The 254,059-nt window shown below is 42.5% G+C and overlaps 2 protein-coding genes across 2 annotated transcripts; both read right to left on the reverse strand.

Moving 5' to 3' along the window:
• Positions 1-2,974: 2,974 nt before the first annotated feature.
• On the reverse strand, positions 2,975-5,535 carry STRIT1 (small transmembrane regulator of ion transport 1). Its single transcript, XM_060242706.1, has 2 exons — positions 5,520-5,535; positions 2,975-3,069 (listed from the first exon to the last, which is right to left on the reverse strand). Exons 1-2 carry the CDS (start codon positions 5,533-5,535, stop codon positions 2,975-2,977), a joined length of 111 nt encoding a protein of 36 aa, XP_060098689.1.
• A 57,733-nt stretch (positions 5,536-63,268) lies between these two features.
• On the reverse strand, positions 63,269-228,278 carry PLCH1 (phospholipase C eta 1). Its single transcript, XM_060242369.1, has 23 exons — positions 228,157-228,278; positions 157,834-157,980; positions 155,894-156,137; positions 151,738-151,867; positions 146,393-146,563; positions 133,375-133,468; positions 130,704-130,907; positions 127,434-127,554; positions 125,673-125,844; positions 111,548-111,655; positions 109,264-109,425; positions 101,097-101,165; positions 93,760-93,854; positions 92,806-92,903; positions 87,929-88,108; positions 86,728-86,835; positions 86,183-86,307; positions 84,152-84,236; positions 80,417-80,563; positions 78,909-78,988; positions 72,763-72,822; positions 71,881-72,241; positions 63,269-67,725 (listed from the first exon to the last, which is right to left on the reverse strand). Exons 1-23 carry the CDS (start codon positions 228,233-228,235, stop codon positions 65,651-65,653), a joined length of 5,115 nt encoding a protein of 1,704 aa, XP_060098352.1. The 5' UTR covers positions 228,236-228,278; the 3' UTR covers positions 63,269-65,650.
• Positions 228,279-254,059: the final 25,781 nt, after the last annotated feature.

A 254,059-nucleotide genomic window follows, 5' to 3' on the forward strand; every position in this document is an offset into this window, starting at 1 on the left:
CTATGGCAAAGAGGATTACATCCCTAATAGGATTTGCTTTGCTTTTTGGGGCAGCAGGGAGGGGAGAAAGACTAGTATTAATTGGGTATTTTATTTTACTGATTTAAGGACTGTGGTTGTGTTTTCAAATTGATATCCAGACCAAGCCCTCAGAACAGGATGGGTTACCCAGGGGTGGGAAGCAGTTCACTCTTGAGTGACTTGGTATGCCACTGTGATCCTTGTCTCTACCCCCAAATCTCCAGGAGTTCCCCAATGTGGCCAGGGGGAACACGGCTACCCTAGGAATAGGTTCTCACGCTGCTCCTTCAGCCTGTTCCAGATGTGCTGCTTCTTTGCCACTGCTTATTATGGGGTTCTGCTTGGCGCCTATCCAGGAGGCTGGTAAACACTTAGCAGCTGTTAGACATGAAACTAGCACTGCATTTAAGTTCTCAGATCACTATGTCTGCCTTGTTGATTCATGAGCTACTGGCTACAGTGTTAACTTTTGAAAGCATTTCACCGGGTGAGGTGTAGTAGCACTGATGTAGTGGCACTGTGTAATAGATCAGTGTAATAGCACTAGTGAAGGAATAGAATTATCTTCCTGTATGCTTGTCATATGAGTGTGTATTATTTTTCATTCCAAAAAGGATCTCTTGGATGTGCTCCCCAGTTCTGTACTTCATGAGTTTACCATGCTGGCTCCATCCCCTCCCTCACACCAGCCTCACACAAGCCATTAATAGACAGAAAGTGGGGACTCTGGATCTGGTCTGAGCTGATGATCCGAAGAAATGCTTCCCAAAAGAAGAAGTGTTCCACTGAAAATAAATGGAATATTGGGGTAGAGGAGAGAGATCCTTCAATTCTAAAACAGTATTGTAAGAAAAAGGAGCTTTGGATATGAGATCTGAAGCTTTTGGCTAAATAGGGAGCAAACCCAACAAAACCCACAATCTCTTTTTCATATTTTGCTTTCTCCATCTCTCCTTTAGAGAAGAAGCAGATCTGGATGTCTAAATAAAGCAAAATCCTCCCTGCTTTTGTGGGTTTTCTCTGAAGTAAATACCATTTAATTCAAGGTGGCTTTCTTACAAAGCAATCCTATGCTCACTTACCTGGAAATGAGCCCTGTTAAATATAGACATATGCCTGGGATTGTGCATTCTGACAGGGTTGTGGAAGAGGTGCATTAGTTCTTGGGGCTTTTTTCAAAATTCGATTTTAATAGCCAAAGAATAAATTGATCTGGTAGCCTTCAAGGTTCAACAAGATCCTTTTGCTGTGTCTATAATTTTTATGGCTCATGACACTCTAACCCGCAATCAGACAGTTGTGTTTTTATATCTGCATTAAAAAGCTGAATAACTTATATAAGTGCAATCAAGATTTCAACAAACTCCACATCCATAGGTGTCTCAGGTAAATTTTTGCTTGGATAACTTAAGTAATGGTTATAAAACAGAAAAACCTGAAGTCAGGGCTGGCCCTAGACTGTTTGGCACCCTAGACAAGGGTAACTTCTGCTCCCCACCCCCGCACTGATAATATCACCAAGTCATATGGGGGTGCCCAATTTGGTGCTCCCAGAAGGCCGGTGCCCTAGGCAATTGTCTAGTTTGCCTACCTGCCCTGCTTGCAGTTACAATACATGAAAACAATGGCTGTTGAAAATCTATTGTCCAAAATTCATGTGACAATAAATTAAGTTGTATACCAACTAAATTTGAATGTGTGAATTGCCATAGCAAAAAGGTTGGGAACCAAATAAAGCTTGCATCAGCATCTTTTTTCTACCAGATTTTTAAAAAACTGAAAGAATTTAAAATAAATGCTATTGACAAACATTATCATGCAACTTGGCTGGGACCCAAGTGTGTGCAAGTGTGTAACAACTGAATAGGCAGTACAATTTTATGCAAAGTGTGTGTAACTGGAAGTGTGTGTAACAACTGAATAGGCAGTACAATTCTATGCAAAGTGTGTGTAACTGAAAGTGTGTGTAACAACTGAATAGGCAGTACAATTTTATGCAAAGTGTGTGTAACTGGAAGTGTGTGTAACAACTGAATAGGCAGTACAATTCTATGCAAAGTGTGTGTAACTGAAAGTGTGTGTAACAACTGAATAGGCAGTACAATTTTATGCAAAGTGTGTGTAACTGGAAGTGTGTGTAACAACTGAATAGGCAGTACAATTCTATGCAAAGTGTGTGTAACTGAAAATGTGTGTAACAACTGAATAGGCAGTACAATTTTATGCAAAGTGTGTGTAACTGGAAGTGTGTGTAACAACTGAATAGGCAGTACAATTCTATGCAAAGTGTGTGTAACTGAAAGTGTGTGTAACAACTGAATAGGCAGTACAATTTTATGCAAAGTGTTTGTAACTGGAAGTGTGTGTAACAACTGAATAGGCAGTACAATTCTATGCAAAGTTATTCCAATCTAAGCCCACTGAAACCAGTGGGACTAGACTGGAGTAACCCTACATAAGATTGCAATGCCTAAGTATGAATGATCAGGCAACTTGGTTGTTCAGCGATAACAGAACATACGCAGTTAATGTACAATTCCCAGAACTGGATTGTTATAGTATTATAGAATACATGGAACACATAAATATCTATTTTTATGGATGACAAACTAAAAACAGCCAGAAGACAAAAGGTGCCACCACCAAATGCCAGTGCAATTTTAATTCAAAGTTATTTAGATTTACAAAACCACTTTGGAATCCTTGTGCTAGATATTCAGCATGCCAGTGTCTATATTATGATGGCACTGGAAATGTAGGAAAACATAATTGCTTTAGTATTTCTTTTTTAAAAAAAGAAAGAAATAGATGTCTTCATCTAGATTGAAGATTCTTTTGCAATGACTTCTTCCCTGAACAACAAAAACAAATGTTAATGAATTGTACAACAGTGATGCTAGTTGTGCACAATACACACTACATTAAATGTAGGACAGCAATCACTCACCCTCTCTTAAGAGAAGACATAGTACACCATTAATGCGCAGCCTGCAAGCCAGCCAAGCAAAAGAAGGACAGGTACAACCAAACGGGAATATGGGATTGGCCCTGAAGAGACAAAGCAACAATTCCATTTACAAGGTGGGATGAGGACAGTTATTGTCTCTGGTGTCTAATCACAGGCAAAGCATAAAATTCTGTAAGACTTAGGTTATTAAGGCAGTAATAACCTAAAATGAAGACAAGGGGGGAAAGACTGATTATAGGATTGATTCCAGCACGTTGCCCCGACAAGAAATGAGTTCAGAAATGAAGTGTCACAGCGCTGAAAATTGGCAGGTACTCTGCATGCAAAAGGAAGACATCTGAATTTGTATTTTCTTTGTTGAAAATGTGACATGTTGGGAATAAGCCTGTGTAAAAATAGTATTCAGGTGTCAAGTCATGTCATTTAGACACACAACAAAATACTTTCCTGAAATGTTAAAATGTCTTCTAAAATTCAGCCTTTGCAACAAAAATTAATTCCAAAATCTGCAGAGAATCAGAACAGCGACTGTGTGCCCAGCCTTGGCAACCAACAAACTTCAGGCACAGCCTTATCTGACACCAGTTCAAAGTGATGTCTCAATATAGCCCATCAGAAAGTTAACCACAGGCTTACTGCTGCCAAGCCAAGTAGAGGTGCATTGTTCTAAGCCCATTAAGGGCAAAGCTCTATTTAGGACTGCACTGGAAATCTCTTCCATTAAAATCAAATGTTATAACGAGGTAAATCTGTGTCTATCACTGGCTTTTTGACATACTTGTGCTCAACACAGTGCATATGGTTTCTGACAGACAGGATGCTTTTGACAAAAGTTGTCTGCTAGAAGAGATTGATAATTTAAGCCAAGGGTGGCTAAACTGTGGCTCTTTCACACATATTGCATGACTCTCAAAGCCCCTACCACCCTGTTGGCTGGCTCGGAGAAGGCATTTCTCTCTTTAAATCACTTCTCCAAGCCAAGCCAGTTGACATCATTAAGAAGGCATTTAAAGTTAAAGTTGCTTTCTTTCCACCTCTCCCTCCCTCATCTATCTTCCTTTCTTCCTGTCTTGTGGCTCTCAAACATCTGACGTTGATTCTATGTAGCTCTTATGTTAAGCAACTTTGGCCACCCGCTATAAGCAATAGCCACTGTAATTTAGTAGGACCAGTTTTCACTTTTTCATTCAGAATAAGCACTTGCCCCCCCCCCCCCAGTCGGAATGAAGAGGCTGACACAGTGTTGGATGAAAACCGGGCCGCTTTATTAAACATAACTTGAACGAGCTGGAATAGCGAGAGGTCTAGGCCTAACAGGACAAGCCCTGGGGTCAAACCCAGGACCCCGCCTTGTCCTGGGAGGGCGAGCCACCCTGCCCCCAGCACAAGCCGAATATCATCTGGCTGGTGCTGAGCAGCCAGGCCCAAACTCCACCTCCACTTAGGCCGGCATCCAACCCACTGGAAGGATCCGCCCCGGTGAGGCTTTGTCGTGATCTGCACTCCCCGCATTGAGCCATAAAGCCCATCTGTAGTTTGTACAGACCACCAGCACCCACTGGTGCAGAGCCATAGGTGCTCCCCTAAAATACTATAGCCAATACCTTATCCTGCCAAGCGACCGAACTAACAACTCCTCCCCAAGCTCTACACTAGCTAGCAGTATAAAGTAGGTGAAAAACAGATCCACTTATGCCAATCCAGTGAAAATGAAAAAATTCCTACCTGGCCCCTAATAAGGCGACTGGTAAAAACCTGTACTGCATAGGGAGGGAGGGAGGGCCGAGAGCCAGAAAGAAGTGCGTTGCTTGAGGCGGAGGCGGGGCTTTATAGCCCCAACACCACGCCCCTTCAGCTTCCCGCGTTGACGGGGAGCCAAACGCCAGCCTTCCCTCCTTCTGGGAGGGCAAACCCAGCCCCCAGCCTAAAAGCAGCGTTGCCGTTCGGCTGGGAGGGGGCCGACTTGTTGTGGTAAGATTGCATAGTGCAGTGTTTTGACAACGCTGTTCCTTCAGTCCAGGCCAGTGTTTTAGACTGCCATTGTCCACTCCAGGATCTGGTGTAGGCAGGAACAAGGAGAAAGGAAATTGTACTCACAGTAGCTCTGGACAGAGAAACAAGTGAATTTATTAAACTGTGCCCCTGGTTGAAACCATACTGCCTCTTGATTGGACACCTAACATTTAGAACACAACACGTAGTATAAACTATGGCTTCAGTCCAACACAGCATTTCCATGTACAGAAGAATTTCTACCTGTGGGAAACGACTATTTCACCTCTCCTTTCTCACTGTAGCTCTAAATTCTCTCTGTTCCCAAGAAACAGTATTTCAGGGGTCATTTGGGGCAGTTACATGAAGGAGAAGTGAGAACACTGTGATCCACAGATGAAAATTCTTCTGCCTGTGGAAATGCCATGATAGATCCAAACCAGAGTGTGGCAAATCCATACATATGATTTATAAACTTAGAGTTATTATTTGCTGACATTCAGCAAGAGATTCACCCACTGCCTTGCTTGCTTCTCACCACCAGGGATGTCCATAGCTTCACAAAAAAAAAGTAGGAGGATGGTGTCTGATATGGAAGTGATGTAACTTTCAGGTTATGCTCCAGGAATCCAACACATCTCTAAGGTTTTACCAGAAAGACTTTGAGGAAATTCCTAGAGCATTATCCAGAAGTGATATCAGTTCTGGGTCACACACCACCCTTCCCAGTTTCCACCCCAGAAATCTCCCGGAGGTTGCAAGCAGAGGCCTGGTAACCCTACTATGATCAGGAATCATTCTGCTTTGCTCAGTTCTGTTCCACTAGCCATGTCTGATTCCAAACATTCCATCACACTCGAGTATCTCCAAGAAACAACATCCAAGGTGGGCTCTGTGAAGCAAGACAGAAAGACAAGCAGTAGATTTTAAGGCTCAACTCAATGGTGTCTTTGGCATAGCCAACTTTAAGGGAGGATTGGATAAACATATGGAGCAGAGGTCCATCAGTGGCTATTAGCCAGAGTGTATTGTTGGAACTCTCTGTCTGGGGCAAGTGATGCTCTGTATTCTTGGTGCTTAGGAAGGGTAACAGTGTGAGGACTTCTAGTGTCTTGGCCTCACTGATGAACCTCCTAATGGCACTGGGTTTTTTGGCCACTGTGACACAGTGTTGGACTGGATGGGTTATTGGCCTGATCCAACATGGCTTCTCTTATGTTCTTATCTTATGACCCTTTCTGTTCATGGGAGCAATTCCCATTCATGCCTAGAGGGAAAACACTGTTCTTGGGGGGCTGTGAATCTGTCCAGCCTCAAGAGAATGATATACCATGCAGCGGATAAGAACATAAGAGAAGCCATGTTAGATCAGGCCAATGGCCCACCCAGTTCAACACTCTGTGTCACACAGTGGCCATAAAAATGATACAAATGATAATATCTGTCTGTGTACTTATAGCAAAGAGCTGAACTTAGAGTTCCTTGTAGTACAGAAACTTGAAAATACAAGCATGTTTGCGTGTACCCACTCAATTTATCATAACAGATTTATATGTGTGCATGTATATGCATGTATGTATTTATAGGAAAAAGAAGAAGGAGAAGTGAGAACACTGTGATCCACAGATGAAAATTCTTCTGCCTGTGGAAATGCCATGATAGATCCAAACCAGAGTGTGGCAAATCTTCATATAGGAGAGACTATGGTGATGGGAGCAAGTTTGATTCTTAGTGGCTGGGGGCCAAACATGGGAGGGAGAAGTTTCAGCCTCCTCCACAATAGCAACCCTGTGTATAACTTAGCCACTGCTTTCCTCTGTATAAGTGAACAATTGTCACAGTTACTCCTATGAAGAAAAACAGAAGGACTGTTCTTGCTATTGCAATAAGGGTTTCAATGACAGGATCCTGCAAGGGGTGTCATGCGTCTGGGCTCCCAGAAATACACCCTCAGGGGTGCCACATGTCTCTGAAAGTCAAGGTGACTTCAGAGTTCCTTTGCGATATACAAAGCTTTCATTTTCATCCCATTTAATAGGCCATAGAGAAGTTTTCTAAAAGAGCAGAGCTGTAACAAATGCTCGTTAACGGAGATCCAATTTAGTTGATTTAAGATAATGAAAACTGAAGGGTCGGAGACACTGCTATGCCCGCCATATGTCAGGAGGCAATGAGCAGCTGGCTGGGAGAGATATTGTTTCAAGGGAATCATTACAAGCCAGCAGGCCAGCAGCTGGCACACAGACAAGAGGAAGGAGGGCGGTCAGGAGTGCACTTTTCCAGAAGAAATACTCCAAGGAAATGCTCTTCCCTGCAACTTTGCTCAAGATCACTTTTGCATTTTACTCTTTGTTTATTCCACTGATTACTTCCTGCTAGTCATTCTTCTGAAGAGCTGAAACAGCTGGCAACATGTTCATTTTCAATATCAGAGCCTCTCAATTAAAATTAATTTCATAAAACTGCCAGTTTGATCAGATACATCATTAGACCAACCTGGAAAACAAAAGTTCTCTGGAGATACACAGATGTCTTGTTGGGACAAAAATTATTATTACATCCAATGCCAACTGCCAATCCCTGAGCGGATAATGGAAGCCACGTAATTGGGCCATCCCTGGACTAAGCAGAAGGCTCTCCATAATCAAGGGATTTCCCCTGGTACCTAGAGAGTGGAGTCAGTGGTAGAGCATCAGGTTTCCATATAAACAGTCCCAGGTTCAGTCCCTGGCATCTCTCTAGTTTGGGTAGTAGGTAATATAGAAGACCTCTACCTAAACCCATGGAGAACTGTGTATTTGAACTCAGGTTCTGATGAACCTCTATAGGAAGATAATTACCGTACATCAGGACAAAGACAAAAAAAAAAAGGCAATAATACTGGAAGCCAGGGACCATCTGCAATCCCAATCAGAAATTTCACAGGCATACTCTGACCTTTAGCAGACTCCTTTGGTTTTACTGAACAATTTATTTTAGGTAGATGGGAATTTTCCCATTGATGCCACTGAGTTTTGGGGGTTGTTTATATGATCAGTATTCTGTATGGCCAAGATCTGAGTAGCACTTGAAGGAATAAAACAAAGAGAACTGTGAACAGCGGACACCTTAGGTGAAACATTTGGCTTTGTTATCATTACCTCACATCTTTCCCTTTGGACACTAATTTTGGCCTGTTTCCTCACACTCCTTTCCCTAAGATGGCTCCAGAAAAAGTAAAAAACTCCTGCCACACCAGGGGAAAGAGGAAACATAATTAATTAATTCACACCAGCTCAGAGTACTCTAGGATGAGATTGGAAGATCGGAGTCCATTTTTCACCCAAAAGCCTAGAAGTGATCAGACCACAATAAGAAACCTCCATTAATTTTATAAGGGGCTTCTTGCCACAAAAAAAATTCTCAGATTTCCTTTCAGCTGGGTCTTAGCTGTCATGACTTCTACCTCACAGATCACTCATGTCCATTCCTGGAACCATTCAACTCCAAGACCAGTTTTTCTACTTCCATACTGCTTTAAGTTTGTCTCTCTTTTTTGGGGCCAACCCCATTTTGCCTCAGTAGCATACACTGGGCCTATGCTTGACCTCCCCCACACATATACATGCTGCCTTTCCATACCCCCAAAGGAAAGGTTTTTTTAATGCTAGTCTGTTGCATCTTTGCCCTAAAACTAGGGATAGAATCCTTCCACAGTGCCTTATGGCCTGCTTGAATGCCTGTCTGATGCACATCACATGCCCCCCCCCTTTTTTGCATCAGCATTTCCTAGGATATGTAGCTGTAAGTCTCAATCTGGATCATTCTCTGACTCTCTCTCTCCTTGGCTGCATATATCAAGAATAATTTTATATATATGGGCTCAGGGCAGATAACAACAAGTAAACCACTTAACTATAAAATTAAATTTGAATTAGAAAATAATTAAAATATCAATTAAAATTATCATGATGGTGACATAATTATTATCCCACATTACACCCCATAGCTGGAAAAGACAGCTCAGGTAGAATTGCTTCTGCATCATATTAATTGTCCTGTGGGCAAAGAGTGGGACTGTTTTGAGCAGGGAAGCCAGATGGTGTGGTGGCCACCACCTTAACCCAAAGCCTGGTGGAACAGCTCCATTCTATAGGCCCTGCAGAAATGCCAGCTGCATGGAGGAAAGTGCACTCAAAATATTTATGTTTGTTTTGCATTACAAATTCATCAGGAAGAAAATGCATGGAGTGTCTGACTGAAAGGAGTATGGACTCTGCAAGCAAACACATCATTTTTGAGGACTGCAGCTTTACTAGCACAAATCCTGATGTCCAGACTGTCTGTCCCGATTTTTCAAGAACCCTTCAATGCAGCCCTGTTCTTTAAATGTCTTTGCACTACCTGACTATAGGAACCTGCTTGCACTATATTCTGTTTGCCCACTTTTAAAATAAAACAAAGATTGCAAATGTTTTATGATCTCCAGGGCTGTCATATTCAAATATTACTGAAGACTAGGGACTTTGTATCATTCAATAAAGTGCACATATCAATAAATGCCAACTTTCCTTCTTGTTTCCTATCCCCACACACAAAGGGGGATGGGGGGAGAGCACTATTAGTTTCATGCCATTGTTAGTTTCATGCCATTGATAGCCAAAACTGATGTAAGAAAGCAAAATTCGACACCCATTCTCCTGTTCCCATGAAATGTATATGCCATGCACACAGTGGTCTTATTTCAAACCCTTAAATATTTACAGCTATTTAGCTCTCTTTAAGCCACAACACAATTTTAAGAATGCATGCATGAGCAATTTAAGAATGCATCCATCGGCAAACTAATAGTGCAATCCTAGAAAGAGCTACACCCTTCTAAGCCCATTGACTTCAAGGGTGTCACTCTTTCACTTCATTGCCACTGCAGTTTAAGAGATATTTCCTAAGGAGGAAAAAGTACCTCAGCTCTACAAAGGATGCTTATAAAAAGGATGCTTATAAAAATGACAAGACCATCAAAGGGATTCAGTGGGAAGAGAAAGTCTGTTTCAGTAATCCAAAGGGAAACAGCTTTGGTTTCTAACAGCGGGGATAACAGAGCAAACGCAAATGCAAAAAAAAAAAAAATGCAAGGCATAGAAAACAAATGTAAAGCAGAAAAGCACCAGGCTAAGTTCCTACACAGGAATTTTATGGAAACATGAATTAGAATTCTAAAAGACTGGGCTTCTCATCATACCTGGTTCTGCCATCCCTCTCTTGTATGTCTAAACAGAACTGGTTTAATGGTTGACACTGCCCTTGCATCCCTGTGCTTTCCAATGCTTTAAATAGAGCAATATTTGGAATGTGTTGCACCTGCTTCCCTCACCAGTGACAGTTCTTCATTATCTGCTTTCAGGAACTGAAAAAGAAACAGGGGAGGGGGGGCTGGTGCTTTATAGTCCACTCTACTTCTTGTAACACCTCACAATAAAATCTGGAATATTTTCAGCAATCATTCAGACAAGTTCTGATGCTCCTGTATGCCATTCTTTACGCAGCTTTTGCTAGGATGCATTTTACTATTGCATAAAGTGATAGCTACATAAACTACCATTAGACCTTCAATGAAATGTTACTGAGATTTAAAGATTAACAAAACTTGAAGTGTATATCAAGTCTAGTCTTGACAAATGTTTTATGCCAGGGAGGGATGGTGGCTCAGTGGTAGAGCATCTGCTTGGGAAGCAGGAGGTCCCAGGTTCAATCCCTGGCATCTCCAACCCAAAAGGGTCCAGGCAAATAGGTGTGAAAAACCTCAGCTTGAGACCCTGGAGAGCCGTTGCCAGTCTGAGAAGACAATACTGACTTTGATGGACCAAGGGTTTGATACAGTATAAGGCAGCTTCATATGTTCATATATGTTCAAATTGTAAAACAATAACATGGCACATTAACTTGTTAAACTCAATACGCTTGGCAATTCCAGTGTGGGAAATTCCTGGATTTGCAGGTGGGAGGAGCAGAAGCTCAGTGGGGATGTCTGTTTTTCTAGAGTCTATGGTATACTGCAACTTGTGCCCTCCAAAGCTGCCGTTTGCTCCTTGGGAACTGATCTCTGGAGACAGCTGTAATTCTCTGAGAACTGAAAACCCCACTTTGCGATTAGTGGCCCTGTATCTCTCATGCCAGTCAATGGCCCAAGTCCATTGAGGGAAATCCAGACATGGAAACTGGTGCTTGTGCAAGAGCTGCTCCATTGAAATTCAAGAGGCAGCTGTGATTTTAAAAATTTTCCCTGATTATGCCATTTACCTATTTCTGTGTTACATAGAAGAATCTCCATTTGCAAAATGCGGCCATGGAAGCCACCCTTCCCAAACACACCCACATTATCTTCCTCCTATCTGGATGAGGGAATGAAGTCCAAACTCCCCTGATGCCTTTCTGCCAATCATTGGTAGCTCTCACAGATCCCTAGAGCAAGTGATTTTTATTTCTAAAATCCTTAAATGAACTTAGCTTCACTAAGACTTTGGAATGTTATGACTTTGAATTAGAAATAGATTAGGGTAGAAATATAATAATAATAATAATAATAATAATAATAATAATAATAATAATAATAATAATAATAATAATAATATTTTATTTTTATATCCCGCCCTCCCCGCCGAGGCGGGCTCAGGGCGGCTGACAGGCATGGGAATCCCATGAATCATAAACAACATAAACAATTTTAAATATCAATTACAGTAAAATTATTTAAAAGTTAAATATATAATAAAATAGGTGCTAAATGCTGTAGTCGTGATATCCACAAGATGACTAGTTGTCCATTCATCAAATTAGTCGGGTTCCATCTCAAAGGCCAGCTGAAAGAGACATGTTTTGCAAGCCCTGCGGAATTGGTTCAAGTCCCGCAGGGCTCGCACCATCTCCGGAAGGTCGTTCCACCAACGAGGGGCTATCACCGAGAAGGCCTGCTCCCTAGTGGCCCTCAGCCTGGCTTCTCTTGGCCCAGGGATTGTCAGTAAGTTCTGTGAGCTGGATCTCAGTGCTCTCTGGGGCACATATGGGGAGAGGCGGTCCTTTAGGTAGGCAGGTCCTCGGCCATATAGGGCTTTAAAGGTGATAACCAGCACCTTATAGCGAACACGGTAGACAACCGGTAGCCAATGTAGATCCCGCAGCCCAGGCCGTGCAGTTTCCCACCGTGGTAGTCCCTCCAACAGCCTGGCCGCCGCGTTCTGGACTACCTGAAGCCTCCGTGTTCGGTACAAGGGCAGCCCCATGTAGAGGGCATTGCAGTAGTCTAATCTCGAAGTGACCGTTGCGTGGATCACAGTTGCTAGGTCGGTGCGTTCCAGGAAGGGGGCCAACTGCCTCGCTCTCCTAATATGAAAGAAGGCGGATCTAGCAGTGGCAGCTACTTGGGCCTCCATTGATAGAGAGGATTCCAGTAGCACTCCCAGGCTCTTGACTTTGCGCACTGGTACCAGTGGCGCACCGTCAAAGGCCGGTAAGGTGATCTCCCCTCCCGGCCCGCCGCGGCCCACGCAAAGGACCTCAGTCTTCGCCGGATTCAGCTTCAGCCCGCTCAGCCTGAGCCAGTCAGCCACGGCTTGTAATGCCCGGTCCAAGTTTGTTGGGGCATCACCAGTCCGGCCGTCCATCAGTAGATAGAGCTGGGTGTCATCTGCGTATTGATGACAGCCCAGCCCATACCTCCGTGCAATCTGGGCAAGGGGGCGCATAAAGATGTTAAACAACATCGGGGAGAGAACTGCTCCCTGAGGCACTCCACAATGAAGTGGGTGCCTCTGAGACATCTCCCCCCCGATTGCCACCCTTTGTCCCCGACCGTCAAGAAAGGAGGAGAGCCACTGTAAGGCTAGCCCCCGAATTCCTGCGTCGGCGAGGCGGCGGGTCAGCAGCTGATGGTCGACCATATCGAACGCAGCCGATAGGTCTAGCAACAGCAATACCGCTGAGCCGCCTTGATCCAGTTGTCGTCGGAGGTCATCCATGAGGGCGACCAGGACTGTTTCCGTCCCATGGCCCGGGCGGAAGCCGGACTGGCATGGATCTAAGACGGAAGCGTCCTCCAGAAATTCCTGTAACTGCATCGCCACTGCCCTCTCGATAATCTTGCCCAAAAAGGGCAGATTTGAGACCGGCCGGTAGTGTGCCAATTCGGCCGGGTCTGATGACGGTTTTTTCAAGAGAGGGCGGACCAATGCCTCTTTCAGGGGTGTTGGAAAAACACCTTCTGAAAGGGATCGATTTATAATATCCCGTATAGGATATCTTAATTCCTCCTGGCAGGCCTTAATTAGCCAGGAGGGGCATGGGTCCAGGTCACAAGTCGTGGATCGTGCAGTGCCAAGAATTCTGTCGACTTCCTCCAAGCTCAGCGGGTCGAAGCAATCCAGAGTTAAATCCGAAGACACACCTTGGGCTTCGAGTCCACTTACTGCCTCTAAATTGGCGGGGCAGTCCTGGCGGAGCGATTGGACCTTATCCGCAAAGTATTTCGCAAAGGCCTCGCAGCCTATCTCCAATTCCTTAGCTTTTGAATTGCCTTGAGGCAATGTAGTCAGGTTCCGAATTATTCTAAATAATTGGGCTGGGCGCGAATTTGCAGATGCAATCTTAGCCGCAAAGTATGTTTTCTTTGCGGCCTTGATTGCCATGATAAACATGGCACACTTTAAAAAACTGTCACAAATGTGTTCTTACTGAGATGTGCTCTTAGTATTGTGGTTGGGGTTTTGTCCCTTTTTCCCCCTTCCTTGGAAATCTTTGGAAAGTTATTCAGCAGAAAAACTGTAGTATCTCATAGAAGAGATTTGCAGTATGCAGAAAGAAAAGTGAGTCACAAACGAGATAATCTGGAGCAACGATTTTAAAGCAGTCGGCCTCTTCAATGCTTAACGGACTAAATTACCTTCAATCCAAGTACTCCAGATGAAACATCTTGTTAATAATGGGAATAAATTTGCACATGAAGTTTGTGAGGTTCTGGCGTTGGCAGTCAATGTTCAAACAAATTTATTCTGGCAGATAAACCACAAAGACTCGTTGTTGCTTAGGCTATACAAACTAATATGGCTGTCCCTCTGGAATGTAATACTCTAGCACAGGATGGCCAACGGCAGCTCTCCAGATGTTTTTTGCCTACGACTCCCATCAGCTCCAGCCATTGGCCATGCGAGCTGGGGTTGATGGGAATTGTAGGCAAAAAACATCTGGAGAGCTACCACTGGCCACCCCTGCTCTAGCAGAATGTTTTCCTTGTATCACAACAATTTCATTCAGTGACTAAAGAAATCAAACTGAAAATCACTGCCAGAAGTTAGTAGCTTAGTTTTGTTGTTTTAGTGGAAAAGCCGGTTCAGACCCACTATTTTGTTACATAAGAAGAAACTGTATACCCAGTACATAGACCAGGGGTCCCCAACATGGTGACGGCATTTTCATTTGCACAGGATTTAGCGTTTGAAGCTGAATTCAACACTTTCGTAAATTAAAACATAGCAAGCACTATTGTCTTAGTAGGGATGTGCATTCAGATATTAATGAATACTGTTGCCTTTAGAGCTCTCAGATGGAGAAGGAAAAGAACTTAGCAGCGCCACTCTAAGCAGAATTGTGCCCTTCCAAGTTCATTGAAGTCATTTAAATGAGGATTAATGAGAGTCAGCATTTGGTAAGTCATCACATTGTATTTGCTACAAACTCAGTCAACAACACTTTGTGGAATAACAGCTCTTAAATTCAGGCAAGATTATGTGATAACCAGAAAAACGGATTTAATCACAATCCTGTTTCACGGCTTTTGAGCACAAAATGCAAAAAGATACTTTAGCTGGGATTTGCAATACTGGGGAGAGGAAAGAGTTGTCCCTCAGTCACTGCTAAAGACTGCTGGCTGCTTGAGATAAATCTGATGTCAGCTTTTGTACTGCAAGTAATTCAGAAACTGTCACATGATATGGATATCTGTGAAACTATCCATTCCAATCACGGAAGAAAAAAGGGAAAAGATTCTAGACAGCTGCTTCAGATGTGATGACCAGCAGCGGGAACAAGAACCAAGGCTGGCTCACTTTCTCCTTCCTTATCATTTTGCTTTTCTGTCTCATTTAAAAAGACCTCTCCCCTAGTGAAGATCTGCACAATCTGTCTTTGTAGCACTAAATCACATGTCTCCTTTTAGGAAATGTACCAGATCAATTCTGGATGAAATTTAAGTCCTCCTGTATATAGGTTACATTGATTGTGTGATCAGGGGAGCAGGATAGCATGCACTGCCCCACTCCTGACCTTCTGTACTTGAATAAATGTCTGTATGTGTGCATCTGTACACTTGTGAAACTGTTTGCAAATGACCAGGAGTCCTGCTTTTCCAGGATTCCCATCTGCCTGGAGACAGCCCTTACAAGCATACAGTACTATAGCTCTTGGCACATTTCATCTGAACACATGGAATGAGGGACATGGCACACAATCCCATTGTCCTGCCCAACACAAACATTCAAAGCAAATTTGGGATTTAGTGGCTCCAAACCAATTAGTACTCCTGACTGATTCCCCAAAAGTTACAACTCTGACCTTTATCATTCTTGTGGTTGGAATTACAGTTATTCAAAGTGGGCAGGGAGGATTGTCTGAGAGAAGATAGTCCTTCAAATATACAGTACCCAGGCTATGTTGAGATTTAAAAACACTTACACATTTAAGTGTTCTTCGGAATTCATTGGCAGCTCAGCACACCCATCGACGTACATGCAATGTGCTCTCTATATACCCTCAGACAGACATTCTACACTAGCTGACATTTCCAAGATATTTCAAGGCCAGCCCCGCTTAAAGCAGAGATGGCAGTCTACATGAACCCTGAATTCTTCCTAGAAGCTAAAATGACTAAACCGAGGCTATTGCACTTTGGTTACATCATGAGAAGGAAAGACTCATTGGAAAAGATGATAATGCTAGAAAAAGTTAAAGGCAGTGGCAAAAGAGAGAGACCCTACATGAGATGGGTTGGCTCAATCAAGGAAGCCATGGTCTTTGGTTTGCAAGACCATAGTAAGGCTGTTAATGATATGATATTTTGGAAGTCATTAATTCATAGGGTTGTCATCACTGTTCTCTCTAAGCTGAGTTATCAGAAGCAACTTGATGGCACATACACACAATAGCTGCAGTATATTCTCCCACAGCTCTCATAGCTTCACTGGATCAGAGTTCCAGTGAATTCTCCATAAGAGGCTTTTGGATTTTCTTGTCCTGCAGCTGTTCCAAATCTATCTGAACCTATGCAAATCACAGATGTGTTGTTTTCATCTTGCAGACCAAAGAGTCTCAGAAGATGTACTAATGAAATGTACTTTTAGATAGTAACAGTCAAGAAGCCTGGACAGAAAAATCCTGTTCCCCCATTGGCTACTGAGATCAAGCATTCTACCCTGTATCTCGAGTTATTTATTTTAATTATGTTTATTTGGATTGTCTGACTTGTTGACAGACTTTGGGGGAAGGGATGTTATAATCTCCTGCTCTGCCAGAGAAATATCAGACTGCTGCTATTATTATTAACATTGGCTCTTACCAAAAGGTAAGCAAGACACATGGATCTGCAGACCTCTATAGAGGTCTGAAAGAGCTGCTTGTCCTGTTAGATTCTGCATGCACATGTAGCTTTCCTCCATGTAAACAAGAATGTCAGGATTCTGATGCACTAGTCATTTTGAGACTGGGAAGTTCCATACGGCTGCATACACTAAATGAAGTAGGCTTTTGCCCAGGAAAGCTTATGCCCAAAGAAAAAGAAGAAGAAGCAGAAGAAGTGGAGGAGGAGGAGGAGATTTATACCCCACCCTTTGCTACCTGAAAGAGTCTCAGAGTGGCTTACAATCTCCTTTCCCTTCCCCTCCCCACAACAGACAGCCTATGATGTAGGTGGAGATGAGAGAACTCTAATAGAAACTGCTCTTGAGAGGAACAGCTCTGTGAGAAGTTATGACTGACTCAAGGTCACATCAGTAGGTGCATCTGCAGGAATGGGGAATCAAACCCAGTTCTCCCAGATACGAATCCACACACTTAACCACTATAGTAAACTGGCTCTCTAGTCTTTCCCCCATTATCGTCAGGTTCCCATAGCTTGTACCTCAAGATCTTGTGAGAAGGTCCTCTTGTAGGTTGTTGTACCATCTGAGGTACAGTACAAAGGTGAGAAGACTTCTCAGTAGCAGCACCTCACGTGTGGAATCTCTTTGCCAGAAATATATGCCTGGCCAATTCCAATTTATAGGGGAAAGATGAAGACCATTATTTTAAAGAAATATTTCCATGTATTAGGATAGCACTGATGATTATTAACAATTGCTGCATAATTCCTTGCTGTGATGGGATTTGTAATCTTTATGATCAGTTCTTATGGTTTTATAAGTTGGTTTTACTCCTTAAATGTTAATTCTAGTAAGTCATTTCATGGCATTTTGGCTACAGAAGCAGTAAAAAGGCTAAATGATAATAAACAGGCCAGGATGAGGCCTTTTTGCAAATACATCCTTTACCATTTTGGTTGTTTAAGCAGAACTGTTAGGAAGTTGATCTAAGAGCTGGAGACTTAATTCCACATTGCAAACAGGACTTCAGTTTGCAAACAGATCACAGCCAAGCAGTAACAGAATCTCCAGGTATGACCATGTGTTGCTTATCAACACTCCATGGCGTCATCCAGTCACTGTTGTCATTGCAGAACAATTCACGCTGACATGATTACTCCCCCTCAGAAAATGGCCTGAAGAAAGACTGAATGCTTCTCAAGTTTGAATATATTCAGAAAATCCGTAAGCCATCTCTGGATCTGTTTTACTTTCTCATGCTAAGCATACCACTGACACTACCCGGAGTATTATGACATGTCAGGAGATGAGGATAAAGCAAGGCTTTAAATCTCTTTTGTTAAATTTGGCACTAGCGATAATAGACCTTTGAGAAACAGGATCCAGGGCACTGCAGAAAGATATATGGTGCTGTCCTCCTTGTAACACAGAAATGTTTATTTCAAAAGTTGTTGGTGCATGAACTTCTTTGGCTGAGAAGCCAGTGCCATAACAATCCTCTCTGCTGTGTATCAGCTAATTATATACCCCACACACCTGATCTAGTGGAAATAATCTCTACCACGAACAATGTATTCCTAACAAGACGTGTTGACCTTTGCAAACTGGGTGCTTTCCAGCCCTTGTGGCATTGAACAAGGACACAGCATCAATAGTCCCTGCAGCCGTTTTGATAAGTCCCTTTCAGTGAAAGCTCCAAAATATTAATCAGCAAAAAGTTTAAGGACATAGCAAAAGTTGTTTTAGGAATTTTATGAAAGGCAGGTGGCAATGGGAGGCTACCATCTGGCACATGGGAAGAAGAACAATAGGGCAAGTAGAGGGTGGCTGGGAAAAAAGGCCTGCCTATATTTGCTTCCTGTTCACAGCAAGGAAAGCAGATAGATCCAGGTGGGCAATCATGTTGATCTGAAGCAACAGAACAAAGCTGGAGTCCAGTAGCACTTTTAAGACCAACAAAGTTTTATTCAGAATGTAAACTTTTGTGTGCATGCACACTTCATCAAACAATGAAATAGGGTATGGAGAGCAATGCTACATATAGCTAGTGGGCAGTGATTAAGCATAGAAAATAATACCAGGTCAGAATCTATGACAAAATAGTATAATTAACAAACTGAAAGAACAACCAGTTTGGTATCTAAACCAAACTGGTTGTTCTTTCAATTTAATTATACTATTTTGGCATAGATTCTGACATTATTTTCTATGCTTAATCACATGTAGCATTGCTCTCCGTACCCTATTTCATTGTTTGATGAAGTGTGCATGCAAATGAAAGCTTACATTCTGAATAAAACTTTGTTGGTCTTAAAGGTGCTACCAGACTCCAGCAAGGAAAGCAGTGATTGATTCCTTCCCTGCAAATCACACCCAACATCTCCTGTACATCAAACAGTAACCATAAATTACACTGTCTGTAGCCACATTCATAATCCAGATTTGCAATTTACAATTACTGATTTCTTTTTAATCCAGTGGTGCCTACAAAGGGACCCTTCCCAAACAGCCTGCTTGGTCAATGCCTACACTATACATCCTAGAACTAGGACCCTAGCTCTACATATACATTTGTCTAGAACATGCAATAGTAATAAAAGAGACCAATCATGGGTAGCCTCTGACAGGTACACTGGCATGTGAGGCTGTTTCCCAGTCCTGCTTCTCCAGGAAATTGTGCTTGAGAAAACTGTGCTGCCGTATGCTGTCCATACTGAGAATTGGATTGTATTTTGACTCTTTGAGAAAGCAGGACTGGGGAACAGCTTCACATGCCGGCGTACCTCTCAGAGGCTACTCTATACATCCATGATATCTACTTGAATTTAAAATTGACTAAGGAATTGCACACGAGACTTTTGTCAGCACTTTACTGAATTTAATAGGGCAAGCACAAAGCACTTTATATCAGCACCTTAAATGTTCATTGCAACAGGAGGTGTACAGAGAAGACATAAGCGTCATTTGGACATTTGTGAGACTGCATATATTATACTTTGGATTGGTATTACAGTGAATTATTGATGGATTTATCCTTTTTGTGACCTTGTTCTTTCTGAATATATTATGATATTGTTCAAAATGTACATTGAATTTATTTCACTGGGCTTTCGTAATTTCCCCCCGGTTATAATTGTTTCCTTTTCATGATCTAGTTCCATGGATCTCTCTGGGTTGCCCACCTGGAAGTTGGCAACCCTATCAGGCAATTTTCATTTAGTGTACATTTTGATGCAGCCATAGTCTGTGCTGTAATGAAAAATAAATTAAATTATGTTTAATGGTATTATCTATTAACATCTCTGGGCTCCCTAGGAGAAAAATAATAAAAATTCATAGATTAGGTGACAGTACGGTCAACTGTGCCACCAACACTTTTTTATTATTATTATTCTGAATGAAATTATAGCATTTTAAATTACAAGGCAAGAGACATTCAGAGTTGATTTGTCATTGCCTGCCTCTGCATATCAACCCTCTACTTTCTTGGTGGTCTCCTGTCTAAGAACTAATCAGGGCTGATCCTGTTGTTTTTGAGATATAGTTAGGGTTGCCAACCCCCAGGTGGGGGCAGGGGATCCCCTGGTTTGGAGGCCCTCCCCCCACTTCAGGGTCATCAGAAAGCGGGGGAGAGGGAAATGTCTGATGGGCAGTCTACTATATACTATGGAGACTTATTCCCATAGGAAATAATGGAGAATTGATCTGTGGGTATCTGGGGCTCTGAGGGGGGCTGTTTTTTGAGATAGAGGCACCATATTTTCAGTATAGCATCCTGTGCCTCTCCCCAAACTACCCCCCAAGTTTCAAAAGGAAGTGCCCCTATCCATTATTTCCTATGGAAGGAAGGAATTTAAAAAGGTGTGCAGTCCCTTTCAACGTGATGGCCAGAACTCCCTTTGGAGTTCAATTATGCTTGTCACACCCTTGCTCCTGGCTCCACTCCCAAAGTCCCAGATATTTCTTGAATTGGACTTGGCAACCCTAGATATAGTGAGCCTGAGCCTGTCTGGGCCATCCAGGTCAGACCTGTCTCTGTGTGTGTTATGTGTGCATAAAAATGGGCCACATGCATAGATCAAGCCAAGCATATAAGCCTGCAAGTGAATTGTCCATTCCAGGGCTTTTTCTGAGTAGGAACACATGGGAACATAGTTCCGGCTGGCTTGGTGTCAGGGGATGTAACCTAATATGTAAAATGAATTCCTGCTGGGCTTTTTCTACAAAAAACCCGATGTGAAACAATGGTGACATCAGGGAGTGTGGCCTGATATGCAAATGAGTTTCTGCTGGGCCTTTTCTACCAAAAAAGCCCTGATCCATTCAGAATAGGGTTGCCAAGTCCAGGTTGGGAAATTCCTGGAGATTTGGAAGGGGAGACTGGCAAGGGCAATGTTTGGGGAGGGACCTCATAATGCCATAGAATTCACCCTGCAAAGCAGCCATTTTCTCTAGTTCCACCACCACCCCATTCTACAAACCTGCTCCTTTGGGGGGGTACAGGCCCATCCAGAAGAGGAGAGGAGACACCTCAGTTCCTGGATCAATCCTTCCTTCTACTAGCATCTGCATTTTGCCAAAGTGCAGTTTCAGCCTCCAAGCACAGGTTCATTTTTTCCTCAGTTCTCCTGGTATCTGATGGAACCATAAGACAGCAGAGTATCATCTGCATATTGGCGACAACACAACTCATATCTCCAGATGGCCTCTGGGTACAGTATAGAAACTTATAGGACCATGTAGGCCAGAGATCAAGAGGTCAAGTAGCAGTTGTCTCCCAACAAAACACTCTGAAACTTACCTTCCGGGTAGGACAAAAACCACCCCAGTCTCAAAAGGCAGCCCTGAAGCATACTACAATCAATGGTATCAAAAGCCATCAAAACTCTAAAGTGAGGGGAGCCTCTTAAATGCTACAGAGATGCCTAATTTAGTCTCTGGACAGTTCCTTGCCTTCCATTGTCTGAAAGGTGAAATGCAGAGAGTGAGAAAGAGAGGAAGGCTCAGAATTCTACTCAGGATTTTCCTCGGTCTAGTTAGTGGAGGAAAGTGTTCCAGGAAATATTCTTAGGAGTACACTGAAAGAAAAGAATGTTTAAGGGATGAGGAGAAAAACAAGCAAACCCGAAGAACCTTTAGCAAAGTGAGTCCCAAATTATACATAAAATTTTAAGATATTCTAAAAGTGACGGGAAGCACAACATACTATGACAAGATATATTCAATACAATTTAGAATGAACAGAAGAGGTATGTCTAGACTTGGTACTTCATGTTTAATGGGGTGTCAGTTCATTTTCACTGTGACAGCCTACCTTTTATAAAGATGCCAAAAGGTGTTTAAAAGATGGCCAGCATTTTTTTGGGGGGTTGACAGGAGGAGTGACAGTTGACTTTAACTGACATCTGCAAAATGAGACACTGCAAAATGTCACTGCCTTTAAAATATTCAGTCTGGTGCATCATTTGCTAAACTAAACAGTGCATATAAATAATTTGCTTTTGAGTTAAATGGTGCCAAGCTAAATGACTCTTGGAAAGGTGTATCCATTAAAGCAACAAATAGGTAGAAGTAGCAAATTACAAATGTCAATGTAATCCAGGTATTTGTTGCTGATTTTAAGCATGATAAAACATTTGGTCTTTGACTTTCCTTCCCCCCCACAAACTGCTGAATGACTTTTCTTTTGATTGGCACTGACATAACTGGTATAAATCAATCTTCCTGACAGTTAGTTTATGAACAGCCACAACAGGCTGGATTTCCTAGTAACAGCCCCAAGTTCTCTAGAACACAAATGGCATTGTAAATTGTTAGGTTGCTAGGCAATATAGTTACTAAGAGTTACCACTTTCATTCTTGCAGCCCCCTACCCGCCCACTCCACCACAATGCTGACCTTTGGGGTGGCAAAGAAGCACAAGGGATAACACAACCAGTGATCTAAATTACTGAGTGTTTTTCTGACCAAGCCAAAGCTTCTACAACTTTGACATGGGATGTCCTGACTTGGATAGCCCAGGCAAGTCTGATCTTGTCAGATCTCAGAAGCTAAGCAGGGTTGATTGTTGTTAGTATTTGGATGGGAGACTTACCTGAAATACCCAGTTGGGAAGACATGAGCAGGCTCTGTTCAGCCACCTCTCTGAATATCCTCCAGGCTCCCAGTAGGGATCAGTTGCCAGAGGTCAACATGACTTCCAGGTGCACACACACACATACCCAGGGCTTTTTTTGTAGAAGAAGCCCAGCAGGAACTCATTTGCATATTAGGTCACACCCCCTGATGTCACCATTGTTACACACAGGGCTTTTTTGTAGAACAGACACAACAAGAACTCATTGGCATATTAGGCCACACCCCCTGATGCCAAGCCAGCCAGAACTGCATTCCTGTGGGTTCCTGCTCAAAAAAAAGCCCTGCACACACCCCTAAAATATACAAAAAAAAATTAAAAATGGCATGGGATTATATCACGATTTGGCTTCAGAACCCTGATTAATAATGCTTGTAATCAGCTCTAGGATCTTTTAAAGATGTGAGTGCTTTTGAATGTGTACAACATGTGTACGACATGCATTTTGAATGCAGATGCACTTTGCTTGTTATCAAACAATTGCAACACATTCCTACTATGCATTCCAACACATTCCTAGGAGGCAGGAATTCAGGATACCACTTCCAGCCATGAACCTCCAGCATAATGAGTGGTTTGGTCCTCACTGTAGCAATTAAGCCCTGGATGGCATCAGCAATCGTTAACCAGAACAGAAGCAGCCCATTAAAATTCACAGCAGAGCTGCTACTGAGAACCCTGTTCAAATGCAGCCGTTTAGACAGGCATAAATTGAAGAACTGGGTCCTGCCAAGAAATCTGTAGCTTCAGTTCCCACTCAGCTAAAGGCAGCTGAAAGCATTTAGCACTGCATAGAATCAACTATTGTTATTGGTATTCAGGAAAAAGAGCAGCACATCCAGAATGCAATAAATCATACACCGACAACTGCAGGCTTCATTGTTGTGTGTTAGTGCCACCAGTCTTTAAAGCTGAGAATGAAATGGTGTGTTTGCTATAGACTGCTAAGAGCTTTGGATATCACCCATTAAGTAGGAGCATGAATATATTTTTTTGTCAGAGCAGGGCACTCAATACTAATTGTCTAGGCCTGTTTGGACCTGAGCATGCTGGGTGTGCTATACGTAGAATCTTTTTTTGTGATATCTGACTTCTTTGAATTAATCTCTCTCAATCAAGGTTCTTTCTTCATTGTGTTGAGCATCCACTGTCACTGCTGCTAGATTCACTCAGCTCCTGAACATGGTGTAACCAGGAAATGGTCTGAAAACAAAATATGCAGCCACTCTGCAGAAACAAGGTCTAGCCATGACTTCCCTATACACAGCCTTGAGTTCAAAGGAAGTAAGATTAGATAGACATTTAACCAGGGCTTTTATGTAGCAGGAACTCCTTTGCATATAAGGCCACACACACCCCTGATGTAGCCAGTCCTCCTGGAGCTTACTGTAGGCCCTGTACTAAAAGTCCTGTAAACTCTTGAAGGATTGGTTACATTAGGGGTGTGTGACCTAATATACGAAGGAGTTCCTGCTACAAAAAAAGCCCTGCATTTAACTGATGGATACATAACTACTTATACATGAATGCTCACAGGAAAACAGGCACTGACATAACTAGATGGAGTTCAGAGTTGGGGTGTTCAGCAGTTTGGACATCAACCTCTGATATTAGCCTCTTTCAGATGTGACAATTACACATACTAAACACCTACCAATCTTAGAATCATAGAGTTGGAAGGGGCCATACAGATCACCTAGTCCAACCCCCTGCTCCATGCAGGATCATTTCCAACAAATAATCATCCAGTCGTGTTTTGAAAATTGCCAATGAAGGGGAGCTCACCACTTTTCTAGAGAGCTGGTTGCACCTCTGAACTACTCTGACTGTAAAAAAAAAAATTCTTAATATCCAGCTGGTACCTTTCCGCTTGTAATTGGAGCCCATTGCTTCGGGTCCTATCCTTGGCTGCCAAGTGGAACAGCTCCTTGCCCTCCTCTAAATGACAGCCTTTCAAATATTTAAAGAGAGCAATCATGTCCCCCTCAATCTCCTCTTCTCCAGACTGAACATTCCCAAGGCCCTCAGCCTTTCCTTATAAGGTTCTTCCTCCATGCACAGATCCTCCCAAGATGTGTAGTCAACATATTATGTGAATAAGGGCACAATGCCCATATAGTTCTAGTACCCGCAAAATGACCTTTGGATATGTCAGAAGCTGCATTCATATGTACAGCAGTTGTATGCATGGGCATGGTATGTGCACACTGCCTCTTTACATGTGCAGTCAACATGGCAACTGCATGTGCTGGGATGATAACAGGCAGCCATTATTCCCAAGACACGTGGTCAGTAGGTCCCCACTACATGAAACTGTAACATGCTGACATGAATTCGCTTTTTCTTTGCCAGTCCAGAAGCATTTAATTTCCTTCCAATGCTAAGAGATCTCTGTTTAAGGGACAGTTTTCTAAACCATTGTTGACTGCTTCTAGAAATATGTTTTGAATACTACATAGCTTTTATTCAGGCTCAGCTATACCTAATGGCTAGTGGGCAGAGTTCTTAGCTCCCACCAGCTGATCCTCTTAGGCAGGACTCTCTTTTTTTGTAGAAAAAAACAGCATGAACTCATTTACATATTAGCCCACACCCTCTAATGCCAAGCCAGGTGGAACTGTGTTCCTGTGTGTTCCTGCTCAAAAAAAGCCCTGCTCTTAGGTCTGCATGCAGCAGTGACAGACCTCCAAATTGCTTGCAGATCCTAGGGACAGCTTCTTCTGTGGTGAACTCACTGCTTCAGAGCAGACTCATGCACAGTGCAGCTTGCATTGCAAAAGCCATTTAAAGGGAATGGTCCCTTTAAATGGCTTTTTCAATGCAAGCCACATGCAAGTCAGCTCCAAAGCGGCGAGTTCACCCACTTTTTGAAACTTGGGGATGGGGGGGGGTTAGGAGAGGCACCCAAAGCTATGCTGCAAATTTGGTGTTTCTACCTCAGAAAATAGCCCCCACAAAGCCACAAATATCCCCAAATCAATTCTCCATTATGCCCCATGGGAACAGTACTCATAAGGTATGATGGAGCCCAATACATTCAGGTTTCCCAAATATTTACTGAATCACAATATGTCAAGCCCAGTTGTTTTATAAGATGGCTGAACAAATGTCAGGCTAATACTCTGGTTCTCCTCCATTATTTACAACCCAGAAATCACGTATGCCTTACCATCTGGCAAAAGAATGTTTATGTTACCAGGGAAGGCATGCTGTGTCTGAAAGATGCACTCCCTAAAATTCACAGGCTCCTTATCAGTTCACGCTGTGCTGTAAGAATGCTTTTGTAGTTAAATGGATAGTCACTGCTGTACCCTTTGAACCTTAGATTTGAATGAAGCGCCTTTTGAAACGTTTTATGATACCCTATATATGCCCATGTAACCTCTGGTATCTCAATATTTCCAAGGACCATGTTCCTTGGGGCACCTTTGAATTCCTAAATAAACCAGTCTATTTGAAACAAAACAAAGGACTTCATTACTGGGAATCTCGGGGCTTGACACAATACCATACTGATACTGGGATTTTGAACTATCAGGAAACATTGCTATTTTTCAGGTCAAATACACCTGAAAAAAATATATATTTTTCCCTGCACACCCCTAATCGAAATGTTTTAAACAAACAAACATCTTACTAGAACACCAGTTAGCACGTTTTCCTGAGGAACAGAATTGGTGTAACTTTGCGGGCCTTTCCGGCTATCTCCACAGCATGTTAGTGGTTTTTGGGGTGTCTTTCTTGATTCTATATAAACACAGGACAGGGTGAAAGTAAAAAATGCTGAGAAGGAGATGGGAGGTACCAATTAGATCTCTTCTTAACAGTACACAGTACCAGCCCAAGTCTTTCTTGCATGAGCTGTTTCATTATCAAGGGACATACCTGCCAGACACAACAGCAAACACTTTGCTTGTGCCTGTTGGTAGCCAGGCAGGACTGTAGAAGAAGGTGGGGAGACAGAGGATGCAGGTCAGGCTACACTCAGCCACAGCCAATTATAGGCAGCACATATGCCAAGCAAGGAAAACAGGGAATTATAGGCAAGTAGAGCTGGGGGATAAGGGGTGAGTACCAGGATTTCCTCCTCCTATCTATCTATCTCACCAGCTTTGCAGAGGTGTTAGTGGATAGAGACACAATCTAATGCTCCCATTCTAACAGTAATAGTACCCCCACCCCCACTGCTTGGGACAAAATGCAGAGGATTAGTGATAAGAAAGAGCAATGTATGAGAGAACAGCTGAGGACCTGAAATCTCTTGACGTCTTTGATATTAGTTGGGGAAGTGGATGATTTTGGGGGAAGACAATCCTCTTGTTGTCATCCAAACTGGACATGCCCAAATCTGCCCAAAGTGTGGGGTGGGGAGGTTTTTACAAAATGAAGCTCAGAAGCAAAGAAAGCTCAGCCTGCTCTCATCTGCAGCTTACCTGGTCACGCTCTCTCTATTGTTGTTAAAGGGTATTTTCCCCAGCATAGCTTTAATGCCATAAACCAAGCAGATTGGAAGAAAAATACTGAAATCATCCTACTAAAACCAGGCAGGGGAGGGGTTTAGAGCCCACTCTATTTTTAAAAGTTCTCACCACAGCCCACTTGAGGATCTCAGGAAAGGAGGAAATACTCATGAGCCAAGGTTGTCATTCCATCCAGTACAAGGGCAAATGTCCCTCCTTCCTGTCTACAGTTTGCCAGAGAGGATTCATTTGATTCTAATTAGGCAGGTGGGAGTAACACCTGGAAATGCAATTCTCATTAATGTCAAGAGACAGGGATATGGAACTAATTAACATTAATAGTTTTCATACTGACATTGAAGAAAGAGAAACCTGATTTGGGGGGGAAGCATAACTTTGCTGGCTAAAAAGGCCAACGCAGTTGGATAATGCATGGTGCATTTCTCATTCCCATCTACATCATCTAATACAGCTTACCATGGCAGCCACACTCACAGTGCAATCCTAAACAGAGTCCCACACTTCTAAACCCATTGAAGTCTTAGGAGGGAGCAACCAGTTCTGTATTTGATCTTTAATCCTGGTCCAGCCCTGTCCCCAAACTGACATTCTATATTTGAATCATGGAATCATAGAAACCAACTATATGAGTTTAAGATTCTATTATTCTAGTGAGTTTCCTTGCCTCTGAAGGCAAACCAGTGGCACTGGCAAGTAGAGTAACAGAAGTATCACATAGGGTCAAGACAACCCCCTAATATTGGGGAGGGGAAGAAAAAATATTCATTCACCTGCATTCCCTATCAAATGTATGGGGCTGGGCCAGTGAGTAGGGTTGTCTTGTCAGGACATGCGTGCAACCCCTGGGTGACTTTCAAGATGGGGGGAGCAGATGTTGATGTGGTGAAGTCACTTCTGGCCTAAATCTAAAATGGATATGACCAACACTCTAGGATACTGCCCATCTCACAGCTCAACAAAATTCTAGAGCATTGGTGACATCAGTTCTGGGTTTTAGCAAAATAACATTGACATGTCAACAATGTCTCTCCCCACCCCCTTTTTCTACCCTATCAGCAAGTAAGTGCATAATGGTCACTGCTTCTTCTTGCCTTTACTGCTGTCTGGGAGAGGACAGGTGAGCAAACGAAGTCAAAGGTGAAGGGAGGAGGAGCAGCCACAGCTGTTACTTGGAGCAAGATTATCCTGATGCACATCTGAATAGAGCAAATGGTAACTTATTATTTACGTACAAATTGGGATGCTAAACTACAGCTGGTATGTATACAAAGAACAAAGTACAATTTATGAGCACACTCAGTTTGGACTTAATGACAAATGGTGGTTAGCTTTAGACAAGGAAGTCTCCTACCTAGCTGTGGTATCTAACAGGAGGAAGAAGAAGGGAGAAAGTTAAGTCTGTGGATGTCCAGTGTTCATTTGATTGCCAGAATGCTGCCAAGGCCCATACCATAAAATAGCTATTAAGGAATATGTGGTGGTCTTAGAGATAGGAGCTGCTGTAACAAGAGGGTTGGAAGCACTGCCTTCTGGGAGATGCAGTATGGTACGACAGGAAATGGAAGGGGGATTTAGCGTGTGGCCTTGGTAGAGCAGTTGTGATGCCTGTTTAAGATCTACAAGAAGCCTTGTTGCATAACTTAGATTGTACACAAGTGCTTGATTGCCCCCAAAACAGCCTCTAAGCAATTAACCTGCTATAGATAAATCCTACTTCACAGTGAGGTGATGGACTGCATCTAGGATGTTACCCAACATGTTACTTGCATATAGGGTTCCAATCCCCAGGTGGGGGCAGGGGATCTCCCGGTTTGGAGGCCCTCCCCCCCGCTTCAGGGTCATCAGAAAGCGGGGGGAGGGGAGGAAAATGTCTGCTGGGAACTCTGTTATTCCCTATGGAGATTTATTCCCATAGAAAATCATGGAGAATTGATTCATGGGTATCTAGGACTCTGGGGGGGGGCTGTGTTTTGGGGTAGAGGCACCAAATTTTCAGTATAGCATCTAGTGCCCCTCCCCAAACTACCCCCCAAGTTTCAAAAATATTGGATCAAGGGGTCCAATTCTATGAGCCCCAAAAGAAGGTGCCCCTATCCTTCATTATTTCCTATGGAAGGAAGGAATTAAAAAGGTGTGCCGTCCCTTTAAATGTGATGGCCAGAACTCCCTTTGGAGTTCAATTATGCTTGTCTCAGCCTTGATCTTGGCTCCACCCTAATGTCTCCTGGCTCCACCCCCAAAGTCTCCTGGCTCCACCCCCAAAGTCCCCAGATATTTCTTGAATTGGACTTGGCAACCCTACTTGCATATGGAAAACTAGCATGACAGGGAGAAGAGTTCTAACTTCTAGAGTTGTCAGTCTCCAGGCCTGGAGTTCTCCCAGAATTAAAACTCATCTCCAGGTTACAGGGATGTTCCCTCAGGATAGCCAGGTCCTATGCTCTTGCTAGTGGGGGGTAAGAGGGAGCTTTCCAGAAGCAGGCGGCAGGGCAACATTTCATCATGTGAGGTCTCACCTGCATTCTGAGATGGCTTAGCCCAGGCAAAGCTTTCATAATGTGCATAGCTTGCATGAGGGACAAGTCAAAACTTTGGGATACAGATGTCACTAAGTAAAGTTAGCCCCCTCCGCTTCCCTCCTCTCCACCACCTTATCCCCTTTCCCATCTCTTTCCCTGGCAGTCTCTGTTTCTTCCCCACCTCCCTGATACTCCCTTCCCTCCTCTACCTTGCTTTTTTTGCCTTACCTGTTCCTCCCTTTCCAGTTTCACTCTTCCAATCCCATCCCATCCTGTCCCTTTCAGTTTATTTCCCCCTCCCTCCAGTATTGGTACTAAACGAGGCTGAGAATTCTCAGCAAAGTTGGAAAGTAAGATCTGTGCTGTTTAAACTTTAAACAAATATGCACTTACTCTACTTGTAATCATGTCTCAATTAATATTATTATTCCTTGTCTATTTTCGCTGTTGGGAAATAAACTGAGTAGGATGGGTTTATTGGCTTTGGGAAGAAATTAAGTATTGACAGGATCTTTTTTTAAGTCTATCCTTGATTTTATACTAAATTCAGATTTTATAGTTTTAAATGGCATTTTCTTTTATAATATAATTGTATTGCCTCCTACTTCCTATTATCTGGATTCTTATCAACAAATGCCTAACAAAGGTTTCACTATCAGTAAAGTTGGCTCATAAATTGAAACCCTGGGGGGTCACATCACCTAAGAAAGGAAGCTAGCATTTTAAGAGAATTAAATAGAATTAAAGTTGCCAGTATTATATTCACAGCTACATGATTTTAAATGCTTAAGGTAAAAACCAGAGGGAGTTATGCACACTCATAATATCTTCTGTTTCAATGAGGATAGGTCCCTTTGTTATTACGAGGGACCAACTATGAACTGGGAACTTAACCCCATTAAGCTCAGCACTGTGAAATGTCTAGTTTTCTTTGGGCGCATTCCCAATTTATGAAGGTTCATCTAGAAAGATTCATAAGACGATATTAGCCTGAAGAGGCAATTTTGAATGAGAAGTGGCTTTACTACCCTCTAGTGATAAATAAATGAATTTCAAAAATTAAACTCCTGATCTGTTTGAAGAGCTGACTACTTCTGCTCCATTATGTTGCACGGGTAGAATTCTAGAAAACCATGGCCCACAGTCTATAGCTCATGGTAGTAAGAGTTATATGCTATGGATCAGAAAAGAGACACATTTCATTCAAACAGGCAGGGCAAATGCATCTTTCCCCCGCCCTCTGTTTTGCACCACATGGGATTATTCATTAAACAAAGTGCTATAAAAATGCTCTGAATTTATACCTTTTGGAAAGGCAATTTAATCTTGAATACATCTAAGAGCAACCTTTAAATCTTGTTGCAAAAACTTCCTTCCCCTGAGGTTCTTTTTGTGGAAGGGACTGGCTATTCCACCCAATATCAGATCCACAGACAGAGATCCCACAACAAAAGATACATCACTCTCAACCAGCTTACAGTTCTTTCCATCTGCCTCTCTTCCTTTCTCTTTGAAATTCCAAACCATTCTTTCTTCACACACATTACACACACCTGCTCCTTCCTCTGCACTTCTCCCAGATCCAGTCACACAAAGTTCCCACCTCTCAGGAAACAGCATCCTAATGCAACGAGTCATATCTCAAAAGTGGGTGGCAACTTTCTTGCAGGTAGACTATAAGGAGGGAGAAAGAGAAATGGACAGGGCTGGGAGAGAGGACTTTTTGGTCACCTCCTCCTAATGGAAGGAAAAGAAGAGGAAGAGGGATCTGTCACATTTCCTCTTCTCTCCCTACTTTGTCTTGCAGCCAAACTCATTCCATCAGTAAGGGGAGAAAGGTCTGGCCCACCAACTGCCACATGCAAAGGGGGGGACTTGGAGATTTCCCAGAATGCCAATTGATCTCCACACAATGGAGATCAGTTCCCCTGATTTCTCCAGGAGAAAATGGCTGCTTGGGAGAGTAGAATCTATGGCATTATACTTTGTTGAACAACCCTCTCCTCCCCAAACCCTGCCCTTCTTAGGCTCCACCTCCAAATCCCCAGGAATTTTCGAGCTCAGAGTTGGCTACCCTAGATGCTGGGTCACAGATCTTTTGTTTGTGTTGGCTAGACAAGTTGCAGAACTCTTAGGAACAGCTACCAGCAGATGGCAACCAAGGACCTCTTTCTCAGAGCAAAATGAAATTGCAGCATAAACTACTCCTGTGTTCCCCCTCCCTTAGGCTCTTCCCCCTGCACACAAATACACAACTAGCATTGCTGAGTGGGACAGGTCAGATATATATGCAAGAAGATTAAAACAAACATCATATGCAAATTGCAAATAACATGGATTAAGAAATGTTTGAGCAGGAATGCACAGGACCACAGTTCCGGCCAGCTTGGCACCAGGGGATGTGGCCTAATATGCAAATGAGTCCCTGTGTAAAACAATGGTTATGTCAGGGATATGGCCTAATATGTAAACAAGTTTCTGCTGGGCTTTTTCTACAAATAGAGCCCTGCATGTTGCTCTAGGAATCAGTGGAAACTCTATGATAAAACCATAGCATTTCCAAAGATTCCTATATCAACATGACATCACTTTGGGGTTTTCCTCGGAAGCAACATCACACGTGCCAGTGATTTTTTTTCTTCTATCACCTGAAGGACCAATGACAGGAAGAAAGAATTGCTAGCGGCGGTCTCTTGCCATAGTGAGAGTTCTGGCAGCCCTACTCATTGGCTTAAATCCAGCAATGCACAGGTGGAAACATAAATGGACTTAATTCAGTTCCTGCTTGTGGGGGAACTTGTGCTCCTAGCAGTTTCCTCCCTATATACTATAGTGCTCAGAAATTGCTTACGTAAGATCTTGGCCAAGCTGAAACACAAGTGAGGTTACTATAATGTTGACTTTGCACAAGCAGCTACCACAGTCTTTTTCTTGCATTTCCACTTGCACAAGATCTTGAGCACAAATGGATGTTCTATGATGGCTCCATCCTATGGGCTTCTTACACATTTTTCATGCCTAAGAATCCCTGCATCAGGTTCATTTAAACCCACAGTATTTTCATAACATTCCCTGAGCTGGCAGGGGATATATTTTTTCCTGTTAACTATTTTTAAAATCAGTAAGTCTCAAAATTAAAATGCCGCAAATGCCAGAGGATGATTTACTCTAGATGAAAACTAAGTATATTCATAACATACATAATTATGGCCAATTTTGAATACCATACATCACACAGGAGATGTAGTTTTCATGCCCTGTCACATGCGTCTTTATATCTTTATCGGAGAGTACTGAAATATTAATACAGAGCATACATCTCATGATTTAATGATTCATAAGTCTTACCACTAATGATGGCATTTTCTGTGGCACTTAACAGCTCCACTTTAAAGCTTCATGGAAACAGGAACTTGTCCCTTTCAAGTCTTTGCCTAAGAGACTGTGTTTTTCTTTCCTTTGCCATGACAATAAATAGATTTGGGAGGGAAAGGGAAAGGATGTACTCCTACTGGATTTTCTGTTTTGTTTTTTTAATTAAACAGATTGCTATGTTTAAATGGTTTTAGATTAAGGCAAAGCAAGTATTTCTATAAGGAACCCCTCCCCCCTCCAAAAAATCCCCTTCCAGTTGAAAATAATTGTAGCAAAAACAGTGGTTTTTGTTCTATGGAACTCTGGCATACCTGGAGGCCTATCCATGGTCCCTCTGTAATAGTAAATAAGATTCCTGAAGGACAACTTCCAACCCAGAGCCAATGACTCCCAATTTTTGTGTTCTTAGATATCCTCTCAGTTCTCATAGAATAACAGGACAGATAGATTTGGTCAGCATTTTGTTGTTTAAATTCCGGGTTTTGTTTAGGTTTGCCAAGTCCAGTTCAAGAAATATTTAAGGACATTGGGGGTGGAGCCAGGAGACATTGGGGGTGGCACCAGGAACAAGGTTTTGACAAGGATATTTGAACTCCAAAGGGACTGCACACCTTTTAAATGCCTTCCCTCCATTGGAAATAATGAAGGATAGGGGCACCTTCTTTGGGGGCTCATAGAATTGGACCCTCTGTCTAAACTTTTTGAAACTCGGCAGGTGTTTTGAGGAGAGGCATTGGATGCTATGCTGCAAATTTGGTGCCTTTATCTCTAAAAAACAGTCCCCCTAGAGCTCCAGATATCCACAGATCAATTCTCCATTATAACCTATGGGAATTGCTCTCCATAGGGAATAATTGAGTGGCCAGCAGACGTATCCCTCCCCCCCCCCCGGTTTCTGATGTCCCTGAAGCGGGGGGAGGGCCTCCATATCTGGGGATCCCCTGCCCCCACCTGTGGATTGGCCACCCTAGTTTTGTTCCCCCAATTTTCATGGTCATCACAGAAGCAAAGTTTCATGAAGTACTTGTTTTTTTGCTGCAGAATCACATTTCATTTTACTGCTTCCTGACTATGAATATCCAAACAGACTTTAGGAGCAGTAGTTATTAGGCTGTACAGATGGTCTTTCCTTAAATTCCAAACATAGCTGAGTGAAAAACCAACAACTCATACTAATGGGAATTTTCTGTACATCCTTGTTTCAGATGGAACATACACAAACACACATTCCAGTAACACACCCCTCCACTTCAACCCTTACAGACCAACACCACACACATAATCAGAGCATAGGCCAACATACTGTTGTCAGTGTAGGGTTGCCAGCTCCAGGCTGGAAAATACCTGGAAATTTGTGGGGTGCAGCTTGATAAGGGCAGGCTTTCAGGAGAGACTTCAGTGGGGTATAATATCATAGAGTGTACCATCCAAAGTGCTCATTTTTTCCAGGGGAACTGATTTCTATTGCCTGGAGATCCATTATAATCCCAGAAGATCTCTAGTTACTGCCTGGAAGTTTGCAGGCCTACTGCAGTGCACTATGTGAAATAACATCATCATCATCATCATTATACAGGAAGAGACTTTTGTGTGTGTGCAGGATTCTCCTGTGAATAGTACCGACTGGATTGCAGGAAAGGGCTTCCAGTTATAATAGGGTGATTTCCAAGCAGGCAGGAGTCCTAGCAATTGTACTTTTAACATTAAAATGAAAGGGGGGGGGGGGTCATGTTGGCAAACAAAGTATAAGGAATGATCTGGTAAGGCATTAAAATGCCACAGTTCTTTGTAAACAATGCTCATGCATTTATCCAAATGTAGCAAGGCTAGATAATAGGAACACATTCCTGGCAGTGTACTTATCCCAATTTAAAAGGCTTAGGGATATATTATATCCCCTTCTTCTTGTATAAACCAATTCAAGTTATATAATGTATGTGGATTTGCTAGCAACTGGATTCCAGATGGCAGCACGATATTAAACCACCACTATACAATTGCAATTTGGCAGAAAGCAGGTCAGGCCTTTATTTCTGTTTGTAGAACTATTAAGCGGACCAGAATCTTGCAAGTGAAAAAGGTCACACAGAAAACAGCTCAAGAGTCTTACATTTAAAAAATGTCTATGCTTCACCTACAGACCCTCCCTCATTTAGTCCTCTAGAGGTACTAAAGTGGCTCTCATAGCAGCTACCCTGTGGGAAGGGAAAGGCATTCTGCACATGATCAAAGGCATGCTTTTCACCATAATGGCTTTTCAGCCATAAGGCTGGTGTTGGTTTCTGGTTTCTGGCTTCCAATTCCATATTCTTGTGTTATCCTGGAAGTAGCATGTATACATACATGTGCATGGTAAGAAAAAAGCGCTGCAGACAGTGCTGAATTTTTCAAACAGAAGAGTCTACATCCAAATATACAAAGATTTTTTTAAAAAAAAACAAAACAAGGACACAGCAGATTACAACAGATAAACATTTCTCAAAGACCCAGGTCACAAAGTTGCCAAGCTGGCATTTTACCAACTACACCAAGTTAGGGAACTGGCTTCCTACCCATCTTGCCCCGACTACTGTAATTCGCTCTATGCTGGCCTACCTTTGTGCCTGACCTGGAAGCTCCAGCTTATCCAGAATGTGGCTATGTGGGTCTTTACAAAGACCCCTCAGACAGCACACATCTAACTAGAGCTACATGAGCTGCACTGGCTTCCAGTGGAGCACTGGATCCAGTTCAGGGTTTGGGTGTTGTCCTTTAAGGCCATTAGCAGTCAGGGATCTACATATTTTTGGGATCATCTCTCTCAATAGCGTAGATGACTGGGGAAGGCAATGGCAAACTACCATGGGTCAGTAACAACTCAGTGCACAGAAGTCTACCTACCTTTACCTCTCAATAAGCCCCAGGAAGAGTGCTATTCTCCAGCAATAAGAATCTTCTGGTGGTCTCTGGCCTGAGAGAGATCTGGCTGTCCTTAACTAGGGCCAGGGCCTTTTCACCCAGGGGGCTCACATATTAATAAGATTAATTTTGTGGGTTAGAAAACTTGGTGATTAAAATAATCTGGCTTTATACAAACACAATGCAGATCCTCGCTGAAAAGCAAATGAAGAACAAAGCCAGGGACGATATCAGAGTGGTGGTTTATTTAAATGACTGTGTTCATTGAACTCCTGGCACATTCTGAGGTTATCTTCTTACATAACTATTAGGAGGACATCAATTACTGCATTATAAAACAAGAAATTTATCCACTCCCTCAATTATACACCGCGAATGACTTCATATTATGGGCCTTTAATTCTTCTGGCAAGTCTAACAAATTGGGGGCATCCATTTAGAATTGTTTGGCTTTTCCAGTAACCTTCACGTCTCACCTTGTTAATTAGTTTCCACTGCTAGTAAGCCTCAGCTCATACATGTCTACCCTTATTCATTTAGAACATTTTTACCTGCCTTTCTCTGAAACCAGCAAAAGGAATGTGATTGCACCTTTGTCAGCTTCCAAAGTTGTGTTCCAAACACACACATTCCTCTCAACTTCCAAAGCAAATAACTATTAATTTTTATTTAATTCATTTATACTCTGCTTACATCATTCTCCTCTCCTCCATTTTATCCTCACAGCAACCCTGTGAGGTAGGTCAGACTGAGAGAATGTGATTGGCCCAAAGTCACCCAGCAAGCTTCCATGGCACAAGTGGATCTTTCAGTTTCTAGTCTGACAGTCTTAGCCACTATACCCCACTGGTTCTCATTAAGGGAGTTTTGTTTATGGGTAGCATCCTTCGTTTCATGGGCAATTTGATGAGTGACATGCAGATCTGATATAAAATCTTCCTGGTTTCTCATTATGTATGTATAAAACAATGGAGGGACTTATTTTGCTGATCTGTGTCAATTTGCAAAAGCAGGAAACAACAATAAATTGAATTTCTTTAGGAGATTATCTGTTATGTCCTTTGTTGATGGAGAGACAAATTAGCTATAACAGAAGTTGGTGGTTCAGTGGCACATTGAACATGAAAGGATTTTTTTTCCATTTTTTAAATCAGAATAGATCAAATCTAATCTTCCTTCCTCAGGATTCTCATGTGAGCACAGACTACTGAAAATTAGAGAGAACCTGTGGTGCATTAATGAATTTAACTCTTATGGACAGCGGGGGGGTGGGGGTGGGCGGGGTTGTTTTTTTTCAGCAGGAATGCATAGGAACACAGTTCTGACTGGCATGGCATCAGGGGGTGTGGGCTAATGTGCAAATGAGTCCCCACTGGGCTTTTTTCTACACCAAAAGCCCTGCATATGGACATTGGACTGCGTACATGTGAATGTATGTGTGCAAAAGGGTGGCGATTGGGGGAGAGCTGTCCTGGAGACACCTACTTAATTGTGGGGTGCCTCAGGGGGCAGTTCTCTCTCCGATGTTATTTAACATCTACATGCGCCCCCTTGCCCAAATTGCCCGGAGATATGGGCTGGGTTGTCACCAGTATGCGGACACCCAGCTGTATCTATTGATGGGCAGCCGAACTGGCGATGTCCCTGCAAATTTGGACCAGGCATTGCAAGCTGTGGCAGATTGGATTAAGTCGAGTGGGCTGAAATTGAATCCAGCGAAGACAGAGGTCCTTTTCCTAGGTCGCGGCGGTCCAGAGGGAGGGATCTCCCTTCCAGCTTTTGACGGTGTGTCACTGGTACCAGTGCACAGGGTCAGGAGCTTGGGACTGCTACTGAAGTCTTCCTTGACAATGGAGGCCCAAATAGCAGCCACTGCCAAATCCACCTTTTTTCATCTTAGGCGGGCGAGACAGTTGGCTCCCTTCCTGGAACGTGGTGACCTAGCAACAGTGATCCATGCAACGGTCACCTCAAGGTTAGACTACTGTAATGCCCTCTACATGGGTCTGCCCCTGTGCTGAACTCGGAAACTGCAGCTAGTGCAGAATGCAGTGGTCAGACTGTTAATGGGCCTACCTCAGTGGGAACATGTGCGGCCTAGGCTGCGGGAACTGCACTGGCTGCCAATTGCATACCGGGTTCGTTACAAGGTGCTGGTTATTACCTTTAAAGCCCTATATGGCCGAGGACCTGCCTACCTTAGGGACCACCTCTCTCCATATGTTCCCCAGAGAGCACTGCGATCTAGTTCACAAAATCTTCTGGAAGTACCTGGGCCAAAGGAGGCCAAATTAAAAACAACTAGAGAACAGGCCTTCTCTATAAAGGCTCCCCAATGGTGGAACCAGCTGCCGGAAGAGGTGCGGGCCCTATGGGATCTTAACCAATTCCGTAGGGTGTGCAAAACCGCCCTCTTCCTACTAGCCTTCTGAGATGGAACCTGGCATAAGCATCACGCCATCTTTAACCCAACTGAGATAGTAGCACCACTAAATTATATTGTTTTAGACTGTTTTAGATTTTTTAATGTTTAATTGTGAATTGTATTTAATTGTATTATCCTGTTTTTATTGTTATAACATGGCTTATGCCATGTCCTGTAAGCCGCCCTGAGCCTGCCTTGGCGGGGAGGGCGGGGTATAAATTTAAAAATATATTATTTATTTATTTATTATTTTCCTCTTACAATATTGCTACTGATTTTCTATTCCTTTAGTCCTACAGCAGCCTAAGTAGCCCAGACTAGCTAGAAGCTAAGCAAGGTTAACTCTGGTCAATGGTTGGCTGGACACCACCAAGAAAGACCAAGGTTGCTATGCAGAGGCAGCCAATGACAAACCATCTCTCTTCATCTCTTTCCTTGAAAACCTTGACGTGGACCTTCATGGGATCACCATAAATCAGTTGAAACTTGAGAACACTTTATTATTATTTAGGCTTTGCCCCTCCTTTGTTCAACCAAACAGACTTACCATAAAAGTTGACAACACTGGACATCTTCTGTTCTTTGCTTTCTTTTTTTCTTTTTGCTTGAGAATTGCAATGAATTAAGAAAAGGCTTAGCAACAGTTCTTGCAGCTATGATATGGTTCCTATTGTCCTACCAAACCAGCAAATCTTCAGTTCTTCCTGACATATTTGTAAAAAGAAATACACTAACACATAATACTAGATGTCATACCAAGTCTGCTCTGTTTCTTTCCTGATTGAAAAAAATAAAACATTTTGCCAGTTCAGATACAGCAAGCTAGTTGTCCAGTTTGTGTTCTTTTGCTTGTCTGTTCTTTTCTAGAGGTCACATAAGAGCATTAGAACAGCCCCATGGGATCAGACCAATAGTCCATCAAGTCCAGTATCCTGTCTCATACAGTGATTACCTGGTTTCTCTGGAGGGACAATAACAGGGCATATTAAAAAGCACCAACACCGATCCTTCTGGGACACCACTGCTTACTTCTCTCCATTGCAACAACTGTACATTGATTACTACTCTTTGCTTCCTCTCATTTAACCAATTTTTAATCCATAAGAGGACCCATCCTATTATCCTGTGACTGCTTACTCAAGAGTCTTTGGTGAGGTACCTTATCCAAAGCCTTTTGAAAGTCCTTATACAATGTTTACTGGTAGGGATGGGCACAAACCAGCTCATGAAGTATAGTCTGTGATGAATTTCGGCTGCTTTGTGTTTGAGAACTCAAGTTCATGGCTTTCAAGTTGTTAGTGGCAGTTCGTGCCTGTTTGTGAATGGGTACATTTCCAGACAGACTGTCTCTGCTCAGTCTAAATGTTTGCCAAATTTCAAAGCAAAAGGGGCAGAACTTGGAGGGCATGAAGAGGAAGATCCAGGGGAAGACCTTGTGACTTTGATGTCTCTAGCTTGCACAGGATCTGTTCTATACACTCCTGAACCGTTGCTTGTCAAAATGACTGCCTATCATTTCCCCAGGAAAGTGCTGTCTGAGGGCACCTTCAACAGACGGCTGTACCTCAGACCCCATACATTTTGCAGGATCACAAACTGAACCAGTTCGTTTGGTGGCTATAAATTCATGATGGTTCATGGTTCGCAAACTGAGCATGCCACAAACCATGAATTCAATGTAACTGCATTTTCCTGGTTTGTGCCCATCCCTATTTACTGGGTCACCACTACCTACCTGCTCATTTGGTTTCTGAAAGAATTCCAAAAGACTGTTGAGTAAGGACTTCCTTTTGTAGAAGCCCTGCTGATTTTCCTTAGCAGGTTTTGTTCCTCTATGCATGTAATAATTCTATCTTTGATTAGTTTCTGCTAATTTGCCTGGGACAGACATTAGGCTAACAGGCCTATACTTTCCTGGTTCTTCTCTGGACCCCTTTTAGAAAAATTGATGTACTGTTGCTACTCTCCTTTCTTTTGATACAGAGGTTGATTTTAATTATGAATTATGAATACTGATTCTATACTATGTATACCAAAATGAGTTCAATAATCTAATATTTGAATTCTCTATGAACTCTTGGTGTATGGTATCAGGACCTGGAGATTTATTGTTTTTTCATCTCTCCGTATAGATCTAGAACTTCATCTCTTATCACCTCAATTTGATTCAGTTCTTCAGACCCTCTGCCTGACAATAGTGGCCAGGGTACATGGCCCACAACTTCCAGATATGCAAAAAAATTATATTCTCTACCATCTCATTTTCTTTTACTTATCCTTTTATTACTTATCTGGCTTGTTTCCTGCTCTGGAATTACAACTGATCTCCAGACTACACAGATCAGTTTCTCTGGAGAAAGTGGCTGCTTTAGATGGTAGACTCTATGCCATTCTACCCTGCCGAGGTCTCTCCCCTCCACAAACCCTGCCCCCTAGGTTCCTCCCCTTAATCTACATGAATTTCCACAAAATGGAGTTGGTAACCTTAACTACAGCTCTAATCCAGCAGGCCTGTTATGTTCATATGCTGTAATCCAGTGGGCTAGAAATAATCAATCAATGTGGAATTGGCAAGAAAGTTCAAGAATCTTTAGAAAGCTTAAAGTTCTTATAGACACAAATGTCTTGCCCTCCTGACTCCAAGTAAAATGCTTGAAGAAGGGTAATAATGTGGCTGATCCAAATATTTGTCAGGTACTATTTTGGGGGTTTATACAAAAACCACAGAGTAGAAAAATTGACCCAGGCATAGGCACAAATTACAGTCTTAATTTAGCACTATATATTTGACTAATTCTGTGAGTACATGGGTGAGGATAATAGTTCTGCTAAGAACAATCCCATTTGAAACCAATTAATTAAAGATAGTTGATTGAGTGCTGTATTCTTTACTGCAGTTGGATCTTTAATCCATTATTTTAAGTGGTTGATTGTGTGTATCTATTGTAAGCACTATGGACTTTTTAAAAATAGAAAGGCAGAAGAGAACTAAATAAATAACGGATATGAATAGTGCTCTGTACCAAAATGCATTGTTATGATATTGCTTTCTGGGAATTGTGATTGAATCTATCATTATGGGTTTGCTTAAAGTGGCACCTAAATTGGGGTTTGTGTGTGAAAGAGTGAAAACCTTGTGATGAATGAATGTTCTGTAATGAATGTTTTTAAAGGAAAACTGTCATTGAGAAACTATACAATTGCGGTATTAGCCATTGTAACAACCATTCAATCATAATATTTTCTACAATCTTTTCCCTTTTTATAGCCTTTACCTTTATGAACATTTCCAAACCAGACCAAACTGACTAACTATCGTAATTTTAGCCACTTTATGTTGAAATTGGAACTGATGTATGACAATATGTAAACTATGACCGACAGAAATATAGCACCTATTTCTACCTACTTTATATTTTTATATCTTTTAATCTCCTATTCTCTTATTTTTATATTTTTAAACTTTATTAATTCATGTAATTGTATTATTTAAACCATTGCTGTCTATTTTAACCGAATCATGCTTGTCATGTCTGTGAGCCGCCCTGAGCCCGCCTTCTGGTGGGGGAGGGCGGGATATAAAAATAAAATTTGCTTGCTTGCTTGCTTGCTTGATTTCTACAGTGAAGACAATATCTGTAATGGTCTTAACAGCCTCGCCATGGAGCCTCCTGGTATCAGCCACAAAATTCACACTAGCCAAGTGAGGCAATGCTTTCCAAATTGGCCTTGTCAAGAATGGTGACCGAAAATGATAACAGCTAATGATGGTCCAGAATCACCAGCTTGCCTGGACTCAAGTTGATTTCATAGGTCCAAAGCCAAATAAGAACTTACCCAGAACTTACCCAACACTTACCCAGTTCTTATTTGGCTTTGGACCTATGAAATCAACTTGAGTGATGGTGCAGCAATTGGTTTTATATGCTTGCATATGCTTATATGCTTGCATAATGCAGAAGTGCTGGCAGGGACCAGGATGTTGGAGAGAAGCCTATCCTGTGGACCTCTTTCACTGTTATCAGAAGCTTGCAGGAAACTCTCTCCCTCAGATGCCTAAATGAGGAAAAAGAAAAGGTCCTGAGAGTGCTTGCCTTAGTTTCCCTACACTTAAGGACATCAAAGCACAGCAATTTCTTCCAGAGACGTTTCAGTTTATGATAATCTCAGAAAGTGCAGGATGCAATAAAAATTCTAGACCAAGTGCAGTTTAATAGTCCAGTATGGTGCACAGCTAGCTGATTTAAGGCCTTGAGTGTGAATGGCTGGAATTTTGGCTTAATTTTTAGCTAGTGCCACTGTTTCACAGACTGAAATCTCAGAAGTCCTTCAGAATTGATATGTGGACCACAGTGACTCAGAAGAAATCCTAACATATCAAATGGTTGATTTGCTGCCTGATCTTGTAAGTGTTCACTGAAGGGTCATTCCCAGTCAGTTGGATTTAAGTTTGAGTACGGTTGGAGTAATTTGGATTATGAGGAGTCCCAGTGGAAACGGAGACAAAAGCAACAGTAACATGTTTCCTTGCTGCTTCGATGAGGAGAATTTCTCATTCTCCAAACATTCACAATAAAATGTTGTTCTGATTAGAATGAAACCATCACTGATGAGAATTAGGTACTTAAATCAGGTTTATTCATTTACTTCATTTATTTAGTTCTCCAATGGAAAACTACTTCGATAAAGTTTCTCCTTTAACAAAAAATTAACATTTTTTTGAATGTAAGATTTCTAAAAAAAAAAACACCCCAGTGTTATTTTCTTTTCACAGCTGTTTCTCCTCATCTTGTCCTTTATTTTGCTCTCACAACAGCCCTATGAAGTAGGTTAGGCTTTGAGTGTGTGATTGGCCCAAGGTTACCTTCTGTCTTCCCTGGCAGAGTGGAGATTTGAACCTGGCTCTCCCAGACCTTCATCTGACCATGACATGTTACAGTCTCACTGTCCCAAATAAGTACAAATTTCTGAAGTGGCCTCTTATAATCTTCAAGTGGCCATTCAGAGGACATACCAAAAGAGAACAACATTGCTCTCAGACTAAGCCAGAGCTGCTGAGTGCGAAGGATAGGAGCCATGTTAGGCCATCTGAGGTCTCCTACTTGAGCTGTAGCTCTCCTGCTACACTCCACACAAATTACTGAACTGCTTTCTTAGCAGAGAAAGGAAGAGTTGGCTTCCCCCAGGCTATTCCTATGTGCTTTGACATCAGCCTCTCCCTGAGTCCATTTAAATTAAAAGTGCAGATGACAAGAAGGGTTGGATGCTCTAGGACTGGCAGCTTGCCAGCATTTACAAGCAAGGATGCAAAGAGGATGAGAGCGGCCTGTGGCCTGCAGAAAGAGGCAACACTGGAGTGATGTGGATGCTTTACGCTGGTGGACTAGAGTAATGGGCAAACAGGAGGATGATAGGGTGCTGCAGCCCACAGAGCTGGAGGCGAACGCATGAAGCAGCCTTATACTGAATTAGACCCTTGGTCCATTGAGGTCAGTACTGTCTACTCAGACTGCCAGCAGCTTTCCAGAGTCTTAGGAAGAGGTCTTTCACATCACCTACTGTCAGATTCTTTTAAAGAGAGAGCCAGTTTGGTGTAGTGGTTAAGTGTGCGGACTCTTATCTGGGAGAACCGGGTTTGATTCCCCACTCCTCCACTTGCACCTGCTGGCATGGCCTTGGGTCAGCCATAGCTCTGGCAGCCATAGCTCTGGCAGAGATTGTCCTTGAAAGGGCAGCTGCTGTAAGAGCCCTCTCCAGCCCCACTCACCTCACAGGGTGTCTGTTGTGGGGGAGGAAGGTAAAGGAGATTGTAAGCCGCTCTGAGACTCTTCGGAGTGGAGGGCAGGATATAAATCCAATATCTTCTTCTTCTATCTTCTTAAACTGGAGCTGTAAAGTTTTGAACCCACATGCTGAACAGATGCTCTACCACTAGGGTTGCCAAGTCGCCTCTGCTCCCCAGTGGGCTGTTGTGTGCACGCAAAGTGCACGTGTGATACAATGATGTCACCCAGAAGTGACATCATCACGCCATACCGCCACTCGCAGCCTCTCTAGGCACTTCCTGGGAAACTCTATGGTTTTCCTGGATGCTCTAGCCATTTAGGAAGGAAAAACTCTATGGTACCTATTGTATCACAGTTTTCCCTCCCAAATGGCTAGAGCATCCGGGAAAACCATAGAGTTTTCGTGGAAATGCCTAGAGTGGTCGCTGCACGATGTCACTGGCATGATGATGTCACTTCTGGGTGACATCATTGCGCTTATGACATTGGGGGAGGTTCCACCCACCGGCCCAATGTGGGCCAGTGGGTTGGGAACCTCCCAGGCAGGGGAACCCCCACCCAGACCAGGGGCTTGGCAGCCCTATCTACCACTGAACCACAGCCCTTCCCCAGAGTTTGTAGGTAGAAGATATTGGATTTATATCCCTCCCTCCACTCCAAAGAGTCTCAGAGCGGCTCACAATCTCCTTTACCTTCCTCCCCCACAACAGACACCCTGTGAGGTGGGTGGGGCTGGAGAGGGCTCTCACAGCAGCTGCCCTTTCAAGGACAACCTCTGCCAGAGCTATGGCTGACCCAAGGCCATGCTAGCAGGCGCAAGTGGAGGAGTGGGGAATCAAACCTGGTTCTCCCAGATAAGAGTCCGCACACTTAACCACTACACCAAACTGGCTCTCTGGTGTGAGATAACTGGTGACCAAAGGAAACGGGTAGTGCTGCTGAAGGAATCTGGGCAGCATGCTAGTATTTGATATTGAGGGAATATTTCTAACCTGCTCCTCTTCTGTCTCCAAGCCAGTGATTCTTTTCAGTGAAAAAATTACAGGCTTAGCCTCTTGCCATTTGCTTAGGTGGGGGACGTTTGTCCCTCCAATCCATTCAGGTAGGTTTTCTGTATTAAGTGGGGGCTGAACCTAGTTTTCCCCATCAAAGGAAAGGGACAGCAAACATCAGGCTTTGAAGAAATCTTTGAAGAAATATATTTTCACACATGAGCAGAGGAAGCTATGAGGCTTATCAATGTGGCTTTACTGAACTCTCCAGCTAAAGACTGCTGTAGCTTACCTGAGTCAGAGGATGATGGGAAAGGGTGAAGCCCGGAGACTGGGTCACACTTAAGAGGATAGGGCACAGTTAATATGAAATTGTACTGAATCAGACAGTATGATTCACTGGCAATCTACTCAAGAAGGGCTGTGTCAGTGGTTAAAAGGGAACAGCGGGATCAGTGCTGGAGGCACAAATAAATGAAGGACAGCAGGATCAAATCCAGTGTCAGTTGATACCTCTGAGTTGGGGTAGTTTCTGTTATGATCATTGGGTGATGGTTTACAGTGATAACCTGAGGTTCTTATTCCTTGCTTGACAATACCCGCAGGACTTTTTTTTTAAAAGGAAAAAAAAACCAGCAGAAACTCATTTGCATATTAGGCCACACCCCGATGCCAAGAATGTGTTCTTGTGTGTTCCTGTTCAAAAAAGCCCTGAATACTCAAATGCTGCAGGGATGATGGGGACTCTCTGCTTCTCACCTACACATATTCTTTCCCGCTTGAAAGTACATATGTAGGCCCTCTCTGTCTGTTTGGGAGCCATGCAAAAGTCAGGGTCCCTGACTGCATATGCTTTCTCTACATGTTGCATTTATATGCACATAGGCTGTTTAGAATTGGCTCCTCACTTGAATGCATGGGGAACTGGAGAGGGGCAGGAATCGCAAGCATGTACTCGTTCCCTTCCCACCAAATATAGATTATATGGTTGTGTAAAAAGGGCTTATTATATGCAAGAAAAATATTTTTTTTCTCCAGAATGTCAATAAAACACTCCTCCCATGAAGAAATGACAGTGCTCTGCAGAGAACCCAGTACCTCCCTTCCTCACAAACCAAATTTCCAGTGCATGTAATGAGCCATAGACGTGGAGGCGATATTGCTATAGAGTGCTTAAGCTAACAGGAGCCAGGTTTACAAGATTTCCACTTATAATGCTGCAATTTGGTGTGAAACAATATGCTCTAGCTGTCAAATACATCTGTTCAGACACACGGCTGTTGCATACAAATGATTCCGTCTTGCACATATACAAACAGCCTGTGCCAAGACACAATTTGACAGCTTAAATTGAACTGGAGCCTTCTGATCTGGTTCAGTTTTGCATATTATGATTCTGCCAAGGTTCACATTGGGGAGGGGGAAGGCTTCATCTAATTCAGATGGGGGAAAGACTGACAGAAGGGACAGATCTGCATTATAGTCTTGAATCTTGGAGACCTTGCTTTATAGGCAAAGGAGATCCCACCCATGACACACAGTAATAGGCAGGGTTGCCAAGTGGAAAGTGAAAAACAAAGCTGGGGTGCAGAAATCAGCTAGTGAAGCTTTTCACAACAGCTAATTGCTACAGATTTGCTGGTTCAAAATGTGACAGATCTAGAAAGAAAGGCAGATTGCAATCTGGGGGAGGGGGGCATTGTGCTTCATCCCAAAAAGCTGTGACTGGCAATTCCAACCCATTTTTTTAAATCTTTTCTCTACCTGCAGTAGCAAGGAGGACTAAGTCTCTCACACATGGAGCTGCCCTAACCAAGTCAGGCTATTCGTCCATTGTCTGCTCTGACTGGCAACAGCTTTTCAGGATCTCCTGCAGGCAGGGCTTTTTTTGTAGAAAAAGCCCAGCAGGAACTATTTGCAGCTCAGCAGGAACTTATTTGCATATTAGGCCACACCCCCTGACATCACCATTGTTTTGCATAGGGCTTTTTTTTAGAAAAGGCCCAGCAGGAACTCATTTGCATGTTACGCCACACACACACACACACCTGATGCCAAGTCAGCCAGAACTGCGTTCCTGTGCATTCCTGCTCAAAAAAGCCCTGCCTGTAGGTAATGTCTTTTATAACACGTCCAGCTGGAGATGCCAGAGACTGAACTAGCAATCTTCTGCAGGCCATGCATGTGCTTTATCTCTAGTACGGCCTTGGGAATAAGTTGGGTAAGCTACAGGACCTCACAATATGAAGGGCCCCTAGAATGAGATAAAAAATATAAATCACCCCAGCCTGTGTATGCAGCCCACCCAGCAATGAACCAACTCCACCATCCATTACTTTGGCAACTGAGAGAGATAATATATATTTGTGAGAATAATAAAATGTTAGATTTGTTACTGATCCCCAGGTACTGATCCCCAGTTTAATTTGTAAAGTGAACACTTTATGGGTCGTTCTTACTAACAGATATACACATGCACATGCAGGTTGTACTGTAACACATGAAAAGGCCTACTGTAGCATTATCGCCCTTGGTATTGGTCAACCTAATAACTGTTTCTGAGCCTTTTCAACGTGTTTTTACAGACCGCTCAGACAGCAGTGTGCTATTTTTTTGTTTCATTTCTCAGACAGGAAACACAGACTGATATGAAGGCATTCTAAGGTCAGGTTGCCAACAGATCCAGAGAGTAAAGTCCTGTCCCTTTAACAGAGGTTTAGGCTTAATGTATGGAGACGTATAGGAGAAGCTTTTCATGGCACAGAAGTTAATATTAAAATAAGACTCTATTAAATCTGTGGGATATTTTTTTCTCAAGGTAGTTGGTAACTCTGAGCCCCATGGCACAGAGTGGTAAAGCTGCAGTACTGCAGTCCAAGCTCTGCTCACAATCCTGGTGGAAGCTGGGTTCAGATAGCTGGCTCAGGGTTGACTCAATCTTCCATCCTTCTGAGGTCAGTAAAATGAGTACCCAGCTTGCTGGGGGGGGTGGGGGGAGTGTAGATCTGGGTATGGCAATGGCAAACCACCCTGTAAAAAGTCTACCATGAAAATGTTGTGATGTGATGTCACCCCATGGGTCAGTAATGACTTGGTGTTGCACAGGGGACTACCTTTACTATTTGGTAACTCTAGAAGCTACTAGCGAGTTCAGAGCTCCCTAAAATACACATAATTAGACTCATGGAACTTTTATAAACTTTTGTTATCAACTGAAGAACTCTAAAATAAGGAACACTTTGTGGAACTGTAAGAAAAATACACATACCCTGCAGTCAGTGATAACTTGCCATCCCTATGGAACTAAAAGAAATAGAGCACCAGAGCAGATATGGAAGTGTAGCGCTCTGTCAAAAATGAAAGCATGTGCATAGTTTTGAAAGGGGAAACAAATGTCTTCTGAGCAGGTCAATGGGGGCAAAATTTTCCTCTGAAATGCCTAACCTTTCTGGATGAAGGTTGTTTCCAGAAACAACTGGTAAAAATAGGAAACAAAGTTGTGAGGCAGGTTGGTTGAGGCAGGTTGGATGTTACCTTGGTCATACTGCAGGAATTAAGAAAAATTTGGAAATATGAGAAAGGAGAGAAAAATGACAAATCTATCTTCAGTGATTCAGGCCTGATCTACTGTGATGGGAGGAATGGTTCCTAGGGCTTTAGGTACCCTGCAGTAAAACAATTTAAGTTGATGAAATGGCCCATTAGCTGTTAAATGGCCCATTCTTCAGCTGCTTGCCATGCTAAGATCCATCCTGTCAATCATACATACTTACACTGTGGTGTAGGAGCAGACCACAGGCTGTCTGAAATGGTTTGCATTAGTCTGTGACCAATTCCAAATTACATATACAATTCTCATTACATATACTCAACCCATTTGCATTTTATACATTGTTTTCTAATGGCAGACTAGAATGATGTTTAATATGTATAGATTGATGTTGATAAGTTGATTGGGTGGACTACAAGTTGGATATACATGTCCTTTTGTGATTCACCTAGATTTACAAAAACACCATTTGGCAGAGAATTTTATTACCTTTTATGGCTATTCAGACCAAATGGCCTAGCCACACTGTTTTATGTGACCATGTGCCAGACTGCTTGTATTTCAGCTCACAATACCTGATCCCTTCGTCTGATGAAGTGTGCTTAAGAGAGCGCACGAAAGTTTACATTCTGAATAAAAATTAGTTGGTCTTAAAGGTGCACTTGATTCCTGCTTTGTTCTACTGCTTCAGACCAACATGGCTGCCCACTTGGACCAATTCCAAATTAGCCTTTGTCCTGTTATCATTCTGGGGCAGAGAGTGAGCAGGGAATACACAGCCCTGCTCAGAGATACTAATGAGGAATCCAGGGAAAAGAGCCACCATGAAGAGCCACATACAGAAGGGAGGCAAGTGCTAAGTGCGGAGTCGGCTGTGAAGCAGCAGGCTTTGAAAACTCTCTCTCTCTCTCTCGGCTTGGCTTCGCGAACGAAGATTTAAGAAGGGTGCAATAGTCCACGTTTGCTGCAGGCTCGCTGGTGGCTGACAAGACCAATGTGGGACAGGCAGGTCCGGCCACAGCGGCTGCAGGGAAAAGTCTGATTTAGGGTTGGTCCTGTAGCAGTGCGATTCTTCCTCAATCTCCTTTTGTCCTCAAGACCAGCTATGCGTGTGTTCTCAAAGGAAGAGACAGCCTGGTGGATGGTGTGCCTCCATGCTTTGCGATCTGAGGCTAGGTCAGACCACTGGTGATGGTTGATGTGACAGGTGCTAAGGGATTTCTTCAAGGAGTCCTTGTACCTCTTCTTTGGTGCCCCTCTATTACGATGGCCGGTGGAGAGTTCGCCATACAGGGCAATCTTGGGAAGGCGGTGGTTTTCCATCCTAGAAATATGCCCTGCCCAGCGCAGCTGCGTCTTCAACAGCAGTGCCTCGATGCTGGTAACCTCTGCCCGCTTGAGGACTTCAGTGTTGGTCACAAAGTCACTCCAGTGGATGTTGAGGATGGTGCGAAGGCAGCGCTGATGAAAGCGCTCAAGGAGTCGCAGGTGATGACGGTATAAAACCCACGATTCGGAGCCATAGATGAGGGTTGTCATCACAACCGCTTTGTAAACATTGATCTTTGTGCCTTTTTTCAGATGCTTGTTGCTCCACACTCTTTTGTGCAGTCGGCCAAATGCACGGTTTGCCTTTGCCAGCCTGTTGTCAATCTCCTTGTCGATCTTGGCATCTGAGGAGATGATGCACCCCAGGTAGCTGAACTGCTGGACTGTCTTCAGAACTGATTCACCCACAGTGATGCAGGGAGGGTGATAATCTTCCTGGGGTGCAGGCTGGTGGAGAACTTCTGTCTTCTTCAGACTAACTTCTAGGCCGAATAGCTTGGCAGCCTCTGCAAAGCAGGACGTCATATGCTGCAGAGCTGATACCGAGTGGGAGACGAGTGCAGCATCATCAGCAAACAGTAGCTCTCGGATGAGTTTTTCCATTGTCTTGGAGTGTGCCTTTAGTCGCCTCAGGTTGAACAGGCTGCCATCGGTGCGATAGCGGATGTAGACACCATCGTCCTCATCTAGATCTACTGCGGCTCTTTGAAGCATCATGCTAAAGAAGATCGTAAAGAGAGTTGGCGCGAGAACGCAGCCTTGCTTTACACCTGTGCCTATTGGGAAGGGCTCCGAGAGGTCGTTGCAGTGTCTGACTTGGCCTCGCTGGTCTTCGTGTAGCTGGATGATCATGCTGAGGAACCTTGGGGGACATCCTAAACGTTCCAAGATTTGCCACAGGCCTTTCCTGCTAACGGTATCGAAAGCTTTGGTAAGGTCGACAAAAGTCACATACAGACCCTTGTTCTGTTCCCTGCATTTCTCTTGGAGCTGCCTGAGAACAAATACCATGTCGGTGGTGCTCCTGTTAGCTCTGAAGCCGCACTGGCTCTCTGGGAGGAGTTCTTCTGCAATGGTGGGCACCAGTCTGTTCAGGAGTATTCTGGCAAGGATTTTGCCTGCGATGGAGAGCAGGGTTATCCCCCGGTAGTTGGAGCAGTCTGACTTTTCCCCTTTGTTCTTGTATAGGGTGATGATGATTGCATCGCGAAAGTCCTGTGGTAATTTGCCTTGTTCCCAGCAGGTGACAAGTACTTTGTGAAGTGAGCTATGTAGTACTGTGCCCCCATGCTTCCAGATCTCTGGTGGAATTCCATCAACTCCTGCTGCCTTGCCACTTTTCAGTTGCTTGATGGCTTTAACAGTCTCTTCTAGGGTGGGGATCTCATCCAACTCTGTTTTCACCGGTTGAAGTGGGGTGAGGTGGATTGCTGAATCTTGAACTACGCGGTTGGCACTGAAGAGAACCTGAAAATACTCCGACCACCGGTTCAGTATGGATGCCTTGTCTGTGAGGAGCACTTGGCCGTCTGCACTATGCAAGGGACTCTGAGCCTGATATGATGGACCATATACTGCCTTCAGGGCTTCGTAGAACCCTCTTAAATCGCCAGTGTCTGCACACAGCTGGGTTCTCTCTGCAAGCTTGGTCCACCACTCGTTCTGAATGTCTCGAAGCTTGCGCTGGAGGTTGCTACATGCAGCGCGAAAGGTTGCTTTTTTCCCAGGACAGGAGGGCTGAGCAAGATGTGCTTGGTAGGCAGATCTCTTTTTTGCCAGTAATTCTTGGATCTCTTGATTGTTCTCATCAAACCAGTCCTTGTTCTTCCTTGTGGAGAACCCGAGGACTTCTTCAGAGATCTGCAGGACGGTAGTTTTTAGGTGTTCCCAGAGTGCTTCTGGAGAAGGGTCTGTGGGGCAACTGAGGTCCTCAATTCTTGACTGGAGTTTTGCCTGGAAGGCAGCTTTAACTTCGGCTGACTGGAGGCTGCCAACCTGAAACTTCCTCCGAGGGATACCTCCTCTCCTGGGTGTGGGTTTAAAGTGAAGACGGAGATTGCAGCGTACAAGACGATGATCCGTATGACATTCTGCGCTGGGCATTACTCGGGTGTGTAAGACATCTCGAAGGTCTCTCTGGCGCACCAGAATGTAGTCGATAAGGTGCCAATGCTTGGACCGTGGGTGCATCCAGGTTGTCTTCAGACTGTTCTTCTGCTGGAAGATAGTGTTGGTGATGGTGAGCTGGTGCTCCATGCAGAATTCTAGCAGGAGGCGCCCGTTGTCATTGCAGTTGCCAATGCCGTGTTTGCCAAGTACTCCTTTCCAGGCTTCCGAGTCTTTACCTACTCTGGCATTGAAGTCGCCAAGGATGATCACCTTGTCCTCTGTAGGGGTCTTCCGTACGAGGTTGCGTAGATCAGCATAGAACTTGTTCTTTTCTGCAGGATCTGCTTGAAGGGTTGGGGCATACACACTGAAGAGTGTTGCATGCTGCTTGTTTTGAAGTGGGAGGCGCATGGACATGATGCGATCTGAGTGACCTGTTGGAAGGTTTTCGAGTTTGGAGGCAATGGAGTTCCTGACCATGAAGCCAACGCCAGAAAGGCGGCTCTCAGCCTTTGACTTACCCGACCAGTAGAGGGTATAGCCAGCACCGTGTTCTTGAAGACTACCTTCCTCAGGGAAACGGACCTCACTGAGAGCTGCTATGTCGATATTCAACCTGAGAAGTTCGTGGGCAACTAGAGCAGAGCGTCGTTCAGGGCGACCACTGCCTACTGTGTCAAGCATGGTTCTGATGTTCCAACACGCAAGCTTTAGTCTTTGCACACTTTGTGAGGCAGGTGCATGCCTTTTCTTTGTTGTTATTTTTCGACCGCAAGTAAGGATGCCCGTTGACCGCGGCTAGCCAACTGGGGTGGGGGAGACGAGCTTTGTTTAGGCCACCTTTTCTAGGCCCCTCTCCGTGTGGAGCAAGCAGTGCTGTCCCTAGATAAGGCTGCTTGGTCGTTCAGGGTGCTGCCGAAAGATGCTTTCGTCTCCGGGTTAGCATCAGGCGACCAATATCCTGAACCGCCTACATGCAGGATCAGGACTGCGGCTTCCAGTGGCACCTTCCACCTGCCGTTTCGCCCCTTGCCTATCGCTGCAGGACTTGATGCGTTGTGGGTTGTGTGTGTGGATATGCCCTTCAGGCCTGCGCAGAGGAATTTTTTAGGTGAAGCGCAGTGTGCGCGGTACTGGCTCCATCCTTTCACCTGGGGGTCATCTGCCATGGCCCAGTAAGCCGGGACGCCGGCAGTGAGTCCTCCAGGTGGTAGGTGTTACATTAACGAGCTCTATCTGCCCGGGTTTGATGTTAGAGTTTTCCTTCTCTTTGAAAACACAAGTGTTACAAACAGACACATCCTCTGCGTTATTATATCTGAGTGTTCTTCAGAGCCTGTTCCTTCTCTATGCTTTTAGGTGGCCATAGGATAACTGAAAAAGTCACAGAGATATTTTCCTCTGTTCTTTCTCTTCACTTTATGCCTTAGAATGACTTCAAGTAACAATGACCATTTTAAAAATTTATTTATTTTAATTTGTTAGGCTGTCCTTCCCGCCAAGCGAGGCTCAGGGTGGCTTACATTGAACCCAAATATATACAAAGAAAATTAGGATATTAAAATTCATTAAAAATAACTCACCCATCAGATAATATTACCTCCAATAGGTAGGGTTGCCAGGTCTGTGTTGGAAAATACCTGGAGACTTTGGGGTGGATCTGAGGGAAGGCAGGGTTTGGGGAGGGACCTCATCATGGTACAATACGATATAGTCCACCCTTCAAAGCAGCCATTTTCTCCAAGGGAGCTGATCTCTGCCAGCTGGAGATCAGTTGTAAAAGCAGGAGATCTCCTGGTCCCACCTGGAGGCTGGCAACCCTAATTCAAGATGATGGTAATTTTAGTATACGTGTATAACTGAGGGAATGGATAAATTTCTAGTTTTATAATGCAGTAATTGATGTCCTCCTAATAGTTATGTAAGAGGATAACCTCAGAGTGTGCCAGGAGTTCAATGAACACAGTCATTTAAATAAACCACCACTCTGATATCGTCCCTGGCTTTGTTCCTCATTCGCTTTTCAGCGAGGATCTGCATTGTGTTTGTATAAAGCCAGATTATTTTAATCACCAAGTTTTCTAGCCCACAAAATTAATCTTATTGAAATTTTACATAGTTGTGTATTCAAAAAGTCTGACTTCCTTACGCAGAAAGGAGCCAGAAACTAAGAGCAACTGATTTAAATGTTGGGTATAATTCATATTGCAAAAGTGTGCACTTACAGAAATGAAAACAGGATTGTACTTACCTGTAACTATCGTTCATCAAAAGATCACAGGCCTGCTGCAGAGAGGGGATTGAAGCTCAGAATCCCTAGAGGCAAAGCTTTTTTTGTGCAGGAACACACAGGAATGCAGTTCCAGCTGGCTTGGTGTCAGGGTGTGTGGTCTAATATGCAAATGAGGCCCTGGTGGGCTTTTCCTACAAAAAAGCCCTTCGTGAAACAATGGTGATGTCAGGGGTGTGGCCTAATATGCAAATGAGTTCCTGCTGGGCTTTTTCCTACAAAAAAGGCCCTGCCTAGAGGTGCTCCATTTTCTTCTTGTTTCCTGCCTTTTCCAGTGTGATATGGAAGGGTTGGAGTGCCCTTCCCTCAATTCCTCTCTGCCACCACTGGAGTGAGGTAAAGGTTACCAGGATGAGTTAAGACCACACTGTGGGGTAGGGGGAAGGATTGTGGCCACTCAATGAGCAACAGCTACAGGTAAGTGTAACCATTTACATTGATGTCCAGTCCCATGTGAGAGAAGTGAGAGTGGATTTACTAGCCTTAGGAAGATGGGTGTGACTTCTCAGCTGAACAGAGATTGTAGGACCACTCCTCCCACTCCAGTGGCATACACATGCATCATGTAGTGTCTTGAAAAGATGCAGGAGAAGGACCACATTGCAGCAGATGGAGTCAGTGGAGAGACCCATAGCCAAAAGCTGCTGATGTACACTGTGCCCAAGTAGAATGGGCATGGATCTGCAGTGGGCAGTCAACTAGTGCCAGCTCATGTGATTGTCCATGGATTAGGCTGACAATTTCTTGCCCTCGTTGGAGCCTACTGTCATCTTTTCAAAAGGGTTTTGCTCTTTTTAAATAGAAGGGCCCTTCTAACATGTAAGGAATGTTCTGTTTCCTGTGAATGAAACTCCCTCAGTGGTAAGAGAGAGCGAGCTGAGGGAAGGATGCTCTGCCTCCTCTATATCATGCTGGAAAAGGTGGAAAATAGCATGGGGGAAGGGGATGAAGTACCTCTAGGTGTTCTTAGCTTCATAAAATCCACTCTACAGCAGACCTGCACATGCACAGCCCCCAGATGTGACTGCACAGGTACCATGATGATGAACAGATGTGTCATGTTGTAAACCATATCGCTTTCATTAGGGCTACATTCCCACATCTTTGTATATTGTTGCTATTGTTGCTCGGAGGTGTCCAGTATTTTAGGCAACATCCTGGCTTGGGCACCTGTTTCTTACTAACTCTAGACAAGGGGAAAGGGGATGAGATTTGGCATTTGTGCCAGTGTGTGATGTCTCTTTCAGCATGAAGCTGGAATTTGGAGTGAATCCTAGAATATCACCCCAATGCCAATGACATCACTTCCGGTTTCACACCAGAAGTGATGTTGCTTATGATCAGGATCCCAAACAGCTTGTTGCCCCTTCCCCCAAATTCTCTTACTGGGGTGGCCAACTTTGTCACTTGATAGCAGTCCTTTGCAACGGGACCAACTTGCCCACACTGGAAAATCCAATTTTGAAATATTGCTATGCCTTAATTCCCAGTGCTTCATGGATGCAGTCTTTGTCAATAAGTGACTGAATAATGGCTATGTATAGCCTTTTGAAAAATCTCTTCAGACATAAAACCCAGTACACAAACAATTCCATATTGAGTTATAATTCTATCCTCACCACAATAAATAGGATCCTAAGTTAAATTTAGATGTACAGTGTAATTAATCTGGATCAGCCTCCTCTGTTTGCATGATTATGAGTTCAATCTAAATCGTGCACTCATTTTTTCAGGGCAGCGAGGAGACAGGCAAAACCCGAAACTTAATCACCCAAGCAGCACAGGAGTTAACAAGCTCTGCAAAGGCAGATGAATAAATCTAGCTCTTCAAAAACAGCTGTTGCTCCAGATCAGCATCTGTAGAGCAGAGAACTGAGAAATGATATGCAGGATACAGACCAGACTCCCTCCTTGCTTTATGAGAGGCAAATGCTATATCATCAATACTTTCATCATTCTAAGAATGGCTGTTTTGGTATGAAATACATGGTGACAACTTCTACATCTTTGGAGCTTTCAATACCAGCAAATTTTCAGTGGGATTGGTTCGAGGAAGCTCTGGGTGCTTGGCCAATGCAGTACACAGAAAGAGAATGAAAAAGATCCAGGTGGGTAGCTGTGTCAGTCTGAAGCAGCAGAACAAAGTTCAAGTCCAGCAGCACTTTTAAAACCAATAAAGTTTAATTTTAGTGCATGCACATACAAGCTTATACCCAGAATTAAACTTTGTTGGTCTTAAAGGTGCAACTGGACTCAAACTTTGTTCCGGTGAAAGAAAGAGCCACAGAGCACATACTTGGTGTCTGGGATCAATTCCCTACCCTGTGCCAGATGAGTACAGTCACAAGATTGGTTCTTCTCAATTCTTGTGTGTGAGGTGCTTGATAGAGATCAGGATAATGGTCACATTATCAGGCTTCAGTGTTCCCTCCTGTTCTACTTTCCAAACCTGGAAAAGTCCCATGGAAGTACTATTGCAGGGGTGGCCAAACTGTGGCTCTTTTGTACATAATGTTTTGAACAAAGTTTAAATGGCTGCCATGGTGAGTGGAACCACTCATAGAACTCTGGGAAGTTCCAAAAATTCCAAGAAGTTCCATGCTCCTGTGATGAATGTAGCTGTTTCAGGATGGATGTTTCCTCTAGACTCAAAGGTCATGCCTCCTGAAACACCTCCTACTCCAATGAAGTGGAGGGAAGTTGGGAATGATTCTTGCATTTGGATAAGGAGCAAGTGGGCACACTGGCAGGCACTAAGGAGACAGCAGGCTCTGACAGCACACTTTCTTTTTGTGTCCTTAGAGGACACAAAAAACCTTTACAGAAATTAAAGAGAAAATCCAGCAGCCCCTTGAAGAGTAACCAGATCTACTCCAGCATACTCCAGAACACAATTTATCAGACGGATGAAGTGTACCTTCATTGTAGTTACTTGTGCTTAAAGTTACAAGCAGCAGGAGGATAGAAATGGGGATGTATTACAAAGAGAGGTGAGCTGGAAATAAATAATTGGTCAAAGAGAAATCCTTGGCCACCCAGAGTGGGCAAAGGACCAATCCTAACTGTGGAAGATGGCCAAAGAAAGATTAATTTAAATTCAGATCAAATCAAAGAAGGTGCAGTGGGAAACATGACAAGAAGATCTAATTAACACCTCTAAAGGGGGGGTCATGCTGAGGGAATTGCATCTCCATTCTGCACAACAGCAGTTCTGAAAGGTATGATACCAAAATAACCAACCTACACAGAATTAATGCCTTCATTTATCTTGCTTCTCACAATCGTCTACAGAGAATGCTAAATTTTACCTCTTTAAAATATACTGGCTGTGATCACACACACTAAATAATGCACTTTCAATGCACTTTCCAACTGGATTTTACTGTGTGAACTGGCACAGTAACTTTTTAGCGTGTGTGATTGCAGTCGCAGTGTCATGCAGCCCATTTTCTCAAGTGGTAGGAAGTTTCGGGTAGAGAAACCAGCCTCCTAGGGATCCCCCAGAATTACAGCTCATCTTCAGACTACAGAGATCAGTTCCCCTGGCAAAAATTATTTGGAGGGTGGACTCTATGGCATTGTCCCTCATTGAGGTCCCTGCCCTTCCCAGACTTCCCAAATCTCCAGGAGTTGCCCAGCCTGGATCTGCCAACCCTACCCCACATCCCCACTAGTAGCTGGGAAGAGGGAACCTAGCAACCTTAATTCCAGGGGCAAACTTTTATAGAAGGTGACCTTATAAAGAAAAAGGGACCTTGAGACTCATTGGGCTTTTGCAATACCTATTTACAAACTGAGCAAGATGATCTGTTGCCAGGGGAGAAAAAGGACACTTTAATCTTGTGTTTTTGTTAACCTGTAACTGCCAAATTGTTTCTCTCCTAGATACATCTAAACAGGCATTACAATCGTGTGTCCAGTAGCTAGTGGCCTTTGGCAAATAACAGAACATATTTTTTTGCCTCAGTTTTATAGAAAAGATAGGAATTGCTTTACCTTAAACAAACAAACCTTGACATAATGATTTTGGAAGCTGGCATTCTAATCACTGGAACTTTTTTTTATTTCTGGAAGTACAAGACGTCCCATCAAAATACTGGTACAAATTACACAGAATACTTAATTGCTCAGATATGCTCAAGATGAACTCATATTTTCAAGTTCTAACACAGTCTCCCTTCTTCATTTTCTCTTTGTTAAGAATGCCAGTAAAGCAATTACTCTCAGAACTTCATAATTTTTATTCTTAAACTGCTATTCAGTTTCACATCCCCGCATCATTATTACAAATATGTATTACTTTCAGATTTGATTTAGCCTGTGGTTTTCTAGTTCTGATTCACTTTTGGTCATATTGCATTTCTGCCAAGATTAAAGGATGCTTGGGCTTCCTAACCGTAACATGCTTATAGATGCATCACATGCCACCCCTTGGGTCCTGAATTTTAAAGAACTCCATTTATTCCTAGGAAGCTACTGCAAAAGAGCTGCTACAGGTAAGAATCTAAGTAATTTAAATCTATTCCTAGCATAAGAACAAGTTGTGTGCAGCAACAATCTTACTGAATCTGATCAATGCTTCATCCAATCCAGAATCCTGTTTCCATCCAGATATTCTTTGTGGTTAACCAGATGTTCATAAGAATCCTGCAGTGAGGATCTGAAGACAAGAACTGTCCTCTACTCTTTCTGCCAAGCAACTGTTCAGTGGTACACTGTTTCTAAACATGGTGGTCCTATTTAGCCATACTGACTGGCAGCTGTTGATAAAGCCACTTTATTTTACCTAATTCTTTTAAAGCTCCTTAGAATGGAGGAAGGCTATTTGGAGGACGGTTGGATCCAACCCAATATCAGTAAATTTTTCTTTGAATTTTGCCCATTAACTGCTGCCCACCTGACTGTAATCATAGGGCTGCTTCTTTCCAGAAATGTGTGACCTCTGTATTGCCTTCAATGTGTATTTGATGTATATCCAGACCTCATATTTAGCAGGAGCTCACAGTAGGGCTGCCAAGCCCCCATCTGGGAGGTTCCCAACCCGCCAGCCCACATTGGGCGAGCGGGGGGAATCTCCCCCAATGTCACACAGTGGCCACTCTAGGCATTTCTGGGAAAACTCTATGGTTTTCCTGGACGCTCTAGCCATTTGGGAGGAAAAACTCTATGGTACAATAGATACCATAGAGTTTTTCCCTCCCAAATGGCTAGAGCATCTGGAAAAAACAGTTTTCCCAGAAAGACCTAGAGCAGCGGTAAGCGACATCGCCGACATAATGACGTCACTTTCGGGTGACACCATTGCTTCTCACTCATGCAGGAGAATGCTGCAGACTTGGCACAGCTCCTGAACCTTTCTGACAGTTTCCCCTCTTCCTCCCTATCTACCTTGTCCGCTGAATAGTAGGTGTAGCTGCATAAAAATCCCTGGATTAGGAGAGCTAGCAGCTGGGCAGGCAGGCAGCCGACCACCAGGAGCTTTGTCACACCCCCAGCAGCCCTCATTAACCCCTGGAGAAGCCCACAGCACCCTTTCTCCACTTCTTATATGATTTTGGGCAGTGGGTGGCTTGCTGGCCTTTTGACTGGGGGAGGCGGCCCAGGAGAGCCCCAGGCGACCAAGGCCTGTTTGGCTGGCTGGATCTCTAGCCAGCCCAAACAAGCCTCACTCACTGGGGGCTCTCCTTTCTTGCATAGGGTTGCTTTTGGCTGGGGGGGCATGTGCTAATCAGTTATGCTAATGAGCTCCACACCTATTTTGCTACAAAGCGACCCTGTGTATATCATATCACAGGTGAAAGAACATCTCTTCATCTTGAGCGTAGATCTAACAGAAAGAGTGCCTGAGGCTAGATTATTTTCAGATTTTCATGTGACTAAATACTCTTCCATACAAAACATTCTGTTCAGATAGAATTATAGGAAGAAGGTAGACCTCTTTTAGGGTTTGCATGGAGGAGCTTTTAATTATACAAGCTCTGATAACAGTGATGCAGTCTAAAAATCGGATTGGCATGTTTGGAAAAAAAAGACCTCGATCTTGTGATTGTCATTTCTATGGAAAACAGGGAAATGAGAGATAATTTACAAGCTTTTGATACAGGACTGAAGTAGGATTTGAAAGTAGGATGTTGGAGGCTGAAATCCAGCAAGAAACCCCTCTAGAATTAATAAATCTTATGAGATGCAAGTTAGTTTAAAAACTGTACCTTTTCAGAGCCAGAACAAACTTGTTTTAGACCATCACTTGCTTTCCGTTATGCTCCTATAGTCCCAGATTGTTATTACAAAGGATTTGTATACATTGTATTTTTTCCATGAGATGAATTATGTGGATCACTTTCACATCCAAAGTGATTCTAAATAGGAGGCTAACTGGTGCTCAAGCCAAGCAGAAATCAACGAGCTTACTATTAGTCACATAAATGAGACACAGCCTTCAGTAGTTCTATACAAAATACATGCATAAGTAGTTCAAGCCATTAGTTTATGTTCAAGTTGATAAACCACCCAAACTTCATACAGTAGGTGCAGACACCTCTGATAAAGGTAATACAGAGACCATGAACCTATGATTCTGCCAAAGCACAGAGCTGAACTACTTATTACTCCATTATGTAGTTACCACCAAACCACATCTTTGGTAACATTCCATTAAAAGAGCAACGTGGCATGACATGCTACCACAATCTCCACTCCACATCTTTGGCTGCTGCTTGTGTGGTGTGCAAAAAAATATTACCTGCATGCACTTTAATAATATCTTACAGGGAGGCGATGTGGCTGGATTGTGAGCTTGAGTTTGAAGTAAGGTATTGTTTGCCCCACTGAAAATCTGCAATATGATACTGGCCATCAGCAAAGAAATTGATTAGTTAAAAAAAAAACAACCAAACCAAGCTGCTAGGTTCTAGAACTGTGAGCAATACCTAGTAAAAATTCAAAGCCAGAGAGGTTCTCAGTATGGATTTCCAGTGGCCAGATTGCTCGACTACATGTAGCTCTTTTTTTCCCAGTCCACATTACAGTGATAAGCAGAAGGAATTAACAAGCAGAATAGTACAAAAAAGAGAAATCATATTTGCATAACTCATATAAGGTTACCAAATTCAGCTTATCTATTGCAATACAGTTTGGGTTACCTTACACTGTAGTAGTAGTAGTTGTTGTCGTCTGTTGTTTTTAATAAAGAACACAAAAGGTGATTATAGATGGCTGACTCTAACGAAAGCCAGCTGAAAAGAAGACCAAAAGCCTCCAGATAGCACGCGGCATGCCCCTGGAACAGGGATGGGCTGCGTGCATCCTGGAGGAACTTCCAGAGTGCTCATGCAACTCTTGGTTGCTCCCCTGGTGCTTCCTGGCCTTCCAGACAGCTCGGGAAGTGCCTCAAAGCCACCCCATTCCGAGGCGCCTTTGATCCAGCCCCAGGTGGGCTGGATGGGAACGACAGGCAAATGTGCACATGTGTAAGTGCTTTTTTGATCCACCTGCCTCCTGTCCCCAGGGTGGCTTAAAACGGCCATCTGTTATCACCTAAATAGTCCTAATTATGGATATTGCATTTAAATTAAACTTGGGGGGTTGAGTTGAAAAGAATTATTCTGAAATAGGGCTGTGTACTCAAGAACTACATCTGAAATTTCTGAGGTAAAACCAATTAATGTGAAGATTTTAATTCTTATGTTTTAGGCTAATGACTTAAATATTTATGTTGACTTTTGTTCCAGAGTTTTCCCCAAACACTCCAGTACACTTTGAGTACTCTCTGGTTCTTTTGTTTTCCAGAAGGTACACTCTTTCCAGTACCCACACCCCTTCTCTTGAAACGTGAGTACTTGTCTTGAGTTTTAAACTAACTCTTAAGGTCTCTAAAGGCAGTTTCTAACCACTAGACCAGGGATCTATGCACTCTTCAAAGCTAACTCCCTGTTTGACTGGGTAGGGAAATTCTCCTCTCACTTGAAGATTAATCCTCTTTCTTTGGCCAAAATGGGAGTTTTCACATACTTCCCAAACTTCCTTGTCAACTTCCCCTCAGTTATTCTGTCTATGTTAAAACTGTTCTCAGTGTGGGGGTTAATTCTGAAACTATCAGTACTCAACTCTTCTCAGCTAGGGCTTAAATCAGGCTGAATTCTCCTCAGCATCCAATTCTGCAGCCTCTCTCTGCTCAGTTGATGCTACCCAATCAGATTTCCTGGAGCAGCCTATCACTTAAGGCAATCTGTTTTTGCAAGATTTTCCCTCCATTTTTCTTTCCCTTTACTGACTGAGTCCCCCTAGTAATGTGATTTCATTATTGAAGAACTCTGGCTGTCCCAACCTGTCACAGTATATTTTAGCTGTTGTATCAGCTCAGGAGCCTGAGGGAAGGATCAGGAGCCCACTTTAACAGCATTTCAGGCATTCTGAAATCATAAATAACAAAATATTTTAATTTAACATAGAGGGGAAAGGTCAGGTGGAATCAGGGGTTGACATTTCTGAGGTAAAACTAACTTAAAACTAACTGTGGCACAGTCCACCCCCTCCCCCCCAAAGCAAGTGTTAGATAACACATGGATATATTTCAATGGTATGTAAAGCCCGTTAGACTCTATTATAAAGAAAACCTAATACTTTTGAGGCTGCAAAGAATGAGAAAGAACCACTGTCTTTCTTGTAAAGCAGGAAGGGTCTTTTCCATGAGAAGGATATATGAATGGCAAGACAAAAGACTACAATTAAAAGCTGCCATTTACTTGCCAGCACCACTCTAGTCTTTTTTTAAAAAAACAACCATGCACTTAGGTGCTTAAAAATGTTTTTTAATGTTGCTCTTTCATGGATACAAATAATATCCTGCATTACAAAAAAAGGAGGTAAGAGATACATGTCTTTTTCAATGAACAAAAATGTATCATACAAACAAAACAACCTCCTAGACAACACTGTGTTATTCTAGCCTGCAGGGTATAGTTTGGACAGTTTAAAAAAAAATCACACTCTTTTCCAGCATTAAATTGAAAAAAGCCCTTGTCTCAAAATCAAAGGATGATTAAAAAGCCTAGCTTTTTTTCCTGTCACGTGCAGACCAACGTGGCTTAGCTGTGTATCACTTTGTCACTGTCATTTCAATTACATACACAACTGAAGATAGAGAAGGAACGCAGAACACAACATCTTCCCTTAGAAAAAAACTGCTTTGTGTCAATGATGCCCATTCTCAGATGAATAAGTAAAGGACACCAGAAAAAAATGTTAAAACTGCCATAGGACAAAAAGTGTCAGGAAGATAACTGTTCTTTGAATTGTGAGTGTGTTTTAGGATATGTATAAAGGGCTGCCTTTCAGCTTGTGAGCATCCTTCTTTTCTTCTCGACAAAATCCACCCTCCCTGAATGATTTAACTATGGGGTAGTGTTACATCTGAATCACCTTCAACCATGGCTAATATTAAACAGGTTCATTAGCAACCAGAACGGGCAAGCCTGTTTCAAAACTCAGGCTTCACACTCTGGTGATACGGATAATCCTGGCTAGTATTAATCATGGTAAATGCTGATACGGATTATGACACTAACCATGGAAGCAACAAGAAAAAAGGAAGACTGATGTATTGCAGTTCAAAGACAAGGGAAGGTTTCATTTGCACTGGACCACTATAAACTCCTGTACGCTTAAAAAAGTTAGCATCCTTTTTGATAAGAGAGGAACGCAGGAATAATCAGATTTTCCTTTGGGTTGTTAGATTTCATTGTTTAATGTCTGTCACTAGAGGCTGCTAAAGTGCTGTCTTGTATATAGTCACAGAATGCAATTATCTCCTAGCCCAAAGAGAAAGCCCTAGAAAAATGGCTGGTCCTTAATTAATTGTTGATGACAAGATTAAACACTCTTTCCACAGAAGCAGAATGCACTTGTTTGCACAGTCATGCAACCGAGTGAAGAAGACAAATCCTCCATAGCACTTTAGAAGGCATTCATCTAGGACAGCTATCTTAAAGTATAGCAGGGCATTTTATCCAGCATGTTAGTTTAAAGTCAACCAAATGTCCACAGGGCAGGCAGATAACAGGGTTAATAAAAATCAGTACTAGTCCTTTATCATCTGGCTGTTTTAGTGATGCAGTGCAGATTTGGAACTCCTAAAAAGCAAAGGTGAAAAAAAAATCCAGCAACCAACTAAAACAGAATACATAACAAAAGTCCCCAAGGATCTATATGCGCTATAGAACTTTGTGTGAGTAACTGATAATTCCTTTCACTTCAGAGTAGGGGCGGAGGCGCACTGTCTTCCATGCACATGCAACTGCAACACTGAAGAGAGACTGGCAGTTCCTTTTCATGTAAGAATCCAAGTGCCTATCATATACTCCATATATGCACCAAATTAAACAGTATCACTTATATTGGCAGTGTTTCCTTGTAACAGCAACTAAGGTGTTTTAAGTTTTCTGTGGGTTTTTTTTTTTTTACATTTCTTTAAAAATTAGAAGTTGCATTTGAAAATTCAGAATGTGAATAAAAGATGCTGAATTTAAAATTTGGGGTTTTTTTATTTTCATATCTTTTTCATTTTACTTTATAGAGCATAAGTCTGCAGTATGGGTCCTGCTTCTGCTTTTATCAGTACACACCATTTAGTTTCCTAAGTTTTCCAGTATTATGATCATCTGGTACATACAGAAGTGAGTAGCTAACAGCAAATTTTTCTAGGGCACCTTCTTTTCAGTTTCTCCAGTGACGAAATAATTAAGTAATGGTTAAAAAAAAATCATAGTGGCCATAAGGCAACCCTTGTATAAAGCCCTAAACATAGCAACATTATTTGGATACACAGGAAAAAAATACCGCATCAAGTGCAACTGGGTGGTGGTTTTTTGTTGTTGTTTTGTAACTGATGGTTGTATATATGTTTCAAATACAGGACATCATGACTGCATGCAAACAACCACACCTTGGCTAATGCCTTGTGTATCATTTTTAAAACAGGGAAGCACATATACATAATGTTTAACAGCTTCTATTTACACACACTTTGATAGAAATGGAGACATTAATTCATGACAAGACTCAAAACAAGCAAAAATGCATTTCTGAGCAATTTAAATGCTAATGGCTGCACTGTTTACTGATAACCCTTCATTCAGTGAGAAAGCTTGTAAACAATGAAGATATACATTTATACAATTTACAGTCTCAGAAGGAAATAAATTTCTGGTTTATCATCATCACTTGGCTTGGTTTCCAGAAGAGAGTCATCTGTACAAAACCGGTCATTGTACCCATAGCACAAAGATGTACATGCACCTTCAGGGATACCTCGGCCATCCAGATCATCTGCACTGAAGTTGTTCAGATAGCTTGCTATGTAAGAGCCAGTGGAATGCCTATTGATCGTGTGCGGAGATACAGAGGGCTTATTTCTAAGTACTACTCCCGTTACATTGCTACTAGAATTGGAAAGTTTCTGCTTGTTGGCTTCTTGCCTTTCCTTGGCACGACTAGCAATGTTACGCACTCTGCTCTGACTCCTAGATGACAATTTTCGAACCAACATTTTAGGACAGTCATCATTCTGCTTAGAACAAAATGACTGGCAACCATCTTCCTGGTCAAAAGACAGCAGTTTTCGCAGCTGTTCAGTCAGCGAATCCGAAGACTGTGGTCTCTTTGCCTTCAGAGCTGCCACCATCTTATCTCTCATGCCAGATGTAATAAAACCTCTACTGATGTACTTGTACTTGCTCTCAAAATTACAGGATATATCTTCTGAAGTTAAGTCTCCAAGACTCTTGGATTTGCAAGGACTTGGCTGTTTTGGAGCTGTGGGAGAAGTGTAAGGTACAGCATTCCTGGATGTAGGAGTAGTCTCCATGCTAGGTCTCTGAGAGATGTCTAAGGAGTCATTTTGTGCATCTGGCATTGGCAAATAATTATTGTACATAAGAGCAACACTTTGATACTCTGAAGGGAGAAACCGCTGACTGTTCTCACTCCTAAACTTGAAATCCTTACCTACATGAGCACCGTAGAGTCCCTCACTGTTTATATTCTGGACAAGTCTATCTTTGTAAGTTACAATGTCCTGATTAGACTTGAGCTTCAAAGGAGAAGCAAGCTGGCTCATATCTTCTCTCTTATATTCATATGTAGTTATCAAGAGATCTTGCAGTTCCCCATCAACTTCCATTAGACTACTGCCTGTAGAATTCACACATGTGAAAGGGACAGCTATTGTGTCCTCCAAGTCTGAGCTGTCAGAAAGGCAGCTATTACCAATAGCTTCCCAGTTTGTCCCACATTTCCTTTTTGGGTTTGTTATTAGTGCACCAGTAGGTGGAATGCTAGAAAGCACTGCACAAGTGCCTTCTATACAGTGTGGTTTGTCTTTACAAGAAAGATTGCCCACTGCTTCATAGTTGGAAGCTGGAGAAAGAGAGGCCTCATGGATAATTGTAAAGAGAGAACATTCTGTTGTTTCCAGGCTGGGCAATGAAGTTATTTCTGATGTTAAATGTGATGGCACATCAGATGTTCTGCTGGTAGCCTTGGGGTCAAAAGCTGTATTTGGATCACTGGGTAATATAGATGATAGAAGTGGAGACTTCATACTACTGGTCTTGTTGCTTGTTCTAGGAGAATCTGAATCAGTTGTTAAATTAGTTTGGTTATTTGTAACTTCAAACTGTTCTATCAGACCTGAGACAGAACTACCCACATCACTCTCATTAGTCAAAGAGACCTCATTAATGAGGCATGAAATGTCACCATCTTGCATGGCTTGTGTGGAATGAAAGTCACTGACATAATCGCATGTAGCTGTAGATGCACTGGTTAAACTACTTAAAGCACTATTCACAATTGTATGAGATTTATTAGTTTCCTGCTCTCCTTGAAGAACAGGAATTTCTGCTGTGGATTTGCTCTCTTCTTTGTACAGTCCAGCATCCTTCAATGTCTTTTGAGCGATACAATGTGTTTCTTCATTTTTTTCTTTTTCAATTTCCTCCTTTGGATGAACAGTCTCGCTGGAAATATTACTCTTCCAATACTCAGTGGAGAAATAGGTTTCAGCTATTCCAGTTGCAAAGTCTAGACAAGCTGGTTTTTCAAATAAAGGTGAAGTGGCATAGTCACCAGTTGTAGGAGCATTCTGCTTGAGTAGAGATGCAAACTTTGTAGAAGATGAAACCTTCTCAATGCAAGAAGAGACTGCTTCTTTTACATTCGTTTGATCTTCACTTGCATTATTTTTATTTTCTGCTAAATGATAATAAAAATATTGGTTAGAAGAAATGTTCTCTCTCTCTCTTCCTCTCACCCACTTACAACTATTTTGCCTCGAGACAGACAAATGGAAAATGTAAAAATTAGTCACAATACGTGAAAAGACTTAATTATGGGGTTGTGCAAGTTTAGTACAAATTATCCGAGTGATATGAAGAAATGGGAAAAAATATAGTTGCAGGCACGTCATTGAAGCTTTTCTTTAATGCTTTATTACATCAAGGGCATGATGTAATATTTGTTGTAAAGAATGTCAATGCAGTACCATAGTTTGGACATATGGCATTACCTTCAGCTGTGTTCCTATTCAGATTTGTACTATAAAGAAGCATGGCAAACAAAGATAGAACAAAACAGCTCTGTTAAAACACCATCTGCAAACAAGAGGTATGCTTCAATTACATATCTGATAGATGGACTCCATGCATTATGGCCTTGGATCTTTTAAAAAGCTCCTGGATTTCTAATCCCACCCATTCCTCAAAAGATTGGAAATCCTCAAAAATCCATAGACTGGTGAGTTGAGTTCTGCCCAAAGAACTGTAAGAAGAATGAAGCTTGAAGAACTGAAATGTCCCACCACTTCTCCCACTGAACAGCAAACTGAGGTTGCTGAAATTCTGCCCCTGTGAATTGAGACCTCCTCATAAGAATCGGGGCAAAATAAAATGGAGGAATTAGCAAAAAATCTGGCAAGGGGGGGGGGCAAAGACTTCTTCAGCCAGCACAAAGCTACAGTTGGGTATATCTATATAGGTATTTTTCTGTCTACATTGCTCAAATCTAACAATTACTTTGGATTACATAGTTTGGTAATTGTCATGTAAAAAGGTAACCTTTGTGCTCACTGCAGGCTACTTACTCCTGAGCAGCAGAATCTCAAGAATACCAGATCCACTAACAGAAACTCTCCAGTCAACCAAAAGACTGTTAAGCCACTAAGGTACAGCTTTGGGGGGCTTTAATGAAAACAGGAAGCTCAAGAGAAAATTCTCTAGTCCCACTTGTGGTAAAATAAAACTTTGCCCACAGGTACCTTTGTAAATATCACAACTTAAGGTAAATATTTAATATGGATTCTGTGGGCCATCTGGTACCCAAGAGAACTTTTTCTATGGCACCATAACCTGCATCTCATCTCATCCTGTACCTCCAGGAGCATCCCAAAAGCTAGTAGTTTCCCATCAAGTAGGATGGGACGGGTCACAAAGGGTTTAAAGAACAGAATCTGTCCTTTGTTGGGAGAGGTTAGGGGGGAGACTTTGAGTTGGGGTTGGGGGGTGGGAGAGATGAGAACTTCAGAACAGATATGAAAGGAAGACTCAATGAAAAGAAGCCAGGAATGGCTGGGAAAGAAACATCTCTAAAGAGAAATGAGGTAACTTTAAGATTATTCTGCCCACCTCTTAATTCACCATCATAGAGTGGTAAATTTGAAACCTAGGGAGAGAGGATGTGTTTACTGCTCATTTTCCCCTTTTTTGTTCAATAGTAGACAATTTTTGTTCAACCTATATGCTTTTTTCTGTTTGTCATTATTGAACGAAAACACAAGGTTTAAATTTTTTTTTACAAGAATGTCTACACCCACATAAAAACCTAACCTGGTCCACACTTGCCAAGAAAACAAAGAGATGGGGGGAAACACCTGCCTGAATCTGGATTACTTTTAACATGTCAGATTTTTGAGGTGTCCCCTTAATTCCATGTAATTTTGAACAGCTGTCCATGACTTAATTTGAATAAATGTCTTTAAGAGACTTTTAAAAGATTCTAGGTACAGGTAATTAAACAAGCTTACATGGGTGGTGTGCAACAAAGCTGGAGAAGTGACTGCCTCATTTAGAATCTAGTCTGGCTTGGGACTTGGGTCAGCTGAATAAACTGCACAACCCCTGAGGGCCAACAGAGTGCTTGCAAGGCCTATTACCCCACATCTTCTATGAGTTTATGCGCAAAGTATATGCAACATATATTACAGGGCAGCCTCTTAGCAAGCTAGGATCCTTGCCAATGTCAAAATCTTGCTGAGCTCTGAAACATTAACTCAAATGGCTCAGCTGTCCCCACAACTGCCCAACAGTGCTGACTGGATAAAACAATGCTTTCAGCACATACTGGTGGCACTTTGCACACCCACAGACAATCGTCTATAACAGTTGTTACCTACAAAAAGTCCTGCCACATTACAATCCCACTTGCAACTTCATATGCTTCTCTGCAGTCAACTGAGTTTCAAAATTCAGGGACATTTTCAGGTGCAAATGTTTGGTAAGCAAAAAAGGAGAAGTATAAGGAACACGTAGGGTTAATGCTTACTCACCATATTAAATTCTTTGGCAACAAACAAATGGCTCAGTTGCCAATCTTTTCAGAAACAACCAGATGCTAATCAGGCAACCTTTAAAATCAAGTAAGTGTCATTACTTTGACCTGTGCCATTTGGACCAAGTCCATATGACAAGCTCATGACAAAGCATTCTTCATGGCTGCCACTTAATTAAGGTCTCCCCTTGGAAACTAGCCCAAATCCAGAACACAGATGTGCAGGAAATGCTGTAAAGAATTCTCATCCTACACACCCAGCGGCATGGAAGTGACATGACCCAGTGCTGCTGGAGTTCAACACATGCTTTCCATGTAGAAGATCTAAGGATAAATTAATACCTTCTCCAGCTAAAAAAAAAATCTCAAGAGTCTGGAGGGGAAGGCAGAATTCCTCTGCTAGAGGTCTTGGAGAATTTCCACCAATCAGAGTGAACAATATTGAGCTAGAGTGACCAATGGGTTGATTTGCTATGTTCCTCTTTAGAAGCCACATGAACAGGACTAAGTGTATATTTTCCTTCATTCATCTGTTGCTCTCCAGCCAAGGTATCACCCATTCTGGATGTGGCTGCACTCTCCTTTAAGGAAAAAGTCCATAGTCCGGAAATGCTCTGGAACCCTGGCCTACTATTAGATAAAAAAAGTGGCAGCTGTGGTCAGCAGCGACTTTCACCAGTTTCAGCTGGCACACCAGCTGCAGCCTTTCTCAGCAGAAAAGATCCTGTGGTGCATGCCCTGGTTGCAATTAGATTAAATTATTGCAATGAGCTCTACATGGAGCTGCGCTTGAAAAGTGTTCAGAAACTTACATTGTATAGAACAGGGGTGGCCAACAGTAGCTCTACAGATGTTTTTTGCCTACAACTCCCATCAGCCCCAGCCAGCATGGCCAATGGCTGGGGCTGATGGGAATTGGTAGGCAAAAAACATCTGGAGAGCTACCGTTGGCCACCCCTGGTATGGAATGCTTCACCCAGGATGCAGACTGGAGCGGGCTATAGGGACCATATCACTCCAGTCTTGGCCCATCTACCGTGGCTTTCAATTTGTTTCCAGGCACAACTCAAGATGTTGGTCTCAAACTTCAAAGTCCTATATGGTTTGGGGTCCACATACCTGAAGGACTGTCTGATCCCTTATGAACCTGACCAACCATTACAATCATCATTGAAGGAACTGCTTCAGGTGCTTCCACCTTCTGTGATTAGGTGGGTGTCAACCCCAGAGAGGGACTTCTCTGTCATGGCACCAAAGCTCTAGAACCCTCTCCCCACAAAGATTCATCTGTCTGCTTCTGTTGCACTCTTCCACAAGTGAGTGAAGACCTTTTTCTTTTGTTAGGCATTCCCTCAATGATCCCTTCCTCACCAATGTTTTTATGTTTTGTATTTATTTTAACTGTTTTGTACGTATTTTCTGTTTTTAAACTTTTAAAAAACTGTTTTAATTCTGTATGTTTGAGAGGAGGATTGATTTTAATGGTTCGGTAAGATTATTTTATCCCATACGTTTTAGATTGTTAGCTACCTTGACATCACTGTTTTCCCTGCCATGAACTGTATGACTGTAGAGAGGTAAGGAAACATTTAACATTAAGTTGTTTTGTAGTTCATGTGAGTTTTGGAGTGTTGCTTGTCATACAGCCCAATACCATGCACGTTTGCTTAGAAATATGTCCTAACAAGTTCAACTGGACTGACTCCCAAGTGAGTGTGAGCATAGGACTGTTAGAGGAGTAGAGAAATGAACTTATGAACACTTCTCAAAATGAAGCATTTGAAAGTCTAATCAGAGGCCACTTACCAGAGGTATTTCCAGCGTAAGTAGCATCTGCAGCAGTTTCTTGATCTTCCGATTGTAAACCCATTAGAAGGTATTTGTCAACTGGCATGGATATAGGACGTGCTTGCAAACTCCTGCTGGTGCGTCTTAAAACTCCATCCCTTTGTTTCGAATCTCTTGCCTCAGATACACTCTCTTTAACATCAGTGGTTTCCTGAAAGCCCATTTTGGTCTTTTTCCTGCCCTTTGCCGGGGCACTGGCTGTACGTCGGAGAATTCGTTCCCCAATCGATCTTTTTCGAACGTGGTGACCACCATTTTCCACTGAACTGTGTTTGGAATTCTTGTTAAAAAGCCCTCGGAGTCCTATCAGCTGCTTGCTCTAAGAAATTTAAAAAAAGAGGGGGGGGGGGAGATACTGCAGATTTTTGGAAATACATCCTGTTTTACAGAAATGCATTTCTAAACTGATGCTTACATACGTTATCTGAGCCAACAAATGAAAAGAAACCCCAAGCAAATTAGAAAAAAAAAACTATCAATGCACAACAAACCCACATCTAAATCTGTTTATGAAAATACAGGCACAGCTCACCATGAGTTCATGCATGCATGTGAAAGTGTTTCTCTTCATCTGGAAGGCAGCCTGCCATGATGGCAAAGGACCTTTTATGAGAGGCTTCCTAATCACACATGACAAGCTTGCAAGAAATGCCCCGAGGTGAAAGGCTGCCCTGCCCAGAGGCATGGAGTTTTATGACATGGGCCACTTCAAAGCAGCAGCTCAAGGTGTCAAAATCTTGATGTGAAATGAAGTGACACGCCAGCTACAGATCATGCGGTTGGGAATGGTTCCGTCAAAGATATCTGCAAATGCAGAAGTGCATGCTAAATAAAGGCTACCTTTGTGGCTCCTAGAAAGTGCATTATAGTATAACTGGGGTTGAGGATTAAGGGACTCCACTGAAAGGCAAAAAAAAAAAAGCAAACATGTCGGACTAATTTTTTTGCAAATCAGTCACAAAAAACAATATGATTTTTCAAGCTTTTGCTGTAGATAGGTCTTTGAATTACAGGGCTGGTTCAAATGTTTTTGCAGCTTCCTTAACAATGGGTACCCCAAGAATTCGCTGAGGCAAAGTAATGTCTAAATTGGTGCATCCCCATGTACTGCATCCACTTTAATTATTTCCTTGAGTATGACAGTTTTAAAAAAACCCAGCAACTAATGCTATACTCACATGGATTGCTGCTGGAAAGGGACTGTAACTGGGTTAGGCATTAATACTTCTGTTTATCCCAACATTAAATGTCCAAATTGGCCCAAAATGTTGAAAGGGGCTAACAGATATTGCCCTAGTAAATATTCTGTGCTGTAGCATTCCCAGGAATTATTAGTCCCTTGCAAAATAGCCGAAGAAGAAAACGTCACATAACCTTCCAATGATCCATTTTTTTACAGCTAGGAAAGGGTTTTTATCTCCTTGGCCTGGATTTATCTTCCTACAATTGAAATGCTCTTCTCTAACTACAAGACAGCCAAGATCCAAAGTGGGTCATGAGGATGCCTTTTATAGAAAAAGCAGGAAATCACCTACCCTATCTTCTATGAATAAACGGTTCATTTTTTTGTCATCTGTATATTTTACTTGACCCCCTCTTCTAATTTAGAGATCGGAAGATTATCTGTTCCTTCTCAATATCCATTTATCTGATTCTTGTTTTAATCACGATCTGAATCGGATAAGCTCTATGTCATACAGCAACCATACAGCATAACAGGAATCAAGAAGATGCCAAGGACAAAACAATTAGTCAAAGTCATAAGGCACTGCAACAATAGCAGCACTACCTCAAGACAGGTAGAGAAGAAACACTGGGGGAAACGCTCATAAACAGTGGCATTTGGTTCATTCAAGCAGCCAAACCCTGTTTCATACAATGCAAACCATGTCCACCATGATCTGTACTGTATTGTTTTAGGGAAAACACAGAGACTCATGTTGCCGACTCAGCTCTGTGTTACTGGGGCATGAAGAGCTCATGATTCAAAGCTACTCAAAGCTATCTGGCAGCATTATTAAATCTTCTTGCTGAAAATTGACTAAGAAGTGTTTGTCCTTAAATTAGCTTCCTTGCAGATGAGCAAGCACAACATAAATGCAGGCTGACTTTCCAAAACACAGAATGGGATAATAATTGCTTGAACTGAGGTATTCACGGGGTAATGCTAAGCAGAGCAGCACTGCACAGTTGACATGTCTGGGGCTTTTCAGTTCATTCACAGGGCAATCCTAAACACAGCTACATCTGTCTAAACCCAAATGGATTAATTCATTGTTTGGGATTGCATTGGAAGTCTTCTTGATAAATATGTCAGACAAGCCAAGAAGGCTGGAGAAAACTTTTAGCTACATCAATTAATCCATGTTTCCAAGTGACTTCCTGCTAACTTGCCCACCACTGCTTCCTGAATAACAAAACTGTCAAGAAAAACAGTAGGGTCACCAGACACTGGTGTGTTGTTTTAAAACAGTTCAAGAAGTGGAACAAGACATAAATGATTTATGGAATGAACATGAAGTTCCTATTCATCTGCAAACCATGGATACTTGCATTCTCTCAGAATGAATTCCTTGAATGTACAGTTAACAGCAAATAAATTAAGATACTAGTACTGCAGCCTTTCGAAGAAAATAAGAGAGGATTTTGTCATTCTGCTCTATGACTTCTCTTAGCCAGTAAACAAAGCCACAATGTCTCATAGATTTGAGCTATATGACACCTTAGGTTTAGCAATAAGAACATAAGAGAAGCCATGTTGGATCAGGCCAACGGCCCATCAAGTCCAACACTCTGTGTCACACAGTGGCAAAAAATTTTATATACACACATACACTGTGGCTAATAGCCACTGATGGACCTGTGCTCCATATTTTTATCTAAACCCTTCTTGAAGGTGGCTATACTTGTGGCCGCCACCACCTCCTGTGGCAGTGAATTCCACATGTTAATCACCCTTTGGGTGAAGAAGTACTTCCTTTTATCCGTTTTAACCTGTCTGCTCAGCAATTTCATCGAATGCCCACGAGTTCTTGTATTGTGAGAAAGGGAGAAAAGTACTTCTTTCTCTACTTTCTCCATCCCATGCATTATCTTGTAAACCTCTATCATGTCACCCCGCAGTCGACGTTTCTCCAAGCTAAAGAGTCCCAAGCGTTTCAACGTTTCTTCATAGGGAAAGTGCTCCAGCCCTTTAATCATTCTAGTTGCCCTTCTCTGGACTTTCTCCAATGCTATAATATCCTTTTTGAGGTGCGGCGACCAGAACTGAACACAGTACTCCAAATGAGACCGCACCATCGATTTATACAGGGGCATTATGATACTGGCTGATTTGTTTTCAATTCCCTTCCTAATAATTCCCAGCATGGCGTTGGCCTTTTTTATTGCAAACGCACACTGTCTTGACATTTTTAGTGAGTTATCTACCACGACCCCAAGATCTCTCTCTTGGTCAGTCTCTGCCAGTTCACACCCCATCAACTTGTATTTGTAGCTGGGATTCTTGGCCCCAATGTGCATTACTTTGCACTTGGCCACATTGAACCGCATCTGCCACGTTGACGCCCACTCACCCAGCCTCAACAGATCCCTTTGGAGTTCCTCACAATCCTCTCTGGTTCTCACCACCCTGAACAATTTAGTGTCATCCGCAAACTTGGCCACTTCACTGCTCACTCCCAACTCTAAATCATTTATGAACAAGTTAAAGAGTATGGGACCCAGTACCGAGCCCTGCGGCACCCCACTGCTTACCGTCCTCCACTGTGAAGACTGCCCATTTATACTCACTCTCTGCTTCCTATTACTCAGCCAGTTTTTGATCCACAAGAGGACCTGTCCTTTAACTCCATGACTCTCAAGCTTTCTAAGGAGCCTTTGATGAGGAACTTTATCAAAAGCTTTCTGGAAGTCAAGGTAAACAACATCTATTGGGTCTCCTTTGTCCACATGTTTGTTCACCCCCTCAAAGAAATGTAACAGGTTAGTGAGGCAAGATCTTCCCTTGCAGAACCCATGCTGAGTCTTCCTCAATAACCCGTGTTCATCAATGTGCCTACTTATTCTGTCCTTGATAATGGTTTCTACCAACTTTCCCGGTATTGAAGTCAGACTGACTGGCCTGTAATTTCCTGGGTCTCCTCTGGAACCTTTTTTAAAGATGGGGGTGACATTTGCTACCTTCCAGTCCTCAGGAACGGAGGCAGATTTCAATGAAAGATTACAGATTTTTGTTAGAAGATCCACAAGTTCAACTTTGAGTTCTTTCAGAACTCTCGGATGTATGCCATCCGGACCTGGTGACTTATTAGTTTTTAATTTGTCTATCAATTGTAGGACCTCCTCTTTTGTCACCTCAATCTGACTCAGGTTTTTCAATACCCCTTCCAAAATTAGTGGTTCTGGGGCGGGCAAAAAGTTCTCATCTTCCACAGTGAAGACGGAGGCAAAAAATTCATTTAGCTTCTCAGCCATTTCCCTATCCTCCTTCAGTAATCCTTTTACCCCATGGTCATCCAAGGGCCCCACTGCCTCCCTGGCTGGTTTCCTACTTCTAATATATTTGAAGAAAGTTTTATTGTTGGTCTTTATGCTTTAATTAGCTTGCAGGAAAACCCAAGGTTTGTCAGTTATTTAAAAAGACTTTAAATATACAGTGTTCAGCACAACAACAGCAACAAAAACCCTAGCAGTCCCATTTTGCAAAAGAGGTGTTTATCAAACCACTGGGTTGGATCCAAATTAAATTTCCCAATGGCAGAATGCAACTTTCCTGCCTCCCTCCTCCCACTGAAGCCTACAGATCTCCATGAAATGCTGCTCCTGGGGAACAGAGGAATAACATGGGGGGGGGGGGGTGCAGTGGCAATTGGGTATCAGTATAAATTGCCAATTTAGACTGGATTCAACCCAATGTCTTAGAAAGCTCCTACTTTGATCTAGCAAGATGATTCCCGAGTAGCATGCAGGAGTTCCTAGTAAGGAACCAATATCTGATGAAGTAGGCTGTAAAATTAGGGTCAGATTCCAAAGTGGGAAGGCTTTTTCTACATGAGGTTTCTCCCTGCACAAAATGCAGGCAGGCCACATATGCAAGGGGAATATTCACATGATCTCATGCTCGTTCTGATCACAACTCATGGTCAAGGGAAGTTGGATATGAGCAGGGCCGTAGCTAGTGGGGGGCGGGCACAGGGGCAGTTCTTCCAATAGAATCTGCAGTACCCTCACCCAAGCTTCCATTTCAGTGAAAGCTACAGGCCTGAATGAGAGAGCAATCTGGCTACATCTGTCACCCCACTGATCCCATCACTCTGCTGAGTTGTTCTGTAGCATCACAGCACAACTCAAAAGGCAAAGAGAATGTGAGGGGAAAGAGGGGGCCTGGTCCACAGGGAACCCCAGCCTGATGTTGATTGAACCAGTGCTTTTACAGGGGCAATGGCGAAGAACAAGTATGGTAGGAGAACACTGGCAGCAGTGAGCAGTACAGCAATGCGTGTGAGTGTGGGTAAAATTCTTCTTTATTTCATATCCAATTTAACTTGCTGTTGCTTCCAAAGTGGGAGATATTTTTGTACTCCTGCTTGGAAGGAGCCTAAGACAGGTAGGCATTTTCAGCTAATTTAATCACCAATGTGCACTAAAGCAGCTACAACCATCCCGCTATAAGTACCATGGTCTACATTAAAATCTTTGAAGTGAGAAGTAAAGATACATGATATTTTAAAGCGTATAAGGATGTTAATATTCTTATTTTAAAAGATATTTTAAAGCCTATAAGGATGTTAATATTCCACATAACTCCAATTAGTTCTACTGGATATTAAACTAAAGAAGCAAACAGGAGGTAATAGCAGGTTTTAAAGTTGTAGTGCCCAGTGTAAATGGCAGGAGGGAAGAGCCACAAAAAGGAAGCCATCAAAGATTTCAGGTTTTCACGGCTGGTAACATCATTAGGGTTTGTAGAATCTTTCGGGCTCAAGTGCCGTGTTCTACTGAAAAAGGAAGCCCTTCGAATTTTTTCTTACTTATTTTTCAAATGTCTTGTTCAACAGCAAACTGGCTGACCCCTGTTCTTGTGACAAATGCTACACAATGTATTGTTCTCTACCTCAATAGTGACCAGGGGCCTGCTTCAAAAAAAAAGAGGTTACCATGTGCAGTGTTTCACAAGTAAGCTCCTTTAGTTTGCTTTGCTTTACATGTAAATTCAGGCCTGACTGTGATGGAGAATAAAGTCTGAGTCTAGTGGCACTCTGAAGACCAACGAAATTTAATTCTGGGTATAAGCGTTCGTGCGCATGCACTCTTTTTTTTTTAACAATCAAACTTTATTAAAAGAATCAATACCAAAATATGCATAACTTTCTTCATATACCAAACACTGGCAAATGTAAGAACAACATGCACTCTTGATCAGATACAAGCTGTGTGCACATGAAAGCTTATACCCAGAATAAAACTTAATGGTGCCACGGAACTCAAACTTTGTTCTGCTGTTTCAGACAAACACAGCTAACCCAACTGAATCTTCCTTCATGCAATGGAGGATGTGTGAAGAACAAGAATGGCCACACACAGAGGCACAAAGGGAGGGCACTGGACACATGGAGCAACCAGGATTTGTCTTAGATGAACAATATAAATTTTCTTGGCTGTTCAAATGAAGGAAGTGAACTGGAGAACACCTACTTTATGCTCCTGTTAGATGCACCTTCTTTAAAAGTTCTGCCCCTTTTTAAAATGCCACATTCCTTTAATACCTTGCTTTTTCTTCTACTGTCCTTATAATATGGGATAGTTTTGGAAGCTATCTTATTGTGTGATTTTCATGGGACACCAAATTTCATCACTCACTCTGGGAAGAGCTTTCTTTATAACCATAGCTATGGTCCAAATGCATACCAATTAGACAATCTTTCAAGAAAGTGTTTTCTAACAACACACATCCACACACAGGGCAACCCATACACTCCCCTTACCTTTCCATAAATTTCATTGATTGTTATGTGGACAAATATAGAGGCTTCAGTCAGTCCTTCTAAGTAAACATGACGATAGCCTAGTGAAAGTGGGTAAAAAATAGTAACATGCATTTTTCAGATAACCAAGATGCCACCCATAGGTACAGGAAGACTAACCAGAAGAGTCACTGGATTCAGTATGGCAAAGGAAGTCACAAAATCCGAAGCTAATACATCACTTACAAACTGCAAAGTCTTCTGCAACTATTTTATGGACACATGTACCATGATCAACTACTCTTATGCTGCTGTTTTAGAACTTTACTTTCTTGTATTATTTTATCTTATAATGTTCACTCATAAGCTCCTGTTTTTAGAAAGGGAGAGTTTCTCCTTCCATTCAGGTCATATAGTCTACCAAACATCACTGATTGTTTGGTCTCAGCCTCCAACTCCAATGTACTTCATGCCTTCATTATTCCCAGCTCAGATCTCAAGTGCAGAAAAATGATGTGGCCAATCAACACCTAGCCTCAAATCTACTTTTTATGGACAATGTGATTGACAGACTAATAGTTGACAACTGCAGAAACTCTTGGATAATTTGTGTGCTCTGGACCAATTCAGTCTAGCTTCAAGGTGGGCTATGTGACAGAGATAGCACTAGTGGCTTTATTATTTATTAAATTATTAAATAAATGAAGGTGAAAACAATTATCAATATTTTTCCGTTTGGATCTACTGGACCTGAAAAGATTTTTGAAAAATTACAGATCCCAATGCTGGTATTGTATTAGGATCCCCTCCCCCTTTTTTAAAAAAATCCCTAATTTTTTTGGTCCAATACACTTGAGAAGAAGGAAAAATTGCAATTCCCACCTTTAATAGAATTCAGCTGACCCAATTTCAGATACTACACTTGGTCTTAGCCAAAAGACCGAGAAGCGATGTCAGCTGACCCTCACTGACTAAGTCAAGCATGTAGTGGATCCAATATTACTGCTGGAAAAGCAAGTTAATACAGCCACAAAAATACTTTCTACCAACTTAGTTTAGCCTGGAAGATGGTCTCCTATGCTGACACAGCTGACCTGCAATGCACTCTACATATGTCTCTCCTCAAAGTCAATTCTGATGACTCCAGTATGCCACAGCTTGGTTACTATTAGGAGCTAGGCTAACCATGCTCATTAGTTGCATTCTGCAGTCATTCCATTGGTTACCTGGCTTCAATTCTTGGTTATCACACGCAAAGCCTTTCCTGGCCTTGGGCCCTCCTATCTGCAGAACCACCTCACTCCCTATGCTCCACCACAACTGCCTGTACTTGTGCATTCTTTGCTGTGGCCACTACCTTATGGAATGGCCTGCTTGATGCGGTCAGGAAGGCTTTGCACAAACTGTGCAAAACTGAATTATTCAAGAGGGCATTTTTACAAAGGTTATAAGGCTTCGTTACAATAGAAACATTCAGAAAGATGGTTTAATGAAGGGACGCACACACATGGAAAAAAAATTATACTAACCAGGTAACAGGCTGCTGAAAGCTACAGTTCTTTGTCCAACAAAGTCTCGTCCAATTGGATCATGATCCCAAACCAGAAAACGGACTAATGCTACTTCAGGCACATGGACAGTGAAAGTGAGAGTTTCTTCCCAAACAGGATTAAAACCTAAGATGTAAAGGATGCACACATGAGCTTTTCGGGGGGACAGGGGCTGTAGCCATCTGTGCATATTCTTATTACATTAATCTATTAGACATTCAATGAACAAACTATCCAGGAAAGCTATCCTGAAATTCCAGGAGATATCTTAGTGTAATAGGGATCTAGGTTCTTCTGTGCCAAGTAACAGCTGTAGAATATTGCTACCACAAAGAAAGTAAAATTTGGAAATGCCTTGCCCTTTCTCTTAAAAAAAAACCTTGAGGAAATTTCAACCATTTGTTAAAGCTCGCTGCAGGTCCATAAAACTCTGCAGAATTTGATATTCATCCCTTAAAATTCAAATTAATAATTTTAAACATTACTACATTCCTTAACTATGGGGCTGCAATGCAAAATGACTCAGGGACAGTTCACAAATTATGTTATTCATCCATCAACATTGTATCAATTTTTCAATAAAAGATCAATCAAAAATCTAAATATGCAAAACTGTGGCCCTTGCCTATCAAGCATCATCATGAAACACTGAATCGGGCAACATCCATGATTGCCATTGTGAGGGCAGCTAATGGCACTGCTCAGATTTCCCAGCTCTTAAGAATTTCACAGGTGGGGGGTTTGAGCTGCTTGACTGGAGAGGTGGTGTCCTTTCTCCTGCTAATATAACAGTTCTGAGAAACTGCAGCTTGGGGAAAGTAGTGGAACAGGAAACCTTAAAATGGAATCAACACAAGTCAAATTCCTATGGACAGGCCACTTTTAGGCAGCTAAGCATCACAAAAATGCCCTACACACTCCAAAAAGCTCCAGATTCTGTTTTCTTTATACAAATGGATAAGTAATGAAGAAAGGCAGGCAAAAAGGAAGAGAGAGGTACTGTAAAGCAGAGTCCTTTGCCTTCCTATTGAAGCATATTTTGATCACAGCAAAGACTATTAAAGTTTAGAGTGTGTGTGTGGCGGCGGGGGGTGGGGGATGACAATCACCAGAAGACTATTGCCTGCCCTCTGGGTTACCATACTCAACCAAGCTTTGCAGCTGTGTCTTGTCTGCCATTGACCAGAAAGAAAAATCAATAGCCAATTGACAAATGACTTTATATTTGCCTGTCAGATATTTCTGAGTATCCTGATACCTAGGCAAAAAAACCTTTTTTGAGTATCTTTACTTCTCAACTCCACTCAACACTGAATAATTGATATAGCCCTTTTTTACAACCCCTTGGTAAGAAGCAAATTCTCTTCACCTTATCTAGGGACCTTAAGCTGGCTCTTCTGCTTCATTGTAAAGGAACTGATCTTTATCTGCTAAAAAGAATATGAGGCTTTGTATACATTACTCATGCTTAACATTCTTTTAGCCTTCGGACAATTCCTGTGAAATTCTTTGTGGAATCTTTGCCAGCCAAAGGATGCATGCCATTATTTAATAGTCATGAATGATGAGAGAGTATGATGCAGCTAAATGGAAGATGACAAAATATCCAAGCACACTGGAAGTTTATCTGCAGCCCTATACAGGCACGGAGCTTCCTTTCTATTTCCATGGAGGAGCAGCTTGGCTGAAGTGAGTGGGGAAATATAGTGCCATAGGAGCTTCTGCATCCATATGAAACAACTATTTTCTTATTTTAGCCTGGCTAAAATAGTGCAGCACCAATTAACCTGACAGTCAAGCAACAAGGGACAACTGTATCCCACCAAGCTGAAGTATTCAGAGTTAAGTTCTCCTATGACCAGCGGTGGAATTCTAGCAGAAGCTCCTTTGCTTATTAGGCCACACACCCCCTGATGTAGCCAATCCTCCTGGAGCTTATAAGTCTCTTTTTTGTAAGCTCTTGGAGGATTGGCTACATCAGAGGGGTGTGGCCTGATATGCAAAGCAGCTCCATCCCTGCCTATGACTATAATAAAAGAAGGACGAAGAAGAAGAAAGAAGAAGGAAGAAGAAGATGATATTGGATTTCTATCCCGCCCTATACTCTGACTCTCAGAGTCTCAGAGCAGTCACAATCTCCTTTACTCCCCCCCCCCCCTCCCACAAGAGGGGGACAACTCCTACAAGAGCTATGGCTGACCCAAGGCCATTCCAGCAGCTGCAAGTGGAGGAGTGGGGAATCAAACCTGGTTCTCCCAGATAAGAGTCCACGCAGTTAACCACTACACCAAACTGGCTTCCTGAATTAGTCCCACTGGTGCTTTCTGAATTAGTCTCACTGATTTCAACAGGACAAATTCCTACCTTCTAAAAAGCACCTAATGTACTCTGACTGTGTCCCAGAAAGCATTCACTGGCAGTGTGGCAGAAGTGATTAGAGTCCTGGACTAAGATCTGGGAGACCCAGGTTTGAACACTCATTCTTCCATGGAAGCTCACTGGGTGACTTTGGATCAAAAACAGCCTAACCTCCTTTACAGGGCTGTTGTGAGGATAACATGGAGAATGATGCGAACTGTTTTGGGATCCCACTGTGAGAAAAGGCAGGGCCCATCAGGAAGGGAAAAAAATAACACTTTCTCAGGAAGAACCATTGTCTATAGACTCTAGCCCCACAGCTTAGTTGCAACTATTCTTATAATCAGTAGATTTTTTTAGCCATTGATTCCATAAAAAGCACCTTGGGCAGGCTGCAGCTATTTATTTATTTGATTTATAACCCTTCCTCCCCTGCATAGCAGAGCTCAAAGGGAGAACAACAATAAATTAAGTTAAAAACCTTTACAAACATTTAAAACAGCACTAAAATTTTCCGTAATCAATAAGATGGCACCTAAAGACAGCACAATTAGTGCTTCATATCCTGGCAATGAAAGAGGGGGAAGGGAAAAGATGGAATGAAAAAAGGAGAAAATCAGCCTGGTTTAAAACTGTCACTGTCCTCAGCCATAGGCCTGGAGGAACATCTCCAATTTGTACGCCCTGAAGAAGTGCATTGAGTCCCACAAGGCTCAGATCTTGCTCAGCAGAGAGTTCCACTAGGCCAAGGTCAAAAAAGCCCTGCCTTTGGTTGAGGACATCCAAACAATCTTCAGCCCAGGGATCACCAGCAAGTTGTTGTCATTTGAGTACAATGCTCTTTGAGAGGTATTATCAGGAGGGTTCTATCTATGGGGGGTTCCACTGATGAGCTATGATTCCCCGTATGACAGCATCATTGGGGATTCTTGTGACATGGTACTTGTAGCCCTTTTGTTATGTGAAAGCTTGTTCCAGTATAGGCTGGAGAATGCTCTGTTAATGGGTATCTACAAGTCTGAGGGTTTCTAGTTAACCAAACATGCTGGTTAACACAGGTTTTACCTGGCAGCAAGAGGACAGCACATGAGCAACATGTCCAGGACCCTGAATTCTGAGCACGCCGGTTAACTCTAGTTTGTTAATAAATCTTTTACAGTATTATTTGACAAGGTGCAAGAAACAAAAACAAAAAAAAGGAAAGGCCAGGTCTTAGGAACAACATTAATATCAATAGGAGCCTTGGGTTCTGTCTTATTGTCAGATCTGACTTTGGAGGAAACAAGAAATTAATTGGTAGACAAGCCCTCAAATGTGCAACAAATGCACAAAGAGACTGCAGGCCTCATCTCTTACCATTGTCATCTACTACTCTGGTCTGGTCTTTGCAGCAGTCAACTGGTAACCCAATAATTTCCACTTCAACAAATGGATCAATGATCTGTTCAAGACATTTTTAAAAACAGAAGAAAAAATCCAATTACCTCAAATATTCATTTTTAAAATAATATTACAAGCAGGACATTAATAATCTCAATTTGTGGTCTAAACTTGGAAAAGTCAACCATGACCCCCATAATCACCTACCAATCGAGTGTCTTTTATAGAAAGAGAGTACAAATTATCAACAGGATCCTGGGAACAAACTAGGAAGGCATCCAAGCATTCAAATGTACTTGTTAGGTGAGAAGCTATCATTCTCTTTAGCAGCTCAGTTCCTGGAATATTTCTGTTGTCCTGCTGTTTCAAGTATTTGAAGTTGACATTATTATGACTTGTGATGGCTACCATTTTCATTGCTTATGGGTTGAATCCTACTGCTGTTTTGTGAACTGAAGAGGGAGAAGACATGGTCTTCGTTTCTCCTCCTTTCTGCAAATCCCCAAACAATGTGGCTTATGGGATGAGTTCCCTTCCTCTATCAGTGCCTTTTTAAGGGTCTCAGAAGACTTCTGGGAAAACAAGGACATATCTGCTTCCAAGCAATAGATGAGCAGAAGACTATGATTTGTGCCTGTCCAACTGAATATCCTTTAAAAGCATAAATAAGACATTTAAAAAACATAATACAAATATCATCATCTACACGTGCTTTGCATCTCTAGATCATTCCAGTTAAATGATCTTGCATAGGACTGAGAAAGTGCCCTATCTGAGATGGCACCACTCAGTATCATTTCTTTATCTATCAAATTTATATTCTGTCTTTCCAATCACCTACTCAATGTAGCTAGCAAGAATAAAAAAATGGCTTTAATGAGGAATTTAGACAGGTTGATGGCAGAGAGGTCCATCAATGGCTACTAGCCATGGTGAGTAAAGGGAACTTCCATATTATACAGAGACAGCAAACCTGTATATACCAGTGCTGGGCTCAGCCTCAATGCCCTGCTTGTTTGGCCCTCCAAGGCAACTGGTTGGTCTCTGCATGAAACAATATGCTGGACCAGATGTGCCACTAGTCTGCTTAAGCAGACTCAATTTAAGTTCTTAAAGAAACAAAACAATACATAATGCAAATTTAAAAAGAGAGATAATATAACAACTGCATACAATTCATTAGAACTTATTTCCCTGAAGTGAAACAACGTCTGTGTTTAAAAGCCAGTAGTCAATAAAAATAGATTTGAATAAGCATAGATTGGTATGGTTGGGTTGTTGCAAGAAATTACAGGATTTAGTCCAGCGAAACATAGAGTGACATAAAACTCTATTGGGTCTTGATCCAGGTGCTTCTTTAAAAGATCCCCCCCCCCCTTCCCCAATTTCTTATATAGGCAATTTGTTCCACTTCTCTGACAGACTGTCCTGAATATCAGGATTTTTTTAAAAAAAAAAAATCTTTACCACAGCCTACCTTACATAACTCTTTCCATACATATTCCAGAGCAAAAAGCTTAAATAAGTCCATAATTGCCACACTTCACTGGAGCAGCAAATTTTATTAACAAATCTTTTCATCCCCCAGGTTTCTCTGAAAATGTCAAGACAGTGAAAAGAAAATGCACTAATGAGGTAGTAGGGTCAAGTGTTCTGTGCCCCTCAAAAAAGGAAATATTTTAAGGACAATGTAGGTTTTCTAGCTACAGTAATGGAAAGGAGAGGTTTCTTGCTCACAGCCAAACCATTTGTCTTTAGATTTTTTATACTTTTTCTTTAGGAATATATCCCTAAATTATTAAGACATAATACACAGTATATTTGCAACAGGCATGTTGCAAATTAATGAGAAATGTAAAATAGTGGCTAAAATAGCAGGTAGAAAGAGGAAACATTCAAATGAAAATAGTTAACCGCTATTAGGTTAGGTGCATACTCATATACCAAAAATCAGGCATTCACCCATACTGGTCAATATCACATGCATGCATCACCAATATATTTTACCTCTCCTCTGTCTCCTAACATGGAATCAGGAGGTTTTGGTAGCTGCTGCCCACTGATAATTTTAAGTATAAGTTGCTTCTTAGGGAGAGCAGGAAGTGGATCTCCTGAGTATGGGTTAAATGTACCTAAGGGGGATAAATATGTGAGAACAATGTCTTATGCACACACATATAAAGTCCACATTCATCCAGCAATGATGGAGGCTGAGATAAATTAGAACTAACTGCAATAATCTCCATCCTTTACACTTTTTCTTTATGAATTTCAGAGCATTAGAGCATATTTATCTCTTTGGGTGTCTAGCGGCTGGTCTAGATGCCAGCAAGTACTTCAAGCATACAGTTCAAGATTGCAAGCAGCACATTTACATTAATTATCTAATGCAGTGATTGTGAACAAAAATCCTCTGCTACTTAGTTAACTGGCTTTTCTGAATGATGCAATAACTATCCAAGGACTGCCATTATTATACTAACAAATTGTAATTTTATAAAATAATAAAAATGTAGCAGTGTTACAGTATCTGTGACACTGCATAGCACTACCTTTGCACATCTGTTGAGGTTTCAGGATGTATCCACAGTTGCCGTTCATTCTGAATTTGGCTTGGTTCAACTGCATCAAACGTCCATCAGACTGGTAGTTTAATGCCACTGTGGAGTTGGTAAGATTTTTTTTTTAATCATTATTAAATTTCACAGACATCTAACATAAAGTAACAGGTTCTATGAGTAGTAAACTTGATATATTTTCCCATCTTTTGACGATGATTTTTGGTGTTAAACAGATCTAAGTAGCAGGAAATGCTAACAGTGTCTCCACTGGGGCTGTTTTGGCTCAGTGTCAAAGAACATAGTAAACCACCTGCTTCTCCCACACACTAACAACTCTCCTTGAGACTTCAGACCAAAAAGGCATAGGAGAGCGCATTCTGCTCCTTGATCTCCCAAGGTTGGATTTATCAATTTCTGGTTATTTTGCTTGCTCTTTCCAAGGAGCCAGCAGACCAAAGGCACAGCTACAACAACAACAACAACAACAACAAAATTTTATTTATATCCCGCCCTCCCCGCCGGGGCAGGCTCAGGGCGGCTAACAACACAATTCAAGTTTAGCTATACAGATAGATAAAATTACAGTTAAACAACATGAACATTTAATTAAAAATCTGCTTAAGTTTTAAAATTAAATTAAATTAAATTAATAAAAGTGCTAATGCTATGTTTACTTTATGTTTGCTTTTATGATGGCGGTTTCCTTATCAATTTCCATTTTCATCAGCAAAAGCCAGTCAGAAGAGGAAGGTCTTGCAGGCCCTGCGGAACTGTCCAAGGTCCCGCAGGGCCCGCATTTCCTCTGGAAGTTGGTTCCATAGGCTCGGAGCTATAGAGGAGAAGGCCCGATTGCGGGTACATTGCAACTTCACCTCTCTCGGTCCAGGAATAGTCAACAGGTTTTTCCCGGCTGACCTCAGTGCTCTCTGGGGTTCATATGGGGAGAGACGGTCCCTAAGGTAGACAGGTCCTCGACCATATAGGGCTTTAAAGGTGATGACCAGCACTTTGTAACGGACCCGGACCCACTGCATTGAAGCGGTGGTGATCAGAACCAAAGAAAGTTTTTGGCCAATTGGAGATGCATGATCGTAATCCCACTTTCTATAGCTCTGTGATGAGCCAGCATCAAGATGCCAAAGTAAAATTGTCAGAAAGCCCTGCAGATGTCATGCCAATCAAAGGTACTCACCCAGCTGGCAGCCAGCATTCCAATAAGGTAAAGGGTTGAAATTGCTGGAGTCAATTCGATATGCAGATGGATAGATTCTGGTAAGCTGTTTCTGATTGTAAAGCATAAACTGTTCTACTTTCTGTTGCAGAACCTGGTGAGCTCTTGTTTCACTGAAGGATAACACGTTCCCAAAAGTTCCTGCACATTTAAAAGGAAATAATTGTTAAGAAAGGGTTATAACCATAAAAATTAAATTTTCAGATTTCATTCCCATGTCTGGCTTAAAGAAGGTATCTGTTACAAATACAGAATTAACTGAAATCCTTGGAAACGTATGGTATATCAAAAACCAAATAAATCAAAACATTTCCCCCTTGTTTTCAGGGGGGAAGGGTATGGGAATCTAAAAGCATTCTAATTGCTACCCTTTTGATGAGGAATAATTCTGGGGCAAAACAGACTTTCAGATAGACAAAAATGTTCCTGAAAAATTGTTCCTTTAATTCTTTCATGCATTTATACAATGCGTTTTTCAAAGATTCTAGCCAATCAGAGCTAACATGATGTAACAATGAGACACAGCCAGCCAGATTTGTCTTATCAGAGAGGCCAACTAAAGCCAACTGTTTTTACTGAATGGATAGCAGGGGAATCATGCTGACTTTTTTGTTTTACTGTGATATGTTGTTGCAGCATAAGGCAACAAAACAGGAACATCAATACAGATGACAAGATAATCAACTGATACGTCCCCCACCAGATTCTTTTCTGTTGCCCAGTTAATCACTGAAAATGGTAGCACTCTAGGGATACAAAAATGATCACAAAATCACTGCCTTCCTTTCAGATAAGTGACATGAAGTTCACTATCGTATTCATAAATATTTATACAGCCATTTTCCAACTCTGACCGTCATTGTAATTCTTGAAAGACAGTGTCACAAAACCATGCAGGGAACTGGAAGGAACCCCACATCAAAATGTGCCCACAGAGCAACTGATGGAAATTGATCACTTGTGCAGGGGGAAAACAGATGCCTGGGGGTGGAGCAATGCTAGTGAGAAATCCGTCACAATCTATAGCTGCATATCAAATAGATCACATATATAGTGTAATGCTTCCTCCTAGAATCATAATATGGAATAATATTCAGATAATCGGTAGTTCAGAAAAAGTGATTTTCCTTTAAAAAACAACATTGGTTTCCCTGGATTTGATTTGAATACTTATGATTCAGGAGTGCAGCCAAACTTTTCACATCTCAAGGCAATGAGATGGCTATTCCCTCTCTCTCTCTTTTAGTATTTATGTGTGTGTGTGTGTACTTGTGTGCCTGGAAGTCATTGTAACTTCTGGCAACCCCTAGTAAGGCTAGGATATTGCCTGCCTCTGTGTCCTGGTATTCCTTGGAGGTCTCCCTTCCAAGTACTTGCCAGTGTTGGCCTTGCTTATCTTCCAAGATCCGACAAAGAAACAAAGAGATTGGATTTATATCCCACCATTCACTTGGAGTCATGGAGCAGTTTACAATCTCCTTTCCCAACAGACACCCTGTGAGGTCAAGAGAGCTCTTGAGAAAACTGGTCACCCAGCAGCTTCATGGAGAAGAGTGGGGAATCAAGCCTGGTTCTCCAGATTAGAGTCCACCACTCTTAACCATTACACCAAACTGGGTCTCAGAAAGCAGGCTTGCCTGAGCTATCCAGGTCAGCTTGAGACAGCTATTCTCAACCCCGCTGGATATACAAGAAAGACTGTGTATGCATCATGTTCCAGAGGACTCATTATTTTAAACCAAAGAACTCAAGTTCTGGTTAAGAGAAATGGACCTTTGGATTGGATACCACAGGATGTCAAGGATGGAGAATTCTACATTTTACTCTTGCTGTGCTTGTGCTAAATTGTAAGATACATGGTGGCTCTGACTAGTGTTTCCTCTAAGCTGAGTTAGTGTGAGCTAGCTCAATGTTTTTTTGGCTTTGGCTCACATATTTTTGGTCTTAGCTCAGGAAAAATGGTTCCAGAGTAAGTTAATTTATGCAGTAGCTCACAACTTTAATGACAGTAGCTCATGAAGTAGAATTTTTGCTTACAGGACTCCACAGTTTAGAGGGAGTATTGGCTCTGACTATAGATCAGGAGATGCAGTTCATATAATTTAAATGCGTAATTCCCCTAGACAGGATTGCATTTTGCAAAATCAGTCAGTGGGCTTTGCAGACACTTTCTGACTAGTGCTCTAACACTATTTGTGTAGGACAGACAGGTCTGTCGCCTTATGTTTCAACTCCAAACGCCGTTACCCATGCAGTCTCAGCTGAAACAAGCTTTGAAAGCACATTGGTAGCCCTATTCACAATATTGGGACATTTGATATTTATGTTGTTTTTCTCCCACTCACCCTTATGTAGACAGCCTCACCCAGACAAATTAAACACTGCCCTTAAGCAGAATCTTGTCAATTCCTTGGGCTTAAAGCTGCCTAGTGGAAACATGCTATTTCCACAAAGTGAAAGCTGCTTGTTGGCTCTTAGACAAGGTGGGAAAGGTGCAACTAAAAAAGCTGTTTACAGTGCAGCAATGCCACTTCCTGTGGAGAATGGTCTGGAAGGTATATTATGAGCAAACAAAAGGCAAGTCGGTTGGGTTTAAGAACCAGAGCAAGCAGTCAGAAGAGGTAGAGAACACGTTCAAACTAAGGAGGGAAACAAAGGCAAAGTTCCGCTTAACACATGAATAATAATAATAATAATAAAAATTTATTTGTATCTCGCCCTCCCCGCCTAGGCAGGCTCAGGGCGGCTAACAACAACTTCAATAAAATTATACAATATGTGATAAGTTTAAAACAGCATTTAAATTATACAGTAATTTAAAACAACAATATCTAAAAAACAATATCTAAAAAAGTTGTCTGAGTCGTTCCATAATTTAAACGGCGGTGGTCTTCCTGATGTTATTCTGTACATTTATATAATGGCAGAGATCACTAGATAAAATCGTTGGTGGATTAAACAGCCATCTTATCAGCGGTCTATAAAGGCCTGCTTGAAAAGAATGGTCTTACAGGCCCTGCGGAATTGGTCTAAATTCCGCAGGGCCCGTACCTCCTCTGGGAGCTGATTCCAAAGGCACAGGGCTGTAACAGAGAAGGCCCGTGCCCGGGTACTCTGTAATTTTGCTTCCTTTGGCCCAGGGATAGTCAGCATGTTCTTCCCTGCTGACCTCAGTGCTCTTTGGGGCTCGTATGGGGAGAGACGGTCCCTCAGGTAGGCAGGTCCTCAGCCATATAGGGCTTTAAAGGTGATAACCAGCACTTTGTATTGGACCCGGTATGTAACTGGCAGCCAGTGCAGTTCACGCAGTCCTGGCTGTATATGCTCCCATTTTGGGAGTCCTAATAACAGCCTGGCCGCTGCGTTCTGCACTAGCATGAAGGAGCTCTAATTTCCATATGGCAAGGGTGTTTTTTTTTATAAATGCTGTTCCATATGCAAACCTTTAAGTTAAGAAATGTAACTGAAAAATTCACAGCTGTTTGCCTCTCCTTCTGGGTAGCCTCTCTGGCTTGGGATGTATGGGAGAGGCTGGATCCACATCCCTTTTACATTTTGAATTCCTCACCAGTGGTGTTTGCTGAAGCATGGAAACACTTATTGTTTCTTTTTATAACATAAGGGCCTCCTTCAAATTTGAAAAGAAAAGACAAGAGGTCATGTAACCCTGAGAAAGGGTTAAAATTTAAACAACTTCTGAAAGAGAAGATGGGGAAACCCTGTGATTGATAGATGAAGAGGAGGGAACTATACTATGCATGCCACAGGAAAGACTATCAACCACATCAGAGATTTTTATTTGGCTCTCTCTAACTGGTATATTTATTTATTTATTTACACTTATATCCTGCCCTCCCCTGACAGGCTCAGGGTGGCTAACAGCAATTAAAATAACATATAATTAAATCATAATAAAATCGCAATAAAATCCTTAAAACATCTCAAACGCATACAGTTCTAATCCCTAGATGGCATTATTATTATTTCTTGATTAGCACTCTTTACTGTGATGTTATTAGAGGGTGTTTAGTGCATTACATTTCTGTTTGGGTTGGAATAGGGCATCAGTGCTGTGGGGTAGTGAGTACTGGTTGCCACCGTTAGATGTTAAAAGCCTGTTTAAACAGTTCCATCTTACTTCCCTGATCTAGTCAGCCCAGGCCTGTCAGACCTCAGAAAGTGACATCAGACCTGGTTAGTACTTGGGTGGGAGAGCACCACAGTAAATTCCAGGGTTGCTATGCACAGTAAGGCAATGGCAAACCACCTCTGAATGTCTCTTGCCTTGGAAACCCTATGGGGTTCCCCTGCCTTAAGTCAGCTATGACAACCGTACTTCCCACTACCAACTGGTATGCATATGCATGATTATTGTAGCTTGAGCTATGGGATCATACAGGCCAATATAGATATTACTAATCTACACATTCTGTGTTTTCAATCTACAGATGAACAAAGTGTGACAGATAGTGTGAAGTACCTCAAAATGGCCCTTGACCATCATTTTGAGTTTGAAAATAGGACAGTGATTGCAGTTCACAGACAACTCACTCCAGAGTATGCTTGCTTAGATTCCATTATCATCTCTAAGACCACAGAATGAACTCATCAGTATAAGTGATTTTCAGACTCCTGCCTTTGGGAACAAACTACTGGGAATTTCTCCAATGCAAGTCAAACCAGAATGAATGAATGAAGCTATCAAACAGCAATGCTATACTTTTGTACAACTAACATTCAAAAACTGCTTTTGTAGAAGAAATTCCTAGTGTTTATATTCCTCACATAAGAACAAAGATATAATTCCATCAGGAAAAGAAACTTATGTAATGGCTTACCATCATCAACAATATCTTGAGCCGCCACAGAATTTGTGTACACCACTAAATCAGAAAGATCACGGCACAGCTTCATTGTTTTTCTCCGCCGACCCAACCTAATAGGTGGAAAAAAGGGATGATTTTCCTAAAAATAGACAAAATGGTAAGCTACCTTCTTCTACCATACTATGCTTACTCTCAAAAAAGCCCAGAAGAATCCACTGACAAGAATAAGAGTGTTTTCTTATATAACTTCAGTTATTACTTGACTAGAGGGCACTTGACTAGAGGGCACATAGATAAAGAAAAGAAACAGGCTAGCTAGAAAGAGTGCACATTTCTAAGACACTGCATTTATTTTAACCCTGTATATCATTCACATGCATACTCTATCTATATCTGTCCATTAGAAACAGAAGCATCTGAACATAAATCAGTTATACAATTTAGTGGAAGTAAGGTGCCCAAGAAAATTCTGAAAGGGACAACCTGAAAAGTAATTTTGTATTCTGCTTTATTTATTATATTTACTACCATAATGAATTTAGAGAGGATCTGATGTACTATTTACTTGGTTTGCATTCACCCACAACTAAATTCCAGCAATGCCACTGTTTATTCTGAAAGTAATTGTTAGTCCAAAAAAAAAAGGGTCATTAGCAAGTTTGCTGAAGTATGGCTGCCCCAGCAAAATTAATTTCAGCATTTGATGTCCCAAGAGAATTCAAGTCAAAACAGGTGAGACATTAAGACAGCCATCACCTGATCTTCCCAAAACAATTTCAGGCACATGTAGTTCTGATTTGGATTTGATCTGCTGGGGGAAAAGATAGTAGGTTTAATCCTCCATAGTTTTAACTATCTGCTTTCCTTTCATACTACTGACAAAAGCATCTGTGTCACTGATATGATATAAATGCAATTGTATGTATTTAGTAGTGAGATGAGTGGGGAGGGACGATGAATACCTACCTGCAGAGCTGTCCAGATTCCCTTCCAGAACAGTTTTGTTGAGAATCCTCATCATCTGATGTGCTATGAGATTTGGACCTTGGTTTAACTGCCTTCTGCTTGAGAAGCCAAAAACATCAACATTGTGAACACTTCTCTGTATGAATGAAGCTCTCTTATTGTCCTTCATGGCTCCTTAAGTTGCCATACTAAGAATTAAACCTGGACATTCTACATACTAAGCAGTGCACTCTATGATTCTGGAGGAAGTGCTCATATAACTTCTAGTGAAACTAAAAAGGGCTGAACAGTAACATTGATAGCAGTGACCATTAGCAACTCTGTGCTCAATTTTACTTACAAAGGCCATAATCCCGGCCAAAGTAATACTTACAAATCCTGTTAATTTCAAGAGGACAGAATTCTTAACCTTCTCACTGACTGTTAACACTTAAAAAATATTAGTTTTAGCTGGCTCATGCCTAGCGTTAAAACAGTTGGCTCACATTTCAAAAGCACCTGTGAATATCAACCAGCAGCAAGAGAGCAACCAGTTCCCAAAAATATGATTTCTATAAAAACACTCACTGTAATATTGATCCGGGTGGGCAGCCATGTTGGTCTGAAGCAATTGAACAAAGTAGGAGTCCAGAAGCACCTTTAAGACCAACAAAGTTTTATTCAGAATGTAAGCTTTTGTATGCATGCATACTTCTTCAGACAAGCTTACATTCTGAATAAAACTTTGTTGATCTTAAAGGTGCTACTGGACTCCTACTTTGTTCTATCACTGTAATATTATTAATCATATATGATGAAACATACTACCAAATTTTTGGGAGATAATACATAAATTTAATTTTGTCCCTAGCACATTAAGAGTTCCATGTTCAGATAGTAAAAAGGTCCTGCTTTGCAGCTGGATGAAGGATTTTTTTATACTGACTTTCTTGGCTCTGCCTTGATCAAGAGGGAATTCCTGATGTGAATCCAAATGGGATATTGAACAATGCAAAGATAGTGGTACATGATGAGCTCTGGCGTTAGAGCTCCCACTGTCTTCTCCCTCTAAAATACCTGTATGGGGTCGAATTGCCAGGATTAAATGGCAAATGTGGTGACATGACATTCTGGGGTGGAAGGAGGTCGACGCGGACCATCGAGACACTCAAAATTGCAGACGAAATCGAGCCTGCGACTCACCTCCTCTGCCACCATGGCCTATCTCCACTGGTGAGGACCACTGAGCCGCGGAAGAGGAGCTGGCCTTGGTAGGTTCCCCACAGTGATGACGCAGCCCGGCCCCGCTGCAGGCATTTCGTGAGCTGGGCTCCTTTCTACAGCTGGCAGTGGCAGCAATTGCCGTTGCTGTTGCAGACCCCAGCAAAGCAGCGAGAGGAGCTCAGGAAAAGTTTCCGCTCCCCCAGAGCCCCCTGAGGGCTGCACAAAGCCAACAAATTGTCCAGCTGGTAGTAACATTATACTGGGCTGTGCGGAGGTGAGTGAGAGTGGTGAATGAGAGTGGTGCTCTGTGTCGAAGGAACTGTAACCCGGATGAACTGTGGCTTATTAAACTGTTCCAACCTTCACAAAATCTGCATTTTGCACCCAGACTGCACCTTGTACTTTATACTTTACATATTTTGCACTTTACAACTTGCACCTGGAAGACTCTGGATGTTTTAACCCAGCTTTTTATTCAATCGTTCGCCACGAGGCTGGGGTTTGTAAAATCAGCCTCCTTTTTAACAAACTGCTGTTAACCGGATGAATTGTTACTGAAATCTAATTTTAGTATATTAAATTAAATGTATAAGATAATGAAATGTTAAATTAAATTGCATAGGATAATGAAGTTTACTAAATTAAGTCCACCCAAAATTAATATGTAAGGAGATTGTTTAGAACAATTCGGTCACTAACTACCCTTCCACGGGTAATGAAAATGTTAGGGAATTGGACATAGGCTGCGAGGCTTTTGCAAGTTTCTTTGCAGATAAGGTCTTGTCACAAGATTATCAAGAGGGCGGTCACAGTGCAGTTACAGAGCTTTCTGAATGACACTTCTGTACTGAACCCTTTTCAATCTGGGTTCCGCCTGGGCCATGGAACGGAGACGGTTCTGGATGACCTCCAGAGGCATCTGGATGGAGGTGGTTTGGCAGTACTGCTGCTTCTAGATCTATCAGTTGCGTTTGACATGGTCAATCATCAGTTGCTGACCTGCCTCCTTGCCGATGCTGGGATATGGGGGCTGGCCTTACAGTGGCTCTCCTCTTTCCTTCAGGGTCTGGGACGAAGGGTGGCGATAGGGGAGGAACTGTCCCGTCAGCACCCACTTGTGCGTGGTGTGCCACAAGGGGCAGTTCTATACCCGATATTGTTCAACATCTCCATGGGCCCCCTTGCCCAGATCACCCAGAGGTTTGGGCTGGGATGTCATCAATATGTGGATGACACCCAGCTTTATCTACTGATGGGTGGCCAGTCCAACTCCTCCATGGAAGATCTGACCATGGCACTTCAAGCTGTGGCTTGAGTCGACTGAATCTGAATCTGATGAAGACAGAGGTCCTGTACCTAAGTTGTGGCAGGGAACCGAGGTCTTACTACTGGGACCTTGGACGGGGCACCACTTACACCAGTGCCCAAGGTCAAAAGCTTAGGGGTGCTCCTGGATTCCTCTTTAAATATGGAGGCCCAGGTGGCAGCAACTGATAAATCAGCCTTCTATCATATACAGCTGATAAGGCAGTTGGTTCCCTACCTCGAATGCAGCAACCTGGCAACAGTAATCCACGCCACGGTCACCTCAAGATTGGCTTACTGCAATGCCCTCTACATGGGGCTGCCCTTGGTTTGAACCCGGAAGCTTCAACTGGTGCAGAACGCAGCAGCCAGGTTGTTAATGGGCCTTCCTATATGGGAACACATTCAACCTGTGCTGAACGTGCTGCACTGGTTGCCTATTGCATACCGGGTTCGTTTCAAGGTGTTGGTTCTTACCTTTAAGGCCCTATATGGCCAGGGGCCTGCATACCTGAGGGACTACCTTCCCCCACATGTTCCCTGGAGAGCACTTCAGTCTAGATCACAAAATCTACTTACAATCCCCGGCCCTAAGGAGGCCAGGCTCATGCCAGCTAGAGCCAGAGCCTTCTCTGTAGTGGCCCCAAGCTGGTGGAATGAGTTGCCGGAAGAGGTCACAGCCCTCCGAGAGCTCATACAGCTCCACAGGGCCTGTAAGACTGCACTCTTCCACCAGGCATTTCTGAACTAGGCTGTTGGCCACTACAGTTTATAGCAACATGTGAATCACCACCAACAATCGGCTGTATAGTAGTTGCAGAGAGGGTAATTTAAGATCTGCTATACAGAGAACTATAAAATTGGAAAATGTGAGATCATGGCACCAAAACATTATGTATTTTATGTCTATTTTACTCTATGTTTTATGGTTTTAATGCTGTATTATTACGTTGAATTATGCACATGCATGTCTGTGCGAGCTGCCCTGAGCCCGCCTCGGTGGGGAGGGCAGGATATAAGTGGAATAAAATAAATAAATTTCTAAACTGTCACTGCACCCCACAACCCTCACAGAAGTTCATCATTTTTAATGAGTATTTCTGCCAATCTAGATTTCTCGTTGAATGAAAAGCCTAGAGTTCCACAGAGAATGACTCAACCAACAACAAAAAACTGTGGAAAAATAACAAAAAATTAATGAAAAATGCTTCAAAAAATGACCTTCCACTATATAATAAACATCTTTAAAGAAAGTAAGTTTAAAGCAATGTTTTAACATCATAAATTCTTTGCTGAAGAACAAGAATTATCTGCAATTGCAGCACATTGGACACTGGCACTTTAATTAATAGTTTTCAAGGATTCCAAACTGGATATGGACTAACTGCAAGCCCTTTTGAATATTTATTCCTTGTACTTTATACTTTGCATTTTTGATTATATGCTGTTATATGTAATGATATGTGAAAATGTGTGAAGTTGAGGTGTTTAATTCTCTATTACAATTTTGAAGCATTTTTCATTAATTTTTCGTTATTTTTCCACAGTTTTTTGTTGTTGGTTGAATCTGGATTTCTCAGCTGCTCAATTGCCATATCCAATAGCAACCAATAGGTCTCTGGGTTTTCAAAAAGTAGACCAATTCAGAGCCAAGAACAACTGAATTCTGCAATTTATACAGAGTCCAAGGAATGGCCTTGGATTACCCAGTGCTGGCTCACTGCTGAAGTTAAATGGGACTAGGATGGGAGACCACTGGGAGCCTCCTGTAAGTGACTCTGAGCTTGCTGAAGAACAGCAGAATACAATCAAATAAAAATAAAACAGCAAATGAGTCAAGCTTCCCACCTGGCATACTTTATATTTTGCTTCCTATTATCATGGAGAGAAGCAAAAAATAATACAGTGCCATAAAATAATTTGTGGTCAGACTCCTCCTGAAATTTCACCAAGGACTGCCCTTGCACTTTCAGGGATCTCTTTGTAGCAATCTTCTTAGAAAGAAGACCAGAATTTTGGATGTTTTGCTCTTCATCTTTTGCTGCCATTTGGGCAAAATATTCTTTGCTTCCTTTCCTTTAAGCTGTTGTCCAAGTTTGAATTGCATGGCATAACTTGGAATGTGCCAGGAAACCCTGTGGCTCTAGTGCAGGAACATTAAGGTTACCCCTTGGAAAGGCCAGAGAAACACAGCATTCAAGCTGCAGCATGATCTGGAAAGTCATTGCCAAAAAGACCTCTGAGTGCTTGGGTTGCTGTGTTTTTAAAAAAATGATTTTAGGCTAAAGTGACTTTCATCATCTTATGAAATTTATTAAAATATGCAAGAACATTTTTAAAAATTCTCAAATGAAGACTTGTGTACACATAGAGAAAGACACTAAAATGATTAGGAAATATCTATATAGCTCAAGGGTATCTAATGCACCCTGGTGCCCACTGACATCTTTTTAGGAAAGTGAATGAGGTCAAGTGGGGCTTTTGCACAGTAGGGCTTCTGATTGGCTGTGCAGATTTTAAAAAAAAACATTGCTTTGGCAGCAGCTGGTACCACAGCACAAGGGTCTTCACTGTGTGACTGAAGTTAAGCTGTGGCAGCCATTTTGGGGTTGCATCCATCACAATGTGCCAGAATCCCAATGGTGACTGCAGGCTCAGAAAGGCTGGGGACCCCTGATGTAGCTGGACACATGCAAAATCAAAGTATTTTAAGGATGAGGCTGCCATTAAGTCTCTTCTAACCCTTTCTGCCAGTGCAATTAAGAATATTCATTCTATTTTTCTTACAAATACGAAGAAAATAAAACAGGTCTAATTAAGCTAATTAACTGAAGTGATTGTGTTATTAAAATATTTTGCAGTCTTCAAAGTAGTCAGTGATTGTCACTTCACAAGCTGATTTCTCTAATAAGGATCTTTCTGGCTATATAACGTTGGTTATCTCATCAGTGTGTTGGGAATTTCAGTTGGTACTACTAGTGCCCATTAGCAATGCTGTGAGAGACTTGTGAAACTGAATGAATAATATAACTCATTAATTTTCCTTATGATTCCTTGAAAGCCCAAGAACTTTACATATGATTTAATGTGTGCACATCAGGCTCTGCAGCTTACATTAAAAAAGCAAGTTCTAAGTTAGTCTCATCACATACAAGAACTTCTCAAACATAAATTCTCCTTCCAATATCCCTAACTGAACAAGACCTGTGCAAAGCAGGAGTTCCAAAGTGCAAACGAAATATTACATAAAAAAGTTATAATCACAGTTGAGCAGCCACTAAAAACCTAACAGTTCCCTGGATGTGGTTATATGTCAGTTTAAATCAAATCCACACAGGCCAATGACAGAGTGGAACTGCAGAGAGCGATTAATGCAGTTGGAGAACACAGTGACAAGGCAAGACATGAGCACAGTGTGTGAACAGGGCCAGGAATAGATGTATCCACCAAGTTCCCTCTAACAGTTAGGAAAATTAATGGGCTTTTCATTCTTTACAGTAGTACTGCTAATATCTGCTTTATTATTGGTGTTAATAATTAGCACTTAGAGTGCTCTATCAGTGCTGACATCTGCCACTGGTAACAGTCGGATTTCTCTTGCAGCTCTCTGCCACCCTCAGTTACTGTTCAGTTGAAACTGTTAACTAGCAGCTAGCCAGAAAGTTTATGCTGAAAACACTGGGAAAGAACTGTGTGCATCACCACAACTAGTGTTTCCTCATCTGAAGTCATAACCTAAGCCTAACCCTTGGCAATTGGTTTTTGTACATATTTCTGACTTGGCAATTGGTTTTTGTACATATTTCTGACTTCCCAAACAAATACATTATTGCAGCACTGCAGGTAGTATGACTATACTAAGCTTTTTAATTAATTAAAATATTAAAAATATTTATATTTATATTTCACTTTTCTCCTGAGCAGTCTTACATTAAGTCCAAACACTGTTCCATCTAGTTCAGTGTTGTCTTCTCTGATGGGCAGCTGCTCTTCAGGGTCTCATAAAGAGAAAATTCTTCTAGTCTGTTGTAATGGTTAAGAGTGCAGACTTTACAATCTAAGAACTCGGTTTGATTCTCCCCTCCTCACATGCACTTGCTGATATAATCTTGGGTCAGTCACAACTTCTCTCAGAGCTGTTCTCTCAAGAGCAGTTCTTGGGAGAACTTTCTCAGCCCCACCTACCTCACAAGGGTGTCTGTTGTGGAGAGAGGAAGGGAAGGAGATTGTAAATCCCTCTGAGACTGAGTGAGGGTGGGGTATAAATCCAATCTCCTCCTCTTCTTCCCCACTTATACATACTTCCCGAGACCCTTCAGCTGGAGATGCCAGGAACTGAACTTGGGACTCTGCATATATAAAGCATATGTTCTGCTACTGGGCTATGGTTCCTCCTAAGTATGCATCACCACATGCATTTTATTATCCATAATAGGACACTGTATCCCCCATTAAAAAGTGACTTCACAGAATATACTGTCTTTTTCTAAGTATATTGTATAATGTAGAGGAGAATGATGCATTGTTGAATTTGCTGGGACAGTGGTTAGCAACATGTACTTTTTGGCTTTGCAGCGGAGCAAAAATCATTAATATTCACATCAGCTCTAACTGGCACACTGGGACTTTTGGGAAAGTCACTTAGAGGAACTCTATCAAGCAAAAAATGGGAGCCTAGTATTTTTAACTATTCACACATGCAAGTTTATCATCACAATGGAACAATTCATCATTTGTTTGAAGCTGCAGATTTTCTGAAGTTTCTTCCTGGGATTGGTTATGTATTCAAACCATTCAAATAATATGTTAAAAGTTCTAGCTTCACTTACCTTATGTTTACCAAAGTTGCTCATTAGTTTAGTATGTGACTTCTTGTTTATGTCTTTCAAATCTGAATTCTGGGGAAACAGAACAAGTAATGAACATTTCTTAGGAATTAGGAACAGTTTTTAGTAAAAGTATCTATTATCCATATCATTCTTCACTGCATGAAATAGACTTTTTATGATGTACAGCTAGGCAAGAACCCAGAAATCAAAGCCGGCTGAAATAAATGGCAGGTATGCACTATATAAATGGTGTTTGCTGTGGGGGAGCATTTTTTTGCAGTCAAGTCACAGCCAATTTATGGTGACCACATGGGGTTTTCAAGGCAAGAGACTTTCAGAGGTGGTTTGACATTGCCTCTGCACTGCAATCCTGGTCATTCTTTCGTGGTCTCCCATCCAAATACTGACCAGGGCCGAACCCTGCTTGGCTTCCAAGTTCTGATGAAATCCAGCTAGCCTGGGCTATCCAGGTCAGGATGCAAAGAGTATCAAGGTAACAATATTAATGATACAGGGAATGGAGGATCAGACTACCTGAAATGGTGACTCTGTAGCAGCAGAGGGTCTCTGCCCATTTAAATTATAGCAATATGCTGATCATTCCCACCAATGGAACAGCCACCTCCATTAAGGGAAATCGCCATACATTGGAGGAAAGGATCACTGCTAGTGGAATTGGCCTGCAGGATCCAATCCATTATTTCTGACTTCTGCACACTGTTTCCACTTGTGTCAACCACTATTGAGACAAACAGTGAAGTACACTTCATTTCTCCCAGAAGACCAGGACCCAAGGCTGGTAACAGCTATAGAACAAATGCATCATTTAAAGAAAAACAGCACTACCATTACAATAACCAGCCATAACAAATTTTAAATGTTTTTTAAAAATTCAACAAGCTCTCATTTATGTCAGATTTGGCCCTCATAACAAATGTGTTGACACCCCTGCATTAGGCTTTCATAATGAATTAAGTTTCCCTTGTGAGTTGTATGTGAGTGTGTGTGTTCCTTCTGCAGATTTTGAATGATGCAGCCAGGGAAACATGCTGCATTGTACAGGCAAACAGTAACGGGCAGGCTTGCACCTGGTACAATAGTTTCTTCTGAATGAAGCATATGCTACCCCTGCAGTATCACACAGGCAAGGACTCTTCTGTGGTTGCAATAAAGAAAGCGATCTATGTGTAATAATTAATTGCAGGCTTATGGTCGCACAATAAGTAAAAAGAACAAAAGAAACAGAAATATGAGTCTGCGTCGGAATCAAAAGGAAGCTATCCACATGGACAAACATATCAACCCTCACCGTCTCAAACCCCCTAAAATGAATGTGGATTTAAAAGCCTACAGTCACAGAGACAGGTGCAATGTTTGTTGGGCCACCTGAGATTCATGATAGGAATGATCCCCTGGGTCATCAGTTTGATGATCTGTGGCAGGATCTAGTGTTGCTGTCAGAACATCACATCCCTTCATCTGTCTGCAGAGCTGAAAACGCACTAGAAAAATATTCCCTCAGCTATTCACAGCACAAACTTCATCTCATTACGCAATATGCAGCCTGTGGCTGAAATGTATTTCTATTAGGTTTTGTTTTGTGATGAACAAGAGACTGCCTTCTTGTTTCTGGGCTTAGTCAAGCTTGACAAATTTATTTTCCAGGCCAGGTTTAAGGTAACATACTGGGGAATGGAATCTCTTGGAGATGAGGATGCTTTCCACATGGGAAATGGATATATGCCCACTGCAGATGGGATCTAGAAGAACAGGGAAAGGCATGCAAGTCAGTCATACCTTCCTCTCTCAAAGTTTCTTTGAAATGCCTGAACTGGTTCTCTGCATTTAAATTCAAGGCAGAATAATATGCAGAAAGAACTCAAATGTGCTGTATGAAGCACATGTGAATGAACATGAGAATAACAGCATCATGAATGCCTGCTTGCGGGAGCAAGCATATATAAGCCCATTCCAATTTCTGCTTGCAGGGGAGAAATCTCTGTCTTGATAAGCTCTGCTCCATGATATAGAGTAATATTTCTTTGAAACATCTCTTTATATACAAAATCTCCTCCATGTCAAAGAGGTCAAGGACAGGACACTGAGTTTCAGCTTCTCTCAGATGTTAATTATCCAAGCATGGCTACATCTTCAAATAAATATTTTAAAAAATAACAGAATGGAATCTTTTAAGCTATTTAGATAGAATGACTGTATGTAGATTATTACCTAGTGCATCAGATGTTTATTGAAATTCCGCGGGAGGTGGTGGGTTCTCCTTCCTTGGAGGTTTTTAAACAGAGGCTAGATGGCCATCTGACAGCAATGAAGATCCTGTGAATTTAGGGGGAAGTGTTTGTGAGTTCCTGCATTGTGCAGGGGGTTGGACCAGATAACCCTAGAGGTCCATTCCAACTCTATGATTCTATGATTCACAGGAAAATCACCTGTGACTTCCTCTATACTGTGAAGGGTTGAGAACCGCAAGGACTTGAGGTACTTCTAGGATTGATATTTCTGGGAAGTAATGACTATTTTTGTTTAGCTTACAATTAGCATTGAAACTGGTGGTGACGTGGAAAACGTTTTGCTACATTTATTTCTTTATATGCAAATTAATTTCAAATAAGCATTTAAAAGATTCATTTCATTTCCCTTCCTTACCTTTATTTATTTAGTTAGAAAACTCACATGCTGCAACTAAGATAAAAGAGCAAGCACCTGATGGTGAAAATATTCTGAGGGACAGTGTTTTAAAGGCAATACCACCAATAATTCCAAAGGGAAGAGGGCCTGAGGGCTAATTTGAGGGAAGGCAGTTCTATACACCACAAAGTAGCTGAGAATGGGACCTAGGGCATAACTAACAAGAAATGTATTAAAATATGAAAAAGCAACATATGAAAAACTGCTCAGTGGTAAAGTTCAGATGCCATGCCAAAATAGGGTTGCCAAGTCTAACTCAGAAAATATCTGAGGACTTTGGGGGGTGCAGCCAGGAGATTTTAGGGGTGGAGCTAGGAGACTTTCACGTTCCCTAAAATAAATAAATAAAAATGCAGCAGTGCAGTTCCCCTGAATGGTCTTCATTTCCTCAACCCCCAGCAGCTGCACATTCCCTCCCCCTCCTCATATACACCCACACAGAGACAACACCCAAAATAAACAGTTTGCAATCCCACACTTCTGTGATCTTACTGGGGAAATTTACTCACAGAGTTGTTGAATGTAATCATCCAAATTGGTTGTATTCAACCAAGTTCTTCAGATTAACACAGGGAAACCAAAGGTTCTAGTTTACTTTTTAGTCTCTTTTTTACTGTACAAATGACTTCTGAAAGGAATGCAAAACAAATCCTCCATTTGTTGTTTCTTTTCCTTTCCAGCAGTTCACTGGAAGCAGCCATGTTCTTCTGCCAACTCACCCCACCCGCATTCAGACTTGCTCCTACAGATTTAAAGGCACACACACCTTCTAAAAAGCAAGCAGTTTCCAACCTTCTTCTAGCCTTCTGAAGAGTAAAAGTATATGGAGGCTGTTGGGGTGGGTTTTCCTCCCACTGGCCAGCTGACTGGGGGTGGGAAGGAGACTGCAAAATCAGGGGATCCCTAGCTAGGACCTGGGGACTGGGAAGCCTATGCCAGAAGTTTGAGATACAAAGCATGGTTTGAGTGTCTAGATGCACAGGCTGCCATGGCTTAGGCTATCAAGCACAGCTTTTCTCCCACTGTATGTCATGCTTCAGCCTGTTTACTTCCTACTGGATTTCAACTGAGCAGCTTGATATCTAGAATGCATTGCCAGATCCCACTGGCCAGTAAATCACAACCTGACTCACCAGCAAAGCTCTACCTAGCAAGCTTCCATTTAATTGTTGGACAGAGAGGGTGGGCTAGCAAGACTGGCCTGCTTAGATAACTTTTGGGCTCATTCTTGCTTTCTAAGTCCATCTTGGAAACCACTTTTTCCCCCTCATCCCCAAAAGTTTTCTTAGTTTCTTGATGGCTTTCACATAAAAAAGGAATATAAAACATTCCAAATCACCACTGCTTCTTCCTCCCACCAGCAAATGTTCAATGTTAAGTCTTCCTTTGATGACCTTTGGAGTCTGCCCCTCATAACTGCCATATACCAAGCTTAGGCTGTAGAACTCTTGCCTCTCAGTTTGGTATAGTGGTGTTGGTATACCATCTGGTAGAACTGGGTTTGATTCCCCACTCCTCCACTTGCAGCTGCTGGAATGGCCTTGGGTCAGCCATAGCTCTGGCAGAGGTTGTCCTTGAAAGGGCAGCTACTGTGAGATTCTTCTCAGCCTCACCCAACTCACAGGATGTCTGTTGTGGGGGAGGAAGATAAAGGAGATTGTGAGCCACTCTGAGACTCTGAGTGGAGGGTGGAATATAAATCCAATGTCGTCTTCTTCCTCAAATTAATTTCCAGTGGTTTACAGCATCACAAGAGCTGTATAAAAACTTATGCCCCAGTTTAAAAGCAAACAAAACACCATATTATGTGTCTACCTTTTCTTTGGAGATTTCTACTGGACTGCTTTACAAATAGCAGTGTAGCACTGGAAACTTCATCTGTCTGTCAATCCACATTCCACATTTCTCAAACCATGAGTTCTTTCCACTTATAAACTATGAAAGTAAGCAGAAAAATGCTCTGTTCTTTTTTTTTTGGGGGGGGGGGGCGGTCAGTATAAATTGTGAGCAATGGAACAAAGACTCTATCCTAGGAAGAGATACAATGTGGAATACATAAATAGACCTGGTTTTGAAAAACAACTTGGTTGTTGAAAAGTAAAACACCCCATGATGTGAGCTGGCATAGAAGAAATAGAGGCAAGGCAAACAGCAGGTGTTCAGCTAAAGATTTCTTTATTGAAAAGTTACCTTTGACCAGAACTCTTGGGGCAAAAAACCCAATGGTAGCCACTGACATCACAGAAGAGAAGATAACAGTACCATTTCAAAAGCTGGAAGAAAGCTCTGTATTTTTTTACGTACAGCACAAGCTATGGTGAACTATTTTTAATCTATCCCTGCAGGATATTAATAAAATCTTCTCTGAGATTACTAAGAATTTTTATAGGAAAATTAAATATTTAAGGAACACTTATAAAAGTGTCCCTAAAGAAAAATTAGGGATTGCATATGACTTTCCAAAAGGACACCCAAATTCCTTTTGGAACAACTTTCCAAAACCATCTGATATCTAATAACCATTTGTTTTCCTTAATGATGACTCTTTAGGGATAGAAGGTGGCATAGCGTAGTCTGATCTCAAAGGGTATGAAGAGTTGGAACTTCGATGGAAGATCACCAAAGAAAGACTTTGCAGAGGAAGGCAATGGCAAACCACTTCTGCTTCTGAAAAGCTCCCTTGCTGGAGTCACTGTAAATCAGTTGTGACTTGACAGTGCATACATATGTAATAATGATTCCTTAATATGTGGGGGGATATATCTGCACATAGAGGCTAATGATTCTACTATTATGTGTGTACATTTTAAAAGAAAAAAAACCCTTTGTATTTCTATAGTAAACATGGTAGAATTGACAGCTACAATGAATTTAACTTGATCATTTGTATTAGTTTGCTGGCTTTTGCCGTGAATAAACAGATATTGACATTGATATTGATGGCTATATGCTATGAGTCTACTGTGGCACTGAGGAACTTAACAGCACAAATGCAGACAGTAGGTTGGTGATGTAAGAGCTTCTTTCTGGATGTTACAGGAGTGTTCCACTAAGTAAAAGAAGAGTTTGGATTTATACCCCGCATTTTGCTACCCAAAGGAGTCTCAGAGCAGCTTACAAATCTCCTTTCCCCAGCCTCCACCTTATACACAGACTCTAAGTGACTTGAAGTAAACAAGGGGAGAAAAGAGTAACTATTATTAACTTTCTTGGCTTGCATATGGTTGCATTCGCTGGACTCACAAAGTGGGACCATGGGTCAGTGGTAGAGCATCTGCGAGGCACACAGAAGGTCCCAATTTCAATCCTTGGCATCTCCAGTTAAGAGGATCAGCTAATAGGTGATGTGAATGGCCTTTCTCTGCCTGAGATCATGGAAAGCTGCTGCCAATCTGAGTAGACAATACTGATTTTTATGGACTGATGGTCTGTTTTGGTATAAGGCAGCGTCATGCATACATATGTGTTCATGATGTTACAGTTAACAAGGCAGGAGTGCAGATAGCAGTTATCAGTCAAACTTTGATACCACAGGTGAATCGTTGGCCTTTTCCCAACTTGAAGAATGTTACAATATAGGTGTGAGCACCTTCTGGAAATTTCAGTAACTTAACCTGCTACATCTCTGAAACAGCACTGTCTCTTAAATTAGTCTGTTTTCTTTCAAAACCAGGCTCTGAGACATACAAAGTTCCCTGAGAAAGGATTTCTTCCCACCAACCCCTCTGGAAGCTCCACTTCATTTGAAAACATTCACTGTTTTTGCCTGCTCACTCTCAAAACCAGGTTCTGAGGCAGGAACTCTCTTTCTGTGAAGACTCAGACCCTGTCTGACAAGAGCAGACAGAATAATATATCCCTCCCCTCTCTCTTCGTTCCCATCTGTCTCCTTCAGCCATCCATGTACCTTGATTGGCTGTTATCCACTCTACACACACACACACACACACACAGAGAGAGAGAGAGAGAGAGGTGATTGGTGACTGACAGAAAAGGGCAGGACCTTTGCCCATCCATTACAGTGAACCCAGGCCAATCACTGTCTCAGCCTAATCTACCTCACAAAGTAAAGTTTGTATTGCTGAAATGGAAAATGATGTTGTAAACTACTCTGGATCCCCATTGGGAAGAAAAGTGTGGTATAAAACCACAAAAAAATGAATACGTGGATAAACAGTGTTCCAGGCTCTAGAAATGAAATACTGGCAGTGAAGAATAGCTAGCCAAGTTGGTTGACACAAGCCATGAGCGTGAGAGTTCCTCTGGCACTGGGTATTATTCTTTTGATTTGAGAGATCCTGATTTTGTACAACTGAAAGCTCTAAGCTTCTCCATAGAGCAGCACCACCTCTTACAAAAGGGCACAGTGGAAACAATATATAGAATCCAAGCCATGGTAATCAAGCTCACTTCAAACCATAAGGTTTAAATTCTGATCTGCAAACCAATCTCAAAACAAGAGGGGCCAGATCAGAAGTTATGCTGAATTGTAGTTAAGGTCTAAAAATTGTATCTGAACTAAGCACTTTAATAAATCAGCCATTAAAAAGGCCACAGTATTCAACAACTATATTCAGCCACCAGTGATATTTGATCTCTATTCCCCAAAATGTTTTTCTTAAAAATCCATAGGACACATAAACCTTCATGGATAATAACTAAAATGAGTTTTCTATAGTTCTAGATTCCAAAACAAACAAACAAAATGTTTTTAAAATCCTCTACTTCCAAAATATCTCAATTCTCTTAATTTTTTAGTAAACACAAATGTGCGCTGCATCTTTATATGAAAGAAAAGGTAATCTCAATTAAATTGTAGCTTTCATGAACCAATTTACAAATTTCACTGGGTAAATAAGGCACAGAGGCATGGACTATTACTTAAAAATGAAGCTCTTTATCTAAGTCTATTAGGAAGAGAAAAGAACAGGATGGTCCTAAGAAAAGAACAAAGTTATTAAAAACTACATATTTATTCTACAAATAGGCTGATGCAGAAAACAATGGCGGCAGCTGCAACAGGTACTGGAGCACAAGCAGGAGTACAGGCAGATAGGAGGGAGGTAGCTGAGGCTAATAGGAAGTTAACCTCTTTTCTACAATCTTGACAGGAAGAAACTTAATTCATTAGCCAAATGAAACACTGATAAATTAAAACCACCCAATCAGTTTATCAAACACACCAATTAACACACAGGATTGACTCTGAGCCAGGTTATACTTCCAGGTCAGATCTGTGCTAGAATCAAAACAAATATGTTAACCTTAAAATGATTGAAATTCAGATCTTGCCATATCCCAACAAATTTCACTTGAGGTGTTTTTTTTTTTTTTTAAATCTTGAGTGACTGCAACATGATCATAAAACAAGCAAAAATGAACAAACTGACAATAAGTAATAATCCCACCTCAATTCTCAATATTGCTGGACTTGAAATAGACTGGGGGGGGGGAATCTCACCTGTTTCAAGTTTACATTTAGGCCCTCATGAGTTGCTTTTAACAGTGCCCTCACAGTGAAGCTGTCAGGATCTTCTTTATCCCGAATCTGAGACTCCTTTATCAAGGATTCAAGTTTCTTCCTTATAAAAGATTCCATTTGGTGTTCAGTAGTGCCATTACTCTGAAATACATTAGACATTCCCAATGCAAACATTGAGTGATTTTAAAATAGCAAACCAAGCAGGACAGATGTTTCCACCCAAGTACTCTGGTTCTCCCGACAGGTTCCTCTGGAATTCCTGAGTTAGCAACAGAAGTATTATGCCCTATATTCAGTCATCTCCCTTTATAAATCTGGGGATTGCCTTAGATATACAATACAAGCTTAGATCCAGAGTACCTCTTGTAGAATCAGAATGAAACTTCCATTTACACAATGAGGAAGGGGAGAGAAAGATTTTTCTCCAATTTCCACTAACTTCCTCTCAGTAACATTTCCCCATACAACACCTCAGACCATTCCAAATGACCACCACCACCCAGCTCTCAGGACAGACACTGAAGAAAGCAAGAAGCAGAAAGGCTTATCGAATGACTAAAAGGGGGCTTGGATTTCCCAGAATGAAGCCTATATTATCAATATTACATTCTCTCAGGTCTGCTTGCTAGTTGCTAAAGCCAAACAGACGGACCTTAGGACTCCACACACAAAAAGTCAAGTCAGACACCAAAACAAAGGATGGGATAATATTTAGTAGGGAGATCTAATAATGATGACTTCAGTCAAACACACACACACTTGCTGCTTTGACTACTTCACCACAAAGCTTTTGAAAGTGAGGCTCAGCAGTGATATGGCAAACAGCAGTGATATGGCTAGGAGTTGTGCTGTGGTGGAGGAACTGCATCATCCTTACACATGCGAAGCAAGGTAGGTTGGAGATGAGCTATATGTTTGCACACTTAAGTAAAAGAGTTCTCTGGGCAGCATTTCCTGGCTTCCCCTGTCATTTGCACATTTTCACTATCAAAAAAAGCCAATATTTTCATGCAGAAGGAACACTGAGCAGATATGACTTCTTGGGTAGCTGCATGCACTTCTTTTCCCTTGTGCTTCCAGTATCCAGTTTTTACTGTTGACTGTTTTTATAATGTAACCCGCCCTGAGCCTGTTCTATGGGAAGGGCAGGCTAAAAATAAAATAAAATAAAAAATAAAATAAAATAAAATAAAATAAAATAAAATAAAATAAAATAAAATAAAATAAAATATTCAAAGCTATATCATCTCTCTCAGTATGAAGCAACCTCACAAGAATTATCTAGCATTGTGTGGCATTCTAAAAAATGCAGCCTCTTCAAAATAGAGATATCATTAAAGGGGAAAGGAGGAAAACACAGTTCTTTCAAAAATATATTGCTAAACATAAGAGTTACACTGAGGGCAACATGAACAATTAAAAACAACCACCATCCAAATTCACAAAGTCACATTCTGACCACAGTCAGCAGCAGAGTATAAACTTCATTTGTACCATACTGTTATAAAAATATTTTGGCACATGTGGGAAATTCAAGTATGACTTCCTCTGGACTGGAACGTAACATCTGTTTTGCGATGAAACAGCAATGCTGCATTGCCACTGACTGTAAGAAATTAAAAATCCATTACTGCAAGGAAGTGTTAAACACAAATGGAATGGCAAGAAGAAGAAAATAACTTGGGGAGGGGATATTGAAAGCACAGACCATAAAATCAAGCTATATGGCACCCAGTCAGGAAATGAAGAAAAACTGAAGAACCAGCTGCACAAGAAGAAAATATAAAGACTTGCTTTGTTAACAATAGTGCTAATTCAACACCATTTTACAAAATTTCATCAAAGGTCACTATCAGAGGAACTTAAAACCTAGACCTTGCCAGTGGGAGCAGACAATACAGGAACACTAGGAGGATGAGGAATGTGTGGGGATGAACCATATGACCAGAAATGCTCCAGTTTGCATTTAAGCTGTCTGAAATGAATACGAACAAATGAAGATGCTGTCTCCCAAATCAGGCCATTGCTCCGTCTAGCTCCACTAGACCAGCAGGCTGGAGTGGTCTGACCTGCAGCAACTCACCAGGGTTTCCAGCAGAGAGAGGCCTTTTCTAGTTCTTGCTGCCCTGAGATCTCCACATCAGGGCACCAAGGACTGAAGGCACCTGCTGCATGTAAACCATGTGGCCCTCCTACTAAGCCACAGCCCCCCCAAGTGTGTTGATGCCCACGCCTTAAAAGAGGCCATTAAAAACATACTTACATAGGAAGCTTTTAACTTGCAGTCATCTTCAATTTCATCAGCGCTGTCTTCATCAGAAACTTCCCCTTCTTCAGCATCTGCACCAAGACTAAAGGGGAGCTTTTTGCCCTGTAAAGAAGGAAAGTGACATGCCTTAATGACAGCAGAAATTACAAAACAGCTGCCCCTTCAGAAGTACATTAAAACAAGCATTTCCTCTCTTTATTTGGACTTCTTTTAACTATTTGAAGCCTGTGAACATGTCCTTACAGTCTTATAAGCAACCAGAACCTCCTCTCAAACCATCTGCCAGATCCTCTATGAAAATCCCCATAGAACCCTTTAGAATGTCTGGAATGTCTGTGAGCCGCCCTGAGCCCGCCATCGGCGGGGGAGGGCGGGATATAAAAATAAACTTATCTTATCTTAAATACTTATTTGAGTCAAAAACATACATACAAAGTCTTGGTGGTAATTCCAGCAGGGTAGCTGTGTTACGGTGCCATTTTTAAGAACATTTTATTGGGAATAAGCCCCCATGGAATAGACCTGAGTAGAGTTCTACATAGACCTGCTTAGGATTGCTTTCTCAGTCTGGTAGTGGCAAAAGAAAACAGAAATTCATTAGCGCCTAAATGGCTAATGATTTATTCCAGCATAAGCTTTAATGAATCAACCCTCACTATATCGCATCTTGATAGTGATGAGTAAAGTGTTACTTTCTGAGCCTTAGAAGTGATATTTCTGGGAGAAAAAAACACTCAACGTAACATTTCATGCAAAAGTATTACATTATTAAACGATGGCAGCCTGAAATTCACTATTGTTACTATAGTTGATGTTTTTTTGTTTTTGCAAGTGCTGCTTCCTAGCTAGCTATTTCTTTTTAAGAACCAGGCAGCACGTCTAGAAATACCATAGCGTACACCTCTTTCCTGTGACCATATACTTCATACTGCAGTTGGAAAATTACATGTTTGAACACTCTACCCCACATACTATCCCTGAACACAGAAACCATCAGGGAGGAGGCAGTTGTTTTCTTGGAAGTTTTTTGGGCTTCTTAAATATGGGAAAGAATCCAGGCTGAAGTGGTACAGTCCTAGACAGGTAAATCACATGACTTTAACAATCAATCTTTATTGGAAAAGGCTGCAAATTCGAAATACCTCTTTAAAATACTTTATAATCACTTCCAAGTTTATGTTATGGGCAGTCAAGTCTTTCAGTTGAACAGTCTATGAATAACTTAGACAATGCTGCATACTGTGTTGTGGGAAACATCTTTCCATTCTGGTGTCAACCCCACAGACTTTTTACAGTTTAAATATGAATAAAACGCTGATAATATATAAAACCTTTAAAAGATTTCTCTGTTGCTTTAAGAATTTCATTTGAGCTATACAGTAAGAATGGCTTGCTATCTACCTAAACACGATTTCTTTCCGAATCTGTTGAGCAGCATCAAAATTAACAAATTTGTCTGTTTTTCTGCTTCTGACAGATAAGCCCTAAGGATTGCTGGCATTCTTGTAAATTAGTATGTTAAACGTTTGTGACACTAATGGGTCACAACAGGCCTGCAAGCACAAAAGCAAACAAACATGCGGGTTCCATTTAGAAGACTAGAAGATCACTTTATATAATATAGCACGTGCTCTGGGAATTTTTTAGTACCAGTTTATTACTATAGCATAATGCAAAAAAAGACAGCTCAACACCCTGCTGTGATGGGGACAGGCACCCTTCCCTAAATCTCTTTCCTCTGTGTTTAAAATGAAACCATTTGTCTGTGTCACCATAACTCTAGGATGCTGCTGGCTGGCAGCAAGTCTCAGTGGGGAGGTGGATAATGCATTAGGGAAGAGAGACGACACAGGCACCCAGAAATCTGACAGTTCTGATGGTACAAAACAGCCTGGACAGCTAGCAGAATGATTTGTGAATGGCTTCCCCCAGACTTTTAGATTGGGCCCTGAATCATCACTGAACCCTGTCAGGGGATGAGTCACACATATATGTACACCCAGTTTCCCACTGGAATTAAGCCAATTGGATAACTGAGCTTGAGAGTTCAAATAATTTATAGAAAGAGATCCCAGCCATTGTTCTTTCTCTTGTCCTGTTCAGTTCCGCCCAATTTACTCCTGTGAGTTTTTGACCTTTTCATGCTGGCGACATATGGAAGAGCTTGAACATTTAGGGCTATCACCAATATTTTAGATTGCTAGAGAACTTATCCACCTAGCTTATACATTTTATACCTAGCTTATACATTTTATACTTTTTATTTCCTTTTTGTTTTTCTTGGGTTCTCTGAGTCCTTTTGACTCCTGTGTCAACTCCAACTGCACCCTCAATTTTTTCTACCATACTTATATCCAAAGGGAAGAAATTACCACTCCACCACTTGCCCAACCAAGCTCTTTTCACAGCTCCTGAAACCCCCATTACATTAAAGGAGCAAGAAAGGAAAACCTGGTATGGAAAGTTAATTTTGTTTCCTTCACTTACCAAAACTAAATTGGGTTGCTGTCCAGGGTTCTGACTGAATCAATGAAGTCCTCCTGTGGGCATCTTTATCCAAAGTACTTCTACTCTTTTTTCCTGTCTCCACAAATTTGGAGGTAACATTTTCTGTAGGCCACCACATCTGCTACACACAATTCACATTATTTCACTAACCAGGAACATTAGTTCCACTCACCTGAGTAAGAACACTGCCCATTCCAATCTCTGGCCCTACACAATCTCAGCAAAGTGCGCTGGATCGTATGATGTCAGCCAATGTAGTAGTTAAAAGTGCTGTGGTAGTTAAGAGTTCTGGATTAGAACTGAGGAGACCAGTCCCAGTCCAGCCTCACTGGATGTCCTTAGCTAACTATTCTATCTCACTCTAAGCTTGGCTAGCTATTCTGTCTCACCTCACAGGAATGGTATGGAGATAAAATGCAGGAGGGGAGAACCACGGGCATGGTCCTGACCTCCTTTCTGTATTTTGTTCTGCTACCTGTGGAGTCTTTTTTTCCAAAACAAGAAACCTTTCACCCATACGAAACACCTCTTCTCCTGGAGGTAGATTTCTTGCACTGGAGAAAGTCTCCATCATTAGCAGAAACTGGGACATAGCTCATTATGTCTAACCATGGCTTGCTTTCTGGAACTCTAATTAAAACATTACCCCTGAGTATCTGAGTACTAGTTAAGAATCAGTCTCAAACCAGTGTATGAAACCATGGTTTGAAGTAGGTTTTCAGTAGCTATGGCTAAACATTAGTTCTGTGCAATCTGAAATTAAGGCAATTGCTCTGCCTCTTCCTCTTTGGTAACTAACTGGCCAGCAGATCCTATCAGCATTCTCTAACACACATTCCAGAATTAGCTCAGCTAGCTAAACCTTGGTTTCACTCTGTACATTTGGGACCTTAGCCAAAATTAAGGCAAGAATCCATGGTTAAACACTACCTGTTAACCAGGTATTTGGACTTAATTTTAGGCTTGCTTTTATTTGACAACAAACTGCAATAATATGAACATTAGGATTGACAGGCTTTTATAATGTATTGGTGATATCTAAAAGGCTCAATAATCATTTTAAAAATCTATTATTCAGCCACAGTTTAACAGTTCCAAGGTCTTCATATTTCTCAAGTAGAGTATGACAGGGTCATTTTTTTAAAAAAAGGCACAAAGACACCTTTATAGCAAGAATAACAAAGCCTTTCGAACACAAGCCTTTGACAGGTAGAATTCATAAAGAGATAGGCTTTTCAATGGTCCTGCATCCTACCTTATCAAGTTTTTTTAAAAAAAAAATGCTGTGGTCTGAGCAGCACTTTTTGTCAGCATGCCTTTGTGTCAAAGGAGCTGAGGCTGTTTTATTTTCACCTCTGGCAGGCTATTCTGTTCCAAAAAACGAGAAGGTTAAGGCTGACACTGTTGAGTTCTGACCATTGAAACTTCTGAATCAGAAGCAATAAAAAGACAAAAACAAGGAAGGCACCCATGTCAGTGAGGGGGAAAAATGAGCCTTTGAAAAATATGCTTCACAAAGCAGGTAAGCACAAGTATATACATATTTGTCATTTATATCCCACTTGTCTCTCTCCAACAGGGACCCAAAGCAGCTTTTCCTGTTGTCCCCTCCTCTATATGAAATTCATTTGCTGACCCTTTCCTGATTAGCACATATCTTTGTCTGCACTTTTGACAATTCTGTGTTAAACCATTTTAAAAATTACACTAGTCTCACACAATTCCTCCAAGGAACTTACAGAATGACTTCTCAGCCACACAATAACCCTCTAAGGTAGGTCGGATGGAGAGAGTTGTCCAAGGTTTTCCAAGCTACCTGAACATGGAGTGGGTTTTTGAAGATGGGTTTCCTGCATCAAACCCAGCTAGTTCCAGCCCAATATTCCCCAGACTTCTGATAGAGATTCAAAATGTGTGCTTCCTGTCAACTTTTTTTTTTTTATTCAAGCTTTGGATTCGAGCTTGGCCTTCCTTATATCTGAAAATGCAGTAACAAATCACCCACACTGGAAGAATCTCCACACATGTTTCTGTGTGAGTTACTGTTCTAGATGTTAAGCAAACAGTAGTGATTCATTCATCCTCTAATAAAGACAGGTTGCTTACCTGTAACTGTAGATCTTCGAGTGGTCATCTGTGCATTCACACTTGTGGGATGTACTGCGCCTGCGCTGGTCCCCAGTCGGTATCTGTAAGAAAGCCCGGGAAAGATTTCCGCGGACGGCGCCACTGGGCATGCGCCGGCGTCCCACTGCGCAGGCCCAACGGCGCCACCGCGGCAATCCCACCAGTTCCTTCTTGACTGCTGAAAGCCCCTCGGGAAGGGAGACCGTCAGCAGTGGGGAAGGAGGGTGGGTAGTGTGAATGCACAGATGACCACTCGAAGATCTACAGTTACAGGTAAGCAACCTGTCTATCTTCTTCGTGGTCTCTGTGCATCACACTTGTGGGAGATTAGCAAGCAAGTCATACCTGGAGGTGGGAAGACAGTCAACCGGAGATGACAGATTGTAGCACCGCAGTCCCCAACCGGGTCCTCTGCTGAGCATGCACGTCCAACGCGTAGTGCTTCATGAAAGCATGCGGGGACGACCAGGTAGCAGCTTTGCAGACATCAGCCAGAGGCACGCCCTTCAGGAACGCCACCGATGTCGCCATCGCTCGTGTGGAGTGGCCACGTACAGGTCCAGGCAGTGGCCTCTTTGCTAGGAGGTAGCAGAGCTTGATGGTCTCTGTCAACCACTTCGAGAATCTCTGTGAAGAAATCTTGTCACCCATTCTGGGTGCGGTGTAGGAAACGAATAACTGCTGTCCCTTACGGAAGGACTTGGATCGGCTTAGGTAGAAGAGCAGGGCACGCCGGACGTCTAGGGAGTGAAGCCGACGCTCCTCGTCCGAGGAGGGGCTAGGGAAGAAGGCGGGGAGCCACACTTCCAGGTTGAGGTGGAATTGGGAGGGCAGCTTACGAAGGAAGTTGATATCAGGGGCCAGGGAGACGCCAGACTCTCTAAAGGCTAGGTAGGGGTAGTCACAACGCATCGCCGTGAGTTCCCCCACTCGGCGTGCGGAGGTGATGGCCACTAGGAAGGCAGTCTTCCAGGACAGAAGCTGCAGGGAACATGAGGCCATGGGTTCGAAGGGCCGCCTGGTTAATCTGTCTAGGACTATTGACAAATCCCACAGTGGGGTGGGGGGTTTGGACGGTGGATGCAGTCTAAATAGCCCCTTCATGAACTTCTTGGACTGGGGATGGGCGAAAACAGAGTACCCAGCCACAGGTTCGTGAAAGGCAGAAATGGCTGCCAAGTAGACCTTAATGGAGGAAAACACCAAGCCCGCGTCTACTAGGGACAACAAGAAATCAAAGACTGCCGGCAGGCCAGCCTCCCTAGGTGCGACTGGCCGGCCAGCCATGAAGTCCGAGAACCTCTTCCACTTCCTGTCATAGGATGCCCTGGTGGAGGTCTTCCTGCTATTCAACAGGACCTCCTGGACCCTACCCGAGAACTCTAAGGGTCTATGCGCCACGCCGTCAGTTTCAGGTGTGGCACGTTGTGGTGTAGCACCCGCCCCCGTTGGGACGACAGGAGGTCTGGTTCCGCTGGAAAGTGGTAGAAGTTCCCCCCCGACATGGTCAGTAGGGAGGCGAACCAGTTCTGGCGGGGCCACCAGGGGGTCACCAGGATACAGCGTGGCCTCTCCCTCGCTAACTTGTTTATTACCCTGGTCAGCAGAGGGAGAGGAGGGAACAGATAGAGGAAGCGGCCCTCCCACGGAATGAGGAGCCCGTCCCCCAGGGATGCAGGGTCTGCACCCCCTCTGGAGCAAAACATAGGGCACTTCTTGTTGTCTGCCGTGGCGAAGGCATCCAGCTGTGGGTACCCCCAGAGCTGGAAAACTGGTTGTAGGAAACGCCACTGAAGTTCCCACTCGTGCGGGGAGGCCCCCCCCCTGCTCAGAGAGTCCGCTTGAATGTTGAGGACCCCTGGGAGGTGTGCGGCCTTCACGAAGACGTCGTGCTGGATGCATTCCGTCCACAATTCTATCGCCAACGCACAGAGGCGGCGGGACACTGTCCCACCCTGCCTGTTGATGTACGCCAGAGCGGTGGTGTTGTCTGTGAGTAGCGCCACTGTCCTCCCTGTCAACTTTGGGCGGAAGGAACGCAGGGCAAAGTGAACCGCTAGTAGCTCCAGATAGTTGATATGGTGCACAGCCAGCTTGGGAGGCCACTGGCCCCCCACACACAGGCCTTCCATGTGGGCGCCCCAGCCCCACTGGGAGGCATCGGTGGTGATGGTCACTGAGGGCGGTGGGAGGTGGAAGGGAGCTCCCTGGCAGATATTGTCTCTGGATCCCCACCACTGGAGCGATTGGAGCGTCATAAGGGGAATAGTGAACCTCTTTCGAGGTGAGTCTCTGTTCGGGCGAAACTGGCGAAGAAACCATAGCTGTAGGTCTCTCATCCTCAGTTTCGCGTAAAGAAGCACGCTTGTCGTTGCTGCCATCAGTCCCAGCATTCGCTGAAGTTGCTTTACTGTGCCCCAGCCTTGGTTCTGGAGTAACTGTACTGAGTTGGTGATGTCCTCTGCCCTTTGGGCGGGGAGGAAAGCTCGATGGAGGTTTGTGTCCAGCACTGCCCCTATGAACTGCACTGTCCTTGATGGAGTGAGATTTGACTTTTCTAGATTGACCTGCAGGCCCAGGGCATCGAGAAGATGCAGTGTGGCTGTGATGTGGGTAGACAGACTTTCTCTTGAATTGGCTACCAGGAGCCAGTCGTCTATGTATGGGAAGACTATCACCCCCTGCAGCCGCAGGTAGGCGGCCACGACGCTCATCATCTTTGTAAACACCCTGGGTGCCGTGGAGAGCCCGAAGGGTAGGGCAGTGAACTGGAAGTGTTGTGAGCCTATTGCAAACCTGAGAAACTTTCTGAACTCTGGGTGGATGCTGATGTGAAAGTAAGCATCCTTGAGGTCTAGGGTGGCCATCCAGTCTCCTTGGTTGATGAGGGGCAGGATGGACTGCAGTGTGGACATCCTGAACTTTCGATACAGGATGAATTTGTTCAGATTCCGGAGGTCCATGATGGGCCTTAATCCCCCATCTCTCTTTGGGACTAGGAAGTAGCGGGAGTAGAAACCACCCGTCCTGGTTTCCGATGGTAATTTCTCTATGGCTTGTTTCTGTAGGAGGGTGTCCACCTCCGCCAGCAGAGGTGGGGATGGGGGGGTGGTGATCACCACTGACTGTGTTGGAATCTGAGCAAAGTCTATTTTGTAGCCCTCTTGGATGACAGAGAGGACCCACCTGTCTGAGGAGACCAGCTCCCAGGCAGGCAGGAAAGGGCGAAGGCGGATGGTGGGCTGGGTGGTGGCAACGACGCGTGGTGCAGGAAAGTCAAAGCCCCTGCTTGGCGGGGCGGGTGCCCTTCGGTTTGCCTGATGGCTGGGCACTGTAGCGCCCTCTGTTGTTGCCCGAGTAGGCCTGCTTGTCGGGCTGTGGAGGGCGTGGTCGCCACTGTTGGTCCGAAGATGGCTTATGCGGAGTCTTTCTCGACCAGGACCTGCTCCACTGTCTGGCTCTGGGTTGTCTGGGAAGTGGCTGCACCCCAAGGCTCCTAGAGATCTTAAGGTTCTTATCTAGTTCCTGCAGTGCGGTGTCCGTGGTGGAACTAAAGAGTCCGTCCCCTTCAAATGGCAGGTCCTCGATAAGCGCCCTGGTGTCTTGTTGCAGGGCGGTCGATCTCAGCCAGGAGTGCCTGCGAATGGAGACAGCGGACATGATTGCCGCAGCTGAAACGTCCACTAGGTGCTTGGCTGCTGTTAGTTGCTGCTTTGCGACCTTCTGGCCCTCGTGCAGCAGTGCCTTGGCAGTGGTTTTCTTGTCTTCCGGTAGGAAGGACAGGAGGGGGGACAGCTGCTCCCACATGGCGTATTGGTATCTGGCCATACAGGCCGTATAGTTCGATACCTTGGCGCCGAGGGACCCCGCCGAGTAGATCTTCCTCCCCATGGCGTCGAGTTTCTTCCCCTCCTTGTCAGGGGGGGTAGAGTGCACCTTACGTGACCTCGAGGAAGAGGAGACGATGGCTGAATTTGGTCTAGGATGTGTGAACAGAAATTCAGCCCCCGCCTCTTGGACCTTGTACATGTGGTCCAATTTTCTTGAAGACACCGGTGCAGAGGATGGCTTCTTCCACGGATCCTTGAGCGCCTGGAGCATGACCTTTGTCATTGGGAGGGAGACGGCTGGAGAAGTGTCCTTCTGGACGATATCAAAAACACTATCGTCCACGGTTGGCTTGGGTTGAGAGATGGGGAGGGAGATGGTCGCTGCCATTCTTTTGACCATCTCCGCATAGGAGCGTAGGTCCTCAGAGGGCGAGACTGGGAGGTCCTCTGACGTGTTGGGGTCCGGTGAGGGCTCCCAGGTTCTCTCCTCGTCGCTTTCCGACCCCGACGGGGAGGACTCTCCTCGGCCCAAGCGCTCCGATAGGCGCGGTGATGGCTCCCTTCGCGGCGACCGGGTCGGTGTCGGTGTTCGGCGCGGAGGCTCCGTCGGTGTGACGCGTTTGTCCAGAGGAGTCGTGCCCGATCCCTGGGGATGCTTGGACCGATGCGATGTCCTGGAGAGCGAGGATAGCTCAGATTGATGCTCCCAGTCCGGGTGGTCGAGTGGCTGATGCCAATGATATTGGGGGCAGCAGGGATACGTCGACTGCCATCGATGGTGCTCCCAATGCGGCATCGATGGGTAGTGGCGTGGCTCGACCGAAGGCTCCCTTGGCCTCACGCGCTTGGGTGCCGCAGGCGTTGTCACGTCGACCGGTGGGAGAGACTCGACGTCCGATGCCGAGTCGAAGCTCCGCTGACGAGACGCCACCGATGGAGACCGACGGGTGAGGTCGATCTCCACGTCGTGTGTCGAGGACTGCAGCCGATGGTCGCTGGGTCCAGGCGTCGGGGAAGTACGACGTCGATGCGCGCTAGCCCGTGGAGTTGGAGGGCTGCGTGGTCGATGGCCGCTAGCCCGCGGAGTTGGAGGGCTGCGTGGTCGATGGCCGCTAGCCCTTGGTGTCGGAGGGCTGCGCTGCCTTCTCGCGCTAGCCCCTGGAGTAGCGGGGGTGCGGAGAGGAGAGGGGGGAACCCTTCTCACTGGGTCGGTGCCGATCGGTGCCGACACATCGGGGGGAGGCGGAGGGGAGCGTGGCCGTTTCCGCTTCTCCTTGCTCTTCGCCTTCTTAGAGGATTCATGTCCCGAATCCTCCCGTCGTTTCTTCTGGGGCCTCTCGACCGACTCGTCGGGGGGCCGTTTCGCCGACTGCTGCTCCTTCTGCGGGACAACGTCGACCGGGGCTGCATCGGCCGATGGGGCCTTCGGGGTTTGGGCGGCGGCCATTTTCGGTACCGATGCCGAGGAAGACGCCGTTTGCTTCGGAGGGCGAAGTGCCGAGGCAGTTAGTGCGGCCGAGAGCCTAGCCGCTCTATTCTTTCTGGTCTGCTTCGAAAAGCGGAGGCAATGCGGGCAGGCTTCCACGCGGTGTCCTTCGCCGAGGCAGAGCAGACACAAAGAGTGGCCGTCGGGAGGGGCGATTTTCTTGCCGCAGGCCTGGCACCTCTTAAAAAATCCCCAGCGACTGTCCATAGACAGCGGTCGCTGGGAAAAATCCTCTCAGAATCCTCTGAGAGGAGGAAAAAACTAGGGGCGAGGGGGGGGGAAGTCCCGGAGGACAAGAAACCCCACCGCGACACGCACCCGAACGAAAACGCACTTTTTTTTTTTTTTTTTTAAACTAACTAACTATGGAACTAACTAACTACTACACTACGGAAAAACAATAAACAGGCTAATATTTACAGGAGGCTCGGGGAAAAAGGGGTAGAAAAAACCCAAAGCTCACCGACCGGGAACACGAGGAAAACACAGCTCTTCGCGCAGCGGTCAGAAAGGAACTGGTGGGATTGCCGCGGTGGCGCCGTTGGGCCTGCGCAGTGGGACGCCGGCGCATGCCCAGTGGCGCCGTCCGCGGAAATCTTTCCCGGGCTTTCTTACAGATACCGACTGGGGACCAGCGCAGGCGCAGTACATCCCACAAGTGTGATGCACAGAGACCACGAAGAAGATCAAGTAATTCTCCTGCATATCTGTGTTCAGAGTGACTATGTAACTATACACAGTGCAGGAACAAGACAAACCTACTTGCCCTCCCAATGGAGGGTGACTGAACAGAGGGCCAGGAAAGAGCCACAAAAATCACATGCCCATCCACTTGCACATACCCTTAGTTATTTACATCCACTTGATAAGCTCTGGTTACTTTCTGGAGGGAATATTTGCCCAAAGCAAATGGTTACGTGCGAGACTGGTATTTCTTTTACCCTTTGTTTACCTAGCATTTATTTTTCTATTTCTCTAGTGCTTTAATGGGGCTTTATCTTGAAGCACCAGTTAATTTTTATACTTACTGACTGTACAAGATTACTTTGTTGGATCAATAATGCAACTTAGAATGACAAAATCTTTCTTTCAGGAGCACTTCAGCTGTGATGTGTGTTGTTAATAAAAGGTCTGACAGAGACGGATGCTCAGGAAATTAAAAGCACATATCACAGAGAGTGCTCACCTACAACAGTGATTTTTGATTACTGCCCAATACAGATACAAACAGCACTGAACTACAGAGAATGTTCATTTCATATGTTTTACAGTCATTATATCACTAATAAAATATCACCTGTTCAAAACAGGAGGAGGAAATAAAAAGCATCAGGTGAAGTCAATGTTACATTCTAGCAGTACAGGACCAACTTGACAATATCTATCTCAATAGAAGTTAGTTGGCAACATTTTGTCACATGTTAGTGAAAACCAAGAAACAGGAATCAATCCTACACAGATAGGAACAGATAGGATTCTGAATGGTTGGGATAGATGAGAATTTTAGTCCTCTACTCAAATGGTGCACCTTCTCACCTGTTTCCGTAAACATGAACAAAAGTGAAGCACCGCACTTAAAGACAACATAATGGTGAAGGCATAACTCAGCCTTCACTGATAGGAACCATAAGGGTTCCACCGTACCCTCTGGACACCCTTGCGTTAGACAGCTTTTCCATGCACTAACATCCCTTTCTACCATGATTACAGAAAAATTGCTAGGACTCAAAACAGAGGGAATAGGAGCATAGGCTTCCTATCAACAGTGTAACAATGCAATGGATCTAAGTCCAGTTTGAATCCTCCATGCAATCTTGGCATAGGGGGTAGAAACAAATGCTAGTGGAGGTACAGCCATTGAGAACAGCACCACCGTTTATTTCTCTCTCTCCACCAGGCACCTCTTGTTCATGGGTTTGGATGATGTTGCCTTCCTCCTCGCCTGATCAATAATACCAGTCTCTGTTTCAGTCTTCTGGGGTTCTAGGGTGTTTCCTTTTCATTGCATCAATTAGGGAAGGGATGTTTTTACATAGTATCTGTTTGGAAAACCTTGAAACCATTCATTGACCCATCATATCTCTGCACAGGAGGAGGAAGGCTGAGGAGCACCAATCAAAACCTGGGAATGGGGCTACTGAACAGTCTGGGGAGGAATTCCCTTTCTTGTCCCTTTCTGAAGAGCCAGTTTGGTGCAGTGGTTAAGTGTGCAGACTCTTAACTGGGAGAACCGGGTTGCTTCCCCACTCCTCTACTTGCAGCTGCTAGAATGGCCTTGGGTCAGCCATAGCTCTCGCAGAGCTGTCCTTGAAAGGGCAGCTGCTGTGAGAGCCCTCTCAGCCCCATCCACATCACAGGGTGTCTGTTGTGGGGACAGAAGATACAGGAGATTGTAAGCCGCTCTGAGTCTCTGATTCAGAGAGAAGGGCAGGGTATAAATCTGCAGTCTCTTCTTCGTCTTCTCAAATGTAAGTTAAAAGTCCAACCATTTCCCCATCATACTCACTAGAGTTATCTGGGTTTTACAATTAGGACAGTACTCCTGATTTTCATTTTTGACCCCCCAAAAAGGTGGGGGTTGGGGCAGTAGGGGTTATCCATTGCAAGAACTCCTGACAGAGCAACTCTCCCTCCACAGGTGCTGCTAACAAAGAGTACAGGCCAGTTCCAGTCTCCATCATCTCCTGTATGCCTCTAGAGTCAAAATTGCTTGTGCATGGCATATATGCTCTGGTTGTTATTCCCTCATGAGCACCCATTGTGGCTACCTGATGAACCTTTCCTAGACCAAGAAACAAGATGGCCTCAGGATAGAAAATGGATGCATTGATAGAATTATGTCTTGCTTGTTGCAATGTTTTAGGCAATAGCCATGGAAGAAGAGGCTCAGAAAGAGACAGCTTCAGTCTAAAACAGGTAGACTTTGCCTTTGGTCTAAGTTTCCACATGCTACCCAAAAGCATCAGGTAGAAAGTACTTGAAGACAGCTTAACCAAGTTGGCTCTGCTCTCAGGACAGCAATCAGGAACTGCAGATAAGCCCTGCTATCTGAAAAAAGCAGACCCAGAAACAGGAGGAACCTCCTCTCAACATGGGCTGTCTAATCTGATGGTTCTTCCTTCAGATACAGTAGGAGTGAACACTTTTCTGCCTGTTCTCTTGCCAGCTGAATGGGAATACCCGGGGAAGGGATGTTGCTCAGTGGCAGAGCACCTGCTTAGCATGCAGAATGACCCAGTTTCAACCCCTCATATCTCCAGCTTGTAATTTGGTAACTGGTGACACAAAAGATCTCTACCCAAAGACCTCTATCTAGCTGGAGAGCTGTTGCCAATTAGAGGAGACAAGACTGACTTTAACAGAGCAAGAGTCTGACTGTATATTAAGGCAGCTTCACATGGTCAATACTCCCTGCAGTCCATCCTTCCAACAAACACACACATTTGTTTCCAACATGTGTACAAACAATGGAAAATCACTAGGGATTATGCTGCAGTGAAACAAATACATCCAGTGACAACTTGCTCATGGGATTTGTGACATGCCATTTCATCTGCAGCACAGCTACTGAACCTGGCTCCAACATCTCTGCCCTGGAATGGCGGGGGGGGGGGGGGGGAGAATACAGAGCATGCAGCCTGGCAAGAGACCAAACAATTGCCACCATTCAGGTATATGAGATGAAATGAAAAGGGTGTGTGTGACCAACAATGATGTAATGGGGAGCAGGGGAGAGACGCTGCCTCAGAATAATGCTATAGGGATCCGAAGGAATGGAAGCAGTCACACTTTAAACTGTAGTTTTGCAATCATTCCATATAAGGCAGATCTTGGGGATCAGACTGGATCAGAGTACAAATCTCATGAAATCAAGTAAATTAAAGGCATGTGTAAACTTCCAGTTCACCTTGTGTGACACTATAGTCTCTGCCATGCTCCAAATGACAGGAAAACAGTTTTGTTGTCCTTCCTGATACAGTTAAAAAAAATCCAACCAAATCTATCAGAGGTAAGGATGGTTAGTGACAGTTGCTGACAACTCTCAGCTGCCTTTATATTCTGACATTACATTTTCACTTCATTACAACTTGGAACACAAAAAGAAAAGCATTAGAAGGACAGCCAACAATCTGAAGACAAACTTCTGTCATTTTCTGTAGCCATTTACCTTGACTAGGATTTTGCCTTTCAGACTCTGAGGGCTTGGAAGCAGCTTGGAATCCCCAGTGCTCACAGAAGACAAGTCCAGTTTGTCACCAAAAATCTCCTTTAGGTACTGAGCAATTTTCTTTTGCTGTTGAATACTGCAGTGATTTTCAATAGACAATATAATAGGAAACCTAATGGGGGGGGGGGAAACATAAGGTGTCAAAAATTCACCTGTAACTGTATCTTGTGTGTTTTTATATAACAGCTACTACTTGTGTGTAGAAACTTCATTTCTACAATCCTTTAATGCCATTATATTTTTTATGAGATGGAAACCCTACCAAGCAAGAGTAAAAACTGGCTATTAGTTAAGTAGCCCATGTCTCTCAACAGAAGACTAAAAAAAAATGGAAACTTCCAGAAACTCAACTTCACAGGTCTGCTTTCTCCTTCTACAAGGGCAGAGCAGGAACAGGACTTGTTTCCATTCAGCTTTAATGCCTGAATATACTGAAGATCAATAGACATCCTCCCAGGTCTCTAATGAGCATTCTGTTCTCTTGGTCCCATCCCTCATTCTCTAACCAGGCTTACTGCTATAAAATGTGAGTAGGGAAAGGGACCCACTCTGACTCACACAGCTAGGAGATGTCAAAATAACTCTGGCTTCCTTGGTCACTGCTTCTCTTGAAGCAGCCATGGTGGTTAATACAAGAAAGGTACAGTGAAGAAACTCCCTCCTGTTTTATTAGCCACTACTGCAGCTTCATCCATGGCCTTAGCAGTACTGCCTTTCCAAAAAGCAATAATACTATTGTATTTCAGGGCTCCAGTCTTAAATTTGCCTTCAAGCTTTTATGGCAGCCAACTTATTAGAACATCCACCATAATTCAATGGGTCTAATTTCCATATAAACATGCACAGGAGTTGGCTACAAGATGAGAGAGTGTTCAGTATACTTCATTTTCTCTGTACTGCATCTTCAAACATAAAGCCTTGTATACAATGAACCATGACTCCTGCAAAATTTAGAAAATAGTCTTTCCCACCATACACCACTAATATTTTGCTCCTTGAGCCCAGGAGCATTCTCATGAATAGCATGGCAAGGGACAAAGTGGAAACCTGCGCAAATGGACCCTCTCCTACTGACCACAGGATAAAAGTCAGCATTAGGGATGAGCACGAAATGGCTCACAAATATAAGTTTGTGACAAATTTTGGCGAGTTTGTCATTCTCACAAACTGAAGAACCACCATGAACTTCCATAAAATGTAAGGTCTGAGCCATTTAACCCCCTGATTTCTACTTTTCACAAATATCAACTGAGCGGGGTTTAAATAGCCCCATTTAAACCCCTGCTTTTGTTCCCCCCTGCTTTTGATGGAGAGCAGAAGCCAGGGGTCATGAACTACTACAAACCAGTTCAGTTTGCAAACCAACCTCCTGTATTGTATCAGTTTGTATTCAGCCACAAACAACAAACTGAAATGAACCGCAAAAATGCAGTTCATGCCCATTCCTAGTTAGTATCCATTTCTACTATCCAAATAAAATAAATGTGATTGTATCAATGGGATACAATTTGCTTTTGCCTTGAAAGAATAAAAAAAAACATTTTAAAATATTTTTTAAAATTTGACAACATAAGCTTAATGCTGGCCAAAAACCCACAGGATTTCGTCTATTTTCTGGAAGCAATGATTGTACTGAACTCAGGAAATAATATTGTATAAACTGCTATGTGTGTCCAAGGTCCATATTACTATTACACTTACTCATTTTTGGTAAAGGCATTTTTGTTGATCACTTCCACGACATCTTTAAAGAGGATTTTGGAAGTTAGAGTATAACCGTGGTGCACAACAGGCTCTCCGTCTGGACCGTCCCAACAATCAACTGTTAAGACAGGAAGGCAGTACATTAAACATATATCCTTTGGCAGGACTCAGTTGGCCCTCTTTTCCTAGAAAGGGGAAGACAGAGCTGTTCCAAGTGCTCATAAGAAATCAGGTACGTGCAAGTCCTGCTGAGCAAATGGACATTCTCTTATTACATGTAACAAGTCTCATCTTCTATAATCTACCATGCTCATGCTGGCAAAAGATTAAAGCTGAGTGCTATGCTATTATTACCAGCAAGCATGATTAGCAAAGTATGACAAAAGGCTGAGCAAAAACCTAACTGGCCTTTTACTCAGCTGGAGATTATTGGGGCTGCGCACATTAAGAATTTAGATTTAAAAAAAAAAAGTAAAGTAAATGTGATGATTGCCTACTGTTTGAAAGCTTTATTGGCCAATGTTAGCTGAATATACATGGAACAAAACTGACCCTAGGAAAATCCTTTTGGCCAACCAATGAGATTGAGTTATATAAAAATACTGTAAAACTGAGATGGGAAGAAAGCTATCTCTTTGAGAACACCTGCTTTTCCCACTGCCCTAATTAAGGCAGTCTGATCTTGCAGCCAATCACTCCTTCAGAGAGCCAGTTAGGTGTAGTGGTTAAGTGTGCGGACTCTTATCTGGGAGAACCAGGTTTGATTCCCCACTCCTCAACTTGCAGCTGCTGGAATGGCCTTGGGTTAGCCATAGCTCTCGTCGGAGTTGTCCTTGAAAGGGCAGCTGCTGTAAGAGCTCTCTCAGTCCCACCTACCTCACAGTGTGTCTCTTGTGTGGGGGATGGAAAAGGAGATTGTGAGCGCTCTGAGACTCTGAGATTCAGAGTATAGGACGGGATATAAATCCAATAATATCATCATCATCATCATCTTCTCCTCCTCCTCCCCTTCTTCCATTTCTCTATAAATCTTGTCTTCCTTAACTCTCAAGGTGCTATAGATTTTTATGTACTCTTATCTGCCCAACTTGTACTTGCACAATAACTATTTATTTAGTCAGGCTATGTTCTTAGAAATTAAACATTTTCCAAATTCAGCATCCACAAATCCTTTGGAAGGTCTCATTATCCATGGAGTTGCCCCATTCACTTCAATCTCAGAGTTTTAAAAGATGTATTCAGAAAGATGATGATGATGATATTGGATTTATACCCTGTCCTTCACTCTGAATCTTAGTGGCTCAAAATCTCCTTTACCTTCCTCCCCAACAAACACCTTGTGAGGCGGATGAGGCAGCAAGATGAATGAGAAAGCTTTATCTGAACAGTGGAATATATATACAGTTTAGAAGGGTGTAACCAGCTTGCTGGGGATAAAATGTAGATGACTGGGGAAGGTAATGGCAAACCACCCCATAAAAGTCTGCCATGAAAACGTCCTGATGTGATGTCACCTTTACTTTAAACTCTGTATTTGCAAATTGGGAATCTCTCACTGTTGCCATTTGCAAATGCAGCTCCCTCAAAAGGTAGTCCTAAACAGAGTTTAAAGTAAAGGTGACATCACATCAGGACGTTTTCATGGCAGACTGGAGGTGGAGTGATTGCCCAATCTAAGAAGACAGTTTGCTTTGTAAGCAGAGTTTTCAAGTCATTTTACTATTTTAAATCATCAGTATTATTGCTTAAATTGGTGAAATGCAAAAGGAATTCACTCAAAGCATATAGAAAGCATATTTTATTTCAGTTGCTCTTGGAAAACGTTTTAGATTTGCATATAAGTGATCTTTGCAGATGCTATTTTAAGAACTATTTCAGCTTTTTTCAGTAGTCTTTGAAGGCAGTATTATTTAAGCAAGCCCTCTGAAGAATTACACTGCATTCTAATGAAATGTATATTTTCAGCTCATGAGCCTTCCTTGGAGGGCTTTTCCCCCCTAATTGCAAAATTCCTAGGTGTACATGTCATAATCAACAATATTTTTCTACTGACCAACAATGATGTTGAAAAAGAAGATTAGATAATTTTAGATTAGATAATTTTATTTATATCCCGCCCTCCCCGCCGGGGCAGGCTCAGGGCGGCTAACAGTAACAGTAACATTCCATTGTATAAAAACAAGGTTACATTCAACATTAAAATTCTAATAGATTTAAAATTAATTACAGTTATAAAAGTGCTAATGCTATTGCTATTTGTTCTTTATTATGATGGCGGTATCATTAGTACTTAATTTTCTACATCATCGAAAGCCAGTCGGAAGAGGAAAGTCTTGCAGGCCCTGCGGAATTGTTCAAGATCCCGCAGGGCCCGCATTTCCTCTGGAAGTTGGTTCCATAAGCTCGGGGCCACAGAGGAGAAGGCCCGAAAGAAAGAAGTGATACGCTGCGTCAGAGGACTGTACTAGTTTTTTTGGGGGGATGGGGGTTTCCTTTATATGAGCATAGAGAGAATGTTATATCAAGCGAGGTGGGGAGTATGTTCAAAGGTTATCAAATTCGGTGGGAAATCACTCATTTTATTCAAGTGTTTTAGTGAAAAAATAATAATCCTTGCCACAAAATGTGTTCCCATGCATGTACAAGGTTTTGAACTGCCCAAGAGAAGACTCAGCAACAAAGGAGCCGTTGCATTGGGATTATGGTTCTAATATAATCAGTACTGCCTGTCATACCTTCTAGAACATGGGGGGACAGAGTAGTGGTTAAGCAGTTCTTTTTTCTACTTTGTCAAAATGACCTAATAAGGTATTTCCCTTCCTACATTCCTTCAAGGGACAGGGTAAAAAAAATACCTTTTTCACCCTGGCAGCTGCATAAATACTTAAAGAACTGAAGTATATTTTCTCTCAAGCATCTTTCTTCTAAACCAGGCTATCCAATTTTGTCAGCTTTTCAATAAATAAAAACCCCGTAAGACTAGACCAATGGTCCATTAAGCCTAGCATCTTGTTTTCCAAGTGGTCATCCAGGTACCTCAGAAGGCCCACAAACCTCCTCTGTGATGTTTCCAAGCAACCTGGAGTCCAGGGTGTGCTGCATTTCCAACTTACAGCATTCACGGGTAAAATATTAATACACACCTATTTAAGTCTATCTATCAACATGTAGATAATTGACAATGGCTTGCTATCCGGAGGAATTAACTCATAAATTTAATGTCAAACCTCTGACAATATCCACCCCAAATTAAGAGAGAAAGGACACCTTCAAGACACCGGCAACCATCTTGTAAGACTCGGGCATACATCTCAACTTTGGACTGAGAGAGTAGCTGGTCTCCAGTTAGATATGTGTTGTGAGAAGAAGCAATGTAATAATTGCAAAGAGGCTGATCCATATCCTGATGCACCTCGCTGTGTAGGGGGTTAAACACATCACAAGCAGGACTGCGCATGAAGTTGGTAAAGCCTTTAAGAAAAAGCACAGAGGCATATTAAGTGCAAAATTAGATAGTTCATAAACAGGCTTTATCATTCTTTGATGATGTTTTATGTCACCCTTTCTCCAAGAAGCTCAGGACAGCATATGAGTATCACCCAACCTCCCAGTTTTATCCTCACAAGGACCCTGTGAGATAGGCTTGACCAAGAGTGCATGATTTGCCCCAAGTCACCCTATCAGCCTTGGCTGATTGAAGGTCTGAATGGGAATCTTCACAGTCCTTGTTCATCACTCTAACTGTTATAACACATCTGCTCTCCAGTGGTGTGGATCACATTCATCATCAGTAGACAAACTGCTTAGCTGTTAAAAATGGAGGTCATTAACCCATGTCTTACTAACACCCCTATTTTAAAAATCTACTAATTTACTACTTTATGAATAACAAATAGGAAAAATCCAATGAATAATTATAGGATGGGGGAGACTTGTCTTAGCAGTAGTATGTGCGTAAAGGATCTAGAGGTCTTAGTGGACCATACACTGAACAAGAGTCAGCAGTGTGATGCAGTGGCTAAAAAGGTCAATGCAATTTGGGCTGTATTAACAGAAGTATGGTGTCCAGATTACATGAAGTGAAAGATATAGAGAAGATGGAATGGGTCCAGAGGAGGGCAACGAAGATGATATCGGGTCCGGAGACCAAGTTCTATGAGGTAAGGTTGAAGGAGCTGGGCATATTTAACCTAAAGAGGAGATGACTTAGATGTGATATGATCACCATCTTCAAGTACTTGAAGGGTTGTCATTTAGAGGATGGTGTAGAATTGTTTTCTGTTGCCCCGGAAGGTCAGACTACAACCAACAGTTTGAAATTAAATCAAAAAAGTTTCTGGCTAAGCATTAGAAACAACTTCCTGACAGAGCAGTTCCTCAGTGGAACAAAAGGAAAAAGGAAAGAGAAGGAAAGGAAAAAGGAAACAGAAGAAGCATGAATAGATCTTCCAAAATCATTTCCATTGACTCCAATGTTCCTCTGCCACTTAATTCAGAATATAATCTGATAATATAATATAATCTCCTGTACCAGTAATGTGAATTGATGCTCTGTGACTACCAGGCACAGTAACTGCCTTCAAATAGAAATTTGGTAACTTCAAAAAATGCAGCAGCTTTAAAAACTTTCCCAGGCCAACAACATAAAGGGCAGAACAAAGCAGGAATCAAAGTTGTGATCTGATCAATACCTGAGCCCCTCATCTGATGAAGTGTGCTTAAGAGAGCACACAAAAGCTTACGTTCTGATTAAAAATTGGTTGGTCTAAAGGTGCCACTTGACTCCTGCTTTGTTCTACTGCTTCAGACCAACACGGCTGCCCACTTGAACCAATTTCTGTCCCTGGGGCAATGAGATGCAAGAAAGCTAGCCATCTTTCATATACTATTAAAAAGCAGGACGTTTTGTAAAACAGCTTGTCATGCAGAGATGAGAAGTCTGTACCTCTCACAACACCTTCTGCACAACAAAAAGAGAAGGGGGAATATCCTCCTTTACCAGCGTCATCCTTTTCCTCCCTTTCATTTTTAAAAAAGGGAAACTCAAACAACAAAGAAAAAATATTGGCTGTAAGATTCCTAAAACCTTCATATGGATCTCGACTGACCATCTGAAGATCAATGCACTAGACATTAAGAACTTTTCCCCACACAAAAGAGAAGCGATTCAAACAAAACAATATACAAAAGCTTCTATAATAAAATAAGAGACAAGATAAACTACAAAATCTCCAGAACTTCCTAAGCCTATTGAAGCTTGTTTTCAGACAGCCAGTTTTCTTTGAGCTCTCAGGAAAGACATCAGTGAGAAAAATTCTCTCCGACCCTAGAGAGCTTCACTGTGCCAATTCCAATGTGCAGATTTACGCAACACTGTCTAGTGCAGTTCCCATCAACAAAATCATTCCACTAGCAAACAGGACAATGCAGGTTGTCAGCATTGCTTTCAGGATGAACTAAACGACAATCCTGAAAATTAGATTCCATCTTTTAGTGTCTGGAATCTGAAAAATGTTTTAGTATAGAGCTATATAAGCAAGTTCTGTTCCATCAGCTAAGGCTGAGCACATGTTGTCGTTAGTAAAAAGCTGAAACCTGCTGTTTGGCAAGGAACAAGGAATTTAATCCAGACCCACCCCTTGCTACCACCCAAACAGCTGATAGACAGGATTTCTGCTTTATATACAAAGCAATGTACATGAAGACCCAGCTGTTGCATTAGGAACAAGAAGTACATGCATATATTTACTATCTTGATCACAAAATCCATAGCTAAACAGAGATTGCACTGAAAACCAATTCTATTGGTAGCAGTATAAATTTCTGGCACATCCATATTCTCACATCTATTTAAAATGCCCCGAATTTTAATTGGATGCATAGAACAGCAATACAAACTGATTCTAGATCTAGATCAGCTGACAGTAAAAGATGTTACCTTCTATGCCCAGAACATTCTGACTCTTGTTTTCTTCTGAAACTTCAAACTTCCTTATGATGTCCAGACAATACTCCGTCGTCACATTACTCATCTGCACCAAAGACAACAATGATATACTTTTTCATCTTTCAAACTGTGTGACCAACTTGTCAAAATCTACTGCAGGCCCCAGTATCTAGTTGGAAATCCCATGGCCACAGTCTGCATGCAGCCAACCATGAATACCACTGTCAGTAACAGCATTCTTCCATGACCTTTTAAAAAGCTGGGGATTTGTGCTTTTGGTCAGCATCCAGAATTTCAAAACAGGGAGAATAACACTGCAGGGAATTAGCAATCACAACTACAACCATATTTGGTCTAAACAGCTACTTTGCTGTCAGGAAATGGGGTTTTAGTAATAGCCCTCACTTGAATATTTCTTATGGATGAATCACACTGCTTCCCCATATACACTCCACCATGCTGGGTTGGATCTCATGGATCCATTCCACTAAAGACAGTGTTTTCTTCTGGTGCAGGGAGCCTTCCAGCAGTTCAAGAAGTGGAAGGCTCTTTGCTGTGAAGAAAACTGCTACTACTATTGCTGCTGCTGCTACTACTACTACTATTAATTGTATGACATACAATCTTAGAGACCCTAAGATTGTCTGGCAACCAGAAGTTCTAGCTCTTTTGATGTTGTGCACCACTAGGTTGTGAGTTCTTTTAGAGAAGAGACATTTCAGAGATGGTTTGCCATTACTTTCCTCTAAACCAAGACTCTGGTATTCCTTTGAGGTCACCCTTTCAAATACTAGTCAGGAACGGCCCTGCCTAGCTTCCGAGATCTGAAGGGATCAGACTAGCCTGAGCTATCCAAGTCAGGGCTAGTGCTACTATTAATGGAATGGAAAAACAGGATCCAATCCACTGACCCCCTTCCAAAAACACAGCTGAAAGCCATACCAGTTCTCTGTTTCATGTTGTATATGCAATCAGAAGGGGGGAGCTATGTAACTGCCTCTAATTTTACAGGCTGGAGAGCAAGTATGGTGTAGCGGTTAAGAGCAATGGACTCTAATCTGGAGAACAAGGTTCAGTTCTGCCCTCCGCCTCTTGAAACCAAGCTGAGTGACCTTAGGTTGGTCACAGCTCTCCCAGCCCCCCCCCCCAAAAAAAAATAAGCCTAGCTCACTGCACAATGCTTTAAAAAAGAGCTAGAGCTTCAGGCTGCTAGGATCTCCTGGCTACACCACACACAATGCCATACAATAATTTAATTTTACAGGAATAAGCCATTAACTTTTATTCTCTTGTACTATGATCTATTTAAAAGTTTCTTATTGCATTCAATTATTGTCAGCACAAATATATATACCTATCATACCCTTGCTGTTCTGTGAACTATTTATAATGAGGTTTTGGTAACAGAAAATTAAAAAAAGATATGGAAATGCTCATAAAGAGATTCAACAATCCTGCAGATTAGCAGATTGGAACCACAGAGTGGCCATACGTGTTGTAGATTCACATGTTTCGTATGTGGCATGAGTATATAAATATGGAACCACAGAGTGGACATATGTGTTTTACATTCACATGATCAGTATGTGGTATGAGTATATACATAAGACCCAAAGTAGTTTGTCCCTTTTTAGGAGGAAGTATGCTGAAAAAGGAGCGGCCCCATGGTGCAGAGTGGTAAAGCAGTACTGCAGTACTGTGATCTGAACTCTGAGTTTGATTCCAGCAGAAGCTGGATTCAGGGAGCCGGCCCAAGGTTGACTCAGCCTTCCATCCTTCCGAGGTTGGTAAAATGAGTACCCAGCTTGCTGTGGGGGGGAGTGTAAAAGACTGGGGAAGGCAATGGCAAACCACCCCATAAAAAAGTCTGCCATGAAAACGTTGTGAAAGCAATGTCATCCCAGAGTCGGAAAAGACTGGTGCTTGCACAGGGGACCTTTCCTTTCCCATGCTGAAAAAGGAGCTTCTGTTGTATATGGGATCCAGTGTATATGGGATTCTAGATTGGGACTGTAATGTTATTCATTTATTATTTAGATTTCAGGACACAAATGGATTCTCTGATGTTCCAGATGCTGTATTTGGAGTGACTGATGGGCAGAAGTATTAACAAGATAAAAATGGATAACAAAAACCATTAAGCCTTTTTGTGCTAGGATTTTTTTTTTCAGGTATAGTACAAAACACATGATAAGCATCACTTATCCCAGCTTGATTTCAATGGCATTTTAATGTACAATGTTTATCACACAACTGTGATGGATACGAAAGAGGAAAAAATCCTTTTGTGAGTATCTCAGATTCTAGAAACCAAAATTGACTTCATTTATAACAGTCATTAAATCCCCTTTGTGCTCAGTTTTCATTTGTTTCCTGCTTAAGGGGAAAAATCTCAGCATTCACTTCTATTTTTGAATCACTTATTCCCTAGAAAGAAACTTCATACAAATTCTTACTATTACTACTGTATCTCCATATTAGCATATGCACCTCATCAAATAAAGAATGTCAGAACAGCAAAAGCATCCTGCCTTCTAGCTGTGTATAAAAACATATCCATTAAAAGAGTGGAGCAGGCCTTCCCTCTTTGTTCTGAGCAAGATGGCAATGACTACAGCAAACCCTGTCAGAAACTTCTAGAGCACTATTATATCTTGATGTTTTAGTTAAACGTCAGATAAAAGCATATATGCTTGGATCACTGGTCATATTAAAATATAATTTTGCATCTATTGATAAATATTAGCCAGCCAAGATCAAATAATGTCATCTCCTCACCCCGATGAAAGCCTGAGAAGGTGAAGAAGGGAGAGAAATTGGTTCACATCAACAGGAACTCTGTTTTCCACACCAAAGTCAGAACTTGTCAATACATGCAGTAGGAAGTGCAGGGGTGGGTTGGGGTAGAACAGACTATACCATTTGAGAAGGCAAGAAAATATATTTTTCAAAGATACTCTATATCAGGGCCCCCCAAGCGTGGTGCCTGTGGGTGCCATGGTTCCCCAAAACACCTTTTCTAAATCTTACCAAGTGTTTTTAGAGTGAGCAGGCAGGTGGCTGTGCAGATTTTTTTAAATGTTGCTAAAGCAGCAGATGTTACCACAGTACAAGGATCTTGTGTAGAGTTGCCAATCCCCAGGTGGGAGCAGGAGATCACCCAGTTTCGAGGCCCTCCCCCAGCTTTAGAGTCACCAGAAAGCGGGGGGGGGAGGGGAAAATGTCTGCTGGGCACTCCATTATTCCTTATGAAGACCAATTCCCATAGGGTATAATGGAGAATTGATCTGTGGGGATGTGGGGCTCTAAGGGGCTGTTTTTTGAGATAGAGGCACCAGATTTGCAGGATAGCATCCAGTGCCTCTCCCCAAAATACCCTCGAAGTTGCAAAAGGATTGGATCAGGGGGTTCAATTCTATGAGCCCCCAAAGAAGGTGTCCCTATACTTCATTGTTTCCAATGGAGGGAAGGCATTTAAAAGGTGTGAGGTCCCTTTAAATGTGATGGCTGGAACTCCTTTTGGAGTTCAATAATGCTTGTCGCAGCCTTGTTCCTGGCTCCACCCTTCAAAGCCTTTGGAGGTGGAGCCAGGAGACTTTCGGGGTGGAGCCAAGAGCAAGGTTGTGACAAGCACAATTGAACTCCAAATAATGAAGGAAAGGGGAGCCTTCTTTGGGGGATCATAGAATTGCATCCCCTGGTCCAATCTTTTTGAAACTTGGGGAGTGTTTTGAGGATGCTATGTTGCAAATTTGGTGCCTCTACCTCAAAAAAATAGCCCCCCAGAGCCCCAGATGCCCATGGATCAATTCTCCATTATACCCTATGGGAATTAGTCTCCCAAGGGCAGGGGTCCCCAACCTCCGGTACCGGTCCATGGACTGTTGGCAACCAGGCTGCACAAGAGCTGATCTTCCTCCCTGCCCCTCTGTTTGCAAAGGAAAGTTGAAGCCACCTGAACGGGGTTGGGGGAGCACTATGATGCTTGTGTAGAGTGCTCTTTGCTCCAATTTAGTTTTGTAGACTTCCCCATTCCAGGCAGCTCTGGGGCAGCAGCAACAAAGTTTTGCGAGACTGTTAATGTTTTAAGTATTTTTGTATTTAAAGTAAAAAAGTGAAAAAATGGTGTGTGGGGAGGGGGGTTGTATTTGTGATCTTCCTAGAAATAAAGTGCACAATTGTATCATCCCGAAACCATCTCTCCCCTCCCCCCCCCCACACCAGTCCATGGAAAAATCATCTTCCACAAAACTGGTCCCTGGTGCCAAAAAGGTTGAGGACCACTGCCCTAGGGAACAATGGAGTGCCCAGCAGACATTTTCCTCCCCACAACAATTTCTGATGACCCTGAAGCAGGGGGAGGGCCTCCAAACTGGGGGATCCCCTGCCCCCACCTGGGGATTGGCAACCCTAACTACCATGCAGAGCTCCCATTTGCTGAAGTAGACCCAAACTATCACTCTCCCTGAGGCTGAACAGAACTCCACTCCTGTTTCCCTCCAGCATTCCATTCCCCTCCTTTTTAAAAGTGATTAAGTGCTGGAGCAGCTCTTCCATAGGCTCAGGTGTGAAACAGCAGGGCTGGCTGTCTCACTTCTTGAGGCAGGACTGTCTGTCTGTCACCCTGTCCGTCACAGTTTGGTTCACATAAAAAAAGATAGTTTATGCATTTAAAACTCAGCTTTGAGTTTTCTGTTTACCAACAGCAACCTCTCTCACTATATCAGTACTTTTTTTTCCCCAAATGCCAAGGTTAAACACTTGACTTGTTTTGTGGCCCTTGCTTAATAAGTATTTAGAACTCAAACCTGCCTAGAAACTGTGGTCTCTTAAATCTATAATGACTGTAATTAGACCTAAACACACTCCAAATTGTGGTCACTACATTTAGTTGCAACTGATAATCTCAGTGTTGCACATGCATTAACTGTAAAGATCCAGGGTTTCAATGACCTAATTTTGTTGGTTTTATGTCATCACTCCATTTACTATAATTAGCAAATGTAGTCTTAGCTTCAAGTACTTTAGCTGCAGTGAGACATGAATCAGGTTGATAATATGAAAGAATCCAATGACTCATCACAAGGCATCCTGCTCAAATATTTACAAATTGTGATAAAGAGGTTTGTCAATCTAACCTACCAAGAATCTTACAAGAATAAGCAAAACCCAGCCAAAGTTAAACTCAGTTTAAATCCCATTCACTGAGCACTAATTGAAGGTCTCCTATGGAAATCAATGGGACTCAACAGTGCTCAGCTTTACTTGGTAATGGTCAGCCCTTCTGGATGAAAAAAAATACATCTAATTTCTGCAGATCCAGTTGTCCTTATTCACTGAAACTAAAATCTTTTCTGGCCTCAGTTCATGATACAAGTATTGATGTTACAGCTGATTCCTTTCTAGAGAATTACAAATATAAATACCTATTTTACAAACATTCCAAGGGCAGGAACCAAACCAATTCCTGCAACGAGAGCTGCCTCCAAAATTTTTCCTGCACTGTAATTAGAATCAAATTTGGAGAATACCTTTCAGATAAATGTTCTCAAACAATGCTGTGGTAAGCCAAAAAGCAATCTTTGACAAAACTATCTGGATCTTTTCAGGATATTTCCCCTCCATATCTCCAGCTTGTTTTTATTTAAGTTAAAACAGACTCTAGACCAAGTTTGTTGGTTTGTTTCCCACAGGCCAAGCATCTGAAGAATTTCAAGGAAGGCAAAAAGAATTTTGGTAAGACCAGTAATATTTGCCAAAGTGGTGGAGCAGGTTCACATTCTGTTCACAACAGTTCCCCAGAATCCTAAGGTGCTTCAAAAGCAATATTCAGTATAACCAGTATTCAGTATAACCTGTGGTTTTGTACCAGCAATGTCCTTCAAACTTCCCGTTTGTGGAGCAGCTATCAACTAAGCCCAAATGGTTTAATAAGTCTTCAATAAATGCACAAGATAAGATGTGAAAGAACTGTTATCACTGAATCTCTCAATGGTATTTTCAAAATCAAACAGCAATTGGAGGGAGGTTCCAAATGTACCTTTCCCCAGTATTACTTTTTTTTTTCTCAGTAGAAATCATTTCCCAAGAACCACTATTAGACTTGGTAGGGGGAAAGTACTAACCTTATACCCATTATTTTCCCCTCAGTAGGGACTAATAGCAGATGGGGGAGGAAACAATGGGGGTGAAAAGGGCTAGAGACCCTTTCTTCCTCCAGCTAAGATACAAGTAGGAGCCCAATGATTCACTTTAACTGTATAACCATAGAGATAGATCCAGGTGGGCAGCCATGTTGGTCTGAAGCAGTAGAACAAAGTAGAAATCCAGTAGCACCTTTAACACCAACAAAGTTTTATTCAGAATGTAGACTTTCGTTTGCATGCACACATCATCAAACAATGGAATGGGGTACAGTGAGCAGAGCTACTTATAGCTGGTGGGCAGTGGTTAAGAATGCAAAGTGGTACAAAATTTGCCATTGGATTCTAGATTTGTACTACTTTGCATTCTTAACCACTGCCCACCACCTGTAAGTAGCTCTGCTCACTGTACCCCATTCCATTGTCTGATGAATTATACATGCATATGAAAGCTTACATTCTGAATAAAACTTCGTTGGTGTTAAAGGTGCTACTGGACTCCTACTTTGTATAACCACAGATCTCTGTTTCGCAAAGTTGCACTGTAAATGCTGTAGTTTGGAAACCTCAGTAACAAGCTGCTCAGAAAGAGCCATTTCATTTCAGAAGATGATGGAGGATGAAAGATGGATTGTGTACCATTGATATGGAAATAAACTTACTGGGGATTTGAAGTGCAACTGTGTGGGAAGGGAAGATCAATATGTCTCTTGTTCCATTTTGAATTAGTGCAACTGCATTTAACGTTCTGAATTTATAAAAGATGTGTTCACAAACTATGAAATTCTGTCAGTTCAGAAACTCAAGTGAAACATCAAATAGGAAGCTCAGAGGCTTAAAACCCCCAAACTTTTAAGCAAATTTAAGAAACTGATCAGCATCTCAAAGGGTAACATAATTAAGAACTCTTCATTGGTGAAACACTGATTACCAAACTCAAGGAAAACTTCTGTTTGATTGTCATAGTATTTCTAGCAAATACTCATGCAGTACAAACTGGCCACAATTAACATTTTTAATTATTTCCCCTATGTTTCTTGAAAACGGCATGATACAACACATGCCTACGTTGCTGTCAAGTTAACTCTAATCTGGTCCAAGTTTATGTCCACATAAAATCAGACTTCTGAGGCAGCACTTCAGATACAACATCAAAGGATAGGTCCCCACATTTCCAACATAACTGACTCCATCTTTTCTGTAAGCCCATGGAGTGTGCTCTTCATTCTATTCAATTAAGCTCCAATGATCCAATATCAATATACATGTTATTTATCAACATTAACTGTACAATACTCCCATGAGTTTCCATCAGCTAAATTTAACATGTTATCACCTGCACTGTTGACAGGAAGACACAAAAGCATTCCATCTAATTATAGATTTTGTCCCTGATTTGAACCATTGGTTATATTATGCTAATTACAGATTTTACATACAGACACACTTGTATTTATTAGAACCTGTGTTAGTAGGTTAAAAAAACCCCTATTATCTGAGCAGAAAGCTCCTAAAATTTTATTGGTGGGAATCAATCAAACAACTACTGTATCTGTAGCTAAGTTTCTGTTTTCTGCAATGAAAATACAGGCCAAAATAACATACTGTGTATAATTTACTCAAACTCTTACACATAGCTGTTAGATATACTAAAATGGATTACGTTAGATATACTAAGACAACTGACATGCACAGAGATTTTATGTGGCTAATTAACTCTGCTTCTGTATGTCTTGTGAGCTGTAACAAAGACTGACTGAGCAACACCTTTTCTGTAGTGCTTGAAAACAAGCAGAGACATACTCTTGAATGCTAGCATAACTGTAGTAAGAGTGCAGGGATCTGTCTTTTTTATAACATGAAGGCCCTAAAAATAGCTTCCACAGAATAATTTTTTAAAAATTTCCTGTTGATGTTATTCCAGAGGAGAGAACACAAAAAAGCAACTATCTCCACTTACAGCAGAGAACAGGTGCACAGAGAGCACTCACAGACGGTCACAGACCCTTTTGACTGTTGGGATTCTGACTCTGAGGAATATCATATCTGGCTGAGTGCACAAACCCAGGTATTGAATCAGAAGAAGTGCAAACAGAGGCTATGCATAGCTCTGAGGCATCTGCAGTCTAGCTTGATGGACAGCTGACGGGGGAGCAACCAGCATTAGATTCAGATCTCCTGGGGCAAGTAACCTGGACTATTCAAACACACAGTGGGCTGTACACATGAGCCAACCCTCCATTTGCTGAAGAGACCTCTGTCTTCACCTATTAAGCCTTGTTTGAGGTACCAGAAGGGCAAGGAAACCACAGAATGCATGGAAAGAAAGCTACCCTCTTTTAGGAATGTACTCCATATCAAATGGGAAAAGGTTTGGATTGGACATTACAATATTAGGAATCCGCTGGACGGTGGAAGTGGCTGGTACAAGACAATTGAGCCACTTTGGTGGGAAGGATGGGATACAAATCGAAATATATAAATAAATAAATAAATAAATAAATTCCCTTGGAACTCCCCACTGCCCTGTCTCCAGCTAAACCTTTACTGATCTGTTATTTAATTTCGATATTAATCCAATGGCTCAAGCCTTTACTAGCCCAGATTTCCACCTTCCTAGATTACCAAATGGACCATTTCCCAAATTACTGTATAAGGATGACATGGCTATATTATATTCACTCTGAATTAGGGCTTAGAAGAGCCCTCCTAGGAATTGACTATATTGTAAGGAGGAATAATTAACAATTTTTCAAAAGACCACAATCCAGGCCTTTACCAAATACTTTGGCACAGTTTTTTAGTCAACTGGTTAGTGGAAAGCTTAAATGGCCCACACTGATATTCCCACCCTAAGATTCTCTCTCTCTTCCTTTCTCTCCCTCCCTCCCTCCCTCCCTTCCTTCCTTCCTTCCTTCCTTCCTTCCTTCCTTCCTTCCTTCCTTCCTTCCTTCCTTCCTTCCTTCCTTCCTTCCTTCCTTCTTATGAAAAGGGTCATATATATTCCTCATGCAAAGTCTTTCAGGAAAGGTGGTTTCTCAATTCATATACTGGCAGTGGTCACACAATATGTTTATACAAAGATTTCTATTCCCTGGAGGCAATACTATCTAAATTTCTTAGATCCATATTTAGGGTTCGACACTGGGTTCCTAAAGTCCTCCTTAAAGCAGAGTCAGGGCTGGTGCTGTTTGAAGCACGAGGCTGGTATCAGGCAATATGTTTTGGTTTAAACTTTAACCCTTCTGGATTAACTTTATTAATTCTTTCAGCAAATATTCATTCATGCTGGGTAAGAGCTCTTGAGGAGAAGCTACCTTTCTGTGAGTTTACTCGTCCAGCCCTATGCTATCTTGGATTTATGGGAACCAAAGATATAATTAAACAGCAAATCTGGGATTAAGCCCCTTCAAGTAGACAGAGCACACACACAGTCTTATCTGGTGGTATGGAATCATGGTAAAATCCTTGCTTGAGTAAGAGTTATTTCTATGTTTTAGAATTCCCTAAATAGCAAAGAGCCATCACCCAGGTTCCTTAAAAGTTATTCCCTTCATTTATGTCTGTTTTTATTTTTTCATATTATGTTTATACTGTATTCTGGTCTTGAAACTGTAATAAACTAAGATGATATTCCCTTCATTTCTTGTGGAAGAGAAAAATATACATGTATCCCCTTACTCTCAATGTGTTTGCCTATGTCAACTGGACAGGGTTGAAATAGTCAATCATGTGTTATTGTACTATTCTTTGTATAGGAACATCCAAACACACATAACTCCAATCTTATAATATTTTCAGGCAGACCTGGTTAATTTTATGTTTCCCTCCTCTTAGCAGATTGTTCTAACTAAATCCTCTCCAAGGCAGTCAATTTTTGCACCTCAGTTTGTTCAACAAGGAAGAAGCTAGTTAATATATGAATCTAAGAAATTATGCCTATCCTATTGAACTTAACTCATTATGTGGCTTCAAAAATTTCCTGTACGTAGATGTGCTGATGACTGGCTGATCTATGATCATACCAAATATAGACTGATAGATTGATTTACTGATCTGTAGCTGTCCTTTACTGGCTCCTTCACAAAATGTCCAGCCCTCTGGCTTTTATATCAATATTTCCTTTAAACAATCAGCAATGGTCATGCAGTTTATTACGAAGTCATGCTGTACATTGTGACCTACAGATGTTTTTGTAAATAACAAATCTTACTGATTTGGGTTTCAAAGGAGGAACTAAATGGGAAACTGATAGCAACAGGTTTTTTTTTAAAAAAAATTGCAACACATTAATATATTATTCACATTCATGCCATCTAAAACAGGCATCTGGCAAAGGCCACTGTTGTTTTGTTGGTATCAGAAACACAAAGCAGTATAATCCTGCATGGGTTGGGGAGGGGGTGAGGCTCAATGCTAGAGCATCTGTGTGGCATGCAAAAAGGCCCAGGCTTAAACCTTGTCATCTCCAGTCAAAAAATTATCAGGTAGTTGGCAACATGTAAAATCTCTACTTGAAATGCTGAAGAGCTGCTACAAGTCTGGGTAAATAATACTGTCCTTGATGGACCAATTGTCTGAGTCAGTATGTGTTCAGATGGGCTGGTTTCCCCAGGACCAAAACTAACTGCTCTGAACACTCCTGAAACCAAAATATATGCAAATTCCAGTTTTTATTTATTATCTGTCAGAACCAGGCTACAGTTGTGAACCACTGTACTCTAATTCAGTATTACATTGTGTTTTCCTCAACACAGCATCTCTGAGGACAGGTGTTAGAGCTAAGAACTAGAGCAACGGCTTAAGATGTAGTATTTGCTGGAGCCTGAAATGTGGCAGAATAAGATACTTCACCAGAGAAGACCACAAAATTAGGTTCCTTGTGCTTATTCTGGTGCCTGGCTTGTCTGTCTGTCTGTCTATCTATCGCAAGGGGCCTATGTTGCAGGGTTCTCTTCCTTTCTGTACCTGTGAAGAACACCAACTCTTAAGTTATAGCTGTCAGGCCTTGAGGTTCATGGTTCAAGCCACACAGCTCTTAGCATTTATGAACTGCTCAGGGATTTGCATGCAAATACAGTTTATGCCTGGAAGCAGCCATAGCCTCTGAGCACTGGCTGGGAATCCTTGGGAACACATCTGCTAGCTGATTCCTTTCCTGTTGCACGTATGCCCAGAAAGCAGGAGCCTCTTGGCATGAGCAGAAGGACAACAGCCCAAGTGACTTTGGTCCTTAGCATTTAGACCATGGCCCTGAGTTAGTCAGCTCAATGGCTCCAGGTTCGGCCCAAAATGTGGTGTACTGAACTCTTTGGTATTTGTTTATTTAAATTATATGCTTCTGTTTTTTTAGTCCCCATGGGGGGAGAAATCTAAGCAAACAAACAACAGCTAGAACACTGCTAAATGAATGGACTGTTTTTGCCAGGCTCCATCTCCTGATTCTAATCCTAAATCACAATTTTGTGACTGCTGCCAGCCAGGAGGCTTCTGCCCATCCTGCCTTACAACCTTCCCTGGACTAACATGTTGGTGGTGTCAGCCTTCAAGCTCCAGTGACTTCTTATTACTAAAGAGCCTGCTTTGTCCCTCTTTTGTACTTCTCATACATCTTCTGTTACTCATTGGCAGAACTTCAAGGTCTAGTGAGCTACCCCATTCCCCTCGAACCCATTTTTGTCTCTAAGAAGGAGGTCACAATGCTGAGCATGCATGCTGTTCCATGAATGGATAGCAGGTGTTTCCAAAGCCACTGATCCAGGGTGAAGTAATGGATACAAAAAAAAAAAAACCTGTCTCACATGAGTACACTCAAAAAACACCTACAGCACTGTGATTCTGTCGGACAGAGTGCCTGTGCAGCTGACCGCTGACAAATAGACTGGTAATGAACAACAGATGACAAGCTGAAACTGGAATGAGTGTGAAACAAAATACCAATTATTTATAACAGGTGTGGGCAACGCGTATATAGCCTGTGGCCCTGAGGCATAGTTGTGAAGCACTTAGTGAACTTTTCACAGTCACAAATTTCCTCTCTCTTTGTTACAAAAAACGGCCTGATTTAGACAGTGAAAATGCAAAAAAAAATTTCAGACTGGTGTTTTCCCCTTTTGTTACTGTAAGTCCATCTCTTCTCCTCCTCTGACACTTGTGATTAATGTAGCTGCTAAAATGCAGAAAGAACATTTCTTCCAATCACATGTCAAGTAGCAAGCTACTAGATTTTTACTTCCTGTCCCACCAGGTCCACTGCTTGAGAAAGAAATGCAAGTGGTTTGAGAGACACAGCACAGAATCATCCTGGCCCTGGGAATCAGGTGACCGCCCCCCTTCACAGCTAATCCTCTGCCACTGTCTGCTTTAAAGCCTCCAAGATCTACTGCATTCCTTCAGTCTGGGCGATTCATCCCTGTGGAAGGCCAATAGCTGGCTGCCTGTGCTTCAGTTTTAGAAAAAGGGTCTGCAGGCACTCAGACATGAGCATCTAAAATGGCAACAGGATGAAGTCAACAGTGACAAAATAGAATCAGGAGCGTTTGACTCCTATAAGTACGAGATAGCTATACGCTGAAGACAGATTGCGTCACCTGCTGTTCTGCTTTGAATGGCTAGGAACCCTTTTAAAATCAAAGTAATATAAGGGTCTAAAGACACTCAGGTTGCTAGATACAAGTATGAAGTCTGCTAAAGATTCTGTTTTCTCCCTTTGAAAAAAGTATATTGATACTATTGTTAAAAGTGTGTCAGCAGAAAATTAGTGAGAACCTGAAAACCCATAAAGCAGAAAACAAAGTCTGAAGCCAGAAGAAGCCTTTTATACTGTGCATTAGAACAAAACCATTTCCTGTATTTAATTTTCCTACCTTTTGTTCTACTCTCAGAAACTGAGCAAATTCCTCGATGGTGAGGTGATCTTTCTTATCACTGTAGCTCAGAAGCAGCAAGTAGAGGTCACGTCTTAATGACATCATCTTGTAAAACACGGAAAATTCTTCAAAGGTTAAAGTTCCTTGGTTCTCATCTGTGTCAGCCTCCTGAGGAACAAGCATAACCAAATGTCTATGCTGGGTGAATGGGAATAAAGTAGCAGGACAAAATATTCACTATAGGAAACAATACTGATGGACAGCCTCCAGTTGAAACATTCTTACAAAGCCATAATTTGCACCAATTAAATGGCTTGAGCTCCTGAATCCACAACCAACACATGCCATGATTTAATGTCACTGATCTGCTTTCATCTTCCATCCTCTCAGCTTCCTGAACTCGCTCCAAGCTCTTGTTGGCAAAATGATGGATGTAACTTTAATTGGTCAAGTCAAATCACTAACAGAGGGTACCAAAATTTGCAGACCACCTTCGGATTCTGGTGTGCCAGCCAATTACAAACCAGTTCAGAGATTGTGCCAACCTTAATGAAGCTTCCCTAACTGCAGCTGGCCTAGCATCATAAGATGAATGCTTCAAAATGTCACCTCATCGAAAAACCAAGGCGGAGTGCATTCCAAAGACAAGGTGCCATCACCAAGAAAGCCTCCTTTCTCTAGGGCTGGACAACTGGTGGGCTGAGAAATGTGGGCGGAAACAGCCTTCCAAATATTCAACAGGGAATAATATTTGGTTATACAACATGCATCCATGCTCACAGTATTTGCAAAATATAAATCTCAGATATAAATCTGAGATATAAATATAAATCTCAGATAAATAAATAAATAAATAAATAAATAAATAAGACATACTGAAGAAGTTGCCAGCCTCCTGGTTTGTAAGGTCCATGAGAACAATGTTCATTTTAAAGTGACTTAAAACTGCTGCAACCTCCCCTAGGGCTGTTTCAGCACCTAATAAGGCACAGTGGTTTAAACAAGACCGCTGCAGCAGTCTTAAGTCACTTTAAAATTGCTACAGCATCTTCCTGGCAGCAACAAGGACACCATCACATCTAGTTTGGCCCTGACTGACTGCTGTACTGAGAACGAATAGCTCCAAGAGGGTCTGTGATACCAAGGAGACACTAGTCCTATACAGACATTAACTCTTTCAGGTATAAAACTGAACTTAAAAAAATCATTTCCCAACAAAGAAGAATTTTATCATAGAGATAAATATGAAGTGGGTGGAGTGTGTGTGTGAGAGAGTACTGCAGGTTTTATACAGTACTGGTCTTTCTCTATTTCTATGGACACCTCTGAAAGATATCCTATGCCCCTTTCACCCTTGTCCAACTGGCCTCTACCTAGAAGTTATTAAGCAATAAGGAAGTTTCTTAATATTTCTGTCACAAAGTCCCTTCCGACAGAGGAGTAAAACTGACCAGACCTTGGGTCAGGGCCTTCTAAATTGCGGAATTAGCTATACCCCCTCCCAATCCCTGGCCTTGTTGGATTGGTTAAGGGTACCTTTATAATTGAACTTAAGTATACAACCTTGGCAGGAGTCTAGTAACGGAGGGAGGGGGGATTGAAAATATCATATGGGTTAGAGATAGTAAAGATATAATTAGACATTGTAACCATATGTTATCAATAAAATTGTTTTAAAACCAATCCCTGGCCTTGTAGGGATTTTACTTAAAATTTCTTTTTGGAAGAGAAAGTGCAGCTGATATCATTCTGACTAGAAGCCTTGACAGGGCATGCATGGTTTACCTCACACCCAGGGAAAAGTGACTGTCCTGGGCATGGCATACACTACCAAAAGAGAAGGGGAAAGCTTGAGGGTCCATGAAAAAATTCAAATCAAAATGGGGTTACAGCTGCTGAAGTTTTTTAAAAAAAACACTGACCTACAACATGACCCCAAGCACTTATATGCAAAAGTAAATCTCACAGAATGTGATGTACTTCCAATTAAATGTGTATAATGGTGCAGTCTCAAAGCCACATGCTTCTCCCCTACTCCAAAGAACTTAAGCACAGGAGGAGGCCAGCATAAGGAGCTACACTGACAGAGGTGTCATGCCGCGATCTACTGATTTCAATGGGAAGTCATGCCGTGGCTTCACTGCGGAGGTTTCTTAGCTCTGTAAACAGCATCCGATTCCCTCCCAGTTATATCATTCAAGGTCTAATTGGCTCATGATAAGAAATCAGCATAACGCTACATGCCTGAATCTTCAATCAACATAAAAAAGCAGCTGCAACCATTTCACTCCTGTTGCCAAAGTGTTCCGGACCACCACAACAGCAGGACTTATTGCAGACAAAATTTCAACACTGAATTCATTCTTGACTGCTGTTTGAGGCAGTCCTCAGGGAAGAAAGAGTACTTATGGTATGATATTATGGGGTTTGCTTTTAAAAAAAGAAAGCTTTGAGCATCTGCTTAAGAGGATTTGCTTGGGATTTACAAACATTTCACAGCAGTTCTTCCAAAATACATTCTCTTTTATATATGAAGGTTCCCACAGTAACTGAGAGCAAGTCTGCTTTCCCTACTGAGGGCTGAGGAGCTGAACACAAGCCCCATGAAGAGAGAAACAGATAAATACAAGTCCCACAGAACCTCAGAGACGAACAAGATTTTCAGGGTATAAGCTTTCAAGAGTCAAAGCTCTTTTGACAAAAGGTTATACCCCAAGATTTTTGTGGTCTCTTATGGTGCTACAGAACTTGCCTTCCCAAGATTGCCCTGTATGGCGAACTCTCCACCGGCCATCGAAATAGAGGGGCACCAAAGAAGAGGTACAAGGACTCCTTGAAGAAATCCCTTGGCACCTGTCGCATCAACCATCACCAGTGGTCTGACCTAGCCTCAGATCGCAAAGCATGGAGGCACACCATCCACCAGGCTGTTTCTTCTTTTGAGAACGCACGCATAGCTGGTCTTGAGGACAAAAGGAGATTGAGGAAGAATCGCACTGCTACAGCACCAACCCTAAATCAGACTTTTCCCTGCAGCCACTGTGGCCGGACCTGCCTGTCCCGCATTGGTCTTGTCAGCCACCAGCGAGCCTGCAGCAGACGTGGACTATTGCACCCTTCTTAAATCTTCGTTCGCGAAGCCAAGCCGAGAGAACAGAACTTGAATCCAGATCTTCTGCTGTGGACCAACATGGCTACCCTCTGAAGTTACCAAAGAGGAAAAAGTATCCTTATAGAAGTGCTAGATTTTAGTCCAGTAGCACCAACAAAATTCTTCAGATATCAGCTTTTGAGAGTCAAAGTTTCCCTCACCAGAGCTTTTACTCTAGAAAACTTACACTCTGAAAAAATGAGATCAATCTTTAAGGTGTTAGCAGACATGAATGGGGAAGTGGAGGCCAGGTCTACCAATTGACTTTCTACTACAGACCAATGACTGCCCTTCTGGAACTACTTTCTAACAGTAATACTTTTGACTCTTTCTAGCAAGGGGTTTGAGGGTTTTGAATTCACCTCTGACTTTATTACCAGATCCTACAAAATACACTCCATTGCTGAAGCATTTTCATAAGAATGTAAGAGAAGTCATGTTAGGACAGAGGCTCACCCAGTCCAGCACTCTGTGTCACTCAGTGGCCAAAACCCAGGTGCCATCAGGAGCTTCACCAGTGGGGCCAGAACTCCAGAAGCCCTGATGCTATTGTCCCCCAAGCACCAAGAATAGAGAACATCACTGCCTGGACACAGCAACCCATCTATGCTATGTGGCTAATAGCCACAGATGGACCTCTGCATTGTATGTTTATCCAGTCCCCTCTTAAAGCTGGCTCTGCTTGTGGATGCCACCACATCTTGCAAGCAGTGATCTCACCAATGCTGTATTTATTATATTACTCAACAATTGCATCTTCTAGGTTTGGACATTGTTTGGTGGCACAATAACTACGCCAGTAAAGGAATTATTTGGGAAGAAGCCTTTACCCATTTCTAGACTGGTGATGGAGTAAGTGTGAATGCACTGATAATAACATCACTATGTGAAAAAAACTGCTTTCAGAATTCTGCAGAAGCATTCCTCTTTAAAGAACACAGAGCCTGGTATTTTATTGGAGCCAAGCAGAAAAGTGTCCTAAGCTGTAGGCTGTCAAGAGCATAAAGAGACAACATTGTTATTTGGTTCCAACTTATCTCCAAGAGGTTTTATAGTACTGAAAACCCAAGGATTAGTTGGCAAGCATCAGGGGTGCGGGAAGCAGCTCCAGTTTGCCAGAATAGAGAAACAGATGCCTCTGGCTATGCAAATGCTTGTAGTGCTTGTTAACAAGAACATACTTTATCCCTGTGAGTCTTCTGAAATATGCCTTGCACCATTATTAGCATCACCATTACACCCAAGATGATGTGGCTCTCTTGCTACATTACAAAGTTAAATATATACTCAAAGAAAGAGCCAAACAAACCCTAGCAAAGCAGGAAAGAGGCTGTGCACCAGCAATGTTTTGCAGATGTCCAAAAACTTCAACTCATCTGTTATGAATAAGTCTGCAAGGAAGTTTCTGGTATGTCTAGCTGAGGATTTTAGAAATAAACAGGATGCACAGCAGCACAACTATATAGGCATACACACATACACTGTAGGTTGAAGGATACACACAAATAAGCTATAGTTTTCCACTCATGCAGACCATGTCACCCATGTACAGCCTGCAACTCCCCATACACCCTAAGCTGTCAACGCAAGGAAACAGGGCAGGGGGCATGCAGATGTCAGTGGCTTGAATGAAGTGACAACTCCAGGATTTGGAGGGGGGAGGAATACTCAGGCAAGGAAATCCTTTCTAAAAGAAAATGTGTCTTATTTTTAAAAGCTACTTCTGAAGGAAAACAGTTAGCTTTAAAAACGCATTAAGGAGTTTTGGAATTTCTTCAGGAAATCCTAATCTGTGCTGGCCATATTACTGGAAAGCTGCTGGCTTCTGATTCCACAATGACAGAAGGAGCCCAATTACTTTCAGTGAAACAAATGGTGAAAGAGGCATAACAAAATGCAAGCAATGCCCCAAAGGGAACTGGGTCTGCTTATGAGTAAGCCCTGGCTTCATTACCAAACATACCAAGATCTCATTAAATGTTATAATTCCTTGTGGGAGGGACACTGCCAGATGTTAAAAGTCCAGTCAGAGCCAAACACTAACATGATATGGCATGATTAGCCTGCTCTTCTTGCCTGCCTGTCCAGAAACACAATTACATATAGGGACATGTCTATTCATTAACTGTGGCTGGTAACTTCAGGTTCCTATTTCAACTGTCTGACAAACAGGGAAAGAACAGAAGCTCACCTGAAACATTTGTCTTACTTTTCGCCGGGGTAGGCTGACGTTCAGCTTATGCATCAACTGATGGATCTCTTCGATATTTAGCAAACCGTCACCATTCTTGTCTGCTTCCTCAAAGGTCTGCTTCACCCAAGTGCACAAAACTTAAGGAAAAAGTTTTTAATGTGTGCGAGCTTTCAACATGTGATGCATTTTCTCAAAGACGGTGTTATATATTTATTTATAATATTTCTAGGCCACCTCTTCAGAATCCTGATTGAGGTTCCTTACAATTATTTCTTCTTGCTTTACAAATGTAAAACAAGGTGGGGGGAAGGGGGCATTTCTAGGGTTTTTATGAAATTTACACTGAGTTTGATCAAAAGGTCATGTTCTGCTGACCCTTCTGCCAGCAGAATTGAGCTTGAGTGTTTGAGGCAGCAAAAATCTTGCTCTAAACAATGGGAAATGATAATTCAGCCTTATTGAATCCCTCACCATTCATAGGTCATTGCAGACTATTACAGAGAAAATCTGGTCTGGACCATGCATTAGCCTTTTTAAATTCACTCCACCCTTGTGGCAAGCCATTTTTGAAAAGAAAGTGCCTGGAAATTCCTAAACCCTGGTATAAAATGAACTTGGAATGATATAACAGTAATAATTAATGTACCATTAGCAACTCTATGTTTTACACATAAGGCCTCTTCAACTATGTCAATTCAGCCATCTTGCTACAGCATGCCAAGGGTCTGGCTAGACCAGCATTCAGTTGTCAACTTTAACTAGACACACAAACCCTGCCATTTGATCCCAGCATCCAGAAATCAGATGTATGCCACTTCTAACAAAAAGGGCTCCATTTTAGCCAATGTTCACTAAAACCTTGTTCAAATGCATCATATCCTTTTTCTAAAAATCATTTAAACTACTGGCTGTGGGCATGTGATCAGCTAGTGAATTATGTAAGTTAATGATGGGCTGTCTGAAGAAATGCTCACTTTCGTATGGCCTGAATCCCCATACGAGGAGCTTCTTTAGGTGACACCTGAGCCCCTGAAAAATTCTAGCAATACATGAGAGAAAAATCCCAGTCTCAACACACACACATGAAGCTGCCCTTTACTGAATCAGACCCTTGGTCCAGCATTGCCAGTACTGGAGGCAGCCAGCTCTCCGTGATCTCTCAGGACAAGATCTTTCGCATCACACAGAACCCAATCTTTACTGGAAATCCTGCCATATTGAACCTAGGACCTTCTGTGTGACAAGCAGATGCTCTGTCACTGAGCCACAGCCCCCTTCCTTCTTTTCAATACTATTTCAGAATGTTTATTGTGTATTCTTGTTTGTCATCTTTCTCTTGCCACTAAAAATCCAGTCATCTTTAACCTTGCCTCACAGAGACAACTAATCTCCTTGGTGGTTTTAACTGCTCCTTCTTTCTCCCTTCTCTAGCCCTGCAGTTTTCCCACTTTCACGTTTTCCTCTTCTTGTTGACCGTTTAATTGCACTGAATCTCTGTCCCATTGGTTCTCTTTTCTTTTCAGACTTCAACCGTCTAGCAGATAAATCCCTCTTTGTGAATCCCTGTCCCCTGGTGGCTTCTGTTATGCTCTCACTCCAACTGGAACTGTTACAGGGGCCCTTTCACCCTCCGGCCTCCCATCTGCCAGAACTGATAACGCAAACAAGGCTTGAAGGAACATTTCAGTACAAACAAATGCATGGCAGCCACGCGCAGCCTCTCCAAAAGTCAGGGATAAATATAGAAAGTGCAGAAGGAGTTTATGGAGCTTGTAATTTGCCTCAAAAGGTTGGTAAGTGTTTCTCTGCCTTCTGACAGTTGAAGCTGAAGTATGGAAACCAGAATTATGCACAAAGCAAGGTCCACGCTTTCTCAATCCCTCTCCCACCCCCTTCCCAGGCAACTAAATCTGGGTCTGGGTAACTGGTTCTCCCATGTCAGAAAACCTTAAACTAAATTACGGCTGGGATGTACCACAGCACAACTAGAACAATTTTCCCCTATGGAGTGTGACTTTTTCACCTTCTCCCTTCTGCTGTAGACCAAATTCCTCAGTGCTCTTTCTGTGTCCCCCCAGGAGCAGAATTTAAGAACATAAGAAAAGCCATGTTGGATCAGGCCAATGGCCCATCAAGTCCAACACTCTGTGTCACACAGTGGCCAAATATATATATACACACACACTGTGGCTAATAGCCACTGATGGACCTCTGCTCCATATTTTTATCTAACCCCCTCTTGAAGCTGGCTATGCTTGTAGCCGCCGCCACCTCCTGTGGCAGTGAATTCCACATGTTAATCACCCTTTGGGTGAAGAAGTACTTCCTTCTATCCGTTTTAACCTGACTGCTCAGCAATTTCATTGAATGCCCACGAGTTCTTGTATTGTGAGAAAGGGAGAAAAGGACTTCTTTCTCTACTTTCTCCATCCCATGCATAATCTTGTAAACCTCTATCATGTCACCCTGCAGTCGACGTTTCTCCAAGCTAAAGAGCGAAAGTGTTCCAAACCTTTAATCATTTTAGTTGCCCTTTTCTGCACTTTTTCCAATGCTATAATATCCTTTTTGAGGTGCGGTGACCAGAATTATACACAGTATTCCAAATGAGACCGCACCATCGATTTATACAGGGGCATTATGATACTGGCTGATTTGTTTTCAGTTCCCTTCCTAATAATTCCCAGCATGGCACTGGCCTTTTTTATTGCAATCACACACTGTTTTGACATTTTCAGTGAGTTATCTACCACAACCCCAAGATCTCTCTCTTGGTCAGTCTCTGCCAGTTCACACCCCATCAACTTGTATTTGTAGCTGGGATTCTTGGTCCCAATGTGCATTACTTTGCACTTGGCCACATTGAACCTCATCTGCCACGTTGACATCCACTCACCCAGCCTCAACATATCCCTTTGGAGTGCCTCACAATCCTCTCTGGTTCTCACCACCCTGAACAATTTAGTGTCATCTACAAACTTGGCCACTTCACTGCTTACTCCCAACTCCAAATCATTTATGAACAAGTTAAAGAGCAAGGGACCCAGAACTGAGCCCTGCGGCACCCCACTGCTTACCATCCTCCACTGCAAAGACTGCCCATTTATACTCACTCTCTGCTTCCTATTAATTAGCCAGTTTTTGATCCACAAGTGGACCTGTCCTTTTACTCCATGACTCTCAAGCTTACTAAGGAGCCTTTGATGAGGAACTTTATCAAAAGCTTTCTGGACGTCAAGGGGCATTTCTTCCCCTCCACCAAAGGGAGAGGGGAAGAAATAGTTCTGTCCAGGGGTGGAATTCTAACAGGAGCTTCTTTGCATATTAGGTCACACACCCCTGATGTAGAGAGCCTTGTAAGCTCTTGGAGGATTGGCTACATCAGGAGTGTGTGGCCTAATATGTAAAGGAGCTCCAGCTAGAATTCCACCCTTCGTTCTGTCCATGGAAACATTCTGGTGGAGCCAAATGTCTCTCTTTGTAAAGTGTTTTACTTAATCTCCAGTTTTGGAATATGTTTTACCATGTTTGTTTCCTAGCTTATAAGAGGCAAAAATGGTCCTTTCCTTGGTCCTTCCTTGGGTTTTTTTCTAGTTGGTTTTTATTAGTTTGCCTGTAATCCAGTTAACTCAGATCTGGCTTCTATTTGCTCCTTTGTTCAAAGGTTCAGTTGACTCAGATAGATTCTTGTCACAACCCAAGACATTTTATGACAGGCAATCCTAATGTAGATCACCCCACACACCATCCTTATTTCTGACAATGAAAAATAACATCCAAATAACATTGGTCTAATGGATGGCCACAATACCACACTCTTATTAAGGTGACAATTGTCAGGAAATCCTGACCACTCATCACAACTCCAAGCTTTGATTTAAAAGCTATTTCTGAGTTTTTGCGGGATTAACAAAAAAGTAAATGAGCAATCAATATGGTAGGCTTTGTCGGGAGTAAAAACTAAAAAAAATGTTACATGATGACATGAGAGGGCATTACTCAACCAGCAAATGAAAAGACATATTTGAAGGTACAAAAAAAGTCTGTATGTTATACATGAAACAGAGCAGACACTGTACCTCAAGAAATGCCTCAGTGCCTGAACAAAGAAAGCCAGCAACCTGAAGGCCGGAACAGAACCTCAAAAGGATATTGATCATGAGTCCTCTGTCTTTTTGCAAGAGAGTCTTCATCACTTATCCCAGCCATCAGGTATTTCAGTCCAGTGATCCAGGTCCGAGCTTCCTCTGGGTTAGAGGTGATCAGATCTAGAGACTCCATATGGTTCCCGTGATAAATGGTAAAGCAGCAGCTTGGATCAAAGTTGCCTTCAGCATGTCGGTGGAATATTTCTGACTGCCGGCCTTCGGTGACTTTGTAAATGGAATCAATTACAACTGCAAAAGAGAAAGCAGAACCCAGAAAAATGAAGAAACTCAGAGTCAGGGAGAGGAGGGGTCCTTGCTTTCCAAGCCAATTCCCCCTCCTCTTTAAATTGTAACTCATTCATTTCTGAGTTCATCAAGAATACTCTAGCACTATGGTTCCCTCATCAGTACATGCTTTAGTGTGCATATGGTAAACCTCACATGCCCTCTGGAGGTTTCTGTGCTCTGTCATCCTCAGAACAATGCTCTCAGACCTTTACCAGCTACACTTTAAAATACAAATAGTTTTCTATTAACTGTACGTGGACTACAAGGTCAGGACTCAGAGAGCTGCTGATGCTATAGGTCAACAATTCCAGAAACCCTGACACAAGCTCCAGTAACAAACTCACTCCTCAGTTGGAAGACACTTCACAATGGAGACAGCAAAAAAAAATTAGTTAAGAAGAACAGGGGAGGAGGAAAAGAGCCTGGAAAAGCTTTTAGAACTGCCCACAGAAATAGAAAAGGAGCGGAGTCACATAAAATCTGAACTTCTCTCAATTGGTTGGTAATTACTACTGGCTATTACTGCCCACAGATGTAGAGTGGCATCTCAGCATCTCTGTGCTGAAATCTGGAAAAAGAGTTCACTTTTATACCTGAGGCAATTATGAGGACTGCAATTAGGACTGTACCTCTTTGATGCTATGCATTCACCTAAATTAGGTTTGAGCTACTGGTTCTCAGCAACCCTGCCAGTGCGTTTTTTTTTTTCTGAGAAAGGTGATAGCAACCAGTGGCAACTGGAAGAGTTAAGGTGAAGGAAGCCAGTTCTGTCCCCTGCTCCTTGAAGTGTGGAGTACCTGCTCTCATTCCTAGAAAACCTGGCAAAATCACCCATTCCTTTTTCTCCTATCAACAGAAAAGGAAGATTGTAGGAGATTTTTTCAACTTACCTGTCCTCAATGCAGCCTCCCAGGCTATGTGGGTGTTTGTCCTTCTGGCGCTACAACCTCCACCAACAGCATTTGAAGGGGGAGAGGGGAGGAGGAGGAGGAAGAGGTTGGATTTACATCTTGTCCTTCACTCACAGTCTCAGAGTGGCTTACAATCTCCTTTTCCTTCCCATCTCCACAACAGACATCCTGTGAGGTAGGTGGGGCTGAGAGAGCTCTTCCAAGGACTGTTCTTAGAGAACAGCTCTGAGAAAAGTTGTGACTGACCCAAGGTCACACCAGCAACTGCAAGTGGAGGAGTGGAGTATCATACCTGGTTCTCCGAGATTAGAGTCTGTGCTCTTAACCACTGCACCAAACTGGCTCTCAAGGAAGGAAGGGAGAATGCAGTAAAGATCCACATCCATGAGCACTCTTACACTTGTTTATCATCTGTGGTACAGTGAGCAGAGTGATGAAGAAGGATCTGGGGATCCCAAATTCAAATCCCCACTCTACCAAGAAACTCATTTGGTTAATCTGGTTCCATTCATTCTCTCTCAGCTGAACCTAACCTGTTGGAAAGAACCATGAGGACCACTCTGATCTCCTTGAAGAAACGGCAGGATAAAGATATGAGAGTCCAACAAATAGGATTTAACATAATATGAACCATGGACCAACACGTCTTAAAATCCTAACCAAAGTTAAGGCTGGAAAGGGGGAAGGCAGTTGCGGGCAATACAACACAGAATCCAAACAGGCATGAACAAAAAGATAGAACCTACTTTTTGCTTTTTCACTCTTTCTAGATGGCCTCCATCTGATGCAAGTCCTGTGTTCATCAAGGTAGAAAAGACGCACAAGGCCTTTGGCTCCGTTCTTCAGTTTAACCATCTGAGTCCCAGACTGCATTACACTCATACATCTTTCAACTGAAAAAAGGAAATTAAAACAAATGAAAACTAAAATATCTATTTTTGCTCAGCTGTGTTTTTATTTAGGATATCAACAGCATTATTGACAAAGTAAGTATTACATAATCTCCATGAGTTTTCACTTTAGGTGAAGAAAATTTGGGGGTGAAGGCTTTTACAATATTAGAATTAAAGCTATTATACAATTATAATTAGTCTACAAAGGAATTCATTTTATTCTCCAGAACAGCAAAATATTCTTGATGGGGCCTATATCAGACACCCAAGAACTGGATTTCATAAATCCAAAACTTTTATAGTGCTTTTGGAGTCCAGAAACCAGAGATATTAAAAAACACTCTGTTTTAATCTTTGGAAAATGCAGACAGTTTTTAACACTCATGTATAAAAATGGCATCCTGAAATAGCAATTCAATAAAATATGTTGTGATATTTTTTCATTAACATCCAATACTTAATACTGAAAATTTGGCCATTTGCCCAGGATATCCGGTTGACTGGCATTTAGACATTACGCTATCTGCTTCTTAAATTCTGACCCTTGATGTGAATTTTTATTGTACCTTTTCACTGCCAATTGAAGCTGTCATATTGCATTCTTCTGTTGCGAATTTATCTTTTAACCACTTGCTACAGTTATTTTTATACTAATATTACAATTCTGTATCCTGTTGTATTATTTTTATTGATTAGATCCTTGTTTTATTGAATTTTTATTGTGTATTGCAAACTGTTTGTGTTTAATATTTATCCTGCCCTGAGCCCATTGCAGGGAGGGTGGGATATAAATTTAATAAAATAAAACAAATAAACTTATGCATGCATTTCTAACAACAACTTTTAAAAAAAAATCACAAGCATGATCCAGGCAAAATTAAGTGCCATTGATTCCAGTGGCAACTTTTAAAACATATTCTTTTATATATTCAATAAAACAAACAGACTAACAAATGTATAATCAAAATCAGTGAAATAAGCAAACTATAAACTTCCATAATAGTCAGGGTTGCCAACCTTCAGATGGGGCATGGAGATCTCCTGCGATTACAAATGACCTCCAGACAACAGAGATCAGTTTCCCTGGAGAAAATGGCTGCTTTCGAGTATGAATTCTATGCCATTATACCTTCCTGAAGTACCTCCCCTCCCCAAACTCCACCCTCCCTAGGCTCCACCCCCAAAATCTCCAGATATTTCCCAACCTAGAGCGGTCATAATTACTAAACAGTTAATTTAGTCTTTAAAAGAAATTAATCAATGCAATCTTAACTAGAAGTCCCAGAAATTAAAACTGCCTGCTCACCCAAATATCTTATAGGCTGGATTCCATTAGACACTTTATGACCATAAGAAACTTGCATAATTAATATATCAAAATTTAAATGTAATTTCTTATTCCCAAAATAAAAAAGGGGCTTCCAGCTTTCTGAAAAATAGACCTGATTGGCCCTTTCATCTTTTAGTTTAACAAATTCTGTTAGCGTGGATAATCCTCACAATTTCCCAGACTTTAATTATACAAGATTAAATATTTGAAGTCTCCACACACCCCCACCCCAATTTTGTGCTGCAGTCAGAAAATCAAGAACTGTTCATTTGTGTTTTTTTCTGAACATCTTCTAGCAAAAGCCCAGTAATAAACATTCTGGATCACTTGGCAATCTATACCTTGTTAATATGCACGATGAGAACACATGACCAAAATCTGCATTCTCATGGCCACATTTCCAGTTTACAGTCAGACAGCAACATGTAATACCCTCTCTCTCACTCAGGGGTTGTTTTGTAGAAAAACAGGTGGTGGGGCTCATTAGCATAATTTATAAACATATTCCGCCCCCCCACCAGCCAAAAGCAACCCCACACAAGAAAGGAAAGCCCCAGGTGAGTGAGGCCTGCTTGGGCTGGCTAGATCTCTAGCCAGCCCAAGCAGGCCTCGCTCACCTGGGGCTCTCCTTGGCCGGCCACTGTCAAAAGGGCAGCAAGCCACCCACTCCCCAAAATCACATAAGTGGAGAAAGGGGTGGCGTGGGCTTCTCCAGGGGTTAATGAGGGCTGCTCGGGGTGTAGCAAAGCTCCTGGTGGCTGGATGGCTGCCTGCTCCCCTAATCCAGGGATTGTTATGCAGCTGTACCTACTATAAAATGAACAAGGTGTGGGGTGAGGAGGGGGAACCATCAGAAAGGTTCAGGAGCTGTGCTCCTGTGAACTCCTGCTGAATTCAAGGCCTGCTCTCACTGATATCAAAGTTTAATTTCATGCACAACAATTCTCTGGCAGGCGGTGATGCTTTTCTTGCCTGGATCCAAAAACAAAAAGCCATATTACTAGTACTATGCATACAAGAGATCTCTTCCTTCTTCCATGCTATAAGGCAAACCACCTTTGAAAATGAATAAGGCAGCATTACTACCCAAAGAAAATGGTCCAAAACCCAACAGATATTTGGAAACTCCTGAGCACAACTACACAAGTCTTGAAACCAAATCTTAATATGTTGCCCATTTTCTTTTGGCAGAAAATGGGCCATATGGTTTCACAATTTATACTGAATATATTCAGTGCTGGAGATTTGGGGGGGTGGGAAAACGCTCCAAAATATTAGGCTTTTCCATATGCCCAACTTGCTCCTGATTTTCTTGGCAGTTGATCCACAAGCGCTGAAATCAGTTGGTGCATGGTCCTTCCACGTGTCATCCCTCTGCATTTTTGCAGTTATGGAGTCAGTTTATTTTCTTCCACACAGGCCTTAAAACATCAGGATTTTCAAGAAAGCATGCTTAGCATAATTGGTAGTGTCACCACATCCCCATGGTTTGTGAGGTTTTTTTTTTTAAAGCACTAAAATATCAATACCATTTTTTTTGGAAAAAAACCTTATCTTCAAGTCAGGGGAGATGGAGTGGTTTGCTGATGGTGACAGTCCAATCATCAGAAAGCAAGCTGGTGGTGGGTGGGACAAAGAAAACCATCAGAAACATTATGCATGAGAAAATAAGTGACTCCAAATCAGCTTCCAGAAAAGGAATGAGATAAAAGTAGTTTCAATAGAACTGGAAAAAATGGGGGGGGGGGTGCCTGCAAAAAAACTGAAGCAAAAACTAAAGGCACAAAAATGCATGTGGAAAGCAGGGGATAAACTGAAGAAGAATAGTGTCAGAACTGATTAAAATGTATTGTGACTGATAATGGGATATTTAGCTGTCTGCAAATGTGTATACAAACACACTATTATATATTGTATTCTGGTCCCCTCCCAGTCATAACAACAGAGAAAAAACAGAATGGGTAGCCCTAGAATTGCTGACAGATTTTTCAGCATCTCTAGCAATATGATCAGAGACATGGGTCCCAATGTATTACAGCTGGTAGTAGCGAAGAGTAGCACATACCAACTGCATTGTCAGCTCACAAATGAAACAGGGCAAAGGGCACATTCAGTTCTCCTGTAGGGGAGGGACGGTGGCTCAGTGGTAGAGCATCTGCTTGGGAAGCAGAAGGTCCCAGGTTCAATCCCTGGCATCTCCAAAAAAGGGTCCAGGCAAATAGGTGTGAAAAACCTCAGCTTGAGACCCTGGAGAGCCGCTGCCAGTCTGAGAAGACAATACTGACTTTGATGGACCAAAGGTCTGATTCAGTATAAGGCAGCTTCATATGTTCATATGTACTGCATTGAACTTTTGCCAAGAGATATCATACTCCCCTTCTGTCCCCTTCCACAGAATCTCAGAGTCCTTCCTAGATAATAGGGAATAAGCAGGTGGGCACAAACTGCTGCCATATGTTCTGTGGCTGCTCTGTGAAGACTGCAAGTAGGAGAGCATGGGTGTAGTATGGTGGTTAGAGAATCGGAAAAGAGTATAGGAGACCTAGGTTCAAATCCCCCATCCTGCCATGAAAGTTGTTGGTATGACCTTGGGACAGTCACTTTCTCTCAGCTTAACCTACTTCACAGTGTTGTTGGAAAGATAAAACAAAGATAGGGAAGCACAGCTTCAGGCACAGATGGGTAAGTCTTTGCATTAGTCAAGTGCAGAATCTACTATATGAAACAAATTTCTAGACATGTTCCAGATACAGATGGACCGTGCTTGCATTCTGACCATTGTTTCTCCATGAGAGGCGCATTATAACTTTCCCAGCAAACTGGGCATACCCCAGTGGCTTTCCAGATGTACAACAGATAAGTGTATAGCTGAAGTGAAATCTACATGACATGTCTGCTAAACTTTAGGCCCATTTTGATGTCCAAGAATTGGGGGTATCTGTGCTAACCCAAAAAGTACAGGTACTGACACCAGCTGTCTGAATTATAACACAAATGTTACATTTTGACATATTATGGTTCTCATCTACGACTTCAGATTCTGTTCGGTTCACTTCCGTTCCTGTCAAGACTGCATGTTAATTCTCAAAATATATACAATCTGTTAAACAGCAGGGCTTCCATCAGTATTAAGTATTAAGACAGTAATGCTCAGATACTGCTTTAATAAACAAACAGAAGTATGCTAAAAAGTAAACTTCTGTAGCCATGGCTATTTGTCATGTACTTAAACTTGTAATATATCATACAGAAAGTGCTTGCCAGCTGCAACAGACAAGTCCAATCAGTAACATTTCAGAAGGCCAAACATTTTAAATTAAGTGGCCCTTCATTCAAAACAATCCATTTTTGCCTTGACTCCTAGCAGAGAAGCAAGCATGAACTGGGTCACTTGGGGGAAGATTTTCCATCTTTTCAGGACTTCATTTTAAAGAAGAAGTTCTTTCATAATTAAACAGCCAAACTGTCAAAACTTGAAGCAAGAGGTCTACAAAAATCCAGCATGAGAAAGCCCGTAGATTCTCCTACATACAAACTAGCTCAACATCTAGCTATATTATTTACTCCTATGGTGGGAAATACTTAACATTACATTAAGAATTTGAAGTATTTTATTGAGATTCTCAAGACTATTAGGGTTATTAACTCAGATATATTGATCAGTTCAATGTAGAGTAACTTTTCACCAAAGTCCAGGTAGAAGACACACTTCAGCTGCCCCACCTACATGTCAAAAATGAAGACGTTCAATTATTTCATTGTTGCTTGACTTTGAGTTATTTTTAACGGAATAATGCAGGGGGTGGCCAACGGTAGCTCTCCAGATGTTTTTTGCTGGCTCCTGTTTTTTGCTGCGTCAATTTCAGTGCCGGGGACTGAGGAGAACAGCGGGAGCGTTATTTTATCGCTCCGTGCTTTTCTTGTTGTTCTGAGTGATTGGAGGGCTAGGGAGAGCGTTTTCGTTCTTTCCTCCTCGGGCCTTGTCAGTTTCCCTTGTCAGCGATCCGATCGCTGATAAGGCAGGATCACTGATAAGGTGCAGTTCTGTTGAGGGTGGCGGCGTTGGCCTGGAGACCGGGGCTTGTTTATTGCCTCCAGCGTGTGCGGCGTGCTTCGGCAGGAGGGAGAGGAGCTTCATCTAATGGCTTGTTTTACCTCCCCTGCCTTTTTTCCCCAGTGATGTTGTAATCATTCCCCCCCACCCCCTACAAGGGGGTGGATTGTCAATCCCACCCCATTTAGGATTACAGTTCAAGGATGGTGAGGGGGTGTTTGGTCACACACATGCCCGATTTTTCCTTCTGGTAGTCCCCCACCCTGCTTAGGATCAGAGTTCAAGGGTATTAAGGGGGTATTTGATCACACACATATCCAATTTTTTACTTCTGGTAACCCCTTTCTTTTTATTAGGGGAGGGGGTTGGATTTTCGATTACCCAGGTTGTGCTTGGTGGGCCTGTTCTGGGCAGAGGCAGCCATATTTGCTTCCCCTTCTTCTGTGGGACGGTGGCCATATTTGCTTCCCCTTCTGAGGGACAGTGGCCATTTTAGGGAACTGTGAAAGGGAAGCAATTTTGTGGTCGGATTCAGTATAAGGCAGCTTCACAGGGACAGGCAATAGCAGCTTCCCGGGGCTGTTTGTCAGTAGTGAGTGCTGTTTAACAAAGGTGCTTAGGTGCTGTTTAACAAAGGGCCATTTTGGTTTAATTTGGTGTAGTTTTATTCACCCTTGGCGTTGCAAAAAAAAAAAAATCTGGTAGGAAAGGGATGGGAAAGTCCAAGGGTAAGCATTCTGCGCCAAAGGCCCCTAAGGCCCTGCCAAAAAGGCCTCCACCACCATTATCTTCTTCAAATAATGAAGACGGAGGTTCTCTATCTGAGCCAGAGTGGTCCAGGGGGGAAGATCCCTCTGCTGGCTCTTGACGGGGTACCACTAATACCGGCCCCTAAGGTCAAGAGCTTAGGTGTGCTCCTGGAGCCCTCTCTTACAATGGAGGCCCAGGTAACAGCCACTACTAGATCCGCCTTTTTTCATCTTCAGTGGGTTGGCCCCTTTTCTGGACTTAGCAATGGTGATCCATGCTATGGTCACCTCAAGAATAGGTCACTATAATGCTCTCTACATGAGGCTACCCTTGACGCTGACTTGGAAACTACAGCTAGTGCAGAACGCTGTGGCACAGCTATTAATAGGGCTCCCTCAATGGGAGCACTTTCAGCCAGTGCTGAAAGAGCTGCACTGCCTACCTATTGTGTTCCGAGTCCATTTCAAAGTGTTGGTATTGACCTTTAAAGCCCTCTATGGTCAGGGGCCTATCTGCAGGACCGCCTTTCTCCACAGGTTCCCCAGAGAGCACTGCGTTCAGGGACAAAAAATCTACTGTCCATCCCTGGACCAAAGGAAGTTAGGTTGCATTTGACACGGGCTAGGGCCTTCTTGGTGGCAGCACCAGAACTGTGGAATGCTCTCCCGGATGCCATAAGGGCCCTGCGGGAGCTTTCTACTTTCCGCAGAGCCTGTAAGACTGAATTGTTCCAACAGGCCTTTGATATCTAGCCAGGAGAGAACTGTCACCCCACATCATTATAGAGTTACTATGTGATCACCATCAGAAAAGAAGAACTCGCTTATATTGCAGTGGTACAGCACCACGAAATGGTTTTAAATTGTAACTATGTTTTATTCGTTTTAACTTGTAAATATGAATGTTGTTAGCCGCCCTGAGTCCTATTGCGGAGAGGGCAGGATAGAAATTTAAAGTAAATAAATAAAATAGATGATGAGGATGAAGTTGTCAGTGTTAAGTTGCTTTAAGACAACTAAAAACTGCTGAATCATTTGTTATGTAACTAAGCTATACAGGAGTCACGAGAATCTCAGGTGCAGCTAATGAAAACAATCAGTGTTATGATTGGTGGGCTGTACTATATTAGTAAAAAGCCTAGCCCTGTGTGGGTGTGGTTGATGATGCTGATGGAGAGAGAGAAGGAGCAGACGTTGTGTGTGAAGGAGGAACATCTTGCTTGCATACTGAAACTCTGAAGGATTGCTTAGCTACTGAATTTGATGTATGGACTGGATTTCTGACTTCTCTACTTGGACTAAGAATTGGTACTGTATATTGGACTGACTGACTTTAATGTGTATGACCCATTGGCTTGCCTGAGACTGCTTCTTACGTGTTAACCCAATACAACTGATTACTCGGCTGTCTTGGAGTTTTGTTTTCTTTACCACAGTGTTCTGGAGTTGCACTTTACTACCTACTCAACAGAGGCACTTCCCTACGCGTATCAAAACTCTGTCAGAAGTCAATGCAGCTATTATGCAAAGAACGTTGGCACTGGAGCAAGTGTCTGGTATTTCTCCCTCACAAGGTGTAGGATCAGGAAAAGTTTCTAAAATGGCACTTCAGGCAGATATGTTGTCTATTCTCAAGGGCAGGTCTGCTGGAAACATCGCAGGAGGCGCCATGGGTCTTGGTGGTTCAGACAGAGGATCAGTTCCATCTCCAGGGGATGCTGGATCAGGCTGCTGGATCAGGGTCAGCGCTGGTGCCTATTGGAACTGTGGGAAATTGGCCAGTAGTTGGGCAACAGGGTTTTGCAGGTTCTTTTTGGGGGGGCTTGGGGCTTTCCTTCTCCCTATGAGGCAGTCCCCTTTATGGCCTTACCTTTCAGGGATGTGGCATTACCTTTGGGTGATCATTTGTTGCCTGCAACAAAAGATAAGATCCTAAAGGAGAAGTATGTCAATATCTTCTCCCTCCTGTTCCAAGAGTTGGAGAAGAAAGATAAGAAGGATTTGGATGATAAAGAAAAAGAGAAACTGAAGAAGTGGACCAGACTTGGGCCAATTGGCTGCCTGGGTTTTTTATATATGCTGGCATGATTGCATGCGTCAAGCATGTTCCTGGGGTAAGCAACGGGGTGGCTGATGCTCTCTCTCGTAAACAGATGGAGAGGTTTCGTCAGCTGCCCCAGATGCCGATCGCGAGCCGGCGCCAATGCCCCAGGAGCTATGGCTGATTGGAGAGTCGAGGCCTGCAGAGCGATAGGCCTTGCCATTGTGCCTAGCACCAGGAAGTCTTACAAATGTGCTGTGAGGCAGTTTGAGGACTTTAGGGCAGAGGTAGGGTATCGCATCTTTTGGCCCCTTCTGGTGGAGCACTTGCTCCACTACCGTGTTTCTCTAAAAGGTAAGGGATGGGCCGTGCGATCCATTAGGGGACACCTGTCTGGTCTGGCTTTTGCTAGCAAGGCATTGGGATACAAGGAGGAAACAGCAGACTTTCAGCTTCGAAAGATGCTGGAGGGATGGGCCAGAGAGGCTGGGACTAATCTCGATACTAGGAAGCCTATTTCCCCTCTGATTCTTAAGGGCTTGAAGAGGGTTTGGAGCACAGTGTGTGCATCTTATTTTGAGTCCACGCTGTTCCATGCTGTTTCCTTGGTTGGCTGTTTTGAGGCCCTTAGAGTTAATGAGTTAGTGGCAGGCTCCAGAAATGATGTTTCTGGTAATGCTTTGTTGCTACGGGACCTGAGGTTAGTTGAGGGTAAGGCGGTCATCACCGTTCGACGCTGTAAGACTGACCAGCAAAGAGACCGTGTTGGAGCTAGGCACATGCTCTGAGCTTGAATTGTGCCCAGTTTCTGCTTTGGCTGCTTATTTGGCAGTTCAGGGGCCCAATTATGGGTTTTTGTTTCGTCACCTTAATGGCAGCCCACTGACAAAGCATCAGTTTGGGGCTGTGACTTCCCGGGCTTTAGCTAAGCTGGGGTTGTCCGGGGTGCGGTTTGGTACCCACTCGTTTAGAATTGGGGCGGCCTCTACGGCTGCTGCCCTGGGATATCCTTCCTCCTCCATTCAGAGCCTGGGCTGCTGGTGATCATCAGCCTATAAATCTTATGTTCGCCCTCTGCTCAGTTCCTAGCTTTGTTTGTTTGTAGTTGAAATGTTATGGTTCTTGTTTCTAGTTTGACTGTTTTTTCTTTTTAGATGCTGTTGTTCCTGGCCAGAGGAGCCGAGTTCTCATCTGTGGACCCAGCTATGTGTTTTGGGCCACACATCAGGCTCAGAGAACTTTGGTCGGCTCTCAGCTGGGACTCAGTCAATATGTTACTATCGAATGGCGTGGGCACTGGGGTCTTCAGCGGCCTGGCCTGCTGCCATTGTTATTCCATGGGAATTCGGACCCTCCTCTTCAGGTGTTAATCATTCACCTGGGAGGGAATGATCTTGGGCTAGTAAAAAGCAAGGCTTTAGTCTCGCAGGCCCGAGAGGATTTTTGGCACATTAGGGAGAGATGGCCCAGAACCACTATAATTTGGTCAGCCATGATTCCCCGCCTTGTTTGGCGCAGTGCTTGGGATCTTGCAGGTATAGAGAAGGCTCATTACAAAGCTAACGAAGAAATTAGGAAGGCATTGGAAGGGGGGTTGGGCCACTATCTGCCTCACCAGGATATTTCTATGAAATTTCCTGACCTCTACAGAGGGGATGGGGTGCATCTCTCTGAAAAAGGTAACATGCTTTTCTTGAGAGATCTCCGGCAAGGGATATGGGTGGCCTTGGGCCTCCCAGTGGGTGCTAAGGCCTAAGTAGAGACTTGGCCTTAGTAGTGGCAGGTTTTACTGGGTTTATGGTACCATGCGGCTAGGGGAGGACCAGAAAGCATCTCCCTTTTGGAGATTTAGGGGTCTGGCAGGATCCGCCTTTGGGTTTGATGACCCTGGGTGGGAGAATGCAGACCGTCCTTGAGCCTCGACTAGAGGGTGCCTTTCATTGAGATGTGCGTCTGGTGGTTGGGCCCTCTGTGGCTTGCCTCCTTGCCGGGCTGGCCTGGCAGGAGCTGTGACACACAGCTCTGGCTGGGGGCTGTGTCTCTCGCCTGCTAATGGCAGGGGAGCAGTCTGTTGAGACCCCTGGCCCTGACCAGGCCGCAGTTCTAGTTGCCCTTGCCATTTATTATTATATTTAATAAAGTGGCCCTTAGTTATACCAATACCTTGTGTCCGACTCTTCATTCTGACTTGGAGGGCAATGGTTTAGATGTGTTGATGACATCTTTACAATCAGGTCACATGGAGCAGAGAATTTAGAAGCATTTCTGCAGCACTTAACCTACATAATAACATCTGAATTACTATCGAGAAGGAAGGAAAGTTGCCATTTCTGGAAGTGCTCATCATATGGAAGGTGTCGGGACATCTTGGACACACAGTCTATCATAAACCCACTCACACAGATAGATATTTTAGTGCCAATTCAAACCATCATCCCTCTCAAAAGAGATCTGTAATCAAGACTCTTGTAACAGAGCAGAAGAAATTGCCAAACCAGAACATCTACAAGAATTGGGATATCTGTCAACCATACTTCAAGCAAACAACTACAAAAAGAAAGATATCCAAAGAGTCATTAGACCTAGAGCCATATTTTTTCAATCTAATTTGCAGCCAGTATGTGAAGGTATTAAAAGTCAGCTCAAGCATTCCTTCCATACAGAGCTTTTTTTTCACAAAAAAGCACAGCAGGAACTCATTTGCATTACACCCCTCATGCCAAGCCCGCCAGAACTGCGTTCCTGTGTGTTTCTGCTAAAAAAAGCCCTGCTTTCATATATTTATTTTATTTTTATTTTATTCGATTTATATCCCGCCCTACCCCACCGAACATATTAAGAACACAACAAATAGAATCTCTAGGATCCTGAAGGAAAGGCATTAAGACAATGACCACCCCTGGGCCGAGAGAGGTCAAACTCCAAAACACCAGAGCACGGGCCTTTTCAGCCACAGCTCCTGCACTGTGGAACCAGCTTCCGGAGGAAGTGCGGGCCCTGCGGAACCTTGACCAGTTCCGCAGGGCCTGCAAGACCGCCCTTTTCAGACAAGCCTATGCTGATATCGACTGCTGAGTTGCTAGGAATAAAAGAACCGCCATCTATAATACTACCATGGAACTATCTAAACTGGCAGAACCAGCGTCAGAACAGTTTTATTGCTGCCAGATACATTTAATGTAACTTAAATTATGTATTTTAACTCAATTAACTGGTTTTTATGTTTAATTTTTTAACTATTAAATTTAAAGTTTTACCTATTTATGTTAATGTATGGAATGTTGTTAGCCGCCCTGAGCCGCCTTGGCGGGGAGGGCGGGATACAAATAAAATCTATTATTATTATTATTATTATTATATTTAAAGGTAAAGGTAGTCCCCTGTGTAAGCACTGAGTCATTACTGACCCATGGAGTGATGTCACTTCATGACATTTTCTTGGCAGACTTTTTGTTACAGGGTGGTTTGCCATTGCCTTCCCCTGCCATCTATGCTTTACCCCCAGCAAGCTGGGTACTCATTTTACTGACCTCGAAAGGATGGAAGGCTGAGCCAACATTAAGCCAGCTATCTGAACCTAGCTTCTATGTGTATCAAACTCAGGTTGTGAGCAGAGCTTGGACTGCAGTACTGCAGCTTACCACTCTGCGCCCCGGGGGTCCTACCAAGACAATATTTACACCTACGCAAAAAATATGTCAACACCTGAGATCTGTTAAAGATCAACTTCACCCTTTGCAAGCACTTGGAGTATATAAGATCCCCTGAGAGTGTGACAGGGTTTATACTGGGATGACTGATTGTTTAGTAACTATAAGGAAGACTAACACAAATACTGTACATGACTGAAACGACCAGAAAAAGCAGCAATTGCCCAGCATGCCATTGAAGAAAATCACAACATTTTTGTTTGATATAGTAGAAGTAATTGCAGAAGTTAATGGCTATTATAATATATCTAGAAGAGAAGCTATTGAGATAGAGTAGCACCCTCAGAACATCAATTAGGATAAAGGATATTCTATGAGTAAAGTGCGGAAAACTTTACTGTATAATAAACCAACACAATTACATCATCCTTCTTCACAAAGAACAGGAAACTCCATTGAAGCCAGCTTAAGGACTCAAACTGAGGTTCCACCTACATAGCACAGATATAACAGTGTTTCCCCCTTAAATGTGGGTAGTAAAGGATGGCAAAATGCCTAGTGAGATGAGTTTTTATCAAAGAACATGGCCTAAAAGCACAAAAAAAATAATTAAAAATTGTTACACCCACTGGTGTAACTGAGAGTATACAGTGCAAGACTGCTAATAATTCGCATGTTAATTTTAAAAAGTTTCTGCTGCCCAAGCATAGGTTGTCAGTCCTTTATTAGGAAGTGACACAGAGGAGGTGATAAGTAAGTGATAAATATACACAGGATCATCCTGCATTATTGTTTTTGTGCCCAGACATATATCTGTGCATGTGCAACACTTGGGTTACTGACAACTGTTCACTTCTTTCATTTCCCTTTGGTCTGCTATTCTCTTCACATTCTGGCATGTTACCTACCTCTCCAATATACCTCAACTAAAAGTTTCATGTTCTTTTTTAAAGAGTCATGTTTGGGTTCCATTCTGAGCCATATATCCAGACCGCTCTGTGGCAGATCCCTCCTACAGAAAAACAATTCACAAAGTATAATTTCCCTCTTTTGTTTGCAGACACTTTCAAAAGGCTCAGCCCTTTCTCTTGCAACCAAGTTTTGTTATAAACTGTGGCTATGATGGAGTGAGTGATGTGGTAAAGGTCAAGGAAAGGAAAGGTCCCCTGTGCAAGCACCAGTCGTTTCCGACTTTGGGGTGATGTTGCTTTCACGTTTCCACAGCAGACTTTTTACAGGGTGGTTTGCCATTGCCTTCCCCAGTCTTTTACACTTCCCCCCCAGCAAGCTGGGTACTCATTTTACCAACCTCGGAAGGATGAAAGGCTGAGTCAACCCTGGGCCAGCTACCTGAATCCAGCTTCCACCGGAATTGAACTCAGGTCGTGAGCAGAGAGTTGACCACAGTACTACAGTACTGCTGCTTTACCACTCTGCACCACGGGGCCGCTTTTGGTAAAGGTCAAACTGTGTGCTAAAGAAGAAAGAATTGGATTCTGCTCTATTTGTTTTGGAACACGTTGTGCTCTATTTGTTGTTGGAACATGTTACATGTTGTGAGCCGCCCCGAGCCTGCTTCGGTGGGGAGGGCGGGATATAAATAAAATATATTATTATTATTATTAACAGCTGCTGGGTTGCCCAAAAAGGTTTCTGCACCTTTCAGAGAAAGAACAATTCCACCAGGTACAAGTTCTTCAACCACAACAATTTGTGCTGAACTTTCAGTGGTTCAAGAGTCTCTCCAGGTTCTTAGATCAAGTAATATTTCACATTCACAAAATCACACAGTTCTCTATACTGATCAGCCAGAGTAACTACGGGATTTTAAAAAATAATTTAAACTAAAATTTCCTCTTTATCTACAAGTATGAACAGAAAGGACTGCCAAATCCACTCCTTTATAGCCACTGCCCTCAACAGTTCGGGTATAACCTACAACAATATGTGGGGATCTATCCCATAAAGTGACCTTGACATATGCACTCCTATAGTAATGATATTCACAGAGGATAAGGGAACAGGGGAACAGCTGCCTGAGAGCAGAGTCCCTTTACAAATCCAAATTTAAAAAGTGAGCATATAACTAGGGGAAAATACAAAAGGTCTTTAGGGCTAAAAAGATCACTAATAGCCCCGGCATGTTAATTGTTGCTCTGTATATCTGAGCTGGTCATCTAAGCCTAATGACAAACAACTAGTTGAAAAGCTTGCTCCCTACTACTCTAAAGATTACTTTTTCAAAAGCTGTGGGTGGCTGAGAGGGTTTAATGTTATGCGTGCACTTTGGATGCACTGGCCTAAGCAAACAAACAACACTAAACAACAGGTAAAAGCCATTAGTCCACAAACAGGCTGAGTCTGTATGTTAATATTCAAATAGTTATAATATTAAAACAGAGAAAAAGGAAGACATGCAGTATAAAATACATGCACCTATAAAAATAAATGGTTTTGCAGCAGGTTTGTGTGTTAGTACACACAGAGACAGACTGATTTGCACGAATTAATCCAACTGTCATATTGCAGACAGTTGTACATTAAACAGTAGCTCACAGCCCGCATGTGTACTTACGACCACTGTCAATATACTATAAACCCTCTCTCTGCCTCACACATGCAGTTTATGATTATTTCTCTTAATTCCGCCCCCCCCCCCAAAAAAAATTTTGTTATGTTTCTTTCAGTTAATAGTAGAATATGACTGAGGACCAGAACTGAACTAAAGATGACACTTTTCACTTGGACTCAACAGAACAACAGCTACATTCTAGCTGCGCTTACAGATGTTTCCAGGCTAAAGATAAGCAAATCTTTCAACTTTTGAAAAGTCTGCAACAGCCATTTATACCTCCACTCTCAAAGCACATTACCAAAAATGGACTAACTACAAAACATCTTATTCTACTTTCACAAAAAAATAACCATGATCATTGAAACCTGTTCCCTTCCTGTCCCTGTGGACACACAACCCTCATCTTAACAACAAAGGCTCAACAACAAAGGCAAGAAAATTTATCACGGAGTAAGTCTCCTTCCAGTCAAAGTAGAACTTACGTCCAAATAAACCTGCACAAGGATTCCCCACACAGCTACTACCGACCTCTGTATATTTACCTCAGTGAATTAAGCACAATGTATTTCCTAGTAAACTTACATAAGACCAAGCTGCCATCAGAAAAGCTACTTTGAATGACAGCTGAAATTAAAAGAGAATCCTGCCATTGCGCTGAAGCGTCTGTTATAAAAAACAATATTTGGTATTTCAAAATGACATCCATTTGATGGCGATGCCTGCATTAATCAAATAGCATTACTCTGTCACTTTCAAATAATCTCTTAACGCAAAACAGATCCAATTGCCAGCAAAATTTTCCATATAACTAGCTTGCTACAGCCTTCCTTCCCAACAGGATCCCCATCTTCTGTTTCCCTGTTCACCAAAAAAAGACTTTGAGCCCAGATCTCTAAAACTGATACCAACCCATCTGGGCCAGGTGGCTCCCCTGCGAAGTTGTTACACTTCCCATCACATGGTACACCTTTGATGCCAGGACGGAAGCCATTGGAGCATGAGAAGTCCAGATGTTGCTCGAAAGCTTTACGACAGGCAGGCAACATTTATCCTTCCATCTGACAAGCGATGCTTCCCAGAGCTGAGTAAATCAAAGCTGCCGGGCTGGGACCCCTAAGCTGTAAGGCTGAGTAGTAGCCACACGTGGATCTTGCGTTCAAAAAGCACTCTAATCCATACAGCTGCAGCAGCCAGTACCACCTTTCATCTGTAATCTATCCTTGTGTACAATCAAGTCTTTAATGTCCCCCATTGCCTTGGGATGGACACTCAGTATTACGCACTCATTCGAATAACGTGACTGTCACACTGACCCCTCTGCAGCCACTTCCAGTGTAAGCCCTGTTTCTAAGCAGTTTATGTCTTCCTTTGAATAAAGCATAGCCTACAGTGTTTAAAAATAGGCACACTTGCGATTTATTAAGTGTGCAAGGGGATCATCCTGGTCCAGTAACAAATAAGTCAAGTGACTATATAAGTCCCTGGGGGTTTGATGGCATGCCCCTAAAAGCAAGGAAGAAGAATGTCAATACACATTCATGAAAAAATGTATTTCTCACATCTCAGTGTGAAGGTTTATGCTGTTTATTGTTATTGGGGTCCTTAAACCAAACATACAAAAGGAGAATGCAAACAGACAACATTTCCAGGATTTTAAAATACTTAAATAAAGCATTAAAAACACTTTTGAGATTTCATCTAAAATCTAGTAACCTCCTGATTTCTAACTACCATGCAATTTCCGTAACCTGAGCATCACCTTACAGAAACTGGCTACTTGATAGGTAATTGTGGGGTATCTATCAGATAGAACTGTGAACATATTTTAACAGCTACAAATACATAGTACTCTCTTAAGAAAGTTGTGACTTCTAAAAAGAAAGCAAAAAAAAATATCAGTAAATATTAGTTTTTCAGATTTCCAGATGCAGCTCCCAAGAACTGAACCAGTCAACTTCAACTGAGTACCACTTCAATCACCATGGGCCAGAGCAGCTAGAAACTACCCTGGACTACCCTTTTCCTAAAGGGGCCACAATCTGAAAAGGCTGAGCCAAATAACCAGTAGCTCATTTTTAGCACCAAACAAGGACAAGTATTCAAGCATACTGAATGATTGGTTTAATTCTCAAATCCAAAACTATATAAATAAAAAACATTCAGCAGTGCTAAGTATTTACAGCGGAAAGCTATTAATATGAGCTGCGCAGCAGTCACACCTTCATTAGACAAATAAAAGTTTCCTACTAAAAAGAAAGAACAAGGCAAAAACCACACACTACTTGGAATATGCATAACCTAATCTCTGGTGGTTTTATTTTTTTTCTTCCACTGGTGTGCATATGTAAGATGCATATGTGAGGTTTAAGAATTCTGTTATTCTGTGACTGTTCACACCAAGAGATTTCTTGAGAATCACAGGAACAGCTGGGGAGGGAGGAAGAGAGATGTTTGCAGCTTGCATGTGTGCAGATGAGCATTAGATGAACAAAAAGTGAGAGTTAACATGTGTTAAGGAAACATGGGAAGGACAGAAGCCCAGCACTCCTTAACGGCAGGATCTTTGGATTCCAGAGAGTTCTAAAGCAACTCAAACATGACTGCCAGGAAGAACTTCATCCAGAATTACGTTGCGTGCTTTCAGTCATTTTCTCATCCAGTACAGACACTCTGAACCATTTTTAAGTTCCTGATTAATACAGTATTGGGAATGTGCATGGTTTCAGTTATTTACTGCATTTACATCTCACACCTTAGGGCAGTGGACAAAAGGGTTACTCAATTTCATCCTTATAATAACCCAGTTAAGTGGATAGGCTTGGTTGTCAAATGGAACCTGGCCAAAAAGCATCCAGTAGCAGGGCTTTGAGCCTAAGCCAAGTCTTGCCTTGTACTAAGCCAAGTCTGACACTATCTCCCACTATCTCCCACTGACTACTATCTCCCACCAGAGATCAACAGTTTGTTAACCCCTTGCCTGGCCACACACACACCGCACACCATGCTGAGCCTCAGAAGAAGTGAGTCACTGTGGGGGAAAGAGGAGAGGCAATCAAAGCTGACAACAGGCAATCTAGAACCACCAGCACTAGCCATTCCAGCTATGAAAGCCTGGAAGGAAGGAAGATAGGGCCTCAGTTCCATATATAAGGAAGCACAGAGGACAACCTCTACTGTCCCACAAGAAGCAGCTTATATCTGAATTGCAGCACTGGCTGGAGATGCAAAGCAGGGCCAGCCCTACCACTAGGCAAACTAGACAATTGCCCAGGGCGCCGGCCTTCTGGGGGTGCTAAATTGGGTGCCCTCATGTGACTTGGTGACATTATCAGTGCGGGGGGGGGGGGGAGCGTGCTAGAAGTTAGCTTTGCTTAGGGTGCCAGATAGTCTAGGGCCAGCCCTGACTCAAAGGTGCCACCAAACTAGTAGGAACTTGGAGCCCTCAGAAACCCAGAATACAAAATGGGGTAGGAACCCCCCCCCCCAAAAAAAAAAAACCCAATACCCTTGTAGTGTCTGGGCAACAACAGCTGAAAGATGAAGGAAGCTGGTGTTTGGGGTGGTGGGCAAGGAGCTAAGGCAACCCCCTCTGAGTTTCTATCTGGTGACATACACAGCGCTCCTGGTACACACCATGTAACAACTATATTTGCTCACTGTTTAGAATCTGCAATACTGGCAGTCCTTCAGTGCAGTCATGCTCAACTTTGGGATAATGTAACAGGACACAACAATAATCGCAGTGTCTACTTGTATAAACCTTTGATTCATCAGGGACTGTGGTTTGCACTAAAAACATCTCTCTCAAGAAAAAAGAGAAAGAAACAAGATGGGCATATGCTTGGCAGCTTCATGAATTCCTCACTCATATGACCAGACACAAGTATGTAACAGAACCCGTAAAATTATTTGTGGCATAATTACATTTAGAAATAAAACTTGATTTAACAAACTGATTAAAAATGTTCCTCTATTAAAGGCCTGTTGTGTTTGTGTGCATGTTTTGTTTTTTTAAAAAATAACCTCTAAAATTACAATCCAAAAAGGGGAAAGGAAGGTTTTACAGTTACTGGCTTTTATGGAATTGTTACAATTATCTGATTGCATGGAAGATTAGATAGTCATAAAAAGTACTACAAAACAATGCAAGTGTAATTATAAAAAAGGGAGATAAACCATACTCCTAAATTAAATACCTAAAAATGGCATTAACAACATAGATGAAGGCTGGAGGCACAAAGATTCAAAAAATGCAATAAAGAATGTCAGCGCATCCATAATCAGATAATGTAATCCAATGGCTACAGACCCCTGGAGGATAGTCGAGCAAAAATGCTTACTTTCCAATGTGATAGCCTCCCCCCCAAAGTCATGTGATGTGTATATTAAAATGTTACTGATAAAGCACAGGATTTAGTTCTGGGCAGCAGATCCACAACTCTGGTAACATGAACTGAGCCCACAACTGATCCCCTTTCAATCACTGTTGATGTGTGAAACATATCATCTATGTTTGCAAAGAGTGCTTTCTGACACCAGAGAAAGAAACCGCCTTGCTCCTCCTCTGCAACTGGTTGGTCATCTACACTGCCTGTTAAGCTAATGGAGGAGAATCTTGTACTATGCAACATTTAGGTGAGGAGTTTTGAATTGAGAATTTTCAAAAGATATCATTCAGTTATCATTCATTTGCTTCCAAACAGATCTTCCTACCTTGTGACTCACCAATAGGCCTGTAGCTTTGGGGGGGGGAGGCATCTGACTGCCCCACCCCCCAACTTCCTGTCAAGGCCCCCCAACTCGGGGCCCCTGATCTGACAGAGCAGGAAGGGAAAGGCGAGAGGTGACCACAGTAGGTCTTCGTGCTTTCCCAGCTGGCTGGCTGAGCAAGTAGGAAGACCCAGCCTGCCAGCCCTGCCTCTCTCTCCCCTCCTGTTCAGCTGAGCAGGACAGCAGAGTGAGTGGCAGTGGGTCTCTGCACTTCTCACAGCCAGTGGATGGCAAAAACAAAAAAAAAAACCCTGAGTCTGGGGAGGCCACCTCTCCAGGGTGTAGCCAGGGGTTTTTTTAGGTTGGGGGGGGGGGGTTCTTAAAAATTTGAGTGCCCCCCCCCCCAAAATTTTAAAAAGTCCCGCAACCAAAATAATCCTGACTATACTCCTACTCACCAACCCAAACAAACATCATTTAGGCAGGTCTCTTGGTTTTCCAGGAGGTTTCACAATCGGGTTTTGTCTCCCACCTGGAACTGCAAAGCAGAAGGACTGCCAAGCACTTAAAACATGGCTGGTGTGCTGCATTCACCTTGGCAGGTTGCAGTTTGCATAGGATTCAAAGCACAACCTTTATGATGATTCTTGAGGGCATAATCTCTTGCAGCAATTTCTTCTCCAGTAACAAAATCTTGTTTGCTCTCCCAGCATTCCACAGTAAACCTTGTTTGCTTCTTTTGCTCATAAGAGGGCATTTGAACTAAATCCCTTTCAGGCAGCACTAATATCTAGAGCATAATTCTGCTTACCACTCCTATCGTGAAACGGCTGGCTGATTTTCCCCCACAAGCTTCTGACCTATTATGTAACAAAACTTAAAAGACCTTACCAATGTTCCCAGATGGAGTTTTGCTTCTGAAAGCATGGGCACAAGGCTTTCTTTTTGTGCGCATCTGTTTTTTGTTAACAATGCTTCAGTTACCCTATTGCTTGCAATCATTCTGTATCCCTTTACCACAGCTTGGTTACAACACTTTACTCACAGTGCCGCTCTAAGCAGAATTACTCCCTTCTAAGCCTCTTTTGTGTGTGTGTGTATGTTAAGTGCCATCAAGTCACTTCTGACTTATGCCAACCCTATGAATTATTTACCTCCAAATCACCCTAATTTTAACAGCCATGTTCAGGTCTTGAAAACTGATGGCCATGCCATCCTGGATGGAGTCAATTCATCTAATGATGGGTCTTCCACTTTTCCTGCTGCCTTTAACTTTTCCTAGGATTGTTGTCTTTTCCAATGACTTTTGTCTTATAATGTGAGCAAAGTACAATACTTTGTACAATACTTTGGTGTAGTGGTTAAGTGTGTGGACTCTAATCTGGGAGAACCAGGTTTCATTCCCCACTCCTCCACTAGCAGCTGCTGGAATGGCCTTGGGTCAGCCATAGCTATCGCAGGAGTTGTCCTTGAAAGGGCAGCTTCTGTGAGAGCTCTCTCAGCCCCACCTAGCTCATAGGGTGCTTGCTGTGGGGGAAGAAGATAAAGGAGATTGTAAGCCACTCTGATTCAGAGAAAAGGGCGGGGTATAACCGTGTTCTTCTTCTTCTTACAAAAGGTATAACCAAATATCACTGTTTGTGAAAGACAGACATTTTCTCTTTTATTTCCAAGTTCATACATTTTCCCCACAGTTTGCATGTGGAAGCTTCTGCATGTAAAGCACATGCCACAAACCCTTGCATTCTCTTACAACAGAGTTTCAGTAATCTTTGAGCTCTAAGGACCATGTTGGGAGAAAATGCTTACGAAGATGTGCTCTGAGAGCTGGTGTTTAATGTTTTTTGGTACAGGACTTCTCAACTTTCACCAGTACCCAGTCTTCTTCAAACCAGTAATATTAAATGAATAGAAGGCTCCCCGATACAACATACTGCAGAAATTGCCCTAACCTGGATGGCTCAGGCAAGCCTGATCTTGTCAGAACTCAGTCCTGGCTAGAACTTGGAAGGGAGACCACCAAAGAAGACCAGGGTTGCTACACAGAGACAGGCAATGGCAAACCACTTCTGAACGTCTCTTGCCTTGAAAACCCAACAAGGTCACCATAAGATGACTATGACTTGACATCACCACAGATGGCTCCTTGATACTTCGCAGAAATTCACTAGTTAGCAAACAGCTAAAGAAGATAGCTTTTTAATACTAAGAAAAAATAATCAGTGATAAGAGACACATTTTGCAAATCTGAAGAAAAAATAACTCCTAACTTCTCAACTGTGGCTCTGTGCTGATGGAAAGTTCAAAACTGGTACCTATACTTAGAAAGTTCATAGCATCAGTATATTTACATACCTAGCACCATCCAGGAGAACATCCCCTTTAAAATGTGTAATTTCTGACTACCACACTCCATAAGAAAAAAAAACTTTTTTAAAAAAAGTGCTTTTGGATGTAAGATATTGCTTTGGAATGCTCGGCCAGTTAGGACTGAAGAGCAGGTCTCGCTGCGACTTTCAGATATCAGTCCCAACTGTGAGGACCTTAGCTTTGAAGTTAGCCCTTCCTGTGTGATTTTAATTCATAAAGGTGAATGGGGCAGCAAGAGAGGAGTCTATCATGAGAGAAATATTCCTTAACAACCTTTATTAAGCTAGCTCAACAGGCAGGTGAGATAAAGCCTTGAGCCAAACCTGCCTGTTTCAGAAAAAAACAAATGATCAGTATGTCTCAAGGCTATCTGGGACCAGTTTAATTTATAGATAACAGGATATTAAAAGTGTGTCAAAAATTAAAAGTGTTTTCCGTATCAGAAGCTAAGAATATATTTTCCCCAAAACTCAAGTGTTTTTACAAAGAAGGGCTCACATGCTTCTCTGCTTGCATGCAAATGGAAAACTTGCTGGGTTCAGTTTGTTTCAGGGGTGGCTAAACTGTGGCTCGGGAGCCACATGTGGCTCTTTCACACATATTGTGTGGCTCTCAAAGCCCCCTCTGCCCCATTGGCTGGCTTGGAGAAGGAATTTCTCCCTTTAAATCATTTATCCAAGCCAAGTCAGCTGGTGGTTTAGAGAATGCATTTAAAGATGCTTTCTTTCCACCTCTTCTTCCCCCCCTCCCCATCTCTTTGCCTTCCTTCCTTCCTTCCTTCCTTCCTTCCTTCCTTCCTCCCGCCCTCCCTGTCTTGCGGTTCTCAGAACTCTAACGTTCATATCTTGCAGCTCTCAAACATCAGATGTTCATTCTATGTGGCTCTTACATTAAGGAAGTTTGGCCACCCCTCGTTTGTTCCAACATCAATGTGGCACACCGGTTTCTTCTCCTGTTTTATAAACAAAAATCCTAACCACATTTAGATCCTGATTTAGAAGCCTACTTGGTAAGACCAGAACATATTGGTACTACTTGGTAAGACCAATTCAAACATTACAACAAACCATGTGTAATTTGTTCTGAATCAGGAAATCTTCAAGTTCCCAGCTGTGCACTAAGCCTGAGAACTTCCTAGCTCATTCTCACCTCAAGCAAACAAGTTTTATGTACTGTTTTTAAGAGTTCCTTGCAAACTTGGGTCAGCCTATAACTTTGGCCTAGCCTGCTAGGCTTCTTGGCTGAGAAAACAACTCTGAAAGTATGCTCTCACTGAGAGAGAACAGCCTTCTAATGAAATCACCAGTACTTGTGGACGCTGATATTGCTATCACCTGCTGGCTTCCAATTAGAGCAGGGGTGGGGAGCCTCTGTCCCGAGGGCCATATACGGCCCTCGAGGTCACTTGCTGTGGCCCTCGGGGATTGCTGGGCCAAACTGAGCCATGTGGCAGCCTCTCTGGGGCCTGGCTGGCCAGCGAGAATTGTGGGGCCCAGCCATGCTGTGCAGCAGCCTCCCCTGGGCCAAGCAAGGATCACAGGGCTCAGATGTACTGTGCAGCAGCTTCCCTGGGGCCTGGTTGGTTGGCCAGAATTGCTGCAGGGGCTGGAAAAGTTACTGTCACAGTTCAGTTTGCACTTGATTATCCCAGATGGTGTAGCCTAATATGCTAATATTAGGGGATGTGGTCTGCTACTGAGTTCCTGCTGGGCTTTTTCTACAAAAAAGCTCTGGACCTATGCATTTGCTTAGGGCAGCAGGCCGTGTGTGTGTGCATGTGCCAGATTAGGCTCTCTACACATGACTTCAAATAGAAAAGCAATTATTTGTATCAATTTTCTCGGTGGAGCAGTGTTTTTTAAGTTGATAATTTTTTATGGCCCACTAATGATGTTATAAATATCCATAAGGCCCTTGACAGAAAAAAGGTTCCCCACCCCTTTATTAGAGAATTCTTTACAGCTGTGGGCAAGCATCTAGCCTGAGACTTAAGGTTGAATTAGCCAGCATTTGACTCTTAGTCTCCCTGGCAACTGAGTGGAAGGTTACATCACCCTGTTGACTCTGGTTGGCTCCTTGGGCCCAGGAGGCAGATTCTACTTCTATAAATTTACTTATGTTTTGCCTACAAGTTGAGCGGACTGCTTGAACCATTGGCACCCTCACTATGAGGGTGTATAAAAACCAACTGAGGTCTACTCAGAGTGGCAATGGCTCTTCAGTCTTTGACTGTGGGTTCCCAGGTTAGAGTACTCACTAGGTCAATTCCATTTAGCAGAGACAAGCTGGCTCAAAGCATCAACCCTTTATTTGCAAAGACACAACTCCAGGAAGCATGAGTTTCAGCTGTCTGTATAGGAGCACTGAAAGTGAAACAATCTCCACTCCATTGAAACACATTGCAGCACAAAGTTGCAAAGAAAACACGGAATGGATTTTCCATTAAGCTCTCTGTGTTCTATCTATCTGGGGCAAAGAGCCCTTAATGGAAAATCTATTCCATGCTTTCCTTGCAGCTTTGCTTCCTGCTGTAGCCTGCAAAGACAAGGCAGAAAAGGCAGGGAACTGAAAGAGCTGGGAACTTCAGCAGCCTCAGAGCTTCGAAAGGTGAGAACTGGTGGGGGGGGGAAGAGTCTCAGGGGGCTAATTAAAGCCCTAGGTAGGCTGGTTCTGGCTCACAGACCAGACATTTGACACCCCTGGCCTAGACTCTCTGCAGGGTTTGATTAAAGTTTTGTCTCTGCTTTTGTTAATAACTGGACCATCTCTGGGAAAGGAGGATAGAGGAGGAATCCAGGACAGTTTTGTTATTGACATCTGAAAGCAGCTACTAACTTTGGTATTTAACGCAGAAGGATAACTTCATTTTTTTTTTTTTACTGTCAAGTTGAGACATCCAGAGGTGGTTTGCCATTGCCTGCATCATGACCCTGATATTCCTTGGTGGTCTCCCATCAAAATTCTAATGAGGGCTGACCTTGCTTAGCTTTTGAGATCTGACGAGGCTGGGCAAACCTGAGCTACCAGGTCAGGGCTAACCTCCATAATACTACCTTAAAATAGCCATTAATGGACCTATTCTCCATAAATGTGTCTAATTCTCTTTTTAAAAGCTATCTGTGCTGGCGGATGTCAGCCATTTTGCAACTGTATGAACAGGAGGCAGTTAAAACATAGAGAAGAGGTTGATTCCATCACTACTAGATATGGTTCAGCTTTCCCAGCAGCATCATTGTATTCCAGTACAATTTCAGAGGCAGTCATTAGCAAAATGAACCGCTTACGTGCTCAATTCTTGGGAACCTGATGGCTCCTTCCTTCAGCCCCTCCCAGTATGGTATAGTGGTTAAGACCAGCAGACTCTAATCTGGAGAACCAGGTTTGATTCCCACTCCTCCACATGAAGGCTGCTGGGTGGCCTTGGACCAGTTGCAGTTCTCTCAGAACTTTCTGAGCCCCACCCACCTTACAAGGTGTCTCTTGTGGGGAGAGGAAGGGAATGAGATTGTAAGCCACTTTGAGACTCCTTAGGGTAGAGACAAGAGGGGTATAAAAACCAACTGTTCTTCCTTTCTGTCAGCTTACGAGCCTGCTGCTCAGGAACAAAAGAATACTCACAATAATTGAAATGTGTTTTTTTTTCCGGACAGGGAGTGTTTGCTACGCATCCCTGAGTGACTCTTCTCTTGGGGGCCTTCTGATTACCCAGCTCCATTAAGGGGCTATTTTGCTTTATATTTGGATCTTGGATTTTATTTTATTATTTGTTTGTTTATTTAGCTAATTTTACTTCCATATTTTCTCCTTTTTCAGTTACTTTGGGAGCAAGACTAAACTATTATTTATTGATCATAGACAATTTTGATCCTTATCAGACTACTAAGTTTTTAGTGTATGATGTCATCACCTTACAAAATAATAACTTGGAACTGCAGTGGGTTGAACAATGTCATTAAGGTATGCAGAATCTCTAATGTTATTGTAAAGGAACATCCACATGTTCTATTCCTTCAGGAGACACATCTTAAACAAAAGGTTCAAAACATCTTAAAATCTAAGTGGTTTACTCAAAGCTTTCAGGCACCAGGTTCATCCAAAGCACGGGGAGTAGCTATACTCATCTCTAAGAATACTCCATTCAAGGCAAAACAAATTAAAGCTGATCCGCAAGGCAGATTCATTTTTGTTTCAGGTGAGCTTGAGGCTTCTATTTATGCTTCTAATTTGTTGGAAATCACATTTATAAAGGATACTTTAGACCAATTAGCATGGTTCCAGGTTGGTGATTTAATAATTGGGGCAGACTTAAATCTAATAGTTGATCCTAGAGTGGACAAGACATATAAGACTAAATTGAGTAGGAAAGCATTTGAGCAACCTTCAAAACTGGGTAAGGTTTTAGATCACTATAACTTAGGTGATACCTGGAGAGTCAAAAATCCAGGCATGAGAGATTATACGTACTTCTCCACAGTTCATGGAACTTATTCTGGAATTGACTTTTTGCTAGCCACTAAGAATCTACTAAATTAAATAGAAGAAGTAGAATTTGGAAACAATCTCTCTGATCACTCCTGGGTTTCCTGTCACTTCTCAAGGAGAAGCTCCGATGGTAAAGGTCCTAATTGGTCTCTGAATTCATTATTACTGCAACAACAGGAGTTCTGTAAATTTAATGAGAAATGTGGAGTTGAACAAGATGTTATATGGGATGCCTTTAAGGCAGTAATATGGGGGAAGATACTACCATTGGCATCTTCCTATAAAAAATAGACAAAAAGTTATCTCAGAGTTGACAACTAAGATAAAGTCTCTGGAACTAAGACATAAAAAATTTGGAGGTAAGAAAATCTTGAGGAAGCTAGAGATGGAAGGAAAAAACTTTCATTGTTAGAAACTTCATCTATTCAGAAAAATTTACTATTTCTGCGACAAAAATATGTTACTAGAACATCAAAATCTATTAGGTGGCTAAAGAATCGGGTTTCAAAAATTAAAGCCTCTAGATGAGTGCATGCTATTAAATCTTCTCATGGGACTATTCACACATCGCTGAAGGACATAACAATGGCATTCTCATAATATTACAAATTGCTTTATACATCAGAAATTTCTAGTGTTGGTCAAACTATGGATTACTTGAAATAAATTCATTTTGATACAAAGCTGACTGAAGATCATGCAGTTTTTTTAGACTACCCATAGAAGAGTCAGAGTTGAGAGAGGCTTTGTCCAAATTAAACAATAATAAAGCTCCAGGTAGAGATGGTCTCCCTGTGGAGTTCTATAGGAAATTCCAGTCGTTGGTTTTAAATCCACTGTTAAAAACCTGTAATGCCATGTTGTCTATGGGTAGAATGCCACTCTCTTGGAAAGAGGCTAGGGCTGTAGTGATTCCAAAGGAAGATAAAGACAGACTGTACCCTGAATCGTACCATCCAATATCAATTTTAAACCATGATTTTAAGGTATTCTCCACAATCATGGCTACCAGATTAAACAAGATGAGGATCAGTCTGGATTTATTCCAGGTAGATCAATTAATGATAAAATACGTAAGACCTTGAACCTGATTCATTTTTGCCAGTCTAAGAATTTGAGTTCGGTATTTTTGGCTCTGGATGCTGAGAAGGCATTTGATAGGGTGGAAATCTCTTATTTGAAAGATGTTTTGCAACATATGGGCTTTGGTCCCAATTTTCTATGTGCCATTAATGCAATATATCATTCTCCCATAGCACAAATTTTGGCTAATAATTCTAGATCTGATGATATTCTTCTTAACAAAGGTACGCGACAAGGTTGCCCCTGTCTCCAATACTTTTTGCAACTTCATTAGAGCCACTAGCTCATGCTCTAAGAATGGATCCTGATATAATAGGCATTAAAACACTTTCAGGGAGTTACAAGCTTAGTTTCTTTGTGGACGATGCAGTATTATACTTGAGTAATCCTGAATCATCATTACAGTCAGTTATGCAGCAGCTTTCATCATTCAGTGTGATTTCAGAATTTAGAATTAACTTAGATAAATCTGAATTATTTCCAATATGTATATCTAATGAAATCAAACAGTACATTAGCGGGAAGTTTCAGTTTAAATGGGTATCCAAGGCTTGGAGACACTTGGGTATTAAAATACCTTTGCAACTTTCAGATTTATACAAATATAACTATGAAGTACTTACAACCTCAGTGAGAACTCAATTGGAGGATTGGAGTAAATTTAATCTCTTGTTGCTTGAAAAAATTGAAATGATTCGCTCACTTATTTTTCCAAAATTTCTTTTTCAGCACCTACCTATTTTAATTCCATTTAATTGTTTTAAAGTCTGGCAAGCACAATGGAAAAAGTTTATATGGGATAAAAAGTTTCCAAGAATCAGTTTTAATTTGCTAATGAAGCCTTCGAGTCTAGGAGGATTGGCAGTTCCTGACTTGCACACATATTATTTGGCAGCTCAATTAAAAACAATTTTGCTTTATTCAAATCCAATGATAATCATACCCGCCTGAACAGAGAAGCTATTGAGATTTACAAACACCAGCACAATTTTAACAGAAAGGAAGAAGGCATTTTCATCCACCAATCTTGGTACCCAGCTCTGCAAAACACCCTACAGACTATAAATTGCAGAAAGTCTCAGAACAACCAACAAATTCCACAGAACAATCAGCACAGTCAACAACCATCTTCCTTATCTTCAAACCCCTTCCAACCTTCCCAGCAATTAACACAGAACAATGGTCACATTCAACAGCCAGTTTCCTTATCACTACCCTTCCAGGAAGCCCCACCAAACAATGGGCACATCCACAAAACAATTGCCCTTTCATCACACCCCTTCCAGCCTACAAATAGCAGCTCTCCAGCAGCCCTGGCCCCACTCAATGCACAGCAGCCAAGAAGGTCTGAGCGCCTGCTCCGGCTGCAACGCCACTGAGGATGTTCTCCGCAGCTGAGAACGAAACGTCTAGAAGGAAAACTTTCTCCAGTAGAACACGGCACTTGATCCCAAAAGATTCTACAAACCCTAATGAAGTTAGAAAGTGGTTTATAAAAATATGGAATATCCTTGTTTCAGATAAGTTGGCATCACAAATTCTTACATCTGATAACTTATCATATAAATCAAATTTTGAAGAGAAATGGTTTCATTTTTTTCAATATGTAGCTTCCCAAAGTAATCCAATGTTGTAAATTGCCAAGGAGATACTTGAATTTTGTTTGTTATTGAGTGTCTGATGGTTTGTATGGTTATACTATGTATGTATTGCTCTATTTTGTTTTAGTTTTGCACTGTAATTCTGAGTTTCACTTATTTTATTTTGTTTTTGTATTACTTTAAGATTTTAATAAACTATTTAAAATTCAAAAAAAGAAAGAAAGAAAGAAATGTTGGAATGAATTTTTGGGCAGATGGCATTATTCCAAAAATGTTATTTGTCAGATGAGGGTATTCATCACATTGCTGCCTGCCAAGAAATTACTGGTTTAACTTACAATTCCCAGGCATCAGTGCTAGAACATACCATGTTATTTGAGATCCAATTTTGAACACTCAGTGAACACTAACTTGTTCAGCTTCAGGACTCAATATAAAATGGCCAGGCTAGAATAGAAGGGCAGTAAACTACGCAGCTTCCCTCACTCTAGCAAGCTCAACAAAGGATAGTGTATCTTTTGTTAATGCTATATTTCTTTCAACTAAGTAGATGACAGATGTAGCAGGAGGAACAGCTGCAGGAAACACAACAGAAGATCATAACGTGAAAAATACTTGTGATGCAATTTAGAATCATTTGAAGCGTTATGGGGAAAATGAACAATTTTTCAGCGTTGAAGGACACTGTGCACAGTCTGTGATCTCACTGCAATTCAAACAGAGGGGTCCTCACTCCATTACTGTTCTAATGTTCATCCACCATTGTGGGTAGCATCTCCCCTGCCATCCTCCTCCTCAAGCTGCTATTTTGCATGCACTGTAGTACAATTTTTACTAAGCCAACAAACTGTTCTTCAGTGGTGACATAATGTAGTTGCACTGCACAGCTACTACACTAGCCTGTGTAACAAATAAATCACTTAGGTCAACCATAAAGTACTCAAACACCCTTCTGCTCTAATAGAACATCAGTTCACACTCTTGTTAAGCAATGGCTAGTATGTAGTCAGTAAATCCACAGCCATCACCTTCCTGTAATAGGCTGCATTGCCTTCTACCTCAGAGATCATTTCCTCGGTGTGATAGTGGTGGTTACTCTAATGCACAGCACTTATATAGTCCATTTCCAATTTTCAAAGCACTTTACAGACAGCATAGGATTCAACCCACGGTGGCCCTCCTGATTGTTTTTGGCCACTGCATGACATGGAGTATTGGACAGGATGAGCCATTGGCCTGTGCCAACATGGCTTCTCTTATGACCCAAAGTTTCCTTTTTGCAAGGAGCTTTCCACCAAGAGAAGAGGAGTACTCCAGTGGTGGAATGCTCCTTCTGCTTGCCTGTAAACTTTTATCATCATGTATTGAAGGCCGAAGGCTAAGGGAAAATTGGCAGTCAGCAAGATTATAGCCAAAGTGACATTTAAATGGTAGGACTTCCCTAGTCACCATCAAATGCTCTGTGAACTACCAGACACCCAATCCACAAGTGGCATCCTAGCACTGCAAACTTAGGAAACTTTATCAGTAGCAAGCCTTATCAAATGTGGAAGACACATGCACTCAACACTGAATGTGGCTAGCTGCCAAGGCTCATTGTAAGCACTCTGCTGCTTCATTATCCCAAGCAGAGTGTAGATGTATTAAACAAACATGGCTAATGAGTTTACACAGCTTAATCATTGCAAGGACAAGGGGAACAGCTTTTCAGTAGGGAACCTTAACACCTCTGACTTCTCCGGCAAGAGTGAACAAGTGTAAGAGGTAACATATCAATCAGCTTGATGATGCTAAACGCTCAAAGAGAACAGTTTTCACCATGTGGCTGGTGAGCCTTGAAAAACCTGCAGGTATATTTTACTGACTCCTCTTTTTCAATTCCATTTGCCAGTTTCTCTAAGAACCCTGGTAGTTTTCCATTTGCCAGTTTCTCTAAGAACCCTGGTAGTTTTCTACAAAAGCCAAGTTCCTTTCCTATAACCATGTGCTTGAAAGAACTAGAGTTCTCAGGCAAACTTAACAAAAAGTCACCATCAAACAGATCCTGTGTTTGTTCTTAAAAGAATTTCTTTACTAGAGACTGCCATTCCCCCAACTCTGAGCAGCTTAATTTGTGTATGATGCAAGCTGCATGTTAATGAGGCAAACCAAACATTAATAGGGGCACTTTTTACCAGCTGTGTTGGTTCTGTTACTAGTTTATGTTTCAAATGTTAAGAAAGGAGCACTGGAAATTTCCAACCATTTATTGGCTTGCTTTGGGAGCCCCTGCTATCTGAAGCTAGTCAGGTGGCAACCCAAGAAAGGAACTTCTCACAGTTGAGACGCCAAAACTTCAGAACTCTCTCTCTCTCTCTCTCTTTCTCATTGTCTTCAATTGAAGTGAAGACTTTTTTGTTTTGTTTGGCATACCCTGGTAACTGTTTGGCCCTCCACCCTGTTTTTAGCTTGTATGTGATTACATATTTTTATTTGTTTTATACAGTCTTTATTTTAAACATTGAAATGTTTTAATTTTTTTTTAAATTTGCCACCTTGGAAACCCTATCAGGGGTCAAAGGTGGCATAAAAATGTTTTTAAAATGTGACAGATAGCATAAAGAAAGAAAAATCCAGATACACCAGTTACATATAGACAGACAAGTCTTGGAGGAAGGGTGGAATAAGAATTCAGGAAGCAAGCAAGAAAAAAGTGGCTGTCCCCCACTCCGCAGGCAGCTCAGCAGCTACAGAGCTCCTGCTTCAATATGCAGACTAGCTGAGGCACAGAGCCCCAGATTCCACACAGCATATTCAGAGAGAGGATGAAGCAATCCTTTACAAGGAAAAGACACACTGCACTTGTTCAACAGCACTGCTTCCTACGTGCCAGAAGGAGGAAGAAAACCTAGCCGTGTTTCAACATTCTCCCATATCCATGACATTTTCTATAGTACAAACTGCAGGCTTACATAACCTTAATGTTTAGTTTATTTGTTTTTTTAAAATAAAGATTTTGGTAGCATTGTGACTGCATGAAGAAAAAATCATTCACCTGCATATAGAGCAGAAGAACTCAGAATTTCATCACCTTTATGTATCATCTTGCAAATGTGCAGCAAAACCTCACGGATGAAGAATATTCCTAAGGGACCTAAAAAAGTGGAGTACCTGGTTATTAAGCAATCAACAGGGGGAAAGTCAAGGATTCTCTCCTGAGTGCTGCTAATTAAAAATAAATTAATAATTGTGTACCTTTTTCTTAAAAAAGCACACTGGTGACTGCATGTTCTCAAGGATTGTTGACCTACACACTGGTAACTGCATCTGTGCCACAAGAGAAGTTCTTTTTAAAGGGCACCTTACACTCTGCTAATTGAGTATCCTATGAGAAGCCCCAGACATAGAAATGGACTTTGTATTCCCACCTTGAGTGTATTCCCCCACAGCCTCCCTCAATGATTTAGATCGAACAACAAGAAAAGATGCTGGCTTTTCCTGCATCAGCTTCTATCATTCATGTAAACTCACTCAAGAGACTTCAGGGTTTTTGATCTATAGCAACAGCTCTTAGTTTGTCAGGCACAGACTGTCTTATGCTACAGTAACATTAAAGAGTAAATATATAAAGTATATCTACTTGCCTAATTAAGAGGTTCAATGCTGGGAGCAGAATCTGGAACTAAGATCTCTACAGGCTCAATCCACACAGGATCTGTTCCACTTCCAGCTTCTGCGGGCTTTTCAAGAGCCCCTGTGTAAGCAGGAAATCCAGCCAGAATGATGTGAGGCATTGGGAAGCGCTGCAGATTTTAGCATATATTATGCCTAACACTTTCTTCTTCTTTGGAAACAAATAGCACTAAAAGCAAGCACACAAAGTCATACCTCCCAGTGAAATAAACCTCTTGCACTCCAGCTCCCTTTGCTTCTTTGGAAAGTTATTTGTTCACTTACTTCAATGCACTAACAAATCAAAGAAAGCACACAAAACATTTTAATTTTTCCCCTAATCTGATTAAAGAATAGACCCCAAGTAGTCTGTTGATCTAAGTTACTAGGATGCATGTATACTCCTTCCTTCCATACAACTGCAGTTAACCCAAGAATGGAGAAAGTTTGTGCAAGGCTTAGGCAAGGGGGGCGTGGCAAAGTAGAAGTGCATTCACTTGGATGCCAAAGATCCAGTGTTCAATCTCCAGCTAAAAAAGCATCAGGTAACAGGTAATATGAAAGACCATGGACTTCAGACTCCGAAGAGCTTCTGCCAGTCAAAGTAGACAGAACTGATCTTGACAAACCAAGGCAGGTTCTTGTGTTGGGGAGAACTACAAAGCATCATGACCTCTAATTAAGCCTCTAGTTCATCTTCACTTCAAAGGCAATTCAGCACTTATGATTTCCACTCACAAGCAGATGAAGTGGAGAAGTTAATATGGAAAAGTAGTTACCATGCCTCTGCCACCAAGAATAAGATTTGGAAGGACCACAAACCCTAGCTGCTGACTCAAACATTGACTGATTCCTCACTAGCAGTTGCTCCACCCCCGGGCCTCTGCTTTCCCTGGCTCAAGCCATCAATTCCACACCAATTGCTGTGTGAGCACATTCTGATCCGTGGCTCTCTCCAATTTCCCTCGTGGTTTCTTGTTTTCTGGAAAGCAAGAAACCACAAGGGAAATTGGAGGGAGCTGCGGATCAGAATGTGCCCGCACAGCAACTGGTGAGGAATTGATCACTTGAGCCAGGGAAAGCAGAAGCCCAGGGGCAGAGCAACTGCTAGTGAGTAATTGGTTCTCATCTATATGGCCTCTTTGCAGCAATACATTGTCACAGAATCCATATCAGGTCCCCATTATATAGCAAGGAGGATCATGCCACCTTAGACACAGCCAACATCACCAGGAGCTGCTACAAAGCTGAAAACAAAAGCCCAATAAAATGAAATCACAAAACTGCTACACTCCGATCCCACTTTCCAACCTGAATCAACTCTGCTGGCAGTAAAGACCAGTGAAAGAGCTTCAGGCCTGCCTCTCTCCACAGCTACCCATTGTCAATATAAACCACTTTGAAACAGCTGAAAAGCAGCATATAAAATTCAGTGAATTAATACAGAAAAGGCATGGCCAATGGAGGTGGCAGCAGAGGGCAAAAGAGCCAGTGAGAAGAAGCAAACTCCTGTGGAAATTTAACCATTTGCTGAGATGTCTAATGGTTCAGATTGAAGATTGTACCTGAGTCCTCTGAACATGGCCCACTCTCTCTCTCTCTCTCTCATTTCATGGCAGTCTGAACTGGCATATTCATAGACTGCCATTTTAACCTTGAGGCAATTTAACTTCCCTTTCTTCACACACTTGCTTTGTGAGAAAAATCTCACACATAAACCAATAAATCTTTCTTTGGGTTGGGATCCTACTAGCCTTTCCACCAGTGTGTAGTAGAGAAGAAAGGTGACCTTGCCTGATCACTGTTTTCACTGCAACACCATCCCATGAGGCCTTCTGCCCACACAGGTTTCATGATCACCAACCAGCATATGGAGATCAACAGCGGTCCTTTCTCCTCCTTGTGCCAGCAGAAAAGCTAGTGGGATCCAGCCTGATGGACTTCCATCTCCTTAAACCAAGACCTGTAAGACAAACGGACTTCCAGCCTGCCTTATTTGCCACCTTGCCAATTGCCAGTTATGTGAGTCTAAAACAGGCCATGCTATCCCTTGAGTATGTACACCAAATAATCAATTGTTCCACTTTTAATGCATTATTTGCTCTTCTTCTTTGGCTAGGGTACTGCTGGCAGATGAAGGCAATTATGATGGCTAGTTAACAAGCTGAGGGACAATTATCTAACAAAGGCCCTAATCATAGAATCATGGAGTTGGAAGGGGCCATACAGTCCAACCCCACACAACACAAGATCAACCTAGAGCATCCCTGGAAAAGAGTTTGTCGAGTTGCTGCTTGAAGACTACAAGTGAGGGGGAGTTCACCACCTCCTTAGGCAACCAATTCCACTGCTGAACTACTCTTAGGGTGCAGTCACATATCACATTAAAAGCAGGTGTGTAGCGCTCAGATTTGAACCGCTGAATATTGATTCGATGCAGGGCCAATCAGACGAGCACCCAAGGATGCGACTTATCCTGTTGTTGAGCAATCAGACATCCAATATTATCACACTCTTTTCTTGGCATGCATGATCAGATAGTGATTCCTGGGGGGGGGGGGTCCATTGAACATGCGCCCAACTGTTTGGAGGTGGGAAATCAAACGTTGCTTCAGAGGCGGGGGGGGGAAGGGGGGGAAGTTTCCGGAATTAACGTTGCCGATTCAAACCAGGGGACTTTCCTAGAAATTGGCAGTGACAATGATATCTAAAAATCCTCCGCATTGAAAAAAAAATTTTTTTTCCTGTTCTGAATAGTGGGATAACGCCCCCCCCCATCCTGTTTTGATCAGAGAAGCAGAAGCGTCACCTCAGATTCCCAGATGATCTGGCAATGCGCATGTCTGCTGGGGCTTTTAAAAAAAAAAAGTGAGAGGGGCGGTAAACATTCCAAGGGGCAGTATCGCACGTGACTGTCCAAGCAGGGAAAAACCGATCGTGTTCCACTTCTGTGAAAAAGGGCCGGACTTTCTGCACTATCAAATTAATGTGGCATTGATCTGCAGCAAGTCGGGATGACCCCGGATGACGCTCAATTGCCAGATGTGGATGTCTGGATGAACATATTGAATCCTTCAGTGAGACGGAGCTGTGTCGCCACTAATGGTACGTCTGAATGCACCCATTCTGTAAAAAAAAAATCTTAGTATCCAGCTTGTTTTTTCCACCCATAATTTAAACTCACGTTGTGAGTCTTATCCTCTGCTGTCAACAGGAACAGCTCCCTACACTCCTCTAAGTGACAGCCTTTCAGATTAAAGAAAGCGATCATGTCCCTCTGTCACAACTTCCCTCTTAATGTATGTAATGCTGCTACCAGGAATTTAATTTAAAATACTTTATTTAATGTTGCCAACTGAACTGTGCCCAAGCTGCAAGACTTCTTCATTGGACTATGTGGCCCTGAGGATGAGACTCTTATAATTTAATATCATAGGACTCCAGGTTAATAGAAAACAAAATAAAACTTTATTTGTACAATAAGCATATTGGTTTCAAGATGTTTATAGCTTAATTCTTCAGTGAATAATAATAGCTTCTGTCTGAGGTGTCACTCTTTCACTTCACACACTTCTCACTCTCAAATCCTCCTTTCTCTTCCTAACTCAACTTTCTGTTAGCTTCTGTCTCTCACACTCTTATAATACTATAACAATATTAGGTTTTAGCTCCCTATCTAGCCCCTAATATGCTCTCTAAAGTATTCTACTTTTCTTCTCTAGAATCTTAATGCCTTTCACAGCACTAGTGTGGGATTCTAATCAGAAGACTGCTTCTTAGACTTTGTAGACTGCTTACTGACCATAACTGATTGTTAACTGCTGTTACTCTGCTGAAAATTAACTGCTGACTGACTTTTCTCTCTCTCCACACATACTTCTTAGCTCCACTTATATACTTAGTCACCAACCAATCACCTCACTCACTCATACCGCTTCTTTCACCCCCTTTCTCTACTGCAACCTACCAACAATTAAAGAAAAGAAACGCACATATATAAATTGAAATCATTACACCACCAGCACCCCATAACATTCTCTTCTCCAGACGGAACTTTCTCAAACCCCTCAGTGTTTCCTCAAAGAAATCTTTCCTCATAGAAATCTCCACAATCTGCCAGACAGGATAAATTGCAGATGGAGTGGCAAGGATCTGGGAACTCAGGGTTCAAATCCCCACACTGCCATCTGTTTTGTGACTTTTGGCCAGCTTGAAGCATGTGTTGCCTTATTTCAGTTTGTACTAAGAACTTGCTTTTTGGATTGTTGTGAGAATAAAATGGATGAGGGGAGGCCCACGTGTGCTGCCCTTAAACTCTGTGGAGCAAGGGCAAGATGAAAATATACTAGACAAACACTTGTATTTAATCTTACTTTCATTTAAACTTGTACCTATGACATGCTAAAAGGATAAAGCACAAGTAATAGTGGAGGGAGGAGGGGAGGACATCTTTCAGTCCTCAATTCCTTATCTGCAGTGGTTGTTTCCAGGCATTCGTCTAATAAAAATGCTCAAAATCTTCAACAGGCTTTGTGGTGAAGGAAAGAATTACATTCTCATCCACAAATAGAGTGTGAAGGCTCTGCTCCTATGTAAGTGGAGCAAAACAGAAAATAAAATTTTGGTAATAGTTCTGAATGTACCATTTCTCAAGCAGTCCCATTTGAAAGACACGTGAGTTCTTAAAGTTGCCATTTCATAAAGCAGCACTAATAATAGCTGTCAAGAAGTCTGTTTAGATTTCCTTTCTGGCTAGAGGGGAAAAGTCCTGGGGAATCATTACAATCAAGGGACGCTGACAGTACAAGAGCCCTGCCTGCCTACTGAAAGACCTCGACTGAACTTCTTTCCCGTTTCTCTCTCCCAACAGCCTCTTTGCCACTTCAGCCAGCAACCGCCCAATCATCTCCACGGCCATGTCTACCTCAGAACAAGAACAGCAGCTTGAGTGGTTTCGTTACCAGAAAGAAAAGTACACAGCTCAAAACTTCCCAGAAACCACCTTGAAGCCTTGTCCCTTTATCACATGAGTGCACATGGGGGAACTGATGTGCATGGGAATGCATTTTGGTTACTCAATGGCAAGGAGAAAGATACACCATACATGCTGAGTGGGAGGCATTTATTTCATGTGTTTAAGGGCAATGAAATGTGAAAAGGAAGTGCAGAAGGCTCCTTTACATTGCATAGCATATCTGCTAAAGTCTTTGTTGCAGAAAGAAGAAACTAACTAGACTTTACAAAATTGGCGCCAAGTCCTACACATTTACTTATTTCATTTATAGCCCATTTTTCTTCCTAATAGGAACCCCAAATGGTTTGCATCATTATCCTCTTCTCCATTTGATTCTCACAACCACCCTATGAGGCAAGTTAGGTTGAAAATGCATGGCTGGCCAATGATCACCAGCAAGCATCTATAGCAGAATGGGGATTTGAACCTGGGTCAGACACTGCTCACTATACCGATGAATCCTAACTCAGATTAAGCATTGCTTGGTTTCAAAGGTCATCGATTTCATTTTCAACATGAAGGTTGCATGCAAGGTGAAAATTCAAGTGTGCTATTTTTTATGCAATCATAATTTCTGCCTCTGTGCCTGGACAAGCCAAATTCAAGCAACTGCCTACCATGTATAGTGCATAACTTCTTGGGGCAGCAAAATGCCTTACTGTGCCTGCTGTACCACACAGAAAGCCCTTGGAAATACACGGCAACTGGGTAAGTACCTTTCTCTTTTATTTAATTTCCAATATAACTGTTTCCCTTTGGCTTATCTCTGAAATTTGGCAGGGAGGATTCCTAGGGTAAAAGTCAACTGTACAGTTGGTGAACTAGTCACTTGACTACCTATTAATTGCCCATAGTCAGATATTCTGCAAAGCCAAGAATATCACTGTGTAGATTCACTTTTTCACTTTTCCAATTTCAATTTCCAATTGAGAGCCAGTTTGGTGTAGTGGTTAAGTGTGTGGACTCTTATCTGGGAGAACCGGGTTTGATTCCCCACTCCTCCACTTGCACCTGCTGGAATGGCCTTGGTTTAGCCATAGCTCTTGCAGAGGTTGTCCTTGAAAGGGCAACTGCTGTGAGAGCCCTCTCAGCCCCACCCACCTCACAGGGTGTCTGTTGTGGGGGGAGAAGATACAGTGTAACCCACTCTGAGTCTCAGAGAGAAGGGCGGGGTATAAATCTGCAGTTCTTCTTCTTCTTCATTTATCTGCAAGGGCAGGAATGAGAACTTCCTGCACTTTACCCATGCCGTAGTCCAGGGTAAACCTAGCAACATAAGAAAGCTGCTCCTACTGGCCACCTGCTACAACTGCAGATATTTGAAGAATTCTCCTCCTTAGCAAAAACGTCTTTTAAAACTGATTTTTCCCAATAGTTTGTTGCTTTGCTTCATTGATGTTTTAATTTCATTTTTTTAATTAAAAGGAGACACTGTTAGCTGACACTGGTGTTCCATGATACAAACCGAAAAGAACAGTTCTGTTATTCATATATAGAGAAACTTTACTGATGTTAAATTAGAATTAAAGTTAGTTTCATAGTGTCACAGTAAAACTTGCTTTTGTACCTAACAAAAATATCAAACATGATCAGGATTAAAGGATCATTTTTAGCCATATCAATGAAGTGATTGCTTTAAAAAAACCAATTGACAAAGCCCAATAAAATCCCTGAAAATTTCATCCAAATTTGATGAAAAAGAAGATATAGCCAGAAATGTGTCTGTTATTTATTAAATCAATGGTATCAAAGAGAACAACTAACACAATTATTAAAGAATAGGGCTTTTAAAAATCAAAATGAAAAGAGCTCTCCTCATGCAAGAGACAGAATGCTGCCAATTTGTTAAAAGTTACATCAGCTCCAATATAAGAAATGGTTCCCTAGTAAATGAGGGACTAAACCCCTTATCAGAATTGCATTTACCAGTCTATGGTTTGAAGTCATCTGGGATGAATTCACTATTTGCACAGTGTCATGCCATGGTTAAAAGGTTTGTCCGATCAGATCTGTATATAAATCCACAGGATTTTTAAAGAGATTTGCAGATTAAAAGTTTGGGGAAATTGCATTTGTAGTTAGAAAGCTGCATTATTAGTATTTTTTAACCATAGGTGCTCAGATTTTGCCATGTAACTTTACAATGTTCAGGAGCATCTTCCCTGGTGCTAGCTGAGTTTGTATGAAGAACATGGATTATCAGTTTTCTCACTATCTACACTGAAAATAAATACGTTTAAAAACATTGTAGGGCTATTGTGCCTTGCAGATGAATCTTCAGGTAGCTGACTATTCAGTACCGCAATTCCATCTCCTTCAAGTGCTGTCCTGTATTCAGTACAATCAGTGTTCCTTGTGCATGAGCCTGCTACAGGCATCCCTTTTTATGAAAAAGCAATTAGAAATCAAATTGAACTGCTGGCTGTTCTTCAGACCAGATCTCCCAACTAACCTGGCTGCTCTGTATCTGATCTCTGGAATAGGTGAGATGAGCCCCAGCCCTGGGCTGTGTAAACACATGTTCAGATAAGAGTTACTTCCTTTGAACTAAACCAGTGTGCTATAATGAATTTTCCCATCCTACCACTCTCAACCTCAAAGCCCTGTTCAACTCTGAGGCTCACTGGATAGCACTCAGTCTCGTTCTAGCCTAATTCACAGAATTGTTATGATGATGGAAGAGCAGAAAGGAAAGGGGATTAAGGTCTAATGGAGCCTGCTTGGAAGAAAGCCCCTTTGATTTCACCAGGATCTGTTTTTCAAGAGCACTGGCTTTGAACTGCCACTTTCAATTCCTTTGCAGTTCATGCTGAGAGAGAAATTAAAGGTTAGGGAAGCTCAAACCTATTCTAAAATAGATTAATATTGGTTGTGTGAACAAGACAGAAACAGAGCCAGGTCTTCACTTTCCCAGCACAGAATGCTACTTCACCTCAGGAAGCAGAGGCAACATAAAGATATAGTCCTTGGCTGCAGCAAAATACAATCCTCTTGGAGAAGTGGGCAGATAATAGATTTAAGTATGTCCTTTAAAAGTGAGCAAACATAACACATGTGCCCTCAGCAAATCCTTCCCCCCAAAACATCCCTCTTTTGTTCACATTAACACAGCTTGTTGTTTTGGAATCTGTTTGCCTTTCCTTGCTTTCCCATATTCCTGCACCACTCTAAAGTAGTTCCATTCATTATTGTGTTCAGTTCCTTACAACAACTCTGTCATGCCAGTCATTATCATCACCCCAATGTTACAGATGAGGAAACTAATGATGCTCCAAGAGAGCAGTTTGCCTGAGACCAGTTTTGGCATAAATTTCAACCTGGGGCTTCCCAGCTGATAATTTAAGTGCCTTGACAACTAATTTATACTGGCTCCTGAGGTGATAGAGAAAATGCTACACTATATAAGTAGAATATAAATAGGAAATACTATTTCAGTGCTTCCCCACATTAAAAAAAACCTCACTGTAAGCAGAAATCTAGCATACCAGAGTGAATTTCCAGCATATTTTTCCTACTGCACTAGTTTTCCATATTTGCTGGAAGGCACTGAACATAGTTACCTGCCAGCCTTCTGAAGTCACAAAACCCAATTCTCTACAATGAGCATATGCACTTGATTTTGGTATACATTTAATGCTTGTCATTGTCTCAAGATTGTTCCAGGTTCTAGAATTCATAACAATAAAGGAGCACCTTTATTCCAGATTTCTGCAATCCCACTACATTGCTTATTGGATGTCTCACCCTATTGACTACAAGAACATAACACTATGTAATCCATCTTGAGTCTCAGTAAAAAAAAGGAGCAAAATAAATAATGTAAATAAATAATTGCTACCTAAAGACATCTGGTTGCCAAGAGAGCCTCGAATCAGCCACACTCTGGCTCCAAGGATCTAGCACTTGCCTTGGAAAGAGCACTCAAGCACAGGGCTTACAAGAACATCTCAGAAAGAAAACATATCACCTGAATGCTGTGGTACACACAGTTAAACACTTGCTGGAGACACTTGCAAAGCTAGCATAGTGTAACTGTGAAGGGTAGCAGACTCTTATCTGGAAAACTGGGTCTGATTCCCCACTCCTCCACACAAAGCCTGCTGAGCCACAGTTTTCTCAGAACTCTCTCAGCCCCACCTACCTCACAAAGCACCTATTGTGGGGAGTGAAAGGGAAGGAGATTGTATAAAAACCTACTCTCTTTCTACCTAGTATGGAATACTTGCTTCCTTGTTGGGAAATGAACACAGCAGCAGCAGCTCTTTAGGGTCTCAGGCTGATATATTTCACATCACCTACCACCTGTTGCCCTTTTAACTGGAAATGCCAGGGACTGAAACTGGGACATTCTGTATGCGAAGGAGATGCTTTACTACTGAGCCACAGCCCCTCTGCAATCATTATCAGTTTGGTGCAGTGGTTAGGAACACAGACTCTAATCTAGGAGAATCAGATTTGATTCCCCACTTGCACTTGTTGAGATGACCTTGAGTCAGTCACAAGTTCTCTCAGAGCTGTTCTGCTCAAGAGCAACTCTCAAAAGAGCTCTCTCAGCCCCACCTAACTCAAAAGGTATCTATTGTGGGGAGGAGAAAGGAAAGGAGATTCTAAGCAGCTCTGAGACTCTGGTGAAGGGTGCAGTATAAATCTCTTCCTCTTCTCTTCATTATCCCAAATCATTTACACCCCATTCCCTTTCTCTCATCCCACAAAACTCTAGGAAAGTATTTCACAAGCCAAGGTGAACTTCTGAAAACCCATCAAACTAGTGACAACCAAACAAAACTCCCCAGTCCAACTTTTTAAAGCAGTTTCAAATGCACATTGTTACACAATATTACCAAGGCACATTATTCTTGTCTAAGCAAAAAAGACAGGTCTCTGCCACAAGGAACTTACATCCAGCAGTACAAAACGCAGCAGGGGGGGTGTAAGGGGGCACAGTGTGATTAATGTGAGCAAAGGTTCCATATTTCTCAATTACAATTCACAATAAGGTTACCCAGCAAGCTAAAAGCAAGTGCTACCAAACCACCATAGTTTTCTACAGTATTTATGTAACATCTCTACTCTGATTTTAGCAGCATTTTAACTACTGAATTACTAGACCTAGGAAAGAGAGAAATGGAATATGAATCATTTTTATATCAGCTTACAGTGGTTAAGACAGAAGAAAGTTTGAGAACAAGGTATAAGCTTATACTTTGCATAAAACTTAAAGGTTCCACTAGACTTAAAATTTGTTCTGCTGCTTCAGACCAAAGTGGTTAAGATAGTGATTCCCACTGTGGTGACCACCAGTATTTCCCCTGGCATCTACTTCCTCCTAGAGTTTTGGTAGAGAAGAATCTCAAGGTCGAATGGAACCAGGAAAGAAACAGAGAACTGCAAGACAGTCTTTATATTCCTGGGCGTGGCCATGTCTTGTGATTGCAAAGGAATCAAATCCTCCAATGTTTTTGGAAACTAAAATCAAAGAGCTGATGCTCCCTTTTTTAACAGATATCTTGTGCCACACCCCAATGGCAGGCAGATGGCCCTTCCCCCACTCCATCACTTTACAATGGTACCCACTTTTCTTTTTGCTAGCAAGTTTTGGCGACCACATTGCGTTTTCAAGGCAAGAGATGTTCAGGTCTCTTTGCCATTGCCTGCCTCTGTCTCACAACACTGAACTTCCTTGGTGGTCTCCCATCCAAATATAAACCAAGGGCAACTCTGCCTAACTTTCAAAATTTGATGAGATCATGCTAGCTTGGGTTATTCAGGGCAGGGCAGGTACCCACTACCACTTATCAAATTCCAAAAGTGAATGCAGGTTCAACATGTTCAAAATGGATTATATAAGCTGCTTTGGGTCCCCAATGGAGAAAAAGGTAGGAGTAGAAATGAAGTAAATAAATAAGCAAAGGTTTGGCGACCTCTAAGTTACAATATCATAGAAAGGAACTAAGAATTCTCTGCTTAGTGCAGCAGTGCTAGACTCTGATCAGGAGCTATATTGAGACCTTTTCTACTTCTTGCGCAAGTGAATTATATTGCTATTTCCTTTTTGAAGGAACCACAAGGACTGGAAGATTGGTTTTTCAAAATAAAATTACTAACTGATCATTCTGATTTTCACACAAATGTGGCACATGCCCTAGCCCTGGAATGTGATCAGAATTACATGCATTTCTTGATTGTATACACATGAGACTGAACAGATGCTGTCAAGGGGTGAGCACTGTCCACCTCATCTCATTAACACTATAATGCAGAATACGTGAGTGAAAGTTGCGAGCTGATCTGTGGTTGAGGAGAAGACTGGGGTGGAGGGGGTGACTGAACAGCCTCTTCTTTTCAACAAGCAAGAAGTGAACTGCCTTCCCGTGACTAGCGCACTGACAGAGTACAAGCACAGATGTGTGTATATATATATCAGAGGGACATGCAGTTAGGCTCTCGAGGTTGTTTTTTTAGTGAAAAGTAGATATGACATTTGGGGAAGCAACATAAAAAAAAATTATCTACTTATCAGAAGGTGCACATTTTTTTAAGCCACTAAAGCTATGCTGTGTACAAAAAGTTAACTTTCGCAGCTGAATCTGCTTTGTGTATCTTCTCTTTTTCTGCTACTTTTAACTACTAAAGAACAGTGCCCTTTGCACAGCTAAACCTAGTCAACAGTTCAACTTTTATCTACATATCTGTTACCTTAGAAAATGCTGCACACATAACAGATGGGCTGGCATAATGCCTTCTTTATTTCAGCATATGCACAAAATTAATCACCCCATTCTGTATACAAAACACAAGAGATTTCAAAAAAATATAAGTAGGGTACTTGGAACTCAGATGAACTAAATCCTTGGTGCTTCCTTTCTAAAGGGCATCTTGACAGAGATGTGTCCATTTTGAGTTAGCACTTCTGACCATAGCCCTGAACTCACAACATATCTGTGTATACATGGTGCACGTTTCGCCCTATCTTTTGAGAAGAATTTTCAAGAGTCTTTTTAAAATCAGAGGCTATTTCCCAGGATAACTAAACCTTTTTCTTCTTTCATGCCACTGTCCAGCCTTGCAACTAGATCTAAGAAAGTTACTAGCCTACAAAAAAAACTTTACCAGCCCACTCACCCCACACATCGCTATGTCAGTCAACTGTCACTTTGAAAAAAGGATACAATTTTTGCAAAGCTTCCTCAATGTGGCCAAGAAAACACACTGTTACTCATCTCAGGTGATCAGGCAAGTAGCTATTTTCAAATTTGTAGTCATCTATTAGAAAGATGCATGTACCTGTTTGTGTATGTATACCAGGGTACAAAGAGATTTTATAAATTAAACTGTTGGTTATTTTAACAGCATTTCCTTTTATGACTGGCAGAAGTTCTCTGTTACCCAATATCCTTCAACTAGAAATGCCAGGATTCCACCTGGGCCACAAAAACCCATGCTTTACCAGAGTTGTGGTCGAGTTCTTTCCCATAGACACCCACCTTCATGTGTTACATATATATAGTCAATACTCTTTGCCTTAGAACTTCAAGGAGCCCAACCCATTGACCTCACTAGAAGAGGTAATGTGCCCACCCTCATCTGACCAAAGCTACAAGGCAATGTTACGGAGAAGCCAATGGATAAAAAATTCCAAAAAGAATTAACATCTGCATTCTGAAGTCAATATCCTCCATATAAGTTACAAAGCTTTGTTAGAACGGTAGCATTGTTTTTAAATGCAAGGGAGGATCCAAGAGGTTGACAAGTTGTTCTCAGCAAACACCAGAAATCTCACCAATGTTCTGCAACAAAAGAAGTCAACTACTTATGGAACCCAGAGCCCAATTCTGACTCAGCCACAGCCAATGAGACATTTAATTGCAGTGGAAATTATCTCTTATTGTACTTAACTAAAAGCAAAATTGTGATTTTAACATTCCAGGCTTGGTGCCTCATCTTATTGCTAATGAGCCATAACACACAATATGTATCATTAGGCAGAATCATTGTATATCAAATCATTAAATGTTTCAGTTGCTCATCACACACATTAACCATTTCCCATCAAAAATGCCTGCTGATCATTTCACCAGACTTTCTTTTGTCAACAAGTATCAAATCCTTCATTCAAGATTACATACAACAAAGTATTGACATGTTTGCACAATCCATACAAGAGCAATCATTCTTAACATTTGTATCAAATCAATAGGACCCCAGGATCACAGTGAGTGGAAAACATTTTCATTTGGGGGGGAGGGTGATTTTCCTCCAGGTTGCAAACACTAATGCCATAGTGCACGTGGAAGCTCCCCGATTTTTTAGGAATAATTTTTAGGACAAACCTGGGGGGCAGAGCAATACCTTCTTTCTACATGCAAGCACAGAAATCTTGGACTGAGATTCTGACCTACATCAAGGAGAAAGGAAAACATCCTTACCTCAGTGTTTCATCTCTGAAATATTAAATCACATCAATAATCATATCACAACCTGCTGTAAATGTCCAATACAAATGGTAACTTAATATTCATTAAGCAATTTAACACACAAGATGAAGGCAGAGGATTAAGTATTCATGCCATTTCCCAAAGACTTAAAAGCTTTTTGTACTACAACCATTCAACAGTATAGTTTTAACATTCATTACAAAAATTCTTACCTTTTTCCGGGCTTAAATTTTTATACACTTTGAGATCTGCCATTAAATTTGTAACTGTGATGCATTATTGGCAGACGGAATAGAAATCCTCCCTGGAGGAAAATTCACTCACATCTCTAGGGATCATATATTTGCAATGCAATTCTTAGAAGTATCCAAGAACTTTGCCAATCCTGGCCATGATCACACACGATGAAGTCTCTGTTATCCATATCAGGAATTCAGGAAGACTGAAAATTATTTTTAAAAATCCAAAAAGGTAATTCTGAGCAACTTTGTTGCACACCAGGAGGGGAGAAAAGAGCACTAGTCTGAAGGGAAACCTGGAAGGCTCTGGCTGGTGCAGCTGTTATTGTGGAAATGCAGGAGCTGTGACCACTTTTGGTATGAGACATGCATGCACAGTGCAATGATTAAATCCTCCAGGCACAGACTGTGCATGAAGCATTGTTTTAAAAAAAAAGAAAAAGGGGGGTGGTCTTTGAGTCAAGGATGCCTTTGCATCTCAGAAGAAGATAACCCCCTTTGCCACATTTTGTATTTTTAAAGGAAGAGTGATGCAAGCTGAATGCTGAAGATGAAAAGAAAACAGAATCCCACTTAAAAAAAAAGTCTCAGCATCTCTAACTGAGGGATTTCATGAAGTGGAAAGAAACAGATAGGAACTACAGCTTACTCAGAGCTTTCCACAGAGGTTCTTAACAACATGAGGCAGGCACTAAATGTGCTGGGAGGGATACTGAAAATACATAATGAGCCATCCGTACTTTAAGTAAGGTTATCTAACTTTCAGCAAAAAAAACCCAACTATCACAATTGTAAGCACATAGGTTTATCTTCCTTTTCATCTATATGAGCCTATGTGCTCTAAACACAAAGGACAAGAGGGTGAGATGAACAGGCAGAAATTCAATGAGTGTCACTTCTTGGCACCAGAGGGTGAGATGACCTGTTGAATTTCTACCCATCACAAAGTTCATAAAATAAATGCACTTTACGATATAGCTTCTCTGCCCTGACCTGGATAGCCCAGGCAAGCCTGATCCCATCAGATCTCAAAAGATAAGCAGGGTCAACTGTAGTTAGTACTTGGATGAGCGACTGTCCTTGAAATATCCAGTCAGGAGGCAAGGACAGCAGGCTTATTCATCCACCTGCCTGAATATCCTCCAGGCCCCCAATAAGGGTCAGTCACCAGAGGTCCACTGACTTCCACGTGCAAATGTGCATGCGCGCACACACAAAAATACCAAAAAAATAAAAATAAATTTTAAAAAATGATACAGATTCTATTAGCATCTAATTCATGGATCTCCACTGCTAACCCAGCCCAGAAAAGAAATTTCTCAAAAGTCCCTCACATTGGATACCACCAATTGTGCACACACACTTCGACTTTTGCAGTTTGAACATTTTTATTCATATTGATGGAAAATTGTACTGGGTCAGATGAATGTTCCATCTAGAGACATATTCTGAATACAGCTGTGGCCAAATCTATATGGACACAACATTTCTTGTCTTCTTGCCTCCAGTTTGAGATACATGAAACACCATAAGCAATAGGATAAATCTTGCTTCATCCCTATTGGGTTGCCCATCTTATGAACTGGTTATAGGGGAAAACAGTGACATAATTAATAAATTTTGAATAGATCCAGGTGGGCAGCTGTGTTGGTCTGAAGCAACAGAACAAAGTTGGAGTCTAGTAGCACCTTCAAGACCAACAAAGTTTTATTCAGAATGTAAGCTTTTGTGTGCCTGCACACTTTGTCAGACGATGAAATGTTATTCTTTCAATGTGTTAATTTCACTATTTTGCCATTGGATTCTAACTGTACTATTTTGCATGCTTAACCACTGCCCACCAGCTATATGTAGCACTGCTCACTGTACCCCATTTAATCATCTGACAAAGTGTGAATGCACATAAAAACTTACGTTCTGAATAAAACTTCGTTGATCTTAAAGGTGCTACTGTTTGTTCTACATTTTGAATAATTGACTTCAGAAGTTGTGATTTTTTTGCTCTCATACCATATGCTGGCCTAAGTAGATGACCGGTCATCCCATCCTCTTAGATACTTTCTACTAAGTTTCACATCCTGTCCCCTGCCCAGATCTTCCCACTGGCTTCTCCTGATCCTAGCTAGAAATACTTCTATGAGACCTTCTGCCTCTGGTCTGAACAACTGAGCAATTTGTGCTCATATTTCTCAGTGTCCATGGTCTCCTACTGCTGCTACTCTCCCTGTCTACTTACTCTTTTGCCAGATTCATGCTTCCCTTCAGCCAGTTTGGTGTAGTGGTTAAGTGCGCGGACTCTTATCTGGGAGAACCGGGTTTGATTCCCCACTCCTCCACTTGCATCTGCTGAGATGGCCTTGGGTCAGCCATAGCTTTCATAGAAGCTGTCCTTGAAAGGGCAGCTGCTGTAAAAGCACTCTCAGCCCCACCCACCTCACAGGGTGTTTGTTGTATGTGGGGGGGAAGGTAGAGGAGAATGTGACTGCTCTGAGACTCTGAGATTCAGAGTATAGGGCGGGATATAAATCCAAAACCTTCAAAATCTTCTCACATTGTTTAGAAACAAAACTGATTCTGTCCTCTTTCCTCAGACTCTCCCACAATTAGTGACCACAGACAAAAGTATCTGTGGATGGAAAAGTTCTGTATTACAGGAATGCATTCATACAAATCTGTATAAGATTTAGACCTCAACCAATATAGCAATAGAATAGTAAATCCTACAGACTTAACCCTATGTTGAATCTTGAATTAAATATACCTCTAACAGTAGAAGATCCCTGTTTGAGAGCTTTCAGAAACATTACCGGTCACGGTAGATGGTAGAGGAATAGATGGAACATTCAAATCAGTATTAGGCAGGCTACATCCCTGACATAATACTTGCTCTTCCATGTTTCATTAGCTAGCAGTTATATAGGTTTCAGTTTCCTGTACAAGAATTTTTTGTCAAGCAGAGCCATTCCTTACCTAAATATATTCCTCAATCTTTAATGCAAGTGATAAATGAGAGAAAATCACAATAGTCACCACGGATCAAGGTGGATAGAAATCAATGATTTCCAGTATAGTTCTCCCTTTTCCCATTTTAGCCTCACAATAACCTTGTGATATAGGCTTCCATCAGAGACATGATTGCCCCATGGTCACCCAACAAGATTCACAACAGAGTGTGAATCTGAGCAAGAGTGGCCAGCTCTGAGCTGGGAAATACCGGGTGATTGGGGGGTGAGGTCATGGAGCTGGGGAAGGACCTCAGCAGAATATAATGCCACAGAGTCCACCTTCCAACACAACCTTTTCATCCAGGGGAGATGTTCTTGGTTGCCTGGAGATCAACTATAATAGAAGGAGATCTCCAGGTGCCACCTGGAGGCTGGCAGCCCTATGACCAACACCTTCCATATTGCAGACTGACACATTAACCACTAATCCACACTGGCTCTAAACTTAAACCTAAATTTAATGTAAGCAAGTAAATTTAATGTAAACCTCTTAAAACTGAGCATCCAGCATTCTCACAAACCTGCGAGGGCTGCCTTTGTCACACTTACTATACTATGCAATGACATGGGCCAGAGACTGGAAAGTCACCGTAGGTTTCATCCAGTGATCCATTTGTGCAGTGTCTATTCCTGTTTCCATCTAGGGAACATTCCTTTGTTTCTGCAGTGGGCTCAGTACTTCAATCATAAATTAGTTGTAAGTCTACCTGTCAATCAAAAACCCAGAACATAGGGGGGTAGACAGTCTTTCAGGTATGGTGGCCCCAAGCTGCACTGGGCTATAAAGGTCAACACCAGCATCTTGAATTGGACCTGGAAGTAAATCGAGAGCTAGAATAGATGTAACGAGACTGAAGTGAAATGGTCCTTCCAACCCACTCCAGCCAGTATTCTTGCTACAGCATTCTATATACGAACTGTAGCTTCCATACAGTCTTCAAGAGCAGTCCCATAAAGATCACACTACAGTAATCTAACCGAGATGTTATCAGGCATGCACCAGAGTGGTAAGAACTTTCCTGCCCAGGAAAGGCAGCAGCTGGCTCATCAGCCAAAGCGAGGCACCCCTGGCCAAAGCTACCAACTAGAAATGGGCACAAACCAGGAAAATGGAGGTTTATTTATTTATTTATTTATTATTTATTATTTATATCCCGCCCTTCCCACAAAGATGGCTCAGGGCGGGATATAAATGCCGTATCACACAAACCATGATTCATGAACCTCCATGAACTTCTCCACTTTCTGAACCAATTAAGTAAGGTTCATGAAGGTTCTTGAAGGGGAGTATTTTTAAATGCCTCCCCCTTCCTCCCTGATTTGTACTGCAGCTGCAACATGCTTCCAGGAGTGAAGGGAAGGCAATTTACAATCCCATCACTTGGGGAGGCACGCTCTGGAGAGAGGGATTTTTAAATGCCTCCCCCCACACACACACACAGTCACACCACAACAGAGGCATGCTTCCAGGAATGAAGGAAGACTGCCTTCCCTTCACTTGTGGAGGCATGCACCAAGGCAAAACAGCTCTGAAGAAGAAAGGAGGGCAATTTTAAATGCCTCTCCCTCCCAGAGTTGCACTGCAGCTGCTGCAAGCTTCCAGGACTGAAGAGAAAGCATCTGCCCAGATGGTGTAGCTCAAGAGAAGGGAAGGAAATTTTTAAATTCCCCCCTCCCTCCCAGAGTTGCACCACAGAAGAGGCAGTCTTCCAGGAGTAAAGGGAAAGCCATCCCTTCACTTGGGGCCACAAACCAAATTCCAGAGAAGGGCAACTAGAATGATTAAAGGGCTGGAGCACTTTCCCTATGAAGAAAGGTTGAAACGCTTGGGACTCTTTAGCTTGGAGAAATGTCGACTGCGGGGTGACATGATAGAGGTTTACAAGATAATGCATGGGATGGAGAAAGTAGAGAAAGAAGTACTTTTCTCCCTTTCTCACAATACAAGAACTCGTGGGCATTCAATGAAATTGCTGAGCAGACAGGTTAAAACGGATAAAAGGAAGTACTTCTTCACCCAAAGGGTGATTAACATGTGGAATTCACTGCCACAGGAGGTGGTGGCGGCCACAAGTATAGCCACCTTCAAGAAGGGTTTAGATAAAAATATGGAGCACAGGTCCATCAGTGGCTATTAGCCACAGTGTATGTGTGTATATAAAATTTTTGCCACTGTGTGACACAGAGTGTTGGACTTGATGGGCCGTTGGCCTGATCCAACATGGCTTCTCTTATGTTCTTAACCACCACAAAAACCATGGCAGTTTGTAGTCAGATTGTGAACTAGGTGGGATCACAAAGCCTGGTTTGTGATGAAACCTGGTTCATAATTTAATTTGTGCCTGTCCATACTGCCAACTCTTTATCAAACACGAGGGCAAAGTCCAGAGCATCCCCAACCTATGAACCTGCTCACTGAGACAGAGGGCAGCCTCATCCAGAACAAGAACCATCCCAGTTCCTACGTCAAACCTTTGCCCATCAGTGGCACCTCTGGTTGGCTGGGATTAAGTTTCAGCTTGTTAGCACTCATCTACCCCAAAACTATCTCCAGGCACCTGTTCATACTTTCCACTATTAAACAAATAAGAAACTTAAACAACCTTGAGTGGGTGTCTCTAAGGTTCTATTCAGCTCTCAATCAATCTGGTATTATAGCAATCAATGCACTTTTTATTCTGGAAGTATCTCAAAATGTTTCATTCAAATATATAATTCAGCTGGTCCTTTTGGGGGGGGGTGTTGGGTATACTTAGAGATGAACTGTCCACCTGCTGCTACTTAGAATTCCTCTTTTGCAAAGCCAGACAGAGAGCACAAATCCCGTCAGGTGTTTACCCTGCCATCTTTCAAGAAACCTTGGAAAATCTAAGAACAGAAGCCAGGAGTATACACTGCACAAAAGATCTCCAGAGTGTGTTGGCAGCTGGACTGGCACTATGAAGCCATCTACTTCCTTTTCCCTCAGTAGAGACACCTGGCACACATCAGATTGCCAGCAAGGAGTCCCTGCTGTCCCTCCAACAGGTTGCAGACGGGAAAACATGCCAGCTAGAACATGGGGCCTGCCAGATCTGACTACAGTATAATTTTAATGGATTTTTTTTAATCAAAGGATCAATATGTAGGTTTCATCTTGGGTAATAAACAGCACCGTCGATGTGAACAGATATCATCTCTCTTTGGTCTTATGTCAGTCCTAGCAGAGACATATCAGTGGACTTATTCATTTACTTAATACTCCTCCCTTCTCCCCAATGAGGATCTGTAGCTGCTTACATCACTTTCCTCTCTTCCATTTTATCCTCACAGCAGCCCTGTGAGGTAGGTTAGGCTGAAGGAATGTGACTGGCCCAAGGTCACCCAGCAAGCTTCCATGGCACGAGTGGGGATTTGAACCTGAGCCTCCCAGATTCTAGTCCAACAGACTTAACCGCTACAGCACACTAGCTCTCAGTGTTGATTTAATCAAGGCAACAGCTGAAGTCCAGTTTGATCCCAAGTCATCAACACAAGACAAGTGTTCTAGACTACTGCAGTGTTTTCCAACCTGTGGGTCTCAACCAACTCAGAAGGGGCAAAGGCAGCAGAGGACAACATGCTTAGGGACAGCAACAGCAGCAGCAACTCTTCACCCTCTCAGTTTCTCAGGGTCTTACCAGATGAATGCAACATTTACGAGTACCTGCAAAGGGCATGATATGTCTGGTATGTCCTCAGTCATTTTTCTTCTAGTGACCACCAACACACTGCTACCCACACTATTTCAACAGCAGTTGCTTATCCTTAGGGCCAGAAAAACAAAAACCAAGCAGCAAAGCTTTCCCAGGATTGTTCCAATCCAGGCTGCAAGCTGAGGGTAGCTATACACTCCAGGGAGTTCTAAGAAGCACCAGCCATCAATCTGTTTCACAGAAACAAGCAGATGTATCCCACATGGACTCCACTCCACATAACAAATAAATAGGTCCCCAGCTACCCAGTTTTCATTCAGCCCTTGTGTTCTACAGTGCATCTGACAAGTGAAGTAGCACAATAAGCCACCGGTACTTTTGGCCTCTTTTGTAGTCTTGAGATAATCATATTCTGTTGAGTGACATACTATAAGCCATCAATGACTGCATGTTTTTAACTATTCAGGATCTATAAACTAATTTCAGAAAATTTCATTTTGCCGGAATATATCCAGTATTCCTTATCATAGCTACACAAGGGGAAAAGCTGCCTCAACTTTTCTCGCTATAGCGAAAATTATCTTCTTTTGTTCCGACAGTGAAGAATATCTTCGATTTTATCCTAAGTGAAGCCTTATCTAGAATTCTAGTAGTACATTCACCAAATTATAGGAGAGTAAAATCTTCAAAATAACCTCAGTATTTGGAAACCATATCTCCTCATGATTAGCAAGGCCTTTTCATATATGTACATGCACACAAGGCTACATACTGTTGCTAAAAGCTTTCTTTCAGAAATGGACAGATGTTTGATGTGTTTGGCAACAATTTTGACAGGATGGCAACAAAAATAAACTAATTTTTATTCCATGTTGGAAATCAGATGGATATATATAACCATCAACTATGCAGTGGCCATTTTTAATGCACTGTAGGCTGCATGCCATCACACGACAAGAGAATTGCCATTCCCCACTTGGAGAATCCTTTGGGATTTTGCAGCTTCTGCCCAACCGGCTGGTGGGAAGAAATCCCACCCTCAAGCAGTGATGTCACCAGAAATAAATGCAATGTGCTGAAGTCACACAGAAGTGACATCAGCCCATCGAGGACATCACATGGGGATACTCTTGTTTTTCAGCAAACTCCATGGTTTGAGGCTGCTTTTACCATAGATTTTTGCCCCCCCCAAAAAGTATTGCCATGTGATGTCAGCATGTTGTGGCACTCTGCCCCACTCTCAGAAGTTCCCTCCCACCCCCTGCTGGTGCAGCATTCAGACCTGACAACCCTACATGATGATGACCCAGTCTTCTGAGGCAAATTTTACTACCTTCCCTACCAATCAATAAGTAGTGCGGAGACAAGAACCTCACCTTACTGAATGGAAGCTACATGGCACTATGTACTCTGAGATATGCTTGCAAACAGCCCTCCACATGGGAAATAGCAGCAGAAGCAACCCACCATCCACCTGGTTGGCTTTTAGTGTTTTCAGAAACATTGACAGAGTTGACTTTGTACAAACATAGAAGCTGTATGTAAATCTGTGTCTATACTTAAATCTGTGGAGAGCCAGTTTGGTGTAGTGGTTAAGTGTGCGGACTCTTATCTGGGAGAACCGGGTTTGATTCCCCACTCCTCCACTTGCACCTGCTGGAATGGCCTTGGGTCAGCCATAGCTCTGGCAGAGGTTGTCCTTGAAAGGGCAGTTTCTGTGAGAACCCTCCCCAGCCCCACCCACCTCACAGGGTGCCTGTTGTGGGGGAGGAAGGTAAAGGAGATTGTGAGCCGCTCTGAGACTCTTTGGAGTGGAGGGCGGGATATAAATCCAATATCTTCTTCTTCTTCTTCTTCCCCACACAAGTTCCCCTCTGGAAATTATAATAGCAGCACAGTACACTGAAGTACAAATTTCCCCCTCTGCCTGTTTGCTGGTGCTTCTTGTAACATCCAAAGCTACCCTCTGTTACTAATGCCAATACTAATTACTATTTATGATCCTTCTCCATAAAGAATTGTCTTGAACTGGCAGAATCAAGAGTAACCTTAAACTTTTGTGTCTGTTTATTGTGGCTGTTCTACTTCAATGTACACAGTGGAGATTATGGCTACAAACTGATCATAAAACAAAACTCATGCTGAAAATTAGAGGGCAATTTCTAGTTAACCAGACCTTTGGAATTTTGAACCATGTTCCATTCAACAGTATTGGAGTCACAGAAAGTTGTACATGGAGTGTGATCAATTTATTACAGATCTCTATTCAATACCTCACTTGCGTCCTGGTATTCAAGAGCAACATCACCCTTCCTGTGACACAACCACTGGAGTTTTCTTCTTCTTCTAAGTTGTCAGGCACAATGTTATGCAACTTGCTGAATTTTATACAAGATGCTGATGTAACATATTAACAGCAGAGTTGGTAAAATGGAAATACCACATCAGCCTTCTAAAATCAGGCAAGCTACAGTTTCTCATCCAGGTCAAACTAGGCCCAGATTTTCTTGCTGTGTCTATCTAAGCATCTGTACTTGGTAGCCTGCCTGCCTATCCCTGGTAGCCTTAACAAATTGCTTTCCTTACTATTTCCTTAACCATCTAAGGCATGTTTGGTCACCTGCTACAACTAACTCCTCCACCCAGTCTCTAAATTTCATTTGGGAAAGTAAGATAGGTTCTATTGCTGCTTGTAATCTGACTATACTTGGGCTCAGGAAAGATCATTTCCTATAACTAGAGACTAGCAGCTGGGGACTTCAGCCTGCAGGGAGGTGCCACCTGGGGAATCCCCATTCCCCAAAGAGTCCCATCACCATGCAGAGTGTGCGGCACCTGGAAGTAACGTATCATGCCAGGCACGTCACACAGGGACATTCTAGGAATTTGCAGAAAACTCTAGGGTTTAGCATGAGGATGCTCTAGCAATTTGAGGAAAAACTCTTTGGTACCATAGAGTTTGCCCCCAAATGGCTACAGCAGGGGTGGCCAATGGTAGCTCTTCAGATGTTTTTTGCCTACAACTCCCATCAGCCCCAGCCATCAGCCATGTTGGCTGGGGCTGATGGGAGTTGTAGGCAAAAAAAATCTGGCGAGCTACCGTTGGCCATCCCTGTGCTACAGTATCCCCATGCGGAACCATAGAGTTTCCCATAAATTCCTAGAGCATCCCTGTGTGACATGCCCGGCATGATACGTCACTGCTGGGTTATGTCATCATTCTGCATGCGATTAAAAATCTTCCACCAGCAGTTGCCGGGGGACTTTGCAACCCTGCAGGGCATTCTAGGATTCACCAGAAATGTTATGGTAAAAGCTACAGAGTTTCAGGTGATTCCTACCTAGAGCATCCTCCATTGAGAAGCATGAGGATAGTTTTGGAGGGAGCTGATCATGATGAGGTGGAGTCTGACCTGAAGCGGCTCATTTATTAAAACAATGGTAGAAAACCAGTCAGATAAGTCATACTAGAGAAATGTTATTGCTTTCCAGGAAACCTCTTTTCCTGGAGGGTTTTGTAACATATCCTGCTTTGTAACATAGCCTATGTGCATATACTTTGCTTTTGCAACTGGTTTATTCCATCTATTGTTGCAGTATTTCTTTAATAAATTAATTGTTCTGTTAAGTCTGCATGGGTCCTTCACACTTCATATTTAGCCATGCGCCAGAATGTGCCCAGACCAAAGAGGGAGTTGTCTGAGAGCTAGGGAGGATGCTGTGGGGCCTTGCCAATCAAGCCCTAAAACCAGATTGATGTCAGGCAGCTAAGGGCTATGCCTGCCACAGTGCTAAGGAGGAAAGAAGAGCACGTGTGAGGCTGAAGGGCTCCTTGGAAGGGATCCTGCCCACCACAAGAACCTCTGTCTTGTGACACCACTGAATGAAGGCACTGGAATTAAGATTCTGAGATTTCTCATTCAAACCTAGAAGACGGTTCATGATCAGCAGGGGAAACCAAATAACCCCAATTAAAACACTGAGAAAAATTCAAACGGCATATGCTGTCGCCACAGGAGAAGAAAGACTGCCAGCTTTTATTCATCTTGAAAGTGGGGAGGGAGAGAACCCAAACATTGATTTATGTAAGATTTATGCCAAATCCTCAAGGCTGTCAATCAAAGTAGGATATGAAGCAGTTGCTTACATGAAGAAAGCCTCTAAGATTCTGCTTAGCCTGTCTAGAAAGCGGGAGGTGGGGTGGGAGGATAAGAACAGCAATCCTGTTTTGCAACACCTGTCCAAGTGGACAAGGCTGGATTGCTTAGGCATATGCTGTCTATGCTATCTCCCTCCTCCCAGGTTTGCTCGCTTTCACTGAAATTGCTGTCAACAGCAGCACACAGAGGAAGCTACTCAACAGAGACTGCCAAGCAGCCTTTAAGAACAGAAATATTTATCTTGGCAATTCAGCACTGCATTAAAGCAAACCAAATATGTACCACAAATTGTGCAATGATGATCCAAGTGACATACCATAGGCTGCCGTTCCTATTTCAGTTCAGATATCATTAAAATAATTACCCTTTGTCCCCTTGGCTGCTGGGAGACACCAATTACTAAAAATCAAACATTTCTTCCGACCCACCTTGTCCTAAGGTGTTACGGTGATGCTAACTGGATTAGCATTCTGGTGCAAGGTTCGCTGAATCAGATCTGCAGTTAAAGGCACACCCTTAGCTTTGTGAGCAATAAATGTGGGGGAGGCCTCAAATGCACAGACAAGAACATTATTATTAATGAAAGTTGAGGTTTTATGGCGAACTACACAGCCGCTAAAAGAGTAATCCAATATGGAGGCAAAAGACATGTGACTATAAAATCCTGGGATTCCTGTGGAAAGCAACCTTTATACCTTTTAATCAGCCCCCTTTAATTGGTGGTGGAAACCCCTAACAGGTAAGTAAAAAACTCTCAGCAAGCCTCATACAAATCACCAATCTAATTTCTCCAGTGGGGCACCTGTGGTTGATTCTGCCACAGCAAAAAGACAAATTAGAATCTTGTGGCACTTAATTGGCTAACAAGATTTTATTTCAGCATAAATTTAGATTAGAGCCAACTTCTTCAGATGAAAAGGGTCCTAGCTCATGAAAGCTTGTACTGGAATAAAAGCCTGTTAGCCTTTAAGCTGCCCCAATGCTACTGTATATTTTTTGCAGCCTAACACTGTGAATGTAGGAGCAATATAATCATCAAACACTGCATGGATCTAAGTAGCTTTCCTCCCTCTTCCCTCCCATTGCAGCCATTTGTGCCCCTTGGCAATGTTCCCCCATGGATCAACAGACCTTCAGGAACATCAAGTGGACAAAGTAGGGGACTACAATGGGGAGAGGGAGGAGACGCAAAATTGGTATCACAGGTATGGACAGAACAGTTGCTAGACTTGACCAAAAAGATCACAGAAAATGTTGTGGCACACAGAATCAGAACAAATCTGGCTCTCAGGGAAGCCTGCCAAGAAGGGAGTCTAGAGATCCAAACAGAAGAGACTTGAAAATCTGTAAGAAGACGACAAGGTGGAAACAATTAGATGGCCCTGTGAAGATTAGAAGCCATCTAATCCATTACCAATAGATACAATTTATTGAGGCCCAGACACAGAAGGACTTGAGAACTGTAAGCATGTCCAACCTTTATACTTCACAGAAGGGAAGATATGATTCAAGGATGGGAGTACTAGTTGAAGGTTGTATGCAAAAAATGTGAACATTATTTTTAAATAGTCTTTGTTACGATAAAAAGTATCATGAATGAACAAACATTTTTGATCTGTTCTAAGAAGTTATTTTAAGTAAACATAATGTTGTATGGTGTTTGCAATTATGAAATAATGAGCCAGCCAAGACCAGGGGTGGCCAAACTGTAGCTTGGGAGCCACAAGTGGCTCACACATATTGCATGGCTCTCGAAGCCCCCAGCACTCACGTGGAGAATGCATTTAAAATTAAAGTTGCTTTCTTTCCACCTTTCTCTCCTTCCTCTCTCCCCCATCTGTTTGCTTTGTTTCCTCCTTCCTTCCTTCTCAAACACCTGACATTCATGTCTTGTGACTCTCAAACATCTGACACTTATTCTATGTTAAGCAAGTTTGGCCATCCCTGGCCAAGACTGTGCACCATTACAAAGTGGGAAAGCTAGCTATTGTTAGGAGATTACTTTAAAATCCTATCGATACAGGAAGTTGCAATGATTGAGAGCTTCTCAGAAGCGGCACCTTGGCTGTGACCTGCTTGCTTTTGGGGACTCTTAGGGACTCATATGATTGTTCACCTTTAATTATCTATGTAATAACAGTGGATGGGTGGTATAATGCCTTGTTACTTTAATCTATGTTAAGGAACACAACAATTACACTTTCATATAACAACCTTCGAATCTAAGGCAAGAGTGACCAAACTTGCTTAACATAAGAGCCACATAGAATAAAGTCAGATATCTGAGGTCCAAGAGACATGAACATCACATATTTGACGGGGGAAGGGAGGAAGGGAAGGAAGGAAGGATAATAGAAGGGGGAGGAGAGAGAGGGAAAGAAAGAAAGCAACTTTAACTTTAAATGCATTCTCCAAGCTAGTGGTTGGCTTGGCTGGAAGAAGTGATTTAAAGAGCCAAATGCCTTCTCCAAGCTGTTCAAGAGGGCAGTGGGGACTTCAAGAGCCACATAATATGTGTGAAAGAGCCTCATGGGGTTCTCAAGTCACAGTTTGGCCACCCCTGATCTAAACAGAGATTGTCAAATAGTGACTCTATAGTGTGACTGAGGTATACCTCTGGCTAGGAATTAAATAATCTGGTACAGGAAAGCTAACCAGATGCCAAGGGTTTCTTAAGTGCATGCCTATCTCTGAATCAGGATTGACCAGAGTCATCCAGAACTCTGCCCTCCTCTTGCGTAAGCAGAAGTGCCGCCTGCAAGCAGCACAGAAGTTTAGGATCCAAGTTTAGGATCCAAGCCTTAGTCTTTCAAGATTTCAATCCTATCTTGGGCTTCTAAATAGCTACTTGACCAGTTGTTCATAATGAAAAAACATTGGCTCTAGGTGACCAGACAAGGAAGCTTTAGCAAATAACGACTGCTTTTTTCTTTAACATCAAACAACAAACAGTGGTATGTTAGTTGTGGAACAGGCAACATTCCTGCAGACAAGCCACTGGTGTGGATTTATCTGTACTGTGTGCCAGAGCAGCAGGCGAAAAGTTTGAAATGCTTAGGAGATATTCTAAAAGAAGAAGTTAGAAAACTGTACAGTGTAACCTCTCTGATTACAGTTCTTCATTTATCAACAAACGGGGATGTGGCTTGTTAGCACTAAGACTTGCAGCCTCACAATAATTTCTAATTTTCTGCTTCGCTAGCCCTTCTCTTTCACGGTTACACAATCAGGGGCAAAAAAACCCTTTCAAAGCCTAATTTTGCTTAAGAGCCTGATTAACAGAGGGCAGCACTTCTGCAAGAAATAACTGGAGAAGACAACAATATTTAATCACCATGTACCACTCTAAGTACCCAATTTAGAGAGAATTTATAACATGAGCCTGAGAAAAGGTCATACAATGATAGACAAGGCACCAGAAGCTTATCCCAGTCTGTGAGAATTGGGGAAAACAAACTAGATAGGTAGGAGGTAAAGTTTAACTATAATGAATCCACACTGAATTGTTTAACATCTGGAGGTTTTTAGAAAAAGAGAGAAGAAGAAGAGTCCAAGAAGTGGAAGTTTCTTTCTGCCCCTCCCCAGTAAAAGCAGCTAGAGATCAACACAAAGTTTAAACAGCTGTGAACAAAAAAGGTATGGCACCAGCAGAAACCAGCTGTCATGAGGAACATCTAGAAGAAGAAGACCCCGCCCTTCTCTCTGAATCAAGGTCTCAGAGCGGTTTACAATCTCCTTTAATTTCTTCCCCCATAACAGACACCCTGTGAGGTGGGTGGGGCTGAGAGAGCTCTCCCAGCAGCTGCCCTTTCAAGGACAGCTCTGCGAGAGCTATGGCTGACCCAATCTAGGGGTGCAATTCCTTTGCACTGATATGATATCCAGAGATGGAGTCTGAAGACATTTCTAAGGGATGAGTTAGTCATGGCTGAGAACCTGAGATAGGAATTGGGATGGGAGGCATTCACTCTCATCTCTGCCATGAATTCACCAATGAAAACCTAATGAGGTAGGTGGGGCTAAGAGAGTTCTGAGAGAACTGTGACTGGCCCAAGGTCACCCAGCAGGCTTCATATGGAGAAAGAGTGGAGAATCAAACCCAGCTCTCCAGATTAGATGCATATGATTCTTAACCACTATACCATGATGCCTCTCAATGGCCATAGGAAAGTCATACTCAGCATTTCATCAGCAATACTAACCTACCTTAACAGGAGACCTGTAAAGACTACCGAGAGGATAGAAGTCCTTTGAACATTCAAAAGTGTTGCTTGAGTTCTGAGTGTCTTTATCAAACAGCCACGATTTTCTGATGGAAAAGTACTGACTACAATTATGCGTTCTAATCAGAGTTCTGCCTGGCTTGATGTCCTCATTCTCTGTACAGATAGACAAACGCACACATCTACTGCATTCCTTTGTTAGTGGGGAAAAGACTGACATTTTTGGCTTCAGGGCATACAGAGTCTCCCCAGAGTACCAGGCAACGTCAGCTACAGCTTGAAGGGCTGCAAGCAAAAATTTCTGACATAAGCAGATCCGAATATTAATCTCATGCAAATAGAGCTATTAACAGTTTCTCCTAACAACAACAGAAAGGACAAGGAACCCTCAGGCGACTCTGGAGTCATGCAATACTTGAGTGTAACATGCTTGGAATGTTTATTCACTGCATAAACAAGGTATAATACACAGAGGAAAGCTGCGTCCTACATACACATCAAGATGCCTGATGGCTGCTCCTAGAGAGACGTAGAAGGCCTCTAGTGGTAGTTTTCAAACAGTGCTCAGATAACGGGAGGAGATCTTCAGAGATGCTCCTCAAGAGCATCCATAATTTATTTATTTATTTTTATCTATATCCCGCCCTTCCCACCAAAGCAGGCTCAAGGCAATAATGCCAGACAATGGAAGACAGATTGTCAGTCCCTGCTACTGTTTATCCTGTGAGGTGCAATCCTCTCACCAGGGATAAAAAAAAAGGTCTAATAAGCTTGCCCCAGTGAACTGACTGCACACCCAATGACATTAAGCTTCTGCAATGTGCAGGAGGTTCTACAGAATATGTGCTAGCTTTCTTGATAACAAAAGTAGATACCAAGTGCTACCTAAAGGGTGGAATGTTTGAAAGACACTGCACTACATATCCCACCTCCTAACCACTTTGCCTCATTTGGGAAGTTTTGTGTAGCCATGGACTGCACCTAAGATTCCCAACAGGGCAAATACCCCCTTCCCTCTGTGACGTTTCAAGCTGAGAAAGTGCCATAATCCCAGTCCCAGTTGCCCACATTGATCAGGGATTTTGTTCTGAGCCAGGGCATTTTTTTGTAGCAAGAACTCCTTTGCATATTAGGCCACACACCCCTGATGTAGCCAATCCTCCAAGAGCTTACAGAGCTCTTAGTACAGAGCCTACTGTAAGCTCCAGGAGGACTGGCTACATCAGGGGTGTGTGGCCTAATATGCAAAGGAGTTTCTACTACAAAAAAACCCTGTTCTGAGCACAGAACGCATACAGCACATCTGAACATCAGCACCTGGAGAGTAGCCAGTGAAAATGAAACTTGTAGTTCAGACCTAGGCTTCCCAACCCTCCCGCTCTGGCGGGAGTCTCCTGGGTTTGCAGCCTCATCTCCCGGTCTTCAAGAAGTGGGAAGCGGGGGGTGGGGGGTGGAGGGGGGGGAGAACATACCTGTAGGCTTCATTATAGAGCTCCTGAGCCGTTTGTAAAATGTCTGCTCCTTTAAGGCTGGTCAGGGAGCAGGAAGGGCTTGGGAGAACAGCCCCGCCCTTTCTTTTGCTTTCGCTTTCACAGCAAGAATTCTCCGGAAGAAGATCTGGTAAGTGTGTGTGTGTGTGTGTGTGTGTGTGTGAGAGAGAGGGAGGGGGCAGGGGATTCCCTGGTTTGGAGGCCCTCCCCCCTTTTAGAAAGCGTGGGGGGGAGGGAAATGTCTACTGGGCATTCTATTATTCCCTATGGAGAACGATTCCCATAGGGAATAATAGGGAATTCATCCGTTGGTATTGGGGGCTCTGGGGGGGGGCTATTTTTTGAGGTAGAGGCACCAAATTTTTAGTATAACATCTAGTGCCTCTCCCCAAAATACCCCCCAAGTTTCAAAACGATTGGAACAGAGGGTCCAATTCTATGAGCCCCAAAAGATGGTGCCCCTATACTTCATTATTTCCTATGGAAGAAAGGAATTTTAAAAGGTATGCTGTCCCTTTAAATGTGATGGCCAGAACTCCCTTGGAGTTCAATTATGCTTGTCACATTCTTGTTCTTGGCTCCACCCCCAATATCTCCTGGCTCCACCCCCAAAGTCTCCTGGCTCCGCCCCCAAAGTCCCCAGATTTTTCTTTAATTGGACTTGGCAACCCTATTCAGACCTGAGGAAATGATAGAACTATAAGTGTATTTGGTGAGATACTGGGCAGATACCAAAGAGAGGGGAAAGCAGAATTTTCCCAAACATCTAACTATATCACCAAATACTTAAAGGGCTCGTCTCAAAAACCATGATCAATAATCATGGCTCCTTTCCAATTATACCAGGTGTCCCCAAAGGTGAACCTATGGGCACCTTTGGGACTCTGATGCAGTACAGTGAGCACAGTCACAAAATGGCTGCCCCAGCTCACCTGCACACGCTGAAGATCCTTGTGTTGTGGTGGCAGCTGCTGCCAATGCAACATTTTGAAAAATCTGCAGAGCCCATCAAACTTCCAGGGGCCAATCAGAAGCCTTGCTGGGCAAAAGCCCTACCTGCCCCCACCCACTTCCAAGGCAACCATAAAAACCCTTCCAGGGCAACAGAAAGGATGTCAGCAGGCACCATGGCATCCACAGGCACCACACTGGGGGGCCCTGAATTAGATGAGTAACACAACCATTATTTAAACTAAAGAAATAGGTAAATCTGCCTCATATCTTTTGCGGAGCTGGGAGCAGGGAGAGCTCAGTGCAGATGAACATAACAGTCACATCTGCCCTCCCAGGGGGGCTTCAGTAGCTGCCTCCATGCACAGAACACGTTGCTAGCTGGCATTATCCAGCTCTCTGACTCTGTGCTCAGAGCACAACAGAAACACTAGTTTCAATAACAAAATAAAAACTATTCAAAGACAACCATTTTCAGAATTAAGCACCAAGCAGAGGACAAGACCAATATTTCTGCACAGCACTTCTTCCAGGCCCCAGCTGTGCCCAATATTCTATTGTGAAATTTAACAACACTGCATTATCATCACTGCAATGAGAAAAGGAAAAGAGTTCTGCCTCAGTCCTGCCAGTGTGTCCAGGCTATAACAGACAGCTGGATCGAGACTTTCTGCTCAGAAGGAAGGGGAGTGATTTTCACTGATTTCCCCCCTCCATCTCACAGCAGACCTCCAACGCCCCCTTCATGCTGTTCCTAGAAGTCCCCCTATCCCCCAGGAGCAACATTTGAAAGGAGTGATATTCTGCTGCAGTAAAGGGAAGGGGAGGAAGTCAGCTCTTCTGATGAAAACCTCCACCAATGGACCCAAGCCAAGCCAGCAAACCGCAGCAACAAACCACAAGTATGGCTGAAGTTCTGCAATAAGTCACATTTACAAGCGCATCCATTTAGAACTGATATAGATAGCAATGTCCGTAAAAGGCACACTGAACTATCAACAACATTCAGAACTCAAGAGGCTTGTAAAGAGAGGAAGAATAAAATAATTTTTTGAAAGACCATCAGGTTAGATAATATAATACGTACACATATATCTAGTGTGCACATACGTGATATATATACACCTGCTATAACAGATGATGATAGATATTCCATAATTGCCTTTACGGCCACCTGTTGCCGTTCACCTGAGTGGCAAACCTAGAGGGGACACACACCACAGATTGCAGGCTCTCCATGTACAACCCCCACCCCACCCCAAAAAGAATCCTTTTTAAACTGTAAGGGACATTACAGCTTAAGACAGTGCAGTGACGGGGAACTGGCCTCCAAATACGTTTGTCCTCCATGCCAATTCCTCTTTAAGTCATATTCACAACCCCTCCTTACATGCTTCTGAAGTTGCACCAATATTTAAGAGTTCTTAACAAGAAGAAAAAGGAGATACAGAAGAAACAATACATGCCTGTCTGCTGAAGTATGGTTTACTTCTCAGACTGAAACACCAAAGCGTGTTTGCTGGAAGATCAGCTAAGGACAGAGGAGAGATCTCTGTTTAGTGAACTGCAAACATTTCCTATTTTGCTCACAGTATATGAGAGAGATCTGATCATTATTTCCTCTAATATTCTCAACTTTGTACCTCCAGCCTGGTGACACTGTGCGCTTCCAAGCTGATAAGAATTTCAATTATTTCATGCTAATTGTAATGCTAGCTTCAGAACAAAAAAAAGAGGGGGAGGGAGATGTGGCTTTTTTTAAAGACACTTCCATATTAGCATCAGAATTAGCATGAAAGTGGGTATCTTCTGTGGAAAACAAGGAACCAAAAAGGAAATGAAATCCAAATCCATATAAGTGCTGTCTGCACCTCAGTGGAATTGCTTCAGTTAAAGATACTACTTACAACAATGTCATATGCAGGGCTTTTTTTCTGCTGGAGCCCACAGAAGCAGAGCTCCTCTTGGGCTGGCCACGGCTCTGGCTGGCCCAACCCACCATGCAGCAGCCATGTGCTCCCAGGCCAGGTGGTGTGGCCTAATATGCAAATGAGCTCCTGCTGGACTTTTTCTACAAAAAAACACTGGTCGTACACACAGTCTAAAATCACACTTGGTCTCATGCCACAAATGTTCACGGGCTACAGTTCAGCTGCACTACACAACTTCTTTGTCAAGGGAACTGATTTGTTAATATTCCAGGGTCAGGGAGTAGAGTAATTCAAGTGTGGCATACTGATTAAAGTATCAGGCTAGGATCTGGGACATTCAAGTTCAAATCTCCACTCTGATCTTAAGCTCACTGAAAGCCCTTGAGCCAGCCATTGAATCTTACTTAACTTACCTCAGAAAGGTGTTGTACAGATGATATAAGAACCATGTACACCACTGACAAGTTCCTTGAAGGAGGTATGAAGTTTTTAAAAATAACCCATAAGATAGAAGGTGATTCCCCTGGAATCAAGCTTTGAAAATGGACATCATTGCAAGAATTATGCACATCATTTTCAAGTATTTTTCTGGCAGTCATTTCTAGATTCTGAAAACTTCTGATATTTTACTAAGAGCCATCACTGTCTAAGGTGCTGGTGGGAAAATAGTATCATGTCACAGCTGATTAATGGCAACTCTGAAGGGTTTTCAAGGCAAGAGACGAAGGGAGGTGGTTTGCCATTCCCTGCCTCTGTAGAGCAAGCCTAGATTTCCTTGGTAGCCTCACATCTAACTACTAACCAGGGCTGACTCTACTTAGTTTCCAAGATCTGACAAGATTGGGCTAGCTTGGGTCAAGAAAAACCTGAACCCAGACAGGTGTGGTAGTTACAGGAAGGAGCTGAAGTCTTTGAGTTGGGTTCCCTGCTCATACATTCTGTCACTGACATGCTCTCCTTTGCAATAATCAACTTCCTCTACCCACCAGGTTTTTGTCTAAGGCCAGTAACATATTCACTACCACCGATTCAAGTACTTGCCCATGAAAGAAGATTCGGAACAGACAAAAGGAAATAGTTTACAGAGAGAATGATCAAAACATGGAATTTGCTCCCAGAGGATGTAGCGATGGCCACAGGAATATACAGCTTTAAAGGGGGGATTAGACAGATTCATGGAGGATAGGTTTATCAGTGGCTACTACTCATGGTAACTGAGGGGAAGTTCCACATTCAAAGGCAGTAAGCATCTGAATCCCAGAGCCAGGAGGCAACAACAGGGGAAGGCTTTGGCCTCTGTACCCTGTTGTTGGCCCTCCAGAGGAACATGTTGGCCACTGTGTGAGATAGGATGCTGGACTAGAAAGGCCGTTGGTTTGATCTAGCAGGGCTCTTCTTTTGTTCTTATGTTTTTAAGAACTGGGACTAATGAAATGAGAACAACAGTTGCAGATGAAAAAAGCTTTCCTTTTCTTCTTAAACTGAAGATGGCTTTCTCAGTCAAGCTGTATGCCATGCCTCTGGCTCATAGCCAAGTTGTACAGTCAACAGATACATCTATAAACTATGGCACATTCTCAGAATGGTAATATATCAAGCTGGAGGAAGGAAACTGCACACATACCTTTCAATTTCAGCAGACCAAAGAGCTTTTGAACCCCAATTCATAGATATGTGGTGTTCAGGATTCTCCCTACTATTCACTGTTCTCATCACTTCCTCCTCACTAGAAAGAGAACGAACTGCCGCAGATTCAAGTATGGGCAGTCAACACCATTCTGGTATAATCGCTCACTGCACCGCAACTTTACATTCAGAGCCAGCCCTATGCCCTACAAAAGGCTCAGACTGGAGAAACTGCTAGCCTGTGAAAGAGTAATTGTAAAAGATGGTTCTCATTTCAGCTCCAGAAGCTGAAGTACCATTTTGCAGCTTTCTGATTACTATTATAAGTGCCACAACATTGTAACGTGTTACATTTAACAATATCTCCAGACACAAAAATCTAATTATGTAACATTTCGCAGAGTTGTAAGTGATGGGTCCAGACATACCCAAAGAAATGAAGTGGCTGATTTTGTATCCTGTACTGCCCCCTAATGTACAACTTCAGCAGCAGTCAAGAGCTCGCAGAGATGGTGCACTGCTCTCTGAAGAGATAAAAACTCATTCCCACTTCACTCGGTTTATTCCCACCGTATTCAGAAAGAGCTGTTATTGTGCCTCACTCCACTGTATAAGCCACACACAGACTGATTAATGCAAGGTGATACCTGAAGCAGATGTATTTTTAACTAAGAAGTGCATCTGAAAGCACAATGTATTTCAAAAACATGAGCGGTTTATACACGGCTGCTTACCTGATAGGTATGTTACTGTGAAAACTAGAATACACCACAACTTCATATCAAGTTTACACTTGGCAGTAAACTCAGGTGTCATCCTGTGCAATACTGCAAAACAGCCTAAACACCAAACTTTCTGTAGCAAGAAATCCATCAGGTCTACTCTTTCACCATCCTTGCCAGCAGGTGAGGTAGGTACAGGTTTCATCCACCCACCCAAATCTCAGGAACATCAGATGCTGTAGAGAAAAGGCCAAACAGTTCTTCCCCAGTTTTCAAGCACAGGATAGTAGTCAAGACATGGTGGTGTAGGCCTCTGGCTGGCTGATGTCTCCTGAGATAAAGCAGGATGCATAGGCCCCAGTTGTCCCCAGCCCTTTGCATACAATACCGCATAGCATGATAGAAGTGGACATTCCCAGCACCAGCAGAATGACCTAAACTGTGACAATATGGTCACACAAGAGAAGCAAAATCCAGGCACCTAAATTTAGATGGGGCTCTCAATTCAGGATTCTGAGCCACCCCCCATAATCTACACTTCCATTTAGGGAAGGGAGCAGCAGATACTCCCTTATTGTTGAAGCTACATACAATTAGTCATCAGGAGCATCCATATCTCTAGTTATTAGGAAGCACAAAAATCCCTATGGCAAATATGCTTTAGTACACTTTCCCTTTTCACAGTCTTAATCTTGAAAACACTAAGGGCATAGCATCTGCTTGGCATGCAGAAGGTCACAAGTTCAATCCTCGATATCTCCAGTTAAAAGATCTGGCAGTAGGTGATGTGAAAGACCTCTGCTTAAGACCGTGGATAACCACTGCCAGTTTGAGTAGACAATGCTGACTTTGATGGACCAGGAGTCTGATTCAGTATAAGGCAGTTTCATGTGCTCAAGCGTAGCCCTTCCTACAACTGCCATCCCTGCTTTCATGGGTAGGATCTAGGACAGGGGTCTCAAGCAGGTAGCTCCTGGGCCATCAGTAGTCTGTCAACTGCTGTGCATCCCCAGAAGACTGAGAAAAGATCTACTCTAGGATTTTTTAAATAGGATTTTCCTCTTCATTGCTAAACCGGTAGCTTTACTTTGGATTATTTTCCAAGATGATTTTTTGTTTCTAGGACAGAATAAAACTTGGTAATGGGCAGGGTAAGGGAATAGTTCAGGATATTTTTAATTACTCAGAAGGAGCTCAGATTAAATAAAATGGGTGACCTTTGGTTTAGGTAACCAGAATACAGGATACCCACTTCAGCTGGTAGAATATCAGAAAACTGCTGCTTTGTGGAATTTAAAATATAAAATGTACCAAAGTTCTCGCCTACTGACTTGGATGCCACCAGTGAGAGAGAGGTCTGAGTGGAATCTGGATGCAGAGCGTGGGAAGAGGCACAGAGATGGAGATATACTACAGTAACTCATCCCTTGGTCTTCAATTTGATTTTTTAATTCCACCAGCCTTAGCCAGATCTGCCTCCTGGGCAGGGAGCAAAAACAAAAAGTGGCGCAACATCACAAGTGGCACTGGCTGAGACTGCTAATGCACAATGTAAACTCTGGTAGTCTAAAGGCACTGCTGTCCATCAGGGATAGGGATTCATGTACTGTTTCAATTAGACTGCATCCACTACATAATCCTGGCATAAAAGACCTGGCCAAAGGATGTCTCTACTAGATTGCCTTTAGGCTAAATGACAATGTTGAGGGAGAACTGGATTGATGCTGAACTGTCCACTTGGCTTGAAATGGGAGCTCAGTTTTAAAGTGCTGTTGTCTGAATGACCAGAGCTGTCTGAATGACCGCACGAGGATATCATAGAATCATGGAGTTGGAAGGGACCTCCAGGGTCATCTTGTCCAACCCCCTGCACAATGCAGGAAATTCACAAATACTTCCCCCCACACCCCCAGTGACTTCTGCTCCAAGACCAGCAGATGGGAGGGACCCAAAAAACCTTCTCCAGGATCCCTGGCAAAACTGACCTGAAGAAAAATTGTTGCCTGACCCAAAAGCAGTGAACAGCATTTCTCTGAGTGTGTAAGAAGAGGCCACGAGAACTAAGCACTGATGTCCTGCCCTCCTTCTCATGATCTGCCTAAGTTCACAGAATCAGCATTGCTGTCAGATAGCCATCTATCCTGTCAGATGCCATCTATCAATACAAGACCTTTCACCTAGGTAATGGATTTTGCCATAACCCTCACTGCATTTCTGTTAAAACTGTGTAACACATCTGTGAATTAAAGATTCACATCAGCATACTAAAATCTAGTTCTAAACTGGTTGTCTGCAGGTAGAATAAGCACCCCTTGGGTTAGGAAGGCACTAAATGTGTAATTTCAGCTGCACGCACAGGAAGAAAGAAACAGGACACTGCCAGCAAAAGAAAAGATAACACCCTGCTTACCATGAAATACGCCATTGTCTACCAAGAAATGCCTGCAGTACTGCAGACAGCTCCTCTTATCCAGGTTCCAGGAACTCATTGTTAGGAGACTTCCTTCTCAGCATCAAAGACAATTATCCTGCAAAATTAAGGAGATAATGTCAGTAATGTGAAGGTGGTCATTAAGTAGAAAAGAAGAATAACCTAATGGCATTATCCCCAATAAAGAGATTATTCTGTGTCTATCTTTATACCAAATAAAAAAGGAGATGTCCTGCTTAACTAAAAAATCTTTCAGTAACTATTGTCTGTGCACTAGTAACCCCAGGGGTTAACAATTAGCCCATCATAAAAGTACCAAAGGACCACTTCTATACAATACACCTCCTCGAAAAAGGGCTAAGAAAGGGAGTGGCATGACTCATACACACATACTTGTGTGCTAGAATGCAAATGAAAAGTTTAATTTGATAAAGCTTGCAGACCAAAAGAGAGATCCTCAGAAACAGGGATTTACTGCTTTTCTTTTCCTTTTTTAAATCTGGAGGCTTTAAAAAATCACCCTGATTCAAGCAACCTCAGTGCATACAGGTATCTAATGCAGGAAGCTCCATCAGGTAGCCTATAAGCTCATCAGATATGGCAGAGTAAATCATGCTGCCCCAGGAAGATACAGGAGAAGATAATGAAAAGATCTGCTTTTAGGGTTTTTTTCCTTTGTCCACTGATTTCCAGTGATTTCCTAGTTCACATTTCTAGCACAGAACAAAATTTGGTAATGTTTAGGGAGGGGGGTGGCATGGAGTATCTTTCATTACTCAGAGGTGGTGGAAGAATGCACCATCAAGATGCAGCCCACTTATGATGATCCCATAAGGTTTTCAAGGCAACAGACAATCAGAAGTGGTTTGTCATTGGCTGCTTTGCATACCAGCCCTGGACTTCTTTGGTGGTCTCTGTCCAGGTACTAACCAGAAATGACCCTGCTTAGTAGTTCAGATTTGACAAGACTGGGCTAACCTGGGCCATCTAGGTCAGAGGTAGCTCTCATTCCAAGAAAAGGTCAGCAAGTCCAGCAGGTCTCCCACCACCACCGAGCCATGTTGGGAATCAGCAGCATTGGGGTCAGGAATTCACACACGCACCCCTTGAGTAGCATGTGTTCCTATGTGTAAGATATATACAAGCTGTTTCCAACTTCTGTCAAACTCTACCATGACCAAGAAGAGCAACACAGACTCTCTTTCTGCATTTGTGAGAGAAGGAGATAGAGACTACACTTGAGGGGATAGAGACTACACTTGAGGCTACTGTTGCAGTTACTAGTCACTCTAACCCTGTCAGTGATGGTGCCCACCAACAGAACTCTCTACTGGAACCCTTTTCATTCCTGTCTTGTTTTACCACACATACAAAACAAGGACATAATGTGATCATAGACTCAAAGAATCACAGAGTTGGAAGGGATCATACAGACCATGTCGTCCAACCCCTTGCTCAATGCAGGATCAGTCTACAGCTTCCCTGACAAGTGTTCATCCAGATGCAGCTTAAAGACTAACAGTGAGGGGGAGCTCACCACCTTCCTAGGTAGCTGATTCTACTATTGAACAACTCTTACTGTAAAAAGTATTTCCTAATATCCAGCCAGAACCTTCCCGCCCTTAATTTAAATCCATTATTGCAAGTCCTATCCTCTGCTGCCAACAATACCTATCCCTGCCCTCCTCTAAGTGACAGCCTTTCAAATACTTGAGGGCAATCATGCCCCCCTCCCAACCTCCTCCTCTCCAGACTGAACATTCCCAAGTCCCTCAGCCTTTCTTCTCAATATGTGCAATCACCATTTTGTCTTAAAGGGACAACGAAGTGTCACCCCTGAGTTCTGGATACTAAGTACAAACAGACAGCTCCAGGCTGGGAAATAACTGGACATTTGGGGGGTGGAGGCTGAGGAGGAAGGGGTTTGGGGAGGGGTATGACTTCAATGAGATATAATGCCACAGAGTCCACCTTCCAAAGTGGCCATTTTCTCTAGGTGAACTGATCTCTGCCACCTGAAGATCAGTTATAATTCCAGGAGATCTCAAGCTACAACTTGGAGGTTGACAGCCCTATCAGTAGTTTTGACTGTAGTGTGAGCTATTATACGTGTAGTTGTTGGGCTCATGTTACATATGACTTAAAAAATATATCATATTTCTTCATGTAGAGCATCTGCAAGATCGAGCCCCATCTACAGAACTTGGCTTGTGCCCTATCAAGCACAGTGGTGAAGTTTTTCTTGTTAATAACGTAAGCTAAGACAAATGTACTTTATAAGTAAATTTACAAAGCTGGAAAACACAAGATCTATCTGAAGCAGCAAATTCAAGAGCCAATAACAAATAAGCTAAAGCCCCTTCAAAAACAATTCACCCTTCAGAGCATCTATCAGTTTCTTCTATTGTGCAGCAACCAACTAAAAAAAACAATACAAGCAATTGTAACTTATTTCCACAGACAAGCATATAACTCATTAAATAAGCTGATCATTAGATTTCTCTCCACAAGGCACCCTTTGTTCAGATTGTTTTATTCAATTTGCTTTTGAAGACTTTTTCCTCATTAGAATAAGGCCTCATGAAAACCCACTGCATTGTAAGCAGGAACTTGTTAGGAAAGATAATCTTAAACCCAAGTTGCAAAGATATACATTTCAGGGGGTTTCAGGTATCTATTGAAAAGAGAGTTTGCCAATAAAATATTAAAAAGACCACCTATCTTCCAAAAGGAAGTTTCTTAAAGAAAAAAAAAGTAGATGCTCGTGGATTCTTTTTAAAAAATCAAGAACATAAAGCAAGATTCACAAAGAAAGCCCTAATGTTTTCAGTCACACATGATTTTAACACTGGCTTTGATACAGCTAGGTTTTCCACTCCATCTCCCTACTACATATTTGAAGAATACTTCAAATAAATGACTACGTCGATGGTGTCGTCAGGAAAGATTTGGATTTCTGGACCATGGTTTACGCTTTCAAGATGGTGGTCTATCAGGAGATGGTTTGCACCTTACAGCGGTAGGGGAAAGGGTGTTTGGTAACAGCCTTGCTAACCTAATAAGGAGGGCTTTAAACTTAAACTGGGAGAGCCAGTTTGGTGTAATGGTTAAGTGTGCGGACTCTTATCTGGGAGAACCGGGTTTGATTCCCCACTCCTCCACTTCCACCTGCTAGCATGGCCTTGGGTCAGCCATAGCTCTGGCAGAGGTTGTACTTGAAAGGGCAGCTGCTGTGAGAGCCCTCTCCAGCCCCACCCACCTCACAGGGTGTCTGTTGTGGGGGAGGAAGATAAAGGAGATTGTGAGTTGCTCTGAGACTCTTCGGAGTCTTCTTCTAGGTAGTGTTAACTTGCAGGCTTGTAGGGAAACCAAACCCTCGGAATGCATAAAACTTGGATTCCAATGTCTCTACACTAATGCATAGAGTATGGGAAACAAACCGGAGGAACTGGAAATTCTAATGAAGGATACTATGACATAATAGGCCTTACTGAAACGTGGTGGGAGGACACTCACAACTGGAATATTAGGATTCAGGGGTACAACTTATTTAAAAGGAACAGGCAAATGAGAAAGGGTGGAGGTGTAGCAGTATATGTGAAGGAGGTATATACTTGTGAAGAAATATTTGAATCGCATGGCAGCTCAGTTGAGAGTCTCTGGGTAAACATAAAAGGAGTAAGAAACAGCAGCGATATTATTGTTGGGGTCTGCTATAGACCACCAAGTCAGGCAGAGGACTTGGATGAGATACTTCTACAGCAGATTGCAAAATTCTCCAAGAGAAGGGATACAGTGATCATGGGAGATTTCAATTACCCAGACATCTGTTGAAATTCCAACTCTGCTAAAAATGAAAAGTCAAATAGATGCTGACAACTTCCTTTTCCAGAAAGTGAAGAAGGAAACAAGGGGATCTGCTATCTTGGATTTGATTCTCACCAACAAGGAAGAATTGATTGAAGAAGTGGAAATAGTGGGCACCCTGGGCAGTAGTGACCATGTGATTTTGGAATTTACAGTCTTAGGGAAGGGGAAAGCTATACATAGTCAGACTTATAGGTTGGACTTCCAAAAGGGAAACGCTGATAAACTTAGAACTATGCTGGGTAAAATCCCATGGTCAGAAATACTTAGGAGGAAGGGGGTTCAGGAGGGGTGGGAGTTTCTTAAAAGTGAAATACTGAAAGCGCAATCACAGACGATTCCTATGAGAAGAAAAAAATGGAAAAAGCCTAAAGAAGCTGAAGTGGCTCCATAAACAGCTCGCTAAAGACTTGAGAAATAAAAAAAGACTCCTTTAGGAATTGGAAGGAGGGCCTTATAAGCAAGGATGAATATAAACAAATCACCAGTACTTGTAGAGAAAAAGTTAGGAAAGCTAAAGCTCAGTATGAGCTTAGGCTGGCCAAAGATGCTAAAAACAACAAAAAAGGGTTTTCTTATGTTCAGAGTAAGAAAAAGAGCAAGGACATGGTAGGCCCATTGTGAGGGCAAGAAAGTGACACTGTAACAGGTAATGAAGAGAGGGCAGAACTGCTCAATTCCTACTTTTCCTCAGTCTTCTCTTCTGAGGGGAACGGTGCTCAACATGGCAAAAACAGAACATATAAGGAGGGTATGAACTTCCAGCCTAGGATCAGGGTAGGGGTAGTACATAAACACCTAGTTTCTTTAAATGAAACTAAGTCCTCAGGGCCAGATGAATTGCATCCAAGGGTTCTAAAAGAGCTTGCGGATTTAATTTCTGAGCCTCTTGCTATTATTTTTGAAAATTCTTGGAGAACAGGGGAGGTGCTGGAAGATTGGAGGCGGGCAAATGTTGTCCCCATCTTCAAGAAGGGGAAAAAAGAGGATCCAGGTAACTACCGACCTGTTAGCTTGATGTCTAAACCTGGAAAAGTTTTAGAACAAATCATCAAACAGTCGATCCTGGAATATTTAGAAAGAATGGATGTGATTACTAAAAGCCAACATGGTTTTCTCAAGAACAAGTCATGTCAGACTAACCTGATTTTTTTGAGAAAGTGACTACCTTGCTGGATCGGGGGAATGCTGCAGACATCATTAATCTTTATTTCAGTAAGGCTTTTGATAAGGTTCCACATACTATCCTTGTTGACAAGTTGGTAAAATGTGGTTTGGATCCTGTTACCGTTAGGTGGATCTGTAACTGGTTGACATCTGTCCTGGACCTGTTTTGTTCAACATCTTTATCAATGATTTGGATGAAGGAATAGAGGGAATGCTTATTAAATTTGCAAACGATACTAAATTGGGAGGGGTTGCAAACACAGAAGAAGACAGAAACAGGATGACCCTGACAGGCTGGAAAACTGGGCTAAAACCAATAAAATGAATTTTAACAGGAATAAATATAAAGTTCTGCATTTAGGTAGGAAAAATCCAATGCATATTTATAGAATGGGGAAGACTTGTCTTAGCAGTAGTATGTGTGAAAAGGATCTAGGGGTCTTAGTGGATCATACGCTGAACATGAGTCAACAGTGTGATGCGGTAGCTAAAAAGGCAAATGCAATTCTGGGCTGTATCAACAGAAGTATAGTGTCCAGATTACGTGATGTGATGGTATCGCTTTGCTCTGGTAAGACCTCATCTGGAGTATTGTGTTCAGTTTGGGGCACCACATTTTAAGAAGGATATAGACAAGCTGAAATGGGTCCAGAGCAGGGCGACGAAGATGGTGAGGGTTCGGGAGAGCATCCCGTGAGGAAAGGAGCTGGGGATGTTTAGCCTGGAGAGGAGGCGGCTGAGAGGTGATATGATCACCATCTTCAAAGGGCTGTCATATAGAGGATAGTGTGGAATTGTTTTCTGTGCTCCCGGAAGGTAGGACCAGAACCAATGGGTTGAAATTAAATCAAAAGTTTCCAGCTCAACATTAGGAAGAATTTCCTGACCGTTAGAGCAATTCCTCAGTGGAACAGGCTTTCTTGGGAGGTGGTGGGCTCTCCTTCCTTGGAAGTTTTTAAACAGAGGCTAGATGGTCATCTAACAGCAATGAAGATCCTGTGAATTTAGGGGGAGGTGTTTGTGAGTTTCCTGCATTGTGCAGGGGGTTGGACTAGATGACCCTGGAGGTACCTTCCAACTCTGATTCTATGATTCTACATAGGGAGCCAGTTTGGTGTAGTAGTTAAGTGCGCAGACTCTTATCTGGGAGAACCGGGTTTGATTCCCCACTCCTCCACTTGCACATGCTGGAATGGCCTTGGGTTGTCCTTGAAATCGCAGCTGCTGTGAGAGTTTTCTCAGCCCCACACACCTCACAGGGTATCTGTTGTTGGAGAGAAGATATAGGATGGGGTGGTCAATGGCTGGGGCTGATGGGAATTGTAAGCAAAAATCATCTGGAGAGTTACCGTTGGCCACCCAATACAGGAGATTGTAAGCCACTCTGAGTCTCTGATTCAGAGAGAAGGGGGGGGTATAAATCTTCAATTCTTCTTCTTCTACATAGGGTTGCCAGGTTCAATTCAAGAAATATCTGGGGACTTTGGGGGTGGAGTCAGGAGATTTTGTGGGTGGAGCCAGGAGCAAGGGTGTGACAAACATAATTGAACTCCAAAGGGAGTTCTGGGCATCACATTTAAAGGGACTGCACACCTTTTCAATGCCTTCCCTCCACTGGAAATAATGAAGGATAGGGGCACCTTCTTTGGGGGCTCAAAGAATTGGACCCCTGGTCCAATCCCTTTGAAACTTGGAGGGTGTTTTGAGAAGAGGTACTGGATGCTATGCTGCAAATTTGGAGCCTCTACCTCAAAAAACAGCCCCACAGTGTCCCAGATAGCCACGGATCAATTCTCCATTATATCCTATAGGAATTGGTCTCCATGGGGAATAATGGAGTGCCCAGCAGACATTCCTCCCTCCCGCACTTTCTGATGAGCCTGAAGTGGGGGGAGGGTCTCCAAACCAGGGCATTGACAACCCTACTATCACACCACATAGTTCCACATGGGTTTTGCCCATGCAGGCCCTGTGATCTCCAGCACAGCCTTCTTTGGTGATCAAAGTGGACCCCTAGTCCCTTTTCCACCAGTTGAAAAGCTGGCTGGATCTAACCAAGGCTTGTTAACAAAACAAAAACCCTGAAGACATCCAAAAACCCTACAGATGAAATGATAAGGATAAACAACATTGCAGTGTGCCCATTTAGGGAGGAAAAAAAGGCAACAGCTTCCCCATACCCATGTGATCATTCCTCAGGGAGATTCACCTACCACTCCAGAGACCAAGCCCCATTCACGTTTCACACACAACTGTTTCTCATTCAGATGACACACCTTGCGGTGGGGAAAGGGCACAAGCTAAAAGCTCATTCCCACATGTATAATTTACAGGGCTTTTTTTGAGCAGGAACGCACAGGAACGCAGTGCTGGCTGGCTTGGCATCAAGGGTGTGGCCTATTATTCAAATGAGTTCCTGCTGAGCCTTTTCTAATTAAAAAGTCCTGTGTGAAACAATGGTGCTGTTAGGGGGTATGGCCTAATATGCAAATGAGTTCCTGTTGTTTTTTCCTACAAAAAAAGTCCTGATAATTTACATGTCTAGGCCACAAATGAAACAGCCTGGTGAAGCATCTAGTTCTAAATATCTTGCTGTGTGCAAAAATTATGTTTAATTGCATTTCTGTCCAGCTTCTTTAAGATGCTTAACATACACACTGTACCTCTTCTCTATTTTATCATCACAATAACTTTTTGAAGTTAAATTGAATGAGGGTGATTGGTCCAGGGTTACAAAGCTGTGTTCGTCAATCAGGGATAATTTAAACCTGGGGGGTGCCCTGTGTGCACACTGATCACTGCATCACACTGTGATTGCATTCACACATCACCATTCTAAGTGTAGTTAGCTTGAACTACAGTGTGTTGAACAAACCAGCTAAACTAGAGCAATAGGTGGCTGAAACCAAATTCTGGCCTGCTTCCAGCAGAAAGCACCAAGAGGGTCTTATTGTCTCTTGTTGATTTGTCTTTTACCACTCTGCAGTGCAACTGCACCCTAGGTGTGACACAATTAAATGGTTTATTTGTATTATCCATACATACAAAAATAAAGCATAAATCCTTATTTAACATTTATACCCGACTTTCCACTCAATGGGACCCAAAATGGCTTATAAATGGTCTCCCCAGCTCCATGTTATCTTTACAATCACCACTCTGAGAAACAAATTAGGCTGAAAGGTAGACTGCCTGGTCAAACTCACCGAATGGGCTTTGATGGCACAACATACACTTGAGCCCAAGTCTTCCATATCCTAGTCTGACAGCCATCCTAGTGCAGTGGTTAGAGTGCTTAGTGATTTCAACCTTATTGGTTTTATTAATAAAGTTAATAACTGTACTGGTATTATGAGACATAAGTTCAAGTTCAGGTTTATTACGGTTATCAAGCAGTATATTTCAATCTTTCAGTATATTTCAACCTTGAAATACATTGTAGCAAGTCCCAACAAGAAACTACATTGTAGGACCCAAGTAGGAGCTCATAATAACTCATAACAATCGGTAGTTAAAGGTATTAAGATATAATAATAATATAATAATAAAATTTTATTTATACCCCGCCCTCCCCGCCGAGGCAGGCTCGGGGCGGCTTACAAGGTATGGCAAAAGCCATGTTGAACAATAAAACAGTTATACAATTCAATACAATTTACCATTAAATTTTTACATAATCTAAATCTATAATATATATAATATAAAAATCTAACTACAGCAACCAGCCCTAAATATCTTAATGATTAAATTGGGGGGAGCATACCTAGCCTTTGAAACTTGGTCGGAATCTTTAGGTAATGTCACTGCAAGAAATAGACATTACTGGGGCTTTTTTTAAAAAAAGCAGGAATGCACAGGAACACAGTTCAGGCTGGCTTGGCATCAGGGGTATGTGGCCTAATATGCAAATAAGTTCCTGCTGGGCTTTCCCTGCAAAAATAGCCCTGTATGAAACAATGGTGATATCAGGGGTATAGTCTCTTATGAAAATAGTTCCTGTTGGGTTTTTCCTACAAAAATAGCCCTAGACATCACATTTCTAAGTCTCCTTAGGTGCCTTCCCCTCATACTCATTTACACCCACATTTGGTGGGGGTAAATCCCATCCCTGTGTGATTATTTCTCATATGAATATCACCATCTAAATCAGCTCTCACTTTTCTTACTCCCTAGAAGGCAGGCAGGCTCAGCGCTTAATCTAGACAAAATTATTGCCAATTCAGTGGTGATTTCTATAGAAGGCTCTTCATGATCAGTCACATGGTAAGTGATAAGAAATGTTTCAGTCATATTATGCATGCATTAAATTGCGCTAAACTTTAAATATGCCCATTAGAAGAGCTAGCTTTTGATAACTTTGCCATGCAATAAGAATAAAATTTACTACAAATGAACTCCAAGAGACATACATTATATCTATGTAAGTAAGAGAATTCTGTGATATTCAAACACTGCAAGGGTCTAGCTGGGAGCCAGTGTGGCATAGCATTAGGAACCAGTGTGGTGTAGTATTAGGAGTGCTGAACTATAGTTTAGATGACCCAGGTTCAAATCCCCTAACAGCCATGGCGGGAGATGGGTGGGAATAATTGAGTAATCAACATTTTCTCTTTGCCTGGCCTATTCTCTAGGGCTGCAGTGAGGATTAAAATGGGAGAGATACACTGCACAAGTACACTGCTTGGAAGAAGGGTGGCATGTGTGATTCCCCAGTTCTCTATTGTTCCTCACAACAACCCTGTGAATTAGTTTGGGCAGAAAGAAAGTGAGTGTGCCAAGGTCACAGAGGTTCATATAGTGAGAACTTCAGCACAAGAATCCGCAGTCCTTTTCCTTTAGTTACCATCACAGCAGCTCTAAGTAACCTTCAATATCAACTATTCGGAGGTTTCGACATGGCTTGGGCCAAGAATGTCTCATTTATGTCACATTCGGCCCTCATAATAAATGAGTTTGATACCCCTGCATTAGCTGATCAAGTAAATATCTTTCATTGGCTTGCTTTAATTTACACTATGGTATCACTTTACATCAGGCCTCAATACAGTAAATTCCTAACATGGTGTCTGCTGATTTGTATCTTGGTATCTATTTCCTCTTTCCCAAAACCATATTGCTCAGAGCAAAGAGCTAAATTGTCTCTTTCATCCACTTCAATGGAGTAGGTGATGTTTCAAAAGAGCCCAGGAGATATCACCTTTGGGTCTGCAGGGAGTATCCATTTGGAAACAGCAGCTTTGATGAAAGGAAGACACTTGGCTTGGAACATCAAAACATATCACTTCTCGGCCTTTTGGCTAAGATTAAGTGTAGCATCCACTCCACTGAAGCCATTTTCTTGTAGTTCCCACCACCTGCTCTCAAAACTCCAAATGTGTTCAAAGGTTCATCAAACTTGAGGGCCCATCCAGCACGTCTTTTGTGTTCTCCACAAAGAATATGCAAAATCAGCAATGCTGTACATTGGGGAATTGTTTGTTCGATTATAACTAATCTTCTATAATTAATAGATGTGATTTTAAAATTTTTAACTTCTGTTTACAAGCATGGGTGTAAACGACACTGCGTACTTAAGAGGGAGAATTTCTTTTCCTGTGCCACCTCAGCTGAACATAAAATATTTGACATCTAAATTTCTCTTTCTGGGAACTAATAAAGGAAAAAGCGCAGCCTCCTGGTAAAGGACTGGCAACCTTATAGCAAAGGTATTCAATACCATTCAGGGCTTGTTTACACAACTATGATTTAAAGCCTACTGTGCCAAGGAAGTTGTTGTAAGATTAGATTCCCCCAGTTCACAAGAACTCCACAATGTTTCATCCATAATCCCTTGCTGAGCACCTTAAAATTATTTATGGGTGACCATCTTTCTCCATCAAAGCAGTAATATAGGATTAAAAAATGGACAATCTTGCCTGGGGCTCTCAGATAACTTCTAAGTTATGACTAAAATACAATTTATAAACCAGGGTCTCTAACAGATATGGCAAAGTAGCACCTTGCATCCCCTAGAAGATACATGAAAAGATCACTCAAAGATATATTTTAGGGCTTTCTTTAAAAATATCCTTCATAGGATTTTTCTCTGTGCAGCTTATCTGATAGCTTCGTAGTTCATGTTCTGTTTCTAGGCTACAACAAAACTTGGTAACATGCTGTGAGGTGAGAGGAGTAGCCTGGGATGTTTTTCATTACTCAGAAATAGCTCTCTTTAAAGAAAACTGTGGCGATCCCAGGTGTAAGTAAACAAGAGTGCAATCTATTCCAGTCTAATTCCGCTGAAACCAAAGGCTAGAATGGAATAACTCTGCATAGGGGTGCCCTGTCAGAGCTGGAAGTCACCATTTAGTGACTGGTAACCCAAGACATGCTCAAATGCGACAAACTAAAATTGCTCCTCCATTCATTTTTAATGAGGGCAATGAAGCATCATTCAATTACTTTATCAAACTAGTGAAATAATAACAATGTACATTAAAATTGGGGGTGGGGGTGGGGGGTGCAGGGAGAAGAAGTGGCGGGAAAAGATTTTGTTTTTCGAATTGTCTGTAAATGGAATTATGAAATGTTCAATAAAACCTGCCTTTTCAAAAAAAAAATAAAAAAAAAAATAAAATGACCACCAACTGAGCTAGATCCACTCTGTGTATTACAGTTTTTGTTGAAAACAGCTTTTGAACAGGTTTGCATCCACTTAACTCAAGTACTTTGATGTCATTACCAGATACTCCTATGGGAGTGTGATTTAACTTCTCTGTTGCAGTATGTCAAGACCTTTGTAGTCCAAGGGTTAAGATGAAACACAGCCAGATTTACACTAGCTACAATACCAGGATCTCTCCACAGAAGTCAATGATTAAATACTGAAGGCATCTTAGCACATCTAATTAGCTTTTTTGCCATTCAATAGATGGGATAAGATGTCTGTAACAGAATGCCAGTGACCATCCTACACAGAAAAGGAAAAGACAAATCACACAAGATAACACAGATCTGACATTTATTTATTAGCTCACCTTTTCCAGGAAAACTACTCTCAGTTCAAAAGCCTGCCATTTTTAGCTGTTATTGGTAACCAGCCAAAATTTGCACTTGCAAAGATCTTGCCACTGCCCCAAGAGAAGGGGGTCACACGTCACATTGAGTTTCATGAAGACCTGAAACCAGAGGGTTTTTTGTAGAAAAAGCCCAGCTGGAACTCATTTACATATTAGGCCACACACCCCTGATGTCACCATTGTTTCACACATGGCATTTTGTAAAAAAAAGTCCAGCAGGAATTCATTTACATATTAGGCCACGCCCCCTGACATCAAGCCAGCTGGAACTTCGTTCCTGTGTATTCCTGCTCAAAAAAAGCCCTGCCTGAAAGTGACGCATCTAAGTTCTAGTGCAATTGCAGAGATGAGGCCCCCTTCTTCCTTGTTCCAAACTAGAAAGGAGGAGGGTTGTTTCACTCACACTAGCCTTGAAAGTGCTCAAAGCCCTCGTAAAGCCTTCATGATCATATGAGCAAGATATCAAGAAGAGCTTTCATCCTTCTATAGGCTTCTACTATCTGCTAGCCAATGATCAGCACAACTCTGGACCAATGTTCCCTCTAAGCTGCAGAGTCTTGTGAGCAAAAATTCTACTTTGTGAGCTACTGGTATTAAAGTTGTGAGCTACTGCATAAATTATTGTGCTCTGGGGCCATTTTTCCTGAGCTAAGACAAAAATATGAGAGTTGGAGGCTAAAAATATGTGAGCTAGCTCATGCTAACTCAGCTTAGAGGGAACACTGCTCTGGGCCCTTTTCCTCAATCGTCATATCCAACTAAAATCCTGTCCTCTTCACAAGCCCTGCTCTCTATACCCTCACTGCAGAGATGAGGTGAATGGCAATCAGAGACAGGGCTTTTGCAGCAGTGACACCTCACCTCAGGAATGCCTGCTTCCACGGGTCTAGCTTCCATCTGTTCTTGACTCACAAGCAATTGGCCTTTTCATGAAGAAAGAAACTGGCATAATCACAGGTGTCAATATCATGGCCACACAATCTCTTTTGCTCCCAGGTCCAGGTGAGGCTGTGACAACAGCTCAGTCCCTGGTCTTGTATTGCTGATATGGGTTGGAGGACAGACACAGGAATTTTCTGCCAGCTCTTCTAGACTCTCAAGGTGAAGCAAGGGACAATAGGTATAAGGACAGTGAAGAGAAAGAGACAATAACAACATGTAACATACATTTTACATTATGGTATGCAATATACATTTGCCATCAAAAATGTACTTTCCTCATTTCCTCAATGCAATAATCACCATGATAGAAAACTCTATCTTAGAAAATTATGACATGTGATCAATACACCAGAGTGGTAGAATACCATACTGCAGATGCCAGCATCGAACCTCTCAAAACAGAAAAAAACAGCTCAATACTATTGGTTGTTCATCTTCTAATGCCAGTTTACAGCCATAAAGAGTCACTGTGGGGATATGGTACATACCAATGAGCCCCAAAGTGGTAATCGTGAGTGCTATGATGCCCACCAATGGTTACTAGATGTCCATGCATTGCTTTGATAAAGCATCTCTTCTCAAAGCAAAAAGCCCCTCCTGGCTTTCTTCCCTCTTCCTCCAGTACAGCACTCACCCGGATAATCCAGGCTTGTCAGAACTTGGAAGCTAAGCAGGGTCAGCCCTGGTTAGTACTTGGATGGAAGACTGCCAAGGAATACCAGGGTCATTACACTAAGGAAGGCAATGAACTTTGATCTTTACCTTAAACACCCTATGAGGTTGCCATAATCAGCTGCAATGTGACAGCTTTTTTAAAAAATGCAGTTGAAGGTGCTTCAAGAGAAACCAGGAGCCAGGGAATACCTATTCAATTAATAGCTTCCTCCATCATAATAGGACAATTAGGACCTTTCCGAATTATTGTTCTAACTGTATGTTGTTTGTTGTTGGCCCGATTTCAAGTAAAACAACTTGGATGGGGGTTTCAAATAGCAAATTTCTTTCATTAACAAGCTGTCTCTGAAGCTCTGTGATCATTCCAAATAGTGTCTATTTTTCCCGAGGTTATCATCCTCTGACTTAAAAAGAAATTCTAAGGTGAGCATTAGAGCACTAAACCACTGAAGCTCTGAAGTGCTATAGCAGCACCATTGAGATGCATTGATCCCACTGACTCAGTGCTTTTACAGTTTAGCGCTATAACACTCACCTTAGGACATTTTTAAATGTTCAAGGAAGATAGCATGGTGAAAAAGGGTGGGAGGAAAGGAAGCGCTATGGGCATTTCAAAAAGCAATTCAGAAGTGCAATAAAGGGGTAAAAAACAGAAAAAAAGCAGTTTTCCTGATGCAATTTGTATGAAAAAGGTAAATAAATTCCCCTGGCAGACAGCTACTAAAATGGGTCTGTCTGACATGACAGGGCCAAAAATATTAAAAACCAGTTACTAAAACGGAATACAAAGGATCCCAAGCCTTGAGCCTTCCAGCCTGCTATGATTGATCCCAACACTCCATGAGACACTATTTGTGGTTATGCCCTATGGTACTCCACATTCTTAAAACTCAGAAAGTGCCCACTGACTGGTATACATACATTGATAGGTCACAGAGCTTGCAAACAAAAGATGGATTTACTTATTCATTTGTTTTAGGCTCAGACCTGCACAGGTATAAAGCACTCAATACAATATTTTTTCATTCAGCAACTTTGGTTTGTCTAAGAGCAAGGAAGCTTTTCAGTCACACATATTTGCACATTCAGACCAAGAGAACAAAAAGTACAGGACAAAACGTACCGTTTTTTATCTCTCTTGTTCCCCAAGAACCAGTATGCCATTAAATGACTACTAAGCTATTATGTTTGATGTAAAAGGTATGTGGTGAACCTGCTGAGAGTGACAGGCTCATTAGCCCACTGGACTGTTTCAGGGAACCATCCATTTTTAGAAATGCTTGGCTGCAATACATACATAATCTCAAAGATGCTGTAAGCAAAGACTGGGCAGAGGGGAATACAGTCACCCAGAAGGGAGGAGGCGCCTATAATACTCCTCATTTCATCTGTTCTCCATGGGTCACAGAGTTTAACTGCATTGAAATAAGAGGTTTGCTGAATGAAGAGATAACTGATCTCATCTTCCCCCAACACTTCCACACACCGCCCCCACACACACCCTTTGTTTCAATTCTACCAGTCAAATCTATAGCCTGCCCAGCAGGGAATCCCATTGATTGGCACAGATGGTTGTTTATGACTCCTTTCCCCTCTGCTGCCATTGTTTAAAGCCCAAGTCTGTATAGCCCAGCTGACAATAACAAACACAAAACAGCATACCATATACATCCTATTTAAAATGGTGCACTTTTGGTAAATGGTTTGCTAAAGGCTTTTCATAAGTACAAACTGCTAGTCACAAAATAACTAATCCAGGTGCCCCCAATCTTTTTGAGCCTGTAGGCACACTAGGAATTCTGACATAGTGTGGTGGGCACAACCACAAAATGGCTGCCACAAAATAGCTGCTGCAGGAGATACAACCAGTCACAAAATGGCGGCTGCAGCTTCCCTTCAGTCACACACTGAAGATTCTCGCGCTGTGGTGGCAGTGTTGTTGTTTTTTTTTAATTATGTCTCCAATGGCCAACCAAAAGCCCTGCTGGGCAAAAATCCCAATCACTTTCCATTTTTACTATAGAGTTTTTACCCAAATACCTGAATGCCACCACAACTTCACACTGCCAACCAGAAGTTATGTAGCCACATCACCGGCGACGTCACCTGGGCCTCCTTCCCTCTCCTAGTAAGTCCCCCAATCCCTTGCCTGGTAAGTCTCCCATCCCCAACAATTGCCAGGATGGACCTGGGAACCCATGTGGTAGAATGAGGTACATATGAGATATTGGGAGGAGAGAACATAATGGACTGTACCACTTTAGACTGCAGGAGAGGACATATTTGAATGGCCCTATATATTAATAACAACTCAAAAAGAGAATGCTAGCACATCAGGGTTCAAGATGGTCTGAAGTTTTCTCCTCGGTATGTCAATTTTTTTTTTAACTACCAAAGAGTTTGGTGAGGGGGTTACCTTGTAATCTATACTTCCACCTCAGGATTCTACCATCTCATTCAGCTGCATATGTAAGCCAGGCCTCAGGGCCAAAGTAGACAACACAGCATCCCAGGCAGCACCTCAGGGATCACGTTGCCATTTTACCTCTAGAATTTCTTCATACCTCAAATGTCATGGGGCCCTAAACCTGCTTGGTATTGCAGAGCAGAGAAATTATGAGGGGCTTTTGTGTCCCCTCCTCCTCCACACATGCTATCATGAGCCAAATACCCCACAGGGAGACAGGAACCCCTCCTCTTGCACCCTCACAGTATTTGTAGTTCCAGAGGTAAAATGGTGATGGCATCTCCTGGGACACAACATTGTCTAATTTGGCCTTCAGTAACCCCAGAAACTGGGACCATCATATCTTTTCCTGTTGAAGATGGCAACTCAGTTTAGAGCAGGCCATGGTGGTTCTAGCCAAAAACCAAGAATCCTTTCTCTGTCCAAGCCACCTTTTGGGCTAATACACATTTCAGTTCCTAGCCCAGTGACTCCCATCCCCTTCTTCCAAACCTGCAATGGTTCAGCCAGGCTCTTCTGGATCTCTGAGGCAGGAGGAGAAAGTAAGCATTTCTCCTCTCCTCTTCTCACAGAGAGCCTACAACCAGAAACACATGGATTCAAAGCTACAGCTAAACTAGTTTCAATCCAATTTAAAGTCTTCATGATGCGGTTATAAAATATGGGGAAACTGTAACAATATAGATCAGGGGTGGGGAACCTCTGTCCCAAGGGCCGTATGTGGCCCTCGAGGTCACTTGGTGTGGCCCTTGAGGATTGTTGAGCTGAAGTGAACCATGTGGCAGCCTCCCTGGGGTCTGGCTGGCCAGCGAGGATCGTGGGGCCCAGCCGCGCTGTGCAGCAGCCTCCCCAGGGCCAGGCAGGGATCACAAGCCACAGATGTACTGTGCGGCAGCCTCCCTGGGGCCTGGCCTGGAAAAGTTACTGTCACAGTTCAGTTTGCACTTGATTATCCCAGATGGTGTGGCCTAATATGCTAATGAGCATGTGTCCTAATAAGCTAATATTAGGGGATGTGGCCTAATATGCTACTGAGTTCCTGCTGGGCTTTTTCTACAAAAAAGCCCTGGACCTAGGCATTTGCCTAGGGCGGCGGGCCGGGTGTGTGTGTGTGTGTGCCAGATTAGGCTCTCCCCACAAACAGAAAAACAATTTACATTAATTTTGCTGGCCTGAATCATTCTCCCTTGGCGCAGTAGTTTTTTAAGTTGATAATTTTTATGGCCTGCGAATGATGTTATAAATATCCATATGGCCCTTGGCAGAAAAAAGGTTCTCCACCCCTGATATAGATGAATAGGCCATGCCACAGTTTTAAAAAAAGGGCATCCATTTTCCTTAATGGAGTGAACGGTATGAAAGATTTAGTAGTGTGATAAAACAGCTTATAACTCTGTTAATAATTAGCCATACATTATGCTTCAGCAATAATCAAATTATATCGCTAACGGTTCTATGGCATTACATTCTGTATAATACAATGCTCAACACATCCTGTTAATATTTAAACTCCACACATACTTCCTGCTGGCCGTTATGCAAGCTGCTAGACTTTTGTTAAATTGCTTTGCAAAGAGCCACCAAGTACTGCTTTTTAAAAAAAGAATAAAAATAAAAGATCTTTGAAGGGTAGTGGGGAGCTCTGACAGTGACAGAGTATCTTCTTTGCATCCTAACGGTCTCAGATTCAATGGTATCACCAGTTTTTAAAAGATCTGACATCAACTGACGTTAAAGGCCTCTACCTGAGACCTTTAGGCGTTGCTGCCACTCAGAGGAGACAATATTGACCTTGACAGAGCAATCGTCTGACTCCGTATAAAGCATTTTCATGTGGTTATTGACCTGAGAATTGGCTTTGAACTTGGGATGTAAAGACTATTTTCACTGGGCTCTCGCAGTGTTGTTTTGAGAGGAATAACCATGTTCAACTGCTGCAGTAAAAATTTAAAAAGGAACATTGTGATATCTAAAAGCTTATGCCACAATTGATCTGCAAGTCTTATATATTCATGAATTTTAGATATCCAGTGAACATGGCACAATGCTTTTCATTGCTGGGTAGCCCATGCTAGTACATATTACGTTATTCACTTGGCAGCTTCAGTGACAACTTTAGTTTTCATTACACACTATGTAATGTCACTCTTCCATATGTAGGTTTTTGTGAACTCACAACTCTTCATAGGAATCATAAAAAACCCCAAACCCCTCAAAAACCACCAAGACTCACCCAAAGTTAATGGAAGTTTTACAACTCGTTTAAAAAGCAGACAGGATCTCCCGCACATCTCAGTATAGGAGTGACCAGTGGACAAGTAAAAAAAAAAATTGACTGGTTTACCAGTCAAATAATGACCATGTATATTAAAAATATTCATGTTTGTATTTACTTGAAATATTCTTAAGCTGCCTCTTTAGAGTCCTACTCAAGGTGGTTTACATTTAAAATAATATAAAACAAGTCCCTGAACAAAAACATAAAAATCACCCACGGAACAAACCTCAGATCAGAAGCCGACCATTTTAAAAAGCTGGTGAGAAAAAACACCTAATTAAAAGTCCAGATGTGTCTTGACCTGGCACCTAAAAAATACTAAAATAGATGTTCAGCAAGTCTCAATGGGGAGGGCATTCCAAAGCTGAAGTGCAACCCCAGAAAAATATCCTTACCAATTCCCCACTAGCCTTGTCCCAGTCTCATGCTCCTCTTCTCCATGACGCTTCTGTCCAATCTCGCACACGCTGCAGTGGGGCTGACTCGCCCTGCCTCTTTCCCATTGCAAGCAGAAACCAGTTTTCAGAGGATCTTGTTTGCTGCAGGAAAGAGGTGGGGTGAGTCGCAGTGCTGCAACAGCTTGTGCAAAATTGGACAGAAGCACTGCAGAGAAGAGGAGCATAAGATCGGGACAAGGCTAGTGGGGAATCAGTCCCTGTCTCTTGTCATCACCCACCTTCCCTCTGAAGGCAGGGGCACAGAGAGCAGGATTCGAGAGGCAGATCTTAACCAATGGACTGCACAGAATAGTGGAAAGTGATCCTTCAGGCATGCTGTCCCCAAACAAAACTTTATTAGGACTGTGGGGGGTATTCATTTGAACACCAAAACATGTAGTTAATTGTTATTGTGAAACAATGCCTTGCATCATATGCCTTGCCTTCCTCCACCATGGAGGTGGTCATTTGCTGGCCCAGCATTTGTTTCTGGGTACTAAAAACCTCCACATATCAGCCAATTTCTTTTAATGTACTCAAAGCGCCTAGAACAGGAGGAACAGGTTCTGCAACAGGAGAACGAAGTGCAAGAGGAATCAAGGTATAGCATCCAAGCCACTGAAGTTATATATTTCTTTTAAAAATTATAATGAATTACCTTTGAACAATGTGAGGCTAAAGATTCTAGATATATGAATGACTAATTTTTCCTCTTTGGCTTTTATCCTGGAACGTCCTGGTAGAGCCTGAAGTTACAATATATTAAATTAAAAACTAGTAACACAGAAAACAAAGATGATATGAAATGCTGTCAAGTTGCATGACTTATGGTGACCCCACAGCATTTTAAAGGAAAGAGACATTAAGTGATGGTTTGCCCCTGCCTGCCTCTGTGTAGCTACCCTAGACTTCCTTGGTGGTCTTGTATCCAGGGCCAGCTCATCTACTAGGTGGTTGCCTAGGGTGCCAGGAGAGTGGGGGCAATTGGGCTCCCTGCCCCCCCTCCTGGTGCCCCAGGCAAGCACCTAGTTTGCCTGCCTCCCCTACCCACCAGCCACCACCGCTGCCACCCGCCGCTCCATTTCCTTCCCTTTGCCTCCCCACAGTGGCTCCACACCCGCCACAGCTCCCCCCCCCATGCCTCCTCCTCCCTCCCTTCGGACCCTTCCCCACCCCATGTCAATTTCAATGCCGGAACCGGCTCTAGCACTGCATTCTGGATATCTAAAGTGTCCCCCCCCCAGCCGATCACTCAATCGCAGGTAAAAATGCACCGCGGGGCTGAGACACACAGTCTGCCAGGATCAGCATCCTGAAAGCATGATCCCGCTGCCACTGACTCCTCCCCTTCCCACTTCCTGGATGGGGGAATATTAGGAAACATATAAAGAAACATTCATTCTAAAGAGTATAAATAGCCCACACATACAGTGAAATTCCTTGGTTCCATGAAATCTCTGGTCATATTTCAACTTGGTCAAACAGGCAGTTAACTGACAATGGCCCTGTTCAGATGCATAGTTTGATCAGTTGTTGCTGCTGTTTCCTACCAGCAGATCAGACAGCAACATCTGCCTCCTGGTAGTCAATCATTGTGGGCCCCCCAAAAACCTTCTCCGATCCAGATTATTTTGTTACCTGCTCCTTTGCGGTGTTTTTTGAGTTGTCCGGTTTCAACTCATAGTTTTCTCTGTCTGGATAGTTCTCAACCAACTTCTTCTGGATGTCTGAAGGCTGTGCCGAAGCAAAAGGAGCCTCAGACATCCGGTTTATGGTAGCCATTTTATTTTACTACTCAGCAATATGCGCATAACCACATATAAAAATTTCTGACCTCTGCGCACGTGGCATTATGCGATTATGCACATAATGACGGGAGAAACAAAAAAAATAACTGCATGGTGCTGTTGTGTGGATGGCAGAGGATGATTTTACCATGGGGTGATTCAAACTGAAGTATGACAGTCTGATCAATAATATCCATTACAAGATATTTGGGACAAAACCGGGTCAGTTTAACATGGACTCAACACGCTGTGTGACCAAGCCCAATATTTGCATAGTCACTTTAACTCAACAGGAAGATCTTTCCATTGCACTGGGGTCACTGCAGAAAAGGACGTTCTCCTAGGAGGAGCTGAAGGAGATGTAGTACCACATCATAGGCAAGCCCTGATCTCCTGCGAAGGCAGTGGATGCTGCTTATTATTTATTATTGTAGATTTCTATCCTGCTCTCCCTGTGAGCAGACTCAGTTATAGAGAAAGGCAACCCCTGTTATCTGTGAATATCTGTAAAGCTTAACCGGCAACTTGAATGTCATATACGGAAGCAAAAAAGCAGCCTCAGTAATTGGTTCAATATGCTCAGCCCTCCACATAGGTGAATTTTTGACCATCTGGAGCTTCCAAGGTGCCTTCAAGGGCAGCCCCAAAGACAATATTTCAGTAAACACTGGAAGATATAAAAACACAGATCATTTATTTTCTGGAAGAGGAGAGCAGCCTACTGAATACACAGCACACACCCCAGACCCCCACTGTGTGACCTGATTATCCTACACTTCAAATCTACTAAGACATGGTTAGCTTTCAAGGACCTGATGTTCTCACCTAGTGACACCTCTTGTTTTGTCTGGATGCATTTTTAATCTCTCAGTGCAACAGGAAGCAAGTAGTCCTTCCCAAATATTCACCCCCATGGTCCTACTGCCACCCTGCACACAACCAATGTCACTGGCTAAAAACAGCACAACTAGTATGCTGCACTGCAGAAGGCCAGGAGGGCAAGTGGATAAGTCAGGAAAGCATTCGTGGATGCTTCTTGCCCAATGCAATGTGAGATTTAAAAGGCAGGCAGGCATTTAGACATTCTAGTGTCCAGACTGCAAACTGGCCAACACTTAAAGACATCTTACACATGCAAAATTCAATCATGTGATGTGTGATTACCCATCAATCCCAAACAACAGGAACCAACTTGGAAAATAAGTGCTAACAACAACAAAAAATAATAATTGCAGCTAGTATATCGCTGATCTATGGAGGACGCCCTCTCAGTTGTTATAACCAATGTTCCCTCTAAGCTGCAGAGTCTTGTGAGCAAAAATTCTACTTTGTAAGCTACTGGCATTATAGTTGTGTGAGCTACTGAATACATTAGTGTGCTATGTGGTCATCCTTCCTGAGCTAAAAACACAATATATGAGCTGGAGGCTAAAAATCTGTGAGCTAGCTTACACTAACTCAGCTTACAGGGAACACTGGCTATAGCTACTCATCCCCAGCACTTTTTTCCATCCTCTTCTCCAAACTGGCAGCAGAGATAGAGCCAGACACACAGTGCCCATAAAGCAAAACTACAAAGGCTATGTACATCATTCTATCTGTCTGCCTTCTCAAGAGGCAGGACTCAGACTCGAAGGGAGAACAAATCACAGATGCAGTTCACCTCAATCACTGCAGGGGCATAGGGAATGCCTGCCCCACAGCCATCACAGCAGCAACAGAGTGGCCAAACAGCAACACTTACTCACCACTGGCAATCAAAATAATATTAAATTTCCAAGGTAGTGATGGCCAATAACAGTGACGCTCATTCATCTAGACAGCATCAGAGTAACTTATTTCCTGACATTTTCATCAAAGAGTACTAGTTTGCAGTATGCAGAGGTTACTGGTGGAGGACATTTGTTTGCAGTCTGTCAAGACACTGGCAATGCTGCTTTTGTTTGCCCCTGCAAAGAATGAATGGACTGCTGCTTTAATGCAGTATGTTATGTCATGCCCCGCCTGGTCTGGGTCCCTGCCCCTTGGGCAGCCATCGCCTCAGAGTCAGGAGACCTGTGCTGGGGGGAGGGGTGTCGGAGCTGCCAGAGACAGTCCCAGCCGGGACAAGTGTAATTATACTACCTGGTTTCTGGACAAAGCTTGCATGCCTAGTAGTAACAGTCACATACTGGCAAGCATTTAACAACCAGCTATCCAACTGTCTGGCCTCTCTTGCAGGGAGCACAGATGGGAGGGGGGATGCAGCTCTCTCTTCCCCTCCATGAATCTTAACAGAGCCAACAGGAAAACACACAAAACACCAACCCTTATTGGTACAACAGACAGTAGCATATTCCTCCACCTTGTGTTTGTAATCTTTTGCATCCTTGGGGTCCCTGTTGCTCCACTGGGACCTTAAACCATAGTGACAGGACATATGGCCAGCCTACTACTTCCTTTTATTGCTTACCCCTGGGGTAAGGACAGAAGTGAACTCCACCAGGAAAGCCATCTGTCTCTGTTTTCTCTTGGCTACCTTAGAAGAAGCTTAAATAACAGTTTTCTTGTGACAGCTCTAATTTAATAGAATTTGTGAGGCTACCTTAATATCTTCATGAACACAGCTATCAAGTAACTAGTGACCAGCAATCAAACAGCCAGCTGGTTACTGAGAAGGAATCAATTTTTCAAAGCTGTCCCCCTTTCCCTCATGATCTTCTTGCCTGCTTTTTCAGCTTCTCAGCCTACTGGACTCTCAATTCACCAGCACCCACCCCACTCTCTTGGTTTTCATTGCTTTGTCTTCCACTTTCCTGACACCCTCCCTTTAACTCCCTGTCTCCTCCACCCTTCTTTTCCTCAGAAGCCCATATTCTCTGCCAAGTGTCCCTCAGATTCATTACTTTCATTATCTTCTTTCAGCCACTCCAGCTCCTGGACACTCTACCCCCACTCCTCTCTTAATCTCTTCTGGTCCTTCCGTTTCCACTAAGTTCCCTTTCCATCACTCAATTTCCTTCATGTTGTCATTACTTCAGTTGTCCTCCCATGAATAGTACATTTCTCTCCTTGCGTCTCCACACATACTCCCAACAGAGGAGAACCTCCACTTCCTTTACAAAAGAAGATTAAATCACAATAAAGACTAACAACCTCCCACTTGGTATCCATTGTTGTGCAATACTTTTAGGTATTTCAGGACCCTGGATTTGGTACAGAGTAGTCTGATCATGGCATAAGGAAGGAATGGGAGATGAAAATGCAATATATGTTATTTATTTAAGAAGAAGACTGTAGATTTATATCCTGCCCTTCTGTCTGAATCAGAGACTCAGAGCGGCTTACAATCTCCTATATCTTCTCTCCCCCACAACAGACACTCTGTGAAGTGGTTGGGGTTGAGAGAACTCTCACAGAAGCTGCCATTTCAAGGACAACTCCTATGAGAGCTATGGCTAACCCCAGGCCATTCCAGAAGGTGCAAGTGGAGGAGGGGGGATCAAACCCGGTTTTCCCAGATAAGAGTCTGCACACTTAACCACTACACCAAAATGACAGACAGCACACTAAAGTGAAGGAGGATAAGTCTGCCAATGACAGTCCATAAAACAGCTACATATTTCCAAAAACTAGAAGAGGGTTGCATACAAAGGCTTGATTTCTGTGCCCCTTCAATCTGTCACTGAGGGAATCAGGATGCCAGAGTAGACAGATTAATCCAGTAGGTAACTTTTTATGAAGAAGCAGGTGTAATTGGCAGAAGAACGAGCAATCAGAATCTCTCGCGAGTGAAATTTTCAAGAGTTGCCTAAGGTTTTTGTGGCATGTGGTGGATTCATTTATGTCACTTTGGCTCATGGCAATTTCTATCCTGCCCAAATGCAAGGCCATAGCCAGGAAGCTTTAGTGACTGATCTGAGAAGCACCATAGTTTTTAGTTTTATATTGTTTTAGTGATTTTAATATGCAATCCTTGGTTGTTGTTAGCTGCCCTGAGTCCATTTGTAGAGAGGGCGGGATATAAGTTTAAAGTAAATAAAATAAAATAAATAAGACTGGGTTGGGGGTCACAGGGGTGCTTCAAAATCAATAGGGGGTGCTGTGCCCCCCTGCTGGCTATGGCCCTTCCTGAATTCAAAGTTCTTGTTTACTGAATCCCCCCCTCCAAAATAGAACCCCATTAAAATATACACTCTGTACAGTTTGGATTGGTTTACAGAACAACTTAAGTCTTAAAAAAAATGTGCTCCAGGAGATCTACCTCGCTCTTTGGGAACCAGATTTCTACTGCAACCATTTACAGTTTGTCGTAATAAAATACATGGCATTGAACAATCATAGTCCAGCAGCTGAGCACAAACTCTGCATGTAGGTGGTCCTCAAAAGAGCCTTGCTACCCCCTAGTTGCAAGACATTAAGCAATAAGGCCGGAAAAGACCCTGAAAGCCAAGAGAGCTTAGGTCAACAAAGCAGCACACAGTGGGTTCAGTAGCCCATCACAACACTAATGTATCTACTATGTCAATGAAAGGTTAACATTTTCCATAGGATGATCATGTGGTCAACTACACATGCAATATATATCCCAGGGCTTAAATTGAAATTCACAAGCTAATCAATGAAACTGCCGTGCTTCTCCATACATGGTGTACATTGCTCACTGACATGCAAAGAGGTCATTAATCTTAACTGATGCCTGCATGAGGGAGATGCTTTGCTTTTCAGTCTACACAGGATGATCTCCCCCTCACAAATACAAGGAAACATCACTATGAGGTGTAAAAATGCCTCAGGACTGAGTTCACATGCAACGCTTAGGTTACTTTTGCATGTCCCGCAGCCAGCAAATAAAAAACTGGTTAGAATGTATGGTCATTACAAAAGCTCTGGTCACTCTTCTACTTCTTATTCCACATTAAAGAAGAATGCCACTTAGACAAAGATGGTTCTTTGTATCAGCAGAGAGAACATGAGACTTCTGTGTACTGCACTGTAAGACAGAGGTAATGAAATGTACAGTGCAAGCTGATTTAAATTTGCTTTAAGTGTTTTTACCAAACCACCACGCAGTATCTTCTCTTATTCTTCTATCTCCCCCCAATCTGACTTTGGGCCCAGATGTGGCTAGTTCACTTACTGAGTCTTGGCAAAAAACCTTGAAAAGACAACTTATATTTTGTAGAATTACTGCATACCATAAGGTTAACATAACTCTTTCAGTT

Source organism: Heteronotia binoei, chromosome 6 (assembly GCF_032191835.1).
Source record: "Heteronotia binoei isolate CCM8104 ecotype False Entrance Well chromosome 6, APGP_CSIRO_Hbin_v1, whole genome shotgun sequence".
Taxonomy (NCBI): Eukaryota; Metazoa; Chordata; class Lepidosauria; order Squamata; family Gekkonidae; genus Heteronotia; species Heteronotia binoei.

Coding starts and splice junctions, on each gene's coding strand:
- PLCH1 (XM_060242369.1), bottom strand. CDS start 228,235: ATGAGTTCCTGGAACCTGGATAAGAGGAGCTGTCTGCAGTACTGCAGG. Junction 156,138..157,833: donor AAAGAGTGAAAAAGCAAAAA/GTAGGTTCTATC, acceptor TCTCTTTTGCAG/TTGTAATTGATTCCATTTAC. Junction 93,855..101,096: donor GCAACTTTGGTAAACATAAG/GTAAGTGAAGCT, acceptor CTTCTCAAGCAG/AAGGCAGTTAAACCAAGGTC.